The 277,500-nt window shown below is 38.8% G+C and overlaps 3 protein-coding genes across 6 annotated transcripts in view; 1 reads left to right on the top strand and 2 right to left on the bottom strand.

Moving 5' to 3' along the window:
* The window catches only part of VEGFB (vascular endothelial growth factor B), a 208,366-nt gene extending 204,111 nt beyond the window's left edge, over positions 1–4,255 (bottom strand). Inside the window, exon 1 of the mRNA XM_053720059.1 lies at positions 4,213–4,255. The gene's annotated coding sequence lies outside the window, so the exon portion shown is untranslated. The remainder of the gene's footprint in view (positions 1–4,212) is intronic.
* A 91,285-nt stretch (positions 4,256–95,540) lies between these two features.
* DNAJC4 (DnaJ heat shock protein family (Hsp40) member C4) lies at positions 95,541–134,506 on the bottom strand. Of its 3 annotated transcripts, none has more exons than XM_053720056.1 (7): positions 134,451–134,506; positions 127,832–127,930; positions 121,121–121,214; positions 120,832–121,022; positions 119,894–120,046; positions 114,460–114,546; positions 95,541–97,952 (listed from the first exon to the last, which is right to left on the bottom strand). In XM_053720056.1, the coding sequence occupies exons 2-7, from the start codon at positions 127,912–127,914 to the stop codon at positions 97,850–97,852; spliced, it is 711 nt and encodes a 236-aa protein (XP_053576031.1). In that variant the 5' UTR covers positions 127,915–127,930; positions 134,451–134,506; the 3' UTR covers positions 95,541–97,849. The 3 variants fall into 3 exon arrangements, with proteins under 3 accessions (XP_053576031.1, XP_053576030.1, XP_053576032.1); XM_053720055.1 differs by lacking the exon at positions 134,451–134,506 and adding an exon at positions 133,895–134,037; XM_053720057.1 differs by lacking the exons at positions 95,541–97,952; positions 134,451–134,506 and adding exons at positions 113,131–113,748; positions 133,895–134,042.
* NUDT22 (nudix hydrolase 22) lies at positions 134,343–217,370 on the top strand. 2 transcript variants are annotated; one of them, XM_053720054.1, is made up of 6 exons: positions 134,343–134,585; positions 195,493–196,160; positions 196,237–196,344; positions 199,905–200,002; positions 204,486–204,579; positions 217,148–217,370. In XM_053720054.1, the coding sequence occupies exons 2-6, from the start codon at positions 195,498–195,500 to the stop codon at positions 217,247–217,249; spliced, it is 1,065 nt and encodes a 354-aa protein (XP_053576029.1). In that variant the 5' UTR covers positions 134,343–134,585; positions 195,493–195,497; the 3' UTR covers positions 217,250–217,370. The 2 variants fall into 2 exon arrangements, with proteins under 2 accessions (XP_053576029.1, XP_053576028.1); XM_053720053.1 differs by lacking the exon at positions 134,343–134,585 and adding an exon at positions 194,469–194,599.
* The last annotated feature ends 60,130 nt before the right edge of the window (positions 217,371–277,500 follow it).

Here is a 277,500-nt window from a genome sequence, read left to right as displayed (position 1 = left end):
CTATGATAACTTATGTTAAATAGAAATACTATACTCAATGCTCGGATGAATTGAGAAGAAGAAGGATCGGTAACCCTATGATGATGTTGTAATTGATATCTCCCTGTGGTATAATGGTAACCACTAGACCTCTATCTGAATATCCAACGAATCATAATCGTTCACTGGAACTATTCAGGCATTCCTTGATGAAGATACCCATAAGTATGGTTTCTGAAAATAATACTGTTGGATACTAATGAATCAAATGGCTAGGAATAGTGGTAAATCACACTAGGACTGCCAATGATTAATAAGATCTGTTTCAATATTAAGACCTAGGGGTTGTCTGGTTCCCAGTGTGAAAATCCAAAATGCCTCCTTTCTAAGGAGGTCCTTGGATCTATCACCTCCCCGTGGTCTCTTTGGAATATGGTCTATAATCAACCAGGTAAAGTTTCTAACATCTCTGTGATGTACTTCTATGAAGTGCTTGGCTGCACCTGTGGTTAGGATACCCCTCTCAATATCATTGAGATGGGCTCGTATCCTTTCTCTCGCCTCTCGAGAGGTGCAACCTACATACTGCTTATCACATGCCAAGCATGTGATCATATAGATAATAAAGGTCGTTCGACAGTTTGTACAATGGGAATGTATATATACCCTTTGTGTAGCTGAGGATTGGAACGTCTTGTTCACACTTGCGTATCCACAGGCTTTGCAAGTGCTATTGCCACATTTATAGTGCCCTTTTTGGGTTAACCAGCTACTTTTTGGTTTTTGCTTTTTAAGTAGGGAGGGAGAAACTCGGTTCCCAATTGTTATGTTACGCTTGGGGACACAAAAGCAACCCTCCCTGATCTCATCTTTCAAGATGTCATCAGCTAGCAGAATCGGAAGATTCTTCCGCAAGATTTTGCAGACCTGATAATATTGTGAGCTATAGGTGGTTACAAAGGTAGGTTTATTCCTGGGAGGCCTTTGTTTAGACTTCTCTTCAAGTAGGGTGGACCTATCTTGATGTAAAACATCATTGAAGGCTCTGTGTATAGTCTTTTTATTGTAACCTCTCTCAAGAAATTTTTGGGTAAGCGAGTGACTCTCGTGCAGGAAGCCATCCTGCTATGAGCAATTACGCCTTAATCTTAGGAATTGGCCCTTTGCAATCCCATAACTAGTATGTCTAGGGTGACAACTCCTAGCGTGAAGGAAAGTATTGGATGTGATAGGTTTTGTGTATAGTGAGGTGCTTACATTGTTCTCCAAGGGTTTTCCTATCAAAATGACATCCAAGTATGGAACCTGGACTTTATCGAAACTGTGGGTAAAACTTAGACCCACACACAAACATATACATCACACACCACACACATACACACATATTTAAAAATAAATAATATATATATATATATATATATATATACACACAGACACATATACACCACACACACACACACATATATATATATATATATATATATATATATATATATATATACATACACACACACACATATACATATATATATATGTATGCACACACACACAGTATATATATGTGAGAGTGATCTACACATCTGTAAATAACATATTTCTTTTACACGGTTTACAGCTGTGACCGGCCCGATGTTGAAAAATGTCTTTACACCTTCCAGCCTCTTGTAGATGTTGAATCATTTAAATAAAGACAAATATTGTTTAGTTTTGTTTTTCTTCCTTTTTAATGTCACTTAAAAAAATAGTAAAATGTATTAACACTGGGGTGGAAGTAGCCCGCACCTTCCTTATTGTTTGTTTCTAACTTTCCAACACGTGCGTGTTAACGGGTGTGGTATGTCAAGTGCTATAATACATAGTACTTAAGTCCTGTTTATTCAGCACAGGAATGTGTACTCAGGATCACCGTTTTCAATTGAATCACTTCCATTTTTGTACACAAAATCTTAAGTCTAGGATGACTCAGGATTTGTCAGTTGCCTTATGAATGACAGGTGTGTTTACTTGTGTTGGCCAAAATATCATATTAAAGCCCTGATCCTTATTGCAATATATTACATCTGAAAACAATATTCCAGGAACACTTTGCATCAAGGCAATCAAGTAAGAAGGATACGTGAGTATTGGCCTCTTTACATACCCACTCGATGTAAATTACACATAATATGCAGAACATTTTACATATATAATAATAATAATTATTATTATTATTATTATTATTAATATATCTTATTTGTAAATTGCAGGAGATTCACAGATTGGATACCAGGTACCATATTAGATATATTCATTTTATTTTTCAATTCTAATGTACAGGAGACTCAGATACCACAATATACAAATAAACTATACATTTAAAGGGACATAATATTCATATGCTAAATCAACTGAAAGTGATGCAGCATAACTGTAAAAAGCTGACAAGGAAATATCACCTGAACATCACTATGTAAAAAAGGAAGATATTTTACGTCAAATTTCATCAGCTCACCAGAGTAAGTGCTGTTTAAACATGTATACTTCAACTGCTGTCCGGTTTGAAAACAAACAAAAAAACAATAGCCAATCAGCATCAACAGTGCTGAGGTCATGCTTTGCTGTGCTGTGATCTCATGAGATTTCAGTGAAATCTTGTGAGATTTCATAGTAAACTTACTTAAACTAAATAGAGAAATAACATTACTGTGCCTGCACATGACAGATGCACCATCCCTTGCAAGTCCCGGGACAAGTATCCTGATTGGCTGGTTAAAGTCCCTTTACAGTGGGGTGTGAATACTTTTTTGAGGTAAATATCTTCCTTTTTTACATAGAGATGCTCAGGTGATATATTCCAATCAGCTTTTTACAGCTCTGCTGCATCACTTTCAAGTGCTTCAACATTTGGGTTTCATGGCCCTTCAAACCAAGAAATATCTAATGTCTGATTCCCATAGCTATCTATGCCAAGCCCTCACCTCAGAGAAGACTTTTGCAATTTGGGACCGACGGAAATGAAAATTGCCCCGAAAATTGGGACAGTTGTCAAGTAATTTGTTTATGTACATGGTCTTCCGAAATGTGATGCTAACCACTGTGAGTTAGGTAGATGCAATAAAATCCTCATGTATTAGGTTGTTACATAATAAATAGTGTTTATCGATTCCATGGACTCCATTTAACTGCTACCTAAGCTCTCCGCAGCCTTAGATTTGGCTGACTCATTTGTCCTCGATGATTGACAGGCCCTGCTCTTGCAGTTGCCTGTGCAACATCATATTCTTGCCAAGGATGCTGCCTGGCTTCCCTCATATACAGGATGGACAGGTGACCTGCTTGGGGACTTAGTCCACCCACATATTAATAAATGAGTTTCCAATTTACTTCTAGTATAAAATGTGCTTTGTTCCCATGATATTCTGTGTTGAAGAGATACCTAAGTAGGTGTTAGTAGCTCTACATGGCAGGAAATAGCCCTGCCATATAGTGCTCCAGAAATGGGCGGCTCCTAAGCTTATGTCCATGCTTTTCAACAAAAGATACCAAGAGAACAAATAAACAAATTATAATAGAAGTAAACTAGAAAGTGGTTTAAAGTTACATACTATATCTGAATCATGAAAGATTTTTTTTTGTCTTTTATCCCTTAATTCTGAATTTACCGTCCCTTTAAATGCATCCCCATCAAATGCCCATAGCTTTCTGTGTAAAATCCCCATATTATTGAAATGTCTTAGTTCCCTATAGAGAAATCAGAACAAAACTGCACTGTACACTTTTTATTCTAAGAGAAAGCTATTTCTCCCACAAGACCGCGTAATACCTTGTAGCTGATGTCTGTTGCTCTGATTTATTTGCCTTTCCCAAGGAAATCGCTAAGATCTGCAACAATTTTATTTTTTAGCAGCCAAAATTCTGCACAGACAATAACGAGCAGAGAATCTATGGCAAGCGAAGGATAAGCTGTAATGTTTGCATTTGATGCTGGCTTAGCATTTGGAAGCGATCACATACAGTCTGTTGCACAATCTTTTGTTGCTTCATCAAATGTATACAGTGTTATCCTCGTGCGATACAAACTGTTCTTTTTGTTAAAGGGATAGGCTAAAGCCAAACCGACTTGCTGGAACTCGTTACTGACTTCAGATAAATGTTAGATAACAGACAAATGTAAAAACGCACAAATTCCATGCATTTGTTTGAAAACAATAAATGAATAATGCTTTAATTAACACCTTAATGACCACAACATACCCTTTACGTCACTGGTCGTTGAGAATTTTTCAGCATGGGTCTCGTCGCCAGTGGCAAGGTCGCACTATTATGACCTTTCTCCCTCCTGCAAGCCCGCGCTATCAAAAAGAGAAAGCCCCATTGAAAGACCTGCGATGTACCCTGTAAGGGGTTAAACAGAACAAAAAGAGCAAAACAATGGTTAAAATGGTTACTCTGAAGGCAGAGAAATGCTTCAAACTATTTAAATTTACTCTATTCAATAGCAATGCCTGTGTCAGTTAATTGATTCCTGTGTCAGCCAAAGTATGTTTTTTTGTGCTGCTGCAGCCTGTAGCAGTAGCAGTAGCTACTACTTTAACTTTATTTAAATTTAAGTTGCTGACCAGCTGTAACTCTGCTTACCTGGAAGTAATTTCCCATATGAAATAGCGGACAAACGGATTTCATTAACAAATTCCAAACGACTCTCTTAATGAACATCAGAGGAAGTGAAAGGAAAATAAATGATGACAAATGATTTTTTGTCTATGCATTACAGATCCTCAGCAGATGATTGTCACTCCTGATTGGCTGACCAGCTGAGGGCGCTACAAAGTGGGGACTAATATCAGTTAGGGGGTTTTAGTGGCAGAGTATATTAAATTAGTGGGTTGTGGAGGTTTTAGGGTTAATAGCGTTTATTGGGTTTTAGTGGTTGAACTTATTGCATTGGGGTTTGCGATAGTTTATGCGTTAATAACAGGGCATTTTAGTGACGGGGTTGGGGCCATTTAGGAGTTAATAGGGTTTTATTCTACTGGACAGGTTATTCTATTGGGGGTTGTGGTGATTTAGGGATTAATAACGAAAGGGGAAACGGCTATTTTTAAAGGGACACTAAAGACAAAATTAGACTTTAATGACTGGCATGCAGCTTTAAGAGACTTTTCCAATGCACACAATCTGAGGCACCAACTCCTACTGAGCATGTGCACAAGCTCACAGTGTACACGTAGGCCAGCAAATAGAGAAAAAATAATTTGTCAGAAATAAATCTACTGCTTATTTGAAACTCAGAGTAAATGTTATTGCTTTGTCTTTTTATGCTACTGTATTTAAAGGGACAGTCTACACCAGAATTTTTATTGTTTAAAAAGATAGATAATCCCTTTATTACCCATTCCCCAGTGTTGCATAACTAACACATTTATATTAATATACTTTTTACCTCTGTGATTGCCTTGTAATCTAAGCTTCTGCAAACTGCCCCTTTAGTTCAGTTCTTTTGACAGACTTGCAGTTTAGCCAATCAGTGCTGGCTCCCAGGTAACTTCACGTGCATGAGCACAGTGTTATCTATATAAAACACATGAACTAACACCCTCTAGTGGTGAAAAACTGTTAAAATGCATTCTGAAAAGAGGCGGCCTTCAAGGTCTAAGAAATTAGCATATGAACCTCCTAGGTTAAGTTTTCAACTAAGAATACCAAGAGAACAAAGCAAAATTGGTGATAAATTAAATTGGAAAATTGTTTAAAAATCTGAGAGAAAGAAAGAGGCGCCTCATGGGACAGTATCGTAACAACCAGATAAGGCAAACAATGAGACAGCCCGTGATGGGATATGCTCACAAGGATAGCGGCATATGAGGATGCCTAGTAGAGCGGGACGGGACTTTAGGTCGCCCGACAGACAAACACAACAGTGCGTGGAGACTTCAGGTCACGGGGCCCGTTCAGCCAATCAACGGCCACAGAGACTCAGCATCGGACGTCAAAGCTGTTCCAGGAGTAGCCAATGCCAGGCTTCACGTATAGACCGGCAGGTCAGCAGACCAATCAGGATGATGGATCAGGATAATGAAGAGCAAGAAGTGGTATGGATAAAAACTCGTATTTATTGAGTTATTTAAAAACAAATGGCAAACAGCAACGCGTTTCTCGACCTACGGGTCGTTTCATCAGGCTGATAATGCCTATTTCACAACTTTCTCTACTTATAGTATTTGGAAACCTATCAAATGCTGACCTCACTCACACACCCCTATAGGGAGCCAATCAGAGAGCCAAACAAAGATTGGTTCATGGCCATTCACATTCGTCCAATAGGTAAGGTGTGTGTGTGACGTGAGCCACATCGGCATTTAAATATATTTAAAATTTAAAATTGGTAACAATTCATCTTAACATTGTATAATACTAAAACATATACATATGACAACTCAAATAAAAATAATAAAATATATGCACAATTGATCACAATATTAAACAACTTCATTGATCCTGGATGCATCAACTTGGGGTAAAAGTAACACCCTACATGTTTATATAAAAGCGTCAGTGCAACCAGGAACAAAAGAATTGCATGAGTTCATATGAACGGGCATTCCTATGCAATAAATGTCCTTTCTGACCAGACATATGTCATAGTCTCACAGATAAGACAGACCAATACATCCTAACATACAAGCATATATATTATAAAAAGCATACATATTATATAAAAAGAAGTGAAGGATCTCAGACGTGACATAAGTCACCACCATACCAAAACTAATTGAAAAAATATAGTAACAATATAGTACATTATAAAATATATATAGTTAGTAGGGATGTATATCCTGTATAGCGCAATACTATGATCAAGGCTCATATAATAAGGGAGACTTGATATAGCCCTTCTTAACATATATATATCCCAAATGCAGGTGTATAGCCAGAACAGAGGGACTTGTAAGATTAACCCAATATTGATGATAACATAATAATACACACATGACCTGTCAATTACAGTCCCATGGACCAAGGCTCATAAATGGAGAGGGAGACCTAAAAGAGCCAGTCACTGGAAGGCGGCTAAATCGACACATAGATTCAGGCCGTCAGGGTGCATGCTCTTCAGTACATGAATCCAGTAGGTCTCCCTCTGCCTGAGTCTAAAAAAACCATTATATAAATGAGACTTAGGTATATGTTCGATGGGGTTGATAGAAAAGCATTTAAGGTCACCATTATGAGCATTGTTACAGTGTCTGGAGACACTGTGAAGTCTATAGTTATTTTTCATATTTCGTTAGTGCTCAGCCCACCTAGTGCTAAGACGCCTACAGGTGCGCCCCACGTACTGCATACCACAAATGCATGTCAACAAATAAACAACATAATTAGATGCACAGGACACATGCCCGGTTATAGTGTATGATTTTTTGGTGACGCTAGATTTAAAAGTTTTTTGTTTGTTGTCCACAAATGTGCACATCTTGCATCTATTAGACCTACATTTAAAAGAACCTGATGGTAGTTGGCATACTGATAGATGGTTACGTGTAAGTGGTATCTTGTGTTTTACCACTTTACTAGGAGCCAGCAGTGTTTTTAAGGTGGGAGCCCTTCTATAGACTACTCTTGGTTTATTGCCTAACTGTTTTCCTAAAATGGGATCTTTCATCAGAATCTCCCAATGTTTGTAAATAATCTGTTTTATTAGATGATGGTTGGAATTGTACTGAGTTATGAATAGGGGACATTTATTAATACCCTCAACCTTCTCTGCTTGGGTGGTAGAAGTAGAGAAATATTTCTCTCTATCATCAAGTTTGGCCCTACTGTACCCATTATTAATGATATGTGTTGGGTAGTTTTTCTCAATGAAACGTTCTCGTAAAATGAGACTCTGAGACTCATAGTCAGATATAGAGCTGCAATTGCGGCGGACTCTTTTAAATTGCCCATACGGTACATTTTGTTTCCATGGATGGTAGTGGCAACTCTTAAAGTCCAAAAAGCTGTTGCAGTCAACCGTTTTAAAAAAGGTGGTACTAGTTACCCTCCCATCAGTGAAACAAAGATTTAAATCTAGGTACACAATAGATTTATCATTGATGACACTCGTGAAGCTTATGCCTCTATTGTTAGAGTTTAGATGGTCTATAAATAGATTAGCGGAGGACTGATCCCTCTCCAAATGAATATGAGGTCATCTATAAATCTGCCATAGAATACCAGGTTCGCCCCAAAGCCTGATTCATAAATAAAATGTTGTTCGAAGTAACCCATAAATAGGTTAGCGTAGCTCGGGGCGAACCTGGTACCCATGGCAGTACCTCTTGTCTGTAAGAAGAACTCATCCTGGAACACAAAATAGTTGTGCTCCAGGATGAAAGTGATCAAGTCCAATATAAAGACTCTTTGGTTCTCAGGAAGGTACATATCATGTTCTAGGTAATGGGATACTGCTAACAGACCCAATTCATGGGGGATGTTGGAATACAGCGCTTGGACATCGCATGTTATCCATATCATTTCTGGAGAGATCTGTATTGGTTCTAATTTTTTCAGGAGGTCAGTGGAGTCCCGAATATATGACTCGAGACCCAATACATACCTCTGCAGAAAGTAGTCCACGTAAGAAGATACATTGTCCGTGAGACTGCCTATCCCTGCTATTATGGGTCGGCCTGGAGGACATTTGTTGTCCTTATGTATCTTAGGAAGGTGGTAGTAAAAAGCCTGGTTAGGCTCATTAGGGACCAGATAATCCCTTTCCTTTTTATAAAGTATCCCTTCCTTAAAAGCACCTTCTACAATATCTCTAAGAATAGCTCTATATGTCACAGTAGGATCCGAGTTGAGTTTTGTATAATAGGAAGTGTTAAATAAGATTTTTCTTCCTTCCATAATGATGAGGGATTTGTTGTTTCTGAGGGCTAACATAGCTCTTTTTTCGTTGGGAAATAAATTCTCTTGTCTCATATTTATCTTTTCTCCAACATAGGTGTGTCCGGTCCACGGCGTCATCCTTACTTGTGGGATATTCTCTTCCCCAACAGGAAATGGCAAAGAGCCCAGCAAAGATGGTCACATGATCCCTCCTTGGCTCCGCCTTCCCCAGTCATTCTCTTTGCCGTTGTACAGGCAACATCTCCACGGAGATGGCTTAGAGTTTTTTGGTGTTTAACTGTAGTTTTTATTATTCAATCAAGAGTTTGTTATTTTAAAATAGTGCTGGTATGTACTATTTACTCTGAAACAGAAAAGAGATGAAGATTTCTGTTTGTAAGAGGAAAATGATTTTAGCAACCGTTACTAAAATCGATGGCTGTTTCCACACAGGACTGTTGAGAGGAATTAACTTCAGTTGGGGGAAACAGTGTGCAGACTTTTGCTGCTTGAGGTATGACACATTTCTAACAAGACGATGTAATGCTGGAAGCTGTCATTTTCCCTATGGGATCCGGTAAGCCATTTTTATTACATAAGAAAAAAAGGGCTTCACAAGGGCTTTTAAGACTGTAGACATTTTCTGGGCTAAAACGATTGATATATAAGCATATTTTATACTTCATAGCTTTGAGGAATTATTTTATTCTTGGGAATTATGTAAAATAACCGGCAGGCACTGTATTGGACACCTTATTCTCTAGGGGCTTTCCCTAATCATAGGCAGAGCCTCATTTTCGCGCCTCTATTGCGCACTTGTTTTTGGGAAGCATGACATGCAGATGCATGTGTGAGGAGCTCTGATACATAGAAAAGACTTTCTGAAGGCGTCATTTGGTATCGTATTCCCCTTTGGGCTTGGTTGGGTCTCAGCAAAGCAGATACCAGGGACTGTAAAGGGGTTAAATATAAAAACGGCTCCGGTTCCGTTATTTTAAGAGTTAAAGCTTTCAAATTTGGTGTGCAATACTTTTAAGGCTTTAAGACACTGTGGTGAAATTTTGGTGAATTTTAAACAATTCCTTCATACTTTTTCACATTTGCAGTAATAAAGTGTGTTCAGTTTAAAATTTAAAGTGACAGTAACGGTTTTATTTTAAAACGTTTTTTGTACTTTGTTATCAAGTTTATGCCTGTTTAACATGTCTGAACTACCAGATAGACTGTGTTCTGTATGTGGGGAAGCCAAGGTTCCTTCTCATTTAAATAGATGTGATTTATGTGACACAAAATTTAGAGAAAATGATGCCCAAGATGATTCCTCAAGTGAGGGGAGTAAGCATGGTACTGCATCATCCCCTCCTTCGTCTACACCAGTCTTGCCCACTCAGGAGGCCCCTAGTACATCTAGTGCGCCAATACTCCTTACTATGCAACAATTAACGGCTGTAATGGATAATTCTATCAAAAACATTTTAGCCAAAATACCCACTTATCAACGAAAGCGCGACTGCTCTGTTTTAGACAATACTGAAGAGCATGAGGACGCTGATGATATTGGTTCTGAAGTTCCCCTACACCAGTCTGAGGGGGCCAGGGAGGTTTTGTCTGAGGGAGAAATTTCAGATTCAGGGAAAATTTCTCAACAAGCTGAACCTGATGTGATTACATTCAAATTTAAATTGGAACATCTCCGCGCCCTGCTTAAGGAGGTGTTATCTACTCTGGATGATTGTGAGAATTTGGTCATTCCAGAGAAATTATGTAAAATGGACAAGTTCCTAGAGGTCCCGGGGCCCCCCGAAGCTTTTCCTATACCCAAGCGGGTGGCGGACATTGTAAACAAAGAATGGGAAAGGCCCGGCATACCTTTCGTCCCTCCCCCTATATTTAAGAAATTGTTTCCTATGGTCGACCCCAGAAAGGACTTATGGCAGACAGTCCCCAAGGTCGAGGGGGCGGTTTCTACTCTAAACAAACGCACCACTATACCCATAGAAGATAGTTGTGCTTTCAAAGATCCTATGGATAAAAAATTAGAGGGTTTGCTTAAAAAGATGTTTCTTCAGCAAGGTTACCTTCTACAACCAATTTCATGCATTGTTCCTGTCACTACAGCAGCGTGTTTCTGGTTCGATGAACTAGAAAAGGCGCTCAATAAAGATTCTTCTTATGAGGAGATTTTGGACAGAATTCATGCTCTCAAATTGGCTAACTCTTTCACCCTAGACGCCACTTTGCAATTGGCTAGATTAGCGGCGAAAAATTCTGGGTTTGCTATTGTGGCGCGCAGAGCGCTTTGGCTAAAATCTTGGTCAGCGGATGCGTCTTCCAAGAACAAATTGCTTAACATTCCTTTCAAGGGGAAAACGCTGTTTGGCCCTGACTTGAAAGAGATTATTTCTGATATCACTGGGGGCAAGGGCCACGCCCTTCCTCAGGATAGGTCTTTCAAGGCCAAAAATAAACCTAATTTTCGTCCCTTTCGCAGAAACGGACCAGCCCCAAGTACTACGTCCTCTAAGCAAGAGGGTAATACTTCTCAAGCCAAGCCAGCCTGGAGGCCAATGCAAGGCTGGAACAAAGGTAAGCAGGCCAAGAAACCTGCCGCTGCTACCAAGACAGCATGAGATGTTGGCCCCCGATCCGGGACCGGATCTAGGTGGGGGGCAGACTCTCTCTCTTCGCTCAGGCTTGGGCAAGAGATGTTCTGGATCCTTGGGCGCTAGAAATAGTCTCCCAAGGTTATCTTCTGGAATTCAAGGGGCTTCCCCCAAGGGGGAGGTTCCACAGGTCTCAATTGTCTTCAGACCACATAAAAAAACAGGCATTCTTACATTGTGTAGAAGACCTGTTAAAAATGGGAGTGATTCATCCTGTTCCATTAGGAGAACAAGGGATGGGGTTCTACTCCAATCTGTTCGTAGTTCCCAAAAAAGAGGGAACATTCAGACCAATCTTAGATCTCAAGATCCTAAACAAGTTTCTCAAGGTTCCATCGTTCAAAATGGAAACCATTCGAACAATTCTTCCTTCCATCCAGGAAGGTCAATTCATGACCACGGTGGATTTAAAGGATGCGTATCTACATATTCCTATCCACAAGGAACATCATCGGTTCCTAAGGTTCGCATTTCTGGACAAACATTACCAGTTTGTGGCACTTCCGTTCGGATTAGCCACTGCTCCAAGAATTTTCACAAAGGTACTAGGGTCCCTTCTAGCGGTGCTAAGACCAAGGGGCATTGCAGTAGTACCTTACTTGGACGACATACTGATTCAAGCGTCGTCCCTTCCACAAGCAAAGGCTCACACGGACATTGTCCTGGCCTTTCTCAGATCTCACGGGTGGAAAGTGAACGTAGAAAAAAGTTCTCTATCTCCGTCAACAAGGGTTCCCTTCTTGGGAACAATAATAGACTCCTTAGAAATGAGGATTTTTCTGACAGAGGCCAGAAAATCAAAACTTCTAAACTCTTGTCAAATACTTCATTCTGTTCCTCTTCCTTCCATAGCGCAGTGCATGGAAGTAATAGGGTTGATGGTAGCGGCAATGGACATAGTTCCTTTTGCGCGAATTCATCTAAGACCATTACAACTGTGCATGCTCAGTCAGTTGAATGGGGATTATACAGACTTGTCTCCGACGATACAAGTAGATCAGAGGACCAGAGATTCACTCCGTTGGTGGCTGTCCCTGGACAACCTGTCACAGGGGATGAGCTTCCGCAGACCAGAGTGGGTCATTGTCACGACCGACGCCAGTCTGGTGGGCTGGGGCGCGGTCTGGGGACCCCTGAAAGCTCAGGGTCTTTGGTCTCGGGAAGAATCTCTTCTCCCGATAAATATTCTGGAACTGAGAGCGATATTCAATGCTCTCAAGGCTTGGCCTCAGCTAGCAAAGGCCAAATTCATACGGTTTCAGACATTTCATCCGGGGGAGTGGGAACTCCATCCGGAAATCTTTGCCCAAATTACTCAATTGTGGGGCATTCCAGACATGGATCTGATGGCCTCTCGTCAGAACTTCAAGGTTCCTTGCTACGGGTCCAGATCCAGGGATCCCAAGGCGACTCTAGTAGATGCACTAGTAGCACCTTGGACCTTCAAACTAGCTTATGTATTCCCGCCGTTTCCTCTCATCCCCAGGCTGGTAGCCAGGATCAATCAGGAGAGGGCATCGGTGATCTTGATAGCTCCTGCGTGGCCACGCAGGACTTGGTATGCAGACCTGGTGAATATGTCATCGGCTCCACCATGGAAGCTACCTTTGAGACGAGACCTTCTTGTTCAAGGTCCGTTCGAACATCCGAATCTGGTCTCACTCCAACTGACTGCTTGGAGATTGAACGCTTGATCTTATCAAAGCGAGGGTTCTCAGATTCTGTCATTGATACTCTTGTTCAGGCCAGAAAGCCTGTAACTAGAAAAATCTACCACAAAATATGGAAAAAATATATCTGTTGGTGTGAATCTAAAGGATTCCCTTGGGACAAGATAAAAATTCCTAAGATTCTATCCTTTCTTCAAGAAGGTTTGGAGAAAGGATTATCTGCAAGTTCTTTGAAGGGACAGATTTCTGCCTTGTCTGTGTTACTTCACAAAAAGCTGGCAGCTGTGCCAGATGTTCAAGCCTTTGTTCAGGCTCTGGTTAGAATCAAGCCTGTTTACAAACCTTTGACTCCTCCTTGGAGTCTCAATTTAGTTCTTTCAGTTCTTTGGGGGTTCCGTTTGAACCCTTACATTCCGTTGATATTAAGTTATTATCTTGGAAAGTTTTGTTTTTGGTTGCAATTTCTTCTGCTAGAAGAGTTTCAGAATTATCTGCTCTGCAGTGTTCTCCTCCTTATCTGGTGTTCCATGCAGATAAGGTGGTTTTGCGTACTAAACCTGGTTTTCTTCCGAAAGTTGTTTCTAACAAAAACATTAACCAGGAGATAGTCGTGCCTTCTTTGTGTCCGAATCCAGTTTCAAAGAAGGAACGTTTGTTGCACAATTTGGATGTAGTTCGTGCTCTAAAATTCTATTTAGATGCTACAAAGGATCTTAGACAAACATCTTCCTTGTTTGTTGTTTATTCTGGTAAAAGGAGAGGTCAAAAAGCAACTTCTACCTCTCTCTCTTTTTGGCTTAAAGCATCATCAGATTGGCTTATGAGACTGCCGGACGGCAGCCTCCTGAAAGAATCACAGCTCATTCCACTAGGGCTGTGGCTTCCACATGGGCCTTCAAGAACGAGGCTCCATCTGTTGATCAGATATGTAAGGCAGCGACTTGGTCTTCACTGCACACTTTTACTAAATTTTACAAATTTGATACTTTTGCTTCTTCTGAGGCTATTTTTGGGAGAAAGGTTTTGCAAGCCGTGGTGCCTTCCATCTAGGTGACCTGATTTGCTCCCTCCCTTCATCCGTGTCCTAAAGCTTTGGTATTGGTTCCCACAAGTAAGGATGACGCCGTGGACCAGACACACCTATGTTGGAGAAAACAGAATTTATGTTTACCTGATAAATTACTTTCTCCAACGGTGTGTCCGGTCCACGGCCCGCCCTGGTTTTTTTAATCAGGTCTGATAATTTATTTTCTTTAACTACAGTCACCACGGTATCATATGATTTCTCCTATGCAAATATTCCTCCTTTACGTCGGTCGAATGACTGGGGAAGGCGGAGCCTAGGAGGGATCATGTGACCAGCTTTGCTGGGCTCTTTGCCATTTCCTGTTGGGGAAGAGAATATCCCACAAGTAAGGATGACGCCGTGGACCGGACACACCGTTGGAGAAAGTAATTTATCAGGTAAACATAAATTCTGTTTTTTGGAATTTTTTCGAAGTCATCGCTAACCAGTTGTCTAAATATTTCAATATGAGCATTATTATTAAGCTGTGGTACAAAATTAGATTTGTTTCTAAAAGATGTGTGTATGTAACCATCACATAATTGGTCTAATAAGCTATCAGGCTCATAAACAGCAACAGTTTGCTGTCTGAGTCTTGCTCCCATGGAATCGGTTAAAATGGGCCTCTGTGTGTTGTCCTTGAGCAATTTCTCAGCAAAGAACTTTTGCATAGACAATTTCTGTGTAAATTTATTTAGATCTACGAAAAGTGAGAAAATGTTATGTTTGGTAGAGGGACTACAGGGAGTGCAGAATTATTAGGCAAATGAGTATTTTGACCACATCATCCTCTTTATGCATGTTGTCTTACTCCAACCTGTATAGGCTCGAAAGCCTACTACCAATTAAGCATATTAGGTGATGTGCATCTCTGTAATGAGAAGGGGTGTGGTCTAATGACATCAACACCCTATATCAGGTGTGCATAATTACTAGGCAACTTCCTTTCCTTTGGCAAAATGGGTCAAAAGAAGGACTTGACAGGCTCAGAAAAGTCAAAAATAGTGAGATATCTTGCAGAGGGATGCAGCACTCTTAAAATTGCAAAGCTTCTGAAGCGTGATCATCGAACAATCAAGCGTTTCATTCAAAATAGTCAACAGGGTCACAAGAAGCGTGTGGAAAAACCAAGGCACAAAATAACTGCCCATGAACTGAGAAAAGTCAAGCGTGCAGCTGCCAAGATGCCACTTGCCACCAGTTTGGCCATATTTCAGAGCTGCAACATCACTGGAGTGCCCAAAAGCACAAGGTGTGCAATACTCAGAGACATGGCCAAGGTAAGAAAGGCTGAAAGACGACCACCACTGAACAAGACACACAAGCTGAAATGTCAAGACTGGGCCAAGAAATATCTCAAGACTGATTTTTCTAAAGTTTTATGGACTGATGAATTGAGAGTGAGTCTTGATGGGCCCGTGGCTGGATTGGTAAAGGGCAGAGAGCTCCAGTCCGACTCAGACGCCAGCAAGGTGGAGGTGGAGTACTGGTTTGGGCTGGTATCATCAAAGATGAGCTTGTGGGGCCTTTTCGGGTTGAGGATGGAGTCAAGCTCAACTCCCAGTCCTACTGCCAGTTTCTGGAAGACACCTTCTTCAAGCAGTGGTACAGGAAGAAGTCTGCATCTTTCAAGAAAAACATGATTTTCATGCAGGACAATGCTCCATCACACGCGTCCAAGTACTCCACAGCGTGGCTGGCAAGAAAGGGTATAAAAGAAGAAAATCTAATGACATGGCCTCCTTGTTCACCTGATCTGAACCCCATTGAGAACCTGTGGTCCATCATCAAATGTGAGATTTACAAGGAGGGAAAACAGTACACCTCTCTGAACAGTGTCTGAGAGGCTGTGGTTGCTGCTGCACGCAATGTTGATGGTGAACAGATCAAAACACTGACAGAATCCATGGATGGCAGGCTTTTGAGTGTCCTTGCAAAGAAAGGTGGCTATATTGGTCACTGATTTGTTTTTGTTTTGTTTTTGAATGTCAGAAATGTATATTTGTGAATGTTGAGATGTTATATTGGTTTCACTGGTAAAAATAAATAATTGAAATGGGTATATATTTGTTTTTTGTTAAGTTGCCTAATAATTATGCACAGTAATAGTCACCTGCACACACAGATATCCCCCGAAAATAGCTATAACTAAAAACAAACTAAAAACTACTTCCAAAACTATTCAGCTTTGATGTTAATTAGTTTTTGGGTTCATTGAGAACATGGTTGTTGTTCAATAATAAAATTAATCCTCAAAAATACAACTTGCCTAATAATTCTGCACTCCCTGTATAGGATAGGCCTTTACCAAGAACCTGTATCTCATCATTTGTTAATGCATGAGATGAAAGGTTATAAATGCCTTTCCTCAAGGTCTGTAATCGTGTCTCTTTGAGGGCTGTACTTCGTCCTCTGCACCCTCGTTTCCGTGTGGTCTTTTGCCTTTTGGGGGGGCAGTTAGAGAGACCACAGGTTTTAGATAACTGGCAATTGTTTTCTGTTTCCAAGTGGATTGTCTGGGGCCTAACTCTAAAAAATTAGGAGAAGAATTATTCGCAGATGCTCCTGTTTGATTCACACTATCAACATACGGACTTAAGTTGGAATTGCAATTCCGACTAGTGTCATTTACAAAGGAGTGGCCATTATTATTTACCATTGATCTATTAGTGGCCTGTGATCTATTTGAAAAATCACGATGATCAGAAGAGAACGTATCTCTAATTTGTGATGTACCTTGATTTCTAGAGGAGTAACCTCTCCAATCTCCATAATTCTGATTGGATGGGGAATGATTAGAATGTGTCAAGTTAGTCCGTGTAGAATGAGAATGCTTATTAGCATTATATGTGGGTCTTTGTGAATCATAATGTGGTCTATAATGGGGGCGTTCATACCCATATCCATTATCGTTCTTTCGATCAGTGTGATTAAAGTGTTGTTTGTTTGACCACTCACTATAATTATTGGAACCCCCTCTTTCATGTTGTACATAGGACCTATGGGGATCTCTGTTGTAGTCATCATATGAATGACCATATTCTCTATTATGATCATTATGGTGCTGCCTGTTTTCTCTATAGTGTGATTGATTTATATTTTTATTTCCACTCGTATTTTTGTTTTTGTTTTTATTTTTATTTTTAGAGTAGTTTACCACTGTCCAATCATTAGTTTGGTCAGTCAAATACCCTAATCCAGGAGTCTGAGGGTAATTAGAATTTTCCTCAATTTCAATATTACCCACTATAGAGTGTTCTGGTGGGTTTACTTTAGTATTTTTATTTCTATGGCTGTTTTGACCCTTATTATAGGTATGAACTTGGCCCTTTAAATAGTCTTCTTCATCTCTCATGAGTTTTTTATTTTTGATTAGCATAAGTTCTTTTTGAAAATTATCTGTTTTTTGTAAAACCATCGAATTAAGTTCATCGTATAATTGGGAATTTTTGAATTTGTCTAAACTATTCTGGATCGAGTCAATTTCCTTTGAAATCTGCTCAACCAATGTTTTTCTATGGGCAATTAAAATTTTCATAAGTGTAGGGGGGGCGGAGCTAGCTCAGCAACGGCATGGTCGCATATTGTTGGAGCTCTATAATCATCTACACTTCTAAGTCAAGAAATGGACATCCAATGAATTAACTAACACTTCAAAAGAGAGATAGAAGGCTGGCAAGCTAAGCTCTAACCATCGATACGACTTTTATCTAAGTTTAATGAGTCATCAGAGCTGCATGATCTGTAAGTGGAACTCCCGGTGTAGAAGCTATTGAGCAGCGGCCATTTTCTTGCCCGCGTGGCAATTCACACTACAGATAATCTGAGCTCATACCTATATAACCTGCTAAAGATTTGTGCAAACAAAATGGATCGCATGGCTCCTTCATTTATAGACGTGGAGGAGTTATGTGATTCTGTGGACACAATATTTAAAGATGCAAAGAGAGAGCTTCTCCAGATTATAAACAGCTACACTTGTCACCCATGCCCTGCCCATATACAATATGTGAAGCCTGAGACAGAGCTGATGTATAGTCCCGAAATATCTGTGACTCAGAGCCGACAGGAGCCAAAGTCTTATTTAACGCTAATGCTGGAAGACACTCTCACGGCGGAGCATCTGATCAAGTCACAGGGTATCACCACAGCTCCGCAGTCACCCGCTGGAGTCGGGAACTCCGAGAATCGATGTATACCTGTGTCAATTGAGACCCGGTGGCTGAGAGATACTAACCTGACGCTGGATATTAACCTCTTTGGTGTGAAGGGAGGTGAGACCCCAGACTACCATTCCATTACAGAGTCTGCTGTGGGTCAATTTGGAAAGACGCGGCAAAAGATCCCCTCTATAATATTCTACAGTGAACCACTTCAGTTCAGGGGGAACATTGCTACCGCAGCACTCTACAAACTGAAGGTACCGTACCCGTTGACTTATGTCGCTAGCTGGAAGAGGTGTGTGGAGGCTCAGGCATTCCGGAGCCCCTTGGGAAGCTGGAGGATGCTTCTTCCTCATATCGATGTACTCGGATCTTACACCCCTATGAAAGCGGGTGTGGGTTAGTTCGATGGGTTGAGAAGGCCTACTTTGATGAGCTGATATAAGTCTTTTACGGACACCCACAGGACTTTTATTTTTCTTGCAGTTTATTTGGGGACATCTGGTTTATTATTATTTTCTTTCTCTTAGGTTTCATGAACATTTATCAGCTACCTGGTGAGATTAGTGGTTCGGTGAGTCTACAGAACAAAGATTGTTTATTGTTTCGTATTACTCAGAGTCATGCTGGCTGAGACATTCCTTCATTTGGTTTTTCTATGTCACTGTTTTATATGTTGATTTTTATTTTAACGCATCTGGCTTTGTGGGCATGCACTAGAATCTTGCTCCAAGTTAATACTCCTTTTGTCCCTTAAATAGTTAACAAATTGTTTTTTTTTTTTTTTTTTTATATATCGACCAAAATGGATATTAGTATTAGTTCTACTATATTACTAGGTTACTGGTTATGTTTTTTCTCCATTCTAGGATCCCATTACTTGGGCTGACAACTGGTCTGCTCCATTATATTCCTGATTAATATCTTTTCTTGTAATACTCAGTTAGAAATATATTATTGTAGACCTGAAAGTAAAATAAGGTTATATATTGTACTATGTATTGTATGTAGGGTATATGACATTTGCATGAACGATTTCTAGGCTATTAGATAGGAACCTAAGGCTTCACCTACCTATGCAATGATATAATAACAAGGATGATTTTATATTGTTAATCATGGAGCTGCCGGCGGCCGAGGCAGCAGATCCTTTATAACATCCTTGCTGTTAATTTTTATGCGTTAAGTTCAGGGAAAGCTGTATGTGTCTACTTCCATTCCTAGTATTGGTTCATACCCAACCCTAATATTTGTTGTTCCTCGGACATTTCACTATAGATTGATCCCCCACTACATAAGTCTATATTGTAATCAGATGAAACCTATATCCCTAGACCAGTTTTTCTAAATTTCAATTTTAATGTTAAGTCTACTATTCTATGTTAAGCTCCGCCTACCCCCACTATATAGCTTACTGGTTAAGCCTAGGGGCACAGACCCCATACGTAACTCCCTAAACTAAGTTTAAGCGTGATCTTTTTTATTTTTAGAGGCTATTGATATACCCCCTCCCTACTTTAAATTGAGGTGTTATCTTTAGAAGATTTACAGTTAGTTAAATATGGGCAAATGATGTGTTTAATTACCTACATGCAAATTACTGCGTTCATGTTTTGTAACAAATTTTCTATGTATATTTTTCTTTTCAAAATGTCGCAGTTTATCTGTATGCCTTATTTTTAAACCTCAATAAAAACATTTAAAAAAAAAAAAATTTTCATAAGTGTAATGGAGCAGCCATCTAAGGCTTCCTCCCATTTAGCATTAAGATTTAAATCATCTTTAAATAAGCAATTTTTAAAAACTCAACCCACGAGGTATCTGTTTTTTATCCAGATATTTTTGTAACATCTCGGCGTCCAACCAATGTCTGCATTCGACATTGATGGACTCCTCTAATCTAGCAAATAATGCATGGATAGATAAATTCTCTATGTCATTCCCAGTGTTACTGACTGAAAGCATTATTAATAGTAATTACTAATCGATATAGTGAATAATGTGGTGAATATAATAATATGAATTAATATTATAAATATAAAATAAATATAACTCTAAAAATCGACAATTTGACTTATAGATGAACAATTAATACCATAAATATATAAACTACAATAATGTGATAGCCGGGTGAATCTAATAAACTAATAATAATTGAACACACAAATACTTTGAATATGGTGCGGAATAGAAATATCAATATATCTTATAATCACGTGAAGTGATCGTGATGTGTAATAATGTGTGGTTATTTAGCAACCTATACCAATATAAGTTATATAAATTATATCAATAAAATAGTGGCAGTATTGTAATAATACCAATAGATTAGTATAGTGTATAATCTTAGTATAAACAATGCAGCAATCCTCTATTACCAGTAAAAACAGACTTGCAGTTTAGCCAATCAGTGCTGGCTCCCAGGTAACTTCACGTGCATGAGCACAGTGTTATCTATATAAAACACATGAACTAACACCCTCTAGTGGTGAAAAACTGTTAAAATGTTTTCTGAAAAGAGGCGGCCTTCAAGGTCTAAGAAATTAGCATATGAACCTCCTAGGTTAAGTTTTCAACTAAGAATACCAAGAGAACAAAGCAAAATTGGTGATAAAAGTAAATTGGAAAATTGTTTAAAAATCTGAATCATGAAAGTTTATTTTGGCCTAGACTGTCCCTTTAATGGCCATTTAATTACATTCTGTGCTGGTACAAACCCTGCTGTCTGCAGTAGCGCTATGTATAAGGGTCACAAAATGATCATGAGGTACAAACAAATTAAAGGGACACAAAAGTCTAAATTAAACTCTCATGGTTTATGCAGAGCAGCAATATTAAGTGAAAAGAACTGTTAAAAAAATGGATTGCTTTGAAAAGCATACCTAGGTAGGCGCAGGTGCAGCAATAAACTACTGTGAGCTAGCTGCTGATTGGTGGGTACACATATATGCCTCTTGTCATTGTCTCAGCTAGCTCCCAGTAGTGAATTGCTGCTTTAGGGCTATCTTTAACTTTGCATTTAACCCCTGCAAAGCATTTTATTTTTTGCACTTTCATATTTCTTTAACTTGTTATTTGTTATTTCAGAGCAATAGCGGAAGCTGTACGGCTTGTGAGTGAATAGTACGTGTATATTTACACTCCGCTTGTAATCTGCTGCTAGTTATTTCAGATCAGCAGAACAAATCTGATCTAATGAGTTAAAGCTGTTTATTAACATGTCTATACCTTATGGTGCACGTGCAACAGTCTCATGTTGTATATGTACCTTATGGTGCACATGCAGCAGTCTCATGTTGTGTCTATACCTTATGGTGCACATGCAGCAGTCTCATGTTGTGTCTATACCTTATGGTGCACGTGCAGGAGTCTCATTTCATGTTTATACCTTATGGTGCAGGTGCAGCGGTCTTATGTTGTGTCTTTACCTTATGGTGAACGTGCAGCAGTCTCATTTCATGTTTATACCTTATGGTGCACGTGCAGCAGTCTCATGTCATGTTTATACCTTATGGTGCACATGCAGCAGTCTCATGTTGTGTCTTTACCTTATGGTGCACGTGCAGCAGTCTCATGTCATGTTTATACCTTATGGTGCACATGCAGCAGTCTCATGTTGTGTCTATACCTTATGTTGCACGTGCAGCAGTCTCATTTCATGTTTATACCTTATGGTGCAGGTGCAGCAGTCTCATGTTGTGTCTTTACCTTATGGTGCACGTGCAGCAGTCTCATTTCATGTTTATACCTTATGGTGCACGTGCAGCAGTCTCATTTCATGTTTATACCTTATGGTGCAGGTGCAGCGGTCTCATGTTGTGTCTTTACCTTATGGTGCACGTGCAGCAGTCTCATTTCATGTCTATACCTTATGGTGCACGTGCAGCAGTCTCATGTCATGTTTATACCTTATGGTGCAGGTGCAGCGGGTCTCATGTTGTGTCTATAGAGCTGATTTATCATTGCCTGACAGACTTGATCCGCTGTAGCGAATCATGTTCGCCAGACATGGTTGACTGCCGACATGCTGTTCTGGTGAACTGCTTGTGCAATGCCGCCCCCTGCAGATTCGCGGCCAATCAGCCGCTAGCAGGGGGTGTCAATCAACCCGATCTTACACGATTGGGCGGATTGCTGTCCGCTGCCTCAGAGGAGGCGGACGCGTTAAGGAGCAGCGATCTTAAGACCGCTGCTTCTTAACTCCTGTTTCCAGCGAGCCTGTATGGGGCATAATAAATCGTCCCCTATACCATGTGGGGCACGTGCAGCAGTGTCCTGTCATGTTTATACCTTAGGATGCACGCGCAGCAGTCTCATGTTGTGTCAATACCTTATGGTGTACGTGCAGGGATCTCATTTTGTGTCAATACCTTATGGTGTACGTGCAGGGGTCTCATTTTGTGTCAATAACTTATGGTGAACGTGCAGCAGTCTCATGTTGTGTCTATACCTTATGGTGCAGGTGCAGCAGTCTCATGTTGTGTCTATACCTTATGGTGCAGGTGCAGCAGTCTCATGTTGTGTCTATACCTTATGGTGCAGGTGCAGCGGTCTCTATCATGTTGTGTCAATACCTTATGGTGCAGGTGCAGCGGTCTCTATCATGTTGTGTCAATACCTTATGGTGCAGCTGCAGCGGTCTCTATCATGTTGTGTCAATACCTTATGGTGCACGTGCAGCAGTCTCATGTTGTGTCAATACCTTATGGTGCAGGTGCAGCGGTCTCTATCATGTTGTGTCAATACCTTATGGTGCACGTGCAGCAGTCTCATGTTGTGTCAATACCTTATGGTGCACATGCAGCAGTCTCATGTTTTGTCTAGACCTTATGATGCACCTGTAGCAGTCTCATTTTGTGTAAATACCTTATGGTGCACGTGCAGCAGTCTCATGTTGTGTCTATACTTTATGGTGCATGTGCAGCAGTCTCATGTTGTGTCAATACCTTATGGTGCACGTGCAGCAGTCTCATGTTGTGTCTATACCTTATGGTGCACGTGCAGCAGTCTCATGTTTTGTCTATACCTTATGATGCACCTGTAGCAGTCTCATTTTGTGTAAATACCTTATGGTGAACGTGCAGCAGTCTCATTTTGTGTTAATACCTTATGGTGCACATGCAGCGGTCTCTCCCATGGATTCCTATCTGCTCCTTCTCCCCATCTGAAAACTAATTTTCCTCCTCAGCAAAAATGTCTCTTACTTAGATTCCGAACCAGAACCACATACGTTTTGGAATCCGTTCAAACCTTTGTTATACTAGGAAAATATTTCTTGGGAAATCTGAATTCCCTACAACCCAGAGACATCATCATGCAAAAAGAAATTGCTCTGATGTGTTTGAAAGATTTATTACTGGGCTATTGTTTGCATATGACTATAAGTTTAACATTTGAAAAGGGGTTAAATGCATCTCCAGAGTAGCAATGCATTACTGGGAGCTAGCCGTGCACACTGGTGAGCCAATGACAAAAGACATGTGCAGCCACCAATCAGCAGCTAGCTCACAGTTGTACGCCTGAGCCTACCTAGGTATGATTTACAACACAGGAGTGCAAGAGAACAAAGTAAGCTGGAAAGTATCTTAGAATAGCATGTTCTACCTAAACCCATGAAAGTTAAAAAAAAATGTATGTCCTTTTAAGGTCCCTTTAAAGGGATAGGAAACCAAAAAAAATATTCTGTGATTCAGACAGAACATACCGTTTTAAGAATAGTTTCCAATTTATTTCTATTATCAAATTTGTTTCGTTCTCATGCTATTCTGTGTTGATGAGATACCTAGGTAGCATCTGTAGCACTACATGACAGGTAATAGTGCTGTTATCTAGTGCTCTTGCTAATGTATAATATTGTGTTATAGAGATACCTAGGTATTATCTGTAGCACTACATGACAGGTAATAGTGCTGTTATCTAGTGCTCTTACTAATGTATAATATTGTGTTATAGAGATACCTAGGTATTATCTGTAGCACTACATGACAGGTAATAGTGCTGTTATCTAATGCTCTTGCTAATGTATAATATTGTGTGTTATAGAGATACCTAGGTAGTATCTGTAGCACTACATGACAGGTAATAGTGCTGTTATATAGTGCTCTTGCTAATGTATAATATTGTGTGTTATAGAGATACCTAGGTAGCATCTGTAGCACTACATGACAGGTAATAGTGCTGTTATATAGTGCTCTTGCTAATGTATAATATTGTGTGTTATAGAGATACCTAGGTAGTATCTTTAGCACTACATGACAGGTAATAGTGCTGGTATCTAGTGCTCTTGCTAATGTATAATATTGTGTGTTATAGAGATACCTAGGTAGTATCTGCAGCACTACATGACAGGTAATAGTGCTGTTATCTAGTGCTCTTGCTAATGTATAATATTGTGTGTTATAAAGATACCTAGGCAGTATCTGTAGCACTACATGACAGGTAATAGTGCTGTTATCTAGTGCTCTTGCTAATGTATAATATTGTGTGTTATAAAGATACCTAGGCAGTATCTGTAGCACTACATGACAGGTAATAGTGCTGTTATCTAGTGCTCTTGCTAATGTATAATATTGTGTTATAGAGATACCTAGGTAGTATCTGTAGCACTACATGACAGGTAATAGTGCTGTTATCTAGTGCTCTTGCTAATGTATAATATTGTGTTATAGAGATACCTAGGTAGTATCTGTAGCACTACATGACAGGTAATAGTGCTGACTCTAGTGCTCTTGCTAATGTAGAATATTGTATTATAGAGATACCTAGGTAGTATCTGTAGCACTACATGACAGGTAATAGTGCTGTTATCTAGTGATCTTGCTAATGTATAATATTGTGTGTTATAGAGATACCTAGGTAGTATCTGTAGCACTACATGACAGGTAATAGTGCTGTTATCTAGTGCTCTTGCTAATGTATAATATTATGTGTTATAGAGATACCTAGGTAGTATTTGTAGCACTACATGACAGGTAATAGTGCTGTTATCTAGTGCTCTTGCTAATTTATAATATTGTGTGTTATAGAGATACCTAGGTACCATCTGTAGCACTACATGACAGGTAATAGTGCTGTTATCTAGTGCTCTTGCTAATTTATAATATTGTGTGTTATAGAGATACCTAGGTAGTATCTGTAGCACTACATGACAGGTAATAGTGCTGTTATCTAGTGCTCTTGTTAATGTATAATATTGTGTGTTATAGAGATACCTAGGTAGTATCTGTAGCACTACATGATAGGTAATAGTGCTGTTATCTAGTGCTCTTGTTAATGTATAATATTGTGTGTTATAGAGATACCTAGGTAGTATCTGTAGAACTACATGACAGGTAATAGTGCTGTTATCTAGTGTTCTTGCTTATGTATAATATAATGTGTTATAGAGATACCTAGGTAGTATCTGTAGCACTACATGACAGGTAATAGTGCTGTTATATAGTGCTCTTGCTAATGTATAATATTGTGTGTTATAGATATACCTAGGTAGCATCTGTAGCACTACATGACAGGTGATAGTGCTGTTATCTAGTGCTCTTGCTAATGTATAATATTGTGTGTTATAAAGATACCTAGGCAGTATCTGTAGCACTAAATGACAGGTAATAGTGCTGTTATCTAGTGCTCTTGCTAATGTATAATATTGTGTGTTATAGAGATACCTAGGTAGTATCTGTAGAACTACATGACAGGTAATAGTGCTGTTATCTAGTGTTCTTGCTTATGTATAATATTATGTGTTATAGAGATACCTAGGTAGTATCTGTAGCACTACATGACAGGTAATAGTGCTGTTATCTAGTGCTCTTGCTAATGTATAATATTGTGTGTTATAGAGATACCTAGGTAGTATCTGTAGCACTACATGACAGGTAATAGTGCTGTTATCTAGTGCTCTTGCTAATGTATAATATTATGTTATAGAGATACCTAGGTAGTATCTGTAGCACTACATGACAGGTAATAGTGCTGTTATCTAGTGCTCTTGCTAATGTATAATATTGTGTGTTATAGAGATACCTAGGTAGTATCTGTAACACTACATGACAGGTAATAGTACTATTATCTAGTGCTCTTGCTAATGTATAATATTGTGTTATAGAGATACCTAGGTAATATCTGAAGCACTATATGACAGGTAATAGTGCTGTTATCTAGTGCTCTTGCTAATGTATAATATTGTGTTATAGAGATACCTAGGTAATATCTGTAGCACTACATGACAGGTAATAGTGCTGTTATCTAGTGCTCTTGCTAATGTATAATATTGTGTTATAGAGATACCTAGGTAGTATCTGTAGCACTACATGACAGATAATAGGGCTGTTATCTAGTGCTCTTGCGTATGTATAATATTATGTGTTATAGAGATACCTAGGTAGTATCTGTAGCACTACATGACAGGTAATAGTGCTGTTATCTAGTGCTCTTGCTAATGTATAATATTGTATTATAGAGATACCTAGGTAGTATCTGTAGCACTACATGACAGGTAATAGTGCTGTTATCTAGTGCTCTTGCTAATGTATAATATTGTGTTATAGAGATACCTAGGTAGTATCTGTAGCACTACATGACTGGTAATAGTGCTGTTATCTAGTGCTCTTGCTAATGTATAATATTGTGTGTTATAGAGATACCTAGGTAGTATCTGTAGCACTACGTGATAGGTAATAGTGCTGTTATCTAGTGCTCTTGTTAATGTATAATATTGTGTGTTATAGAGATACCTAGGTAGTATCTGTAGAACTACATGACAGGTAATAGTGCTGTTATCTAGTGCTCTTGCTTATGTTTAATATTATGTGTTATAGAGATACCGAGGTAATATCTGTAGCACTACATGACAGGTAATAGTGCTGTTATATAGTGCTCTTGCTAATGTATAATATTGTGTTATAGAGATACCTAATTAGCATCTGTAGCACTACATGACAGGAAAAATTGTGCTGTTATCTAGTGCTCTTGCTAATGTATATTATTGTGTGTTATAGAGATACCTAGGTAGTATCTGTAGCACTACATAACAGGTAATAGTGCTGTTATCTAGTGCTCTTGCTAATGTATAATATTGTGTGTTATAGAGATACCTAGGTAGCATCTGTAGCACTACATGACAGGTGATAGTGCTGTTATCTAGTGCTCTTGCTAATGTATAATATTGTGTGTTATAAAGATACCTAGGCAGTATCTGTAGCACTACATGACAGGTAATAGTGCTGTTATCTAGTGCTCTTGCTAATGTATAATATTGTGTTATAGAGATACCTAGGTAGTATCTGTAGCACTACATGACAGGTAATAGTGCTGTTATCTAGTGCTCTTGCTAATGTATAATATTGTGTTATAGAGATACCTAGGTAGTATCTGTAGCACTACATGACAGGTAATAGTGCTGACTCTAGTGCTCTTGCTAATGTATAATAATGTGTGTTATAGAGATACCTAGGTAGTATCTAAAGCACTATATGACAGGTAATAGTGCTGTTATCTAGTGCTCTTGCTAATGTATAATATTGTGTTATAGAGATACCTAGGTAATATCTGTAGCACTACATGACAGGTAATAGTGCTGTTATCTAGTGCTCTTGCTAATGTATAATATTGTGTGTTATAGAGATACCTAGGTAGTATCTGTAACACTACATGACAGGTAATAGTACTATTATCTAGTGCTCTTGCTAATGTATAATATTGTGTTATAGAGATACCTAGGTAGTATCTAAAGCACTATATGACAGGTAATAGTGCTGTTATCTAGTGCTCTTGCTAATGTATAATATTGTGTTATAGAGATACCTAGGTAATATCTGTAGCACTACATGACAGGTAATAGTGCTGTTATCTTGTGCTCTTGCTAATGTATAATATTGTGTTATAGAGATACCTAGGTAGTATCTGTAGCACTACATGACAGGTAATAGTGCTGTTATCTAGTGCTCTTGAGTATGTATAATATTATGTGTTATAGAGATACCTAGGTAGTATCTGTAGCACTACATGACAGGTAATAGTGCTGTTATCTAGTGCTCTTGCTAATGTATAATATTGTGTTATAGAGATACCTAGGTAGTATCTCTAGCACTACATGACAGGTAATAGTGCTGTTATCTAGTGCTCTTGCTAATGTATAATATTATGTGTTATAGAGATACATAGGTAGTATCTGTAGCACTACATGACAGGTAATAGTGCTGTTATCTAGTGCTCTTGCTAATGTATAATATTGTGTGTTATAAAGATACCTAGGCAGTATCTGTAGCACTACATGACAGGTAATAGTGCTGTTATCTAGTGCTCTTGCTAATGTATAATATTGTGTGTTATAGAGATACCTAGGTAGTATCTGTAGAACTACATGACAGGTAATAGTGCTGTTATCTAGTGTTCTTGCTTATGTATAATATTATGTGTTATAGAGATACCTAGGTAGTATCTGTAGCACTACATGACAGGTAATAGTGCTGTTATCTAGTGCTCTTGCTAATGTATAATATTGTGTGTTATAGAGATACCTAGGTAGTATCTGTAGCACTACATGACAGGTAATAGTGCTGTTATCTAGTGCTCTTGCTAATGTATAATATTATGTTATAGAGATACCTAGGTAGTATCTGTAGCACTACATGACAGGTAATAGTGCTGTTATCTAGTGCTCTTGCTAATGTATAATATTGTGTGTTATAGAGATACCTAGGTAGTATCTGTAACACTACATGACAGGTAATAGTACTATTATCTAGTGCTCTTGCTAATGTATAATATTGTGTTATAGAGATACCTAGGTAGTATCTGAAGCACTATATGACAGGTAATAGTGCTGTTATCTAGTGCTCTTGCTAATGTATAGTATTGTGTTATAGAGATACCTAGGTAATATCTGTAGCACTACATGACAGGTAATAGTGCTGTTATCTAGTGCTCTTGCAAATGTATAATATTGTATTATAGAGATACCTAGGTAGTATCTGTAGCACTACATGACAGGTAATAGTGCTGTTATCTAGTGCTCTTGCGTATGTATAATATTATGTGTTATAGAGATACCTAGGTAGTATCTGTAGCACTACATGACAGGTAATAGTGCTGTTATCTAGTGCTCTTGCTAATGTATAATATTGTATTATAGAGATACCTAGGTAGTATCTGTAGCACTACATGACAGTTAATAGTGCTGTTATCTAGTGCTCTTGCTAATGTATAATATTGTGTGTTATAGAGATACCTAGGTAGTATCTGTAGCACTACGTGATAGGTAATAGTGCTGTTATCTAGTGCTCTTGTTAATGTATAATATTGTGTGTTATAGAGATACCTAGGTAGTATCTGTAGAACTACATGACAGGTAATAGTGCTGTTATCTAGTGCTCTTGCTTATGTTTAATATTATGTGTTATAGAGATACCTAGGTAATATCTGTAGCACTACATGACAGGTAATAGTGCTGTTATATACTGCTCTTGCTAATGTATAATATTGTGTGTTATAGAGATACCTAGGTAGCATCTGTAGCACTACATGACAGGTGATAGTGCTGTTATCTAGTGCTCTTGCTAATGTATAATAGTGTGTGTTATAAAGATACCTAGGCAGTATCTGTAGCACTACATGACAGGTAATAGTGCTGTTATCTAGTGCTCTTGCTAATGTATAATATTGTGTTATAGAGATACCTAGGTAGTATCTGTAGCACTACATGACAGGTAATAGTGCTGTTATCTAGTGCTCTTGCTAATGTATAATATTGTGTGTTATAGAGATACCTAGGTAGTATCTGTAGCACTACATGACAGGTAATAGTGCTGTTATCTAGTGCTCTTGCTAATGTATAATATTGTGTTATAGAGATACCTAGGTAGTATCTGTAGCACTACATGACAGGTAATAGTGCTGTTATCTAGTGCTCTTGCTAATGTATAATATTGTGTTATAGAGATACCTAGGTAGTATCTGTAGCACTACATGACAGGTAATAATGCTGACTCTAGTGCTCTTGCTAATGTATAATAATGTGTGTTATAGAGATACCTAGGTAGTATCTGTAACACTACATGACAGGCAATAGTGCTGTTATCTAGTGCTCTTGCTAATGTATAATATTGTGTGTTATAGAGATACCTAGGTAGTATCTGTAACACTACATGACAGGTAATAGTGCTGTTATCTAGTGCTCTTGCTAATGTATAATATTGTGTTATAGAGATACCTAGGTAGTATCTATAGCACTACATGACAGGTAATAGTGCTGTTATCTAATGCTCTTGCTAATGAATAATATTGTGTTATAGAGATACCTAGGTAGTATCTCTAGCACTACATGACAGGTAATAGTGCTGTTATCTAGTGCTCTTGCTAATGTATAATATTATGTGTTATAGAGATACATAGGTAGTATCTGTAGCACTACATGACAGGTAATAGTGCTGTTATCTAGTGCTCTTGCTAATGTATAATATTGTGTGTTATAGAGATACCTAGGTAGTATCTGTAGCACTACATGACAGGTAATAATGCTGCCATCTAGTGCTCTTGCTAATGTATAATATTGTGTGTTATAGAGATACCTAGGTAGTATCTGTAGCACTACATGACAGGTAATAGTGCTGTTATCTAGTGATCTTGTTAATGTATAATATTGTGTGTTATAGAGATACCTAGGTGGCATCTGTAGCACTGCATGACAGGTAATAGTGCTGTTATCTAGTGATCTTGCTAATGTATAATATTGTGTGTTATAGAGATACCTAGGTAGTATCTGTAGCACTACATGACAGGTAATAGTGCTGTTATCTAGTGATCTTGCTAATGTATAATATTATGTTATAGAGATACCTAGGTAGTATCTTTAGCACTACATGAAAGGTAATAGTGCTGTTATCTAGTGCTCTTGCTAATGTATAATATTGTGTGTTATAGAGATACCTAGGTAGTATCTGTAGCACTACATGACAGGTAATAGTGCTGTTATCTAGTGCTCTTGCTAATGTATAATATTGTGTTATAGAGATACCTAGGTAGCATCTTTAGCACTACATGACTGGTAATAGTGCTGTTATCTAGTGCTCTTGCTAATGTATAAGATTGTGTGTTATAGAGAAACCTAGGTAGTATCTGTAGCACTACATGACAGGTAATAGTGCTGTTATCTAGTGTTCTTGCTAATGTATAATATTGTGTTATAGAGATACCTAGGTAGTATCTGTAGCACTACATGACAGGTAATAGTGCTGTTATCTAGTGCTCTTGCTAATGTATAATATTGTGTGTTATAGAGATACCTAGGTAGTATCTGTAGCACTACATGACAGGTAATAGTGCGGTTATCTAGTGATCTTGCTAATGTATAATATTGTATGTTATAGAGATGCCTAGGTAGTATCTGTAGCACTACATGACAGGTAATAGTGCTGTTATCTAGTGCTCTTGCTAATGTATAATATTGTGTGTTATAGAGATACCTAGGTAGCATCTGTAGCACTACATGACAGGTAGTAGTGCTGTTATCTAAAGCACTTGCTAATGTATAATATTGTGTGTTATAGAGATACCTAGGTAGTATTTGTAGCACTACATGGCAGGTAATAGTGCTGTTATCTAGTGCTCTTGCTAATGTATAATATTGTGTGTTATAGAGATACCTAGGTAGCATCTGTAGCACTACATGACAGGTAATAGTGCTGTTATATAGTGCTCTTGCTAATGTATAATATTGTGTTACAGAGATACCTAGGTAGTATCTGTAGCACTACATGACAGGTAATAGTGCTGTTATATAGTGCTCTTGCTAATGTATAATATTGTGTTATAGAGATACCTGGGTAGTATCTGTAGCACTACATGACAGGTAATAGTGCTGTTATCTAGTGCTCTTGCTAATGTATAATAATGTGTTACAGAGATACCTAGGCAGTATCTGTAGCACTACATGACAGGTAATAGTGCTGTTATCTAGTGCTCTTGCTAATGTATAATATTGTGTTATAGAGATACCTAGGTAGTATCTGTAGCACTACATGACAGGTAATAGTGCTGTTATCTAGTGCTCTTGCTAATGTATAATATTGTGTGTTATAGAGATACCTAGGTAGTATCTGTAGCACTACATGACAGGTAATAGTGCTGTTATCTAGTGCTCTTGCTAATGTATAATATTGTGTTATAGAGATACCTAGGTAGTATCTGTAGCACTACATGACAGGTAATAGTGCTGTTATCTAGTGCTCTTGCTAATGTATAATATTGTGTTATAGAGATACCTAGGTAGTATCTGTAGCACTACATGACAGGTAATAATGCTGACTCTAGTGCTCTTGCTAATGTATAATAATGTGTGTTATAGAGATACCTAGGTAGTATCTGTAACACTACATGACAGGCAATAGTGCTGTTATCTAGTGCTCTTGCTAATGTATAATATTGTGTGTTATAGAGATACCTAGGTAGTATCTGTAACACTACATGACAGGTAATAGTGCTGTTATCTAGTGCTCTTGCTAATGTATAATATTGTGTTATAGAGATACCTAGGTAGTATCTATAGCACTACATGACAGGTAATAGTGCTGTTATCTAATGCTCTTGCTAATGAATAATATTGTGTTATAGAGATACCTAGGTAGTATCTCTAGCACTACATGACAGGTAATAGTGCTGTTATCTAGTGCTCTTGCTAATGTATAATATTATGTGTTATAGAGATACATAGGTAGTATCTGTAGCACTACATGACAGGTAATAGTGCTGTTATCTAGTGCTCTTGCTAATGTATAATATTGTGTGTTATAGAGATACCTAGGTAGTATCTGTAGCACTACATGACAGGTAATAATGCTGCCATCTAGTGCTCTTGCTAATGTATAATATTGTGTGTTATAGAGATACCTAGGTAGTATCTGTAGCACTACATGACAGGTAATAGTGCTGTTATCTAGTGATCTTGTTAATGTATAATATTGTGTGTTATAGAGATACCTAGGTGGCATCTGTAGCACTGCATGACAGGTAATAGTGCTGTTATCTAGTGATCTTGCTAATGTATAATATTGTGTGTTATAGAGATACCTAGGTAGTATCTGTAGCACTACATGACAGGTAATAGTGCTGTTATCTAGTGATCTTGCTAATGTATAATATTATGTTATAGAGATACCTAGGTAGTATCTTTAGCACTACATGAAAGGTAATAGTGCTGTTATCTAGTGCTCTTGCTAATGTATAATATTGTGTGTTATAGAGATACCTAGGTAGTATCTGTAGCACTACATGACAGGTAATAGTGCTGTTATCTAGTGCTCTTGCTAATGTATAATATTGTGTTATAGAGATACCTAGGTAGCATCTTTAGCACTACATGACTGGTAATAGTGCTGTTATCTAGTGCTCTTGCTAATGTATAAGATTGTGTGTTATAGAGAAACCTAGGTAGTATCTGTAGCACTACATGACAGGTAATAGTGCTGTTATCTAGTGTTCTTGCTAATGTATAATATTGTGTTATAGAGATACCTAGGTAGTATCTGTAGCACTACATGACAGGTAATAGTGCTGTTATCTAGTGCTCTTGCTAATGTATAATATTGTGTGTTATAGAGATACCTAGGTAGTATCTGTAGCACTACATGACAGGTAATAGTGCGGTTATCTAGTGATCTTGCTAATGTATAATATTGTATGTTATAGAGATGCCTAGGTAGTATCTGTAGCACTACATGACAGGTAATAGTGCTGTTATCTAGTGCTCTTGCTAATGTATAATATTGTGTGTTATAGAGATACCTAGGTAGCATCTGTAGCACTACATGACAGGTAGTAGTGCTGTTATCTAAAGCACTTGCTAATGTATAATATTGTGTGTTATAGAGATACCTAGGTAGTATTTGTAGCACTACATGGCAGGTAATAGTGCTGTTATCTAGTGCTCTTGCTAATGTATAATATTGTGTGTTATAGAGATACCTAGGTAGCATCTGTAGCACTACATGACAGGTAATAGTGCTGTTATATAGTGCTCTTGCTAATGTATAATATTGTGTTACAGAGATACCTAGGTAGTATCTGTAGCACTACATGACAGGTAATAGTGCTGTTATATAGTGCTCTTGCTAATGTATAATATTGTGTTATAGAGATACCTGGGTAGTATCTGTAGCACTACATGACAGGTAATAGTGCTGTTATCTAGTGCTCTTGCTAATGTATAATAATGTGTTACAGAGATACCTAGGTAGTATCTGTAGCACTACATGACAAGTAATAGTGCTGTTATCTAGTGATCTTGCTAATGTATAATATTGTGTGTTATAGAGATACCTAGGTAGTATCTGTAGCACTACATGACAGGTAATAGTGCTGTTATCTAGTGCTACTGCTAATGTATAATATTGTGTGTTATAGAGATACCTAGGTAGTATCTGTAGCACTACATGAAAGGTAATAGTGCTGTTATCTAGTGCTCTTGCTAATGTATAATATTATGTGTTATAGAGATACCTAGGTAGTATCTGTAGCACTACATGACAGGTAATAGTGCTGTTATCTAGTGCTCTTTGTTATTGTATAACATTGTGTGTTATAGAGATACCTAGGTAGCATCTGTAGCACTACATGACAGGTAATAGTGCTGTTATCTAGTGCTCTTGCTAATGTATAATATTGTGTGTTATAGAGATACCTAGGTAGCATCTTTAGCACTACATGACTGGTAATAGTGCTGTTATCTAGTGCTCTTGCTAATGTATAAGATTGTGTGTTATAGAGATACCTAGGTAGTATCTGTAGCACTACATGACAGGTAATAGTGCTGTTATCTAGTGTTCTTGCTAATGTATAATATTGTGTTATAGAGATACCTAGGTAGTATCTGTAGCACTACATGACAGGTAATAGTGCTGTTATCTAGTGATCTTGCTAATGTATAATATTGTATTATAGAGATACCTAGGTAGTATCTGTAGCACTACATGACAGGTAATAGTGCTGTTATCTAGTGCTCTTGCTAATGTATAATAATGTGTTATAGAGATACCTAGGTAGCATCTGTAGCACTACATGACAGGTAATAGTGCTGTTATCTAGTGCTCTTGCTAATGCATAATATTATGTTATAGAGATACCTAGGTAGCATCTGTAGCACTACATGACAGGTAATAGTGCTGTTATCTAGTGCTCTTGCTAATGTATAATATTGTGTGTTATAGAGATACCTAGGTAGTATCTGTAGCACTACATGACAGGTAATAGTGCTGTTATCAAATGCTCTTGCTAATGTATAATATTGTGTTATATAGATACCTAGGTAGTATCTGTAGCACTACATAACAGGTAATAGTGCTGGTATCTAGTGCTCTTGCTAATGTATAGTATTGTGTTATAGAGATACCTAGGTAGCATCTGTAGCACTACATGACAGGTAATAGTGATGTTATCTAGTGCTCTTGCTAATGTATAATATTGTGTGTTATAGAGATACCTAGGTAGTATCTGTAGCACTACATGACAGGTAATAGTGCTGTTATCTAGTGCTCTTGCTAATGTATAATATTATGTTATAGAGATACCTAGGTAGTATCTGTAGCACTACATGACAGGTAATAGTGCTGTTATCTAGTGCTCTTGCTAATGTATAATATTGTGTTATAGAGATACCTAGGTAGTATCTGTAGCACTACATGACAGGTAATAATGCTGTTATCTAGTGCTCTTGCTAATGTATAATATTGTGTGTTATAGAGATACCTAGGTAGTATCTGTAGCACTACATGACAGGTAATAGTGCTGTTATCTAGTGCTACTGCTAATGTATAATATTGTGTGTTATAGAGATACCTAGGTAGTATCTGTAGCACTACATGAAAGGTAATAGTGCTGTTATCTAGTGCTCTTGCTAATGTATAATATTATGTGTTATAGAGGTACCTAGGTAGTATCTGTAGCACTACATGACAGGTAATAGTGCTGTTATCTAGTGCTCTTTGTTATTGTATAACATTGTGTGTTATAGAGATACCTAGGTAGCATCTGTAGCACTACATGACAGGTAATAGTGCTGTTATCTAGTGCTCTTGCTAATGTATAATATTGTGTGTTATAGAGATACCTAGGTAGCATCTTTAGCACTACATGACTGGTAATAGTGCTGTTATCTAGTGCTCTTGCTAATGTATAAGATTGTGTGTTATAGAGATACCTAGGTAGTATCTGTAGCACTACATGACAGGTAATAGTGCTGTTATCTAGTGTTCTTGCTAATGTATAATATTGTGTTATAGAGATACCTAGGTAGTATCTGTAGCACTACATGACAGGTAATAGTGCTGTTATCTAGTGATCTTGCTAATGTATAATATTGTATTATAGAGATACCTAGGTAGTATCTGTAGCACTACATGACAGGTAATAGTGCTGTTATCTAGTGCTCTTGCTAATGTATAATAATGTGTTATAGAGATACCTAGGTAGCATCTGTAGCACTACATGACAGGTAATAGTGCTGTTATCTAGTGCTCTTGCTAATGCATAATATTATGTTATAGAGATACCTAGGTAGCATCTGTAGCACTACATGACAGGTAATAGTGCTGTTATCTAGTGCTCTTGCTAATGTATAATATTGTGTGTTATAGAGATACCTAGGTAGTATCTGTAGCACTACATGACAGGTAATAGTGCTGTTATCAAATGCTCTTGCTAATGTATAATATTGTGTTATATAGATACCTAGGTAGTATCTGTAGCACTACATAACAGGTAATAGTGCTGGTATCTAGTGCTCTTGCTAATGTATAGTATTGTGTTATAGAGATACCTAGGTAGCATCTGTAGCACTACATGACAGGTAATAGTGATGTTATCTAGTGCTCTTGCTAATGTATAATATTGTGTGTTATAGAGATACCTAGGTAGTATCTGTAGCACTACATGACAGGTAATAGTGCTGTTATCTAGTGCTCTTGCTAATGTATAATATTATGTTATAGAGATACCTAGGTAGTATCTGTAGCACTACATGACAGGTAATAGTGCTGTTATCTAGTGCTCTTGCTAATGTATAATATTGTGTTATAGAGATACCTAGGTAGTATCTGTAGCACTACATGACAGGTAATAATGCTGTTATCTAGTGCTCTTGCTAATGTATAATATTGTGTGTTATAGAGATACCTAGGTAGTATCTGTAGCACTACATGACAGGTAATAGTGCTGTTATCTAGTGCTCTTGCTAATGTATAAAATTATGTTATAGAGATACCTAGGTAGTATCTGTAGCACTACATAACAGGTAATAGTGCTGTTATCTAGTGCTCTTGCTAATGTATAATATTGTGTGTTATAGAGATACCTAGGTAGTATCTGTAGCACTACGTGACAGGTAATAGTGCTGTTATCTAGTGCTCTTGCTAATGTATAATATAGTATGTTATAGAGATACCTAGGTAGTATCTCTAGCACTACATGACAGGTAATAGTGCTGTTATCTAGTGCTATTGCTAATGTATAATATTGTGTGTTATAGAGATACCTAGGTAGTAATTTGTAGCACTACATGACAGGTAATAGTGCTGTTATCTAGAGCTCTTGCTAATGTATAATATTATGTGTTATAGAGATACCTAAGTAGCATCTGTAGCACTACATGACAGGTAATAGTGCTGTTATCTAGTGCTCTTGCTAATGTATAATATTGTGTGTTATAGAGATACCTAGGTAGTATCTGTAGCACTACATGACAGGTAATAGTGCTGTTATCTAGTGCTCTTGCTAATGTATAATATTGTGTTATAGAGATACCTAGGTAGTATCTGTAGCACTACATGACAGGTAATAGTGCTGTTATCTAGTGCTCTTGCTAATGTATAATATTGTGTGTTATAGAGATACCTAGGTAGTATCTGTGGCACTACATGACAGGTAATAGTGCTCTTGCTAATGTATAATATTGTGTGTTATAAAGATATCTAGGTAGTATCTGTAGCACTACATGACAGGTAATAGTGCTCTTGCTAATGTATAATATTGTGTGTTATAGAGATATCTAGGTAGTATCTGTAGCACTACATGACAGGTAATAGTGCTGTTATCTAGTGCTCTTGCTAATGTATAATATTGTGTGTTATAGAGATACCTAGGTAGTATCTGTAGCACTACATGATAGGTAATAGTGCTGTTATCTAGTGCTCTTGCTAATGTATAATATTGTGTGTTATAGAGATACCTAGGTAGCATCTGAAGCACTACATGACAGGTAACACTGCTGCTATCTAGTGCTCTTGCTAATGTATAATATTGTGTGTTATAGAGATACCTACGTAGCATCTGTAGCACTACATGACAGGTAATAGTGCTGTTATCTAGTGCTCTTGCTAATGTATAATATTGTGTGTTATAGAGATACCTAGGAAGTATCTGTAGCACTATATGACAGGTAATAGTGCTGTTATCTAGTGCTCTTGCTAATGTATAATATTGTCTGTTATAGAGATACCTAGGTAGTATCTGTAGCACTACATGACAGGTAATAGTGCTGTTATATAGTTCTCTTGCTAATGTATAATATTGTGTTACAGAGATACCTAGGTAGTATCTGTAGCACTATGTGACAGGTAATAGCGCTGTTATCTAGTGCTCTTGCTAATGTATAATATTGTCTGTTATAGAGATACCTAGGTAGTATCTGTAGCACTACATGACAGGTAATAGTGCTGTTATCTAGTTCTCTTGCTAATGTATAATATTATGTGTTATAGAGATACCTAGGTAGTATCTGTAGCATTACATGACAGGTAATAGTGCTGTTATCTAGTGCTCTTGCTAATCTATAATATTGTGTTATAGAGATACCTAGGTACTATCTGTAGCACTACATGACAGGTAATAGTGCTGTTATCTAGTGCTCTTGCTAATGTATAATATTGTGTGTTATAGAGATACCTAGGTAGTATCTGTAGCACTACATGACAGGTAATAGTGCTGTTATCTAGTGCTCCTGCTAATGTATAATATTGTCTGTTATAGAGATACCTAGGTAGTATCTGTAGCACTACATGACAGGTAATAGTGCTGTTATCTAGTGCTCTTGCTAATGTATAATATTGTGTGTTATAGAGATACCTAGGTAGTATCTGTAGCACTATATGACAGGTGATAGTGCTGTTATCTAGTGCTCTTGCTAATGTATAATATTGTGTGTTATAGAGATACCTAGGTAATATCTGTAGCACTACATGACAGGTAATAGTGCTGTTATCTAGTGCTCTTGCTAATCTATAATATTGTGTTATAGAGATACCTAGGTACTATCTGTAGCACTACATGACAGGTAATAGTGCTGTTATCTAGTGCTCTTGCTAATGTATAATATTGTCTGTTATAGAGATACCTAGGTAGTATCTGTAGCACTACATGACAGGTAATAGTGCTGTTATCTAGTGCTCTTGCTAATGTATAATATTGTGTGTTATAGAGATACCTAGGTAGTATCTGTAGCACTACATAACAGGTAATAGTGCTGTTATCTAGTGCTCTTGCTAATGTATAATATTGTGTGTTATAGAGATACCTAGGTAGTATCTGTAGCACTACGTGACAGGTAATAGTGCTGTTATCTAGTGCTCTTGCTAATGTATAATATAGTATGTTATAGAGATACCTAGGTAGTATCTGTAGCACTACATGACAGGTAATAGTGCTGGTATCTAGTGCTCTTGCTAATGTATAATATTGTGTTATAGAGATACCTAGGTAGTATCTGTAGCACTACGTGACAGGTAATAGTGCTGTTATCTAGTGCTCTTGCTAATGTATAATATAGTATGTTATAGAGATACCTAGGTAGTATCTGTAGCACTACATGACAGGTAATAGTGCTGTTATCTAGTGATCTTGCTAATGTATAATATTATGTGTTATAGAGGTACCTAGGTAGTATCTTTAGCACTAAATGACAGGTAATAGTGCTGTTATCTAGTGCTCTTGCTAATGTATAATATTGTGTTATAGAGATACCTAGGTAGTATCTGTAGCACTACATGACAGGTAATAGTGCTGTTATCTAGTGCTCTTGCTAATGTATAATATTGTGTGTTATAGAGATACCTAGGTAGTATCTGTAGCACTACGTGACAGGTAATAGTGCTGTTATCTAGTGCTCTTGTTAATGTATAATATTGTGTGTTATAGAGATACCTAGGTAGTATCTGTAGCACTACATGACAGGTAATAGTGCTGTTATCTAGTGCTCTTGTTAATGTATAATATTGTGTGTTATAGAGATACCTAGGTAGTATCTGTAGCACTACATGACAGGTAATAGTGCTGTTATCTAGTGCTCTTGCTAATGTATAATATTGTGTGTTATAGAGATACCTAGGTAGTATCTGTAGCACTACATGACAGGTAATAGTGCTGTTATCTAGTGCTCTTGCTTATGTTTAATATTATGTGTTATAGAGATACCTAGGTAATATCTGTAGCCCAAATTTTTTCTTTCGTGATTCAGATAGAGCAGCCATTTTATGCAACTTTCTAATTTATTCCTATTATGAATTTTTCTTCGTTCTCTTGCTATCGTTATTTGAAAAAGAACGCATATAAGTGGGGTTTTTTGGGTTCAGACTCTGGACAGCACTATGTTATTGGTGGATGAATTTATTCACCAATCAGCAAGAACAACCCAGGTGTTTCACCAAAAATGGGCTGGCATCTGAACTTACATTCTTGCATTTCAAATAAAGATACCAAGAGAATGAAGAAAATTTGATAATAGGAGTAAATTAGAAAGTTGCTTAAAATTTCATGCTCTATCTGAATTACAAAAGAAAAAATTTGGTTTCAGTGTCCCTTTAAGCATAGATCCCTGCTTTTCAACAAAAGATACAAAGAGAACGGAGACTGATAATAGAAGTTAATTAGAAAGTTGTTTAAAATTGCTGCTCTATCTGAATCATGATTTTTTTTTAATTTTGGTTTTCGTATCCCTTTAAGGATAAAAAAAAAAAAAAACTTTCAAATGAGTGTTGTTGCCATAATAATCCCTGTATTTTTAGCACAATAAGTGCAGAGATAAAAGTACAGACCGGACAGGAAGATAAGGGATTCGCCTTTGAAGATAAACTCCAGAAGTGGATCAGAAAAGAAAGAAAAAGATGAGAGATCTTTACAGATTATCTGTGCATTTCTTTCATGTTACACTGGCAGTTTGTGTGTTTGTACTGAGATCCGTCAGATGCAGCGGTGTGGGACAATCTCTGCACTGGCCGCTGATATAAACAGCAGACGATACGGGTACGAGGGCCCTTTTTGTGCTGAGAGTTTTAGAACTCAGATTCTTAGCAAAGTCGTTTTAATTCCAAAGAATATGCGAAAACCGTTTTATATTTCTGAGAGGTTTTGTGTTAAAGCAATAAAAAGAAGTGCATTTTATTAACACTCTGTTGCTGGTCTATAACTATATGCTATAGGGTGCTCTGGTGCAGCAATGCACTACTGGGAGCTAGCTGACCACATCTGGTGAGCCATTGACAAGAGGCATATGTGCATATCCTCTATTCAGCAGCTACTTCCCAGAAGTACATTAAAAACGTCTTAAAATGAATGCTCTTTTTGAAAGGGACAGTACACTGTAAAACTGGTTTCCCCTTAAAGGGACAGTACACTGTAAAACTGGTTTCCCCTTAAAGGGACAGTAAAGTCATAATTAGACATTCATGATTTAGACAGAACATACAATTTTAAATAACTTTGCAATTTACTTCTATTACTTAATTTGCTTCTTTCTCTTGTTATCCTTTGCTGAAAGGTTTATCTAGGAAAGCTCAGGAGCAGCAAAGAACCTAGGTTATAGTTGCTGATTGGTGGCTGCATATAAATACACTGATTGTCATTGGCTCACCCATGTGTTCAGTTAGAAATCAGTAGTGCATTGCTGCTCCTTCAACAAATGATATTACGAGAATGAAACACATTTTATAATATAAGTTAACTAGAAAGTTGTTTAAAATTGTATGTTCTACCTAAATCATGAAAGAAAATGTTGGGGTTTCATGTCCCTTCAAATGAGTACCGAGCAGAGTATAACATGTATGTGTAATTGCTCATTTAGGTTTATTTTTGGTATATGAAAAGGAAAGGGTGTTTTTTTTAATTATTATTACTTTCTATACAAGTAAATGTTTCCTTGTTTTGTCTCTGTCTGTACACCAAAGCTCAATACGAAAACGCATTGTATTACTTATCTCTCCTACCCCTCACTGGGAGTGTCATTTTTTTATGCTGCCTACGTATACACAGCTTTTCTATAGCCAGTACTTAAAGGGATACTACCCAGGTGTTAAGCCACAAATGGGCCGGCTGCTCCTAAGCTTACATTCCTGCTTTTTAAAAAAAGGCAAAAGAGCTATTTCAAATGCTGAAATAAAGGTAAATGTATACACTCCAGCAGGTGTAGTCTGTAATTAGGAACAAAGTTAAGGGGATACATCATCCCTTGAATAATTTAAGTTTCATTTTGACTTTTCTTTCCATTTCAGAGGACATAAATCCCACTAAAAGATATTTCTGCAGCAAAGTTTATATGTGGCCTAATATTATTGTAAATACCTTCACTTTCATGTTCTGCCTCTTTTTAATCTAATGTTAAATGTACAGCATTGTCCAAGCCCCCTGTGAGACTCATTATAAGCCCTATCACTGAGTGCTACCTTGGTACGATTCTTGGCTATTTGTGTGGGTCCTGAGGGTAATATACCCTTGAAAATAACTTCAAAGTAGATTTTGATTGGTTGAACGACACATGATAGGTTACTGATTTTTCAGAGGGCTGTATATTCTTGTCAATCACTTATAAACAGATTTTGATTGGTTGAACGACACATGATAGGTTACTGAGGGCTTTATTTTCTTGTCAATCACTTATAAACAGATTTTGATTGGTTGAACGACACATGATAGGTTACTGAGGGCTTTATTTTCTTGTCAATCACTTATAAACAGATTTTGATTGGTTGAACGACACATGATAGGTTACTGAGGGCTTTATTTTCTTGTCAATCACTTATAAACAGATTTTGATTGGTTGAACGACACATGATAGGTTACTGAGGGCTTTATATTCTTGTCAATCACTTATAAACAGATTTTGATTGGTTGAACGACACATGATAGGTTACTGAGGGCTTTATATTCTTGTCAATCACTTATAAACAGATTTTGATTGGTTGAACGACACATGATAGGTTACTGAGGGCTTTATATTCTTGTCAATCACTTATAAACAGATTTTGATTGGTTGAATGAAATGAATGATTTTTAAGAGATCAGTATATTCTTGTCAATATTATGTTATTGCACAAGTTAATTTCTTTTACTGTGCAGTTAAGCCATGCAAAAGGTTTTTACTCATATAATATTCCTGATAAGGAACCAATCAGGAACAGGTATCCACGTGTATTTTCCAATCACTGGCTGCATTGTCATCTGGAGCAACGGGAGAATGGGAGAGCAACATTGGTCCAAATTTAGAAAACAAAAAAAACAAAAAAACTGGTTTGTAAAATTAAAATCTCATAGAAAAAAAAACAACTGGTCTCGACATTGCAACATGAACTTTTTTTGGAATATTGGAAAATGCTATCACAAAAGGGCCCTTGAACCCTAACAGAGCAAAGGAATGAAAAAAAAAAAAAAACAACTTCTCCAGCATTGACATAGACACAACCGCAAGGCGAGGCAGGAGTGATTAGAGTCTTTCTGTACTCTGCATTATGGGCCTAATTATACGTGACAGACCCAGAAGACGCCTCTGGAACCTCCCAGAATGCTCACGGCCATACCCTTGTTCGCATTAGCGAGGTTTCTGAGACAGTTCTCGTTTTATCCAGCGAGAGTACTCTACCCTAATAAAACAGATGTGAATATTTTAAAGTTATGAACATTTACTAACGTATCCGAACTATTGCAGTTGTAATTGTTTTTCTATGTTGCTAGCAGTTCTTGTTTGCTATACAGGATATAATGTACTTGGGAACATAAAAATACATTGGCTAAATTACGAGTGGCGCACTATTGTTTACGCTCAAACGATGGGCCCGTTCCGATATGCAGCGTCACCCGCAAAAGCTGGCGACGCCAAATATTGCGCGGGTTTGGTATCACATATACGGGGTAACCTAGAAGTTACGCTAGTATATTTCACCCTTCGGCTGTAGTTTTTTGGCCCATAGAATGATATACCAAACCCGCGCAGTTTGGTATCCAATATACAGCGTATGGACTTACGTGGCGAAAATGGAGAAATCTTACTCCATTTTCACCTCGGCACAAAATGCAGGCGTAGTAAGCCTTACGCTGAGTATTGGAGCCCCATAACTCCCTAAACTGCCTGCAAAATAAAACCTAACACCTAACGCATGCGCAATGTCTACCTGTCAACCGCAATTCCCCACCGCAATCCCTAATAAAGTGTTTAACCCCTAAACCGCCGCTCCCGGACCCCACCGCCACCTATATTATATGTATTACCCCCTAATCTGACCCCCCTACACCGCCGCCACCTATATTATATGTATTACCCCCTAATCTGACCCCCCTACACCGCCGCCACCTATATTAACTCTATTAACCCCTAATCTGAGCCCCTACACTGCCGCCACCTATATTAACTCTATTAACCCCTAATCTGAGCCCCCTACACCACCGCCACCTATATTAACTCTATTAACCCCTAATCTAATCCCCCTATACCGCTGCCACCTATATTAACTATATTAATCCCTAATCTGAGCCCCCTCCCCCGCCGCCACCTATATTAACTATATTAACCCCTAATCTGAGCCCCCTACCCTGCCGCCACCTATATTAACTATATTAACCCCTAATCTGAGCCCCCTACACTGCCGCCACCTATATTAACTATATTACCCCCTAAACCTAAGTCTAACCCTAACACCCCCTAACTTAATTATTATTTAAATAAATCGAAATAATATTAATATTATTAACTAAATTATTCCTATTTAAAACTAAATACTTGCCTATAAAATAAACCCTAAGATAGCTACAATATAATTAATAATTACATTGTAGCTATTTTAGGGTTTATATTTATTTTACAGGTAACTTTGTATTTATTTTAACTAGGTACAATAGCTATTAAATAGTTAATAACTATTTAATAGCTACCTAGTTAAAATAATTGCAAAATTACCTGTAAAATAAATCCTAATCTAAGTTACCATTACACCTAACACTACCCTATCAATAAATTAATTAAATAAACTACAATTATCTCAACTAAAATATAATTAAATACACTAAACTATATTACAAAAAAACCAAACACTAAATTACAAAAAATAAAAAAGATTACAAGAATTTTAAACTAATTACACCTAATCTAAGCCCCTAATAAAATAAAAAAGCCCCCAAAATAATAAAATTTCCCTACCCTAAACAAAATTACAAAAGTAATCAGCTCTATTACCAGCCCTTAAAAGGGCCTTTTGCGGGGCATTGCCCCAAAGTAATCAGCTCTTTTACCTGTAAAAAAAAGAATAACCCCCCCATTACAACCCACCACCTACACACCCCTACTCTAAAACCCACCCGATCCCCCCTTAAAAAAACCTAAGTCTAACCCCCAAGTGGTCCTTACCTGTCCTGAAGACCGGCGGAGAAGGTCCTGTTCCAGGCAGAGAAATCTTCTTCCAAGCGGTGACCTCTTCTTCTTCCAGGAACCAGCCGGTCCGGAGCGGAGGAGTTGAAGACCGATGACTGCGGAGCTGAAGACCGTCCACTCTGGAACTGAAGACCGGCGATGCTGGAACTGAAGATCGGCGACGCTGGAACTGAAGACCGCGGAGCCATGGCGCATGGAGGATCCTCTTCATACAATCTCCGCCATACAGTGAATAGGAATTCAAGGTACGCGATTAAAAATGGCGTCCCTTGAATTCCTATTGGCTGACTTGAGCCTTCAAATTCAAATCAGCCAATCGGATGAGAGCTACTGTAATTCTTTTGGATGATTTGAATAGCCAATAGAATTACAGTAGCTCTTATTCTATTGGCTATTCAAATCAGCCAATAGAATTACAGTAGCTCTCATCCGATTGGCTGATTTGAATTTGAAGGCTCCAATCAGCCAATAGGAATTCAAGGGACGCTATTTTTAATTGCGTACCTTGAATTCCTATTCAGTGTACGGCGGAGATCGTATGAAGAGGATCCTCCACGCTCCATGGCTCGACGGTCTTCAGTTCCAGCGTCGCTGATCTTCAGTTCCAGCATCGCCGGTCTTCAGTTCCAGAGTGGACGGTCTTCAGCTCCGCGGTCATCGGTCTTCAACTCCTCCGCTCAGCAAAATGCCCCGCAAAAGGCCCTTTTAAGGGCTGGTAATAGAGCTGATTACTTTTGTAATTTAGTGTAGGGTAGGGAAATATTATTATTTTGGGGGGCTTTTTTATTTTATTAGGGGGCTTAGATTAGGTGTAATTAGCTTAAAATTCTTGTAATCTTTTTTATTTTTTGTAATTTAGTGTTTGTTTTTTTTTGTAATATAGTTTAGTGTATTTAATTGTATTTTAGTTGAGATAATTGTAGTTTATTTAATTAATTTATTGATAGGGTAGTGTTAGGTGTAATGGTAACTTAGGTTAGGATTTATTTTACAGGTAATTTTGTAATTATTTTAACTAGGTAGCTATTAAATAGTTATTAACTATTTAATAGCTATTGTACCTAGTTAAAATAAATACAAAGTTACCTGTAAAATAAATATAAACCCTAAAATAGCTACAATGTAATTATTAATTATATTGTAGCTATCTTAGGGTTTATTTTATAGGTAAGTATTTAGTTTTAAATAGGAATAATTTAGTTAATAATATTAATATTATTTAGATTTATTTATAAGTTAGGGGGTGTTAGGGTTAGACTTAGGTTTAGGGGGTAATATAGTTAATATAGGTGGCGGCGGTGTAGGGGGCTCAGATTAGGGGTTAATATAGTTAATATAGGTGGCGGAGGTATAGGGGGATTAGATTAGGGGTTAATATATTTAAAATAGGTGGCGGCGGTGTAGGGGGCTCATATTAGGGGTTAATATAGTTAATATAGGTGGCGGCGGGGTAGGGGGCTCAGATTAGGAGTTAATATAGTTAATATAGGTGGCGGCGGTGTAGGAGGCTCAGATTAGGGGTTAATAGAGTTAATATAGGTGGCGGCGGTGTAGGAGGCTCAGATTAGGGGTTAATATAGTTAATATAGGTGGCGGCGGGGTAGGGGGCTATTTTTGGCAGGCGTGTTAGACAGTAACGGCAGATTTAAGACTTTAGTTAGTTTTTTTAGGCGGCGGCAGTTTCTAAAGTGCCGTAAATCACTGGCGACTCCAGAATTTGTACTTACGCTTATTTCTGGACATCGCTAGTTTGTCCGACTTACGGCACTTTATCAACTGTCAGCGCCGTATATGTGATAGCTCGCTGTGCGAGGTGAAACTACGGGCGGCACAGGTTTCCACGCTTGCGCCGAAACCTGGGCTGTATATCGGATCGCTCCCGATATTGTGTTTTTGCGTTCATTTGAGGGCAAGTTAAATTGCGCTCGTATTACAAGTTGAAAGTAAATGTGAATGCTTGAGTGCGATCACGATTTCCGCTAAAATGATTACCGCAATCTTAGAGCTCTGGTTAACTGTTTTGCAAAACTAAAAAGTGCCACAAAACACATCAAAAATACATTACACAATACAGTTACACTCATAATAACACCAGCTAATAAATTATTACGATTGGCTATTGGCTACACGGTTCCCAACCTTTTTTTCTCTCCCGTACCCCTTGATTAGGCTTTTCATTTATGAGTACCCCCTCTCTTCATTACCCCCACCCATCCCTCAAAAAAGTTGTTGTTTTTTAATTTAAACTATTTATTATCAGGGTATTGTCAGGTATTAATAAACTATTTATTATCAGGGTATTGTCAGGTATTAATAAACTATTTATTATTAGGGTATTGTCAGGTATTAATAAACTATTTATTATTAGGGTATTGTCAGGTATTAATAAACTATTTATTATCAGGGTATTGTCAGGTATTAATAAACTATTTATTATTAGGGTATTGTCAGGTATTAATAAACTATTTATTAGTAGGGTATTGTCAGGTATTAATAAACTATTTATTATCAGGGTATTGTCAGGTATTAATAAACTATTTATTAGTAGGGTATTGTCAGGTATTAATAAACTATTTATTATCAGGGTATTGTCAGGTATTAATAAACTATTTATTAGTAGGGTATTGTCAGGTATTAATAAACTATTTATTAGTAGGGTATTGTCAGGTATTAATAAACTATTTATTTCTGGGTATTGTCAGGTATTAATAAACTATTTATTTCAGGGTATTGTCAGGTATTAATAAACTATTTATTATCAGGGTATTGTCAGGTATTAATAAACTATTTATTATCAGGGTATTGTCAGGTATTAATAAACTATTTATTATCAGGGTATTGTCAGGTATTAATAAACTATTTATTATCAGGGTATTGTCAGGTATTAATAAACTATTTATTATTAGGGTATTGTCAGGTATTAATAAACTATTTATTATTAGGGTATTGTCAGGTATTAATAAACTATTTATTTCAGGGTATTGTCAGGTATTAATAAACTATTTATTATCAGGGTATTGTCAGGTATTAATAAACTATTTATTATTAGGGTATTGTCAGGTATTAATAAACTATTTATTAGTAGGGTATTGTAAGGTATTAATAAACTATTTATTATTAGGGTATTGTCAGGTATTAATAAACTATTTATTATCAGGGTATTGTCAGGTATTAATAAAATATTTATTATCAGGGTATTGTCAGGTATTAATAAACTATTTATTATCAGGGTATTGTCAGGTATTAATAAACTATTTATTATCAGGGTATTGTCAGGTATTAATAAACTATTTATTTCAGGGTATTGTCAGGTATTAATAAACTATTTATTTCAGGGTATTGTCAGGTATTAATAAACTATTTATTTCAGGGTATTGTCAGGTATTAATAAACTATTTATTATCAGGGTATTGTCAGGTATTAATAAACTATTTATTATCAGGGTATTGTCAGGTATTAATAAACTATTTATTTCAGGGTATTGTCAGGTATTAATAAACTATTTATTATTAGGGTATTGTCAGGTATTAATAAACTATTTATTAGTAGGGTATTGTCAGGTATTAATAAACTATTTATTATTAGGGTATTGTCAGGTATTAATCAACTATTTATTATCAGGGTATTGTCAGGTATTAATAAACTATTTATTATTAGGGTATTGTCAGGTATTAATAAACTATTTATTAGTAGGGTATTGTCAGGTATTAATAAACTATTTATTATCAGGGTATTGTCAGGTATTAATAAACTATTTATTAGTAGGGTATTATCAGGTATTAATAAACTATTTATTATCAGGGTATTGTCAGGTATTAATAAACTATTTATTAGTAGGGTATTGTCAGGTATTAATAAACTATTTATTATCAGGGTATTGTCAGGTATTAATAAACTATTTATTATTAGGGTATTGTCAGGTATTAATAAACTATTTATTAGTAGGGTATTGTCAGGTATTAATAAACTATTTATTTCAGGGTATTGTCAGGTATTAATAAACTATTTATTTCAGGGTATTGTCAGGTATTAATAAACTATTTATTATCAGGGTATTTTCAGGTATTAATAAACTATTTATTATCAGGGTATTGTCAGGTATTAATAAACTATTTATTATCAGGGTATTGTCAGGTATTAATAAACTATTTATTATTAGGGTATTGTCAGGTATTAATAAACTATTTATTATTAGGGTATTGTCAGGTATTAATAAACTATTTATTATTAGGGTATTGTCAGGTATTAATAAACTATTTATTTCAGGGTATTGTCAGGTATTAATAAACTATTTATTTCAGGGTATTGTCAGATATTAATAAACTATTTATTATCAGGGTATTGTCAGGTATTAATAAACTATTTATTATTAGGGTATTGTCAGGTATTAATAAACTATTTATTAGTAGGGCATTGTCAGGTATTAATAAACTATTTATTATTAGGGTATTGTCAGGTATTAATAAACTATTTATTATTAGGGTATTGTCAGGTATTAATAAACTATTTATTATCAGGGTATTGTCAGGTATTAATAAACTATTTATTATCAGGGTATTGTCAGGTATTAATAAACTATTTATTATCAGGGTATTGTCAGGTATTAATAAACTATTTATTTCAGGGTATTGTCAGGTATTAATAAACTATTTATTTCAGGGTATTGTCAGGTATTAATAAACTATTTATTTCAGGGTATTGTCAGGTATTAATAAACTATTTATTATCAGGGTATTGTCAGGTATTAATAAACTATTTATTATCAGGGTATTGTCAGGTATTAATAAACTATTTATTTCAGGGTATTATCAGGTATTAATAAACTATTTATTATTAGGGTATTGTCAGGTATTAATAAACTATTTATTTCAGGGTATTGTCAGGTATTAATAAACTATTTATTATTAGGGTATTGTCAGGTATTAATAAACTATTTATTAGTAGGGTATTGTCAGGTATTAATAAACTATTTATTATCAGGGTATTGTCAGGTATTAATAAACTATTTATTAGTAGGGTATTGTCAGGTATTAGTAAACTATTTATTATTAAGGTATTGTCAGGTATTAATAAACTATTTATTATTAGGGTATTGTCAGGTATTAATAAACTATTTATTATTAGGGTATTGCCAGGTATTAATAAACTATTTATTATTAGGGTATTGTCAGGTATTAATAAACTATTTATTAGTATGGTATTGTCAGGTATTAATAAACTATTTATTATCAGGGTATTGTCATGTATTAATAAACTATTTATTAGTAGGGTATTGTCAGGTATTAATAAACTATTTATTATTAGGGTATTGTCAGGTATTAATAAACTATTTATTATTAGGGTATTGTCAGGTATTAATAAACTATTTATTATTAGGGTATTGTCAGGTATTAATAAACTATTTATTATCAGGGTATTGTCAGGTATTAATAAACTATTTATTATTAGGGTATTGTCAGGTATTAATAAACTATTTATTATTAGGGTATTGTCAGGTATTAATAAACTATTTATTATCAGGGTATTGTCAGGTATTAATAAACTATTTATTATCAGGGTATTGTCAGTTATTAATAAACTATTTATTATCAGGGTATTGTCAGGTATTAATAAACTATTTATTATCAACCCAGATAATATATATTTTATTAATACCTGACAATACCCTGATAATAGTTGATTAATAACGGACAATACCCTGATAATAAATAGTTTTAGGTAAGCTATACCTGAATGGCATACGACTGTACGTGTATCAACAGGATTAAAGCTCAGATCTCATTCTCAGGAGGAGCCCTGCTGTGTGGCTGGCGCCCCTGGCAGCTGCCTGGTTGCCCCTAAACACAGCCCTGGGGGGGAGTCAAAGTGTAATGATCATAAAAATAAATATTTACATTTGTGAGATCAGATCGAAATTAACCACCCAGGCAGTATGGACGTTTTTAGTTGGAAGTGAAGCAATCTGAATCAAGCAAGCACAAGCAGCAGTACTTTACTTACCTGCACTGACTATAACTTATTTGGGGATGCAGACTCGCCTCGCCTGTGTGAGTCGCAACCTCCACGGCTCTACCACACGTGTACACATAGCTATGCTGCTGCAGTGCCGCTTCTAACTGCACACTCGCAGTCAACATTTTGTGCACGGCACGGGGGGTGGGTGGAGCAGGAGCCTAAGCTATCTGGTGACACAGGGTGATCATTAATATGTGGACCGGAGTCATCCACACCCGGTCCACATATTTCAGGTGCAGGGGCTTCCATCTGCCTATATGCCAGGCCAGGACTTCACTTGTCACTTTCCGGCTGAGCACTCCTTCCTTCCACAGTTCCACGATGGTTATTAGTTGATGAACCATTGAGAGTCCCCCCCCCCGACCCTTGCTCTGCATCTTCCACCATTACCAACAATATTTTTGAGCACCCCCAACCGGTTCGTCGTATACCCACAGGTTGGGAACCGCTGGGCTACAGAGTACAGGGAGGTGTAGCCTGGGAATCTAAGTTGTCTGGTCCATGCACCTCAAATGCAGTACAAAATACAGCAGTATAATGCAGATTCTATCACTTTAAGAGGCATGACACAACATATGGTGCAAATAGATGTATGGAGTATAGGTGGGATTGATGAAGAAACACAGTTAGTCAGTTGGTATGCGGGCAATAGCTCTGCTGCACAAACATATAGAGCCAAGTTAGAGCTGAAGCAGAGATAAGGAGCAAAATACTCCAAATAACGTGTTATGGTTCTGACATGCCTTATAGACTCATATTACAGAGAGTTTGTCATTGGTGGGCAGCATGATATCCACACAGTACACAGACAGAGTAGATCACAGTAACACTTTGCAAAACATCTCACTTGTAATCTACGGTCATAGTTGATGGATAGCTCAAAATAGCACAATGATCCTCCTCTTATACTCAAAGTAGCTGCCGGGAAATAATCAGCTATAGCCAAGTGAAGCAGTCATATCTTCACCACCATGCAAGCCGTACAAGCCACTGACGTCTTGCTCCACGTGAGCCAGCAAACGTCACTGATCCGGTCAGCCAATGCCGACGTGCGTTTCACCCCCTCGTTATCTGGCTAGACGGGGCTTCCTCAGGGCTGTTCTTACTGCTCATAGCTCACAGGCATAAATGCAGAGACTTGCACAATCGTGTGCTCTAAAAGTGGCCAGAGGAATAGACGTCTTAGAAGAACTACCCCTTTAAGGCATGATTGAATAAACAGATGGACAAAGCAAGTTTTATTGTATAGGAACTGGAGACTCAGATATTGAAAACAGGATTGGATGGCAGTAACCTCCACACAGAAGTACCACCTCTAGGACCAGAAAGAGGAGTGCCCACTTTAGGGCCAGGAACTGGAGTGTCCACTTTAGGGAACTGAGGACTGGCGTGCCCATGTGGGCTGAAGACAGGAGTGCCCACTTGACCTAGATAGAAGTGCCCACTTGAGACAGAGACTGGAGTGCCCACTTGAGTCTGAGACAGGAACTGGATACAAATGCTTGACAGATGCCCCCTCTGCAGGGCTTGGGTACTGAAGAAGAATACCGGTGCTTGGCAGACATCCTCTGCTGGGCTAAGGTATTGGAGCAGGTTACCGTGTGACAGGTTGGTGACACTGGAAAACAGGTAGCTGAGACAGGCAGGTAACGAGGGAGTAGTCAGAAGTCTATCAGGCCCATTTATCAAGCTCTGTACGGAGCTTGAAGGGCCGTGTTTCTGGCGAGTCTTCAGACTCGCCAGAAACACAAGTTATGAAGCAGCGGTCTATAGACCGCTGCTTCATAACCCTGTCCGCCTGCTCTGAGCAGGCGGACAGGAATCACCGGAAATCAACCCGATCGAATACGATCGGGTTGATTGACAGCTCCCTGCTGGCGGCCGATTGGCCGCGAGTCAGCAGGGGGCGGCGTTGCACCAGCAGCTCTTGTGAGCTGCTGGTGCAATGTTAAATGTGGAGAGCGTATTGCTCTCCGCATTTAGCGAGGTCTTGCGGACCTGATCCGCAGTGTCGGATCAGGTCCGCAAGCCCTTTGATAAATGGGCCCCTAGGTCAGTTACCAGAAAGCAGTCCGATCAGTCATCAAACACTGGAGTACCCAGAAGAGTAGTCAGAAATCAAGCCAAGTTCAGAGTACCAAATAAGCGATCCAATCCATCTTTGTACACTGGAGAAATCCAAAACAGAGGTCAGGAAACAAGCTAGATTCAGGAACCAGGAGAAATGCGGAACAACAGGAATATAGGTTCAGGACAGAGGCACAAACAAAGCTGGTAAACCACAATGTCAGGGCAGGGAGTGGTCTGTAAGGCTGCCTTTAAAGGGACAGTCAAGTAAAAAAAAACTTTCATGATTTAAATAGGGAATGTAATTTTATTTATAGATCTTTATTTGATATCCAACAGGTTATACAAATTCATGCAATCAACTGTTAACACAGAGGAACATGCAAAACGACAAAAACAAATACAGCTTAGTTAACTTAATGCAGTACCTCACTTAATGCTTGCAAGGTAACTCAAAATATTGATAATAAACAAAAAAGAGAAAAAAAGAAAAAAAAAAAAAAGAAATATACCTTAAGTTAGGCTAACCTGCCTATTACTGAAATTCAGTGTTTATTCCACTCAATTAAATGATCACCTGTTGGAGAAGGTTTTACTTTTCCCCTATAGCTTAAAATACATCCAATTAAGAACTGTCAGTAACTTATGTCTTGTTATTCTATCGGAAACCCTCATCCTTATTTGGAGTGAACCCAACAACAAACAACCAATCAACAATCAAACAAACAAACAAACAGACACACAAACAGACAAATAAACAAAAAAAAACAAAAAAAAAAGGAAGGGAGGAGGGAAAAATGAACAAGGAGGGAGAGTAAGTGAATTACCAAATGCCCAGCAATACCATTTCTGAGTTTCTAAATGGATGAATTAGGGAATGTAATTTTAAACAACTTTCCAATTTACTTTTATTACAAATTTTGCTTTGTTCTCTTGGTATTCTTAGTTGAAAACTAAACCTAGGAGGTTTATATGCTAATTTCTTAGACCTTGAAGACTGCCTCTAATTTGAATGCATTTTGACCACTAGAGGGCATTAGTTAATGTGTCTCATATAGATAACATTGAGCTCATGCACTTGAAGTTACCCTGGAGATAGCACTGACTGGCTAAAATGCAAGACTGTCAAAAGAACTGAAATAAGGGGGCAGTCTGCAGGAGCTTAGATACAAGGTAATCAGAAGTAAAAAGTGTATTTCTATAACATTGTTAGTTATGCAAAACTGGGGAATGGGTAATAAAGGGATTATCTTTCTTTTTAAACAACAAACATTCTGGTATTGACTGTCCCTTTAAATAGCAGTGCTAATTGAGAAACTATTTGCAACTGGCAATTGGGTAGAGCCAGAGATCTAGGCAGTGCGGATAGCAGCACAAAGAAACTCTCATCCTAAGCCAGAGCCCTCCAGTGGTGCAGAGACAGAGCCACATGCTTAGAGCAAACCAGCAACAGAGGTCCCAGGTTCAATCCTGAGCACAGACATGACATTTATAATATGTTTTGTAAGCAGGGTTCATTTTTAGACTAAATACTGGGTGTGAGCATCTGTGATTATATGTTTGCAGTCCTGGTGATCTTCAGGATGGAAATAGCTTGCTAGAGGTTTTTACTCTATATGGCTTTACAATATATTATAGACTGGAACATTTAAATAACACAAAAAAAATATTATTTGTGCATGAATACCCTCACATTAGAAGATTTTATGTATCACTTGGTCACAAACTTGGTTTCCCCCTAGGACTTCCTTTAGCCCACCTGGATGTTTTAGCTCATCTTCATAATCAGTGTCCAGATCAATGTTTCAGGGAAGAGTAATGTAAAACCTCACCAAAAATAATCCAGATGCTGAAATAGTAATTTATGTACATTCAGTCATGGATCTGGTCCTCCTTACAATGGTACTGGCGACATGCTACCTACTCTGGACCTAGATTATGAGATACTGGTGTAATCAACCAAGCCATTCACCCATATCCTGTTTCAACTGTGGAAAAAAGCCAAGTTGTGCTATGTGAAATGGGTCAAAATGGATTTTCAAGACATCAAGGTTGTTGACATGGAAAAGTAGAAACATATTGTAAAAAAATGCTCAGAAAATATTTCTGAATCATTAGAATATTGCTGTCAATTTGTCTCTAGGCCAAATGTCACCAAAACCTTCAGTAACCATTTCTAATGGAACCGAATTTCCTCAAGTTTCAAAAGCCAACAAAAAGCCATTAGAGACAGTTGAAATGGCACCTCAGTTGGTGACGTAAAGAAACACAGTGACAAACATAAAGAAACTCAATGACATTCAAAAACTCAGACATGACTCACATGCAGAAACAGTGACATATAAAAACACAAGCACAATGACTGATATACAGAAACACAATGGCCGACAAAAGGTGAGAGAGAGCAATAGAGAGGGGGAGAGAGCAATAGAGAGAGGGAGAGAGAGCAAAAGAGAGGGATGGAGAGACAGAGCAAAAGAGAGGGGAGAGAGACAGAGCAAAAGAGAGGTGGGGAGAGAGGGGGAGAGAGAGAGCAAAAGAGAGGGATGGAGAGAGAGTAAAAGAGAAGGATGGAGAGAGAAAGCAAAAAAGAGGAGAGAGAGACAGAGTAAAAGAGAGGGGGGAGAGAGAGCACAAAAGAGAAAGGGGGGGAAAAAGAGAGAGCGCAAAAGAGAGGGGGAGAGAGAGAGAGCACAAAAGAGAGGGGGAGAGAGAGAGAGAATGCAAAAGAGAGGGGGAGAGAGAGCGCACAAAAGAGGGGGGGAGAGAGAGCGCAAAAGAGAGGGGGAGAGAGAGAGCGTAAAAGAGAGGGGGGGAGAGAGAGCGCAAAAGAGAGGAGTAGAGAGAGCAAAAGAGAGGGGGGAGAGAGCGCAAAAGAGAGGAGTAGAGAGAGCAAAAGAGAGGGGGAGAGAAAGCAAAAGAGAGGGGGAGAGAGGGAGCAAAAGAGAGGGGGAGATAGGGAGCAAAAGAGAGGGGGAGAGAGAGAGAGTAAAAGAGAGGTGCAAGAGAGGGCGCAAAAGAGAGGGGGAGAGAGAACAGTTGTTATTAAGCACCAGGGTGCAACAAGTAGTTATAAGTATCCAAGAAAAATAACACAAACCCAGAGAGTGCAGTTTTTCTTGGATACTTATATATACAGTATATATATTACAATATAATAGAAACATTATTTTTTGTATTTTAATAGAATTGTTAACAAAAACTGTCTCACATACAAGCAGAGAAGATGATAATGTGCCCTTTGACGGTTCTTACAGAACTTTTGGGTTTTGCTTCCCTAACTCCAGCCTTACCGCTGAGGTTTGTTTTATATATATACAGTATATACAATGTTGGTATGATCTCTAAAACATTAATAATAATAACCTTGAGTGTGATTTCAAAAATAGCAGTGGAGCATGTGGAGCATTATGTTTCTTGAGATTTGTGAATGTTTAATAGGTCCGTTTTTAGATTCACTTTCATAATAACATCACGGGGTCGATCAGATAAAAATCGTCGCCCGCAAAAGCCGGCGACGCCAATATTTGCGCGGGTTTGGTATCCTATATACGGCGTAACCTAGAAGTTACGCGCGTATATTTCTGCCGTCGCCCGTAGTTTTTTGGGCTATAGGCAGGTATACCAAACCCGCGCAGTTTGGTATCCAATATGCAGCGTAAGGGCTTACGTGGCGAAAATGGAGAAAACGTACTCCATTTTCACCTTGCCACAAAAAGCAGCCGTAAGAAGCCTTACGCTGACTATTGGAGCCCCGTAACTCCCTAAACTGGCTGCTAAAATAAACCTAACACCTAACGCATGGGCAATGTCTATCTCCCTGTCAACCGCGATCTGCTAAAATAAACCTAACACCTAACGCATGCGCAATGTCTATCTACCTGTCAACCGCGATCCCCCCCCCCCCCCCGAAATCCCTAATAAAGTTATTAACCCCTAAACCGCCGCTCACGGACCCCGCCGCCATCTACATAAACTAACCCCCTACTGTGAGCCCCTAAAACCGCCGCCATATACCTTATCTATCCCCTAATCTGACCCCTTACACCGCCGCCACCTATATAAAAATTATTAACCCCTAACCTAATCCCCCTATACCGCCGCCAGCTATATTAATATTATTAACCCCTAATGTAAGCCACTTACACCGCCGCCATCTCTATTAAAATGATTAACCCCTTATTTAATCTACCTACCCCGCCGCCAGCTATATTATCTATATTAACCCTAAGTATATTATAGTTAATATAGGTATTACATTATATATATTAACTATATTAACCCTAATTATATTAGGGTTAATATAGTTAATATAGTTACTATAGTATTTATATTAACTATATTAACTCTATCTAACCCTAACACCCCTAACTAAATTTATATTAAATTAATCTAATTCATTTATAAACTAAAATGTTCCTATTTAAATCTAAATACTTACCTATAACATAAACCCTAAGATAGCTACAATATAATTAATAATTACATTGTAGCTATGTTAGGGTTAATATTTATTTTACAGGTAAATTGTTAATTATTTTAACTAGGTATAATAGCTATTAAATAGTTATTAACTATTTAATATCTACCTAGTTAAAATAATTACCCAATTACCTGTAAAATAAATCCTAACCTAAGTTACAAATACACCTACACTATCAATAAATTAAATAAACTACAAACATCTATCTAAAAATACAATTAAATTAACTAAACTAAATTACAAAAAAAAACAAACACTAAATTACAAAAAATAAAAAAAGATTACAAGATTTTTAAGCTAATTACACCTATTCTAAGCCCCCTAATAAAATAATAAACCCCCAAAATAAAAAAAATTCCCTGCCCTATTCTAAATTAAACAAATTTCAAAGCTCTTTACCTTACCAGCCCTTAAAAGGGCCTTTTGTGGGGCATGCCCCAAAGAATTCAGCTCTTTTGCATACAAATACAATACCCCCCCCATTACAACCCACCACCCACATACCCCTATTCTAAAACCACCCAAACCCCCCTTAAAAAAGCCTAACACTACCCCCCTGAAGATCTCCCTACCTTGTCTTCACCACACCGGGCCGAACTCCTGATCCGATCCGGGCGATGTCTTCCTCCAAGCGGCAAAGAAGAATTCTTCCTCCGGCGACGTCTTCCTCCAAGCGGCAGCAAAGTCTTCATTCTTCCGGTGGCATCTTCAATCTTCTTTCTTCGCTCCGCCGCCGCGGAGCATCCATCCCGGCCGACTACTGAACTTGGAATGAGGTACCTTTAAATGACGTCATCCAAGATGGCGTCCGCCGAATTCCGATTGGCTGATAGGATTCTATCAGCCAATCGGAATTAAGTTAAAAAAATCTGATTGGCTGATTGAATCAGCCAATCAGATTCAAGTTCAATCCGATTGGCTGATCCAATCAGCCAATCAGATTGAGCTTGCATTCTATTGGCTGTTCCGATCAGCCAATAGAATGCGAGCTCAATCTGATTTAGTGTTTTTTTTTTTTTGTAATTTAGTTTAGTTAATTTAATTGTATTTTTAGATAGATGTTTGTAGTTTATTTAATTTATTGATAGTGTAGGTGTATTTGTAACTTAGGTTAGGATTTATTTTACAGGTAATTGGGTAATTATTTTAACTAGGTAGATATTAAATAGTTAATAACTATTTAATAGCTATTATACCTAGTTAAAATAATTAACAATTTACCTGTAAAATAAATATTAACCCTAACATAGCTACAATGTAATTATTAATTATATTGTAGCTATCTTAGGGTTTATTTTATAGGTAAGTATTTAGATTTAAATAGGAATATTTTAGTTTATAAATGAATTAGATTCATTTAATATAAATTTAGTTAGGGGTGTTAGGGTTAGATAGAGTTAATATAGTTAATATAAATACTATAGTAACTATATTAACTATATTAACCCTAATATAATTAGGGTTAATATAGTTAATATATATAATGTAACAACTATATTAACTATAATATACTTAGGGTTAATATAGATAATATAGCTGGCGGCGGGGTAGGTAGATTAAATTAGGGGTTAATAATTTTAATAGAGATGGCGGCGGTGTAAGGGCTTACATTGGGGGTTAATAATTTTAATATAGATGGCGGCGGTGTTAGGGGCTCACTTTAGGGGGTTATAGATATAATATAGCTGGCGGCGGGGTACGGGAGCGGCGGTTTAGGGGTTAATAACTTTATTAGGTTGCGGCGGGGTACGGGAGCGGCGGTTTAGGGGTTAATAGCTTTTTTATTGTTAGGATAGTGAGGGGGGATAGCGGATAGAGGGTTAGACGTGTCGGGCTATGTTAGGGAGGCGTGTTAGACAGTGCGGGTGTTTTAGACTTTAGTCAGGTTTTATAGGCGCCGGCAGTTTCTAACGTGCCGCAAGTCACTGGCAACGCCAGAAATTTGTACTTACGCAGATTTCTGGACATCGCTGGTTTGTCAGACTTACGGCACGTTAGCATCTGACGGCGACTTATATGGGATAGCTCGAGTTGCGAGCTAAAACTGCGGGCGACGCCGGTTCCCTCGCTTGCGCCGCAAACTGCGATCTATATCGGATCGCGCCCCAGGTTCTTTGGGGTTTACAATATTTTCTACAGGTTGTGCCATGTGTTCTTTGGGGTTTACAATATTTTCTACAGATTGTGCCATGTGTTCTTTGGGGTTTACAATATTTTCTACAGGTTGTGCCATGTGTTCTTTGGGGTTTACAATATTTTATACAGGTTGTGCCATGTGTTCTTTGGGGTTTACAAAGGCACATGTTGAGCAAAAAGAGGCTGCTTCTTGGGTGGTAACTAGCCATAGAACAAGCTATTATGCTATTGTTCGTTCTTAGGTTAAGCGCTTCTCTCTTTTTATTTATGCAAATTATGACACTTAGGGAATCCAGACATGGACCCATTGCTCTGTGTGCCTAGAGGGATATGGCTGCACCTCACTGACGAGGCCCACACTAGGCCGAAAAGTACGTCTGGGGTTTTGCTGTTTCTCTCGTTCAGAGAGGGATTGCCTGGTATTTCGGGGCTGGACTGTACTGTGAAGTCAGGATCAGACTGATATGCTTCAGGAAAGTTCTTCTCTGTGAGTGGTAACTAGCCATAGAACAAGCTATTATGCTATGGTTCGTTCCCAGGTTGAGCGCTTTTCTCTTTTTATTTATTTTATACAGGTTGTTTCATTTGTTCGTTGAGATTTTTTAATATTTTCTATGATTTGTGCCATGTGTTCTTTGGGGTTTCCAATATTTTCTATGGGTTGTGCCATTTGTTGTTCTTTGGGGTTTACAATATTTTCTACAGATTGTGCCATGGGTTCTTTGGGTTTACAATATTTTCTACAGGTTGTGCCATGGGTTCTTTGGGGTTTACAATTTTTTCTAAGGATTGTGCCATGTGTTTTTCTTTGGGGTTTACAATATTTTCTATGGGTTGTGCCATGGGTTCTTTGGGGTTTACAATATTTTCTACGGGTTGTGCCATGTGTTGTTCTTTGGGGTTTACAATATTTTCTACGGGTTGTGCCATGTGTTGTTCTTTGGGGTTTACAATATTTTCTATGGGTTGTACCATGGGTTCTTTGGGGTTTACAATATTTTCTACGGGTTGTGCCATGTGTTGTTCTTTGGGTTTAAAATATTTTCTTAGGGTTGTGCCATGGGTTCCTTAGAGTCTACAATATTTAATCTACACTGGTTGCAATCCTTAGGGTTTACAATACATTCTACACATTTTGCCAGAAGTATCTTGGGTTATACCATATATGAAGTATCTTGGGTTATACCATATATGAAGTATCTTGGGTTATACCATATATGAAGTATCTTGGGTTATACCATATATGAAGTATCTTGGGTTATACCATATATGAAGTATCTTGGGTTATACCATATCTGTACTAGATTTAGATGTCTGCTATAGTTTTCGCTATGTTTCTCTCATACTATCTTCTTCAGGTTGCATTTGCTACTTCAGGGAGCAACCATCTTCATTTTGTAGATTTTCTTCTATGGGTTGTAGCACCTCATTATTGAGTTGTACAATCCATTTTCAGGTCTAGGGGGTACATTTACCAAAGGTCGAGCGAACATGATTCGCTGTAGCGGCAATTATCATTGCACAAGCATTTCTGGTGAAATTCTTGTGCAATGCCTCCCCCTACTCACTGGCGGACAATGCTTTGTATATAATTTGGTGGCATCTTCTCTAAAATATGTCATGGTGTGGTCTCTGCATTTCATGTCTTTATGTTATGTATATTATATCTGCTCACAGTGATACTATGGTATATTAAAGGAACATGAAACCCAATTTTTTTTCATTCATGATTCAGATAGAGAATACAATTTTAAACAACTTTCTAATTTACTTCTATTATCTAATTTGTATCATTCTCTTGGAATCATTTGTTGAAGGAGCAGCAATGCACTAATGGTTTCTAACTGAACGCATGGGTGAGCCAATCACAATCGATATATATTTAGCCACCAATCAACAGCAAGAACCTAGGTTCTTTGCTGCCCCTGAGCTTGCCTAGATAAACCTTTCAGCAAAGGATAACAAGAGAAGAAAGCAAATTGAATAACAGAAGTAAATTGGAAAGTTGTTTAAAATAGTTTTTTCTATCTGAATCATGCAACATGGAAGCATAAATTAACTTTCCTGATTGCAATAATGAGTACAATTAATAAAAACTATTATGAAACTTCTTCCTATTGAATCCATTTTCAGAACATAGCTACTTTCCATGAGAACATACCAAGGTATCAGGAGCATGCACGTGTCTTAAAGTGAAAGTAAACTTACCTTTATGTTGATCCAGGATATCATTCGTTTTACAAAATCAATATGACTTTCATTCATGATTTGTTATAAATATAATTAAAACTAAAGTTATCACCATTATTGATCCATTTGGGAATCTATACAAATGCAACCCATAAAATGTTTTTTTTTTTTTGGCTGTTGATCACGTTTCTGGATCAGCCAACTGAAATTCTGGCCGTTAGGCGGCCGTCAGTCCACGCTATCCGCCTACTTTACTCTGTGCGCATGCGTTATTCTGTTCTTCTTAATCTCGCCATCCATGCGCACTCACGATTTGCGCATGCGTATTGGCATTTTCTAGGAATCCCCATAAGACGTCATTGACTTGATAGGAACGGATCCGATACAGACAAGTGCATCACTTGTCTTCTGCAATTGTGAAATTGATGTACGTAACGCTGCCCTCCAAAAAAATAATTTTTTACAAATATCTTTATTTTTAATAGCTTATTCACCTACTTTTTACGAAAAAAAACTAAGTATAATAGTATTTGGATGACTGAATAGTATCAATTCCTGTATTCACTGATGATATTATTTAACATTTTGTTTTTACCTTAAAACTATTATTTTGATACCTTTTTTATGAAACTCCTGTTTATGCTTCCTACATCAATAATGCTTATACTAATACTATATAAATCAACTCAAAGAATCCTAATAGTGAAATCGCCTCATGAACGCGCTTTAGGCTGACATAGAAAGAGGGTGAGACCGCTCTATACGTCAAGGAGAAAGCAGGAAATAGTATGTGGGAGGAGTCAGGAATAGGAACGATAGGAAATTAAAACTATATAAATTATAGAAATAAAAAAAAAAAACAGAAATAAACTTAACGATTAAGTTAGGGTAAGAGTAACAAACGGATTCATGTCTTCTAAATGTTAAAACTTAACCTTCACTTTAAGTACCATACGTATAACATTTCTACAAACATTGTTGTAAACATTGCTACCATATAGTGCTCAAGACACATGCATGCTCCTGAGCATATTTCAGTATGCTCTCATGGAAGGATAGCAAAAGATAGACATCAGTTTGGTAATGAATGTCATTTTTATTGTACTCTTTCTCAACATTTAATGTAGCCTTCCATATCTCTTTACGTTGTATCAGGCTTCGATCTTTCTGTCATCTTTTCCAAAAAGCTTAATAACGTTCTCCAGATTATGATCTCAAAACTAAATCTACATTGTAATGTTTTTCTTCCTCTCCCTTCCTGACTGCTGTTTTCAGATTAAAATCAGCCTCGAAGGGTAAACGATTTAAGGGCATCCCATGACGGGACTGTTTGCGAATGTAATTCACGCTTAATTATTATGAACCGCCATATGGTTGAAGAGACCTAAAAGATTCCGCATGGCCAATAGAGCAAGACTAATGCTTGTTATTCTAATGCCGGCTAATGACTGTACATACAGCACTTAACTAGGTCATTAGTTCCAGAAACAGAGGAACATTAAATAGATAAATATTGTGATTGGCTACAATCTTTACTTGTATCTAAACGATGTGTTTTGTATTTGAGTGAGAAGTTGAGGGAGTTTAGTTCCAAATCAGTTTATTTTACTATTATCTTTAAGATACATTTACAAAACAGCAAAGACTGTGCAGTCTGCTCTTGTACAATAAAAATGATTTAAAGTGAAGGTCAAGTCTGGGATAGTCGCTCACAACGTTATACAGTAAATATAAAATGAGATGTTCATTCATGAATTTTCATACTACTCGTCTAAAATTTTCACCTAATAAATCGCCGCAGTTTTATTTCCATAGTCCGCCCGCCATCTTTCTAATAATGATTGACAGTTTTTAACGCTGTTATAGCCAATCATAGGCCTAGATTTGGAGTTCGGCGGTAGCCGTCAAAACCAGCGTTAGAGGCTCCTAACGCTGGTTTTGGGCGCCCGCTGGTATTTGGAGTCAGTGATTAAAGGGTCTAACGCTCACTTTTCAGCCGCGACTTTTCCATACCGCAGATCCCCCTACGCCATTTGCGTAGCCTATCTTTTCAATGGGATCTTTCTAACGCTGGTATTTAGAGTCGTTTCTGAAGTGAGCGTTAGAGCTCTAACGACAAAATTCCAGCCGCCTGAAAATAGCAGGAGTTAAGAGCTTTCTGGCTAACGCCGGTTCATAAAGCTCTTAACTACTGTACCCTAAAGTACACTAACACCCATAAACTACCTATGTACCCCTAAACCGAGCTCCCCCCACATCGCCGCCACTCGATTAAAATTTTTAACCCCTAATCTGCCGACCGCCACCTACGTTATACTTATGTACCCCTAATCTGCTACCCCTAACACCGCCGACCTCTGTATTATATTTATTAACCCCTAACCTGCTCCCCACAACATCGCCGCCAGCTACTTAAAATAATTAACCCCTAATCTTCCGACCGCAAAGCGCCGCCACCTACGTTATCCCTATGTACCCCTAATCTGCTACCCCTAACACCGCCGACCCCTATATTATATTTATTAACCCCTAATCTGCCCCCCACAACGTCGCCGACACCTGCCTACACTTATTAACTCCTAATCTGCCGAGCGGACCTGAGCGCTACTATAATAAAGTTATTAACCCCTAATACGCCTCACTAACCCTATCATAAATAGTATTAACCCCTAATCTGCCCTCCCTAACATCGCCGACACCTACCTTCAATTATTAACCCCTAATCTTCCGATCGGAGCTCACCGCTATTCTAATAAATGTATTAACCCCTAAAGCTAAGTCTAACCCTAACACTAACACCCCCCTAAGTTAAATATAATTTACATCTAACGAAATTAATTAACTCTTATTAAATAACTTATTCCTATTTAAAGCTAAATACTTACCTGTAAAATAAACCCTAATATAGCTACAATATAAATTATAATTATATTATAGCTATTTTAGGATTAATATTTATTTTACAGGCAACTTTGTAATTATTTTAACCAGGTACAATAGCTATTAAATAGTTAAGAACTATTTAATAGTTACCTAGTTAAAATAATAACAAATTTACCTGTAAAATAAATCCTAACCTAAGATATAATTAAACCTAACACTACCCTATCAATAAAATAATTAAATAAACTACCTACAATTACCTACAATTAACCTAACACTACACTATCAATAAATTAATTAAACACAATTCCTACAAATAAATACAATTAAATAAACTAGCTAAAGTACAAAAAATAAAAAAGAACTAAGTTACAGAAAATAAAAAAATATTTACAAACATAAGAAAAATATTACAACAATTTTAAACTAATTACACCTACTCTAAGCCCCCTAATAAAATAACAAAGCCCCCCAAAATAATAAATTCCCTACCCTATTCTAAATTAAAAAAGTTACAAGCTCTTTTACCTTACCAGCCCTGAACAGGGCCCTTTGCGGGGCATGCCCCAAGAATTTCAGCTCTTTTGCCTGTAAAAAAAAACATACAATACCCCCCCCCCAACATTACAACCCACCACCCACATACCCCTAATCTAACCCAAACCCCCCTTAAATAAACCTAACACTAATCCCCTGAAGATCTTCCTACCTTGTCTTCACCATCCAGGTATCACCGATCCGTCCTGGCTCCAAGATCTTCATCCAACCCAAGCGGGGGTTGGCGATCCATAATCCGTTGCTGAAGAGGTCCAGAAGAGGCTCCAAAGTCTTCCTCCTATCCGGCAAGAAGAGGACATCCGGACCGGAAAACATCTTCTCCAAGCGGCATCTTCGATCTTCTTCCATCCGGAGCGAAGTGGCAGGATCCTGAAGACCTCCAGCGCGGAACATCCATCCGGACCGACGACTGAACGACGAATGACTGTTCCTTTAAGGGACGTCATCCAAGATGGCGTCCCTCGAATTCCGATTGGCTGATAGGATTCTATCAGCCAATCGGAATTAAGGTAGGAATTTTCTGATTGGCTGATGGAATCAGCCAATCAGAATCTAGTTCAATCCGATTGGCCGATCCAATCAGCCAATCAGATTGAGCTCGCATTCTATTGGCTGATCGGAACAGCCAATAGAATGCGAGCTCAATCTGATTGGCTGATTGGATCAGCTAATAGGATTGAACTTGATTCTGATTGGCTGATTCCATCAGCCAATCAGAAAATTCCTACCTTAATTCCGATTGGCTGATAGAATCCTATCAGCCAATCGGAATTCGAGGGACGCCATCTTGGATGACGTCCCTTAAAGGAACAGTCATTCGTCGTTCAGTCGTCGGTCCGGATGGATGTTCCGCGCTGGAGGTCTTCAGGATCCTGCCACTTCGCTCCGGATGGAAGAAGATCGAAGATGCCGCTTGGAGAAGATGTTTGCCGGTCCGGATGTCCTCTTCTTGCCGGATAGGAGGAAGACTTTGGAGCCTCTTCTGGACCTCTTCAGCACCGGATTATGGATCGCCAACCCCCGCTTGGGTTGGATGAAGATCTTGGAGCCAGGACGGATCGGTGATACCTGGATGGTGAAGACAAGGTAGGAAGATCTTCAGGGGATTAGTGTTAGGTTTATTTAAGGGGGGTTTGGGTTAGATTAGGGGTATGTGGGTGGTGGGTTGTAATGTTGGGGGGGGGGTATTGTATGTTTTTTTTTACAGGCAAAAGAGCTGAAATTCTTGGGGCATGCCCCGCAAAGGGCCCTGTTCAGGGCTGGTAAGGTAAAAGAGCTTGTAACTTTTTTAATTTAGAATAGGGTAGGGAATTTTTTATTTTGGGGGGCTTTGTTATTTTATTAGGGGGCTTAGAGTAGGTGTAATTAGTTTAAAATTGTTGTAATATTTTTCTTATGTTTGTAAATATTTTTTTATTTTCTGTAACTTAGTTCTTTTTTATTTTTTGTACTTTAGCTAGTTTATTTAATTGTATTTATTTGTAGGAATTGTGTTTAATTAATTTATTGATAGTGTAGTGTTAGGTTAATTGTAGGTAGTTTATTTAATTATTTTATTGATAGGGTAGTGTTAGGTTTAATTATATCTAAGGTTAGGATTTATTTTACAGGTAAATTTGTTATTATTTTAACTAGGTAACTATTAAATAGTTCTTAACTATTTAATAGCTATTGTACCTGGTTAAAATAATTACAAAGTTGCCTGTAAAATAAATATTAATCCTAAAATAGCTATAATATAATTATAATTTATATTGTAGCTATATTAGGATTTATTTTACAGGTAAGTATTTAGCTTTAAATAGGAATCATTTATTTAATAAGAGTTAATTTATTTCGTTAGATAAAAATTATATTTAACTTAGGGGGGTGTTAGTGTTAGGGTTAGACTTAGCTTTAGGGGTTAATCCATTTATTAGAATAGCGGTGAGCTCCGATCGGAAGATTAGGGGTTAATAATTGAAGGTAGGTGTCGGCGATGTTAGGGAGGGCAGATTAGGGGTTAATACTATTTATGATAGGGTTAGTGAGGCGGATTAGGGGTTAATAACTTTATTATAGTAGCGCTCAGGTCCGCTCGGCAGATTAGGGGTTAATAAGTGTAGGCAGGTGTCGGCGACGTTGAGGGGGGCAGATTAGGGGTTAATAAATATAATATAGGGGTCGGCGGTGTTAGGGGCAGCAGATTAGGGGTACATAGGGATAATGTAGGTAGCGGCGGTTTACGGAGCGGCAGATTAGGGGTTAAAAAAATATGCAGGGGTCAGCGATAGCGGGGGCGGCAGATTAGGGGTTAATAAGTGTAAGGTTAGGGGTGTTTAGACTCGGGGTACATGTTAGAGTGTTAGGTGCAGACGTAGGAAGTGTTTCCCCATAGGAAACAATGGGGCTGCGTTAGGAGCTGAACGCTGCTTTTTTGCAGGTGTTAGGTTTTTTTTCAGCTCAAACAGCCCCATTGTTTCCTATGGGGGAATCGTGCACGAGCACGTTTTTGAGGCCGGCCGCGTCCGTAAGCAACTCTGGTATCGAGAGTTGCATTTGCGGTAAAAATGCTCTACGCTCCTTTTTTGGAGCCTAACGCAGCATTTGTTTGAACTCTCGATACCAGAGTTAAATTTATGGTGCGGCCAGAAAAAAGCCCGCGGAGCGTTAACAGCCCTTTTACCGCCGAACTCCAAATCTAGGCCATAGTTTGCACCCAGGGGCGTTCAGCCCCCTTTTCCTCCCGTCACTCGTCACTACTGCGCATGCGTTCTACAGATGCTTTCGTTAACAACATCATGCTCGTGCACAATACGGCTTCAACATTCAACATTTGGTATGGCCAGTAAAATTGTTACGCATGCGCAATTGCGGCGAACATACGCATGCGCATTTGGCTTCATGTACTGTGCACAAGCTTTTTAGTGACGTAGTGAACTTTTGGAACCGCTCGCTACGTCACTAGTCCAGAATAAGGAAGTGGTGGAGGGGAGGCGTCCCAAGAACAAACGGAGGTATTATATTTTTATTAATTATAAAAAAAAACAATATTTTATTGAAAACTGAGTTAGCGACTTGAATAAATACATGTTACACTTCACATTGATGCATTCCGTTTGCATTAGACTTGGCCTTCACTTTAATATAAAAGAATACAAATTAGGGAGGATATATATATATCTTAAAGGGACACAGACCCAATTTTTTTATTTTGTGATTCAATGCAATTTTTTTTTCGTTCTCTTGCTATCTTTATTTGAAAAAGAAGGCATCTAAGCTAAGGAGCCAGATCATTTTTAGTTCAGACTCTGGACAGCACTTGTTTATTGGTGGGTGAATTTATCCACCAATCAGCAAGAACAACCCAGGTCATTCACCAAAAATGGGCCGACATCTAAACTTACATTCTTGCTTTTCAAATAAAAATACCAAGAGAATGAAGAAAATGTGATAACAGGAGTAAATTAGAAAGTTGCTTAAAACTGCTCTATCTGAATCACGAAAATTGGGTTCAGTGTCCCTTTAATAACAAGAATATTGCGGTATGCAAGGGTACCTTTTTTATTGGACTAACATAACATTTAAAAGAGAGCTTTCCTCCCTTTCTCAAGTCTGAAGCAACACTAATGACTAGAGGGAGGAAATCTCTCTAAAGCTTGTCTTTTACATTTTATGTTAGTCCAATAAAAAGGTATCACTGCATACTGCAATACTCTTGTTATCTTGACATCTTCAAGCAGAGAAATCCTCACCCCCTGTCCACGGATCACATAAAGACAAGTTGTGCATTCACACCAAGCACATTTATTTGAGCATCATAAAAACATGACACAGGCACCTTCTCTTTATGGGTGTGAGGATTTCTCTGCTTGTGGATTGTCTTTTTTTAGGAGATGTGGTGAATCCTTTTTCCTAGGCACCAGTGTTGTGGATGAAAGTTCCTGAGGATTTGTTTGCTGGGAACACACATAGCGTGCAGAACGCTGAACCCCCGCAGCTTACGGTCATATCATACTGAGGCTCTCTATATCTTGACAATACAGCTAAACCAATATATATATATATATATATATATAGAGAGAGAGAGAGAGAGAGAGAGAGAGAGAGACTCTAACGAATTAGAGCATGTCATTATGTCATTTTTGCATGATTGACTTTAGTTTACAAGGGGGGTGGAACAATGTAAGCTTTATTTAGGGTATATTTTGCTCATTCCTTTTCCTTGACAGTGTTCTCTGCAGAAAGATATAAAATGTGTTTAATTCTCTTGGAATCCTTTGTTGAAAAGCATACCTGGGTAGGCTCAGGATCAACAATGCAATACTGAGAGCTAGCTGCTAATTGGTGGCTGCACATAAATGCGTCTTATCATCTGCTCACATGATTTGCTTAGCTAGCTCCCAGTAGTGGATTTCGGCTCTCCCAACAAGAGGTACTAAGATAATCAAGCAAATTAAAGTAAATTGGAAAGTTGTGTAATATTGTACACACTACTGGAATCATGACACAAAAATGTTTCACTACCAGGACTTACGGAGAAAAACTTGCCAAAAATACCAGCTAATATTTTGCATGTTTGCTATCACTCCATTTAAACAGAAATAAAGCCTTGTTTTTTTTAATTACCTGTCAAAACTATATATATATTTTAAGTAGACAACCCAAGGTATTGGTCTAGGCCCACTTTGGTATATTTCATGGCACAGTTTCACCGCCAAATGTGGTTTCTCAATTAAATTATTTACATACCGCTTGTGCAATCATGGCGCAAATGGTTGTAAAAGTTTCTCTGGGATCCCCTTTGTTCAGAAATAGCAGACATATATAGCTTTGCCATTGCTTTTTGGTAATTAGAATGCCACTAATTGCAGCTGCGCAGCACACTTCTATTATTCCCGGCAGTGAAGGGGTTAAATAGGTAGCTTGTAAAGTTCATTTTAGCTTTAGTGTAGAGATTACTTTCCAACCTCTGATCCCTCCCAAACAGCTCTCTTCCCTCCCTCATCCCCCACTGGTCACCCCCATCTTAAAGGGACATAAAACAAGTTGGGATAGAGACAAAATATAATAATATGTACTTGAATTACTTTACCTGCAAATTTATACTGCAGTACCTCGCCATTAACCCTTTCTTTTAAGTTTCTGAATTGTACAGCTCTAACTCCCCCCCACACAATTCCGTTTATGGCTAGGGTTGCAGAACACCTATAAGTTACACATGCTGCAGGGTGTGCATAGTGAATAGTGCTGCCAGATACACAATACAGGTTCCTCCCTGCACACCCTGCAGCATGTGTAACTCATAAGTCTCCAGGAAAACATGGCTGAGGTGGCAACCCTAGCTGCATATATATCCACCATTGATATGGTAGAATGCCAGACTTTAACACTCATTATCTGCTGGAGCTGCCTAGAAGCAAATAAGCTGCTGTGAACTCAGTTAAATTACAATGCCTGTGTTTCTGATGCTAAACACTGATAAGGGGAGGTGGATCGGTCTACCCCAGAAAGCACAGCTATGTAAGTCATTTTGCTTATTTTTACATTTTTTTTTAAATACTTGCCATCAATTTTTATAGTACCTATAAACCCCTTTTATTAAAAAAAATAATTAATTTTTTTATTATTTTATTATTCTGTAGTGTAGTCAGGGCCAACACTATAAATTTTGGGGGCCCTGACTTAACCATTGATCAGGCCCCTCCTTTGACATGTGCAATTTTTGACCAAGTGACTAAAACGTATATGCACTTTATTCTTAAGTGTAGTAAAACTTGGAAATGTTGTAAAGGTAGTGACATACAGGCACACTCATACACTGAAACACACACTCACACATAAGGATTCACATATAGACACTCTAGCAGACATGCAAAGAAACACACAGACACACTCAGACACAGAAACACACACTCACACATAAGGATTCACATATAGACACTCTAGCAGACACACAAAGAAACACACAGACACAGAAACACACACTCACACATAAGGATTCACATATAGACACTCTAGCAGACACACAAAGAAACACACAGACACAGAAACACACACTCACACATAAGGATTCACATATAGACACTCTAGCAGACACACAAAGAAACACACAGACACAGAAACACACACTCACACATAAGGATTCACATATAGACACTCTAGCAGACACGCAAAGAAACACACAGACACACTCAGACACAGAAACACACACTCACACATAAGGATTCACATATAGACACTCTAGCAGACACGCAAAGAAACACACAGACACACTCAGACACAGAAACACACACTCACACATAAGGATTCACATATAGACACTCTAGCAGACACACACAGAAACACACATACACAGAAACACACACTAAACACATAAGGATTCACATATAGACACTCTAGCAGACACGCAAAGAAACACACAGACACACTCAGACACAGAAACACACACTCACACATAAGGATTCACATATAGACACTCTAGCAGACACACAAAGAAACACACAGACACAGAAACACACACTCACACATAAGGATTCACATATAGACACTCTAGCAGACACACAAAGAAACACACAGACACAGAAACACACACTCACACATAAGGATTCACATATAGACACTCTAGCAGACACACAAAGAAACACACAGACACAGAAACACACACTCACACATAAGGATTCACATATAGACACTCTAGTAGACACGCAAAGAAACACACAGACACACTCAGACACAGAAACACACACTCACACATAAGGATTCACATATAGACACTCTAGCAGACACGCAAAGAAACACACAGACACACTCAGACACAGAAACACACACTCACACATAAGGATTCACATATAGACACTCTAGCAGACACACAAAGAAACACACATACACAGAAACACACACTAAACACATAAGGATTCACATATAGACACTCTAGCAGACATGCAAAGAAACACACAGACACAGAAACACACACTCACACATAAGGATTCACATATAGACACTCTAGCAGACACGCAAAGAAACACACATACACACTCAGACACAGAAACACACACTCACACATAAGGATTCACATATAGACACTCTAGCAGACACGCAAAGAAACACACAGACACACTCAGACACAGAAACACACACTCACACATAAGGATTCACATATAGACACTCTAGCAGGCACGCAAAGAAACACACAGACACACTCAGACACAGAAACACACACTCACACATGTTAAACTTCCAGTGACCAGTATGAGAGAGTGTGAGAGCGATAACACCACATTTAACACACCTGTTTCCCATTCATACCTGAGACCTTGTAACACTAATGAGTCACATGACACCGGGAGGGAAAATGACTATTTGGGCCCACTTTGGACATTTCCACTTAGGGGTATACTCACTTTTGTTGCCAACGGTTTAGACATTAATGGCTGTGTGTTGAGTTATTTTGAGGGGACAGCAAATTTACACTGTTATACAGGCTGTACACTCACTACTTTACATTGAAGCAAAGTGTAATTTCTTCAGTGTTGTCACATGAAAAGATATAATAAAATATTTACAAAAAAAGGTGAGGGGTGTACTCACTTTTGTGAGATACTGTACATACACACACACCTTCACTGAGACATCCACAGAAAATGCACAAAGACACCCACAGAAAACACACATAGACATACATACACCCCTCACAGACACCCACAGGAAACACACAAAGAGATAGGATAGAAGGGGTAAACGCAAATTTGTAAAATGGATAATAAAAAATAAAATCTTAAAATAAAAAGTAACAAATAAAAAGATTTGTTACTTTTTATTTTTTACTTTTTATTTTTAGATTTTATTTTTTATTATCCATTTTACAAATTTTCACTTACCCCTTCTATCCTACCTTAAGCTTCTTTAGCTTTTTTAGCGCTCCCCTTAATGCCTATATCCTTGTTCCATTCTAAGATCAGGTTGAGAGATCTTATAAATAGGAGGAGCTTGCTTAGCATATTTAAGCGTTGTGGAGACAACCATTATTTTCAATCACAGGCACACAACACAGAGACATCCACAGAAAAAAATATACACTCATAGAGACACCATCAAAAACACAAAGACATAAACACAGACACCCACAGAAACACTCACAAGAGGTAACATTTCTGCACATTGCCATCCCCTAAATCAACAGTGTGTGACATGCATGATAAAAAATAGCAGAAAAGAAGAGATCACTTTTTAAAGAATCATATTTGTAAATGTGCAAACAAAAATACTTCTGTGAATTCAAAATTGTACATTAGTGATCTGTCAGAATGGGTAGATGAAGAAAATTACTTTTGAAAAGATGACATATGTTTTTTCCCCCCCATTTTCCCCAACCAAGAGAACCACTTCAAATCTGGTGAACAAATGTTCCCATCTGTCAGCTGTATTTATGGATTTTGAAAATGATGTACTCTATATGGTCTTGGTGGAACCATAAGCTGTGATACTCAGTCTCATACCATTAGATCTGGTTAAATGTAGGATTTAGGCTTGTTTGTATGTATTTCAAAATTAACCCACATTTTTTCTTTTATGTATTAAAAAGAACATGCAACTTTCTAATTTACTTCTACTATCTAATTTGCTTTATCTCTTGATATCCTTTGCTGAAAAGTATATCTAATTAGGCTCAGTAGCTGCTGATTGGTGGTTGCACATAGATGCCCTGTGTGATTGGCTGACCTAAGTGCATTACTATTTCTTCATTTAAGGATATCTAAAGAATGAAACAAATTAGATAATATAAGTAAATTTGAATGTTGTTTAAAATTGTAATCTCTACCGGAATCACCAAAAAAAGGCTGGGTTTAGTGTCCCTTTAAGTCAGCTGTAGTGTAAACTGAACAGTGTCAAGTTAACCTGCCTCATTTCAAACACTGAGCAATCTTAGCCTGAGAGTATAACATTTTATGCAGATGTAAAAACCTTAGATGAAATGCCTCCTGGCATCTGGAAAGTCCTTGCATAAAGGGGCAGTAAACTGGAATGTAATTAAAAAATATATATAAATAATAAAAAAATCATATCTGCCAAAAGGGCACCTACCATTTGTATATTGAGGAGGAAACATTTCTGCATGGTTTTAAATATAACATTTCTACAGCATTGTCAAATCATAAATACACTGCTGCATATTGCTAAGTAATGTGTTTTTATGGACCCCTGGCCCCACCATATAACTACCACACTGAAGTTACAATCCAAAATTGCACAAAGAAATAAAAAAACATTTACTAAATAAGTCCTACCTCCTCTGCAAATAAAAATGATCTGCTGTCTGACTCAGGCACACACTGTACAAACTGAAGTGCCAAGTCTGTCTCACACTGTGCATAGTGGCTGTCACGCCGTGCCGCTCTAGCCGTTGCTAAGGGCGTGGTGTCTCCTTCCCTGCTCGTTGTCAGGGGCAGTGTTGGCTCCGGATGCGTTCAGTGCTAACGTCATCGCCGCACGCTCCGGATGCCGGTCGGACCTCAGTGACATGAATCTACGCCTATTTAAATCTTTGTAGAACGATCTGTCACTGCCTAAGTATAGGTGTTACTTTGTGTGCTCCTGGGTGTGACAGATATTTCTTTCTTGTGCCTCATATCACTACTGAACCTGCCTGCCTGACTACTTTACCTGCCTTAACCCATAATTTGCTGGATTGCTGTTGCTGAACCTGCCTGTCTGACTACTCTACCTGCCTTAACCCTTACCTTGCTGGATTGATCACTGTTGCTGAACCTGTCTGTCTGACTACTCTACCTGCCTTAACTCTTAATCTGCTTGACTGCTCTACTGTTGCCAAACCCTGCCTGCCTGATCATTCTAGTGGTGTGCCCTTGGACTGCTTTACTGTTGCCAAACCCTGCCTGCCTGACCATTCTAGTGGTTTATCCTTGGACTGCTTTGCTGTTGCCAGACTCTGCCTGCCTGACCATTTTAGTGGTTCATCCTTGGACTGCTCTGCTGTTGCCGCTGGGGACTGTCCTGCCTGTGGTGAGTGCCGTCTTCCTCATCTCATTAACTTTCTCTGCTCTGGGATTTTCCCTATCATTCCAGCTCGACGCCGGGATAACAAGACTACTGGCCGAGTTTGGTTTGATAGTGGAGTATCCCACGAGCGTTATAGTGGCTTAGTGCACACTCAGAAATCTTCTCAAATGCTAATGCTTTACTCCCTGTAATGACATTTCCCGCGCTACAGCACTCTGCTGTAGCACCCTCTGGTGGCTGCCAAAATTTTAAAATATATTTTTCTCTTGTAAGGTGTATCCAGTCCACGGGTTTATCCATTACTTGTGGAATATTCTCCTTCCCAACAGGAAGTTGCAAGAGGACACCCACAGCAGAGCTGTCTATATAGCTCCTCCCCTAACCCCCACCTCCAGTTATTCTCTTGCAACTCTCGACAAGATAGGAAGTCTCAAGAGATATGTCGTGACTTAGTGTAGTTTTACCTTCAATCAAGAGTTTGTTATTTTTAAACGGTACCGGCGTTGTACTGTTTTACTCTCAGGCAGAAATTAGAAGAAGAATTCTGCCTGGAGGTTGATGATCTTAGCGGTTTGTAACTAAGGTCCATTGCTGTTCTCACACATAACTGAAGAATATGAGAAAACTTCAGTTGGGGGAATGGTCTGCAGATTACCTGCTTTGAGGTATGTTCAGTATTTTTATTTCTAGAGAGATGAATAAGTTCTAGAAAATGCTGACAGAGCCTTGTATATTTGAGGTAAGCTAGATGCAGTGATTTAACAATGACTGGGATCATGCTTACAAAACAGGGTAATAATCATGTTAATACTCATATTACTTAGTGACAAAACGTTGGCATGTTTTCATAAATAGAACGTTTTTCTCTGAGGGAGATAAGTCTTTATTTGGGGCCTAGTTTCCACATGGCTAGTCAGATAATCCTAGGAGTATTTCCTTAAGGCCCCTCTGACATCGAGTACATGGTGGGAGGGGCCTATTTTCACGCTCCAGATGCGCAGTTTCCTGCAGACTGAGACATCCAGCTTCCCTAGAGGAGTCCTCTGGCATCTGAGGACCCTCATAAAGGGTTTATTTCTTCACTAAATCGTATTTGAGGGCAGGTAGGAGCCTCAGCAGAGCTGTGGCAAGGTGCTCAACTGTTTTTTACCGGTGGTTGACGTTTTTTAAATCCGGTTTGGGGGCTAAGGGGTTAATCATCCATTTGCAAGTGGGTGCAATGTTGCTTTAGTCCCTTACACATACTGTAAAAATTTCGAAGACTTTACTGTATTTTTACACTGTTTTGCAGTTTAAGTGCTAGTTTTTTTTCTCTTAAAGGCACAGTAGCGTTTTTGTTTAATTGCTGTTTCACCTTTATTAAAGTGTTTTCCAAGCTTGCTTGTCTCATTACTAGTCTGTTAAACATGTCTGACATAGAGGAAACTCCTTGTTCAATATGTTTGGAAGCCATTGTGGAACCCCCTCTTAGAATGTGTACCAAATGTACTGAAATTTCTATAAACTATAAAGACCATATTATGGCGCTTAAAGATTTATCTCCAGAGGATTCTCTGACTGAAAAAAGGGAGATTATGCAATCTAGCGCTCCCCACGTGTCAGAACCTATAACTCCCGCTCAAGTGACGGCAAGTACATCTAGCGCGTCTAATTCTTTTACCTTACAGGACATGGCGGCAGTTATGAATGCTACCCTCTCAGAGGTATTGTCCAAACTGTCAGGGTTACAAGGAAAGCGAGACAGCTCTGGGGCTAGAACAAATACAGTGCTTTCTGACGCTTTAATACCTGTGTCCGATATACCCTCACAATACTCAGAAGCCGAGGCAGGAGAGCTTCTATCTGTGAGTGACATTTCAGATTCAGGGAAGGCGTTGCTTCAGTCTGATTCTGAAATGACAGCGTTTAAATTTAAGCTTGAACACCTCCGCTTATTGCTTAGGGAGGATGGACTGTGAGCCCATTGCAGTTCCAGAGAAATTGTGTAAGATGGACAGATACTTTGCAGTGCCTGTTTACACTGATGTTTTTCCAGTCCCTAAGAGATTTTCGGAAATTATTACTAAGGAATGGGATAGACCAGGTGTGCCGTTCTCCCCCCCCCCTCCTGCTTTTAAAAAGATGTTTCCCATAGATGCCGCCATACGGGACTCGTGGCAGACGGTCCCTAAGGTGGAGTGAGCAGTCTCTACCCTAGCTAAGCGTACAACTATCCCTGTCGAGGACAGTTGTGCTTTCCTAGATCCTATCGATAAAAAATTGGAGGGTCTCCTTAAGAAAATTTTTATACATCAAGGTTTTATTCTTCAGCCTCTTGCATGCATTGCCCCAGTTACTGCTGCAACGGCTTTCTGGTTCGAGTCTCTTGAGGAAGCTCTACAGGTGGAGACCCCGTTAGATGATATTTTAGACAGGATTAAAGCTCTTGAGTTAGCAAATTCCTTTATCTCTGACGCCGTTTTTCATTTAGCCAAGCTAACGGCTAAGAATTCAGGTTTTGCCATTCTGGCGCGTAGGGCGCTATGGCTTAAGTCCTGGTCAGCAGACGTCTAAGCTTCTTAACATCCCCTTCAAGGGACAGACCCTTTTTGGGCCTGGTCTGAAGGAGATAATTTCTGATATTACCGGAGGAAAAGGTCACGCCCTTCCACAGGATAGGTCCAATAAGTTAAGGACCAAACAGAATAATTTTCGTTCCTTTCGAAACTTCAAGAGTGGCGCAGCTTCAGCTTCCTCTAATGCAAACCAAGAGGGAAATTTCGCCCAGTCCAAACCAGTCTGGAGACCTAACCAGGCTTGGAACAAGGGGAAGCAGGCCAAAAAAAAACTGCTGCTGCCTCTAAGACAGCATGAAGGACCGGATCTAGTAGGGGGCAGACTTTCTCTCTTTGCTCAGGCTTGGGCAAGAGACGTCCAGGATCCCTGGGCACTAGAGATTGTTTCCCAGGGATATCTTCTGGAATTCAAGGGTTCATCTCCAAAGGGGAGATTTCACCTCTCACAACTACCTGCAAACCAGATCAAGAGAGAGGCATTCTTACGTTGTGTTCAAGACCTTCTGGTTATCGGAGTGATCCACCCAGTTCCAAGGGAGGAACAGGGGCAGGGTTTCTATTCAAACCTGTTTATAGTTCCCAAAAAAGAGGGAACATTCAGACTAATCTTGGATCTCAAGATCCTAAACAAATTTCTCAGGGTCCCATCTTTCAAGCTGGAGACAATCCGAACCATCCTCCCTATGATCCAGGAGGGTCAATATATGACTACCGTGGACTTAAAGGATGCTTATCTCCACATTCCAATACACAGAGATCATCATCAGTTCCTCAGGTTCCACTTCCTAGGCAGGCATTACCAGTTTGTGGCTCTTCCCTTCGGGTTAGCCACGGCGCCAAGAATCTTTACGAAAGGATCTAGGGTCTCTACTGGTGGTTCTAAGGCCGCGGGGCATAGCGGTGGTTCCTTACCTAGAAGATATCCTGATCCAGGCGTCGACTTTTCAAATCGCCAAGTCCCATACGGACATTGTTCTGGCCTTTCTGAGGTCTCACGGGTGGAAGGTGAACAGAGAAAAGAGTTCACTCTCCCCTCTCACAAGAGTTTCTTTCCTAGGAACTCTGATAGATTCAGTAGAAATGAAATTTTTTCTGACAGAGGTCAGGATATTAAAGCTTCTAACTTCTTGCCGTGCTCTTCATTCCACTTCTCGGCCGTCAGTGGCTCAGTGTATGGAAATGATCGGCCTGATGGTAGCGGCAATGGACATAGTTCAGTTTGCCCGCCTACATCTCAGACCACTGCAACTTTGCATGCTCAATCAGTGGAATGGGGACTACACAGATTTGTCTCCTCTGTTAAATCTGGATCAAGATACCAGGGATTCTCTTCTCTGGTGGTTATCTCGGGTCCATCTGTCCAGGGGAATGAGTTTCTGCAGGCCAGAGTGGACTATAGTGACGACAGATGCCAGCCTTCTGGAATTCCCTGAAGGCTCAGGGTTCGTGGACTCAGGAGGAGGCCCTCCTTCCGATAAACATTCTGGAGCTAAGAGCGATATTCAATGCTCTTCAGGCTTGGCCTCAATTGGCTGTGGTCAGATTCATCCGATTTCAGTCGGACAATATCACGACTGTAGCCTATATAAACCATCAGGGGGGAACAAGGAGTCCCCTGGCAATGATGGAGGTTTCCAAGATAATTCTTTGGGCAGAAGTTCATTCTTGCCATCTCTCAGCTATCCATATCCCAGGAGTAGAGAACTGGGAGGCGGACTTTCTAAGTTGGCAGACTTTTCATTCAGGGGAGTGGCAGCTCCATCCGGAGGTATTTGCCCAGCTGATTCAACTATGGGGCAAACCAGAACTGGATCTGATGGCATCTCGTTAGAACGCCAAGCTTCCTCGTTACGGGTCCACGTCAAGGGATCCCCAGGCAACGCTGATAGATGCTCTAGCAGTGCCCTGGTCCTTCAGCCTCGCTTATGTGTTTCCACCATTTCCTCTCCTCCCTCGTCTGATTGCCAAGATCAAGCAGGAGAGAGCTTCAGTGATTTTGATAGCACCTGCGTGGCCACGCAGGACTTGGTATGCAGATCTGGTGGACATGTCATCCTTTCCACCATGGACTCTGCCGCTGAGGCAGGAACTTCTACTCCAAGGTCCATTCAAACATCCAAATCTAATTTCTCTGCGTCTGACTGCTTGGAGATTGAACGCTTGATTTTATCAAAACATGGTTTCTCAGAGTCGGTCATTGATACCTTGATTCAGGCTCGAAAGCCTGTCACCAGGAAAATCTATCATAAAATATGGTGTAAATATCGTTATTGGTGAGAATCCAAGGGTTACTCGTGGAGTAAGGTCAGGATTCCTAGGATATTATCCTTTCTCCACGAAGGATTGGAAAAGGGATTATCGGCTAGTTCCTTAAAGGGACAGATTTCTGCTCTGTCTATTCTTTTGCATAAGCGTCTGGCTGATGTTCCAGACGTTCAGGCGTTTTGTCAGGCTTTAGTTAGAATCAAGCCTGTGTTTAAACCTGTTGCTCCGCCATGGAGTTTAAATTTAGTTCTTAAAGTTCTTCAAGGGGTTCCGTTTGAACCTTTGCATTCCATAGATATCAAGCTTTTATCTTGGAAAGTTCTGTTCCTAGTAGCTATCTCTTCGGCTCGAAGAGTTTCAGAGTTATCTGCCTTGCAGTGTGATTTCCCTTATCTGATCTTCCATGCAGATAAGGTAGTTTTGCGTACCAAACCTGGGTTTCTTCCTAAGGTGGTATCTAATAAGAATATCAATCAGGAAATTGTTGTTCCGTCTCTGTGTCCTAAACCTTCTTCAAAGAGGGAACATTGAAAAACAACAGAGGGGCGCCTCATGTGTAGTATTGTCTGGATGAAGGCATATAATATGTAACAGGATAGCCAAATGAGTACGCACATACTCCAGGAGCACACTAATGTGCTGGTAGAGACAGGCTGTAGATTTAGGTAGGTGTAACAGCTCACCCGTTCAGCAATACCTCCAATGCTGTAGTGCTGCAACAAGTGTGATAAAACAAACAGAAAGCACTATATGTGCAGACCATTAAAGATGATACAAAGGTATGTGCTTGATAGTATAAAGTGGGTACTCACATACTCCCAAAGCACACCAATGTGCTGTTAGAAGCAGGCTGCAGATTCAGGCAGGTGTGGCAGCTCACCCAAACAAACGATCTTTCAGGAATCAGTGCAATGAGAACAAAAGCAGACTTAATGCCTCTCAGTCGCTGTGCACAAAAGGTGTGATATCCCTTTGCAGGGATTGCAGGCAGAAGGTAGGAAATGAGATCCACTCCAAAAATAAAAGTTACAAATATTTATTAAAAATGAAAAGTTAAAAAACAACACCAAGGTTGTTATAAAAAGTGGATTGCAGGGTCACCCAATTGGCCCCAATAGTTGCAACGCGTTTCTATTGGGGCCAATTGGGTGACCCTGTAATCCACTTTTTATAACAACTTTGGTGTTGTTTTTTAACTTTTCATTTTAAATAAATATTTGTAACTTTTATTTTTGGAGTGGATCTCATTTCCTACCTTCTGCCTGCAATGGGATATCACACATTTTTTGCACAGCTACTGAGAGGCATTAAGTCTGCTTTTGCTCTCATTGCACTGATTCCTGAAAGATCGTTTGTTTGGGTGAGCTGCCACACCTGCCTGAATCTGCAGCCTGCTTCTAACAGCACATTGGTGTGCTTTGGGAGTATGTGAGTACCCACTTTATACTATCAAGCACACACCTTTGTATCATCTTTAATGGTCTGCACATATAGTGCTTTCTGTTTGTTTTATCACACTTGTTGCAGCACCACAGCATTGGAGGTATTCCTGAACGGGTGAGCTGTTACACCTACCTAAATCTACAGCCTGTCTCTACCAGCACATTAGTGTGCTCCTGGAGTATGTGCGTACTCATTTGGCTATTCTGTTACATATTATATGCCTTCATCCAGACAATACTACACATGAGGCGCCCCTCTGATGTTTTTCATTTTTCCTAGTTTTTACCTGGATCATCCGGTGAAGAGGAGGCAGCCATCACCAGCTATCAGCTTCATTCAAAAAAGACTTTTTCATATCTATTGTTTTTAAAAAAGGAACTTATATCAAGATAACCATATATTAATATATATTTTTTATCTAACAAGATAATATCAGCCTATCTAAATTTCAGATTGTTTTTGTGAGTGCCTAACTATCACCATTTAATTGTATACCTTTTTTGCGCCCCCTCCCCTGTGATTTTTTCACATACCAGATTCAAAGAGGGACGTGGTTCGTGCTTTAAAGTTTTATTTGCAAGCTACTAAGGATTTTCGTCAAACATCTGCATTGTTTGTTGTCTATTCTGGAAAGAGGAGAGGCCAAAAGGCTTCGGCAACTTCTCTTTCTTTTTGGTTAAGAAGTATAATCCGCTTGGCTTATGAGACTGCTGGCCAGCAGCCTCCTGAAAGAATTACAGCTCATTCTACTAGAGCAGTAGCTTCCACATGGGCTTTTAAACATGAGGCCTCTGTTGAACAGATTTGTAAGGCGGCGACTTGGTCTTCACTTCATACTTTTTCTAAATTCTACAAATTTGATACTTTTGCTTCCTCAGAGGCTATTTTTGGGAGAAAGGTCTTACAGGCAGTGGTACCTTCCGTTTAAGTTACTGCCTTGTCCCTCCCTTCATCCGTGTCCTAAAGCTTTGGTATTGGTATCCCACAAGTAATGGATGAACCTGTAGACTGGATACACCTTACAAGAGAAAACAAAATTTATGCTTACCTGATAAATGTATTTCTCTTGTGGTGTATCCAGTCCACGGCCCGCCCTGTCACTTTAAGGCAGGTGTTTTTATTTTTAAAACTACAGTCACCACTGCACCCTATAGTTTCTCCTTTCTCTTGCTTGTCTTCGGTCGAATGAATGGGGGTGGCAGTTAGGGGAGGAGCTATATAGACAGCTCTGCTGTGGGTGTCCTCTTGCAACTTCCTGTTGGGAAGGAGAATATCCCACAAGTAATGGATGAACCCGTGGACTGGATACACCACAAGAGAAAGAAATTTATCAGGTAAGCATAATTTTTTTCTTTTTCTTTGCAACACAATTTTTATTGAGGTTATACAGTACATAAACAGCAATAAGGTTACAAGGTAATCAGTGACATAAGCATATGTCTGAGTAGTAGCATCTGAACGATACGAAATGTCACCAATGCACAAATTGTACAGTAAAAACATAACATCCTAGAATGCAAACATAATCCTTGACTGATAACTAACCTATGTACTCTCAATCAAACCTCTTTTTATGTATATTTGTTTGCCGTGTTTAAGGCACGATAAGCTTATTATTTCCCCCTAATGCAAAGCGAGAAAATAACACCTCATATAGGAGGTGGCGGTCTCTCTTGGACCTCAGATGTTATTATATAGTGGTTTGAGGTTATAATAGGGGGTATGTAGCAAGTAAAAGGCATATAGGGTCTCTCTTGGACCTCAGATGTTATTATATAGTGGTTTGAGGTTATAATAGGGGGTATGTAGCAAGTAAAAAGCATATAGGGTCTCTCTTGGACCTCTGATGTTATTATATAGTGGTTTGAGGTTATAGTAGGGGGTATGTAGCAAGTAAAAGGCATATAGGGTCTCTCTTGGACCTCTGATGTTATTATATAGTGGTTTGAGGCTATAGTAGGGGGTATGTAGCAAGTAAAAGGCATATAGGGTCTCTCTTGGACCTCTGATGTTATTATATAGTGATTTGAGGTTATAGTAGGGGGTATGTAGCAAGTAAAAGGCATATAGGGTCTCTCTTGGACCTCAGATGTTATTATATAGTGGTTTGAGGTTATAATAGGGGGTATGTAGCAAGTAAAACATACAGGGTCTCTCTTGGACCTCAGATGTTATTATATAGTGGTTTGAGGTTATAATAGGGGGCATGTAGCAAGTAAAAGGCATATAGGGTCTCTCTTGGACCTCTGATGTTATTATATAGTGGTTTGAGGTTATAGTAGGGGGTATGTAGCAAATAAAAGGCATATATGGTCTCTCTTGGACCTCTGATGTTATTATATAGTGGTTTGAGGTCATAGTAGGGGGTATGTAGCAAGTAAAAGGCATATAGGGTCTCTCTTGGACCTCTGATGTTATTATATAGTGGTTTGAGGTTATAGTAGGGGGTATGTAGCAAGTAAAAGGCATATAGGTTCTCTCTTGGACCTCAGATGTTATTATATAGTGGTTTGAGGTTATAGTAGGGGTATGAAGCAAGTGAAAGGCATATAGGGTCTCTCTTGGACCTCAGATGTTATTATATAGTGGTTTGAGGTTATAATAGGGGGTATGTAGCAAGTAAAAGGCATATAGGGTCTCTCTTGGACCTCAGATGTTATTATATAGTGGTTTGAGGTTATAATAGGGGGTATGTAGCAAGTAAAAGGCATATAGGGTCTCTCTTGGACCTCAGATGTTATTATATAGTGGTTTGAGGTTATAGTAGGGGTAAGTAGCAAGTGAAAGGCATATAGGGTCTCTCTTGGACCTCAGATGTTATTATATAGTGGTTTGAGGTTATAATAGGGGGTATGTAGCAAGTAAAAGGCATATAGGGTCTCTCTTGGACCTCAGATGTTATTATATAGTGGTTTGAGGTTATAATAGGGGGTATGTAGCAAGTAAAAGGCATATAGTGTCTCTCTTGGACCTCAGATGTTATTATATAGTGGTTTGAGGTTATAGTAGGGGGTATGTAGCAAGTAAAAGGCATATAGGGTCTATCTTGGACCTCAGATGTTATTATATAGTGGTTTGAGGTTATAGTAGGGGGTATGTAGCAAGTAAAAGGAATATAGGGTCTCTCTTGGACCTCTGATGTTATTATATAGTGGTTTGAGGTTATAGTAGGGGGTATGTAGCAAGTAAAAGGTATATCGGGTCTCTCTTGGACCTCAGATGTTATTATATAGTGGTTTGAGGTTATAATAGGGGGTATGTAGCAAGTAAAAGGCATATAGGGTCTCTCTTGGACCTCAGATGGTATTATATAGTGGTTTGAGGTTATAATAGGGGGTATGTAGCAAGTAAAAGGCATATAGGGTCTCTCTTGGACCTCAGATGTTATTATATAGTGGTTTGAGGTTATAATAGGGGGTATGTAGCAAGTAAAAGGCATATAGGGTCTCTCTTGGATCTCAGATGTTATTATATAGTGGTTTGAGGTTATAGTAGGGGGTATGTAGCAAGTAAAAGGCATATAGGGTCTCTCTTGGACCTCAGATGTTATTATATAGTGGTTTGAGGTTATAGTAGGGGGTATGTAGCAAGTAAAAGTCATATAGGGTCTCTCTTGGACCTCTACGGGGACCCCTAAACCTGATCCGGGAGCACTGGGAGGGAGAGATGGAGGCTGACGGTGTCCCCATTGTGCCATACGTGCTGGAACTCAGGGACCGAATGGAGCAATTAGCCAAATCCGTGCGGGCTAATCTCCAGTTGGCCCAGAGAAGACAGAAAGTATGGTACGATCAGGGGGCCTGAAAGAGAATCTTCACCATAGGACAAAAGGTGTTAGTACTTAAGCCGGTGAAGACAGACAAATTGCAGGCGTCCTGACAGGGTCCCTACCAGATCGTAGAGAAAAGTGGAGACACCACTTATGTGATAGCTAGCTGCCATGACAACAATCTTAGAAAGACATTCCATGTAAACATGCTCAAGGAATATTTTGAGCGACCAGAGAACGTGACGGCCGTATGTTGTTCCCCTCAGGAAGACCCCGACAGTTTACCCATTCCAGACCTATTAGAAAAGAGTCTCCCCACAGGTATAGTGGCGCAGGTTCAGATAGGGGACCGACTTAGCCCCACTGAAAGGGAGCAGCTCAACCAACTCCTCCAGTCCAAACACCTCACCTTCTCCCCGAAGCCAGGGTACACTACTTTAACCACCCACCAGGTAGATACTCCGAGACAAGCTCCCTTGCGCCAGGCTCCGTACCGAATCCCCGAAGCAGTTAGGACAGGAATGAAGAAGGAGATCGATGAGATGCTCCAGCTCAGGGTAATTGAGCCCTCCGATAGTCCCTGGGCCTCCCCAGTTGTCTTGGTGCCCAAGAAAGATGGGACCACCCGGTTCTGCGTAGACTATCGGAGACTCAATGAAAATACCGTGACGGATGCTTACCCTATGCCCAGGGTAGACGAGCTACTCGATCGTATAGCCAGGGGAAATTACCTGACCACTATTGACCTCTGCAAAGGTTACTTGCAGATTCCCCTGGCCCCGGAGGCTATCCCCAAGTCGGCATTCGTCACCCCATTCGGCTTATATCAGTTTAGGGTAATGCCGTTTGGGATGAAGAATGCCCCAGCTACATTCCAGCGCTTGGTGGATAGGCTCCTGGATGGCTTCCAGAGTTTTGCTTGCGCCAACCTGGACGACATAGCGATCCACAGTGAGTCCTGGGAGGACCACTTAGCTCATGTGGGAATGGTTCTGGATCAGATCCGGGCTGCTGGCCTGACTCTGAAGCCAGAAAAATGCCACTTTGGGATGGCCGAGGTACAGTACCTGGGTCACCGGGTGGGGTGTGGAAAGCAGCGACCAGAGCCGGCCAAAATAGAAGCTGTCGCCAATTGGCCCACCCCCATCACTAAGACTCAGGTCCTAGCCTTCCTGGGCACGGCAGGGTACTATAGACGGTTCGTACCAGACTACAGCACACTTGCCAAACCCCTGACTGACTTGACCAAGAAGAACTTACCTTGACAGGTCCTGTGGTCTCCCCACTGTGAAACGGCTTTCCAGGCTCTCAAAAATGCTCTAATTAACGCTCCAGTCTTGGCGGCCCCAGCCCTTAACAAACGTTTTATCGTCCATACAGATGCTTCCATGTTCGGGCTGGGAGCCGTCCTCAGCCAAGTAGGCGAAGATGGAGGGGAGCATCCAGTTGCCTACATCAGCCGGAAGCTCCTGCCCCGCGAAGTCAGCTATGCAGCGGTCGAAAAGGAGTGTTTGGCTTTGGTGTGGGCATTAAAGAAATTGACTCCCTATTTATATGGTCAGGAGTTCACTCTGGTCACCGACCATAACCGTTGGTGTGGCTGAACCGGGTCTCTGGAGATAACGGCAGGCTATTACGTTGGAGCTTATCGTTGCAACCCTTCAATTTCACCATTACTTACAGACCTGAGAAACAGAATGGCAACGCCGACGGGTTGTCCAGACAAACCGACCTCAGCCCCGCATAACCAGCGGTCTGGACAGCCTTAGTCTGCCCCGAAAAGGGGTCAGACCGTGTCTGCCAGAGTGTTCCACAGAAAGGGAGCACTGTTACAGAAGCATTAGTTATTTTGTTGTGAAGAGCTTATTTCCCAGCAGCAATGCCTGAACCAGCAAGCCAGCGCCTAAGAAGGGCTCCAAGAAAACCGTAACAAGTATCATTTCATAAAGAGTTAACTTTTTTTTTTTTTTTTCAGCTTTTAGAAACTATTGCCTAAATACACGTTTGCTGGCCTCAGCTCTAAGTTTAGTGATAACCAATCCCATTGTCTAATCACCTCTGGAGCCAGACTGCTAATTGATAAGATGAACTTGTAAACTTGTTATCTTAAGTACTGTAATCCTATTGTGGCCTGTCAAAGGACAGTGCTCTCTATCTAAATGTGTGGATGGGGGATTTTGTGCTTCCCCCCCTCTCCCCCTGGGAGTGCCCTGTGTGCATGTAACCTTAATAAAAAGCAGGCTGGGCATCTCAGTCCTGAGTTCCTGTTTGACCCTCAATTGCAGCGTTGACTCGTTTTTGTGGGCAGAAGGGTATCCTAGCTGTACTGCAGCTAAGGGAGATTATTCTATATTTGCGAGACTCATATAGAATACTATGGAAAGCAGCTTCTCCCCTCTTTAGCAATAGGGATCCAGACTACTAAGCGGTCCATCTCTCAGCGAGACTAAGGGTAACCGTAACAGGTATGTAGCAAGTAAAATGCATATAGGGTCTCTCTTGGACCTCAGATGTTATTATATAGTGGTTTGAGGTTATAGTAGGGGGTATGTAGCAAGTAAAAGGAATATAGGGTCTCTCTTGGACCTCTGATGTTATTATATAGTGGTTTGAGGTTATAGTAGGGGGTATGTAGCAAGCTAAAGGCATATAGGGTCTCTCTTGGACCTCAGAAGTTATTATATAGTGGTTTAGGTTATAATAGGGGGTATGTAGCAAGTAAAAGGCATATAGGGTCTCTCTTGGACCTCAGATGTTATTATATAGTGGTTTGAGGTTATAGTATGGGGTATGTAGCAAGTAAAAGGCATATAGGGTCTCTCTTGGACCTCAGATGTTATTATATAGTGGTTTGAGGTTATAGTAGGGGGTATGTAGCAAGTAAAAGTCATATAGGGTCTCTCTTGGACCTCAGATGTTATTATATAGTGGTTTGAGGTTATAATAGGGGGTATGTAGCAAGTAAAAGGCATATAGGGTCTCTCTTGGACCTCAGATTTTATTATATAGTGGTTTGAGGTTATAATATGGGGTATGTAGCAAGTAAAAGGCATATAGGGTCTCTATTGGACCTCAGATGTTATTATATAGTGGTTTGAGGTTATAATAGGGGGTATGTAGCAAGTAAAAGGCATATAGGTTCTCTCTTGGACCTCAGATGTTATTATATAGTGGTTTGAGGTTATAATAGGGGGTATGTAGCAAGTAAAAGGAATATAGGGTCTCTCTTGGACCTCTGATGTTATTATATAGTGGTTTGAGGTTATAATAGGGGGTATGTAGCAAGTAAAAGGCATATAGGGTCTCTCTTGGACCTCAGATGTTATTATATAGTGGTTTGAGGTTATAGTAGGGGGTATGTAGCAAGTAAAAGGCATATAGGGTCTCTCTTGGACCTCAGATGCTATTATATAGTGGTTTGAGGTTATAGTAGGGGGTATGTAGCAAGTAAAAGGTATATAGGGTCTCTCTTGGACCTCAGATGTTATTATATAGTGGTTTGAGGTTATAATAGGGGGTATGTAGCAAGTAAAAGGCATATAGGGTCTCTCTTGGACCTCTGATGTTATTATATAGTGGTTTGAGGTTATAGTAGGGGGTATGTAGCAAGTTAAAGGCAAATAGGGTCTCTCTTGGACCTCAGATGTTATTATATAGTGGTTTAGGTTATAATAGGGGGTATGTAGCAAGTAAAAGGAATATAGGGTCTCTCTTGGACCTCTGATGTTATTATATAGTGGTTTGAGGTTATAATAGGGGGTATGTAGCAAGTAAAAGGCATATAGGGTCTCTCTTGGACCTCAGATGTTATTATATAGTGGTTTGAGGTTATAATAGGGGGTATGTAGCAAGTAAAAGGCATATAGGACCCTAAGTAATATGATACATCAATGTGACATGACTAAACTGTGAAACTGCAGAGTAGCAAAAAAGCAGCGTCACATGAGATTACGATTATAGATATAAGAATATGTGTATCAATATATTTAGTAATAAAAGGAAGTTTCTATAGGGTGCATTTCCCTTTGCTTACGATGTAAGCCCACTGGAGTGGGGGGGTGTTCGGAGATATTTGAATAAATCAGTTAGACAAGATTAGACGAGTCAAGTAACGGGAGTTTCTGACTATGCCAGAGGGACCGTGCTATATTCATACAGGAAATGAACATAGTTTATCTAATTTAAAATCTTCATATCATGGAGTAATTAAATAATCTAAAATATTAGATTTAGGGTATCTCTCATACTATATCTGTACCTGAGGTGCCAGTGAACTAGCTAAAGGCTGGAATTCAATACACCACCAGTCATTAGGGTCTGGGCACAGTGGAGCAATCCTATGTATAATATTTCTGCCATAAGGGTATGGGCCCTATACCCAACGGCAGGAGACATAAAGTTCTCACTATTTCACTGCCCCTAGTACAGGGTTGCAATATGTATACCTTTCTCCCAATGACTAATAGCAGTGGATCCAGGTTAGGGGATATATCATGACTGTCTGTCATTAGTGTTATATTAGAGTACCTTGGCATTGGATAATACCACAATTTTCCCCATAGGTTGATAACAATTATGAACTACTATACCTGCAGTATCAGGGTCAGATAAAAAAGCATGGTAGTAGATTATAACAAGTGAAGGTACGGTAGAAGATGGAAAATATTGTTATCTTGGTCATACAGCTGTAAAGCTGGTTGCTAATTTAAACTGCACTAGAACACCTCTGTAAAAGGGTCTGACAAGTATCTAAGGCTAATAGTAATAGAGAATCAGCTACTGTAGTATAAAACCAGCCATTGAGAGTGTAACGTCTCTACGTGGCCCATAAGGGAGATGAAAAATTATTAAGGAGCTTATAGCTGATATGTAGCAGAATATTTTAGTGGTAAGTATATTACAAGCAATGCTATGAGAGCAGAGTCTATGCAGCTATGGAAAGAATCTCCAAGTCGGAATATCCCTAGGCAACAAGGAATAAACACACTCGTTGTTATAACTTCCCTATATGTATATATACACTTTCAGTCATTTAAGGTGGTAGGGTATATAAAAATAAATAGCATTACAACGTGTTAGCTTTGAGACGCTATCCTTGCTGTAGGATTTAACAAACTGCTTTATATTAACTGAATGAGGGCACTGCAGCATCATTGGGAGGGTATGTAGTTGCTATTATGATAGTATCACAGTAATTAACTACTAACTTGAGAGTAACACCTCCCTCACCAAAGAAGATAAAAATAAGAGCGGACTAAGCTCTCCCAATGATATAAGTTCAGTTTATACATGTCTAATGAGCCTATAGAGATCAGTGCTCAATCCATCAAATGAGATACTGGCTTAACATTGTTTATGGGGTATCGAGGGTTAAGGGGTCTCCTATGGTTAACATTGTGGGAAATAGATTACATTGGATCAAGTGAAACAGCACGGCCCACAGAATGCTTGCAGGATGTGGGTGGACTATTCTAAGTTAAATAAAGTACAACATTTAAAAAACATGGCTTCTCAGTATAAATAATACAGGAGGTGAAATTGTGCAACATTAACTCAGGCAGTATTAGTTAACATTTCAGAACTATTGATCTTCATTAGTAATAATACTGACACCATCTAATATTATGAAATATAATACAGCTCCTCATACCAGCCACAAAGCCAAATGGTTTAAAGTAAAATGTAAATGTCCACCATCCGAGAACCAAGCTAATGTAGGAGAGAGTCCATTCATCTCACATAAATGATTGTCCCTTACGTGAGGTTCGTGTTATGTGCTTAAATATATAAGGAACATGTAAGGCATAAAGATACACTCTTATACTAAACTAACATATGAAATAAACATTAAATAGTACCATGCTAAATACAAAATATAGGTTAATACTGTTCTGTAGCTTCTCAAACTAGTATTGGTGTTCCCACTTACAGCCATTTAGAACAAAACTCTTTGTGTGTGTATTGAGCTCTTCTGTCTCAAATAGTGTGGATATAGAGATGTCAGATCTGTGAAGTCTCCCTTGTGCACCACTATTGTCTAAGAGCAAAGTAAGCTAGGTATTGCGTAAAATAGCGGTGTCAGCCAACTTCACATAAACATAAACATGTAATCCCCACCTAGGTGCCAACAAAGATTTAGAAGTCAGGTGGAAGAAAAAAAAAAAAAAAAAAAATGGTTTGAAGACCCATCCACACCGCCCCGTACAATTATGAAAAATAAAACTATGCGTGTCATGTAACAAAAAACAGCACTATCAGACAAGGTTATCTCAACAGTCTCTATAATATAGTCCTGTGTCTGTAACAGAATTCAACAAACTGATTCCAGCGTTATAGTCACCTTAAAGTCTGAGTTACTGTGTAATATAGGCCACAGCAAAGATGGTTGGCGTGGGATGCCATTTTTCCTTAACTCTATCCAACACCTGAGCGTCCTCGCTGGGGGCTATTATAAAATGAGCAGGTTAGTGGTTGTGAAATCTCCAATCGTGCAGGGTCGTGTATTATGTTTGAGAACTTCCCTTTGCCGTCCTCTATTTGCTGCCACCCTCTCAAATATATGGGATCCACAGCTTCCGCCAATAATGTGTTAATATGGAGAGTTGAAGGAGGATTCCCAATGCCACTTGAGCTCTGTGAGAACCTGGCTTTGGTAGGTTGAATCAGCAGCTCCCCAAGGCTTATGTAGCTCCCTTCCGGTTCGTTCTCGGACCACCAGAGAGTTGTCATCTCAATCAGGCAGCTCAGTCGTCTCTCTGCATGTCTCCCAGAGACCAAGTATAGTACTCCAAGTTGAATAGCTCTGGCGGTAGTCATCGGCTCCAATGTAGGCATCAGAGTCTACTGCCTGTGAGGTCATTCCCTCAGACCAGGCCAGCTGCGTTGCAAGGGCCGCCTCATCTGTGTGATGTGTCACTGGACGGGTATTGCCGCAAGCAGCCTTTGCAAACATAGAAATTATCTCAGCCGTTAGGTTCTGCTCAATTCTCTGCAAGCAGAGTTCAAGTGTATGTCGCACTTTCGCTCCCCATGTGGTCATCACCGCCATCCTAGGAGTGGTATCCGTGATGCCTGATATCTGTAGAAAGTTTGAAGCAAATCATGGCAGGGTAATGTCAATTTATCAACTCCTTTAGGTTGCAGAATATGTATAGCCCCAAAACGTGGGATCATATCACCGTAGTGTCATATATTTAGGGAAAAATAGTCAAAAGCTGCCCTGTAAAGAGGAGCTTCATGAAGATGCGTCCTGTCGTTTCAAAAGCTAACTCTGCCCCCCCAAAATATAATTTTTTAATAATAGTTTTGCTTGCCTCATGAGTCACCCCTTTCACCCCCTGATGGTGGCCCTGAGTGTAGTCGCCCCCCCTCCTGCGATTGCCAGATAGACACCCCCTTTTTTGTTGTGTAGCTGCCCCATCCCTCCCTCACACTTTATTTATTTTTTTCTGCCGTGTAGGGCCCTCCCACCCCCTTCCCTCTCCAATGCTGAGCCGCCCACCGACCTCTCGGATCCCCTCCCGCCAGCACCAGCAGAAGATCGTTACACACAGTGACACAGACAGTGTCATCATCTGTAACAATCAGGCATCTGCCCTCATATGGAACCGGAGCACCAATCACGCTCCGGTTACATATGCGGCAGATGCCTGGAGCTCAGGAACTCCAGCTGTAACTTAACAGTCCAGACTGCTGGAGCTTTCTGAAGCTCAGATGTATATACACGTCGTGCGGTACAATAGGCAAAGTACCACACAATGTATATATACATCCAAATGGGTGAAGGGGTTAAGCTATCCAAAACATATATTAATTGCATAATTCAACATAAAATGATTTAATTATAATTTGTACAAGCATTGAAAAAAGTTAAAGTTTGCTCATTTTAGCTTTATGTTGGCTTAAATTTCAGCCTTGTGGTCAGTAAAATGAGCCTGGTCCTGGGATTTACAGTGCAATACATATTTGCACAAGCATTACAAGTACTGCAAATGGTTTATATTTCATTGTCAGGAGTGTACATTGCACTGGCACAGTGTCTAGCAGTGGTATATAAAATAATAACATCCCCTAATGCATTGCACTATTAACCCCTACACCACCATAAACCAAACCCCATCACAATAAACCCCCCTAATTGCCAAGGCCCCTACTGCTATTAACCCATAACCACCCAATCCTCAGTTGCAACTAACCCCCTAACCACCATTAACCCCATTATAGTAGAAACCGTACATGCTCCCTTTGAAGGAATTAAACACGTATTATTATTATGTATTTGTATGGGCACTAAAACTTTATATCAAAGGGACATAATACCCAAATGTTAAAGCACATGAAAGTGATGCAGCATAGCTATAAACACTGACCAGAAAATATCACCTGAACATCTCTATGTAAAAAAGGAAGATAGTTTACCTCAAAATGTCCTTAGTAGCCACACCCAACTGTAAAGGGGCATTAAGCCGCCAATCAGGATGCTTGTCCCAGGACTTGCAAGGGAGCTCTCATCTGACATGTGCCGCAGTCATGTTATTTCCCTCCCCAGTTTAAGGAATTGTACTATGTAATCTAACAAGGTTTTAGCGAAATCTCATGAGATCACAGTAAAGCAAAGTGTGACATCAGCACTGATCAAGCTGATTGGCTGTTGTTTTTAACAAGTAGCTGACAGCAGTTGGAAGATAACTACTTACAAAGCACTTACTATTGTGAGCTGTAGAAATTTTGAGGTAAAATATCTTCCTTTAAAGATGCTCAGGTGATAATTTCTTGTCAGCTTTGTACAGTTATTCTGTATCAATTTCAAGTCATTTAGAATATGGGTATTATGTCCCTTTAATTATTTTCAATGTTTAAACAAACAGAATTTTAGAAAATACATCTGCAGAATAGTCTCAGGCTAATCTGTGCTTTCCATACATTGTTTAGACCAGCATTTATTTCATGTTTAATGTCCCTTTAATATATGAGGGAAAATATGCATTATGATGTGCAGTACAATTGCACACCCCTATTAAATGTCTTTGGTGAAGAATATAATTATTTTATTGTTAATAGAACAGAACCTAATTGCATATTTGCATAATAAAACATAAGAAATAGAAAGAAGCCTGTTTTACTGGTAAGATTTTATTGACAGAATAGTATTGGAAATCCAGCAAAAATATAGATACATGCGCTGAGGTAGGTGCAAGTTTTGCTGCCCCCTAGTGGCCATCTCAGTCTTCTACTTATATAAAATGTTCATAAAACCCAGAGACTAAATAAAAGGCACTGCAGTCTTTAAAGGGACATAAAACAGCAAAAAGAAAATGCTGTGTTAGATTATGTACTTGTTGCTTTTATATAACTATGTATTTATCTCTTGCAAATGGAGTTAAACACATAGTTATCACCTACAGAGCAGCACTGCACTACTGGGAGCTAGCTTAATACAATGGGTGAGCCAATGACAAGAGGCATATATGTGCAGCCACCAATCAGCAGATAGCTCACAGTACTGCATTGCTGCTCCTGAGCCTACCTAAGTATGTTTTTAAACTAAAGATACCAAGAGAACAAAGCAAATTAGATCATAATAAAAAAAAGTCTTAAAAATGGCTGCTCTATCTGAATTTTTACTTTAATGCCCCTTTAACAATGGTTTATTTAACATTATTATTTTAAGCAAATCTCTGTATTGCAAAATGAATAAAAAGACATGCGTTCTGATGTCATGATCCGAATGCTGAAGATGGCGGCTGCTCACGGCGTTTGGATCTTTTCCGCGCCGGATTCCTTCTTGTTAAAGTGCAAAAGACTAAGATTTGGATTTGCACAGACCTTAGTGTGTGAAGCAGTAAAGATCAGAAAAGAGCCAAATCCTGCGAACGTCTGACGTCAGATCATCGCGAATGACCCGAATGCACGTGCCTACAAAAACAAATAGTATTGATGTCTGAAACTTACTGTATTTTTCAGCAAATCAGCCTTTCTTAAAGAGACATGATGTATGCGCTTAAAGGGACACTGAACCAAATTTTTTTACTTTCATGATTCAGATAGAGAAGCAAATTTAAACAACTTTCTTATTTACTCCTATTATCAATTTTTCTTCGTTCTCTTGCTATCTTTATTTGAAAAAGAAGGCATCTAAGCTAAGGAGCCAGGCAATTTTTGGTCCAGCACCATGGACAGCACTTGTTTATTGGTGGGTGACTGCATTCACCAATCAGCAAGAACAACCCAGGTTGTTCACCAAAAATGGGCCGGCATCTAAACTTACATTATTGCTTTTCAAATAAAGATACCAAGAGAATGAAGAACATTTCATAATAGGAGTTGCTTAAAATTGCTGCTCTATCTGAATTACGAAAGAAAAAATTTGGGTTCAGTGTCCCTTCAAAGGGACACCAAGCACACAAGAACTGTATCCTGTTTACATATAGGGACAGTATACTGTAAAATAGTTTTTCCCTTAAAGGGACAGTCTAGTCAAAATTAAACTTTCATGAATCAGATAGGGCGTGCAAGTTTAAACGACTTTCCAATTTACTTTTAGCATTAAATTTGCTTTGTTTTCTTGTTATTCTTTGTTGAAAGCTAAACCTAGGTAGGCTCATATGCTAATTTCTAAGCCCTTGAAGGATGCCTCTTATCTCAGTGCATTTTGACATTTTTTCACAGCTAGACAGCGCTAGTTCATGTGTGCCATATAGATAACATTGTGCTCACTCCCGTGGGGTTATTTATGAATCAGCACTGATTGGCTAAAATGTAAGTCTGTAAATAGCACTGAAATAAGGGGGCAGTCTTCAGAAGCTTAGATACAAGGTAATCACAGAGGTAAAAAGTGTATTAATATAAAAGTGTTGGTTGTGCAAAACTGGAGAATGTGTAATAAAGGGATTATCTGTCTTTTTAATAAACAATTCAAGTGGACTGTCCCTTTAACTGCTTGATTTTTTTTTAAAATATTTTTTTCTTTTATCATTACTAGTTTAATTATTTTTTTTACTGATTTCAATAGCTTACGCCCATTATTTTCCATTTAGTAAAAATGTTTTTTAGGCGACCGCGGTGACCCCATTAAAAAGGACAATATACCAGGAAAGCAGCTGATACAAGTTAATTGTATTTAAAGCAGCTGCAGGGACACCCATTCAAATGGGTTGGGCTCTCTCATTCTTGCTTCCCACTGGGAGGTTGATTTCTACTACTGCCTCCCGGTTACATACCTTTTTTTAAAGGAGAATACTGCCGTGTTCATATAGTATAGGTCGCAGTTGCAACAGCCAACAACTATTTCTGATGACAAAAGGAGCGATTTATAAACAATTTAATACATTTCATCAGGTAAAATAAATCATTGGGAAGATATTTTACAGTACAGTGTCCCTTTAAGGGTAGATATTCTTCCGCTTTGGCTGCGTTATAGTGTAACTCATCTCTTAGTCTCGTTTCCCTCGTTCCCCCCGCGATACTTTGCTGTGAATTCTGCGTGTTTCTGACGTAGAATTTCCTGCTGCTTCCTAAATCCATTCTCCCTACAAGAAGAAAATAATCTTGTTACCTGGAGTGTTTAGGAGGAATATCGTGGATGTGAGATGAGGGATGTCACCTTGGGCATCTGGGAGCCATTTTGCTCTTTTTTTTTTAATATATATATTTTTATTAAACAATTTTGATATTATACGTTGACATTTGTGACATTTTAATACACAGTTGCATTAAGATTTAACATTCAATTGTGTCTCAAATATGGCAATCAAAACAAAAAGCAGAAAGAAAAAATAACTGAAAAGTTTACATTCCATAGCTTTCAGGTACACTCCTATTGTAACAAGCTGGTTAAATTATTCCACTAAAAAATCGCGGAGGAAATGGTACATTTAGTTGTGTTTTCTGACTCTTAGAATTTGTCAGATAAGTAGGCTTCCCACATAGGGTAACCTATACATAGACATCTTTACGTGTAGTCTTTATAAAGGGGAATTCTTCTAAATGTATTGTTTTATTGCACTGGTCTATCCACTGTGCTAGGTTAGGAACAGGAGCCGTTTCCAGTTCGATTGGTCAGTATGTGTAGCAGTTTTGTTTGGCTTTTTGGGGTCAGATTGAACAACCATGTGAGCAGACTGTTGGTGACTGATGGGCCTATTATTTTTGTTGTTTCTTCAATAATTTTTAATCCAAAATGGGCTGCTTTCTGGGCATTGCCACCATATATGTGACATAGAACCTGGGTGGCTGTGGCACCTCCATCATTTATCACTCTTATTTTTAAATAGCTTCTGGCATCTCTCGGGGTGAAGTAACCACCTATGCATTATTTTGTAATTAATTTCTAGCAATCTGCTAGAGATTGTGGATTTAGTTATATTTCCCACTCATATCCATGGGAGAGATAATGATGTTGAGTTTATGCTCCCATCTTTCGATATAATAAAAAGTAGGCCCTGGCGTTTGAGTCTGCAGTATAGAATATATTAGTGATAGAGAGTGTTTAATTGGTTGGGGGCTACTGCACGAGGATTCAAATGGTGTCAGGGGGTCTCATAATGTTTCTCCTATCTGGGTGTCGGTGAATGTAAGAGTGGCATTGATGTCGTTTGAACCAGTCTTGTAAAAAGTCAAGTCCCTTCTCTTTCATCTCCTCTCTCGTGTACCATCTTTGCTCATTACCTAAGTGGTGTGCTAATAATGCCCTATGTGATTTCCTGGCTAAATGTCCTATGGTGGATGTTCCTGGAGGGAATTCAGAATTATCTGTGAGCGGGGTTAGTGGTGAGGGTCTGCTTGACAGTAATGAGGAATGTTATATAAGTCGGTCCCAGACAGAATAGGTTTCTTGTGTTATTGAGGTGTACCCTGATTGGTTTAGTTTGTTTGTTTTAGGTCCCCAGCACAAGCCGCCCAAGATGTGATTTGCCTGCTATGTCATGCTGCAAGTGTACCCATGCTTTCTTATTGTAGTTAGTGAACCAATCTAGTATTTGTAAAAAGATGGCCTGCCGGTATTTATTCAAGTCGGGAACACCAAGGCCCCCTTTATTAATTGGGAGGCACATAATGTGCCTGTTAATTCTGGCTGTTTTTTTATTCCATATATGTCTAAAATCCCTCCGTGCAACATTACGCTTATTTGGGTTATTTAAACCTTTTGCATTAATGGTAAAGAGGACCAGTCCTGGCTTTTGGGTGGGATTCATCTGGGTCGAAATGGATTTATGCTACTATGTAGGAGTGTGAAATGTATACCAATGAAGTCAGAAAATATCAAACCATTGTCTCCAACCTGTAGTTTCGTAAAGTATTGACTGTCTAAATGCGATCTTGTGAACGGTGTGAGTGACATATTAAACCATAAAACAAAGTAAACATAAGAAAAATAAAAAAACATGAAAAACATAAAAAATATAACAATCTTTAAGAGAATTCTCTCTTACCAACTGGGGGAACCTTTACAACATATCTAGGGAATAATTATAAAACTTAAACATAACTTAATGCAGTGATTAAACTGGTCACTGTACGGAAGTAGAACCATTACAATATGGACATTGTTAACAAATAACTGTGCACAAGATAAGTATTAATCATCAATAAACTCTCGCTATATGCACTATAAACCTTAATTTTAATTAATTGTAAGATCAATCATCTTGTAACTGTTCATCATTGTGAATACAGATTGTATACTGTACCAGACTTTTTCCTTCTCGTTATAGTCCTGTGCATAATGTTTCAGGTTATCTGCTCGCTATGACTTGCTGGTGATGCGATAGGGATAGGTAGCCTGTTTTTGCGCTTTTTGTGCTGAACCTTTTGCCATTGAAGAAATGGATCTTTACATTTCGATTGTCATATAGATGGGGTGAGTGAGGTTGCTGGGGGAGATTCCGGTTGCATTCCTTCCAGGGCCATGCCTAAGCTTTTAGAGAAGGAGTCCAAGTCGTGCAGTCCCCCTTGTAAAGATGAGTAGAGCCTCCTTGTTGACAATTAAGCTAAAAGGAAAACCCCATCTATACTTGATATTTTTTTCCTGAAGTGCTTTAGTGAGGAACCTAACTTCTCTTCGTTTTTGTATCGTGATGGGGCACAAGTTCATAAAAATCTGTATAGTGTGATCCAAATACTGAATTTGTGACGTTTGACGGGCTTTGAGCCGTATCTCTTCTTTGTTTTTATATTTTAAAAAGCGGATTATGACATCACAGGGTGGTAAATTAGGTAGAGCAGCGCTCAAGGCTCTGTCCGTTTCTATAGGTTCTGCTTTGATGAATGGAAATATACCTTGCTAATATTCTTGTAGTTCTGATATTTGGATGGTCTCTGCCCCTAACTCTGAGGTTGTTTTTGTCGCTCCTGTTTTCAAGGTCATCAAGTTTATCTTGCAGGATATCTATCTTGGAATCTTAAATGGAGGTCTGTGTGCAGATATTACTTATCATTTCGTTCATTGTGTCTTGGGTATCTTCCACCTCTTCTACTCTCTGCCCAATTTCATTTATCTCTTTACGTATAAATGCTAGTTTCAGGCAAAGTCGGCTTTATTGGCCAAGTTTGCAATGTCAGCTTTCAACTGTTCAGCATAGTCTGCCATATTAGCTATGTTGGTTGAGGTGGAGTGTTTAATGCTGTCTTTCTGTCCATGGATGTCTGTAATATCTCCTGCCAGAATCTCCTGTGGTTGAAAAAATGTACTGACAGAGACAGGGGCATTGGCTTCAAGGCTTTATCCAGGATTTTCTTATTGCCATGTTGTAATAGTTATAGTAATTTGTAATGTCTGCTACTTCTTTTCAGTTGGTATATAATTATGTAGGGTTAGTAGATTTGCTCCACTAGCGGCTGTGTGGTTATATGTTGCAATGCTAGATAGTGGAGTGTGATCCCCTCTTTGCTATTCCCACAGATTTGTTAGCAAGATGCATAGCTTCAGCTGCTGCAAACGAAATGAACATTGTGCATTGTGTGCTTAATAGGTGTATTCCCTACAGGGTGTACTTACTCGTATGGTTTATAGGGTAAAATCTTGTCCTGCATCACTTTGTGGTTCCTCATCTCTGAAGAAGAGGACTATATACTTTTTTGCTTCTAGGCAGCGCCACTCGGCTTCTAAGATGGCGGCTGCAAGCGCTGTGGTGGGGTCCGTCTGTTAAAGGGGCAGTAAACTTACAAACTAATGTTATATAACTCTGCACATATTGCAGAATTATATAACATTAGCTTACCAGCAGATTTATACATTAAAGTATTGCAGATAAATTTGATGTAAAAGCTACCTTTTCCAGAACGCCGCTCCTTGCTCTACTGAGCGGGTCTGGTTTTTCCACAGCGCATCACGGCAACACTGTCTAGTCACAGCGTGCCGGTCGCGCCATTAAAATGAATGTAGCTCGCTCCTGCTCTGGTCTAGTAGCAGGATCGAGCTACATTCATTTTAATGGTTTGACTGGGCACACTGTGACTAGACAGTGTTGCCGCGATGTGCAGAATTATATAACATTAGTTTGTAAGTTTACTGCCCCTTTAATTTCCAGCAGACTGGCGGGTTCTGGTTAGATGGGTCCCTTTCAGGTCTTAGGTAAACAGGGTATCATGCCTTACGGTTGATTTGGCAGCTTGTGCGTCGCGGCTTAGTAAATGGCAGTTGCCGGCTTATTCTGTGGGCCTTTCCTTAGGCGCTCTGATGCGTGCGGCTCGGTCACTATTCTGGTACCGGATTGTTCCCTTAGCCGTCAGCGCATTCTGCTCTGAATAGCAGAAGGGTTCCCAGTCTGAAAATGTTTTTTTTTTGTTTGTGAGGTCTGCTCTACCCCAGAGCTCTCTCACTCTGCGGCCATACTCCTTCCCGGCCAAGCTCTGCCCTTCTGCTCTTTATATCCAAGTATAAACACTCAACTGAGTCATTGGTTGTCGCACATGAGCGGCCATTTGTAAAATAATCTGCACCTAATGAGTACAACCAGCAAAGCTCTCCTGGTAAGGAAACCTCTCTGCAAGCACCCATGGGGGACATCTAAATAAATCAGTTTGTCATCTCCTTGCTCCCACAGAGATCCATCTTGGTAGAAGACAGATCATTTCGGTGTAATTTTGCTATACTGGAACTTCCTATAAAGGAGGTAAAATTCTAAACCCAAAAAGTCAACTTCACAAAAAACTATAGTCAGTAGAATATTTAAGTTTTGTGTCTAGGGACAGCAAGACCTGTCACCCTCCCCAAGCACACATGCATTACTTCTTATTGGATATATATATCCTATAATATAAAAGGCCAAGTGTGTTTGTCCGAAGTTGTCATGAGCAGTAGAGACAGCACAAGGACAAACACACCTGGCCTTAGAGTCTACCTGATCTGCTGCGGCACGGTGACCGTGAACGAAAGTGGGCGTGGCTGGGCGCAGTCGCGCGCGAGAGAGAGAGTGGGGAAGGAGATAGAAAGAGAGAGGGAGAGAGCAAAAGAGATGGGAAAGAGCTAAAGAGAGAGTAAGAGATAGCAAAAGAGAGGGGGGAGAGAGCAAAATATCGGGGAAAGAGCAAAATAGAGGGGAGAGGGGGAGAGAAAGAGCAAAAGAGAGGGGGAGAGAGAAAATAAGAGGGGGAAAGAGAGAGAGAGAGAGAGAGAGAGAGAGAGAGAGCAAAAGAGAGAGGGGAAGAAAGAGAGCAAAAGAGAGAGGGGAAGAAAGAGAGCAAAAGAGAGAGGGGAAGAAAGAGAGCAAAAGAGAGAGGGGAAGAAAGAGAGCAAAAGAGAGAGGGGAGAGAGCGCAAAAGAGAGAGGGGAGAGAGCGCAAAAGAGAGGGGGGAGAGAGCAAAAGAGAGGGGAAGAGAGAGCAAAAGTGGGGGGAGAGAGAGAGCGCAAAAGAGAGGGGAGAGAGCGCAAAAGAGAGGGGGAGAGAGAGCGTGCAAAAGAAAGGGGGAGAGAGTGCAAAAGAGAGGGGGAGAGAGTGAGCAAAAAAGAGAGAGGAGAAAGAGAGCGCAAAAGAGAGGGAGAGAGAGCGCAAAAGAGAGGGGGGAGAGAAAGAGCAAAAGAGAGAGGGGTAGAGAAAGAGCAAAAGAGAGAGGGGGGAGAGAGAGAGCAAAAGAGAGAGGGGGGAGAGAGAGAGAGCAAAAGAGAGTGGGGGAGAGAGAGAGAGCAAAAGAGAGGGGGGAGAGAGCAAAAGAGAGGGGGGAGAGAGAGCAAAAGAGAGGGGGGAGAGAGAGCAAAAGAGAGGGGGGAGAGAGAGCCAAAGAGAGGGGGGAGAGAGAGCAAAAGAGAGGGGGGAGAGAGAGCAAAAGAGAGGGGGGAGAGAGAGCAAAAGAAAGGGGGGAGAGAGAGCAAAAGAAAGTTTGGAGAGAGAGCAAAAGAGAGGGGGAGAGAGAGCAAAAGAGAGGGGGAGAGAGAGAGAGCAAAAGAGAGGGGGAAAGAGAGCAAAAGAGAGGGGGAAAGAGAGCAAAAGAGAGGGGAGAGAGAGCAAAAGAGAGGGGAGAGAGAGCAAAAGAGAGGGGAGAGAGAGCAAAAGAGAGGGGAGAGAGAGCAAAAGAGAGGGGGGGAGAGAGAAAGAGAGAGGGGGAGAGAGCAAAAGAGAGGGGGAAAGAGAGCAAAAGAGAGGGGGAGGAAGAGAGAGAGCAAAAGAGAGGGGGAGGGAGAGAGAGAGCAAAAGAGAGGGGGAGGGAGAGAGAGAGCAAAAGAGAGGGGGAGGAAGAGAGAGCAAGGGGTGGGACCAATGTACTGCAAAATATGGCCCATGTGAACGGGCTTTAGGACTTGTATATATATATATATATATATTATAGGTAAAGTCAGATATTGGGTAATCCTAGGATTTCCCGGGTGAAATGGATATGACCCAAGCGGCTGTGGGTAAAGCCCCATGTATGATCATAAATCCCCTCAGAGTGTGGAGTCACCACATCAAACATATATAGCATGCACTGTAATTCCTCCATCTTCACTATATTTTATGCCTCCACCTCTGGAGGTTTCTCTGATGATATCTGGGGTAATAAAATAACATTTATTGTAATAGTTTTTTAATGTGCATGTGCTCTTAAACTTAAAAAACGGTCACCCGAGTACTCCGAACGTTTCACCACCCCACTCCATGCACTCCCTTTTATAGTCACATTCTTTGGGATCTAGAAAGGATGCAACAAAAGGGGCTCTCTATGAGACCATAAACCTCCAATTATCATTTAGATCTTCAATGTCATGGAAGTTATGGAAGAAGATGACATAATTTAGTCACGTACAACCCAGAAACCCAGTAGGCAAACCTAAAGCTAAACAGAGGACAGTAGGTGATTTGAAGACCATGTGCCCTACTAGATCCTAGAGAGGAATTTAATAAAGAAGTTAAATATGATGAAATGCTGCTGAGGTTCTTCTATGTCCAGTTGTTTTCAAGTGTAAGACACCCATTAAATTGCAACAATTATCAAGAAGTCTTAAAGAGAACTAGAACATACATTTTGAAGAAACATTTTAAAACAAGTCAACATTGACAACGGTCTACACAATAACAGTCTATCGTGTTTTTGTCTTCCCTAATTGTAAAACCATTCAACTGTAGCATTTAAAGAGGACATGACCGGACTGTAAGGAGGTGGTCTATAGACTCTTTGCCAATCTATTAGAAGAGCTATAGAAAGTTTTTTGTCAGACTTTTCAAATCGGACACAATTCCAGTTAATTTGAAAACACAGTTATTGTCTTTTTGAGTAGCTCTGAACCAGATAAACTCCAATATTACTCACTGGTATTAATATCACTGGTTTTCAAACCTGTCCTCAGACCTTGCTAACAGGCCACATTTTGTGAATGTCTGAACTGGGGCACAGGTGATCTAATCAGCTGATTAGTAAACATGGTTATTTTACCTGTTCTCATCCAAGGTAATTCTGAAAACCTGGCCTGTTGGGGAGGCCTGAGAACAGGTTTGAAAACCATTAACAGTCATTAAAAACAAATTTCTAGCAGCCTTTCACATGACTTTTGGAGTTTTAAACCACCTATTGGCCTGCTTCATATGGAACATCTTGGTTCTTCACGTCTATTTCACAATATCAAAGGTTTTGAGCATCCTCAGTTTACATATTATAAAAATTCTAATATTCTGGTTTAATGAAAAGTTTAACAAATATAGCTCCAATCATACTTTTAAACTAGGAAAGTTGTAGACAACTAAAATACGACCATCACAATTCCAATTAAGTGTTTGGAAAAGTAATTTGGCTGAAATGCCCTTTAAAACAAATCGGACCCAAGAACTGACCCCTGAGGCACACCACTAAACTTAAATTCCATTAATCCCTTAGGACTAGATTTAGAGTTGGGCGGTAGCCGTGAAAACCAGCGTTAGAGGCTCCTAACGCTGGTTTTTACCGCCCTCTGGTATTTGGAGTCCGTCATTAAAGGGTCTAACGCTCACTTTCCAGCCGCGACTTTTCCATACCGCAGATCCCCTTACGTCAATTGCGTATCCTATCTTTTCAATGGGATCTTTTTAACGCCGGTATTTAGAGTCGTGGCTGGAGTGAGCGTTAGAAATCTAACGACCAAACTCCAGCCGCAGAAAAAAGTCAGTAGTTAAGAGCTTTCTGGGCTAACGCCGGTTTATAAAGCTCTTAACTACTGTGCTCTAAAGTACACTAACACCCATAAACTACCTATGTACCCCTAAACCGAGGTCCCCCCACATCGCCGCCACTCTATTAAAAATTTTTAACCCCTTATCTGCCGTCCGCATGCCGCCGCAAGCTACATAAAACTTATGTACCCCTAATCTGCTGCCCCTAACACCGCCGACACCTACATAATATTTATTAACCCCTAATCTGCCCCCCACAACGTCGCTTCCACTTATTAACCCCTAATCTGCCGACCGGACTGCGCCACTACTATAATAAAGTTATTAACCCCTAATCCGCCTCACTCCCGCCTCAATAACCCTATAATAAATAGTATTAACCCCTAATCTGCCCTCCCTAACATCGCCGACACCTAACTTCAAGTATTAACCCCTAATCTGCCGATCGGAGCTCGCCGCTACTCTAATAAAATTTTTAACCCCTAAAGCTAATTCTAACCCTAACCCCCCCCTAAGTTAAATATAATTTTATTCTAACGAAATAAATTAACTCTTATTAAATAACTTATTCCTATTTAAAGCTAAATACTTACCTGTAAAATAAACCCTAATATAGCTACAATATAAATTATAATTATATTGTAGCTATTTTAGGATTAATATTTATTTTACAGGCAACTTTGTAATTATTTTAACCAGGTACAATAGCTATTAAATAGTTAATAACTATTTAATAGTTACCTACAAAATTACCTGTAAAATAAATCCTAACCTAAGTTACAATTAAACCTAACACTACACTATCAATAAATTAATTAAATAAAATACCTACAATTATACCTAACACTACACTATCAATAAATAAATTAAATACAATTCCTACAAATAAATACAATTAAATAAACTAACTAAAGTACAAAAAATAAAAAAGAACTAAGTTACAAAAAATAAAAAAATATTTACAAACATTAGAAATAAATTACAACAATTTTAAACTAATTACACTTACTCTAAGCCCCCTAATAAAATAACAAAGACCCCCAAAATAAAAAAATGCCCTACCCTATTCTAAATTACAAAAGTTCAAAGCTCTTTTACCTTACCAGCCCTTAAAAGGGCCCTTTGCGGAACAGCCAATAGAATGCGAGCTCAATCTGATTGGCTGATGGAATCAGCCAATCAGAATTTTCCTACCTTAATTCCGATTGGCTGATAGAATCCTATCAGCCAATCGGAATTTGAGGGACGCCATCTTGGATGACGTCCCTTAAAGGAACCGTCATTCGGCTAGTAGGCGTCGCTTGAAGAGGTTGGATCCGCGTCCGCTGGGAAGAAGATGGCTCCGCTCCGCTCCGGAAGAAAGAAGATTGAAGATGCGGCTTGATAGAAGACTTCATCCCGATGATGGACTTCCGACTTCATCCCGATGATGGATTTCTTCAGCCGCCGCTTGGATCCAGACTTCAGCCCGAGGATGGACGTCACTCTTCAGCCCCCCGCTTGGGCTTGGATCAAGACTTCGGACCCTCTTCTGGACCGATCGGTGAACCCGGCGAGGTGAACACAAGGTAGGAAGATCTTCAGGGGCTTAGTGTTAGGTTTATTTAAGGGGGGGTTTGGGTTAGATTAGGGGTTTGTGGGGGGTGGGTTGTAATGTTGGGGGGGGGGTATTGTATGTTTTTTTTTACAGGCAAAAGAGCTGAATTCTTTGGGGCATGCCCCCGCAAAGGGCCCTTTTAAGGGCTGGTAAGGTAAAAGAGCTTTGAACTTTTGTAATTTAGAATAGGGTAGGGCATTTTTTATTTTGGGGGTCTTTGTTATTTTATTAAGGGGCTTAAAGTAGGTGTAATTAGTTTAAAATTGTTGTAATTTATTTCTAATGTTTGTAAATATTTTTCTTATTTTTTGTAACTTAGTTCTTTTTTATTTTTTGTACTTTAGTTAGTTTATTTAATTGTATTTATTTGTAGGAATTGTATTTAATTTATTTATTGATAGTGTAGTGTTAGGTTTAATTGTAGATAATTGTAGGTATTTTATTTAATTTATTTATTGATAGTGTAGTGTTAGGTTTAATTTTAACTTAGGTTAGGATTTATTTTACAGGTAATTTTGTAATTATTTTAACTAGGTAACTATTAAATAGTTATTAACTATTTTTTTTTATTTTTTTTTTTTTTTTATTTTTTTTATTGAGGTTTCAAAAAGCAAATCACAATAAAAGAAGAAAATACAGTATGCACAGGTAGTCATTACAAAGCATGCCAAATACATTACAATGTTGAGTGTATACAGACGATCTAGGAGGGAGAACAAGCATTAGTGACCAACACTAGATTACAGATGTGATTTGCCAATTTAAACGTGAACCTTCTAATGAACTCCAGAGGCCTCTCCAGGACCTCAAGCATAAGCAAAATAAAACAACTACCGAAGGCTAATATAAAATAAGAGAGACCACTTTTGGGCCTCAAACCAACCTCATTTTTCATTTTTTATATTGGTTATAGGTAGAGTTATAAGTATTATAGATAGATGTTATTATATAATATGTGGGTATGTTGCATTTAGGAGAATATAGTGTAGTAAGAAACAATAAGTTTGGGTTCAAAAACTTTAACTCTATTTGTAGGTAGTATTCTTTAACTCTATTTGTGGGTAGTATTAGAATTAATAGAAGTGCGGCATAGGGTAGATAAGCCGCATAGTTAGCACTCCTGAACTAGGAGGTACATTATGGGGTGCGGGGGGAGGAGGTTATGTGTAAACATGACAGGCGGCATGAACAACAAGTGTGCAGGACCAGCCTACACTAGACAAATATCCCAAACTGTAAGGTAAAGCCAACTTTATGTGTCAAAATAAGGCAAAGGAGACCACTTGTAGCAGGGGGATATATCTAAAGCCTGACGGAACAAGTTGGGCTTAACTATGGGAATCAAGGACCTCAGTAGGTGCCAGCCAAGGACCTTCAAGGAAGGGCTAGTTGAGAAATGGACATTTTTGCTTGGCACTGGAGTTCACATAAATCAGTCTCCCAGCAGGGGATTGTTAGCCAGAACGTAATAGAACAGAGCTCAATGTATCAGCAGGATGCGGTAGTATTTAGATTATTAAAGCAAACAGGGTATTAGTGTGTCCATGTCTAGATATGGTGTAACATAGTTAACTCTACTGGCCGGGTATGGGCCCTATACCCAGCACAAGTATGTCTTACCATTAGATAAATACCCAATAACCAAAGGGGAAAACATGCATCACATACTGTGAAGTTTAAATGCAACATGCTACACTAAACATTGTGATACTAGGGGTTACTGCTTGTGAACCACAGGGGTGGGATATTTAGTATAATCCTATTTGCAGCTCAACGGCTGTAGATATGGTTAGGTGACCAATCTGTTCTTGGGTTCTGAGGCATTGTTGTTTTTCTCATATTGTGGAACTTAAAAAACAGGTGTGGGGCAACAACAAGATAATGTATCAGTCATAGAAAATACATGAAGCTAAACCATGCAAGACTCCTGATCCACAGATATCTAAGCATAATTATGTTGAGGCATTGCCCTAAATTGAACACTTTGAGAATAAAATATATTTAAACATTAGCAGTCAAAAGTTAAACAGTGATTTCTCTCCTGTGTATATTAATATAGAATATCTCACTATGTATGAAAACAGACACACAGTATGTTTAAGGTCTAAGCCTCGTGGCCTAATTCACAGGAACATAATATATATGCTAGAATGAACAGCCACTATATGATAGTTACCGTAATATTAGCTCAGTTCAAACGATTAGAAACACATTGTTATTATGGGATATAATATTGTCTGTAAATCTCTATGTTTAAGTAACTAACTATGGAAAGGTGTAGGACAATGCATAGATTAATGTATTTTGTCTAAATAACACAAGATTGGAGGTATCAGTAGTGTGCTAGGGCATCAAGACTAAGATTGGTCTCTACCAAAACTATTAAATCTAGTTAATATAACTATAAGGAGTGTCAGTTGTCTTGTTCAATCTCACTAGTAGGCCTAATAAGCATATACTAAATCCTGCATTAATGTTTAAGATAACTGCCATGGAGCATAAGCATAAACAAACTTGTAATGAACTTTAGAACGTCTGAGTCCAGGTCTTAGTATAGACTTTAAGTTAGCTATAGAACCAGGAATCATCCGGAGTGTTGTCCTTAGCGGTAAAGTTTAGTCCACATAGGCGTCAGATTAAGTGACCAGCGGTTCACTTGCGACCTGTCCACAGCAGCGGGCATGGCAAGAACTTCAGGGTGTTTACCCTATACCTTGTTTTTGGCGGACCAGTGGGATGAGGAGCCTCTCAGCTAAGCATGCCAAGTTATCGCTTCTGCTTTCTAGGTAGCCCGCCTCCGCTATTAAGGCATTTAGAGATGATGCCCCACTAGCCCGGTCCTCACATGGCTGAATACAAGAGCCACTGCAGACCATAGCGCAGAAAGCCTGATTTCTCACCAGGATACTAAGTTCTGCTGCAATGATGTGAGGTATGTTGAGCTTTGAGTGAACCGCTACGCTAGGTTTGTCAGCAGCGCCCGGCTTTTTTCCGCGGGCCATATCCGTGATCTGCTTTGCTTCCGAGGCGCTCCGCAACTGGTGATAAGCTAGTGGTGAGTGCTTGGTCCTCAGGGCGCCCACCTTCCTCGAAGCAGTTGCGGGAGTGAGTAAATGGGCAGCGCATGCTGCAACCTCTGTTGCGGTCTGTTGAGGCGGCATGGATAGGAAGTGTTCAAACATCTCTCTGCACCCATCAATCAGGTTATGCATTTCCTCCAAAATACACTCTGCCGCCTCCATACGTAGACAGGGTGGTAGGCTTCCAGCAAGGGATTAAAATAGTAGCTTCTGGCCCGTCTCACCTCTCTCTATGTGTATTGCCTAGGCCGCAAGATGGCTGCTCAGGAGCCTGTTGTCGATATTACCCGTGTCAGGGTAGTAAGGATCTGTCTGTATGGAGTTTCTCCTTGTAAGGGTAGTTGATCGGGAACAAACGTGCTTTCTGAGCTTCAAAAGTATCTATAAAAATAAGTTTGGACGATCGCTAGAAATATATTTTATATAGAATACAGCCGGAGCTGCTGCTAAATGCGACCGTCCATCTGTAAAGCTGGCTCCGCCCCCCTCATTAACTATTTTATAGCTATTGTACCTGGTTAAAATAATTACAAAGTTGCCTGTAAAATAAATATTAATCCTAAAATAGCTACAATATAATTATAATTTATATTGTAGCTATATTAGGGTTTATTTTACAGGTAAGTATTTAGCTTTAAATAGGAATAAGTTATTTAATAAGAGTTAATTTATTTCGTTAGAATAAAATTATATTTAACTTAGGGGGTGTTAGGGTTAGGGTTAGAATTAGCTTTAGGGGTTAATAAATTTATTAGAGTAGCGGCGAGGTCCGGTCAGCAGTTTAGGGGTTAATACTTGAAGTTAGGTGTCGGTGATGTTAGGGAGGGCAGATTAGGAATTAATACTATTTATTATAGGGTTATTGAGGCGGGAGTGAGGCGGATTAGGGGTTAATAACTTTATTATAATAGCGGCGCGGTCCGGTCGGCAGATTAGGGGTTAATAAGTGTAGTTAGGTGGAGGCGACGTTGGGGGCGGCAGATTAGGGGTACATAGCTATAATGTAGGTGGCGGTGGTGTACAGAGCGGCAGATTAGGGGTTAATAATAATATGCAGGGGTCAGCGATAGCGGGGGTCAGCAGATTAGGGGTTAATAAGTGTAAGGTTAGGGGTGTTTAGACTTGGGGTACATGTTAGAGTGTTAGGTGCAGACGTAGGAAGTGTTTCCCCATAGAAAACAATGGGGCTGCGTTAGGAGCTGAACGCTGCTTTTTTGCAGGTGTTAGGTTTTTTTTTCAGCTCAAACAGCCCCATTGTTTCCTATGGGGGAATCGTGCACGAGCACGTTTTTGAAGCTGGCCGCGTCCGTAAGCACCGTTGGTATCGAGAGTTGCAGTGGCGTTAAATTATGCTCTACGCTCCCTTTTTGGAGCCTAACGCACTGAAAACCCAGCCATTCTGTAAACTCTAAATACCAGCGGTTTTTAAAAGGTGCGGCCAGAAAAAAGCCCGCGTAGCTAACGCACCCCTTTGGCCGCAAAACTCTAAATCTAGGCCTTAGTGACCAGAGCACTTTTCCATTTGTTGACCATTTGGGAAGAGGGCTATGTTTACATTTCTGCAGTGTTTGTGTTTAGCTGTAATTTTCCTCTTACTCATTTACTGTACCCACACATATTATATACCGTTTTTCTCGCCATCAAATTGACTTTCTAAAGATACCATTATTTTCATCATATCTTATAATTTACTATAAAAAAAATTATAAAATATGATGAAAAAAATGGAAAAAAAACACACTTTTTCTAATTTTGACCCCCAAAATCTTTTACAAATCTACAACCACCAAAAAACACCCATGCTAAATAGTTTCTAAATTTTGTCTTGAGTTTAGAAATACCCAATGTTTACATGTTCTTTGCTTTTTTTGTAAGTTATAGGGCAATAAGTACAAGTAGCACTTTGCTATTTCCAAACCATTTTTTTTTTCAAAATTAGCGCTAGTTACATTGGAACACTGATATCTGTCAGGAATCCCTGAATAACGCTTTACATGTTTATATTTTATTTTAGTAGACATCCCAAAGTATTGATCTAGGTCCATTTTGGTATATTTCATGCTACCATTTCACCGCCAAATGCGATCAAATAAAAAAAATCATTCACTTTTTCACAAACTTTAAAGGGCCACTGTAAGTAAATATTTTCTATGCCTGTTACTAACTAACTACCCCAAATACGCTTTTTATCAATAGCATTTCATTAACATATCTCTACCGTATATCAGAAATCTTGTCTGCAAATTTTATTGTTTTCCAAACCCACTCCGTGGGTATCCTTTGCTCTGTACCAATCCGTTTACAATACCTAGGTTTCAAAATGGCGCTTTAAACACAAAGTTATTGGTTTAAGTATTTTGAACACACAGTGCTGAAAATAGTGGGCAGGATAACGTGACATCATCGGCGAATAAAAGATATAACTTTTAGAACGTTATGAAACTTCGTTTTGGAGAAAATATAGGTCAGTAGGTTTTAATTAATGTTTATTAACTTTAATATGTTAGTTGTTTAGCTTAAAAAATATAACAGAAAGTAATCCTTTAAGTTTCTTACTGAAATTATTTACTAACAGCTTATGCAATTATGGCACAAAATGTAAATGCTTCTCTGGGATCCCCTTTGTTCAGAAATAGCAGACATATATGGCTTTGGCATTGCTTTTTGGTAATTAGAAGGCCGCTGCGCACCACACGTGTATTATGCCCAGGAGTGTAGGGGTTAACTAGGTAGCTTGTAGGGTTAATTTTAGCTTTAGTGTAGAGATCAGCCTCAAACCTGACACATCCCACCCCCTGATTCCTCCGTGACCCCCCTCAAACAGCTCCCTTCCCTCCCCCATCCCACAATTGTCACTACCATCTTAAAGGGACATGAAACCCACATTTTTTCTTTCATGATTTAGAAAGAGAATGCAATTTTAAACATCTTTCTAATTTACTTCTATTATCTAATTTGTTTTATTCTCTTGATATTCTTTGCTGAAAATCATATATAGATATGCTCAGTAGCTGCTGATTGGTTGCTGCACATCAAAGCCTCATGTGATTGGCTCACCCATGTGCATTGCTTTTTCTTCAAATAAGGATATCTAAAAAATTAAGCAAAATAAATAATAGGCGTAAATTGTAATGTTGTTTAAATTTGTATGTTTTATCTGAATCATGAAAGAAAGATGTTGGGTTTAGTGGCCCTTTAAGTACTGGCAGAAAGTCCGCCAGTATAAAAATAAAGGTGCTTTGTTTTTGTTTTAAAGATATTATATATATATATATATATATATATATATATATATATTATAAGTGTACGATCCCCCATTACCCCCCAACCTCCCTGATCCCCCCCAAACAGATCTCTCAGCCTCCCCCCTCAACCTATTGGCCGCCATCTTAGGAACTGGCAGCTGTCTGCCAGTACCCAGTTTACTAGCAAATTTGCCCTTTTTTTTGTAAAAAAATATATACCCCCTATTTTCTGTAGTGTAGCTTCCCCCCTCCCCGATCCCTTTCCAAACTATTTTTCCCCCCTCCCTCACCCTTTTCCTTTCCCCTCTCCCTCCTTTGGCTGATCATTGATGGCCGTATGCGCGCACGCACACCCGCATCGGATGCTTTAAAAATGTTATTGCAGGATGCCTCAATATTGAGGCATCACTGCAATAACATGAAAGCGGTACGTCCTTGGTCATTAAGTGACATTTTTTTGTAGGATGTACACTGTACGGCCTTGGTCCTTAAGGGGTTAATCAAATACTCTGCAGTCTAATTTTAACAAATCTTATTTAAGAATGAAGTTCTCTCACCTGGCTCTTTCCTTTGCCTCATTATATATCTTAAGGATTCGTTGATTTTGTTCTTCCATAAAGCCTTGATGAATGTCTCTTAATGTTCTGCAAAAAAAAAAAGTTTTGCTCTATAATGTGCTAAAAGTATAGGCATGTACTTATATAGATATATATATATATACACACACACACACTAGGCGATAAACCTGCCAAGAGGGCAGTCTATTTAAAAAAAAACTACAACACCAAAAATAAAAAATGTAAAATTACAGAAAAAAATAAACAAAGCTATCCAAAATAAAAAAGTTAAACCTAAACTAATACCCCTATAAAAAATAAAAAATCCCCCCCAAAACAAAAACACCCCCTAAGCTAATACTAAACTACCAATAGCCTTAACAGGGCTTTTGTAGGGCATTGCCCTAAGTTAAACAGCTATTTTACCTAAACAAATTACCAATTACACCCTAACAGTAAAAACCCCCACCCACCAAACCCCCCAAAATAAAAAAAAACTAAACTACCCATTGCCCCTAAAGGGGCATTTGTATAGGCAGTGCCCTTAAAAGAGCATTCAGCTTTTACTTCCCTTAAAAGAGCAATCAGCTCTTTTCCAGCCCATTAAATCCCTAATCTTAAAAATCCCCCCCACACCAAATAAAAATAAAATCCTGACACTAAGCCCCAAATAGGTACTCACCATTCCTGAAGCCCGCGGAGTAGGTCTTCTTCCAGGTGGCTCCATCATCTTCTATCTTTATCCGGAGCAAAGTCGGCGCAGAGCGGAGGTGCGGAGCTGTGGATCCTCAGCGGCGGTCCTCACCGGCGCTGCAGAGGTGCGAAGCTGTCTTCCCCAACGCGTGGATCCTCAGCGGCGGTGCAGAGGTGCGAAGCTATCTTCTCCGACGCGTGGATCCTCAGCGGCGGTTCTCGGCGGCATGGAAGCTCCTCTTCATCCGTTGTCCGTCGTACACTAAGGAGTGAATGCAAGGTACCGCAATAAATATCAGGTACCTTGCATTCAATCTTTAGTGTGCAACGGACAATCGCATGAAGAGGAGCCTCCATGCCGCTGAGGATAGCCGCCTCCATTGAGGACCACCACTGTTGAGGACTGCTGCTGAGGATCCACACATCAGGGAAGCCAGCCACCTCCGCATCGCCTTCGCTCCGGATGAAGATAGAAGATGATGGCGCTGTCTGAAAGAAGACCGTCTCCGCCAGACTTCAGAAACGGTTAGTACCTATTTGGGGCTTAGTGTTAGGATTTTATTTTTTATTTTTTTTTGGGAGGGGGCGGTTATTTTTAAGATTAGGGATTTAATGGGCTGGAAAAGAGCCGATTGCCCTTTTATGGGCAATGACCATACAAATGCCCCTTTAGGGGCAATGGGTACTTTAGGTTTTTTAGTGTTAGTTTTTTTTATTTTGGGGGGTTTGGTCGGTGGGGGGTTTAACTGTTAGGGGAGATTTAGTAATTTTTAAATGTAAGAGAGCTGTTTAACTTAGGGCAATGCCCTACAAAATGCCCCTATAAGGGCTATTGGTAGTTTAGTTTAAGGGGTGTTTCTATTTTGGGGGGGCTTTTTAAATTTAAAGGGATTAGGTTTAATTTTTTTTATTTTTGATAATTTTATTTTTTTTCTTTAATTTTAGATTATTTTTTTTTGTAATTTAATGTTAGGTTTTATTTAAGTGTAACTTAGTATTGGGGTTAATTTAGGGGGTGTTAGGTTAGGGGGCTTAGTAATTAAAATGAGATATTTGCGTTGTGGGGGAGTTGGCGATTTAGGAATTAATAGGTTAATTAGGTTTATTGTGATGTGGGGATTTGGCGGTTTAGGGGTTAATAGGTTAATTAGGTTTATTGCAATGTTGGGAGTTGGCGGTTTAGGGGTTAATTAGGTTTTTTGCGATGTGGGGGTTTGCGGTCTAGGTGTTTGTTAATACTTTGTGCGGGAGGTTAGGATTTTTTTTGTTATACTTCGTGCAGGCGGTTACATGTTTTTGTTTATTTCTTGTGGACGGTTACGTGTTTTTTCGATATTTTGTGCTGGTGGTTGCGGGTTTTTTTAAATTTATTTTTTAAGGCTTCGGGTTGCCTACGCTGCATCCAGGTGGATTCCCGAAAATGGCAGGGTGGTAAAAGAATCCAACTTCTTTTGGCTGCCTTGCGCAGCCAACATTCCTTTGAGGATGCGTGTACAACTGGCGACACCGACGGACGCGTTACAAACGCGATTATAGTATAGATAAGTGCATTGGAACCCTTTGCAAGTAGATGAAAACATGTAAAATTATATTTATGAGTAGGGTGTTAGGTTTTTTCCATTTTTCACGCTCCATTGACTTCTATGGGGGAATACATTAACGTGGTCGATATATCAGACTTTTTGTGCGCCTCGGGATAGTGTGCGAGCAAATTCATTTTATTTTCAACTTGTAATACACTCACTGCCTCGCGTGCGCAAAAAAACGTACTTCTAGCAGAGTTAGCGTGTGTAACCTAGTGTCTTCCAACTAATGGCCAGACTACAAGTGGAGCGCTAAATATTGTTTTCATGAAAGCAATATTTGCGCTCCACTGTGTAATACCAGCACACGCTAATGTGCGCTGGTATTACAAGCTGTCAGCAATGTGAACGCGAGCTTGCATTGCTGGGAAGCCTTGCGCTCATGAGAGCGCACTTTCATAAGCTCCAATGGGAGCCTCTTTTTTATGCCGTCATACACAGCACGGAACCTAAGCACAGCGAAGGGGGTAAGTAGTGCAGAAATGGCAGCAAATATAATTATATATGTATAAACATATAAATATCAATTTACAAGGAACACACAGTCCCCAAAGACCACAATGTAAAGGTACTTTTCAGTGCCTTTTTTCTAATACCCCACTCCCACCAACTTTACCCCCAAAATACTACCTATCCCATTTATTTTATTAAAAAATAAAGATGCTGATATCTTTATATTTTAATAAAATACACTTCACTGTATTTTAGGGGCATTTTTGGCACATTTATAAAATTAACCAGAGATCTGAACCCTGGTATGTAAACTTCACCTCTAATCTAGCCTTAAATTTCTATTGCGTTCTGCACTCCAGGTTGTGTATTTTTAAAGTGGATTTAATAAAATGTTGTCCCTACAAACTTAAACTGAGCCGGCCTGGGTTTGCACTTGATGTGGATTCCAGCATCTAAGGATCTGTGACACACAGGGCTCTCTGTAGTTTTGTCAAAAGGTTAACGGTCCTGTCTGGCATTTGTGCTAGCGTCACACTTCATATACCGTGCTTCAAGCGCGTTACTGACATTGTAGCTTTTGTATTTGTTTTATTTGTTTGATCTGCAAGATTCGTGTATTGCTCTCTTAAAGGGACATGATTCCCAAATGTTGAAACACTTGAAAGTGATGCAGCTCCCTTGGGCTCTGTGACACTGCCCTCTCCTGGATTCACTCTTATCTCTCTAACAGATCATTCTATGTCTCTTTTGCTGGTGACTCCTCCTCTCTATTGCCCCTGTCTGTTGAAGTACCTCAAGGCTCTGTCCTGGGTCATCTACTCTTTTCTATTTACACTTCCTCACTTGGTAAACGTATCAGTAGCTATGGCTTCAGCTATCACCTCTATGCTGATGATACCCAGATCTACCTTTCCACCCCTGCACTCTCTCCTTCTGTCCTTTCTCACATCAGCGACTGCTTATCTGGCATTTCCTCCTGGATGGCCTCTCACCACCTAAAACTAAACATGTCAAAGACCGAACTACTTCTAATCCCCCCCCCCCCCTCTAACTCTACTCCAGTTTCTAATTTTTCTATCACTGTTGGCGGCACCACTATCTCCCCATCACCCCAAGTCCGCTGCCTTGGAGTCACACTCAAATCTGTCCTTCATTCCCCACATCCAATTGCTCTCTTCATCCTGCCGCAACCACCTAGGCAATATCTCCAAAATTCGTCCGTTTCTGAGAGCTGAAACTCTCTCCCCCCTTTAATCCACCCTAAATGACTCTGCCAGGCTAATCCACCTCCCTCGACGCTCTGTATCTGCTGCACCTCTCTGTGAGTCCCTTCACTGGCTCCCCATTCACAGCAGAGTTAAATTCAAAATTCTCACCCTGACCTACAAAGCGCTCACCAATGCTGCCCCACCCTACCTGTGCTCACTCATCAACAAATATACTCCAGCCCGCCCCCTAATATCCAACAGGGACCCTCCTCCCATGCTAGACTACAGGACTTATCTTGTGCGGCACCAACCCTCTTGAACGCACTTCCTCGAGCTGTCAGACTTTCCCCTAACCTGTCCTCCTTTAAACGCTCCCTAAATAACCTTTTGTTCAGGGAAGTTTTCCAGCCAACCCAGAAACTAATGAATTTCACTAACCTAACAGCTGCCCTCACCTTTGCAGTCCCCACCTCCTGTTTCCCATCCTCCTACCCATCTAAAATGTCATTTCCCACAGGAATAGGGCCCTCAATCCCCCCTGTATTTGTCTGTAAAATGTTGTCTTTTATCGTATTGTTTCTCTATTACCCATGGGCAGCGCTGCGGAATCTGTTGGCGCTTTATAAATAAAGAATAATAATAATAGCTGTAAAAAGCTGACTAGAAAATATCTCCTGAACATCTCTATGTAAAAAAGGAAGATATTTTACCTCACATTTCCTCAGTAGCCACACCCCATTGTAAAGGGACTTTCAGCAGCCAATCAGGATGCTAGTCTTGGGACTTGCAAGGGAGTGTGCATCTGGCATGTGCAGGTACAGTCATGTTAGTTCCCTACTCAGTATAAGGAAGTTTACTAGGAAATCTCACTAGATTTCTGTAAGATCACAGCAAAGCTAAGTGTTACATCAGTACTGATAATGCTGATTAGCTTTTTTTTCTCTCTCAACTTGCTGCTGGACAATAGTTGAAAAATAACTGTACACAGAGCACTTACTATTAATAGCTGAAGAAATTTTGAGGTAAAATATCATTTTTTTACATAGAGATGTTCAAGTGATATTTTCTTGTAAGCTTTTTACAGTTATGCTGCATCATATTACAGTTAGTATACGGGTATTATGCCCCTTTAAATGTAGGTGATAATGGCAGGATGGTCCACTAACGATGCTTTTAGAAAAGAAGGTAAAACGAGGTTCAGTGAATTTGGAAGTTACAAGGTCCCTGTCGAACCTCACAAGCGTCTACGAATCTAGCCCTGGGTGTATTTTGTAATTACAAGGTGATAGACGTATCTTCTGCCCAAACTAATGAGTAGTCTGCCTTGAATTTTGGTACAGAAATAACCCTGAGAGCCTTTCAGTGCCATCTGAAAGAGTTTGCAAATCCAGTTTTCCATTTGAGAGAAATACCAGTTAAAAGTTGAAATATGAATAGATTTGTGCGCACGTGCGAGATAAAAGGAGAATAATAATACATTTAATGCTGTATATGTACCTAAAGCCCACGTAGTGCATGATCATACTTCCAGTCATTATGAGGACACAATACCAAACTAAACGCTTGTTCCTGCCCTTCCAGTTTCCCGAAGGCGCTTCCTGACGAACAGTGAACTGTGACCAATAACGGGATTTATCCTCGGAAGCAGACCTGAGAAAAGGAAGCAGAGAACGAAAGAGTATAAAAGGAAAGTGGACGATTTTTTTCGGCTAAGTGAAGATACTTGTTGAGAAATAAACATTGAAAATATTGGACTGTACTAGACTATAGCTTTTATTAGAAGCATTTTTTTATAATTCATGTATATTACAAAAATGCTTCTATTCAAAACTGAAATGCGTCCATGTGGATTCCAATTTTGTCTGGAATGTCCTATTAATCTCTCAGGCGATCCTCCTTAAAAAAAAAAGTCTTAACAAAGATGTCTAACCTTACACGCAAGTCCAGTTCTCTCTGCAAGATCTCTCACCATCCTTAAAGGGCTAAAATAGTAGAAAAATGAAATGCTCTAACAAATTAGCGCAAGTCATTTTTTGACTATTAAAGGGTCATAAAAGTCACCTTTATACTGTTATGATTCAGATAGTGCATTTTATTTTAACCCTTTTAACTACTGGGCCATTTCCACCCTTGTGCTGAGCTGTTTTGGAGTATTTAGATGCTTCCCACATTTAAGCGCCACTGTAGCTAAGTTTTCAGTGAGAAAATCACATGTATCATATTGTTTTGTTGGGGTTTTTTTGGCAGACCCAGCAGATTCACACTATACTGTTATTTTATGCAGATATCATGCACAAGTGTCTATGAATCTAGGTCACAGGCAGAGAGATTAATGCAGCTCTGGAGAGGTCAGGAGAAAGTTGGGGACAAGGAAAAAACAATGAGAACTAAGAAACAGAGGATAAATATACAAAAAAACTGTATAGCATGTGCACCTGGAATTTGATTCCCAGTTTCTGTGGTAGGTGCTGTGGCCCCCAGGGACCCAATTATCTCTTTGCAGAGCCCACAAAAGTTGGTCATACTGTCTTCGGGAGTTCTCTTTGCTCAGCACTTTATAGGCCTCATTTAACTGAACAAACTGCGAGTGCAGGAGTGGGTTCGACGGGTCCCTATCTGGATGTAACTGTTTACAAGAAGAGAATAAGAAACAGGATGATGTGTCCAGTGTTGCGACATTGCAAATAAATTGATTGACAGAAGACAGGGGGAGCAGATTGTTACCTTTTTTGACTGTGCAAAAAAAGCATTTTTGATCTCCTCGAGTGACGCGTTTCGCCTGACGCCCAATAGCTGATAATAATCCAAGGACGCTGAACTACAATAGAAAACACATATAAGTGCTGGTTACATTTCTGCAAAGAATGATTAAAATAAAAAAAAATAACCAAACTTGTAAAAAAAACACAATTTATGCTTACCTGATAAATTTATTTCTCTTGTGGTGTATCCAGTCCACGGATCATCCATTACTTGTGGGATATTCTCATTCCCAACAGGAAGTTGCAAGAGGACACCCACAGCAGAGCTGTAATATAGCTCCTCCCCTAACTGTCATAGCCAGTCATTCGACCGAAAAAAAGCCGAGAAAGGAGGAACCATAGGGTGTAGTGGTTACTGTAGTTTAAATTTAAAAATGACCTGCCTTAAAATGACAGGGCGGGCCGTGGACTGGATACACCACAAGAGAAATAAATTTATCAGGTAAGCATAAATTGTGTTTTCTCTTGTAAGGTGTATCCAGTCCACGGATCATCCATTACTTGTGGGATACCAATACCAAAGCTAAAGTACACGGATGAAGGGAGGGACAAGGCAGGAACTTAAATGGAAGGAACCACTGCCTGTAAAACCTTTCTCCCAAATATAGCCTCTGAAGAAGCAAAAGTATCAAATTTGTAAAATTTTGAAAAAGTATGAAGCGAAGACCAAGTCGCCGCCTTGCAAATCTGTTCAACAGAAGCCTCATTTTTAAAGGCCCAAGTGGAAGCCACAGCTCTAGTGGAATGAGCTGTAATCCTTTCAGGAGGCTGCTGTCCAGCAGTCTCATAGGCTAATCGGATTAAGCTTCTTAGCCAAAAAGAAAAAGAGGTTGCCAAAGCCTTTTGACCTCTCCTCTGTCCAGAGTAGACAACAAACAAAGCAGATGTTTGACGAAAATCTTTAGTAGCTTGTAAGTAAAACTTTAAAGCACAGACCACGTCCAGATTGTGTAACACAAGGATGGAACCAAAATCTCTTGATTGATATTCTTGTTAGATACCACCTTAGGTAAGAACCCAGGTTTGGTACGCAGGACTACCTTATCCGTATGAAAAATCAGATAAGGAGAATCACATTGTAAGGCAGATAGCTCAGAGACTCTACGAGCCGAGGAAATAGCTACCAAAAAAAAAAAGAACTTTCCAAGATAAAAGTTTGATATCTATGGAATGAAGAGGTTCAAACGGAACTCCTTGAAGAACCAAGTTTAAGCTCCATGGTGGAGCAACAGGTTTAAACACAGGCTTGATTCAAACTAAAGCCTGACAAAATGCCTGAACGTCTGGAACATCTGCCAGACGCTAGTGCAAAAAAATAGACAGAGCAAAAATCTGTCACTTTAAGAAACTAGCTGACAATCCTTTTTCCAAACCTTCTTGGAGAAAAGATAAAATCCTAGGAATCCTGACCTTACTCCATGAGTAACCCTTGGATTCACACCAATAAAGATATCTACACCATACCTTATGGTAAATTTTCCTGGGGACAGGCTTTCGTGCCTGTATTAAAGGGACAGTATACACTCATTTTCATATAACTGCATGTAATAGACACTACTATAAAGAATAAGATGCACAGATACTGATATAAAAATCCAGTATAAAATTGTTTAAAAACTTACTTAGAAGCTGTCAGTTTGGCTCTGTTGAAAAGCTAGCTGGAAAGCCCACTGCAAGTGGCAAATAAGACACTCCCCCCCCCTCCCCCTTCTTTTGCATATGAAAAGACCCTTTACACAAACAGGAGCAAGCTGGAGTAGGTAGTCGAGCGTATTCACATAAAACTTTGGGGCTTGGTTAGGAGTCTGAAAATCAGAGCAATGTTATTTAAAAATAAGCAAAACTATACATTAATTTAAAAAAAAAAACTTTATGGGCTATATAAATAGATTATCTACAAAACATTTATGCAAAGAAAAAATGAGTGTATAATGTCCCTTTAAGGTATCAATAACTGACTCGGAGAAGCCACGCTTTGATAAAATCAAGCATTCAATCTCCAGGCAGTCAGCCTCAGAGAAATTAGATTTGGATGGTTGAAAGGACCCTGAAGTAGAAGGTCCTGTCTCAGAGGCAGAGACCATGGTGGAAAGGATGACATGTCCACTAGATCTGCATACCAGGTCCTGCGTGGCCACGCAGGTGCTATCAGAATCACCGATGCTCTCTCATGCTTGATCTTGGCAATCAGTCGAGGGAGCAGAGGAAACGGTGGAAACACATAAGCCAGGTTGAAAGACCAGGGCGCTGCTAGAGTATCTATCAGTGTCGCCTTGGGATCCCTGGACCTGGATCCGTAACACGGAAGCTTGGCGTTCTGGCAAGACGCCATGAGATCCAGTTCTGGTTTGCCCCAACGGAGAATCAGTTGTGCAAATACCTCCGGATGGAGTTCCCACTCTCCCGGATGAAAAGTCTGACGACTTAGAAAATCCGCCTCCCAGTGCTCTACACCTGGGATATGGATAGCTGATAGGTGGCAAGAGTGAATCTCTGCCCAGTGAATTATTTTTGAAACTTCTAACATCTCTAGGGAACTTCTTGTTCCCCCTCGATGGTTGATGTAAGCTACAGTCGTGATGTTGACCGACTGAAATCTGAACCTCAGAGTTGCTAACTGAGGCCAAACCTGAAGAGCCTTGAATATCGCTCTTAGTTCCAGAATATTTATTGGAAGGAGAGACTCCTCCTGAGTCCACGATCCCTGAGCCTTCAGGGAGTTCCAGACTGCACCCCAACCTAGAAGGCTGGCATTTGTTGTTACAATAGTCCAATCTGGCCTGCGAAGGTCATACCTTTGGACAGATGGACCCGAGATAGCCACCAGGGAAGAGGATCCCTGGTCTCTTGGTCCAGATTCAGTTGAGGGGCCAAATCTGTGTAATCCCCGCTCCACTGACTGAGCCTGCATAGTTGCAGCGGTCTGAGATGTAAGCGTGCAAACGGCACTATGTCCATTGCCGCTACCATTAAGCCGATTACTTCCATACACTGAGCCACCAAAGGGCGCAGAATGGAATGAAGAACCCAACAGGAATTTAGAAGCTTTGATAACCTGGACTCCGTCAAGGTAAATTTTCATTTCTACAGAATCTATCAGAGTCCCTAGAAAGGAAACTCTTGTGAGTGGGGATAGAGAACACTTTTCCTCGTTCACTTTCCACCCATGCGACCTTAGAAATGCCAGTACTACGTCCGTATGAGACTTGGCAATTTGGAAGTTTGACGCCTGTATCAGGATGTCGTCTAAATAAGGGGCTACTGCTATGCCCCGCGGCCTTAGGACCGCCAAAAGCGACCCTAGAACCTTTGTAAAGATTCTTGGGGCTGTAGCTAATCCAAAGGGAAGAGCTACAACTGTTAATGCCTGTCTTGAAAGGCAAATCTGAGAAACCGATGATGATCTTTGTGTATCGGAATGTGAAGATAAGCATCCTTTAGATCCACTGTAGTCATATATTGACCCTCCTGGATCAGTGGTAGGATGGTACGAATAGTTTTCATCTTGAACGACGGAACTTTGAGGAATTTGTTTAAGATCTTTAGATCCAAAATCGGTCTGAAGGCTCCCTCTTTTTTGGGAACCACAAACAGATTTGAGTAAAAACCCTGTTCCTGTTCCTCCTTTGGAACTGGATGGATCACTCCCATAACTAGGAGGTCTCGTACACAGTGTAAGAATGCCTCACTCTTTATCTGGTTTGCAGATAATTGTGAAAGGTGAAATCTCCCTTTTGGGGGGAAGCTTTGAAGTCCAGAAGATATCCCTGGGATATAATTTCCAACGCCCAGGGATCCTGAACATCTCTTGCCCACGCCTGGGCGAAGAGTGAAAGTCTGCCCCCTACTAGATCCGTTACCGGATAGGGGGTCGTTCCTTCATGCTGTCTTAGAGGCAGCAGCAGGCTTTTTGACCTGCTTACCTTTTTTCCAGGTCTGGTTTGGTCTCCAGACCGTCTTGGATTGAGCAAAAGTTTCCTCTTGTTTATTATTAGAGGAAGTTGATGCCGCACCTGCCTTGAAGTTTCGAAAGGCAGGAAAATTAGACTGTTTGGCCCTAGATTTGGACCTGTCCTGAGGAAGGGCACAACCTTTTCCTCCCGTGATATCAGCAATAATCTCCTTCAAACCAGGCCCGAATAGGGTCTTGAAGGGAATGTTAAGTAGCTTAGATTTTAAAGTCACGTCAGTTGACCATGATTTAAGCCATAGCGCTCTGTGCGCCTGTATAGCAAAACCAGAATTCTTAGCTGTTAGTTTATTCAAATGAACAATGGCATCAGAAATAAAATAATTGGCTAGCTTAAGTGCTCTAAGGAGTTTCTACCTGTAAAGCCTCTTCCAGAGACTCAAACCAGTACGCCGCAGCAGCAGTGACAGGGGCAATGCATGCAATGGGCTGTAGGATAAAACCTTGTTGAATAAATATTTTCTTAAGGTAACCTTTTAATTTTTTATCCATTGGCTCTAAAAAAGCACAACTGTCCTCGACAGGGATAGTAGTACGCTTTGCTAGAGTAGAAACTGCTCCCTCCACCTTAGGGACTGTCTGCCATAAGTCCCGTGTGGTGGCGTCTATTGGAAAACATTTTTCTAAAAATAGGAGGGGAAGAGAACGGCACACCTGGTCTATCCCATTCCTTATTAATAATTTCTGTAAACCTTTTAGGTATTGGAAAAACATCAGTACACACCGGCACTGCAAAGCATTTATCCAGTCTACAAAATTTCTCTGGCACTGCAATGGTTTCACAGTCATTCAGAGCAGCTAAAACCTCCCTAAGTAACACGAGGAGGTGTTCAAGCTTAAATTTAAATGTAGAAATATTAGAATCAGGTATCTTTCCTGAGTCATTAACATCACCCACTGACTGAAGCTCTCCTTCCTCAGCTTCTGCATATTGTGAGGCAGTATCAGACATGGTTCTTAAAGCGTCAGTATGCTCTGCATTTTGTCTCACCCCAGAGCTATCTCGCTAACCTCTAAGTTCAGGTAGTCTGGCTAATACCGCTGACAGTGTATTATCCATGACTGCCGCCATCTCTTGTATAGTAAACGCTATGGGCGCCCTAGATGTACTTGGCGCCATTTGAGCATGAGTCCCTTGGGCGGGAGTCAAAGGGTCTGACACGTGGGGAGAGTTAGTCGGCATAACTTTCCCCTCGTCAGATTCCTCCGGTGATAATTTTTTTAAAAACAGAATATGATCTTTATTGCATAAAATGAAATCAGTACATTTGGTACACATTCTAAGAGGGGGTTCCACCATGGCTTTTAAACATAATAAACAAGGAGTTTCTTCTATGTCAGACATGTTTATACAGACTAGCAATGAGACTAGCAAGCTTGGAAAACACTTTAAATCAAGTTAACAAGCAAATATAAAAAACGGTACTGTGCCTTTAAGAGAAACAAATTTTGTCAGAATTTGAAAAACAGTGAAAAAATGCAGTAAATCAAACGAAATGTTTACAGTGTATGTAATAGGCTAACAGAGCATTGCACCCACTTGCAAATGGATGATTAACCCCTTAGTTCAAAAAACGGATAAAAAAAAAACTAAATAGACTTTTTTTTTTTTTTTTTTAACAGTCACAACTTAACTTACATTAATCCGGTATCAGCAGCATTTTCTAGTGTTTTCCATCTCTAGAAAAAATTATAATTGCACATACCTGATAGCAGAATAAACTGCACGCCATTCTCTCGCTGAAGTTACCTCATCTGTGTAATCCCCTCAGACATATGTGAGAATAGCAATGGATCTTAGTTACAACCTGCTAAGATCATAGAAACCTCAGGCAGATTCTTCTTCTATTTACTGCCTGAGATAAAATAGCACAACTCCGGTACTATTTAAAAATAACAAACTTTTGATTGAAGAAAATAAACTAGCTATATTTAACCACTCTCTCCTACAACGTCCTAGCTTGTTGAGAGTTGCAAGAGAATGACTGGCTATGACAGTTAGGGGAGGAGCTATATTACAGCTCTGCTGTGGGTGTCCTCTTGCAACTTCCTGTTGGGAATGAGAATATCCCACAAGTAATGGATGATCCGTGGACTGGATACACCTTACAAGAGAAATGTCGGCTATATGAGGGTTAAAGGGATAGTAAACACCAAAAATGTTTATGGTTTAAAAAGATAGATTATCCCTTTATTTACCATTCCCCAGTTTTGCATAACCAACACAGTTTTATTAATACACTTTTTACCTCTGTGATTACCTTGTATTTAAAGGGACATAATACTCATATGCTTGAAACTGATGCAGTATAACTGTAAAAAGCTGACAGGAAAATATCACCTGAGCATCTCTATGTAAAAAAGAAGATATTTTACTTCACAATTTCCTCAGCTCAGCAGAGTAAGTTCTGTGTAAAAATAAAATAAAATGAAGAAATAAACAGCAGCCAATCAGCATCAGCAGTGCTGAGGTCATGGACTCTTTTACTGTGATCTCATGAGATTTCATAGTAAACTTCCTTAAACTGAATAGGGAAATAACATGAGAGTTTAATATCCCTTTAAGCTTTCTAATTATCAAAACTTAAAAAACTTGCAAACTTCTCATTCTGTTACTCATGGAAGAAACTGTTGGAAGAAAGTGAAGCTGACACGTTATTGGTGGCACCTCCGTTGGTTACGTGCAAGCAGAAGGTTCCTCACCGTGTGTAGGTCCTTGAACCACATTGACCAATTGCTGAGCAGAGCGGGGCTCCTCTTCTGTAGATGACCCGGCATTGCATCATGGGGGCATGTTCAAGTCTAGAGATAAGGATAACAAGACTAATGAGATCACCATGACCTGTATAGACAAAGGCAGAAAATATAACATCTCGACCATGAGATGGTCACCAGTCAGAGTCATATTCTTCTGAAAATGAACAGCCAATCAGAACATTGAAGAGCCAGACATATCTTTTAGGAACCTGGGAATCGTTTAAAGGGACAGCCAACACCAAAATTGTAATTGTTTAAAAATATAAATAATTACTTTACTACCCATTCCCCAGCTTTGTACAACCAACGTTGTTATATTAATATACTTTATAACCTTTAAACCTCTAAATTTCTGCCTGTTTCTAAGCCACTATAGACAGCCTCTAATCATGTGCTTTTTATTTGCTTTACACAACAGGAGACTGCTAGTTCATGTGGGCCATATAGATAACACTGTGCTCTCTCCCGTGGATTTGTGGATGACACAGCACTAATTGGCTAAAATGCAAGTCAATAGATAATCAATAAAAAGTCATGTGATCAGGGGGCAGTCTGCAGAGGCTTAGATACAAGGTAATCACAGAGGTAAAAAGTGTATTAATATAACAGTGATTGGTTATGCACAACTGGGGAATGGGTAATAAAGGGATTATCTATTTTTTAAACAATAAAAAAGTGTTGTTAACTGTCCCTTTAATACAGTGAGAGATTACTTTTTGGAGTCAAAACTAGAAGTTTAGGAGTCAAAGATCCCTGGCTCCAAGAAAGTTCCGTTTAAAAAAAAAAAAAATCATCAAGTCAGATTTATAAAAAGGTAATAAAATACTATAATATTAATGAAAAGTCTCAAAAGTGAACTCCATACTAATATATAAAATACAACTGGCATAAAAGTCATCGTGATTTAAAGGGACATGAAAAATCTTCTTTCATGAATCAGACAGAGCATACCATTTTAAACTTTCAAATGTACTTATATTATCAAATGTGCTTTATTCTTTTGGTATCTTTTGTTGAATAAGCTGGGAGCTAGCTGAGCACATCAGCTGAGCCAATGACAAGAGGCATATATGTGCAGCCACCAATCAGCAGTTAGCCCCTAGTAGTGCATTGCTGCTCTTGATCCTACCTAGGTATGCGTTTTAACAAAGGATACCAAGAAAACAAAGCAAATGATAGATAATAGAAGTAATTTGTTAACTTAAAGGGACACTGAACCCAAATTTTTTCTTTCATGATTCAGATAGAGCATGCAATTTTAAGCAACTTTCTAATTTACTCCTATTATCAAAGTTTCTTCATTCTCTTGGTATCTTTATTTGAACTGTAAGAAAGTAAGTTTAGATGCCGGCCCATTTTTAGTGAACAACCTGGGTTGCCCTTGCTGATTGGTGGATAAATTCATCCACCAATAAAAAAGTGCTGTCCAGAGTACTGAAACAAAAAAACTTAGATGCCTTCTTTTTCAAATAAAGATAGCTAGAGAACAAAGAAAAATTGATAATAGGAGTAAATTAGAAAGTTGCTTAACATTGCATGCTCTATCTGAATCACAAAAGAAAAAATTTGGGTTCAGTGTCCCTTTAATCTGAATCATGAAAGTTTCATTTTGACGTTACCATTCCTTTAAATGGACACCGTACTTAAAGGGACAGTATACACTCATTTTCATACAACTGCATGTAGTAGACACTACTATTAAAGGGACAGTATACACTCATTTTCATATAACTGCATGTAATAGACACTACTATAAAGAATAATATGCACAGATACTGATATAAAAATCCAGTATAAAACTCTTTAAAAATGTACTTAGAAGCTGTCAGTTTGGCTCTGTTAAAAAGGTTAGCTGGAAAGCCCACTGCAAGTGGCAAATAAGACCCTCCCCCTTCTTTTGCATATGAAAAGACCCTTTACACAAACAGGAGCAAGCTGGAGATGGTAGCTGACGGTATTCACATAAAACTTTGGGGCTTGGTTAGGAGTCTGAAAATCAGAGCAATGTTATTTAAAAATAAGCAAAACTAAACATTTATTTAAAAAACAAACTTTATGGGCTATATAAATAGATCCTCTACAAAACATTTATGCAAAGAAAAAATGAGTGTATAATGTCCCTTTAAATTTGCTATTGTCCAAATGAAAAATCAGCATTTAACTATGATGTGAGGTTTTCTAAAAAATGTACAGTAAAAAGGATTTAAACTGAAACCAACACGACAGTATCACTTGTGTACTTCCTGCTCAAGCTCATTGGCTAATTCTGCTAGTTCCTGGTGGGAAGCAACATAGATAATGCATATTAACGGAATATAAGAAGAGCGTGGGGGAGTCTACAGCACTATATGACAGAGCTTATAAATAGTGCTTTATTAACCACTAAATACAATGTAATAAGCATAGTATTGAGGTTTATCCCCCGTCTCACTCTAGACATGGCAACCGCCATATTGAAATCTAGCTTTTCACTCCAGTGCTGATGCGTTTGCATATGTGCAGTAACTCTCCTTCAGAGACCCGAAGTGTAACCTAGGTTTCAAAATAGCAGCGCCAGCAACCATAATTAGAAGAAGGTGCGTGACTAAACCCATTTTTTTCTTTCATGATTCAAATAGAGCAGCAATTTTAAGCAACTTTCTAATTTACTCCTATTAATTTTTCTTCGGCCGGACCATTTTTGGTTCAGAACCCTGGATAGCGCTTGCTGATTGGTGGCTACATTTAGCCACCAATCAGCAAGCGCAACCCAGGTGCTTAACCAAAAATAGGTCGACTCCCAAGCTTACATTCTTGCTTTCAAATAAAGATAGCAAGAGAAAGGAAAAAATGATAATAGGAGTAAATTAGAAAGTTGCTTAAAATTGCTGTTCTATTTGAATCATGAAAGATTATCCCTTTAATGTCAAAGGGATGGTTTAGTCAAAATTTACCTTTCATGATTCAGATAGAACAGCAATTTTAAGCAACTTTCTAATGTATTTATATTATCTTATTTGCTTTGTTCTCTTGGTATTCTTTGTTGAAAACTAAAGCTAGGTAGGCTGATAGGAGTGTGCACGTCTATAGCAGTCTACAGTAGCAGTGTTTGTAACTATGTATAACTTGCTATAAACAATATTGCAAACACAGCTGCCAGGTGGCTTAAGACACGTGCACGCTCCTGAGCTCACCTTGGGTTACTCTTTAACAAAGGATATCAAGAGAACTATACAAAATTGATGATATAAGAAAATTGGAAAGTTGTTTAAAATTTCATGTTCTATTCATAATTATGACTTACTATCCCATTAATAATGTTAAACCGTGTACATACACTACTGCTAGGTATGGCCTTCAACAAAGGATACCATAAGAAGGAAGTAAATTGGAAAGTTTTTTTTAACCCCTTGGTGATGCACCCTGTACGTTGACAGTCATTTTTCTATGTTGGGGTTTAATAGCACGGCTCTCGCCACTAGCCCAATGCCACCAGGAGGGTTTCATGTTGTAATAGCGTGGTCTAGCCACTTTCGGCAGGACCTGCGCTATTACAGGGCCAAACACCCCTTAAGGACATGTGACGTAAAAGGTACGTCCTGTTCGTTACGGGGTTAAAATAGGTAAACTCTGTGAATCATGAAAGAAAAAAAAAATGGGGTTAGCTGAGTCATTTAATCAGCTGAATTAATTTCTAGTGGTGTCCTTTAAGGGTCAGTTCTTAAATATAGATAAGTGCATTTTTGCTCAAAATGCTGGCATATCTAGATATTATGTGCCCGTGCAGTGTAAAAGCTCTCACTGAAACACTGAAAGTTACAAGTGTATTGCAGTTTTAAAGTGAATGCTAAAGTGCCTGATTTTTAAAAATTCGATTTTAAACAGAGGCACTTTAATTCATTAAAATTTACATTTCACTCCTGTTGTGAAAAAAACTTACCTTTTAAACTTGACAGCTGCTCCAGCTTCCTCCGGTCGTCGCAAGCCATTTCTGATGTCAGAAATGATGGATAGGTCATCCTCCAATCACGGCCCCCCCCCCCCCCCCCCCCGGGTGAATAAGTGTCTAATACAATGCCGTGATTGGAGGAAGCCGGATTCCTAATTTTAGACCCAGGAAGAGGCTTTGCGACGGGTGGAGGAAGCTGGAGCAGCTGTCAAGTTTAAAAGGTAAGTTTTTTTTTCACAACACGAGTGAAATGTAAATTTTAATGAATTAAAGTGCCTCTGTTTAAAATCGAATTTTTAAAAACCGGGCACTTTACAATCAAAATTTACATTCACTTTAACTGAAATGTCTTTATAGGGATAGGGAAATTAAAATTAAACAGGCATGATTCAGACAGAGCATATTTTAAGGCACTTTAAAATGTACTTCTGTTTTCAAATGTACTTTGTTCTCTTGGTATCAGTTGTTAAAAAATAATATGTACATATCCTAAACCAGTGGGAGCTAGCTGGTGATTGGTGCCTGCACACATTTGTTTCTTGTGATTGGCTAACTAGATGTGTTCAGCTGCCAATAGTGCATTGCAACTTCTTCAGCAAAAGATATAAAGAGAATGAAGCACATTTGATAGCAGAGTAAATTGGAATTCTTTTTTTTTTTTTTAAATTGTATGTTCTATCTAAATCCTGAAAATAAATATTTGCGTTTCATGTTCCTTTAAAGGGACAGTATACACCAATTTTCATATAACTGCATGTAATAGACACTACTTTAAGGAAGAATATGCACAGGTACTGATATAAACATCCAGTATAAAACCTTTTAAAAACTTACTTAGAAGCTCCCAGTTTAGCACTGCTGAAAAGGTTAGGCAGGGACACCCACTGAAATGTGCTGGATAGCAAAAAGAGAAAATCCCCCCTCCCCTGCATATGAAAAGACCCTTTGCACAAACAGGAGCAAGCTGGAGTAGGTAGACAACAGTCTACTTCTAACACTTTGTGGCTTGGTTAGGAGTCTGAAAATCAGCACAATGTAATTTAAAAATAAGCAAAACTATTCATTTTTACAACAAAAAAGCTGTATAGGCTGTATGAATGGGTCATCTACAAAACAGTTATGCAAAGAAAAATCTAGTGTGCGATGTCCCTTTAAGTCACTGGTTTTCAAACCTGTCCTCGGGCCTCTCTAACAGGCCAGCTTTTAAGGATATCTGAAATAGAGCACAGGTGATATAATCAGCCGATATGGTTATTTTACTTGCTTTCATTCAAGGTAATCCTGTAAATCTGGCCTTATGGGGAGGGCTGCGGAAAGGTTTGAAAACTAGTGCTTAGAGTTACTGGAAACGTTATCAGTTCACCTATCTAAAACATATACCCATTGCACAATTGCTTTACACAGTAATGATTATATACTGTATATATATATATTCTAGCACTGCGGAATCTGTTGGCGCTCTACAAATAACCGATAATAATAATAAATAATAATATATATATTACTTTACACGATTGTAAAATAAAATTATGCATAGTACAACAAACTTGGCAATTTACTTTGATCTATTTAGTCCCTTTCACTGTAATTGAAATCTGATAATTGGCCTCATCAGCGGAGGTGATAAAATAAAATATGCTGCAAGAATGCAAGTTTTGCTAAGCTGCATGACAGTGGCTAGCTAGTTTCTACTCCAGTAAATAGTCTGAATTGGCTCCTGCAAATAAGGCAAGTGAATGGGAAATTTAAAAAACAATTACAGCAAACAAGGTGTAAATGTATTCCCAGGGTTTTCACATTTGGTCAGTATGTTAATTTATTGAAAGACAATAGCAATTTCTTGTAATTACAAGATGCTGAGTAATAACAATTAATGAGTAATAGATTTAGTGTATTTTATTGAAGAGGGGGAAATAACCTAAATCACCTATTTAACCCTGTGTGCCCTGCTTTCTACACCTATGGAGGAATAAACCCATTATGCAAATGAACTGTCACTTAAACAAAAAAAGTCTTGGGGTGGAGAACACTTACTCCCCATATAACAATATTAGTAGCCAGTTAGTATTTATTTACAGTACCTGACTATACACTGTATGTGCTCCCCAGGAGCTGTCTTCACATTTACTTTATGTGTTTCCTGTTTAGTTCCATAATCACTTTTTGTCTATTATTTGATTGGTGGAGTTGTTCCCTAACTTCATTATCTCTTCAATCCCATTGGTTGTCTGTTGCAAACTAGGACGTCTATTGGTTCAAACACTACCCATATTAACCTTCTCGCTTACTGGTAAGGTGATAGGGAAGGGGTAAAAACCACATTTTGATTGGTCAATAAATAAAATCACACCTACATTCCGGATATGCCGTTCTGTCATTGGCCGACTGCTCTTTCACTCACGGTCTATTCAAACATATCATTGGTTATACTAGAACCAAGGTAGCTCATTGGTCTATGCCTCTGTATGTGCAAAAAAAGTCCCGCCCCATAGACTATTACACAACTGACTTTCAGCTATAACCTTTCACCGGTTTCGGCTCCCGCAGCCGGATGTCACATACTCCGTTACTAACGTTCCCGTTTGACGTTTGCAACAAAACATTATGCAAACAAGGGAAAATGACGTATCAACGTACCATAACTGCAGCTGTCACTTCAAGAGCGTGCGCATGCGCAGCTTCTAGTCACGATGTCATTGGTTGTGATGTTTTAGATACGCCGGTTTTACCAACCAATCATCTAGTAGGGGCGGGATTGAGAATTCCTGTCAGGTAGATACATAGCTCTGATATATTGTTATGTGTAAAAATTTGTATAGTTTGTCTATAGTAATGTGTGTAATATGTATAGTGTGTGTCTATAGTAATGTGTATAATATGTATAGTGTGTGTCTATAGTAATGTGTATAGTGTATCTCTCTATAGTAATGTGTATAATATGTATAGTGTGTGTCTATAGTAATGTGTATAATATGTATAGTTTGTGTGTCTATAGTAATGTGTGTAATATTATCTATAGTGTGTGTGTCTATAGTAATGTGTGTAATATTATCTATAGTGTGTGTGTCTATAGTAATGTGTGTAATATTATCTATAGTGTGTGTGTCTATAGTAATGTGTGTAATAATATGTATAGTGTGTGTGTCTATAGTAATGTGTATAGTGTATCTGTCTATAGTAATGTGTATAATATGTATAGTGTGTGTCTATAGTAATGTGTATAGTGTATCTCTCTATAGTAATGTGTATAATATGTATAGTTTGTGTGTCTATAGTAATGTGTGTAATATTATCTATAGTGTGTGTGTGTCTATAGTAATGTGTGTAATATTATCTATAGTGTGTGTGTGTCTATAGTAATGTGTGTAATATTATCTATAGTGTGTGTGTCTATAGTAATGTGTGTAATATTATCTATAGTGTGTGTGTCTATAGTAATGTGTGTAATAATATGTATAGTGTGTGTGTCTATAGTAATGTGTATAGTGTATCTGTCTATAGTAATGTGTATAATATGTATAGTGTGTGTCTATAGTAATGTGTATAGTGTATCTCTCTATAGTAATGTGTATAATATGTATAGTGTGTGTCTATAGTAATGTGTATAATATGTATAGTTTGTGTGTCTATAGTAATGTGTGTAATAATATGTATAGTGTGTGTGTCTATAGTAATGTGTGTAATAATATGTATAGTGTGTGTGTCTATAGTAATGTGTATAGTGTATCTGTCTATAGTAATGTGTATAATATGTATAGTGTGTGTCTATAGTAATGTGTATAGTGTATCTCTCTATAGTAATGTGTATAATATGTATAGTGTGTGTCTATAGTAATGTGTATAATATGTATAGTTTGTGTGTCTATAGTAATGTGTGTAATATTATCTATAGTGTGTGTGTCTATAGTAATGTGTATAATATGTATAGTGTGTGTGTCTATAGTAATGTGTGTAATAATATGTATAGTGTGTGTGTCTATAGTAATGTGTGTAATAATATGTATAGTGTGTGTGTCTATAGTAATGTGTGTAATAATATGTATAGTGTGTGTGTCTATAGTAATGTGTGTAATAATATGTATAGTGTGTGTGTCTATAGTAATGTGTATAGTGTATCTCTCTATAGTAATGTGTATAATATGTATAGTGTGTGTCTATGGTAATGTGTATAGTGTATCTGTCTATAGTAATGTGTGTAATAATGTATAGTGTGTGTGTGTCTATGGTAATGTGTATAATGTGTGTCTATGGTAATGTGTATGATATGTATAGTGTGTGTCTATGGTAATATGTATAATATGTATAGTGTGTGTCTATAGTAATGTGTGTAATAATATGTATAGTGTGTGTCTATAGTAATGTGTATAATATGTATAGTTTGTGTGTCTATAGTAATGTGTGTAATATGTATAGTGTGTGTGTCTATAGTAATGTGTGTAATAATATGTATAGTGTGTGTGTCTATAGTAATATGTATAGTTTGTGTGTCTATAGTAATGTGTGTAATATTATCTATAGTGTGTGTGTCTATAATAATGTGTGTAATAATATGTATAGTGTGTGTGACTATAGTAATGTGTGTAATAATATGTATAGTGTGTGTGACTATAGTAATGTGTGTAATAATATGTATAGTGTGTGTGTGTCTATAGTAATATGTATAGTTTGTGTGTCTATAGTAATGTGTGTAATATTATCTATAGTGTGTGTGTGTCTATAGTAATGTGTGTAATAATATGTATAATGTGTGTCTATAGTAATGTGTAATAATATGTATAGTGTGTGTTTATAGTAATGTGTGTAATATTATCTATAGTGTGTGTGTCTATAGTAATGTGTATATGTATAGTGTGTGTGTGTGTCTATAGTAATGTGTGTAATATGTATAGTGTGTGTCTATAGTAATGTGTATAATATGTATAGTTTGTGTGTCTATAGTAATGTGTGTAATATTATCTATAGTGTGTGTGTAATATGTATAATGTGTGTCTATAGTAATGTGTGTAATATTATCTATAGTGTGTGTGTCTATAGTAATGTGTATAATATGTATAGTGTGTGTGTCTATAGTAATGTGTGTAATATGTATAATGTGTGCCTATAGTAATGTGTAATATGTATAGTGTGTGTCTATAGTAATGTGTGTAATATTATCTATAGTGTGTGTGTCTATAGTAATGTGTATAATATGTATAGTGTGTGTGTCTATAGTAATGTGTATAATATGTATAGTGTGTGTGTCTATAGTAATGTGTATCATATGTATAGTGTGTGTGTCTATAGTAATGTGTATCATATGTATAGTTTGTGTGTCTATAGTAATGTGTGTAATAATATGTATAGTGTGTGTCTATAGTAATGTGTAATAATATGTATAGTGTGTGTCTATAGTTTGTGTGTCTATAGTAATGTGTGTAATATTATCTATAGTGTGTGTGTCTATATAGTAATGTGTATAATATGTATAGTGTGTGTCTATAGTAATGTGTATAGTGTATCTGTCTATAGTAATGTGTGTAATAATATGTATAATGTGTGTCTATAGTAATGTGTATAATATGTATAGTGTGTGTCTATGGTAATGTGTATAGTGTATCTGTCTATTTTATTGTGTGTAATAATATGTATAGTGTGTGTCTATGGTAATGTGTATAGTGTATCTGTCTATAGTAATGTGTGTAATAATATGTATAATGTGTATAGTGTGTGTCTATGGTAATGTGTATAGTGTATCTGTCTATAGTATTGTGTGTAATAATATGTATAGTGTGTGTCTATGGTAATGTGTATAATGTGTATAGTGTGTGTCTATGGTAATGTGTATAATATGTATAGTGTGTGTCTATGGTAATGTGTATCTGTCTATAGTAATGTGTGTAATAATATATATATATAGTGTGTGTGTCTATAGTAATGTGTAATAATATGTATAGTGTGTGTGTCTATAGTAATGTGTATAATATGTATAGTGTGTGTGTCTATAGTAATGTGTATAATATGTATAGTGTGTGTCTATAGTAATGTGTATAGTGTGTGTGTAATAATATGTATAGTGTGTCTATAGTAATGTGTGTCTATAGTAATGTGTATAGTGTGTCTGTCTATAGTAATGTGTGTGTGTGTCTATAGTAATGTGTGTATGTGTCTATAGTAATGTGTATAGTGTATGCATCTATAGTAATGGGTGTCTAATACTGTGTATAGTGTATGTGTGTCTATAGTAATATGTGTAATAATGTGTGACTTTGTGTCTCATTAGTAATGTGTGTAATAATGTGTATAGTGTGTGTCTATAGTAATGTGTGTAATAATGTAGGTGTATATTGTGTGCCTATATTAATGTGTGTAATAATGTATGTCTATAGTAATGTGTATAGTGTGTGTGTCTATAGTAATGATGTGTATAGTGTGTGTCTATAGTAATGTGTATACTGTGTGTCTATAGTAATGTGTGTAATAATGTGTATAGTGTGTCTATAGTAATGTGTGTGTCTGTCTCATTAGTAATGTGTATAGTGTGTGTCTATAGTAATGTGTGTAATAATGTGTATAGTGTGTGTCTATAGTAATGTGCGTGTCTGTCTCATTAGTAATGTGTGTATAGTGTGTGTGTCTATAGTAATGTGTGTGTATAGTGTGTCTATAGTAATGTGTGTGTCTATAGTAATGTGTGTGTGTCTATAGTAATAATGTGTATAGTGTGTGTCTATAGTCATGTGTGTAATAATGTGTATAGTGTGTGTGACTATAGTAATGTGTATAGTGTACGTGTCTGTCTATAGTGTGTGTAATAATGTGTATAGTGTGTGCCTATAGTAATGTGTATAGTGTGTGTAAGTCTATAGTAATGTGTGTAATAATATGTATAGTGTATCTGTCTATAGTAATGTGTATAATATGTATAGTGTGTGTCTATGGTAATGTGTGTAATAATGTGTATAGTGTATCTGTCTATAGTAATGCGTGTAATAATATGTATAGTGTGTGTGTCTATAGTAATGTGTGTAATAATATGTATAGTGTGTGTGTGTATTATATGTATAGTGTGTGTGTCTATAGTAATGTGTATAATATGTATAGTGTATCTGTCTATAGTAATGTGTATACTATGTATTGTGTGTGTGTGTATATAGTAATGTGTGTAATAATGTATGTCTATAGTAATGTGTATAGTGTGTTTGTCTATAGTAATGTGTGTAATAATGTGTATAGTGTGTGTCTATAGTAATATGTATATTGTGTGTGTGTGTGAGTCTAAAGTCATGTGTGTAATAATGTGTGTGTGTAATAATGTGTATAGTGTGTCTATAGTGTGTGTAATAATGTGTATAGTGTGTGCCTATAGTAATGTGTATAGTGTGTGTAAGTCTATAGTAATGTGTGTAATATGTATAGTGTATCTGTCCATAGTAATGTGTGTAATAATATGTATAGTGTGTGTCTATAGTAATGTGTATAATATCTATAGTGTATCTGTCTATAGTAATGCGTGTAATAATATGTATAGTAATGTGTGTAATAATATGTATAGTGTGTGTGTGTCTATAGTAATGTGTATACTATGTATAGTGTATCTGTCTATAGTAATGTGTGTAATAATATGTATAGTGTGTGTATAATATGTATAGTTTATCTGTCTATAGTAATGTGTGTGTGTGTCTATAGTAATGTGTATAGTGTATGCATCTATAGTAATGGGTGTGTAATACTGTGTATAGTGTATGTGTGTGTCTATAGTAATGTGTGTAATAATGTGTGACTTTGTGTCTCATTAGTAATGTGTGTAATAATGTGTATAGTGTGTGTCTATAGTAATGTGTGTAATAATGTATGTGTATATTGTGTGCCTATAGTAATGTGTGTAATAATGTATGTCTATAGTAATGTGTATAGTGTGTGTGTCTATAGTAATGATGTGTATAGTGTGTGTGTGTGTCTATAGTAATGATGTGTATAGTGTGTGTCTATAGTAATGTGTGTAGTAATGTGTATACTGTGTGTCTATAGTAATGTGTGTAATAATGTGTATAGTGTGTCTATAGTAATGTGTGTGTCTGTCTCATTAGTAATGTGTATAGTGTGTGTCTATAGTAATGTGTGTGTCTATAGTTATGTGTCTATAGTAATGTGTGTGTGTGTCTATAGTAATTGTGTATAGTGTGTGTGTCTATAGTAATGTGTATAGTGTGTGTCTATAGTAATGTGCGTGTCTGTCTCATTAGTAATGTGTGTATAGTGTGTCTATAGTAATGTGTGTAATAATGTGTGTGTCTATAGTAATAATGTGTATAGTGTGTGTGCCTATAGTAATGTGTATAGTGTGTGTAAGTCTATAGTAATGTGTGTAATAATATGTATAGTGTATCTGTCTATAGTAATGTGTGTAATAATGTGTATAGTGTATCTGTCTATAGTAATGCGTGTAATAATATGTATAGTGTGTGTGTGTGTGTATTATATGTATAGTGTATGTGTCTATAGTAATGTGTATAATATGTATAGTGTATCTGTCTATAGTAATGTGTATACTATGTATAGTGTGTGTCTATGTATTGTGTGTGTCTATAGTAATATGTGTATAGTGTGTGTCTATAGTAATGTGTATATTGTGTGTGTGTGAGTCTAAAGTCGTGTGTAATAATGTGTATAGTGTGTGACTATAGTAATGTGTATAGTGTATGTGTATAGTGTGTGCCTATAGTAATGTGTATAGTGTGTGTATGTGTATAATGTGTGTAATAATATGTATAGTGTATCTGTCTATAGTAATGTGTATAGTGTATCTGTCTATAGTAATGCGTGTAATAATATGTATAGTGTGTGTGTATTATATCTATAGTGTGTGTGTGTCTATAGTAATGTGTATAATATGTATAATGTGTGTGTAATAATATGTATAGTGTGTGTGTCTATAGTAATGTGTATAATATGTATAGTGTATCTGTCTATAGTAATGTGTGTAATAATATGTATAGTGTGTGTGTGTGTCTATAGCAATGTGTATACTATGTATAGTGTGTCTGTCTATAGTAATGTGTGTAATAATATGTATAGTGTGTGTGTCTATAGTAATGTGTATCTGTTTATAGTAATGTGTGTATGTGTCTATAGTAATGGGTGTGTAATACTGTGTATAGTGTATGTGTGCCTATAGTAATGGGTGTAATAATGTGTGACTTTGTATCTCATTAGTAATGGGTGTAATAATGTGTATAGTGTGTGCCTATAGTAATGTGTGTAATAATGTATGTGTATAGTGTGTGTGTCTATAGTAATGATGTGTATAGTGTGTGTCTATAGTAATGTGTGTAGTAATGTGTATACTGTGTGTCTATAGTAATGTGTGTAATAATGTGTGTGTCTGTCTCATTAGTAATGTGTATAGTGTGTGTCTATAGTAATGTGTATGTGTCTATAGTTATGTGTGTCTATAGTAATGTGTATTGTGTGTGTTTATATTAATGTGTATAGTGTGTCTATAGTAATGTGTGTAATTATGTGTATAGTGTGTGTCTATAGTAATGTGCGTGTCTGTCTCATTAGTAATGTGTGTATAGTGTGTGTCTATAGTAATGTGTGTAATAATGTGTGTGTGTCTATAGTAATAATGTGTATAGTGTGTGACTATAGTAATGTGTATAGTGTACGTGTCTGTGTATAGTGTATATAGTAATGTGTGTAATAATGTGTATAGTGTGTGCCTATAGTAATGTGTATAGTAATGTGTGTAATAATATGTATAGTGTATCTGTCTATATTAATGTGTGTAATAATGTGTATAGTGTATCTGTCTATAGTAATGCGTGTAATAATATGTATAGTGTGTGTGTCTATAGTAATGTGTGTAATAATATGTATAGTGTGTGTGTGTATTATATGTATAGTGTGTGTGTCTATAGTAATGTGTATAATATGTATAGTGTATCTGTCTATAGTAATGTGTATTGTGTGTGTGTGTATATAGTAATGTGTGTAATAATGTATGTCTATAGTAATGTGTATAGTGTGTTTGTCTATAGTAATGTGTGTAATAATGTGTATAGTGTGTGTCTATAGTAATGTGTATATTGTGTGTGTGAGTCTAAAGTCATGTGTGTAATAATGTGTATAGTGTGTGTGACTATAGTAATGTGTATAGTGTATGTGTCTGTCTATAGTGTGTCTATAGTAATGTGTGTGTGTCTATAGTAATGTGTATCTGTTTATAGTAATGTGTGTATGTGTCTATAGTAATGTGTATAGTGTATGCATCTATAGTAATGGGTGTAATAATGTGTATAGTTTGTGCCTATAGTAATGTGTATAGTGTGTGTGTCTATAGTAATGTGTGTAATAATATGTATAGTGTGTGTGTCTATAGTAATGTGTATCTCTTTATAGTAATGTGTGTATGTGTCTATAGTAATGTGTATAGTGTATGCATCTATAGTAATGGGTGTGTAATACTGTGTATAGTGTATGTGTGTGTCTATAGTAATGTGTGTAATAATGTGTGACTGTGTCTCATTAGTAATGTGTGTAATAATGTGTATAGTGTGTGTAATAATGTATGTGTATATTGTGTGCCTATAGTAATGTGTGTAATAATGTATGTCTATAGTAATGTGTATAGTGTGTGTGTCTATAGTAATGATGTGTATAGTGTGTGTGTCTATAGTAATGATGTGTATAGTGTGTGTGTCTATAGTAATGATGTGTATAGTGTGTCTATAGTAATGTGTATACTGTGTGTCTATAGTAATGTGTATAGTGTGTCTATAGTAATGTGTGTGTCTGTCTCATTAGTAATGTGTATAGTGTGTGTCTATAGTAATGTGTGTAATAATGTGTATAGTGTGTCTATAGTAATGTGTGTGTCTGTCTCATTAGTAATGTGTGTGTGTGTCTATAGTAATGTGTATTGTGTGTGTGTCTATAGTAATGTGTATTGTGTGTGTCTATAGTAATGTGTATAGTGTGTGTGTCTATAGTAATGTGTGTAATAATGTGTATAGTGTGTGTCTATAGTAGTGTGTGTGTGTGTATAGTGTGTCTATAGTAATGTGTGTAATAATGTGTGTGTCTATAGTAATAATGTGTATAGTGTGTGTATATTGTGTGTGTGACTAGTAATGTCTATAGTGTGTGTAATAATTTGTATAGTGTGTGTAAGTCTATAGTAATGTGTGTAATAATATGTATAGTGTATCTGTCTATAGTAATATGTGTAATAATGTGTATAGTGTATCTGTCTATAGTAATGCGTGTAATAATATGTATAGTGTGTGTCTATAGTAATGTGTATACTATGTATAGTGTGTCTATAGTAATGTGTATTGTGTGTGTGTGTGTGTATATAGTAATGTGTGTGTGTGTATAGTGTGTCTATAGTAATGTGTGTAATAATGTGTATAGTGTGTGTCTATAGTAATGTGAATATTGTGTGTGTGTGTGTCTAAAGTCATGTGTGTAATGTGTGACTATAGTAATGTGTATAGTGTGTGTGTAATGTGTATAGTGTGTCTATAGTAATGTGTGTAATAATGTGTATAGTGTGTGCCTATAGTAATGTGTATAGTGTGTGTAAGTCTATAGTAATGTGTGTAATAATATGTATAGTGTGTGTGTATTATATCTATAGTGTGTGTGTGTGTGTCTATAGTAATGTGTATAATATGTATAGTGTGTGTGTCTATAGTAATGTGTGTAATAATATGTATAGTGTATCTGTGTATAGTGTGTGTCTATAGTAATGTGTGTAATAATGTGTATAGTGTGTGTCTATAGTAATGTGTATATTGTGTGTGTGAGTCTATAGTCATGTGTGTAATAATGTGTATAGTGTGTGTGACTATAGTAATGTGTATAGTGTGTGTGTGTGTCTATAGTAATGTGTATACTATTTATAGTGTATCTGTCTATAGTAGTGTGTGTAATAATATGTATAGTATATCTGTCTATAGTAATGTGTGTAATAATATGTATAGTGTGTGTGTCTATAGTAATGTGTATCTGTCTATAGTAGTGTGTGTCTATAGTAATGTGTATCTGTTTATAGTAATGTGTGTATGTGTCTATAGTAATGTGTATAGTGTATGCATCTATAGTAATGGGTGTGTAATACTGTGTATAGTGTATGTGTGTGTCTATAGTAATGTGTGTAATAATGTGTGACTTTGTGTCTCATTAGTAATGTGTGTAATAATGTGTATATCGTGTGCCTATAGTAATGTATGTCTATAGTAATGTGTATAGTGTGTGTGTCTATAGTAAGGATGTGTATACTATGTCTCTATAGTAATGTGTGTAGTAATGTGTATACTGTGTGTCTATAGTAATGTGTGTAATAATGTGTATAGTGTGTCTATAGTAATGTGTGTGTATGTCTCATTAGTAATGTGTATAATGTGTGTCTATAGTAGTGTGTGTGTGTCTATATTAATGTGTATAGTGTGTGTGTGTGTGTGTCTATAGTAATGTGTGTAATAATGTGTATAGTGCGTGTCTGTCTCATTAGTAATGTGTGTATAGTGTGTGTGTGTGTATAGTGTGTCTATAGTAATGTGTGTAATAATGTGTGTGTGTCTATAGTAATGTGTATAGTGTGTGTCTATAGTAATGTGTATATTGTGTGTGTGTGTGTGTGTCTATAGTCATGTGTGTAATAATGTGTATAGTGTGTGTGACTATAGTAATGTGTATAGTGTATGTGTCTGTCTATAGTGTGTCTATAGTAATGTGTGTAATAATGTGTATAGTGTGTGCCTATAGTAATGTGTATAGTGTGTGTAAGTCTATAGTAATGTGTGTAATAATGTGTATAGTGTATCTGTCTATAGTAATGCGTGTAATAATATGTATAGTGTGTGTGTCTATAGTAATGTGTGTAATAATATGTATAGTGTGTGTATCTATAGTAATGTGTATGTGTGCCTATAGAAATGAATGTACCTTTAGTAACACATGGTGTATACTGAGGTGTGTAATGTATAGGTGCTGTATGTGTGCTCAGATCTACTGTATACAGGTAGTGGGTGTTTATAATATATACCTGTGTATCTGTAATACAGATGCAGGGGCTGTGTGTGTATATATCTATATCTATATGTATATCTATATCTCAGAGGTCCGAGTGTCTTTAAGAATTGCTCTTTTCAAAACAATGAGGAGTTATTGGGAAAAAAATGGTATGCTATATTCGATTATTGCTCATTTAATTTGATTGATCTCCTCATTACCCATAGACAGTCCTTGGTTGATGAGGTAGGGAAAGATATTGAAAAGATCCTAAACGTTTTGAGTAATTTTAAAGATCACGAAGATGATCATAGATTAAATAATTTCACCATAAAAGCCTCTGATAGCTATAAGACTGATCTGATTAATATAAAAACACAAAAAATGAAATGGAATGAGGAAGACTATACTAATGGTTTGGTTTATACTTACAACAAAAAAACTAAAGTTGATAAAGAGGGGGAATGGACTGTAGTACAAAATTCCAAGAAATCAAATCATGGAAATAAGAATAAAAATAGAAACAACCATGGGAACCGCAGATTTGATAACAATAATTATAATCATAACACCAGAAATGGTTGGGATAATGGGAAAATCAGCTCACATGGGAAGAATACTCATACTAATGAGGCTAATTATAATAACCAGACTAGATGGGCTAATATAACACCACAAGACAACAAAGGATACTATAATCATCAGCCCCAGTATCCTCCCAGACAACCATCTCGCCAATATACAACACAGACACACAATCGATATCAGGTTTTAGAAAAGAGAAATCAAGCTCCTGAGACTCAATGTTTTACTACGCAAAATCATAGAAATGATGAAAGACCATCAACCTCTAACAATAGTAGTCCTTTTCTCCTGTTAAGTGTAGTCAGTCCACGGGTCATCCATTACTTATGGAATATATCTCTTCCTAACAGGAAACTGCAAGAGAATTACCCAGCAGAGCTGCTATATAGCTCCTCCCCTCACATATCATATTCAGTCATTCTCTTGGAGCCTAACTAAAAAGGAAGATGTGAGAGATCTGTGGTGTTTTTTAACTTAGTTTATTTCTACAATCAAAAGTTTGTTATTTTAAATGGCACCGGAGTGTGCTGTTTATTCTCAGGCAGCATTAGAAGAAGAATCTGCCTGGGTTTTTTTCTATGGTCTTAGCAGACGTAACTAAGATCCACTGGCTGTTCTCATCTGAGGAGTGAGGTAACTTCAGAGAAGGGGAATAGCATGCAGGGCTCCCCTGCAACAAATGAGGTATGTGCAGTAATTTATTTTCTGAGGAATGGAATTGACTGAGAAAATACTGCTGATACCATTGTAAAGTAAGTTCAGCCTTAAATGCAGTGATAGCGACTGGTATCAGGCTGATGTGTGTGTACACTGAATGTATTTTTCTAAGGAATGGAATTGACTCTGAAAATACTGTTAATACTGAAATAATGTATGAGCCTTAACTGCAGTAAAAACGACTGGTAGCAGGCTTATTAATAATAATACATAACTTTCAAATGTATGTTTAAAACGTTTACTGGCTTGTTAATCGTTTTTGTGAGGTACTTGGTGATAAAACTTATTGGGGCATGATTTTTACCACATGGCCATTTTTGTTTTCTGCATAGAAACAGTTTCTGAGCTTCCCCACTGTTGTAATATGAGTGAGAGGGGCCTATTTTAGCACTTTTTTGCACAGTAAAAATTCAGTCACAATCTGTCTACTTCATCCTCCATGATCCAGATCGTCTCTAGAGAGCTCAGGGGTCTTCAAAATCCATTTTGAGGGAGGTAATCAGGCACAGCAGTCCTGTGACAGTGTATTTGACTGTGAGAAAAACGTTAATTATATAATTGTTATCCGTTTTTGGGTACTAAGGGGTTAATCATCCATTTGCTGGTGGGTGCAATCCTTTGCTAACTTAATACATTTACTGTGAAAATTTGGTTGCTATAACTATTTTGGTCATTGTTATTTCAACTGTGTCAGTTTTTCTGTGCTTCTTAAAGGCACAGTAACGTTTTTTTATATTGCTTGTAAATTTATTTAGAAAAGTATTTCCAAGCTTGCTAGTCTCATTGCTAGTTTGTTTAAACATGTCTGACTCAGATGAATCTCTTTGTTCACTATGTTTAAAGGCCAATGTGGAACCCAATAGAAATTTGTGTACTAATTGCATTGATGCTACTTTAAATAAAAGTCAATCTTTACATGTAAAAAAAATTATCACCAGACGACGAGGGGGAAGTTATGCCGACTAACTCTCCTCATGTGTCAGTACCTTCGCCTCCCGCTCAGGAGGTGCGTGATTTTGTGGCGCCAAGTACATCAGGGAGGCCCTTACAAATCACTTTGCAAGACATGGCTACTGTTATGACAGAAGTATTATCTAAGTTGCCAGAATTAAGAGGCAAGCACGATAGCTCTGGGTTAAGGATAGAGCGCGCGGATGAGATGAGAGCCATGTCAGATACTGCGTCACAGTTTGCAGAACGTGAGGACGGAGAGCTTCATTCTGTGGGTGACGGATCTGATCCAGGGAGACTGGATTCAGAGATTTCCAATTTTAAATTTAAGCTAGAGAACCTCCGCACATTGCTAGGGGAGGTATTAGCGGCTCTGAATGATTGTAACACGGTTGCAATTCCAGAGAAATTATGTAGGTTGGATAGATACTATGCGGTACCGGTGTGTACTGACGTATTTCCTATACCAAAAAGGCTTACAGAGATTATTAGCAAGGAGTGGGATAGACCGGGTGTGCCTTTTACCCCTCCTCCCATATTTAGGAAAATGTTTCCTATTGACGCCACCACACGAGACTTATGGCAGACGGTCCCTAAGGTGGAGGGAGCAGTTTCTACTTTAGCTAAGCGTACCACTATCCCGGTGGAGGATAGTTGTGCCTTTTCAGATCCAATGGATAAAAAATTAGAGGGTTACCTTAAGAAAATGTTTGTTCAACAAGGTTTTATTTTACAGCCCCTCGCATGCATTGCGCCTGTCACTGCTGCGGCAGCATTCTGGTTTGAGTCTCTGGAAGAGGCCATTCGCTCAGCTCCATTGGATGAAATAATCAACAAGCTTAAGACACTTAAGCTAGCTAATGCATTTGTTTCTGATGCCGTTGTGCATTTAACCAAACTTACGGCTAAGAACTCCGGATTCGCCATCCAAGCGCGCAGAGCGCTATGGCTTAAATCCTGGTCAGCTGACGTGACTTCTAAATCTAAATTGCTTAATATTCCTTTCAAAGGGCAGACCTTATTCGGGCCCGGCTTGAAAGAAATGATTGCTGACATTACGGGAGGTAAGGGCCATTCTCTACCTCAGGACAGGGCCAAATCGTCTAATTTTCGTGCCTTTCGTAACTTCAAGGCAGGAGCAGCATCAACTTCCTCCGCTCCAAAACAGGAAGGAGCTGTTGCTCGTTACAGACAGGGCTGGAAAGTTAACCAGTCCTGGAACAGGGGCAAGCAGGCCAAGAAACCTGCTGCTGCCCCCAAAACAGCATGAAGAGAGGGCCCCCTATCCGGAAACGGATCTAGTGGGGGGCAGACTTTCTCTCTTCGCCCAGGCTTGGGCAAGAGATGTCCAGGATCCCTGGGCGTTGGGGATCATATCTCAGGGATATCTCCTGGACTTCAAAACTTCTCCTCCACGGGGGAGATTTCATCTTTCAAGGTTATCGGCAAACCAAATAAAGAAAGAGGCGTTTCTACGCTGTGTACAAGACCTCTTACTAATGGGGGTAATCCACCCAGTTCCGCGGACGGAACACGGGCAGGGATTCTATTCAAACCTATTTGTGGTTCCCAAGAAAGAGGGAACCTTCAGGCCAATCTTGGACTTAAAAATCCTAAACAAATTTCTAAGAGTTCCATCATTCAAAATGGAAACTATTCGAACCATCCTTCCCATGATCCAAGAGGGTCAGTACATGACCACAGTGGACCTAAAGGATGCCTACCTTCACATACCGATTCACAAGGACCATTACCGGTATCTGAGATTTGCCTTCCTAGACAGGCATTACCAGTTTGTAGCTCTTCCCTTCGGATTAGCTACGGCTCCAAGAATCTTTACAAAAATTCTAGGATCACTTCTGGCTGTACTAAGACCGCGAGGCATAGCGGTGACTCTGTACCTAGACGACATTCTGATACAAGCGTCAAGTTTTCAAACTGCCAAGTCTCATACAGAAATAGTTCTGGCATTTCTGAGGTCGCATGGGTGGAAGGTGAACGTGGAAAAGAGTTCTCTATTACCACTTACAAGAGTTCCCTTTCTAGGGACTCTTATAGATTCTGTAGAGATAAAAATTTACCTGACAGAGGCCAGGTTATTAAAACTTCTAAATGCTTTCCGTGTCCTTCACTCCATTCCACACCCGTCAGTATCTCAGTGCATGGAAGTAATCGGCTTAATGGTAGCGGCAATGGACATAGTACCATTTGCGCGCCTGCATCTCAGACCGCTGCAATTGTGCATGCTAAGTCAGTGGAACGGGGATTACTCAGATTTGTCCCCCCTACTAAATCTGGATCAAGAGACCAGAGATTCTCTTCTATGGTGGCTTTCTCGGCCACATCTGTCCAAGGGGATGACCTTTCGCAGGCCAGATTGGACGATTGTAACAACAGACGCCAGCCTTCTAGGCTGGGGAGCAGTCTGGAATTCCCTGAAAGCTCAGGGATTATGGACTCAGGAGGAGAAACTCCTCCCAATAAATATTCTGGAGTTAAGAGCAATATTCAATGCTCTCCTAGCTTGGCCTCAGTTAGCAACTCTGAGGTTCATCAGATTTCAGTCGGACAACATCACGACTGTGGCTTACATCAACCATCAAGGGGGAACCAGAAGTTCCCTAGCGATGTTGGAAGTCTCAAGGATAATTCGCTGGGCAGAGTCTCACTCTTGCCACCTGTCAGCGATCTACATCCCAGGCGTGGAGAACTGGGAGGCGGATTTTCTAAGTCGCCAGACTTTTCATCCGGGGGAGTGGGAGCTTCATCCGGAGGTCTTTGCTCAACTGATTCGTCGTTGGGGCAAACCAGATCTGGATCTCATGGCGTCTCGTCAGAACGCCAAGCTTCCTTGTTACGGATCCAGGTCCAGGGACCCGGGAGCGGTGCTGATAGATGCTCTGACAGCCCCTTGGGTCTTCAACATGGCTTATGTGTTTCCACCATTCCCGATGCTTCCTCGTTTGATTGCCAAGATCAAACAGGAGAGAGCTTCGGTGATTCTGATAGCGCCTGCGTGGCCACGCAGGACCTGGTATGCAGACCTAGTGGACATGTCGTCCTGTCCACCGTGGTCTCTGCCTCTGAGACAGGACCTTCTAATTCAGGGTCTTTTCAAACATCCAAATCTAATTTCTCTGAGGCTGACTGCATGGAGATTGAACGCTTGATTCTATCAAAGCGTGGCTTCTCGGAGTCGGTTATTGATACCTTAATACAGGCTAGGAAGCCTGTTACCAGAAAAATTTACCATAAGATATGGCGTAAATATTTACATTGGTGCGAATCCAAGAGTTACTCATGGAGTAAGGTTAGGATTCCTAGGATATTGTCCTTTCTACAAGAGGGTTTAGAAAAGGGCTTATCTACTAGTTCGTTAAAGGGACAGATTTCTGCTCTGTCTATTCTTCTACACAAACGTCTGGCTGAAGTTCCAGACGTTCAGGCTTTCTGTCAGGCTTTAACTAGGATTAAGCCTGTGTTTAAGACTGTTGCTCCGCCGTGGAGCTTAAACTTAGTTCTTAATGTTCTTCAAGGCGTTCCATTTGAACCCCTTCATTCCATTGATATCAAGCTGTTATCTAGGAACGTTCCGTTTTTGATGGCTATTTCCTCGGCTCGAAGAGTCTCTGAGTTATCTGCCTTACATTGTGATTCTCCTTATCTGATTTTTCATTCAGACAAGGTAGTCCTGCGTACTAAACCTGGGTTCTTACCTAAGGTAGTTACTAACAGGAATATCAATCAAGAGATTGTTGTTCCATCTCTGTGTCCTAACCCTTCTTCAAAGAAGGAAAGACTTTTGCATAATCTGGACGTAGTCCGTGCCCTGAAATTCTATTTGCAGGCAACTAAGGATTTTCGTCAAACTTCTTCCCTGTTTGTCGTTTACTCTGGACAGAGGAGAGGTCAAAAGGCTTCGGCTACCTCTCTCTCTCTTTTTGGCTTCGTAGCATAATACGCTTAGCCTATGAGACTGCTGGACAGCAGCCTCCTGAAAGGATTACAGCTCATTCTACTAGAGCTGTGGCTTCCACCTGGGCCTTTAAAAATGAGGCCTCTGTTGAACAGATTTGCAAGGCTGCGACTTGGTCTTCGCTTCACACTTTTTCAAAATTTTACAAATTTGACACTTTTGCTTCGTCTGAGGCTATTTTTGGGAGAAAGGTACTTCAGGCAGTGGTTCCTTCTGTTTAATGTTCCTGCCTTGTCCCTCCCTTCATCCGTGTACTTTAGCTTTGGTATTGGTATTCCATAAGTAATGGATGACCCGTGGACTGACTACACTTAACAGGAGAAAACATAATTTATGCTTACCTGATAAATTCCTTTCTCCTGTAGTGTAGTCAGTCCACGGCCCGCCCTGTTTTTACGGCAGGTCTAAATTTTAATTAAACTCCAGTCACCACTGCACCCTATGGTTCCTCCTTTCTCGTCTGCTTTGGTCGAATGACTGAATATGATATGTGAGGGGAGGAGCTATATAGCAGCTCTGCTGGGTAATTCTCTTGCAGTTTCCTGTTAGGAAGAGATATATTCCATAAGTAATGGATGACCCGTGGACTGACTACACTACAGGAGAAAGGAAGTTATCAGGTAAGCATAAATTATGTTTTTTTAGAGGAGCGACAACTGGGCCCCTTTGTGGAGAAAAAATGCACAACACCAAAACAATCACAAAAAAAAGGGTATATCCAAGCGAGGAAGAAGAGGCAGAGGGCACACCTCAAAAAAGGAGAAACTTCAAAAATTAAAAGAGGGTATCTTTAACTTATCAGACCATGCCCTCAACGATGATTAAATCAGAATATTTGGTCATGGTTTATCATATTGCCCCCCTAATGCTCCCAATATGTTTGATCTGTTTGTAGATCTTAACAAGTTTACGAGAAACTTAAACAAATGAAAATTATGGGAGCACCTATTCTCACAGATGAAATGCCGGCTGACCAATCTTTACAAGTTATACATAGCGACATTTCATCATTTACTGACCATCTATTTAAAGATTTCAAACAAACTCCATTTGCCCCCCCCCTTCCTTGTTTAACCCTCCCAAGGAAGAAGCATCTTGTATTGAACTGTTTCAACAGTTTGTATTAGATAATTTAGAAAAAAACACTTCTAAACTCTCTCCCAAATCAAAGAAAGCTAAGATCTGGCCACAGGGACTTAGCGCAATTAGAAGTCTGACGGGTGACCATAATCTAGTTATCGGCCAAGCAGATAAGGGTGGGGGCATAATATTGCAGAACTATGATGACTACATAAAAGAAGCCATTAATATATTGGGAGAAGAAGTATATTACAAAAAATTAAAAAGTGATCCCACTGAAGCCTTTTGTAAACTACTTAAAAATCTATTGGAACGGGGTCTATCTGGAGGAGTTTTAAATAAAAAAAAAAGTCGCCAGACTTTTCATCCGGGGGAGTGGGAGCTTCATCCGGAGGTCTTTGCTCAACTGATTCGTCGTTGGGGCAAACCAGATCTGGATCTCATGGCGTCTCGTCAGAACGCCAAGCTTCCTTGTTACGGATCCAGGTCCAGGGACCCGGGAGCGGTGCTGATAGATGCTCTGACAGCCCCTTGGGTCTTCAACATGGCTTATGTGTTTCCACCATTCCCGATGCTTCCTCGTTTGATTGCCAAGATCAAACAGGAGAGAGCTTCGGTGATTCTGATAGCGCCTGCGTGGCCACGCAGGACCTGGTATGCAGACCTAGTGGACATGTCGTCCTGTCCACCGTGGTCTCTGCCTCTGAGACAGGACCTTCTAATTCAGGGTCTTTTCAAACATCCAAATCTAATTTCTCTGAAGCTGACTGCATGGAGATTGAACGCTTGATTCTATCAAAGCGTGGCTTCTCGGAGTCGGTTATTGATACCTTAATACAGGCTAGGAAGCCTGTTACCAGAAAAATTTACCATAAGATATGGCGTAAATATTTACATTGGTGCGAATCCAAGAGTTACTCATGGAGTAAGGTTAGGATTCCTAGGATATTGTCCTTTCTACAAGAGGGTTTAGAAAAGGGCTTATCTACTAGTTCGTTAAAGGGACAGATTTCTGCTCTGTCTATTCTTCTGTCTATTCCATAAGTAATGGATGACCCGTGGACTGACTACACTACAGGAGAAAGGCATTTATCAGGTAAGCATAAATTATGTTTTTTTAGAGGAGCGACAACTGGGCCCCTTTGTGGAGAAAAAATGCACAACACCAAAACAATCACAAAAAAAAGGGTATATCCAAGCGAGGAAGAAGAGGCAGAGGGCACACCTCAAAAAAGGAGAAACTTCAAAAATTAAAAGAGGGTATCTTTAACTTATCAGACCATGCCCTCAACGATGATTAAATCAGAATATTTGGTCATGGTTTATCATATTGCCCCCCTAATGCTCCCAATATGTTTGATCTGTTTGTAGATCTTAACAAGTTTACGAGAAACTTAAACAAATGAAAATTATGGGAGCACCTATTCTCACAGATGAAATGCCGGCTGACCAATCTTTACAAGTTATACATAGCGACATTTCATCATTTACTGACCATCTATTTAAAGATTTCAAACAAACTCCATTTGCCCCCCCCTTCCTTGTTTAACCCTCCCAAGGAAGAAGCATCTTGTATTGAACTGTTTCAACAGTTTGTATTAGATAATTTAGAAAAAAACACTTCTAAACTCTCTCCCAAATCAAAGAAAGCTAAGATCTGGCCACAGGGACTTAGCGCAATTAGACGTCTGACGGGTGACCATAATCTAGTTATCGGCCAAGCAGATAAGGGTGGGGGCATAGTATTGCAGAACTATGATGACTACATAAAAGAAGCCATTAATATATTGGGAGAAGAAGTATATTACAAAAAATTAAAAAGTGATCCCACTGAAGCCTTTTGTAAACTACTTAAAAAATCTATTGGAACGGGGTCTATCTGGAGGAGTTTTAAATAAAAAAAAAAGAAAGAAACTATCTGACTCCTGACCCACCCCATCACGCCTTACTATTACCACCTGCCCAAGATCCACAAAAATCAAAAAAATCCCCCTGGCAGGCCCATAATTGCGGGTTTAAAAGCCTCACTGATAAACTATCAGAGTACATAGATTTCTTCTTACAGGGTTATGTAAAGACCTTGCCATCATATTTAAAAGATACTACAGACCTCATTAATAAATTATCAGAGGTTAAGAGAATGGATGACTACTACTGGTTATCCTGTGGTGTAGGAGCACTCTAATCTATTATAGATCATGAACTAGGTCTACAAGCCATTGGGAGATTTTTGGAAGAAGATTTAGATTTACCTACAGCACAACAGGAGTTCATTTTAGCATCCATATCTTTTATATTGTCTCATAACTATTTCCAATTATTGGATAAATTTTATTTACAGGTTAAAGGGACGGCCATGGGTACCAGGTTTGCCCCCAGTTTTGCAAATCTCTTTAAGGGTTTTTTTTTTTAAGAGACTTATATTTACAACTCTAACTGGAGGGGCAACCTGGTATTCTATGGCCGTTATATTGATGACCTTATCTTTATATGGCAGGGTTCTGTGGAAGAAGCCAGTGATTATGGGACTTTCCTTTACTTATAACCTACAACCTAATAAGATTGAATTTCTAGATGTAATTCTCGAATGGGATGGGATGAGAGTGGGAGTGTTGCGTCTTCTACTTTTTTTTTTTTTTTTTTAAATTTTATTTTTCCAGGAAACAAAAAAAGATACAGAACATCAAATAAAGAATATAAAATAAATAAAGAAAAAATTAAATACAGCACATCATAATCAGTGCATAGAGTAACCATACTTGCATATTAATCATAAATCACCTTACTTATCTCTTTCTTTATGGTGGTGGAGAAAAATATAAATACATGCAAATTCTTCTACTCTATTCTCCCTCCCCCTCACCTTCTTCATCTGAGGGAGATGGGGAATCCCCTATTATTTTCCCCCATATAGACTTTGCTTCTGTAGGTATCTCATATTTGTTTATACCAAAATAAAAGAATTCTTCATTTAATAAATTTTCACTAACTTTTCTAACCCATTCTTCTTTTGTGGGGGTTTCTACTGTTTTCCATTTACTTATAATTAAACTCTTTGCGCTATTAAGCATAATTTGATATAAATATCTTCTAGGTGAATTGCTTTTAAAGTCTAAGTTATTCAAAATTGCTGTCAAGAAATTATTTAGTTTTTTCTTATCTTCCTTAATATCTATTAATTGTAGAATTTTAGCCCAGAAAGGTTTAATTTTTGGACAAAACCACATAATATGGGATAATGTGCCTCTGTCTCCACATAATCTCCAACAGCTCTCTTGAGTGTGTGGATAAATTTTCTTAATTCTAGTAGGGGTAAGATACCATCTAGTTAAGATCTTTAAGTTTTGTTCCAGCATTCTAGCTGATATGGAGGACTTAGCAGTACTATGGAAAATCTTTATCCAGGTCTTAGCGTTAATATCCATATTTAATTCCATTTGCCAATTTTTAGTATATGGAGGGGGAAGATCTAAATTGTTTTGTAGGATATTATATGCTTTAGAGAGAGTATGGTTTATATTCGTTTTTGAATTACATAAGTTCTCTAATTTTGTTAAGGGTCTGGTTATCTTATCCTTTTCTTTAAAAGTTAAGAGGTAATGATATGCTTGGAAGTATGTATACCACTCATTAAGTCCCTCCATTCCCTTTGCCTGTAAATTATTCTGAGACATTAATTTCCCTTTTTCTAATATATCTACTATTCGGTATTTATTTTCTTTTTTGTCTCCTTTAAATCGTCCCACCTGGAATGCTTTATTTTCAGTTAAAGATAGTAATGGAGATGGGATAGAGGATATTCCCTCTTTTTTTCCTAATCAATTTGTCCCATATCTTAAAATTTTCTTCTAGAATGCTATATTTCTCTATGTGTATAGATCTCTCTTTTGGATTTATCCAACATTGGTTGCATATTTCTCTACTATTTAAAAGGTCTGTTTCTATTTTCACCCATAGTTTCATATCCTTTTTGGTATGCCACTCTATTACTCTTTGTAAAATAGATGCTTGTCTATACATTCCTAAATTAGGTAATCCCATACCTCCTGCTTGTCTTTTCTTATGCATAGTGGTTATCCCTATTCTCGGATGGGTTTTACCCCAAACGTAGTTATTAATCATTTTTTGGAATTCTTCCATGTAGCTATTTGGGAGATGTATGGGGAGTGCCTGTAATAGGTATAATAATCTTGGTAAGATATTCATCTGGATGATGTTTATCCTTCCTATCCATGAGATCTTTTTGGGATACCATGACAGTAACTCATTTACAATAATTTTTTTAAAATTTCCATAATTAAGGTCATATATTTTACTTATTGATTCAGACAAATATATTCCTAAATATTTGAGTACCTGGTTTTTTTTAAAGGGTATCCCCCTAATTATATTATCTTGTATCTTCTCATTCATTCCCACACTCATTATTTCTGACTTATTCACATTTACTAAAAAATTAGATAATGATCCAAATACCTTCAGTTCTTCCAGGAGAGCTGTCATCGATGTTTCCGGGTCGGTCAGGGACAGGAGGATATCGTCTGCAAATAAAGAAGTTTTATACTCCGTATTTCCTATGGTAATTCCTTTAATATATAAATTTTGTCTGATTCGAGCTGCAAGAATTTCTATAGTCAGTGTAAATAAAGTTGGCGATAGTGGACACCCTTGTCTTGTCCCATTTCGTATTTTGAATCTATCAGAGGATCTCCCATTTATTTTTATCCTTGCTGTAGGGTCAGAATATAGTGCCATTATTCTTTTAATCGTTGTCTGATTAAAATCAAACAGTTTTAATGTATCTTCCAGAAAAGACCATTTAACTCGGTCGAACGCTTTTTCGGCGTCCACCGAGATAAACGCAGATTGGATTTTATTTATTCGGGCATATTCTAATAGGTGTATATTTTTAATGATATTATCTCTTGCTTCCCTATTCTGTACGAATCCTACTTGGTCTAAATGTATTATACGTTCTAGGATATGTTTTAACCAATTGGCCATTACTTTAGCATAAATTTTTAGATCTAGATTTAATAATGAAATTGGTCTAAAGTTTTTCACATCTTCCTTATTCTTGTCTGGCTTGGGAATCATACTAATACTCGCCTCTTGCATTTCTATGGAGAATTTCTTCCCTTTATCTATTGAATTAAATAGATTCCATAGAAATGGGGCTAGAATGTCTTTAAAGTTTTTATAATATAATGCCGAGAACCCATCGGGGCCTGGTGCTTTCCCTTCTGTTAATCCCTCTATAGTTTCCCATATTTCTTGGAGACTTATTGGCTGTTCTAGTTTTTGGTTTTCTTCTTCTGTTACCTTAGTTAAACTAAGATTATTTGTATAAGCTTTCCAATCTATATCCCTACTTCTTTGATTATCTAGATTATATAGGGTTTGGTAGAAGTTTACAAATTGAGCATTAATCTCTTTCTGGTTCCTACATAGTTTGTTGGTCTCATTTTTTATTTTATAAATCCCCCTACTTATTTCTTTTTTCTTTATGGCTCTAGCTAATAATCTACCATTTTTGTCCCCCTCTGTATAATATTTACGTTTTAACCATATTGCTTTTCTTTTGTTGATACTCGACCAATATTCCTGTATGGACCTTCTTTCTTTTCTCAAATCCTCTAAGATATTTTTATTTTCTGGGTCTTGTTTGTGATTTTTCTCCAATGTACCTATTCTAGCCATCATGTCTCGGAACTGTCTTTCTCTTATCCTTCTTTGAGTACTACTAAGTTTAATTAGTTCTCCCCGAATAACACATTTATGTGCATCCCAGAGTATTGATGGTAAGATGTCCTCTATATTATTAATCTCAAAGTATTCTGTCAGTATTCCAGCAATTTTATCCCTATCTTCTTGTTTTTTTAATATAGTATCGTCTAATCTCCAATTATATTGCTTGTCTTCCTTAAATCCCCAGTTTAACTTCAGACTTACCGGAGCGTGGTCTGACCACGTCATCGGAAGGATTTCTATTTTCATTATTTTGATTAGTCCATTAAGGTCCATACAGAAATAATCTAATCTAGAATAAGATGTGTGGGGGTGGGAGTAGAAAGTATAATCTCTTTGTTCCGGATGAAAAAGTCTCCATACATCTTGTAGGGCTAGTTGTTCTAAACTTTTATTAACTTGTCTTATTATATATTTTGGCGTAGAGGTTCTTTGAATTGTCTAAGTTTGGGTCTAATGTTACATTAAAATCTCCCCCCACTATTATAGTCCCTTCTTGGAAATCCAAAATAAGATTAAGGATCCTCTTAAAGAATGTATTCTGTTTCGTGTTTGGGGCATATAAATTAAAGATAGTCACAGGGTCCCCTTGTAGGTTCCCTTTTATTCCTATATATCTTCCCTCTTTATCTTTTAATTGTTCTTTTAATTGGAAGTTCAATCTCTTATGTACTAAAATGCAGACTCCATTCCTCCTGGTCCTGCCCGACGCCGAATAACATATATTATATTTTTCATTACCAAACTTAGGTTCTTTATATCTTCTAAAATGAGTTTCTTGAAATAATAAAATATCCCCTTTCAGCTTCTCCATCTCCCTCAATGCCATGGATCTCTTCTGGGGAGTATTTAGCCCTTTGGCATTTATAGAAATCAATTGTATATCAGTCATTTAAAGACTCCCCGTAAGAGTATCCACGTAACCTTTCCACATCCCCCGCCACCAAGAATATTCTATATTTTAAACCACAGGTGATTCTTTTAAACTCTAGCGAAATCAATCTAAAAAAGAAAAAAAACACAAACAAATAATTAAAAATACACAAAACATAACCACAGAGTTTGGGAATCAGGGCTAGTCATTCCTCCCTGACGGAATTATTACCTTGCCTCTTATAGACAGGGGAAAAAAGAGAGAGAAAAAAAAAAAAAAATTCTTTTTTTTTTTTTTTTTTTTTCCTTTGTGCTCATTTTAGGGGATTCTTTCCTTCCAAAGTGAGGTGTGCCTAAAACCAAATATAGCATGTGCTAAAGACCAACATATAAGTGTCTTTGTGTTCTATAAAATACAGTGAATAAGTAAAAGTGAGTGATGTGTTAAAGGAGAAAAAAAAAAAAAAAAGATGAGAAAAAACATCCTTAAGGAAGGTCTTGCCTTCTGGGTTGGTGTATGTCAAGTGTTTATGATTTGGAAGATTTTGTCATCCAAAGTGATATATCTAAATCTGAGTGTGACATGTGCTAAAGTGCAAGCAAAGAGGGGTGAGTGTGGGGTGTGTGGTGCTAGGGAAGAGGGAAAAAAAAAAAAAATTTGTTCCGGCAAAAACAGGATCGAATGTTTGTACAGGAAAAATGTTTGTACCAAAAAAAAAAAAAAAAAATATTTATACCGGAAAAAACGGAAAAAATATTTGTACAGAAAAATATTTGTACAAAAAAAGAAAAAAAAAGAGAAAAAATATATAACAAGTAAATCCCTATCTATAAACTCATAAGTAGCTTGTCCTCATAAATAAAATGCAAAACAGTGAAACTAGTCAATCTTTCTTCCAGGTTGGTTCTTCTATGCTTATGTTATAAGAACTTGTGTAGGATTTTGTCTTGGATTATCTTTCTTCTAATCTCCTCCCAATGATTCTTATTTTGATCCTTAGTCATAAGCTGCTTTTGTCTTCTCTCCTCATATGTAGACTCTATAAAATCCTCGGGTATCTCCAGTTGTAAATGTAATTTAGCAATAATTTGATGGATATCTTCTTTTCTTTTATAAAATAAATTATTCCCATTATATGTAATGAATAAGCCAAAAGGGTATGTCCACTTGTATCTAATGCCCATTTCTTGTAGAGGCCTAGTAAGAAATCTGAGTTCTCTTCTCTTATTCGTTGTTGACAGGCTCAGGTCTGCAAAAATTTGGAGATCCCATTGTTGAAATTTAAGGACGTGCTCTTTTTTTGCGATTCTTAATATGTGCTCTTTTATTTCAAAATCTTGTAATTTTAATATCACATCTCTTGGTCTCTCTGATGTGCCCTGGTTTGCTAATCTGTGGATTCTGACTATATTTATTTCTTTACTCTGTAATGCCAAGTCTAGGGAACTAAAAAATTTTTGTGTAAAGATCTTAAGCTCATCTGTTTTAATCTCTTCAGGTATGCCTTTAATTCTCAGATTTTCCCTTCTGGACCTGTCTTCTAGGTCTGCGAGTTTATTTTGAATATCATATATTGCATGTGATTGAGCTGTTATTCTTTCATTCGCCTGGGAGAGCTTTTTCTCTATCTCTTCCTGTTGCTCTTCTAGTGAATTAACCCTTTGGCCCACATCTTTCAGGTCTTTTTTTAGATCTGAAATTTCTGCAACTATACATTCTTTTATAGAAACAATATCTTCTTTAGTAGCTAATTTTCTTATTTCTTCAATATTGATTTGGATATCCTTAATTGCTGAGTTGTCCATCTCTTTTGCCCCTATGTTTTTGGGGGTATTCTGGCTCTCCATACTCAAATTTTGGAAAAAAGGGTTGTCTTTCATACTTGGCGATTTATTATTTTTATTTATCTTATCTATCTTAGCCGCTTTTCTTGCTGCTGCCATCCCTCTAAAGCCCTTTTTTCCTCTTCCTTTTTAATAGAAGATTTTTGTTACAGGCCAAACCTTTTAGGGGTAGGTTAAAAGTCCTTTTTAAAGCGCTCTAAGAGGGGTTCATATATTTTCGTTATTCCTTGTCCCACCACACCTGGGCACTATAGTTTTTAAGTGTTATGCTCTGTTTATTTCGCTGCTCACAGTTTATACTTTATATCCCCCTCTAAACGTTATTTTTATTCACTCTCTCCCTTCTCTCCTATTAATGCAAAAGTTTATAATCTTTATTGTTAGTGTTTCCACCAGTATTCTCCTCTGTGCAGCTCCAACAGTCAGATATCCCCCGGAGGATACACCAAAATCTACCTGATCCTTCTATCTTACTTCAAGTAGTACAGGGTCCGGCCTCCCATTCCCGGCTTGTGTATCAGGTACTGTCTATTCGCCCTTGTCCCCCAAGAGGTCTTTAGTCTTATAGGTAAGGTCTTTAATCTTATAGATAAGGTCCAGCTCCTCGCCGCAGATTTACAATCATGGCCCGCGTTCTTGAGGCGCCGCTTATCCGCTCCTCCTCTGGGGATCCCCGGCGTCGCCCACCTCACCGGCTTCCTCCCAGCTCAGGTACCTTGTAAGTCCGGTTAGGTTTTTAACGTAACAGGTCTGCTTGTTTACGCTAATCCACTTTGTCTCCGGGTGGGCGTCTCTCTATTGTTCGCCAAAGTATCGGGTAGGTGCACTCTCCTGAGTGTCTGTGTCCTTTCCTGTTGTCGTCCTGGGGCTTCTCTGCACCTCTATCGTCCTCTTAAGGATCCGATTTCTGTACCGTTGTTTTGTTGCAGCGGTTCCCTGGGTATAATCTCCAATGGCCGCTCAGGTTCTTGCGCTGTAGCTTGCTTTCTCTGTTACCTGAGTCCTCTGACGTCACACGCCAACTCGGCTTTTCCTCAGGTAAAGGTATTTGTTTTCTAGTCCATTTTCTTACTGTTGGAGAGAAGGGTTATTTTGCAGAGAGAAGGGGGGATACAATATTAGCTCCTTATAGCGCATTAAAGCATTTTAACAAATCTTCATTCCGTCAGGGAGAGTGTTCTGCGGAGCTTCAGTTCTCTGCTGCCATCCTCGCGCATGCAGCAGGCTCCTTCCGCGTCTTCTACTTTTTTTAAAGATGTAGACAGTAACAACTTTTTACATTTTTCCAGCAATCATCTAATGGGGTGGAAAACTAACATTCCCTATAGTCAGTTTAGACGAATATACCGCAATTGTAGTACCCTTGATAAATATAGTGAACAAGCTAATATTTTAATAGATCGTTTCAAGGACAAGGGATACCCCATGAGTTTGATTATGGACGGCTATGAGAGAGCCAAAAATTTGAATAGGGTCAGCAAATTACAAGTCAAGGACATTGGGGATGATTCACAGATGAATACCAGTGTTACATCAACCCCATTATTCATTAATCAATTCCTATCATAAGGAAATTAGGCAAGTCATACATAGACATTGGTCAATTCTACTTAAAGATCAGTATTTGAAAAATTAATTGTCTAAAAATCAGAAAATGGTATATAGGAGAGCACCTACACTGAAACAAATGTTGGCACCCATTAAGGTAGTGATTTCTAAAAGACACAAGTGGTGACCTAATAGAATGTCTTCTTCAAAAAGAATTCCTAGTCACCTCACCAATAATCATCAGCCAGGTAAATTTAGTTGCAGAAAGGTGAGATGTCTGATGTGTACACATATTACACATCGGAAGACAGAAATTACTTCAGCTACAACTGGGGAGACGTTCACTATCAAACAAAACATCACTTGTGATGCTACAATTGTGGTTTATGTCTTAACATGTGGATTTTCATAGTAAAATCAGTGGCCCAATGGTTATTAACCCTTTGAAAATATCAGTTACTTATTAAAAAATGGGGATTACAGCACCAATGATGGTGTTGGCATCAATTTATGTACCCAAAACATCATTGGGCCAAGCTAAAAACAATTACATGTCATGGGGAGGGATCTACCCTGTGTATTTTCATAGTGAAATCAGTGGATCGAAGGTTAGTAACCCTTTGAAAATATTAGTTAATTATTCAAAAATGGGAATTGCAGCACCTATGCCATGGTTGGAATACATTTCTGTGCCCACAACACCATTGGACCAGGCTAAAAACAATTGCATGTCATGGAGGGGGATCTTCCCTACATATATTAACAGTAAAATCAGTGGCCCAATGGTCATTAACCCTTTGATCTCAGTTACTTATTCAAAATGGTAATATTTGTATTGGTGCCAATGTATGCCCATTTTTCCAGTTTGTATATCCAATTGTTGTATAAAGGGAATTCACCTCTGTGTAACCACATTATATAAATCATTATTATTTAAATAAAACCTATATTTTTATTTTAAAGTCAATTTAAAGCAGTCTGACGAAAAAATTTGAATAAGAAACCGCTTGAATGAGAAACCAACTTCCTTGTCGTGAATTTGATATAGTTTTAATATTTAATTAAACTGCAAACAGTGTTTACAAGCCCTAATTGCCAGGTGCACATATGTGTTGGACCTACTGTTTGGCTCATTACTGTGTGTTTGAGCTGGACTACCTGCAGCTGTCGGGAGGAGGGGAGCTGACACACCTTTATACTCCCAGCCTGTGTCTACTAGCACATAAGGGTGCTCTATGGAAATGTGAGTACCCTGTGTTTGACATTTTCTATCTGATTTGTCTGTTTGGTGACTGATACATACACGAGGCGCCTCTCTTATATTTGCTAGATGCTGTTGTTCTATAGTAATGTATATGTGTGTGTGTGCTGTAGTATTGAGGCTGTGACAAACTGCAAGCGATGTAGTGCGAGGTGAAGCAGCTGCTTTGCTTCACGTCGCATCGCTTCTGAAGTTCAGATATTTCATCTCTGAGCGCTCCGCAACCTGACGCAGCAGAGTGCTCAGAGATTAAAAGGCAAGACACACTTAGCGCACACAGCCGCATCTACACGCTGCGCTCCGCAACGCTTGCAGTGTGTCACAGCCTTTTGTGACACGAGGCGTATACTGGTGTGTGTAATAATGTACAGGTGCTGTGTGTGTGCGCACAGATGTATACAGGAAGTGAGCATCTATAATGTATACCTGTGTATCTGTAAAACGGGTGCAGGGGCTTTGTGTATGTGTAGTAATGTATGAGTGTGCCTGGAGTAACGTGTATCTATAGTAATGTGTGTGTATGTGTGCTGTTGTGTTAGTGACATGAGGCATATATTAATGTGTGTAATAATGTGCAGGGTGCTGTGTGTGTGTTTTCCCGGATGTATGTCTACAGGAAGTGAGTGTCACTGTCTAAAATGTATACCTGTGTACCTTTTTAATACAGTGTGCAGGGGCTGTGTGTATCTGTAGCAATGTATCTGTGTACCTGGTGTGTGTTAGGGGTGGGCAAATGTTTCTATAAATTCGGAATTTAAAACAAATTTTGATAGATTCCTTCGAATCGAATTTCAAATGTTTATATAACATTCTATTTTCGAATTTTTCAAAAATATTCGTTTGAATAATAGAATGTTTAGCTATGTATTCATTCAATTTCGAAATGTAATATTCGAATGTAAGATTCAAATTCGAAATAGTATTTCTAGTCTACAACTGTGTTTAATACATGTAATATTCGAATGTCACATTCGAATTTGAAGTAGTATTTCTACTCTAATACTGTGTTTTTTAAATGTAATATTCGAATGTCACATTCGAATTTGAAATAGTATTTCTAGTATAATACTGTGTTTAATAAATGTAATATTTGAATGTGACATTCGCACGTGACATTAGAATTCAAAATAGTATTTCTAGTCTAATACTGTGTTTTATAAATGTAACATTCGATAATAGAATTTGTAAGAATATTTGTTCGTACCAACATTCTATTATGTAAATCGAATTTCTACAATAACATTCGAATTTTAATATAAACACATGTGTGCGCCTGTAATTTTGTTGTATCTGTGTACCTGTTAGGTGTCCCACAATACAAATATTTTCCAGCCACCTATGTCTTAAAACAACCTTTATTCTTTTTGCAGGGTCCCAGGGCACAAATACCTGTTGTGTGGGCGCACCTGTAGTAATGTGTGTGTGGGCGCACCTGTAGTAATGTGCGTGGGCACACCTGTAGTAATGTGCGTGGGCGCACCTGTAGTAATGTGTGTGTGTGTGTGGGCGCACCTGTAGTAATGTGTGTGTGTGTGTGTGGGCGCACCTGTAGTAATGTGTGTGTGTGTGTGTGGGCGCACCTGTAGTAATGTGTGTGTGTGTGTGGGCGCACCTGTAGTAATGTGTGTGTGTGTGTGGGCGCACCTGTAGTAATGTGTGTGTGGGCGCACCTGTAGTAATGTGTGTGTGTGTGGGCGCACCTGTAGTAATGTGTGTGTGTGTGGGCGCACCTGTAGTAATGTGTGTGTGTGTGTGGGCGCACCTGTAGTAATGTGTGTGTGTGTGTGGGCGCACCTGTAGTAATGTGTGTGTGTGTGTGGGCGCACCTGTAGTAATGTGTGTGTGTGGGCGCACCTGTAGTAATGTGTGTGTGGGCGCACCTGTAGTAATGTGTGTGTGGGCGCACCTGTAGTAATGTGTGTGTGTGTGGGCGCACCTGTAGTAGTGTGTGTGGGCGCACCTGTAGTAGTGTGTGTGGGCGCACCTGTAGTAATGTGTGTGGGCGCACCTGTAGTAATGTGTGTGGGCGCACCTGTAGTAGTGTGTGTGGGCGCACCTGTAGTAGTGTGTGTGGGCGCACCTGTAGTAGTGTGTGTGGGCGCACCTGTAGTAGTGTGTGTGGGCGCACCTGTAGTAGTGTGTGTGGGCGCACCTGTAGTAGTGTGTGTGGGCGCACCTGTAGTAGTGTGTGTGGGCGCACCTGTAGTAAAGTGTGTGTGGGTGGGCGCACCTGTAGTAATGTGTGTGTGTGTGTGGGCGCACCTGTAGTAATGTGTGTGTGTGTGTGTGTGGGCGCACCTGTAGTAATGTGTGTGTGTGTGTGGGCGCACCTGTAGTAATGTGTGTGTGTGTGTGTGGGCGCACCTGTAGTAATGTGTGTGTGTGTGTGTGTGGGCGCACCTGTAGTAATGTGTGTGTGTGTGGGCGCACCTGTAGTAATGTATATGTGTGTGTGTGGGCGCACCTGTAGTAATGTATATATGTGTGTGTGTGTGTGTGTGGGCGCACCTGTAGTAATGTATATATGTGTGTGTGTGGGCGCACCTGTAGTAATGTATATGTGTGTGTGTGTGGGCGCACCTGTAGTAATGTGTGTGTGGGCGCACCTGTAGTAATGTGTGTGTGGGCGCACCTGTAGTAATGTGTGTGTGTGGGCGCACCTGTAGTAATGTGTGTGTGTGGGCGCACCTGTAGTAATGTGTGTGTGGGCGCACCTGTAGTAATGTGTGTGTGTGTGTGTGTGGACGCACCTGTAGTAATGTATATGTGTGTGTGTGGACGCACCTGTAGTAATGTATATGTGTGTGTGTGTGGGCGCACCTGTAGTAATGTATATGTGTGTGTGTGGGCGCACCTGTAGTAATGTATATGTGTGTGTGTGGGCGCACCTGTAGTAATGTGTGTGTGGGCGCACCTGTAGTAATGTGTGTGTGGGCGCACCTGTAGTAATGTGTGTGTGTGTGGGCGCACCTGTAGTAATGTGTGTGTGTGGGCGCACCTGTAGTAATGTGTGTGTGTGGGCGCACCTGTAGTAATGTGTGTGTGGGCGCACCTGTAGTAGTGTGTGTGGGCGCACCTGTAGTAATGTGTGTGTGGGCGCACCTGTAGTAAAGTGTGTGTGGGTGGGCGCACCTGTAGTAATGTGTGGGCGCACCTGTAGTAATGTATATGTGTGTGTGTGGGCGCACCTGTAGTAATGTATATGTGTGTGTGTGGGCGCACCTGTAGTAATGTATATGTGTGTGTGTGTGTGTGTGTGTGTGGGCGCACCTGTAGTAATGTATATGTGTGTGTGTGTGGGCGCACCTGTAGTAATGTGTGTGTGGGCGCACCTGTAGTAATGTGTGTGTGGGCGCACCTGTAGTAATGTGTGTGTGGGCGCACCTGTAGTAATGTGTGTGTGGGCGCACCTGTAGTAATGTGTGTGTGGGCGCACCTGTAGTAATGTGTGTGTGTGGGCGCACCTGTAGTAATGTGTGTGTGTGTGTGTGGGCGCACCTGTAGTAATGTATATGTGTGTGTGTGTGTGTGCGCACCTGTAGTAATGTGTATGTGTGTGTGGACGCACCTGTAGTAATGTGTGTGTGTGTGTGTGTGTACCTGTAGTAATGTGTGTGTGTGTGTGTGCGCACCTGTACTAATGTGTGTGTGCGCACCTGTACTAATGTGTAGATGAATGTCTACAGGCACTGTTAACAAGGTTTGTGCGTCTGTGTAACTTACCTGCAATCATCTGTGTTTGCCTGTCATAAAGTATGTTTGTCTTTGCTTGTGTGTAAATGCTATAGTGTGCGTGTGTGTGCCTGTAGTGTGTGTGTCTGTATGAGGTAAATGTATACATAATAATGATATTATGAACGCTTTGTGGGCTTATAACTATAAAAATCTATACAGAAGCTGAGTGTATAATGTTAATGCCTATATGTACAATATATAGGATCTGTGTGTTTTTATAATTAAACATAGGTGTATATCATTTGCTATAAAATCTGTGAGGGAAGGGACAAAACTCTATTTCATATTTCAGTGTCTCCTTTTGTTCCGCATACAAACTATAATCAGCCCGTCGGTGAGGGACTCTGGTGCCTTTGTCAGGTGACGAGTATTTCAGTAAATCTATAGGCTACAGCGGGACAACAAAACCATACATTGTATATACATGCTACAAACGCTTATATAGTGAGGTATGTGACAGATATTTTGTTATGCGGTATCTAACGTAACACATAAAGCGTCAGATCTCCTGGAACGTGACCATAAAGCCAGGCGGGATTATCCTTTGTGAGTCTGGGAAATTCCTTGTTTTAGCTGTCTTAAAGGGATGTGAAGCCCAGAAATGTTCTTGTCTGATTCAGACAGAGCATAGAATTAAAACACACAACTTTACAATTTAGTTCTGTTAGCAAATTTTCTTTGTCATGTTATTGTTTGTTGAAGAGATATATAGGTAGGCGTCTGGTGCACTACCTGACAGGAAACAGTGCTGCCCTCTAGTGATCTTGTAAATGGATAATATTCTTGTAAAACTGCTGCCATATAGTGCTCTAGACACGTGCACGCTACTAAGCTTACCGCCCTGCCTTTCAACAAAAGAGTCCAAGGCAATGGAGACAATGTTATAATAGAGGTAAATTAGAATGTTGTTTTTTTTTTTTTTTGAAGTCATAAACAAATACAACCAAAGGGTATGCCCCAAAACATTTACAGAAAAGTGCAAATACAATATTGTTAGATAAGTGTTACAGACAAAACCCTGTAGGAAGGGCATAATGTATCCATATAGCTCAAGCATTATTATAATATTTGGGCATCTACAGTGAGACTTCAGAATTAGAATGTTGTTTGAATTGTGTGTTCTATCCGAATCATGAGAAAAAAATGTGGTTCATGCCCCTTTAAAACACACCTCCACTTTTTTTTTTTTTGACCTCCTGGTGTTAAAGGGACATGAAATTCCAATTTACTTCTGTTATCAAACTTGTTTCATTCTTTGGCATATCCATAGTTGAAAGAGCAGCAATGCATTATAAGGAGTTGGCTGAACTGGTGAGCCAATGACAGTGCCTACCCAGGTATGCTTTTCGACCAAGAGAACAAAGCAAATTAGGAAATATGTCAATTGGAAAGTTGTTTAAAATTGTTGCCCTATTTAAATCATGAAGGTTTGATTTTGCCTTACTGTCCCTTTAAACAACTCTCCAATTTAAATGAATTCTCAAATGTAATTTGTTCAGTGTTATTCCCCTCCTGCCTCATCCCTCTGTCCCTTATTTCTCTCTCTACTTTCTTTAGAATTTTGTTATTCTTCTGCTTGGTCTTTATTCTCGCAGCATTTTTAGGGCGTCGGTTACTTTGGTTCATTTTGCTGCACAATTTTCTTGTCTTGCGGAACAATTCTGCTGGGCGAACCAGCGCAATGTTTAGTTTTTGTCTTTTCTTTGGGGATTATGTTAAGGTTTACAAAAAACTAGAATGGAACCTCATAAAAATATTAATGCTAATTAATTCTCTATAAAATGTACAAATATAACAGGCTGATGTATTTAGTTGCCGTGGCTAGTGACACTCCAGAACTGTTATAGTTTAAAAAGATAGATAATCCCTTTATTACCCATTCCCCAGTTTTGCACAACCAGCACTGTTATATTAATATACTTTTTACCTCTGTGATTACCTTGTATCTAAGCATCTGCATACTGCCCCTTATTTCAGTTCTTATGACAGACTTGCATTTTAGCCAATCAGTACTGACTCCTAGGAAACTCCATGGGTGTGAGCACAATGGGCACTGATGAACAAGCACTGTCCAACTGTGAGAAACTGTCAAAATGCACTGAGATAAGAGGCAGCTTTACATCAGCTTACAAGTCCGTTTATTAGCCTACTTAGGTTTAGCTTTTAACAAATATTACCAAAAGAACAAAGCAAATTTGATGATGCAAGAAAAATGACATGCCCTATTTGAATCAGGAGTTTAATTTTGACTAGACTATCGCTTTAAATATTATTTCAGTCATTATATGTGCCCGTCTCTATTGAGCACTCTTGGTCGTCTGTCAACAGGCCTGGTGCGCTTTTCTTTTATGCTGACTTTTGCTACCTATCTTGACCATGGACTTCATTAAAACATTCTTTAAAGGGACAGTAAAGTCCACATTAAACTTTCACAATCTGGATAGAGCATTCAGTTTTAAACACCTTTCAAATTTACTTCTTTTATCAAATTTGCTTTGTTCTCTTTGTATCTTTTATTGAAGAGTAAAACTAGGTAGGCTCATTAGAGCTCAGGCGTGTGCACGTGTCTTTAGTATTCTATAGCAGCAGTGTTTTGCAACATTATTTGTAGCTTTGTTATACAATGTTGCAAACCACTGCAGCTATAGAATACTAAAGACACGTGCACACTCCTGAGCTCTAATGAGCCTACCTAGTTTTACTCTTCAATAAAAGATACCAAGAGAACAAAGCAAATTTGATAACAGAAGTAATTTAAAATTTAATGCTCTATCCAAATTGTGAAAGTTTAATGTGGACTTTACTGTCCCTTTAACTTGCCAAAGCTGTACCTCAACTCTGAACTTCACTTGTCTGACATTCACCCCTATATTTGCCATTCATTTTACTCTGTCTACCTATTTATTTACCCTCTTCTTTTTTGGGGCTATCGGTGATTTTGCCCTAAAACCACATATTAACCCCTTCACCTAATTCGACGTGTATATATATACGTAATGGGGTACTTTGTCTATTGTACTGCACCACATGTATATATTTACGTAGTGGGGTACTTTGGCTGTTGTGCTGCACCACGTGTATATATTTACGTAGTGGGGTACTTTGGCTATTGTACTGCACCACGTGTATATATTTACGTAGTGGGGTACTTTGGCTATTGTTCTGCACCACGTGTATATATTTACGTAGTGGGGTACTTTGGCTGTTGTACTGCACCACGTGTATATATTTACGTAGTGGGGTACTTTGGCTATTGTTCTGCACCACGTGTATATATTTACGTAGTGGGGTACTTTGGCTATTGCTCTGCACCACGTGTATATATTTACGTAGTGGGGTACTTTGGCTGTTGTACTGCACCACGTGTATATATTTACGTAGTGGGGTACTTTGGCTATTGTTCTGCACCACGTGTATATATTTACGTAGTGGGGTACTTTGGCTGTTGTGCTGCACCACGTGTATATATTTACGTAGTGGGGTACTTTGGCTGTTGTGCCGCACCACGTGTATATGTTTACGTAGTGGGGTACTTTGGCTGTTGTGCTGCACCACGTGTATATATTTACGTAGTGGGGTACTTTGGCTGTTGTGCTGCACCACGTGTATATATTTACGTAGTGGGGTACTTTGGCTGTTTGTACTGCACCACGTGTATATATTTACGTACTGGGGTACTTTGGCTGTTGTGCTGCACCACGTGTATATATTTACGTACTGGGGTACTTTGGCTGTTTGTACTGCACCACGTGTATATATTTACGTACTGGGGTACTTTGGCTGTTGTGCTGCACCACGTGTATATATTTACGTACTGGGGTACTTTGGCTGTTGTGCTGCACCATGTGTATATATTTATGTACTGGGGTACTTTGGCTGTTGTGCTGCACCATGTGTATATATTTATGTACTGGGGTACTTTGGCTGTTGTGCTGCACCACGTGTATATATTTACGTACTGGGGTACTTTGGCTGTTGTGCTGCACCACGTGTATATATTTACGTAGTGGGGTACTTTGGCTGTTGTGCTGCACCACGTGTATATATTTACGTAGCGGGGTACTTTGGCTGTTGTGCTGCACCACGTGTATATATTTACGTAGTGGGGTACTTTGGCTGTTGTGCTGCACCACGTGTATATATTTACGTAGTGGGGTACTTTGGCTGTTGTGCTTCACCACGTGTATATATTTACGTAGTGGGGTACTTTGGCTGTTGTGCTGCACCACGTGTATATATTTACGTAGTGGGGTACTTTGGCTGTTGTGCTGCACCACGTGTATATATTTACGTAGTGGGGTACTTTGGCTGTTGTGCTGCACCACGTGTATATATTTACGTAGTGGGGTACTTTGGCTGTTGTGCTGCACCACGTGTATATATTTACGTAGTGGGGTACTTTGGCTGTTGTGCTGCACCACGTGTATATACGTTATCGCTTCAGGATGCTCCAGCACTCTCGGCTGTTAAGTTACAGCTGAGATCTGAAGCTTCATATGGAGCCAGAGCGAGATTGGTGCTCCGCCTCCATATGAGGGCAGATGCCTGATCGTTACAGAAGGTGACACTGTGTCTGTTGCCGGCTGTAATGCTCTTCTGCTGGAGCCGGTGGGAGGTGTGCACCTGGGTAGCACTTGCTAATTGGTGGCTACCCAGGTGCTGAACCAAAAATAGGCCAGCTCCTAAGCTTACATGCTTGCTTTTTCAAATAAAGATGGCAAGAGAACGAAGAAAAATAGATATGAGTAAATTAGAAAGTTGCTTAAAATTGCTGCTCTATCTGAATCATGAAAGTTACATTTTGACTAGACTGTCCCTTTAAATGGGAATACAGCATGGTACTGCATATCTTCCAACATTTGCCCAATGCCTTCTGGGACGGCGGGGCTTACCCAAGACTTGTGGGCGGTGCTATAACAGACAGCAGCAGAGTTCTGGGCGGTGTTTATGGTTTAGTAGAATATGAGAAGGATCTGAGATGTCCCTAATGTCACTTTGAAGACCGCAACTTTTCTAATAAGAGGGACAGTGCGGAAAAGCTCCCATACTGTGACTGATACTGGTAGCGCTAATCCATTATCTACTACTTCTCCTGGTTTTGTTTTTAAAATTCCTTCCCCCTACCCCACTTGTCCTGATAGAGAAAAGTATCATCAGAATTTGTGTTGTTTACAACAATAGATAATCCCTTTATTACCCAATCACCAGTTTTGCATAACCAACAGTTTTATTAATATCCTTTTTTTTTTTTTTTTTTTTTTTTAAACATTTTTATTGAGGAGTTGTACATTACAGTGTTTTGAAGCGCCACGTTATGAAAAGAATACATATATAAGAAAATAAGTAGATAACAACAAAGATTATACATACAGCAGTATGGAAAACATTTTGGTGGTTCTTGGCTGATTCTCCTCCTTTTAGTCCCATTTAGAAATATTATGGACCACTCTTGGATCCGTACATTCAATATATAGAAAACATGCAGGGAAAATTAAGAACAAACAAAGCATATACTAAACTATATAAAGAATAAAACTGCAATAGAAGGTGATTAGCTTCTAGCTATATTTTAACTTAACCTGGAGATGTGTCTGTCAGGGCCTCATTGGGGAAATTATTATGGGAGACTGTAGGGAGCTTATGGCTTCAATAAGGAGCAATTTTATAATCTGGGGGCCTGGGTGAAAAGAAATATATCCTATGGCTGCACACTTTTGTACTCACGATGGGTATTCACTATAACGGTCGGCACACTGAGATCAAAGCCGTCTAGTGAGAGAGGGAGGTCCAGGCTCTGAATATAGCTAGTGCTTAAATGCTGAGGCATATGGCGCCTTGGGCTCCGTTGACGTGGCCAGACCACTGATCAGTAAATGGTCAGAGTGTGGTGTCGTTGTAATCAAACTGTGATCCCTTATTGAACAATAAAAAACCTCTTCTGGCGTTACCCACATAATACATATGTGCCCAAGCAAAAACAACCCCCAACCCACCCGCCCCTCAATGTGGCAATGCCTAAACAACAAACAAGAGACAGTCAACAGAACTTTTGAACAGGGCTTATGCGCGGTATTACTACGTTATACAGTATAACAGACTAGCACATGTCAAACCGCAAGCCCCTCAACCAGTGTCAAAACATAAGCGTGTCCAGTTCAGCAATGCCTCGTAACAAGAATCGTGACGTGTTTTTTTGTGGCTGGGACTCTGTCTCCCAAGTAAACAAATAGAAAGTCCGGTGGTTATCAGCCTCTTAACAAGTGGTTTTATGCCCCCGTCATTCGGTTGGATTGCAGAGCGTGATAATGTCCGTGCGCTTGTGTCAGCAACAGTCTGCAGTGAGAGGGTGCTTCTGTTTTCCCCCAAAATAGACAGTAAGGCCGCCTAGAGCGGCAGTGGATCCATCCTATGAGACAGGATAGTGAGCAGAGGGACTGAGTCGTCCGGGTGTTGGTTTAGTAGGTCAGGCTGAGGTTTGTGCGTACTGCTCTCATCTTTAAGGAGAGGCTCATAAACTTTAAGCTTGGTTTGGGGGATATGTGTGCAGGGGGCCACCTCGCTTAGGGATGTTTGCAGAAAGCGATGTTCCCCACCAAACAGATCACTGGCTTTTTCTTTATAGTAGACATGTTGTAGGCTTTCATCATTATTTACAACAGCCATTCCCGGGACGTTGTTTTATGTTCAGCTCCTTTGGCGTAGTGTCAGGCACCCCAGTTTGATGTCCTGTGTCCTCCTCTGTCTCTTGCATTCTGCGTACTAGGTAGTCGTAGGGTGCAGACTCCCATGAGACGGCGCATGAGACATGCAAGTTTTACCGGTATGTCCTCCAAGAGCTCTAGATTGCTTTCCCCCAACATGAGTTATTTCTTGACCCTTCTTGAGGTCCCGACTTGATAGTATGTTAACGTTCAGTCCAGTATTATGGGTTGTAGAGATTCAGTAAGTCTGATTGCTCTGACAGCACTGATCACCCGGCTCTACCCGGGGGGGAGGTGTTTGCCTAGAAAAGAAAGGCCGCCGCCATAGGCCCTTAGACTCCAATCTGGACCTCCAGTGTCATGAAAACAGCTGAAAATAGAAAAACTATAATGCCATAATAGCCAGTACTGTGGAATGTTTACATGATTTGTTCCAATCCTGCTGTTTAGGGATAATAATCGGCGGATTATTAATGATTCCTCTGGAGCCCACAGAAAATGTGTCCTATCCAGAACACAGCTCGGACACGCCCCCATATTAATATACTTTTTACTTCTGTGATTACCTTGTATCTAAGCCTCTGCAGACTGCCCCTTTATTTCAGTTCTTTTGACAGATTTGCATTTTAGCCAATCAGTGCTCACTCCTAGGTAATTTCACGTGCGTGAGCTCAATGTTATCTATATGAAACACATGAAGTAACGCCCTCTAGTGGGAAAACTGTCAAAATGCATTCAGATTAGAGGCGGCCTTCAAGGTCTAAGAAATTAGCATATGAACTTCCTAGGTTTAACTTTCAACTAAGAATATCAAGAGAACGAAGCAAAATTGGTGATAAAAGTAAACTGGAAAGTTGTTTAAAATGACATGCCTTTGGGATCCGGTGGAGGAGGAGCTACACAGCTGCAGCTCAGCTCGTCTCTCCAGTCTCTTGGACACTGGCGGTGGACTTTTCGCGCCAGCCCCTAGTTCTGGGGCTATCCTTCCTGATAGTCACAAAGAACTACTCCGGAATCCTAAACAGTGGTGTGTCATCCCACTGTTCCGAGCCTAACCACCAGCTACCTGGCCTACTAGGTAACAACTTTGTATCTCGCTGGATACTAAACAGCTGAAGGTGTCCTCCATTGTACTTCAGCCCTACTCCATTGTTTTGCCCTTCTGTGGAGCTGTGTTAACCCTCCTGGATTATAATTCTCCCCCCTCCTTGCAGTTACCACCCCCGACAGCCTAACGTTAAAGACCGCACTGTAATGTTTTAAATCTACCTGTGTGTTGCTGCTGACTTCCCTGCAGGTCCTGCTGATTGGGGCTCGTCCTTCTCCCTCCCCCACCGGTGCTGCGTGGGAGGGAGCTGGGCTTGGTCTGGGAGCGTAGACCCGGCGTGCAGCTTGCCCCTGTGCTGTTTCGGCCGCCCGGTGCGCCGCCGCCCTCCCCCCCCCCCACCAGTGCTGCGCGGGGGGAGCTGAGTGCGGTCCTTGGTTGGAACTCTGGTTCAGGAGCATTGGCTGCGGCTTCACTGGTTTGAACTGCCCGACAACGATCTGGAGACAAACGTAGGGGGTGGTCGACGGACGGATATCGCAGGAGGGGGTGAGTTCTGTGAGTTTCGCTGGCGATGATTGTATGTCAGCAATAGTTGCAAGTCCTGGAAGCGGGCTGATACTAGCAAGGGGCTAAAGAGTAGCCCAAGGAGGGAACCTAACTTAATTTAACTCACCTACTAGGACTGGTGACGGCTAACTGTGAAGGGCTTCTGAGGGAGTCACTTTAAAGTCAAATGGACACAATTCTTTTGTTTCTTTTCTCTGTTTAACGGGGACATTGAATAAACTAATCATCTATAACCTTGCAGTCAATCCTAACTGAAATTCTTCAGATTGAGTTTTATATCATTGAAGAAGAGCACTAAACAGTTAAAGGATTCCTGGACACTATAAACCATATTAAATAGACTGCCTATTACGTGTAACTAAATCCTTTTTTTTTTTTTTTTCTTTTTTCTTTTTTTTTTTCTTACAGAGTACTAATTCAACTGCTTACATAGTAACCTATTTACCTGTATGCTTGTCAGGCTTATCCTGTTACTATATTTAGTCCGTTGTTGTAAAGGAAATTTCTTATTGTGTTATTAATGCTTACTATAGTAATCAATGCATATTGAGGTTTGGGTGACCTAGCCCTAGCATATTGTATTTCAATTGCTGATTCAAATCATTCTATTCAAAGGGGATAGTACTTAAAGTAATTCTCTGTGTGCTCATTATGCATAATGATCTACAGGTAAATTCCTGGCTTCTCTTGTAAACTTTTAAGAAACCTAAATCCTCAGTCTATTAATTAGTAGATGAGAGCAGTTAAGGTGGAAGTATCTGGTATTTATCTTTTTGATAAAATTGTCAAGGCCCTGAAAGATAACGTGTGAATCCTATAAATGAGTAAAGCCTAATACTGATTTATTCTAGGTTTCTGCCTGACAAATACCAGGCAGAATCCAAACAGTACATACCCCTTGGTATAAGCACTGCTGATGGACCCCATTGGCTTCCTGTTTAACAGGCAGAACTAAGGACATTCTATATAAATCTGAGAACAAAGCCCTTTTCTCTACAAACTTATCCTATAGGTCGTGCTCAATAGCCTAACTTGCACTACAAAGTTCTCTGGGTCCCATCCTAGTCTAGTCTCTCTACACAGGCTAAGCGTCGTCTTGAACTTTTTCCCTTCCCTGCTGCCATCACCGCTGCGGCGGGGTGAGTGAGTCCTATTCACTCTGGCTTAGGCCCTTTTTTTTTTTTTTTTTTTTTTTTTCTTCCCTTCTCACTAAGTTAGTAAATATCGACACTCCCTCCTTGGCACCATTCCCACACCTTCCTCACTCCCCATCCTCACTATTCTTCTCCTACTCCTAATTGGTCAGGCACTGGGAGGATTCTCCCCTTAGTCAAGCAATTCTTTTTTTCTCCTTCCCTTCACTGTTGCACATGGACAAATTTTTTCACACTCACTCTAGGACTCCCTCACCAATGATGGCGGCGAGGCAAAGAGATAGAAGAGCAAAAAATACTACAGACACCCCGTCTGATGCACAAATCCCTGTTATAATACCTTCCTCAACTGACACTGTTAATATGCAAGTTTTGGTCACCAAAATCTCGGAGGCCTTGGCACCCAATTTTGATGCACTTAAGATCGAGATTAAACAAGATCTCACATTATTGTCACAAGAAGTTAGACAATTTGCCAACAGAATCAACGAAGTTGAACAGAGGGTTTCAGACCTGGAAGATCTGACCACACTGCACAGTGCCAATTTAGAAGCAGCTAATCTATCTATCACTACAATGCAGGCCAAATTAGAAGACCTCGAGAACCGTTCTCGTAGGAATAATATACGGATAATTGGAGTTTCAGAGGATGGGGCCTATGAGAACTTAAACATGTTTGTCTCAGAAACATTGCCTCAACTTCTTAAAATGCCACCTAATTATCCTAAAATTATAGTGGAAAGAGCGCACAGGCTAGACAAGCCCTGGACAGACAACAAATGGAATCACAGGCCTAGACCTGTGATCGCAAAGCTCCTAAATTTTCAAGACAAAGTCACATTACTACTATTCTTTCGCAAGAATCAGCCCATACTGCTCGGGGAATTTAATATCCTCCTTTTCTAGGATTTCTCAGTAGAGACAACCTCTAAGAGAAGGTCATTAGCCCCAATTTGTACCAAATTAATCCAGCAAGGTCACCAAGCTACTATCATTTATCCAGAAAAATTGAAAATTATAGATGGTGAAAACACCTGTGTTTTTAATTCTATGTTAGAGGTTGAACAATTCCTAAAAGATTCTAATATGTCAGATAGACAATTGCCAGGCCAAAAATAGGCCATCAGTATTTTCCCACATTTGTTTCTTTTATTTCATTATTTTTTTCTCTTTTCATGTTAGCGGATCACGGAATATGTTGGGCCAGGTACTGTGGTTGGGTGGGGGTTTTTTCCCCCTTTTTTTTTTTTTTTTTTTTTTCCTTCTTTCCTTTCCCTCCCCTCTCCCACTCTGTTGGGCAGCGGATTTTCTCTCCTGTTAGATGGCAAACCTTAAAGTAGTTTCCTGGAATGTGGGCGGGATCTCCACCCCCATTAAAAGAAAATCTATCCTTACACACCTGAGGAAACTCGGCACTAATATAGCATTTATACAAGAGACTCACCTGACTTCAGAAGAGTCCTTGAAACTTAGATCCACATGGGTGAAAGAAATGTTTTTTCCCCGGGTGTGGGAAGGAGAGGGGTGGCCATCCTGATAAGGAAAAAAATTAATCTAGAGGTCATTTACAGTGAAGTAGACACTGAGGGCAGATTTGTGCTGATAAAAATAAAAATTGGTAAAGAGATTTTCACCCTATGTAATGTCTACGCCCCCAATAAGTTGGATCCAGTCTTCTGGTCTAAGATACAGGCCAAGATTCTCTCTGTTCAGGAGGGTCATCTGGTTCTCGGTGGAGATTTCAATATGTCTCCTCATTGCCCACTGGATAGACTTAGACATATGACAAAATCGCTCAAACAAAAAAGGGATAACTTAGAAGCAAAATTAATTAAATCAATTATGCAGAATCTGGCAATTAAGGACGTGTGGAGACGCCAGAATCCGGATGTCAGGGATTTCACCTGCCTATCTAGGGCCCATAAAACACTGTCTAGTATTGATTTACTCCTTATCAATGATAATCTATGTAGGTCAGAAGTAAAGACAGGTATTCTCCCCATTTTTTTGTCAGACCATGGCCCAATTTACGTGGAGCTTCAAATGAATCAGTTTAAAAATAGAGCAACACGTTTCATCTTCCCTTCATTTCTTGCTTCAGACTTGAAATTCAAAAATTGGCTTAAACTTAAGTTTGCTGAATAGGTTCAACACAATCAATATCCTATAGATTCTTCTCTGGTTTTCTGGGAGGCCGCGAAGGCTGTCCTCAGGGGTGAAATAATAGCTTATAGTGCTCTGAGACTGAGGAAAATAAGGTTAAGAGAAAAGGAAATCACCAACTCAGTAATTAACTCCTACAACTCTTTTCTTTTGGAAAACTTGCCTAGAAATTGGGCGAAATATATCAGAGCCAATAATGCCAGAGACACTTTTGCAGTTTTCCAGGAAACACAGAGAGATTTAAAACTTCAAGCCAGATTATACAGATTCGGGAACAAATCCGGTAAACTTCTGGCCAACTTGGTTAAAAAAAGAGAAAAAGTCATCTTTCATTGAGAACGTCCAACAGGACGGTGCTTCTCTAGAGAAATCTGAAGAGATTGCGCAAGCATTTGTCAGATATTATCAGGACCTATATTCTTATTGGAGCTCGAATCTTCTCCAAGCGAGGCAATTCTGGAATGAAATTTCTTTTCTTTCATGTAATTGGCAAGAGTCCATGAGCTAGTGACATATGGGATATACAATCCTACCAGGAGGGGCAAAGTTTCCCAAACCTCAAAATGCCTATAAATACACCCCTCACCACACCCACAATTCAGTTTTTACAAACTTTGCCTCCTATGGAGGTGGTGAAGTAAGTTTGTGCTAAGATTTCTACGTTGATATGTGCTTCTCAGCATTGTTGAAGCCCGATTCCTCTGAGTACAGCGAATGTCAGAGGGACGTGAAGGGAGTATCACCTATTGAATACGATGATTTCTCTAACGGGGGTCTTTTTCATGGGTTCTCTGTTATTGGTCGTAGAGATTCATCTCCTACCTCCCTTTTCAGATCGACGATATACTCTCAAATTTACCATTACCTCTACTAAGAACTGTTTTAGTACTGGTTTGGCTATCTGCTATATGTGGATGGGTGTCTTTTGGTAAGTATGTTTTCATTTACTTAAGACACTCTCAGCTATGGTTTGGCACTTTATGCAAATTATATAAAGTTCTAAATATATGTATTGTACTTATATTTGCCATGAGTCAGGTTCATGTATTTCCTTCTGCAGACTGTCAGTTTCATATTTGGGAATATAAACACTTTAAGAAATTTATTTCTTACCTGGGGTTTAGTCTTTTTCAATTTGACTACTTTTTGCATTTGCGGGTATTAGGCCCGCGGGTGCGTCAAATGTTAGACTTTATTACGTCATTTTTGGCGCAAACTTTTTTGGCGCGGGAAATTACGTTTTTGACGCAACTTCGTCATTTCCGGCGTCATACGTGACGTCGAGACCTTTCACACGGCAGCGTCATTAGTGATGCAAGTGTGTCATTTCCGGTCATTTTTTGGCGGCAAAAAAGTTTACGTTACGTTGTGCGTCATACTTGGCGCCAATTTTTTATTCATTATTTCAATACCCCATTGTTGTTTGCCTCTTGCTTTCCTTTCTATCAAGAGGCCTATGCTTTTGCATTTTTTCCCATTCCTGAAACTATCATTTAAGGAAATAGATAATTTTGCTTTATATGTTGTGTTTTCTCTTACATTGAGCAAGATATCCCAATCTGATCCTGCCTCTGAAGTTTCTGCTGGAACATTGCTGCCTGACATGGGTTCTACAAAAGCTAAGTGCATTTGTTGTAAAATTGTAGAAATTATTCCACCAAATGTCATTTGTAATAGTTGTCATGATAAACTTTTACATGCAGATAGTGTTTCTATCAGTAATAGTACATTGCCAGTTGCAGTTCCTTCAACTTCTAATGTGCATGATATACCTGTAAATTTGAAAGAATTTGTTTCTGAATCTATTATGAAGGCTTTGTCTGCATTTCCACCATCTAATAAACGTAAAAGGTCTTTTAAAACTTCTCATTTAGCTGATGAAATTTCAAATGACCAACAACATAATAATTCATCCTCTTCTGATGAGGATCTATCTGAAACAGAAGATCCTTCCTCAGATATTGACACTGACAAATCTACTTATTTATTTAAAATAGAGTATATGCGTTTATTAAAAGAAGTGTTAATTACTTTGGATATTGAGGTAACCAGTCCTATTGACGTTCAGTCTAATAAACGTTTAAATGCTGTTTTTAAACCTCCTGTGGTTTCCCCAGGTGTTTTTCCCATTCCTGAAGCTATTTCTGATATGATTTCTAGGGAATGGAATAAGCCAGGTACTTCCTTTATTCCTTCTTCAAGGTTTAAGAGATTGTATCCTTTACCAGCAAAATCTATAGAGTTTTGGGAAAAGATCCCCAAAGTTGATGGGGCTATTTCTACTCTTGCTAAACGTACCACTATTCCTATGGAAGATAGCATTTCCTTTAAGGATCCTTTAGATAGGAAGCTTGAATCTTATCTAAGGAAGGCCTATTTATATCCAGGTCATCTTCTCAGACCTGCTATTTCTTTGGGTGATGTTGCGGCTGCATCAACTTTCTGGTTGGAAAATTTAGCGCAACATGAATTGGATTCTGACATATATCTAGCATTGTTCGCTTACTGCAACATGCTAATCATTTTATTTGTGATGCCATTTTTGATATTATCAAAATTGATGTTAGATCCATGTCTTTAGCTGTATTAGCTAGAAGAGCTTTGTGGCTTAAATCTTGGAATGCTGATATGACATCTAAATCTAGATTACTATCTCTTTCTTTCCAAGGTAATAATTTATTTGGTTCTCAGTTGGATTCTATTATTTCAACTATCACTGGAGGAAAAGGAGTTTTTTTGCCTCAGGATAAAAAACCTAAGGGTAAATCTAAGGCTTCTAACAGTTTTCGTTCTTTTCGTCAGAATAAGGAACAAAAACTCAATCCTCCTCCCAAGGAATCTGCTTCCAGTTGGAAGCCTTCCTCAAATTGGAATAAATCCAAGCCATTTAGGAAACCAAAGTCTGCCCCTAAGTCTGCATGAAGGTGCGGCCCTCATTCCAGCTCAGCTGGTAGGGGGCAGATTAAGGTTTTTCAAGGATTTTTTGATAAAATCTGTCCAAAATCATTGGATTCAGAGCATTGTCTCTCAAGGGTATCGAACAGGTTTCAAAGTAAGACCTCCTGTGAGAAGATTTTTTCTCTCACGCATCCCTGTAAATCCAGTAAAAGCTCAGGCTTTTCTGAAGTGTGTTTCAGACCTGGAGTCTTCAGGGGTAATCATGCCAGTTCCTCCTCAGGAACAAGGTTTGGGGTTTTATTCAAACCTATTCATTGTACCAAAGAAAGAAAATTTGTTCAGACCAGTTCTGGATCTGAAAATTTTGAATCGTTATGTAAGAGTACCAACTTTCAAGATGGTGACTATAAGGACTATTCTGCCTTTTGTTCAGCAAGGACATTATATCCACAATAGACTTGCAGGATGCATACCTTCATATTCCGATTCATCCAGAACACTATCAGTTTCTGAGATTCTCTTTTCTAGACAAGCATTACCAATTTGTTGCTCTTCCATTTGGCCTAGCAACAGCTCCAAGAATCTTTTTTTTCTGGGTGCCCTACTATCTGTAATAAGAGAACAGGGTATTGCGGTGTTTCCTTATTTGGACGATATCTTGGTACTAGCTCAGTCTTTACATACTGCAGAATTTCACACGAATTAACTAGTGTTGTTTCTTCGGAAACATGGTTGGAGGATCAATTTACCAAAAAGTTTCTTGATTCCTCAGACAAGGGTCACCTTTTTAGGCTTCCAGATAGATTCAGTGTCCATGACTCTGTCTCTAACAGACAAGAGACGTTTAAAATTGGTTGCAGCATGTCGGCTCCTTCAGTCTCAGTCATTCCCTTCAGTGGCTATGTGCATGGAAGTTTTAGGTCTCATGACTGCAGCATCGGACGCGATCCCCTTTGCTCGTTTTCACATGAGACCTCTACAGCTTTGTATGCTGAATCAATGGTGCAGGGATTATACAAATATATCACAATTAATATCCTTGAATCCCAATGTACGACACTCTCTGACATGGTGGATAGATCACCATCGTTTGGTTCAAGGAGCTTCTTTTGTTCGCCCCAAACTGGACTGTGATCACAACAGATGCGAGTCTTTCAGGTTGGGGAGCTGTTTGGGGGTCTCTGACAGCACAAGGGGTTTGGAAATCTCAAGAGGCGAGATTACCAATAAATATTTTAGAACTCCGTGCAATTCTCAGGGCTCTTCAGTTCTGGCCTCTACTAAAGAGAGAACCATTCATTTGTTTTCAGACAGACAATATCACAACTGTGGCTTATGTCAATCATCAGGTTGGGACTCACAGTCCCCAAGCTATGAAAGAAGTATCTCGGATACTTGCTTGGGCGGAGCTCCTGTCTAATCTCTGCGGTGCATATCCCAGGTGTAGACAATTGGGAGGCGGATTATCTCAGCCGCCAGACTTTACATCCAGGGGAGTGGTCTCTCCATCCAGATGTATTTTCTCAGATTGTTCAGATGTGGGGGCTTCCAGAGATAGATCTCATGGCCTCTCATCTAAACAAGAAACTTCCCAGATACCTGTCCAGGTCCAGGGATGTTCAGGCGGAAGCAGTGGATGCACTGACACTTCCTTGGTGTTATCAACCTGCTTACATCTTCCCGCCTCTAGTTCTCCTTCCAAGAGTGATTTCCAAAATCATCATGGAACAGTCTTTTGTGTTGCTGGTGGCTCCAGCATGGCCACACAGGTTTTGGTATGCGGATCTGGTTTGGATGTCCAGTTGCCCGCCTTGGCTACTTCCGTTACGGCCGGACCTACTATCTCAAGGTCCGTTTTTCCATCAGGATTTCAAATCATTAAATTTGAAGGTATGGAAATTGAACGCTTAGTGCTAAGTCATAGAGGTTTCTCTTATTCAGTGATTAATACTATGTTACAAGCTCGTAAATCTGTCTCTAGAAAGATTTATTATAGAGTTTGGAAGACTTACATTTCATGGTGTTCTTCTCATAAATTCTCCTGGCATTCTTTTAGAATTCCTAGAATTTTGCAGTTTCTTCAGGATGGTTTGGATAAGGGTTTGTCTGCAAGGTCCTTGAAAGGACAAATCTCCGCTCTTTCTGTTTTATTTCACAGAAAGATTGCTATACTTCCTGATATACACTGTTTTGTACAGGCTTTAGTTCGTATTAAGCCTGTCATTAAGTCAATTTCTCCTCCTTGGAGTCTTAATTTGGTTCTGAGGGCTTTACAGGCTCCTCTATTTGAACCTATGCATTCTTTGGACATTAAACTACTTTCTTGGAAAGTGTTGTTCCTTTTGGCTATCTGCTCTTTCTTGTGAGTCTCTGTTTCTGATTTTTCATCAGGATAAGGCAGTTTTGCGAACTTCTTTTCAATTTTTACCTAAGGTTGTGAATTCTAACAACATTAGTAGAGAAATTGTTGTCCCTTCTTTATGTCCTAATCCTAAGAATTCTTTGGAGAGATCCTTACATTCTTTGGATGTGGTAAGAGCTTTGAAATATTATGTGGAAGCTACTAAAAATTTCAGGAAGACTTCTAGTCTATTTGTTTTATTTTCTGGTCCTAGGAAAGGTCAGAAAGCTTCTGCTATTTCCTTGGCTTCTTGGTTGAAACTTTTGATTCATCAAGCTTATTTGGAGTCGGGTCAAACCCCGCCTCAGAGAATTACAGCTCATTCTACTAGATCAGTCTCCACTTCATGGGCTTTTAAGAATGAAGCTTCCGTTGATCAGATTTGCAAAGCAGCCACTTGGTCCTCTTTGCATACATTTACTAAATTCTACCATTTTGATGTATTTGCTTCTTCGGAAGCAGTTTTTGGTAGAAAAGTTCTTCAGGCAGCTGTTTCAGTTTGATTCTTCTGCTTTTTGATTTAAGTTTTTTTCTTTCAAAAGTGAAAATAAACTTATTTTTGGGTTGTGGATTATTTTCTCAGCGGAATATGGCTGTTTTTGTTTTATTCCCTCCCTCTCTAGTGACTCTTGAGTGGAAGACTCCACATCTTGGGTATTGATATCCCATATGTCACTAGCTCATGGACTCTTGCCAATTACATGAAAGAAAACATAATTTATGTAAGAATTTACCTGATAAATTCATTTCTTTCATATTGGCAAGAGTCCATGAGGCCCACCCTTTTTATGGTGGTTATGATTTTTTGTATAAAGCACAATTATTTCCAAATTTCCTTTGTTGATGCTTTCTACTCCTTTCTATATCACCCCACTGCTTGGCTATTCGTTAAACTGAATTGTGGGTGTGGTGAGGGGTGTATTTATAGGCATTTTGAGGTTTGGGAAACTTTGCCCTTCCTGGTAGGATTGTATATCCCATATGTCACTAGCTCATGGACTCTTGCCAATATGAAAGAAATGAATTTATCAGGTAAATTCTTACATAAATTATGTTATCCTAAAATTTCAGCCGATATGGCTGAAACGCTCAATGCCCCAATATTGGAGACTAAAATTGCAAAGATCATTACAGATCTCCCACCGAATAAAACACCAGGTCCAGACTGTTTGCCGAATGAGTTCTATAAAATTATGAACAGTGAGATAGCGCCTTACCTCAACAACTTATACAATAGCATGTATTCTAAGGGAGATCCAGTAGCCACCTCCTTTTCTGCCTCTAACACTATTTTAATTTTGAATGGCGGGAAGGATCCTGGCATAATCAGGGCTTGAATAGGGTGATATATTTGATCGATACAGAGAGAAAATGTGTTAAATCTTTTGAAGAATTAAAAAAAGACTTTAAAATTAATAACAAGGATTTTTAGGCATATTTGCAAAGCAGACACTTCTTTACAGAGCTTATGAAAGAAACAGGTTGGTCCTGGTCCCTGGGCAAACTGGAAAGCTGGTTAACACTCTTCAAAAACGGTCATAGGTCCATTTCCTTATGTTACCAACTGATTAACTCCAGTAAAGGTGAACTGGAGCTAGAGAAAATTACTTCACTATGGAACCAGATGATTCCTCACTCCAATATTGATATTGAATCCGTCCAATCATCAATTCAGAAAGTGGCTCAGGCCACCTTGTCAGCTACCTGGAGGGAGATGCATATTAGATTAATACATAACTCATACTTTACCCCCAAAAAGGGCAGTCTTGGCTTCAATAATTGTCCAAAATGTTTGCTGCCGGCAGCAGATTTAATGCAGATGATCTGGGAATGCCCTAAAATAAGGCATCTTTGGTGGAAGTTAGAGTTTTGGCTTAGCAAAACTCTCAAAATTCCTTTTTCGGGTATAACACAGTTACAAATTATATTTGGACTATTGAACCATAATGCGCATCATACAAATGATAAAATAACTTTTTGGCCATATTGGCAACTAGATACCTTATTTTCAAAAATTGGAAGTTGAGGGCAACACCATCTATCCCAGAGATTAAAAACTGTCTGAAAAAACAATGTTTGTTAGAACAAAGAGACACCAACCTAGACAATGAATTGGATATCAGACAATTTTTTAGCAAATGGTCAGTGTTTATTAGATCTTTGTTACGAGTATAGTCTATATCATAGGAGATAGAGACTGAAAGAATGCACCTTAGTAGCACTTCAGTTCCTTGTGAAAATATTAATAAAGGTATGAAACTTAAACAGCCATTGTGAGCCAAAGGTTTGAAAGAAAATTAAAACATAACTTTTATTAAATCAACATTAAATTAAAACAATTGTGGTAGTGTATGTGTGTGTACTTTAAAAACACTCCCACCTACGCTAACTTATTTTTAGGGTGGTGGGAGCAAACTACGGTATTCTGTGACACAAATGATGAATATTCAGATAAAATCCCGATATGGATTCGATACATAGACGACATCTTGTTCTTATGGGAAGGCAAGGAAGAAGATCTTGATCACTTTCTATCAAAGCTAAATCAGAACAATCTGAACATCAGATTAACCCATCACAAAAGTCGGACAAATATCTCCTTTTTGGACTTATTAATCTGTAAGGAAGAAGATGGCTCCCTGAGCACAGATTTGTATTGAAAAGAAACAGCCACGAACAATGTTTTATTTGCCACTAGTGCCCATGCACCAAATACTACAAAATCTCTACCAGTCGGTGAATTCTTGAGACTAAGGAGAAACTGCTCACAAGATATGACTTTTAAGAAAAGAGCTGCAGAATTGGAAAAACGTTTACTCCTGAGGGGCTACAGCAAGAGATCTATTCACAAGGCTAAGACAAGAGCATTAAAAACTGCTAGATCTGAACTATTAAAAACAAAAAACAAAAAAGGTGATAATAAGACCAGACTAGTATTGACGTACAACCAGCAAACACAGCAAATTGTGAATATTATTAATAACAACTGGCACATACTACAAGCGGACCCCCTTCTAAAGGACCTAATAGGAGAAAGGGTTCAACTCAGCTATCGCAGAAGTAGAAACCTAAAGGAAATGCTGAGCCCCAGTCATTTCGTACAAAAATCCAATTCTACCAGAGCTCCAGAAAAAGGTTCATTTTTATGTGGAAATTGCTCCTCATGCTGCAACATGATTAAAAAGAAATCCATCACTGATAGATTTGGGAAAGATCATCAAATCAAGAGTTATATTAACTGCAACTCCAGCGGAGTAATCTATGTCCTCCAGTGCAAATGTCCTAGAGTGTATATAGGTATGACGACAAGAACCATACACACCCGACTGATGGAACATTTGCGAAACATTCGCAATGCCCCGAAAGATCTATCTAAAGACAAAAAAATTACATCAGTAGCTTCGCATTTCGTTAAACACCATCAATCCAAAACATCTGAATTAAAATGCTTTGGAATCCAGAAGATATCTCTGGGACTAAGAGGAGGCGACCTTGAGACAGCGTTACTCAAGGCTGAAGCAAAGTGGATATACCTAATGGATAGCGTATACCCCAAAGGCATGAATGAACAGAACAATTACTCGATGTTCATATGAAGAACCCGAACACCTGTAATATACTCAATAATAAGAAAATATTGTTGTTAACACTCTCCACAGCCCCAAATTCAATTTAAGGCAAGATTCAAGACTCAACTGTTCAATATAGATCTCTGAACTATAAATAAATATTATGCAAAGCCACACAACCAAACTAAAATAAAAATACAAAAGTAACAAAACTATTAAAATAATGTTCAGGTTAATTTAGCCCCTCCATTCTCACTCAAATTCTTATCCCTTGGATGGAAATTAAAAAGAAAGACACTTTGATCAAATATTTGAGAATGGGGGTCTCTGTCATCACCACTGATATCTCCATGTGTGTGCATTTACCACCATTCACAATTCTTCACTTTACTCTCATCCTCCCCTTTTTGTCATCACCACTTATATCTCCATGTGTGTGCATTTACCACCATTCACAATTCTTCACTTTACTCTCATCCTCCCCTTTTTGTCATCACCACTTATATCTCCATGTGTGTGCATTTACCACCATTCACAATTCTTCACTTCATTCTCATCCTCCCCTTTTTGTCATCACCACTTATATCTCCATGTGTGTGCATTTATCACCATCCGCTATTCTTCACTTCATTCTCATCCTCCCCTTTTTGTCATCACCACTGATATCTCCATGTGTGTGCATTTATCACCATCCGCTATTCTTCACTTCATTCTCATCCTCTCCTTTTTGTCATCACCACTGATATCTCCATGTGTGTGCATTTATCACCATCCGCTATTCTTCACTTCATTCTCATCCTCCCCTTTTTGTCATCACCACTTATATCTCCATGTGTGTGCATTTACCACCATTCACAATTCTTCACTTTACTCTCATCCTCCCCTTTTTGTCATCACCACTGATATCTCCATGTGTGTGCATTTATCACCATCTGCTATTCTTCACTTCATTCTCATCCTCCCCTTTTTGTCATCACCACTGATATCTCCATGTGTGTGCATTTACCACCATCCGCTATTCTTCACTTCATTCTCATCCTCCCCTTTTTGTCATCACCACTGATATCTCCATGTGTGTGCATTTATCACCATCCGCTATTCTTCACTTCATTCTCATCCTCCCCTTTTTGTGCATCTACACATCACCAGCATCACTCTTAGTGTTTAACTAGCTCCCTATACAACATCACTTAGTATAACGTGCACAACATTATCTCACACCCACGTCCTTATATTCCAAAGCACATTAGTGCACTTCACCATCGCATCCTCATTTCCTAACACATTATATATGGGTTATTCTACTCCCCCACGTAATTGCACTAGCACATACCAAACTTTTTTAATTCTGATACACCTTGTGATCAAAAACCAAAACAATATCATTCAATTAATCTTATTCCCCAACACAGTAGATATGGGGTTCTCTACTTCCCTATGTACTCGCACTCTCACATACCTCACTTCTTCAATTTTGATACACTTTGTTATTAAAAATACAAAATCATGTAATTAAATCCTTAAATGTATGTTTGCCAATTCTGACATACCACGTCAGCAAAAATTATGAATAAAAATAAAGTGATTTATACCTTAAATGCAATCCTACCTGTATCCACCTCAACCATTCTACTTTAATACATTTTGCCATTAGTAAATTTAAAATTAAAATAGGTTGAAAAGATACTTTTATCAGCTAATCAGCTCTGTCACTCCATGTCACCTCCAGTAATAACAACACAAACTGGGTCACACCACCCCTGTCGTTATCAACTACCATTACTTTTCCCCTTCTTCAGGTATCACATCACAATATCACATCCCCTCCCCCCTTTTCTTTCTCCACCATGAATATGTCACATTTAGAAAACTGATCAAACAAATATATAAGATACATCTCCCCCCACGAGAGAATCTCAGTCTGAGGGCTTTGTTTTGTCACAGCAGAAATGTAGCAACAATATTCGATTTCCCCCATAAACATAATAAATAGCATTTTTAATGGTATTTGATGCAAACCGCATTACGAGGGAGACTGTAATTGAGTGTAATAGAGGGCAAGATGTGTACGTCCTGAATGGACACAGTACAAAAATGTATTGAATATGACTCAGAGTATAAAGTGCAACAAAGATCGTAAACATCACTACACTTAGGCAACAAACTAATAATAAAGTAATGTGAACAAATATACCCTGCCATAAAGCAGGTGAGAATAAAATACTGATATGACAACCGATGGCCATATATGATCGCACTTTAAATTTCGTCATGTTATATCACGTTAGTATTAAATTCTATTAAAATATACTTTATATAATTTCAATGCTCTCAAATGCTCGTCTCACACTCAAGTGTATTCCAGCTGTCAAGTATGGGATCGAGTTTCCAGCCTCACAAACGTCAATCATGCCGAAACAACGCCTCCTCAAGCATTTCAGAGGATCGCGATTGGTTGAAATGTAGCCAATGGGTTTGCGCATACGCATTTAAATACCCTGAGACGCTGGCCCGCGTCACCTTTGAAAAAGCCGAAACGCTATCGGCGAAACATGTTAGGGATGGGTATCTGACAATACCTTCCTGTTTTTCTTTTTTTAAATGGCATAGTTAACTTTAAAAAGTAACGCTTTATTATAGTGGCATTTGGCTTAAATCAGTACTAACAATTTGGGGGTTATTTGAAAACCGCTAGTGGCAATCGTTAAAAGCTATCTACATGGTAATAGAACAACAGTTATAACGGCCAACTTGCGAAATCAATCGCACGGATATAGATTGTAAAAAACTATATAATAATACCGTATAGCTATAGCGGTTAGCCAGTGACAACTTTAAAAAGCCAATTAAGGATCACTATTATAACTGTTAGCCACATATTTGGGCTGCTCCAACTTACAACGCAGCAATCATTTGTTGATAGTATAAGTGTACAAAAGCCGGGTACTAGCAATTACAGTGCCATAAGATAACTTTAAGCATTCTAGACGGTAAAAAATTGCAATCGCTAACTTTTAAAGAAATCAAAATACAGCCACTTTAGAATAAAGTAAAGATCAATATCGTGTGAACACCTTTAAGCTATAACAGCCAGAACTTATAACTGGTTACTTATATGTATATTGTAACTATCAGCGATAAGCTATCGATACACAAACCAAGTAGGCTGCATAGAACATATCACTCAAAGAAACTTTTGTAAATATTTAGAATACCGTCTCTTATGTATTATATTATAAAAGCAAAATAGGCCAAGGCTGCCAAGTGACTAAAAACAGTTGATAATATACAAAGTGAGATATACTGTTCGTCACTAAGTATATACCACTAAAGTTTGTACACCAAAGCACCAACACATGCCAGACTCTAAACCAAGATATTAAAAATAAAACCCCGTTGCAAAAAAAGATTAATTACACAGTATGTATCAAAGATACTCAAGTCACTTCTGATATCCAAAAAAGTTATATTGTATATCAAAGATATTCAAGTCACTGCTGATATTCAAAAATTATATTGTGTATATATACCCATATTATAATCTACTGCAACACAAGGGATAATATATCAAGGTTGATTTAAAACCGTATTATGAACTTATAACTATCAGAAACTCAGTAATTTACCTGAAGGAGTTAACAATACTTATATAGATATTTATAGATCCATAAAGTGAAAAAAACAAAACTACTCAAGTATACCAGTTACTAAAGTGACCCTTACTGATAGTACTTTGCTATTTACTTTTCAAATACGGTTGATTAACTATATACGGAATGTCTGCATGACAGAATTTTGAAATATACAGCGGTGTAGAATACCCCAGAACACCAGCTAATTATTCATTGGGTAGACTCATATTTACTATTTAGATAATCCAGAATATTTTACAATAGAGGTAATCTATCCACTTGATATTCAGTGCCACTTCTTTATATTTAGTAAAGTTGCTATGTGTTTTTAAAGTACACACACATACACTACCACAATTGTTTTAATTTAATGTTGATTTAATAAAAGTTATGTTTTAATTTTCTTTCAAACCTTTGGCTCACAATGGCTGTTTAAGTTTCATACCTTTATTAATATTTTCACAAGGAACTGAAGTGCTACTAAGGTGCATTCTTTCAGTCTCTATCTCCTATGATATAGACTATACTCGTAACTAGTGTCGTTTCATGCACAAGCACTCAAGCTCACAAGGTATATATACATATACCCTATATTAACAAATACAGAAATTGGATAAATTCTTGCACGGTATCCAGACACAGTCATAGAAAAGGATACGTTGTATGCAAATAACTTAAATATATTCTCTGTATATATTAAAGTAATACATTGAGCGTTCCAATTTTACTAGCGTAGTGCTCTTGCTATTTTTGTTAAATTTATTAGATCTTTGCCTGATATGGAGATAAATGATTTAATTTTTCCGTTTAGAAATTCTGAATTGATACTCCTAGGTGCCTGGTAACAATTAAAGAAGTGAGAACTGACTCAATATGCTGCTCTGGGTGTACTGTCCCTAAGACCTCGTTAATTATAATCCTCTGAATGGGCGAGGGGAGTGAACGGGAGGGGGTTCGCTTTTCCTCTAACTTTCCCTTCTTCTTTTTTTTTTTTTTTTTTTTCTTTTTTCTTTGTTGGGGTTGGGTGGTTCTTATATAGAGATAAAATTCAGCTGAATATAATGTTAAATTGGTGGACCGATTTTTAACTTGCTCTAATTTTTCTTAAAAAAAATTCCTGCGTTTGTTCTACTATTAAATTGGAAAGAACAATTTAGTAGTGTAAAAAAGAAAAGAGGAGAAAAGAAAAAAAAAGAGCATTCAGGTCCATATTTGATAAGCATTGAACTTGGAAGAGCTAGGGCTCAATTTATGTTAATATTATTATTGTATTATTAATTGTTAATTAAGCTATGTCGAATCTAGGTTTTATCATTAAGACAGTCAAGTTCTGACTTCCTTCTTTGTTAATGTTTAAACGGTGCCTTGTATGGCGTAAACAAAATGCTGGAAGTTATTATGCTGAATAATAAAAATTAAAAAAAAAATGACATGCCCTTTTTGAATCATGAAAGTTTATTTTGGACTTGACTGTCCCTTTATGGACACAATGAACACAGAAAAGCTGGTGATAAGATTTCATTGTACGCAAAGCTGCTACAGGAACACCCTTTCAAATTAACTGGGCACAATCTATCTCCAGCCCCACACACTGGGCAGTTTATTTTTGCTGCTGCCTCTTGCTTACATAGGTTTTCTATAGGCAATACTGCAGTACGGACTTATTTCACATAAGAAAATGAGCTATTTGTTAGCAATTTAATACACTTCAGCAGGAAAAGTGGACTATTTTGAACACATTAAATGGGAAATGGTTTTACAGTGCCCTGTCCCTTTAAGAACTTGGTATGTTGCAGAATTGGTTAGGGTGCTATGACAACACAACACTAAATATGTGTGTGACCTGGGTAAGAAGCACAATTACCTCACCTTGCACCTGAGTATCACAACCTATACTGGCTGCATATATGATTATTCATACAGCATTTTACGTCTGACACAACAAGAGGGTAATATCTGTAGAATGAGTAGCTATATCTATGTGATCATAACGTCTCACCTGCCCCAGTGACATCTGTGTGTGACGCACCCATTGCAAAAATGTTCCTAGGGAAGAATAGCAAGTTTGTAATTGTGTATTTGTAAAGTGATGTGTTTTTCTCTCTATTGCTCTCTCTCTCCTCTGTCGCGCTCTCACCCTTCTCTATCGCTCTCTCCTCGCGATCGCTCTCTTACATATGTGTAGAGTCGGCAATCGGCAGCTAGCTCCCAGTGCACTTGCTTTTCAACAAAGTAAATTTGATAATATAAGTGATTTAAAAAAAAAAAAAAAATTTAAATTGTATGATCTGTCTGAATCATAAAAAATAATTGGGTTTAATTTACCTTTTTTTTTAAACTACAAAATTTGAGCTCAAGTCCCTCTAGGGAGCATGAAAATAAATAATGTATATTTTTGTGTTTCATCCTTATTAATTCATTTATGGGGAATTCATATTAAACTGTGTAGGTTGTTTTTTTGTAATAAATACAAACATAGGACCAGATAACAAGTGGAGCGCTAAATATCACTTTCTTGAAAGCGATATTTGCGCTCCACTGAGTAATACCAGCGCACGCTTATGTACTCTTGTTTTACAAGTTGACAGCGAGGCGAACGTGAGCTCACGTTTGCTTTGCGGAGAAGAATTGTGCTCACAAGAGTTAGCTTTCATAGGCTCCAATGGGAGCCTTGTTCTAATACCATCATACACGGCACAGAACCAAAGCACAGCAAAGGGGTTAAGTCGCGCAGCGATGGCAGCAAATTGTGAATATATATGTATATGCTTATATACATATAATTGTGTTAATATGTACAGTATATACGCATAGTAACACATAAATATATATGTATAGATAATGTAAAGGCACTTTTCAGTGCCGTTTTTTTTTTTTCTTTCTATCACCTCACAACCGCCAATTTTAGCCCCCCAAAACTGCCTGGTGCAGTTATTTTTTAATAAACTACACACCACTGTATTTGGGGCACATTTAAACAATTAACCAGTGATCTGATCTCTGGTTAATTTCATAAGCACTAATTTCTGCCGCGAGCTCGCAGTAGCAATAGCCAGTCACTTGCAATGGCTGGTTATTTATTGCACGCCTGCAAATGGGCAATTGGCGCTCCACTTGTAATCTAGCCCATAGTATATATACCCCCCTTATAGTGCTACATACACTGTATCGGGTGGTTACCAAGCCTAGAAGGACTGTGACAACTGCATATTTTACAGTCCCATATCTTTATGCATTTGACGTATGAGAAGGGAGTGTCGAGCAGCCCATACACCTATAATTACTGTGCTGGAGAGTAGATTGAGAGTTAACGCAAGGAGAAATGAGGTCCAGAAGAGGTTTGTTTGTTTTTTCCTTTTAATCTATCTGTTTTCACCAAATTTATCTTTTGATTTTGTCAAACAATATCATTTATTTTTGTGATAACATTTTTACTAGTTATGAGCATTCAGATTTGGCAAAATATTACCAACTAAATTTGTGTTCTTTGTTAAATTTATCTAAAAAAAAAACTGTTGCTTGAACGAAAAATGAATGCATGTGAAAAAAACTGACTCTTTCATATGGTTAAAACTGTTGAAATTGACACTGTTTAAAGGGATATGAGACCTTTAAAATGTTCTTTTGTGATTCAGGCAGAACCTGCAATTTTAGGAATTTCCAATTTACTTTTGTCAAATTTACCATTATCACATTTTGCTTCGTTGCCATGATATTCTGTGTTGAAGAGATACCCAGGTAGGCATCTGGAGCACTAAATGGCATGAAATAGTTGTGTATAGTGCACGCTCCTGAGCTTATGTCCCTGTTTTTCATCAAAAGACACCAAGAGAACAAAGAAAGTGTGATAATAAAAGTATATTAGATAGTTGTTTACCAATTGCTGCTCTATCTTAATCATGAAAGAAAACTTTTGGGTTTCATGTCCCTTTAAGTTGGAAAAGGCTTTGAAAGTTCAAATTTTACACTATTCCGTAACAAATTAGCAATGTACTTGATTCCACTATCTGTAGGTAAGTATCTAATAAGTAGGTAAGTTTCACTTTTGTTCTTGGCCAAACCTGAACCCATTTAAAAAAGAAATAAATACATTTTTTATAGATCTTTTCAGTACTATGCTCAGAGGATTTACAATAGGTATCACAAAGCATACATCATGTGGATAAGTAGTATGTTCTATATCTGCTATGCTATGTTTATTGATGTCTTGCTCCCTCAATTTTCTGTCCAGCTTCCATGGATCCAGAGATTTCCATCCTCTACCGTAGCCCCTCCCCCCAGGGCCTGCCTGAACGGAGAGTGAATGTCCAGTTATCCCCTCTCTATCAGCGGCGCCGGCTGCCCTCACCCCTGGAGGAGCAGATCCTTCTTGACTGGGAAGAGCGTCAACGCAAGCAGCCTTGGGTCTTCAACGGGGCCAAATTTAGACTCCATTCTGTGCATTCAGAGAATTCAGTAGAAGAGAACAACAAGACAGAGACTATAAACACAAAAGAGCCTGGAACGGGGAACAAATATCAAACTGATGATACCGGGAAGGGAGAAAACGTTAAACAAAAAAATGATGTCCAGGAAATAACTATTGATAAGTCAAGAGAACTGGAGGGAGAGTGGATACAAAAGGACGCTGATGTAAGTGAGGGTGGAGGGCTCACACTTCATCTGGCACTTACCTCCTACAGAGACTTCCTTGGTACTAACTGGTCGGGGGAGGCTATAGCCTTACAGGAGAGAGGAGGGAGGGAGTATGGAGACCCTCAGGCTTATCTGGCCCAACCACTTGGTGTTGGAGCTGCTTTGGAATGCAGTGATGGACGCTTTGTGCTACTGAGAAGGAGCCACATAGTCGGTGAAGCTCCAGGACAGTTGGATGTACCGGGAGGACACCCAGAGCCCAAGGTGAGAACTGAAAAAGGAGATTAGGAAAATATTAGAAACCCTGGTTCTCATTATGTGCCCCTTGAATATTTTCCAGGCTGTTGCACCCAATGTTCCAGAGGACGAACTGTCCCTAGAAGTCCTTAAACCAGAATTGGTCATCAGAGAACTGTTCTCATCAATACTGGCAGAGATAAGAGATGAGGTAAGTGCAACCAATAGCTCGCAAATAAACCACATAAGCCTGAAACGCATCTGCAAATAAGATAGGTAGACCTAGAATGAGACTATTACTCTGATAAACATGCTGGTCATACTCTACCTTCCTCTGGGGGTTTTTAAAGATGACTATGAACAAGAAAACGAGTCAGAGGTTATATCCCACAAGCCATTAAACACTATTGCATTTTAACATTTTTATTTCATTAAAGGGACACCCAAAAGCAAAAATTACATGCCCTAGTTTGTTATGGCATCTAAGTTTTGCATTACTGATCCCCACAGGAGTTAAACACATTATTATTATTTTTTTTTTAATGGTTTAAAAACTAAAATACTTCTGTTCTGCTGTTCATAAAACAACTACAAACCCATTACAAGTTTTATGTTCTCCTTCATCTTAAAAGTCTTCCACATTTCCTATATAGTGATAACCAGCTGAAGAAGGTAACACGCACATTTACATTCCAATGGCTGTTTTCTCATTATTATTATTATTGTACACTTTAAACAATAACACCAGCTTACTTGAATGTTTCCGTATTTGAGGAAAATAAGCCACCTATCCCAATGTCCTTGTGCGTAATCTAGTGAGCATGATGAACTACATGAAGGAATATTATGAGCAATAGCAGACATTTAGTTAAAGGGACACTGAACCAAAAAAAATCCTTTCATGATTCAGATAGAGCGGCAACTTTCTAATTTACTCCTATTATCAATTTTTCTTCGGTCTCTTGGTATCTTTATTTGAAAAAGCAGGAATGTAAGCTTCATAAGGGTAACTAGTTCATAACTTGGGTATAAGATTCCCAGAGAAATGGAATTTCAAGAAACTGGTCCAATTTCCTGGAGCTAAACTAATAATATCTTTCTAAAGCTATTGTGGCATTAATTGTTTGGATCCAATCTGACTTAGAGAAAAGATTAGTTGATTTCCAAAAAAAACAGGTATCAACTGTTTAGCACATTTAAAGGGATAGGAACGTCAAAACTAGACGTGCATGATTCAGAGTGAGTCATTTTAAGACAAGTTTAAATTCACTTCTATTTTCAAATGTGCTTTGTTCTCTTGGTATCCCTTGTTGAAAAAGAATATGCACTTATCCTACATTAGTGGGAGCTAACTGCTGATTGGTGCCTGCACACATTTGTCTCTTGTGATTGGCTAACTACATGTGTTCAGCTAGCTGCCAGTAGTGCAATGCTGCTCCTTTTGCAAAGGATAACAAGAGAATGAAGCAAATTTGATAATAAAAGTAAATTGGAAAGTTGTTTAAATTGTATGTTCTATCCACATGATGAAATACAAATTTGAGGTTTTCTGTCCCTTTAACCATAGTATACTTTTGGATGTTACACAAATAAAGGGATGATTTTATATGGCTCAGCGGCTACAGTTTTGCTGTTTTTTCACAACCAATTTAAACAATAATTTACTAATTGATTGCCTTAGTTTACACTTAAGGTTTAGTTATTGATTGGAGAGGAATATTAATGGATCTAAGTAAAAATAAACATTTTTTTAATTCTAGAATATCCCTTAATTTTTTTACTTGTGATAAAAAGTAGCCAGAAACATACTAGCTTGGATATATAAAGATTTGGGTAATACAGCTTTACCATTCTTACACGTTTGTGGTATTTTTTTATACTATTATGCAAAATAAGCATGTTCCCCAAGTCATTTAAGTTTACACATATCAACCTTCCTACCGAATGAAGCATAAGTATTTAATTTATTGTTTAATAAATCAGTATCCAGTTCTGGAGGCCATATCTTCAGAAGGATAAGAATAAACTGGAATCCGTTCAAAGTAAAAAGTCTAAAAAATAAAACTTAAAATGAAAGGCTTGATAGCCTAGCCAAGGCTAGCTCTGACCTTAGACCGGTTTAGACCATGAGACCACCCTCCTCACAAATAGTGCACGTGACTGGGTACAGGTGGAATTTCTTCTTGTGAAAGCAATACACACTAAGATCTGGATTTACACGGATCTTACAGATCTTGTTGCACAATCACAAGATAAATGCGGCTCTGAAAATGAGCCGCAAGTGGCTACCGCCTTCCACATTTGTATCCTAAAGAATGCCAAATACCCATGTCGTTCCTGCCTATCATAGCTAGGGAGAAACATCAGAAATTGTAACTCTGCATAGTTTAAAACTGAATATCAGTACAAGTGTAAAGCTTATAGGGAAACAATATCCAGAATAATTCGCATTTAGGTGGTATCAAGGAAATCTGTAGTAAAACTATATGACTATAAAGTAGATAATCTGAATGTGACCTCGGTGCATGTAGACCACGACATTCAATTCTTAAAGGACCAGTCAACACAGTAGATTTGCATAATTAACAAATGCAAGATAACAAGACAATGCAATAGCACTTAGTACCATGTGACAGCCATCAGCCAATCACAAATGCATACACGCTTATTCTGTGAATTCTTGCACATGCTTAGTATGAGCTGGTGACTCAAAGTTTAAATATAAAAAGACTGTGCACTTTTTTTTTAATGGAAGTAAATTGGAGAGTTGTTTAAAATTGCATGTTCTATCTGAATAATGAAAGTTTAATTTTAACTTGAGTGTCCCTTTAATTATCATTTCAGACATAGGGCTCGATTTGTCAAGTCTTCTCCTCCCCTACCGTTGCTTTCTACCCTCTTTTCCACCTATTAGGTGGAGAATTTCAATCTCCCCGGTCTCATCCGACCGGGGAGATTAACAGCTCCAGCCCGCGCTTGCGTCCAACGGTAAATTCCGGCAGCAGGTTACTGCCCGCCAGAGGCAAGCTGGGGCGAACAGGGGCGCCCCTCTCCACCCTCACTTGATAAATCAAGACCATACTGTAAGTTAATACAAGAATACCTGGGGTATCTATAAGGTTATCCTATAAGGTTATCGATTAATCAATTAAAGGGACAGTCAAGTCCAAAAAAAACTCATGTTTCAAATAGGGCATGTAATTTTAAACAACTTTCCAATTTACTTTTTTTCACCAATTTTGCTTTGTTCTCTTGGTATTCTTAGTAGAAAGCTAAACTTAGGAAGGCTCATATAATTCATATAAGCCCTTGAAGGCCGCCTCTTATCACATGCTTTTTTATTTGCTTTTCACAACTGGGAGAGCTAGTTCATGTAAACCATATAGATACCGTTGTGATTACGCCCGTGCGTTGTGGCAGACACTGCACTAATTGGCTAAAATGAAAGTCAATAGATAATACAATGTCATGTGATCAGGGGGCTGGAAGAAGGTTCCTAGATACAAGGTAATCACAGAGGTAAAAAGTATATTAATATAACTGTGTTGGTTGTGCAAAACTGGGGAATGGGTAATAAAGGGATTATCTATATTTTTAAAACAACATAAATTCTGGTGTTGACTGTCCCTAGTGTATACTTCTATCAAATCTATGTTCTATCTTTCATTGTTTCTATGGGGAATTCTCAGGATAGACTCTTGTAGCAATATAATATAAGCCACCTTGTGACATGAATACTAATTTGATGCATAATATCTAATTACTGAACAGGTTAACCTGCCGCTCTGGACGCTCAGTGACCCTCTGCTTTTGGGTATTGCTCGTAATCATACCAGTGCAGGACGCCCTAGTGCCGAGTTTTATGTCAGGTAAGTAATGTGTCACCATGTTTGCAAGCCATTAAAGGGACAGTAAAGTCCAAATTAATTTTGGCTCACCCGATGTGTTCAACTAGCTCCCAGTAGTGCATTGTTGATCTTTCAACAAAGGATGCCAAGAGAATGGAGCAAATTTGCTTATAGCAATAATAAGTTGATTAACATTGTATTCTCTATTTGAATTATGAAAGTAAAAAAGTTTCTTGAGGGGACGTGTCCGGACCAGCAACTAAGATGGCCACACTTTTTAGAGCTCTCCACTAAAGAGTCTCACTCTATTAAAAAACATGAGCTATCTAAAACCATACAATGCAGATTATGGCATTAACATGAAGAGGAAGTTTATCTGTGCCGAATGATTTCATTATTATATTTGTGAGAGACCTAAACTGAGCTAAAAGTTGATTTCTCCGCTCTCCCACTCGGGCAACTTGGTTTGCACAGGGAATAACATAACAACTTTGGATACCCTAGATTGCCAAATAATGGAGGATTTCTATAAAGAAATACGAGCCCTGTTTGCTGCTTTGGAGAGGAAGATGCTAAGTCAATTTAAAGATCTCTCCCATCTACTTCAGGCTAACGCAGCGCATGGGGGTACAAAGGCAACAACAATGGAGGAGTCAGAGGAGGCGGACGTATGGCGCCCACACATAGAGAATAAGCCGTTCCGCTCAACCTCTCGAAACAGCGCCACAATTTGTACACCTCGGCAGACCTTGAATTCCTCTGGCAACCGCTGGGTAACAAAAGGAGGTCCACAGGTTCTTGGGGAAAATCTCGATGGAGGTAATGGACAATGGCTAATGCCGGATCTCTACCTAGATGACGATCTCCAAGACACCATTGCAACCCATAGCTTACAATCTAGCTTGCGGAATAGTTTCAGCAAGGATCAAGCTGGTGCAACTACATGTGAGTCTGGCCTCCATTAGGCTTCCAATCCACTAACGCTACAGCTTAAGGCAACTTACCGGACAAGGCAACAAGCAAAATCTCAAGAATCAATCCAAGTCTTGAAGCCCAGGATATACATCCTTCTCGACGATACCACCACTATTGCAAGGTTATGGGGCCACTCCGCTACACCTCCAGCTGCTTTCTCAAAAATAGACCCCAGATTGTATCTGCCTACCATATTCTCTAAAAAGGGAGTCGGGTAGCCACCATGGACGTCACCATGGTGGCTGTTGTGAGTAGCTAACAGCAGCATTTTAGATATATGCCGTCAGTGTGCTCTTTACAGCTAGGGGACAAGGCCTCCTTTCATCTAATAATCAGCAAGGGACACTGGTTATAGTGAATCTACACGCAATATGATATTTGTGAACAATGACAGTTTCCCAATAGATTCCCTTGTTGTACTTATTGCTGTCCTGTAATTAGGAAACCGGCTACAACTTCAGTAACTTTCTTTAGCAAATCCTCAATTTATGTTTAACCTCTAGTACTTCTACCAGGTTGTCGTCACTCTTCTTTTTATGTTATTTTGTTGTGCATGTGGTTTTCTGAGACACTAATTTCACTAAATGCTGTTCCCTGATGTTGCATACTTTATATCCTTCTCACAAGTTTATCTAAGATATTAATTTGGAGCAATGGTACGGGCAATATCTTGGTATCTAAGTAAATTGCAAACTAGCTGCGGGTAACAACCAGTGTTTTTATGCTGATATAGTTGAGGTCCCAGTATTTTATATGTATATATAAAAATGCAATATCGGTGATAAACAGCTTGCTTATCCCATAACAATGGTTTATAAAATGACATATAAAGTAGTTAAGTCGAACTTTATCATATGCAAGCTTAGCGAGAAACCCCCAACCCAATCATCATTATTTACAGTCTTATTGAAACTCCAATTAATGCTTATACATTGGTTACATCCTGGTTATGGCTTCTAAGCAGTGAGGATGTTGATCGGTTCCTAAACATAACAAGATGCTGGTTAATGGGTTTTTTTTGAAGGAAGCACAAATTCCTACCTTTGTACTGTTTACATGTGTGTGTATACAAATAGCTCTAATCATAACATATAACTATATGCCATGCGTGAGCTGATGGGCAGTGATGACACTCATCGCTGTGTAGCTTGGTGGCTTCGCCTGCGGCCGGGGTGGCGCACATTACTACTATATACATATTCTTTAGATATTTAGCTCTCCTGACTTCTGTATATCTCACTGTGCTAGTATGTCCGGGTTTCAAACTGTCCCATCTAGATATTTAGCTCTTATGACGCATATATATCTCACTGTGCTAGTATGTCTATGCTTTATATTACCCTATCTAGATGTTTAGCTTTTATTGCACAAGTATATTACGTTATGCCAGAATCGCCGTGTTTCATACTGCCTCCTCTAGATATTTAGCTCTTTATTTTGAGTGCCACCATCACTCTTGAAAAATAGCCCACTGTAGGAAAAACTACATCTCTTATTCACAAATGTTAAAATAAACTCCTTCACAAGACAGCTGCTTTTGAAGCTCACTATATATGTGTGTGTGTGTATGTGTATATATGTATGTATATATATATATATATGTATATATATATATATATATATATATATATATATTCTATTTTGCTGAATAGCAATCCCTTATTGAGCCTTGTTAGCTGGCTCTAAAGATGTTAGATAGAAATTATTTCAGATAGTACCTATTGCTTCATAAAAGTACGCTATCTCCCTTTGGGAGACCATCATAGCAAGGCCATAAAGAACAAATGTCAATATATCCCTATTTATAAGATAAATGGTTTCTATGTTTAACTATAACCAACCATTTTCTCAGTGGTTTATTATGGTCTAGACATGACCTTCTTGTATCTTTGCTCATATGTTAATTTATTGAATGTTCATCATTACATAATTTCCAAGTACAGTATATTACCTAGTATATATTTTAATTAGCCAGTCTAGTAACTAATATCCCACCGCTCTTTCCTTGATTCAAAACCAACCACTTCTTATGCTAATACTCCTCTATTCTGTAACTTAGTTGGGTAAGGTCCTGGAGTGGCCTTAGATGTCTTAGGAGGAGTGAATTACAGGAAAAGTTATAAAATTCAGACTTAAGAAGCCATTTTGCTACTATACATTATATCTTCACTTAAGTTTAGACTATTTATTCTTATCCCGGCACGCCCCCCTTCCCCCCCCCCTCTTTTTATCTTAGAGCGGCTCTTGCCCGCTGACTACCCTATTCCCCCCCCCCCCATATATATTTTGAATTTTCAACTTATCATAAGGCCCAAGAGTGGTCTTCCCTGGGACTACCATATACGCACTAATCCTAAATTTTATGACCCATACGCGGTCAGCTCAGTAGTCACCTTAATAAGCTATGATTATTATAAAATGGAGGATTCAGAAGCTCAGATCACTTACCCAGTTACTAACTTTAATATACCCTGTTAATGCATTTATTGTGTTCTATGTGACCAAAACTGTAACACTTACGATTGTTGTCATTTGTTGTACTGTTGGAAAATCCTCAATAAAAATAAAATTAAAAAAAAAAAGTTTCTTGTCCCTTTTAAAATTGGAAAGTACAATTGTTAAAGGGACAGTAAACACACATATATATATATATATATATATATATATATATATATATATATATATATATATATATATATATATATATATTGTCTTCTATATATATATATTGTCTTCTATATATATATATATATATTGTCTTCTATATATATTTTTATGTGTAGTAAAAAAAACTTTATATATAACTATAAAAACATTTTTAGTCTACAAATTCATCGCAATGCCGAATATTTCATAGCACACAATTATACAAAAAAAGCTTTCCTCTTTTATTTCAGTCTAATAAAGGTCATTGTTTTGCTTTTGTGTCCAACTCTTTCTAGAGAGGCAGATACGCATATTTTGTAACCTAATTATGCTGCAAATTGCCTGAACCAACTACAGACTACAAAGTGATTGTTTATAGCATCATAATTTAATTTGCAGCAAGCCCTGGTTATCAGTGGAGATATACGCAGCATACGTGTGTGTCACAAACTGTTTTACTAATACAAATATATAGCAAAAATGCTTAATTTCAAAATTAAATATCAACCATTTACGAAACCTTTAATAAAGTAACAATTTTATATGCCTTTAAAACCATTAATGTGCCTGTAGGCCTTTTGCAATTCAGAACTCAATTGCTGATATAAACTGTACATGTATACATATAGATACACATAAAAAATTAGATAACAGTAGTTATGAGTGAGTGTAGTGTCTCTTTCGCTTTCTCTCGCTTTCTTTCTCGCTCTCGCTTTCTTTCGTTCCTGTCTCGTTTGCCTATCTCTTCTTGCTTTTCTGTCTCTCGGCCTCGCTCCTTTCTAAACATGTCTAACATGAGAATGAATTTGTAATAAAAATAATTTTTTTAAGATATAAAAAAACTAATTTTAGTTGACATATGGTGTAATATTATGTGTTTCAGGTGCAGTCTGAGCTCCGAAGAGGTACAGCAGAGGTATCTACAGGGGGGTGTGGAGGCGCATGAGTCTACTGAGATTAAATTTATTAGCAGAGAGGTGAGAATCATTTGTTTGCCTGTGCTTGTGTAATATAATGAAATAAATATATTTCTCTCATAAGATGAGACCACATGAAGGGACATAAGTGCTCCGCATTACAGACAGAATGTATGTTTTGTGCATATTTTAATTATATTTACTCTCCAGACGACCTCCCAGATGCACATTTTTTGGATGCAGTTGTTGCAGCCAATCAGAGGCTGTAGTGCACTATCACTGTCAATAGCGGTGTGCCCATGTGCTTTTTCCTTGGGAAGTACTCGTGTAACTGGTGGCAGCCTCAAGGCCACCAGAGCATTATGTAAAAGGGCGTTAAACTGCTGGGCACTACTACAGAAGTAGGGTGAATATTCATCATGTGACTGGTTTTCCTCCTGTCAAAAGCGTCAACCTCACTGATCTGTGAATGCGCTCTGCTTCTGTCACAGAACTCCAAGATGGCGGACGACAGTATGAAGGTGCGAAGCTTGACCAACCAGCAGCTGTAAGGGGTTAAAATAGAAGGGAAGAGAGCTGAAGGCCGCTCCTATAGGGGTGCCCAGCAGCTTAATGTCCCTTTAATGTATAGATGATCAGAGCGGATATATTAATGTGTGTCTCTTGTTTAGTCCTCATAGGGATATTGAAGAAACACATTGTATTAAGTTAATCAGTCCCTTGGATATCTAAAATATATTCTATTTAATTTGCAGTGTTTAAAGGGACGTGATACCATTTTCTTTGTCCCATCTAAAATTATTATATAGTGGGGGGTTTTGGGGGGGGTTATGCATGTTCCTGTGCTATAGAGACCAACTTTTCTCTGTGGGAGTTATTCTCATTAACCAGTGAGCAATAGATAACTAGATATTATTACTTTAAAGGGACATTAAACACAAACTGAAAGCTGCATAATAACGCACCTTCATGTCTGAGAAATATCATTTATTTTGTCAAATGAGCATATTATTTTACGTTTTTTCTTTTCACTAATTTCCCTGTCCCCTGGAACAAAGGAACCATTTCTAACCAATCACAAACTAATATGCAGATATAGCATGAAGCCCTTCTATTTCCTTAAGGTGGTTTAGTGCGTATATATATATATATATATATATATATATATATATATATATATATATATATATATATATATATATATATACACACACACACACTATAATATTAATGCCAAAATGACCTTGTATGCTCACTGCTAATGCAAAGAAAACTTTTCCGATCATGATTGTCGATGCAAAACTGATAATCCACCTTAAAAAAGGAAACAAGTACAGAGAATGTGAGGTAGGAGGGGGGTAAACAAAACCTCACTGATAAATTAGCTGTAATGAGGAGTAGTTAATACGTGGAATAACTACCCAGCAGAGGTGGTATGGTGTCTCAGCATTGCAGGGTTAACCTGAACTGTCATTTTTGTAAGATCTGTTTTTGCTAAGGAATGCAGTGGTCTAAAGACCCCCCCCCCCTTCCTGGTGCCTGCTATCTCTTGTACCATGGTTTGCCTTGCAAGGAATGTTTTGGATAATTGTAAATTAACACAAGGGCGGGGGTCTTGACAAGATAAAGGGAGACACTGATATAATTGAATGTAAAAAAAAAAAATATTCAGAACTTGTCTGGGACAGAATGAGGAAGCATCTTAAAAGGGTTCTCACACAAACCTATTGAAACCTTGGTAATAAGTGTAGGTATTGTGTTTATTTTATGTCCCATTTTATTTTAAAGAACTGTGCTTTTGCATTTTTTTTTTTTTTTTTTTTCTATGTCTTCTGTTTTTGTAATTTGGCACTGTGTAACCTGTATCTGTCTTTTGTTATTAAACATATAATAATCTAATTCTGTCTTTGGGCTCTAATATCTGAATTCAGACTCTGTTGAGACAAGGTTAAAAGGCACGTTACCTAATTGTTAGTCGTTTGAGTTATTTGGGTTTCCAAGACACCCTTATTCAAAACTCTTGGTGGTGGCAGCATTGTTAATCTGGGGTGGTGTTGGCGGGATTTAGGGGTTAATTTGGTGTCCCTTTAGGTCCTTTTGTAGAGGTAATGGTGTAAGGGAACCAGTGGCTGAGTGCTATTAACCCCTTCATGACCACACTCTCCCCATAGTGACGGCAGGGTGGATAGGCTTAGTAACATTTTATACATAGTTGAAATGCTGAGTTTAAATTTAAACAGATTTTACTTTCCATCATACACTTAACATTTCTGAGTGCAATTGGCTCAGTTTGTACAGCTTTGAGCTGCTTGTTCACACAGGCCTTAAATCACCCCCACCTATTCCAACTGGGCTGATTGACATCCTGTGCTCTCACATGATTGGTTGCTCGAAAGCAGGGGGCTGGATAGCACAAGAGATTTCTTGTACAATATAAATTTCCACCAGCAGAAGCTGAATAGTTACCCACAAGCATTGGCAGACAGGTTTCCTCTCTGGGAACTCTTAGTCTGCACCTTCTTAAATAAGGCCCACTGTCTCTTTGAATGAGTGCATAGCTACATATGTAAATGTCATGTTCTGAATATCAGCCTCTACAGATTAAGACAAGAAGGCTTTTGACATAGTTTGACAGTAACTTTTCTCCTGTTAAGTGTAGTCAGTCCACGGGTCATCATTACTTCTGGGATATTAACTCCTCCCCAACAGGAAGTGCAAGAGGATCACCCAAGCAGAGCTGCTATATAGCTCCTCCCCTCTACGTCACACCCAGTCATTCTCTTGCACCCAACTAATAGATAGGATGTGTGAGAGGACTGTGGTGATTATACTTAGTTTTTATATCTTCAATCAAAAGTTTGTTATTTTAAAACAGCACCGGAGTGTGTTGTTCCTTCTCAGGTAGAATTTGAAGAAGAATCTACCTGAGTTTTTGGATGATTTTAGCCGGCGTAGCTAAGATTCATTTTGCTGTTCTCGGCCATTCTGAGGAGTGAGGTAAACTTCAGATCAGGGGACAGCGGGCAGGTTCACCTGCAAAGAGGTATGTTGCAGTATATTATTTTCTGAGGAATGGAATTGACTGAGAAAATACTGCCAATACCGATATAATGTAAGTTCAGCCTTAAATGCAGCAGTAGCAACTGGTATCAGGCTGTTATGTATATATGTTTACACTTCAGTATTCTGGGGAATGGCACTTCACTGGGATAATACTGTATGCATGTAACTTTTAGCCTAACTTGCAGTGGGAACGACTAGCAGCAGGCTTTTTAATGACACTTCATTTTATTTGATTTTAAACGTTTTGCTGGCATGTTAAATCGTTTATTTATCTGAGGTACTGGGTGAAAAATTGTTTTGGGCACTGTTTTTTCCACTTGGCTGTCGTTTATTTTAATTTAAGACAGTTCACTGAACTTCCCTCACTGTTGTGTGTGAGGGGGAGGGGCCTATTTTGGCGCTTTTGCTACGCATCAGAAATTCAGTCACAAGTCTGTTTCTTTCCCTGCATGATCCGGATCGTCTCTACAGAGCTCAAGGGTCTTCAAAAATTATTTTGAGGGAGGTAATCACTCACAGCAGACCTGTGAGATTGTGCTTTGACTGTGATAAAAAACGTTTATATTTTGTACATTTTCTTCCGCTATTTAAGGGTTAGTTATCCATTGCTAATGGGGGCAATCCTTTGCTAATTTGTGCTTTTACCGGGAAAAATTTCATTTTTATAGTTTCTCCGGTTCATTGTTATTCAACTGTCATAGTTTTTTTCTGTGCTTCTTAAAGGCACAGTACGTTTTTCATATTACTTGTAAATTGAGTTGAAAAGTATTTCCAAGCTTGCTAGTTTAATTGCTAGTGTGTTAAACATGTCTGACTCAGAGGAATATCTCTGTGCTATATGTGCAAAAGCCAAGGTGGAGCCCAATAGAAATTTATGTACTAATTGCATTGATGCTACTTTAAATAAAAGTCAATCTGTACAAGTTGAACATAATTCACCAGACAACGAGGGGGAAGTTATGCCGACTAACTTGCCTCACGTGTCAGTACCTGCATCTCCCGCTCGGGAGGTGCGTGATATTGTAACGCCGAGTACTTCAGGGCGGCCATTACAAATCACATTACAGGACATGGCTAATGTCATGACTGAAGTTTTGTCTAAATTACCAGAACTTAGAGGTAAGCGAGATCACTCTGGGGTGAGAACAGAGTGCGCTGATAATAATAGGGCCATGTCAGATACTGCGTCACAATTTGCAGAACATGAGGACGGAGAGCTTCAATCTGCAGGTGACGGATCTGATCCAAATAGAGTGGATTCAGACATTTCAAATTTTAAGTTTAAGCTAGAAAACCTCCGTGTACTGCTAGGGGAGGTATTAGCGGCTCTGAATGATTGTAACACCGTTGCAATTCCAGAGAAATTATGTAGGCTGGATAGATACTATGCGGTACCGGCGAGTACTGACGTATTTCCTATACCTAAGAGGCTTACAGAGATAATTACTAAGGAGTGGGATAGGCCCGGTGTACCCTTTTCCCCACCTCCTGTATTTAGAAAAATGTTTCCAATAGACGCCACCACACGGGACTTATGGCAGATGGTCCCTAAGGTGGAGGGAGCGGTTTCTACTCTGGCTAAGCGTACCACTATCCCGGTGGAGGATAGCTGTGCCTTTTCAGATCCAATGGATAAAAAATTAGAGGGTTACCTTAAGAAAATGTTTGTTCAACAAGGTTTTATATTGCAACCCCTTGCATGTATTGCGTCTGTCACGGCTGCGGCCGCATTTTGGTCTGAGTCTCTGGAAGAGACTCTTGACTCAATAACTATAGACGAGATTTCAAATAAGCTTAAAACCCTTAAGCTAGCTAATTCATTTATTTCAGATGCCGTAGTACATTTAACTAAACTTACGGCTAAGAATTCCGGATTCGCCATTCAGGCATGTAGAGCACTGTGGCTAAAATCCTGGTCAGCTGATGTTACTTCTAAATCTAAATTACTTAACATACCTTTCAAAGGGCAGACCTTATTCGGGCCCGGTTTGAAAGAAATTATCGCTGACATTACAGGAGGTAAAGGCCATGCCCTGCCTCAAGACAGAGCCAAACCTAGGGCTAGACAGTCTAATTTTCGTGCCTTTCGTAACTTCAAGGCAGGAGCAGCATCAACTTCCTCTGCACCAAAACAGGAAGGAGCTGTTGCTCGCTACAGACAAGGCTGGAAACCTAACCAGTCCTGGAACAAGGGCAAGCAGGCCAGGAAACCTGCTGCTGCCCCTAAGACAGCATGAATTGAGGGCCCCCGATCCGGGAACGGATCTAGTGGGGGGCAGACTCTCTCTCTTCGCCCAGGCTTGGGCAAGAGATGTCCAGGATCCCTGGGCTTTAGAGATCATATCTCAGGGATATCTTCTGGACTTCAAATTCTCTCCCCCAAAAGGGAGATTTCATCTTTCAAGGTTGTCAACAAACCAAATAAAGAAAGAGGCGTTTCTACGCTGTGTACAAGATCTCTTACTAATGGGAGTGATCCACCCGGTTCCGCGGTTGGAGCACGGACAGGGGTTTTACTCAAATCTGTTTGGGGTTCCCAAGAAAGAAGGAACCTTCAGACCAATCTTGGATTTAAAGATCCTAAACAAATTCCTAAGAGTTCCATCGTTCAAAATGGAAACTATTCGGACAATCTTACCCATGATCCAAAAGGGTCAGTACATGACCACAGTGGATTTAAAGGACGCTTACCTTCACATACCGATTCACAAAGATCATTACTGGTATCTAAGGTTTGCCTTCCTAGACAGGCATTACCAGTTTGTAGCTCTTCCATTCGGATTGGCTACGGCTCCAAGAATCTTCACAAAGGTTCTGGGCGCTCTTCTGGCGGTACTAAGACCGCAAGGAATTTCGGTGGCTCCGTACCTAGACGACATTCTGATACAAGCGTCAAGCTTTCAAACTGCCAAGTCTCATACAGAGTTAGTACTGGCATTTCTAAGGTCGCATGGGTGGAAGGTGAACGAAAAGAAGAGTTCTCTCTTTCCACTCACAAGAGTTCCCTTCTTGGGGACTCTTATAGATTCGGTAGAAATGAAGATCTACCTGACAGAAGACAGGTTAACAAAGCTTCAAAATGCTTGCCGTGTCCTTCATTCCATTCAACACCTGTCAGTGGCTCAATGCATGGAGGTAATCGGCTTAATGGTAGCGGCAATGGACATAGTACCCTTTGCACGCCTACATCTCAGACCGCTGCAATTGTGCATGCTAAGTCAGTGGAATGGGGATTACTCAGATTTGTCCCCTACTCTGAATCTGGATCAAGAGACCAGAAATTCTCTTCTATGGTGGCTTTCTCGGCCACATCTGTCCAGGGGGATGCCATTCAGCAGGCCAGATTGGACAATTGTAACAACAGACGCCAGCCTACTAGGTTGGGGCGCTGTCTGGAATTCTCTGAAGGCTCAGGGATCATGGACTCAGGAGGAGAGTCTCCTTCCAATAAACATTCTGGAATTGAGAGCAGTTCTCAATGCCCTTCTGGCTTGGCCTCAGTTAACAACTCGGGGGTTCATCAGGTTTCAGTCGGACAACATCACGACTGTAGCTTACATCAACCATCAAGGAGGGACAAGAAGCTCCCTAGCGATGATGGAAGTATCAAAGATAATTCGCTGGGCAGAGTCTCACTCTTGCCACCTGTCAGCGATCCACATTCCAGGAGTGGAGAACTGGGAGGCGGATTTCCTAAGTCGTCAGACTTTTCATCCGGGGGAGTAGGAACTTCATCCGGAGGTCTTTGCCCAAATACTTCAACGTTGGGGCAAACCAGAGATAGATCTCATGGCGTCTCGACAGAACGCCAAGCTTCCTTGTTACGGGTCCAGGTCCAGGGACCCGGGAGCGGTCCTGGTAGATGCTTTGACAGCACCTTGGACCTTCGGGATGGCTTATGTGTTTCCACCCTTCCCGATGCTTCCTCGATTGATTGCCAGGATCAAACAGGAGAGAGCATCAGTGATTCTAATAGCGCCTGCGTGGCCACGCAGGACCTGGTATGCAGATCTAGTGGACATGTCATCCTGTCCACCTTGGTCTCTTCCTCTGAGACAGGACCTTCTAATTCAGGGTCCTTTCAAATATCAAAATCTAATTTCTCTGAAGCTGACTGCTTGGAAATTGAACGCTTGATTTTTTCAAAGCGTGGATTTTCTGATCAGTAATTGATACCTTAATACAGGCTAGGAAACCTGTTACCAGAAAGATTTACCATAAAATATGGCGCAAATACTTACATTGGTGCGAATCCAAGAGTTACTCATGGAGTAAGGTTAGGATTCCTAGGATATTGTCTTTTCTACAAGAAGGTTTAGAAAAGGGTTTATCTGCTAGTTCCTTAAAGGGACAGATCTCAGCTCTGTCCATTCTTTTACACAAACGTCTGTCAGAAGTTCCAGACGTTCAGGCCTTTTGTCAGGCTTTGGCCAGGATTAAGCCTGTGTTTAAAACTGTTGCTCCACCATGGAGTTTAAATTTAGTTCTTAACGTTTTACAGGGTGTTCCGTTTGAACCCCTTCATTCCATTGATATTAAATTGTTATCTTGGAAAGTTCTGTTTTTAATGGCTATTTCCTCGGCTCGAAGAGTCTCTGAGTTATCGGCCTTACATTGTGATTCCCCTTATCTGATTTTTCATTCAGACAAGGTAGTTCTGCGTACTAAACCTGGGTTCTTACCTAAGGTAGTCACTAATAGGAATATCAATCAAGAGATTGTTGTTCCATCATTGTGTCCTAACCCTTCTTCAAAGAAGGAACGACTTCTACACAATCTGGATGTAGTTCGTGCCCTGAAATTTTATTTACAGGCAACTAAAGATTTTCGCCAAACTTCTTCCCTGTTTGTCGTTTATTCTGGACAGAGGAGAGGTCAAAAAGCTTCTGCTACCTCTCTCTCTTTTTGGCTTCGTAGCATAATACGTTTAGCCTATGAGACTGCTGGACAGCAGCCTCCTGAAAGAATTACAGCTCATTCTACTAGAGCTGTGGCTTCCACTTGGGCCTTTAAGAATGAGGCCTCTGTTGAACAGATTTGCAAGGCTGCAACTTGGTCTTCTCTTCATACTTTTTCCAAATTTTACAAATTTGACACTTTTGCTTCTTCGGAGGCTGTTTTTGGGAGAAAGGTTCTTCAGGCAGTGGTTCCTTCCGTATAAAGATCCTGCCTGTCCCTCCCGTCATCCGTGTACTTTAGCTTTGGTATTGGTATCCCAGAAGTAATGATGACCCGTGGACTGACTACACTTAACAGGAGAAAACATAATTTATGCTTACCTGATAAATTCCTTTCTCCTGTAGTGTAGTCAGTCCACGGCCCGCCCTGTTTTTTATGGCAGGTCTAAATTTTTAAATTATACTCCAGTCACCACTGCACCCTATAGTTTCTCCTTTCTCGTTTGGTTCTCGGTCGAATGACTGGGTGTGACGTAGAGGGGAGGAGCTATATAGCAGCTCTGCTTGGGTGATCCTCTTGCACTTCCTGTTGGGGAGGAGTTAATATCCCAGAAGTAATGATGACCCGTGGACTGACTACACTACAGGAGAAAGGAATTTATCAGGTAAGCATAAATTATGTTTTCATATGCAAAGACTATTGTTTCTATTGACCTTTAAATCAGATTGTCTGTCATTATAAAATAACACCCATCAGTTGTCCAGTTTTGACCAGAAACACCAGGGGACAAAACCTCTTTTCTTTCATGTAATTAGCAAGAGTCCATGAGCTAGTGACGTATGGGATATACATTCCTACCAGGAGGGGCAAAGTTTCCCAAACCTCAAAATGCCTACAAATACACCCCTCACCACACCCACAAATCAGTTTTACAAACATTGCCTCCCATGGAGGTGGTGAAGTAAGTTTGTGCTAGATTCTTCGTTGATATGCGCTTCGCAGCAGGCTGGAGCCCGGTTTTCCTCTCAGTGTGCAGTGAATGTCAGAGGGATGTGAAGAGAGTATTGCCTATTTGAATTCAATGATCTCCTTCTACGGGGTCTATTTCATAGGTTCTCTGTTATCGGTCGTAGAGATTCATCTCTTACCTCCCTTTTCAGATCGACGATATACTCTTATATACCATTACCTCTACTGATTCTCGTTTCAGTACTGGTTTGGCTATCTACTATATGTAGATGAGTGTCCTGGGGTTGGAAATTCTAGGTCTTATGACTGCTGCATCGGACGCGATCCCCTTTGCTCGTTTTCACATGCGACCTTTTCAGCTCTGTATGCTGAACCAGTGGTGCAAGGATTATACAAAGATATCACAATTAATATCTTTAAAACCGATTTGTACGACACTCTCTAACGTGGTGGACCGACCATCATCGTTTAGTTCAGGGGGCTTCTTTTGTTCTTCCGACCTGGACTGTGATCTCAACAGATGCAAGTCTGACAGGTTGGGGAGCTGTATGGGGGTCTCTGACAGCACAAGGGGTTTGGGAATCTCAGGAGGCGAGATTACCAATCAACATTTTGGAACTCCGTGCGATTTTCAGAGCTCTTCAGTCGTGGCCTCTTCTAAAGAGAGAGTCGTTCATTTGTTTTCAGACAGACAATGTCACAACCGTGGCATATGTCAATCATCAAGGAGGGACTCACAGTCCTCTGGCTATGAAAGAAGTATCTTGAATACTTGTATGGGCGGAATCCAGCTCCTGTCTAATTTCTGCGGTTCATATCCCAGGTATAGACAATTGGGAAGCGGATTACCTCAGTCGCCAAACATTACATCCGGGCGAATGGTCTCTTCACCCAGAGGTATTTCTTCAGATTGTTCAAATGTGGGGACTTCCAGAAATAGATCTGATGGCTTCTCATCTAAACAAGAAGCTTCCCAGGTATCTGTCCAGATCCAGGGATCCTCAGGCGGAAGCAGTGGATGCATTGTCACTTCCTTGGAAGTATCATCCTGCTTATATCTTTCCGCCTCTAGTTCTTCTTCCAAGAGTGATTTCCAAGATTCTAAAGGAGCGCTCATTTGTTCTGCTGGTGGCTCCAGCATGGCCTCACAGGTTTTGGTATGCGGATCTTGTTCGGATGGCTACTTGCCAACCGTGGACTCTTCCGTTAAGGCCAGACCTTCTATCGCAAGGTCCTTTTTTCCATCAGGATCTCAAATCCTTAAATTTGAAGGTATGGAGATTGAACGCTTGATTCTCAGTCATAGAGGTTTCTCTGACTCCGTCATTAATACTATGTTACAGGCTCGTAAATCTGTGTCTAGGAAGATATATTATCAAGTCTGGAAGACTTACATTTCTTGGTGTTCTTCTCATCATTTTTCTTGGCATTCTTTTAGAATTCCTAGAATTTTACAGTTTCTTCAGGATGGTTTGGATAAAGGTTTGTCTGCAAGTTCCTTGAAAGGACAAATCTCTGCTCTTTCTGTTCTTTTTCACAGAAAGATTGCTAATCTTCCTGATATTCATTGTTTTGTACAGGCTTTGGTTCGTATAAAACCTGTCATTAAGTCAATTTCTCCTCCTTGGAGTTTGAATTTGGTTCTGGGGGCTCTTCAAGCTCCTCCGTTTGAACCTATGCATTCGCTGGATATTAAATTACTTTCTTGGAAAGTTTTTTGTTTCTTTTGGCCATCTCTTCTGCTAGAAGAGTTTCTGAATTATCTGCTCTTTCTTGTGAGTCTCCTTTTCTGATTTTTCATCAGGATAAGGCGGTTTTGCGAACTTCATTTAAATTTTTACCTAAGGTTGTGAATTCTAACAACATTAGTAGAGAAATTGTGGTTCCTTCGTTGTGTCCTAATCCTAAGAACGCTAAGGAAAGATCGTTGCATTCTTTGGATGTAGTTAGAGCTTTGAAATATTATGTTGAAGCTACTAAAGATTTCCGAAAGACTTCTAGTCTATTTGTTATCTTTTCTGGTTCTAGGAAAGGTCAAAAGGCTTCTGCCATTTCTTTGGCATCTTAGTTAAAATCCTTGATTCATCATGCTTATGTCGAGTTGGGTAGATCTCCGCCTCAAAGGATTACAGCTCATTCGACTAGGTCAGTCTCTACTTCCTGGGCATTTAGGAATGAAGCTTCGGTTGATCAGATTTGCAAAGCAGCAACTTGGTCTTCTTTGCATACTTTTACTAAATTCTACCATTTTGATGTGTTTTCTTCTTCTGAAGCAGTTTTTGGTAGAAAAGTACTTCAGGCAGCTGTTTCAGTTTGATTCTTCTGCTTATAATTTCAGTTTTTTTCATTATAAGATTTAAACTTTATTTTGGGGTGTGGATTATTTTTCAGCGGAATTGGCTGTCTTTATTTTATCCCTTCCTCTCTAGTGACTCTTGCGTGGAAGATCCACATCTTGGGTATTCATTATCCCATACGTCACTAGCTCATGGACTCTTGCTAATTACATGAAAGAAAACATAATTTATGTAAGAACTTACCTGATAAATTCAGTTCTTTCATATTAGCAAGAGTCCATGAGGCCCACCCTTTTTTTGAGGTGGTTATGATTTTTTTTGTATAAAGCACAATTATTCCAATTCCTTATTTTATATGCTTTCGCACTTTTTTCTTATCACCCCACTTCTTGGCTATTCGTTAAACTGATTTGTGGGTGTGGTGAGGGGTGTATTTGTAGGCATTTTGAGGTTTGGGAAACTTTGCCCCTCCTGGTAGGAATGTATATCCCATACGTCACTAGCTCATGGACTCTTGCTAATATGAAAGAAATGAATTTATCAGGTAAGTTCTTACATAAATTATGTTTTCTGTTCCCCTTCAGTTTTGTGGCCCCTGAGGGTGTTGACTCGTCTCCATACACTCTGGGTGTCCCTGCTGCAGAACAAACTGCAATGCTGGTATTTGAAATGGTCTAAAATACTCTCCTGCTGTAAGTCTCCTTGTGGGCGGAGTTGTCAGATGTCCAATATTGATCTGGACAGCCCAGTACAAAATATGTATAATACTGGGCACATAGTACCATAAGCCTGATGACGGCAGCTGTAGTCAGTGGGGTAAATACCTTGTAATTACATTTTTTATTTTTATTGTATTGCAATGTTAGCATGCCAACCGCTTGTAAAAACTATCTTACTACATCATCACCTTGTTTGCTGCAATTGTTTTTCATTGGGGGCACCCCATCCTTTGCCTTATTTGACAGAGACAATCTAGACTTGATGCTGGAATAGACATGGCATGCCACGCTCATTTTGTTAACATTATTTTATATAGTATCTGCTGAGGGCGGCCCATTAGGGACAGATGTGTAGCAGGGTTATGCTTGGGAAGTGTCAATATTAGAGAAACCACAATTTTCAGATTTAAATTACAGGAAAATGTGGCAAAATAATAAAGTATACTGCAAAGTTTTTTTTTAAAGTGGTTAAGTGGAAGCTGTTTAAATGTAATGTAAAATTAATATGAAGGGCATGGTTATATGTATCTGGATCCTGGATCTCTGATTCTCATTGGCTGATACTGACAACCCTCAAATAAAAAAAAAAGTTGGTTTATTTATTACAGGAATGTTTTTTTTGTTTTAACTATAAAGGACGTAGAGCACTTTTCTAATACTCTCACATTATCGTTTCTCTAGGAGATGCTGAATCTGGAGAAATCTGAGTTATGGAAGGAGCTGTGTCCTTCAGCGAAGGGCTGTGTGAAACTTTACTTGTTAGTGCGAGAGCAGCAGTCCTAACGCAGACAATTTATACAGTGTCTCCCAAAACTCTTTACTCCGCAGTACACACTTTAACTTTCTTAATCATTATGTACATTATTATAATTATTATTTTTGTAATAAAGCAGTTTTTCCTTTACATGTGTACCGTGCTTTGTTATTCTGTTCTTGAAAACTATCCTGCCTTTCCTGGGACAGTCAGTTTTTAGTCACCTGCCCTGTGGTATAATTTTTCAGTATTCTATTCATCATATGAATTTCTGTGACTGTAGGTATCAGACATAAGTCCTTTTTTTTTACCTTTTTTATATATTTAGCATCTGAGTCTCTTGTACTTTATATTGGAACAACAGAATAATAAAATCATATATCTCAATTGGTGACCTGGCATCTGCGAACCTCCTGCAATTTACAGATTAGACTGACTAATATAATACTTCATATTTTGTGTGCAGTTTACATTTTCTCAGGCAAACCGTTATCTTACCCTTTGGAAGCGTTACTTTCCCTTTAATAGGTTTTTTCTCTCTTATGATTAAAAGAACAGTTCATTCCAAAATGTTCTACCATTTAAATTGTTCCCAATGATCCATTTTACCTGCTGGAGTGTATTAAATTGTTTACAAGTAGCTCCTTTACCCCTATTTTGGCCTTTGAAATAGCTGATTTAGCTTGTGGTTTCCCAACCTATACTGAAAGTTTTGATACTGAAGTCTCAGCTATTGAATAGCCTGAAAAAAACACAGCTAGCAGAATAAATGACACTCCCAGTGGGGTGCAGGATAGTTAAGTAATACAATAATTGTCCATTGTTCTCTATGTATTGAGCTTTATTTTTCCAGACAAATATAAGATAAGGAAGCAATTGTGTGTACACTAAGTGATAACATAATGAGATATATATATATATATATATATATACTGAAGGTCAACCCATTGTAATAGGCTGTAGCTTAAAAGCACAAAACCAGCTACTTTATAAACACAAACCTGAAAATGCAATTTCTCATACGTTTTATGCTCTGCTGGTGGTATAACAAGTCATTGAAAATACATTCATGTAAAAACAATTTTACAGCGTACTGTCCCTTTAAAGACTGTTAGCCTTTGGCCGTAGTGCGTGGTAAAGTCCTCCGTGTGTAATGTCTTCCTTTCAACCATCCAGAAGTGCGCGCCAGCGATAGTCATTCTACGCAAGAAGCCATTGCTGTTTAACAAGCAGACATGCACTAGTCACTTCAGGTTCTGTATGATAATATTCCTCATTCGTTCGGCAATCCTGAGTAGGAAGACATTTTGCAAACCTAGTGAGGCTCAAGTTTATTTGACACAGTGGATTTATTGCACACAGTTGTGATACACAACAAACGGATACAGCCCAAAGCAGTTGCAACTTTCTCTTTACGAATTTCAGACCCACTATAGGGCACTGCCTCAAAGATCAGTGTGTATATCTATTATACTCTTACTGGGTTTTCAATAGTCATCCTACAGTTTAAATGAGGTGTCTTGGGGTGACTATGAGTTGCAAGGAGATATGGAAACAATCATTGGGAGTGGTCAAAATGCCTTTACACTGCACCTTGTGTCCCTGCAACATTTTTAAAATGTTGGAGAAAATAAAAATTATATATTATTATATTAGTTTCATAGGGTGCTTTAACTTGCTTATATTGTGATATCACAGAAATCTAACCCTAATCCTCAAGATTTAAATATAAAATTAGAAAAATTGATTTAATAAATACTGAACCTGGCCACCAGGAGGTGGCAAAGACACCCCAGCCAAAGGCTTAAATACCTCTCCCACTTCCCCCAGTCATTCTTTGCCTCTCGTCACAGGAGGATGGCAGAGAAGTGTCAGAAGATTTGGAGTAGTTCCTTAGGAAGGGTATCTGCCCTTCGATATGGGACTGGAGTTTTAAGTAGTTTTGTCAGCCTTTCAGTGAGAGCATTGACGAAAGTGAGTCTGGAGATGCAGGGAGAGTCTTTCTGTGAACCCATCCAGACTGCCTGCTAACAGCTCCTTAAGCAATCAGTGTTAAGGAGTTTCACTGCCTGCTTGTTTTCTTCACTCAAGTCCATGTCAGGAGCGATGCTACAAGACTGTCACACTTGAGAGGCTGTGTTTCTATTCCACAGCATGGATTCTGGTAAGATCATTTACATTTTTTACATACTGTATGTTGAAAACGCTAGAAGACAGGGTCACAGTGTGGCTCCTTTTATCTTAATAGAATCATGAGTTAATATTTTCTGAGGGGGATAATTGAACAGTGGGGATTAATCAAATGTGTTGCTTTGATTTTATGCTGCTTTATGTGTGAGATTTTATTAGGCTCATAACATACACAAGCGAAAGTTTAAACATAGCTCTCCTGCCCAGGGGTCATCAAGTAATTTATAGGATTTATCTGTTTTTCAAGTATCCGAGGATGAGTCACACTCTGAGGCTTCAGAGGGTGAACTTTCTGGGTCGGAGTCTGCTACCTCTAAGCCTCCTGCTGCGGAGGAACCAGCCTTTAGATTTAAGATTGAGCACTTACATTTTCTTCTAAAAGAGGTCCTGTCTACATTAGAGGTTCCAGAGGCCAAGCTGCCGAAGGAACCTTTGATTCCTAAATTAGACAGTTTACGAGGACAGGGTAGTGCTGTTAACTTTCCTGTTCCTGTAAAAATGGCCAACATTATTAAAAACGAGTGGAATAGAATTGGATCTTCCTTTTCCCCTTCGTCTTCCTTTAAGAAATTATTCCCGGTCCCGGACTCTCAATTGGAGTTGTTGGGTTCTGTCCCTAAGGTGGATGGTGCTATCTCCACCCTGGCAAAACGTACTACTATCCCACTTGAGGATAGCTCGTCGTTCAGAGAGCTGATGGAGAAGAAGATGGAAACTTTTCTAAGAAAAATGTTTCAACATATGAGATATTTGTTTCAACTGACAGCGGCTGTTGCCTCGGTTGCTGGAGCTGCGGCCTACTGGTACGACTCCTTATCGAAATTGTTCAAGGTGGAGGGTCCCCTCGACTTTATCCAGGAAAGACTTAAAACCTTGAGAATTGCTCACTCTTCTATCTGCGACGCAAACATGCAGATTATTCACCTAAATGCTAAGATTTCTGGTTTTTCAGCTCAGATCCATCGGGCGCTCTGGCTGAAGTCCTGGTCTGCGGATATGACTCCTAAGTCCAGACTTCTTTCCCTTCCTTTTAAGAGAAATATTTTATTTGGTCCAGGCCTGGATTCCATTATCTCCACGGTTACAGGGGGGTAAGGGTACCTTCCTACCGCAGGATAAAAAGAACAAGTCTATTGGACAGAGTTCTAATTTTTCGTTCTTTTTGTTCTGAGAAATCCCAACGACAACAGTCCTCCTCTAAGTCTGAGCAAGCCAAAAGTATTTGGAAGCTGGCTCAATTCTGGAATAAATCCAAGCAGAGCAAGAATCCCGCTGAGACCAAATCGGCATGAAGAGGTGGCCCCCGATCTGGCGCTGGATCGTGTAGGGGGCAGACTGTCGCTGTTTTCAGATGCCTGGTTCAGGGACGTGCAAGATCCATGGGTCCTGGAGGTCATAGCTCAGGGATACAAAATAGGTTTCAAATCTCATCCATAAGACAAATTGACAGCGGACAAGTCTGTAATATTAATTTTCAAGAAGATTTCCAGCCTCCAAATGGTAAGTAAAAAACCTTTATTTATACAGGGTCCATAATACAGCAACAACGTTTCAACAAACCAGCAACTGGTTCTTAGTCCTGTCCTAAGAACCAATTGCTGGTTTGAAACGTTGTTGCTGTATTATGGACCCTGTATAAATAAAGGCTTTTTACTTACCATTTGGAGGCTGGATATCTTCTTGGAAATTGATTATGATGCTGGGGTCTGGCTAACCCTTTTTTTCGTGCTCCATAATTTTGAATCAGGTGCTGTCTTCCTATTTGAATTGAGTCTGTAATATTTGCAGTGTGGCTCTCAGACCGGTTAGTAGGTAAGAAGTTGCTATATTCTTAATTTGGGGAAGGACTACTCCCACAGGAAGTTCGAGCCGGACACCATTATCCCATATGCGAGTATGGATATACTCTATTTTGCTCTGCTGTGATAATACACTAAGGAGGTCTTCTTTCCCATTAACAGAACCGGGTCATGGTCTGAGGGAATTCAGTCCACTAAAGAGCCTTCTGAATTGGGATATATAATCTGGCAGAACAGCCAGTTTTTTGCCTATGAACTATTTCTCAGGATCAAGTTATATTGTTTGTTTTTTGTTTTTCATTAATAAGTGTTGTAAGAATTGTATCAATTGATATTTTATTGTTGTTGAATGTTTTAATATTGCTAAATGTTTTAGCCAGTTATATATGTGATTAAATTGTAACCTTTTTAACCTATATAGGAAGATATATTAATTTACCTGACCCTAATATTTTAAAGGTTTACTAGTAAACTACCCTGCCCTATAAGAGTTTTTAAATTTTACACTTTCCACCTTAACCGTTTATTTGCGCAATCAATTTCACTTTCTTCTTAAACTGTTTCAAATCTTATCCACCCAAGGGCAGATTTCTCCTCTCAAGCCTGTCTTCCAAGCCAGAAAAGAGGGAAGCCTTTCTGGTGTGTGTGTGTGGGATCTGTCCTCCTTAGGGGTCATTGTCCCGGTTCCAATCGCAGAAAGAGGTTTGGTATACTAACACACCTGTTCTTGATTCCAAAGAAAGAGGGAACTTTCTGCCTGATTCTGGACCTAAAGTGCTTAAACAAATTTCTAAATGTCCCCTCGTTCAAGATGGAGACAACAAGGTCCATCCTTCCCCTAGTTCAGGAAGGACAGTTCATGACCACTATAGATCTGAAGGATGCTTACCTTCACGTTCCAATCCACAAGGATCACTTCCAGTTCCTAAGGTTTGCGTTCCTGGAGCAGCACTTCCAGTTCATTGCACTTCTGTTTGGTCTAGCTACTGCTCCGAGGCTTTTTACAAAGGTCCTAGGGGCTCTTCTAGCCATTGCCAGAACCCGGGGTATAGCAGTAGCGCCCTACTTGGACGATATTCTGGTACAAGCTCTATCTTTTCGTCTGGCGGAGGACCATTCGGTATCTCTTCTCTCTCTTCTTCGATCTCATGGATGGAAGATAAACTTAGAAAAGAGTTCTCTTATTCCAAGCACCAGGGTAGAATTCCTGGGTACTGTAATAGACTCCATATCAATGAGGATATTCCTTACAGACCAGAGACATTGCAAGCTAGCTAGCTTTGGCATGTCTTGCCCTCTGGACCTCCTTAAAGGGACAATAAACTAAAAATGTTCTTTCATGATTCAGATAGAGAATACCATTTTAAACAACTTTCTAATTTTACTTCTTTTGTCTAATTTGCTTCATTCTCTTGATATTCTTTCCTGAAAAGCATATCTAGATAGGCTTAGTAGCTTCTGAAAGGTGGCTGCACATAGATGCCTCATGTGATTGGCTCACCAATGTGCATTGATATTTCTTTAACAAACAACATCTAAAGAATGCAGCAAATTAGGTAATATAAGTAAATGGGAATGTTGTTTAAAATTGTATTCTCTATCTGAATCATGAAAGAAAATTTTGGGGTTTAATGGCCTTTTAAGGCTCAGTGTATGGAGGTAATAAGTCTCATGGTGTCCAGCATGGACATCATTCCCTTTTCCAGGTACCGTCTCAGACCGTTACAACTGTTCATGCTGGGGCAGTGGAACGGTGATCATTCGGATCTGTCTCAACAGATTTCTCTGGACAACCGGTCGAGAGAGTCACTCTCTTGGTGGCTCTATCCAGATCATCTGTCCCAAGGGACATCCTTTCTAAGACCATCCTGGGACATTGTAACTACGGACGCGAGTCTATCAGGATGGGGAACGGTTTAGGGTCAAAAAATCCAAAAAGTGGCAGCAGAATGTGAAATAGAATTTATTAGCACATAAACATAGCAGCTATGTTTGTGTGCTAATAAATTCTATTTTCCACATTGTGCTGCCACTTTTTGGATTTTTGACACTTTTTTTTTAAAGGTATTTGAGGTGACCTTTGTGTGGCGTGCAGTGGCCTCAGGTGCTGGACTGGGCTCTTTGTCATTCTGAGCTGTTTGGGGTGCCAAGACGGCACAGGGCCTGTGGTTCCAGGAGGTATGCTCCCTCCCGATCGACATTCTGGAACTTTGGCAATCTTCTATGCTCTGAAGGCTTGGCCTCTTCTGGGTTCGTCCCGGTTTATCAGATTCCAATCAGACAATATAACCTTGGTGGCTTACATCAACCATCAGGGGGGGGGGGGAGAAGCTCCCTAGCAATGAGGGAAATATCTCGGATCCTGGAGGGGGTGGAGGCCCACAGCTGTTCGCTGTCAGTGATCCACATTCCGGGTGTGGACAACTGGGAAGTGGATTTTCTCAGCAGACAATCCTTTCATCTGGGGGAATGGTCTCTCCATCCCGAAGTGTTTGTGGAGATATGCGTTAGCAGTGCCTTGGAGGTTCAATCTAACCTCTTTACCTTTTCCCGCCGTTACCACTCCTTCCTCGTGTAGTGGCCCACATCAAGCAGGAGCAGGCATCAGTGATACTGATTGCTCCATTGTGGCCGCGAAGGATGTGGTTCGCAGATCTGGTGGGGATGTCATCTTCTCCTCCATGGAAGTTACCTTGTTCCAGGGATCTGCTGGAACAAGGTCCCTTTGTTCATCTAGATTCTCTGAGGCTGACTGCGTGGAGATTGAAGGCTTAGTCTTAGCCAAAAGAGTTTTTTCTGAGAGAGTTATTGATACTCTCATTCAAGCTCATAAGCCGGTTACTTATCGCATCTATCATAAGGTGTGGAGAACCTATTTATTCTGGTTTGAAGAGGGTGGGTTCCCCTGACATAAAGGTAAGGTTGCCAGGATCCTATCTTTCTCCAGGATGGACTGGAGAAGGGTCTTTCTGTCAGTTTCCTGAGGGGACAGACTTTGGCTCTGTCTGTGTTTTACTGCAAAAGAGGTTCTCGGAACTTCCAGATATACAGTCCTTTGTTAAGGCTCTGATTAAAATCAGACCTGTGTTCTGATCTAAGGCTCCTCCTTGGAGTCTGAATCTGGTTCATAAGGTTTTGCAACGGACTCAGTTTGAGCCTATGCATGAAATTGAGATTAAGTTGTTGTCCTGGAAGGTTCTTTTTCTTCTGGTTATTGTTTCTGAGATTGCTGCATTACAATGTGATCCTCCTTATCTGGTGTTCCATTCTGATAAGGCTGTCCTACGTACTAAGTTAAGGTTTCTTCCTAACATCGAGTCAGACTGCAACATCAATCAAGAGATTGTGGTTCCTTTCTTGTGTCCCGATCCTTTTTCTTTGAAGGAACGTTTGCTTCATAATTTGGATGTGGTTCATGCCTTGAAGTTCTATCTCCAGGCTACTAAGGATTTTAGACAAAATTCTTCCTTGTTTGTTGCCTATTCTGGGAAGCGTAAGGGTCAGAAGGTCTCTTCATCTTCATTATTCTTTTGGTTGAGGAGTGTTATCCACTTAGCTTATGAGACAGCAGTACAGAAACCTTCTCAGAGAATTACGGCTCATTCTACTAGAGCAGTGGCTTCCTCTTGGGCCTTTAAGAACGAGGCCTCTATGGATCAGATTTGTAAGGCGGCTACCTGGTCCCATACTTTTTTTTAAATTTAACAAGTTTGATGTTTTTGCTTCAGCTTAAGCAGCCTTCGGGAGAAAAGTTTTGCAGGCTGTGGTGCCCTCAGATTAAGGTCCGCCTCTCTTTTTGTCCCTCCCGTTTTCATTCAGTGTCCACTAGAGCTTGGGTATAAGTTTCCCAACAGTAAGGAATGAAGCCATGAACTCTCCTTATATTAAGAAGGAAAACATAAATTATGCTTACTAGATAATTTAATTTCCTTCTGTATAAGGAGAGTCCACAGCCCCCGCCCGTGTTATACCCTGATATTTCTCCTACTGTTCCTTGTTCCCTCGGCAGAATGACTGGGGGATGGGGGAAGTGGGAGAGGTATTTAAGCCTTTGGCTAAGGTGTCTTTGCCTCCTCCTGGTGGCCAGGTTCAGTTTTTCCCAACAGTAAGGAATGAAGCTGTGGACTCAACTTATACAGAAGGAAATTAAATTATATGATAAGCATAATTTATGTTTTCTAAAGTGTTTTACTACCATTCTACATTTTTAATATGTGTGATTATTTTAGGGTTTTTGGACACAGTTATTTGGGGTTTAATACTATTTTAGTTATTCCTCTGACATGCTCATCTGTGCAATTAGCAATCTACAACAGTTTTCTCCAGCCTCGTACTACCTCTTGTTCCAGCTACCCTGTTTGCTGTTGATTGGAATGTATGATATGCCTTCCATAGCTTGCTGCATCTACTGTTGTTTCATTTATATTTGGGTCTAGCCTCTTTCACATTTTGATCAGTGGGTCAAATACCAAGATTATACAAATACAATGTTGAAACTTTACAACAACCGTATTAGCCATCCCATACTGGGGTAAAATAATAACATATCAAAAAGAGAAGATCATTTTTACTTAAAGAAACGCTAAAGTAAAGATTAAACTTTCATGATTCAGATAGAGCGCATCATTGTAAACAACTTTACAAATTATTTTCTAAATATGCACAATCTTTTTTTTTTATATGCACACTTTCTGAAGCACCAACTCCTACTGAGCATGTGCAAGATTCAGAGAATATACGAATATGCATTTTGTGATTGGCTGATGGCTGTCACATGGTGCAGGGGGGGAAGGAAAATGGAACTAACTTTGAAATTTGCAAGTAAAAAAAAAATCTACTCCTCATTTGATATTCAGACTAAGTGCTTTTGTGTAGTCTTAGTATTATGCATTTGGTGATTATGCAATTATACTTTGTTTAATGGTCATTTAACCCATCCAGCCTGTAGCTCAGCATTTTTAATGATCCAAGAGCAAATAACATCTTAATATTTTTTATTAGTAAATCTCCCTTTAAAATATTTTTATAGGATGATCTACTAAGTCTCATATAGGAAAATGTATTAATATGTTTACTAAAAAGAGGCAACTAATTCATCACACCGCCAGTAAATGAAAGTGGGCTAATGCACAAATATTTATAACAAAGAAAGAAGAAAAAAAAAGTTAAATCTGTCGTGCCAAAAAACCTGCGATAAAAGCTAAACTGAATAATAAATGTGGCTGTGGGACGTTATATTAATTTATTAATATTGCCCTAAAATGTTGCATATTTCTGTAAGCATATAGTTTGTTCTCATTAGTCACCATTTCTTCTATAAGGTACGACGAGTCCATGGATTCATCCTTTACTTGTGGGATATTATCCTCCTGCTAACAGGAAGTGGCAAAGAGCACCACAGCAGAGCTGTCTATATAGCTCCTCCCTTAGCTCCACCCCCCAGTCATTCTCTTTGCCTACTCTTAGTACTAGGAAGGGTAAAGTGAAAGAGGTGATAAAATATTAGTTTTTACTTTCTTCAAGCAAGAGTTTTTTGTTTTAAATGGTACCGGTGTGTACTCTTTACTCTCAGGCAGCAGATGGATGAAGACTTCTGCCTTGAGGATTATGATCTTAGCATTTGTAACTAAGATCCAGTGCTTTTCCCACAGAGGCTGAGGAGTACAGGAAACTTCAGTGTGAGGAACGTTTTCATGCTATATAGCAGTGAGGTATGTTTAGTCATTTTTTCTGGAGAGACTGTGTATTTCAGAAAGGCTGACAGTATCCCCATGAGGGTAAGGGTAAGCAGTAAGCCTAAGAGCTATATAAAGGCATTACTAAGCTTGCATAAGGGGCTAATTAAAAAATGGTTGACACTGGTTTTTGAATGTTTGTGGGCAAAAATTTTATGAACTGGGAGTGCTATTAACGTTTTGTGGGCCATAACGTTTTTGTTGGCAAATTTATTGAGGGTACACTTGGCTTATTTTTTGGGTCTCAGAACCCACATGGCTAGTTTAAAACATCTCTGGTGCGGTTCTTTGAGGCTGTAGAGACATCAAGTAAGATGGTCGGAGCCTATTTTCGCGCCTCAGATGCGCAGTTGTTTTCACGCAGCAAGCTCCAACTCCTGAGGGCCCTTGTGGATGTTTTGGGCCAAATTGAAGCTATAACCCCATATTTACTATCCCTGAGGGCAGGTAGGCGCCACAGCAGGGCTGTGGCAAGGTGCTGGGGTTTTTTCTTCCGGATTTAGGCCTTACTTCAATCCGGTTTGCACAATAAAGGGTTAAATGTTAAATTTTCTTGTGGAACATATTTTAGCTACTAAAAGTATGTCGCAGGATGATTCTCAGTCAGAAGGGAATCAGGTTATGCCATCTAATTCTCCCCAAGTGTCACAACCATTAACGCCCGCACAAGCGACGCCAAGTACTTCTAGTGCGTCTAATTCTTTCACCCTGCAAGATATGGCCGCAGTTATGAATACTACCCTCACAGAGGTTTTATCTAAGCTGCCTGGGTTGCAGGGGAAGCGCAGTAGGTCTGGTGTGAGAACAAATGATGAGCCCTCTTACGCTTTATTAGCCATATCCGATGTACCCTCACAATGTTCTGAGTTGGGGGTGAGGGATTTGCTGTCTGAGGGAGAGATTTCTTATTCAGGAAAGATGTTCCCTCAGACAGACTCAGATATGACGGCTTTTAAATTTAAACTAGAATACCTCCACTTATTGCTCAGGGAGGTTTTAGCGACTCGGGATGATTGTGACCCTATGGTAGTTCCAGAGAAATTGTGTAAAATGGACAGATTTCTAGAAGTTCCTGCTTACACTGATGTTTTTCCGGTCCCTAAGAGGATTTCAGACATTGTTACAAAGGAGTGGGATAGACCAGGTATTCCGTTCTCTCCCCCTCCTACTTTTAAGAAAATGTTTCCCATATCAGACACCATGCGGGACTTGTGGCAGACGGTCTCTAAGGTGGAGGGAGCTATTTCTACCCTGGCTAAGTGTACAACTATACCTATTGAGGACAGTTGTGCTTTCAAAGATCCTATGGATAAAAAATTAGAGGGTCTCCTAAAGAAAATTTTTGTTCATCAGGATTTTCTTCTCCAACCTATAGCGTGCATTGTTCCCGTAACTACTGCAGCTGCTTTTTGGTTCGAGGCTCTTCAGGTTGAAACCCCATTAGATGATATTCTGGATAGAATTAGGGCTCTCAAGCTAGCTAATTCTTTCATTACAGATGCCGCTTTTCAACTGGCTAAATTAGCTGCAAAGAATTCAGGTTTTGCCATTTTAGCGCGTAGAGCGTTATGGCTTAAGTCCTGGTCTGCTGATGTGTCATCAAAATCTAAGCTTTTAGCCATCCCTTTCAAGGGTAAGACCCTATTCGGGGCTGAACTGAAAGAGATAATTTCAGACATCACTGGAGGGGAAAGGCCATGCCCTTCCTCAGGATAAGACAAATAAGATGAGAACCAAACAAAATTTTCGTTCCTTTCGAAACTTCAAAGGTGGTCCCTCTACCTCTTCCCCTGCTGCAAAGCAAGAGGGGAATTTTGCTCAATCCAAGTCAGTCTGGAGACCTAACCAGACTTGGAACAAAGGTAAACAGGCCAAGAAAGCCCGCTGCTGCCACCAAGACAGCATGAAGGGGTAGCCCCCGATCCGGGACCGGATCTAGTAGGGGGCAGACTTTCTCTCTTTGCTCAGGCTTGGGCAAGAGACGTTCAGGACTCCTGGGCTTTAGAAATCATAACCCAGGGGTATCTTCTAGATTTCAAAGATTCTCCTCCAAGGGGGAGATTCCATCTTTCTCAATTGTCTGTAAACTAGACAAAAAGAGAGGCGTTCTTAAGCTGTGTAGTAGACCTATATACCATGGGAGTTATCTGCCCAGTTCCGAAAACAGAACAGGGGCAGGGGTTCTACTCCAATCTGTTTGTGGTTCCCAAAAAAGAGGGAACCTTCAGACCAATTTTAGATCTCAAAATCCTAAACAAATTTCTCAGAGTCCCATCCTTCAAGATGGAGACCATTCTGACTATTTTACCAATGATCCAGGAGGGTCAATATATGACCACTGTGGACTTAAAGGATGCATATCTACACATCCCTATCCACAAAGATCATCACCAGTTCCTCAGGTTTGCCTTTCTGGACAAGCGTTACCAGTTTTTGGCTCTTCCCTTTGGGTTGGCCACAGCTCCCAGAATTTTCACAAAGGTGCTAGGGTCCCTTCTGGCAGTTCTAAGGCCGCGGGGCATAGCAGTGGCGCCTTATCTGGACGATATCTTAATTCAGGCGTCGACTTACCAATTAGCCAAATCTCACACGGACATTGTGTTGGCTTTTCTAAGATCTCACGGGTGGAAGGTGAACGTAAAAAAAGAGTTCACTTATCCCTCTCACAAGAGTTCCATTCCTGGGAACTCATAATCGGTGGACATGAAAAATTTTCTGACGGAGGTGAGGAAATCAAAGATTTTAACCACCTGCCGAGTTCTTCATTCCATTCCTCGGCCGTCAGTGGCTCAGTGTATGGAGGTAATCGGACTAATGGTAGCGGCAATGGAAATAGTTCCGTTTATTTGCTTGCATCTCAGACCACTGCAACTATGCATGCTCAAACAGTGGAATGGGGATTATGCAGATTTATCTCCTCAGATAAATCTGGATCAAGAGACCAGAGATTCTCTTCTTTGGTGGTTGTCACAGGATCATCTGTCCCAGGGAATGTGTTTCCGCAGGCCAGCTTGGGTCATAGTGACGACGGACGCCAGCATTTTGGGCTGGGGTGCAGTCTGGAATTCCCTGAAAGCTCAGGGTTTGTGAACTCAGGAGGAGGCGCTCCTCCCGATAAATATTCTAGAACTGAGAGCGATATTCAACGCGCTTCAGGCGTGGCCTCAGCTGGCTTCGGCCAGATTCATAATTCAGACAATATCAAGACTGTAGCATATATCAATCATCAGGGGGGAACAAAGAGTTCTCTAGTGATGATAGAGGTTACCAAAATAATTAGATGGGCAGAGACTCACTCTTGCCATCTATCAGCAATCTATATCCCAGGAGTGGAGAACTGGGAAGCGGATTTTCTAAGTCGTCAGACTTTTCATCCGGGGGAGTGGGAACTCCATCCGGAGGTGTTTGCACAATTGATTCAGCAATGGGGCACACCAGAATTGGATCTGATGGCATCTCGTCAGAACGCAAAACTTCCTTGTTACGGGTCCAGGTCAAGGGATCCTCAGGCAGTACTGATATATGCTCTAGCAGTACCCTGGTCGTTCAACCTGGCTTATGTGTTTCCACCATTTTCTCTCCTTCCTCGTTTGATTGCCAGAATCAAACAGGAGAGACCTTCTGTGATTTTGATAGCACCTGCGTGGCCACGCAGGACTTGGTATGCAGACCTGGTGGACATGTCATCTCTTCCACCATGGACTCTGCCACTGAGACAGGACCTTCTGATTCAAGGTCCGTTCCAGCATCCAAATCTAGTTTCTCTGCGGCTGACTGCTTGGAGATTGAACGCTTGATTTTATCCAAGCGGGGTTTCTCTGCATCAGTCATAGATACCTTGATTCCGGCTAGAAAGCCTGTAACTAGGAAAATTTATCATAAGATATGGCGTAAATATCTTTTATTGGTGCGAATCCAAAGGCTTCTCATGGAGTAAGATCAGGATTCCTAGGATTTTGTCCTTTCTTCAAGAAGGATTGGAGAAGGGGCTATCAGCTAGTTCCTTAAAGGGACAGATATCTGCTTTATCAATTCTACTGCACAAGTGTCTGGCAGATGTTCCAGACGTTCAGTCGTTCTGTCAGGCTTTAGTTAGAATCAAGCCTGTGTTTAAACCTGTTGCTCCGCCATGGAGTCTGAATTTAGTTCTTAAAGTTCTTCAATGGGTTCCGTTTGAACCTATGCATTCCATAGATATTAAGCTTCTATCTTGGAAAGTTCTGTTTTTAGTTGCTATCTCTTCAGCTCGAAGAGTTTCTGAACTATCTGCGTTGCAATTCGACTCGCCTTATCTTGTTTTCCATGCTGATAAGGTGGTTTTGCGTACCAAACCTGGATTCCTTCCTAAGGTTGTTACTAATAGGAATATCAATCAGGAAATTGTTGTTCCTTCTCTGTGTCCTAATCCTTCCTCTAAGAAGGACCGTCTGTTGCACAACTTGGACGTGGTTCGTGCTTTGAAGATTTACTTGCAAGCAACCAACATCTTCTTTGTTTGTTTTCTATTCTGGAAAACGTAGAGGTCAAAAAGCTATGGCTATCTCTCTTTCTTTTTGGCTGAAAAGCATCATCCGTTTGGCATACAAGACTGCTGGACAGCAGCCTCCTGAAAGGATTACAGCTCACTGTACTAGAGCGGTGGCTTCCACATGGGCTTTTAAAAATGATGCTTCTGTTGAACAGATTTGTAAGGCTGCTACTTGGTCTTTGCTTCATACCTTTTCAAAATTTTACAAATTTGATACTTTTGCTTCTTCGGAGGCTATTTTTGGGAGAAAAGTTCTTCAAGCAGTGGTGCCTTCTGTTTAACCATCTGTCTTGTCCCTCCCGTTCATCCATGTCCTGTAGCTTTGGTATTGTATCCCACAAGTAAAGGATGAATCCGTGGACTCGTCGTACCTTAAAGAAGAAAAGTAAATTTATGCTTACCTGATAAATTAATTTCTTCTATGGTACGACGAGTCCACGGCCCGCCCTGTCATTTTAAGACAGATTATATTTTTTTATTTTAAACTTCAGTCACCTCTGCACCTTTTAGTTTCTCCTTTTTCTTCCTGTACCTTCGGTCGAATGACTGGGGGGTGGAGCTAAGGGAGGAGCTATATAGACAGCTCTGCTGTGGTGCTCTTTGCCACTTCCTGTTAGCAGGAGGATAATATCCCACAAGTAAAGGATGAATCCGTGGACTTGTCGTACCATAGAAGAAATTAATTTAACAGGTAAGCATAAATTTACTTTTTGTTAAAGTGATGATAAACTTTCCCCTTTGTATAAACCAGTGGCTTTCAAAGTCTTAGGCAGTGGGCCTTCCCTCTAACAACATTTACAAGACAGAGCCTCCTTATAATAGATGTCACTTAATTTTTTTCTCTTTAAAGGGACATGATACCCAATTGTTAAAGCACTTGAAAGTGATGCAGCATAGCTGTAAAAAGCTGACTGGAAAATATCACCTGAACATCTCTATGTAAAAAAGGAAGATATTTACCTTAGAATTTTCTAAGTAACACCCCATTGTAAAGAGATGCTAGTCCCAGGACTTGCAAGGGAGTGTGCATCTGGTATGTGCAGGCACAGTCATATTATTTTTCTATTCAGTTTAAGGAAGTTTACTGTGCAATTTCATGAGATTAAAGAGACAAACAAGTCAAAAAAAACTTTCATGTTTCAAATAGGGCATGTAATTTTAAACAACTTTCCAATTTACTTTTATCACCAATTTTGCTTTGTTCTCTTGGTGTTCTTAGTTGAAAGCTAAACCTAGGAGGTTCATATGCTAATTTCTTAGACCTTGAAGGCTGCCTTTAATTTAAATGCATTTTGATAGTTTTTCACCACTAGAGGGCATTAGTTCACGTGTTTCATATAGATAACATTGAGCTCATGCACGTGAATTTACCATGGAGACAGCTCTGATTGTCTAAAATGAAAGTCTGTCAAAAGAACTGAAATAAGGGGGCAGTCTGCTGAGGCTTAGATACAAGGTAATTACAGAGGTAAAACGTGTATAATTATAGCTGTGTTGGTTATGCAAAACTAGGGAATTGGTAATTAAGGGATTATCTATCTTTTAAAACAACAACAATTCTGGTGTTGTCTGTCCCTTTAAAGCAAAGCATGACGCCCTTTAAAACACTGTTAGCCGGAGCTGGAAGGAGATGGCTGCTTAGTTTGGGAGCTCCGTGCAGCACTATACTGTAAACAGATATGTGGGTAAAGTGAAAAGTCAAGGAATAGCCTGATTGCTGTGGACAAGGGGCTACACACACCCGGAATCGATAGAGACTGCAGCTGGCCACTAACAGTTTGCTATAACGGCTGGAAATAGCTGGAGAAGGCAGATGCCGATCGCCATCTTGCTTTTGTGGCGCACTTACAAATGAGCGATATCACACGGCACTCAGCAACCACGCAAGGGGCCTGAAGCAGCCAATGCCTCCTGCTGCCGCAACCTAAGTGAAGCAGACAAACCGGGTAATTATTAGACCGGACAACCGGTCTTACAACAGCAACTGGATGAGGCCCCGGAATGATCAGAGAACAGCTCCTACGCTAGATGCGGTAAGAGGGGTAATGGAGTTCTAACTTTCACAGGAGTGAGGAGGTGGGGAACGAAACTGAGAATGGAGATATAGAAAGTGAGTCATATTCAATAAGACTTAAAGTACAGGGTGGACTAGAAAGAAGAGGTTTGCAGCACTAAGCAGTATTGACAGACAAGCCACAGGACATTGAGAAACTTAACATGTTTTGGTCACAAGGCAGTAATCAACTTGCTACATACAGCTCTAAATAGCTGTTTAAAGAGACAGTAATTGCAGAAGCTGATATTTATAAGCCAACTACGTGGCAATCCACAATGTGGCAAGGAAAAAATAAGGGCCTTTAAAAGGATGGACTATATGCCACCTCTTATCCCAAGGGGTTAATATTAGCGACTAATAAGGAGTAAGGATTTTCATAAGTCTATCAATGAATGCTGGCTGTTACAATACGGATGTAATAGCTTACTGTTGAAGAGAATTTAAAATACTACCAACACTGGGTTGCTGTTTAGATTTTGGTCTGGCTACTCAATAAGCTGTATAAAATTGCTCTAAAGTATACACCTAACCTCAGTTCTGGGTCTTAAGATTCACTTCCCACCACGATGTCAGTCAGGAAACAGAATAAGCCGGCCCAAGGGCCTAAACCACCAGCAGCTAGTCTGTTTTTTAAACCGGCTAAGGGGGAGAAAACTTTAGATTCAAACATTGCAACGCTTGACGAAGAAAATGATTCTGATGCAGGTTCACAGTGCATGGAAGATGATACAATTCCGGCTACAAGAGCTGATTTGAAGACATTGGTATCTAAGCAGGACATAACTGCAAACTTCGATAAACTTTGGGAGAAATTTGATGCTTTCCAAAATACTGTCACCAATAGCCTGGCGGACATAAAACAAGATATCTCAGATTTGGGTAATAGGGTAGCTACCCTAGAGGAAAATGAGACCACCACTACAGAAGACCTCTCTAACCTCACACAAAAGCTCTCCACACAACAGCAGGAAATGAATGAGATGCATGACAAAGTGGAAGATCTTGAAAACAGGAGCCGCAGATGTAATCTGCGGCTGAAGGGGATACCTGAGGCAGTCTCGGCAGAAGAGCTTCCCGTCTATCTACACCAATTATTTCAAGCCATCACGGGAGAAGTAGGTGAGGAAAAATTTCAAATGGAGAGAGCACACCGTGCACTAAGAGCCAGACCAAAAGAGGATGCACCGCCTAGAGATGTTATTGTTAAGTTCCTCAGATTCCCAGAAAAGGAAGGTATTCTATCAGCAGCTAGAAAGCACCCTACTTTTAAATTCCAAGGTGTGGTAATCCAGTTTTTCCAAGATCTTTGTATCAGGACACTCCAGAGGAGAAGCTATTTGAGGCCTCTTACCACTCTCTTGAGAAAGCATCAGATTGGGTACCGATGGGGATTCCCCTTTTGCCTATTTATTCAGCACAATGGTAGATCACTAAACCTGAAAGAAGTATCGGAAATACCAGATATATGTCGCAGACTGCAGTTGGAAACGCCTGAGATACCCCAACTAAATCAAACAGAAGACTCCTCTCCAGCATCATCAAGCCAGATTCATCAACAGAGACAGAAATGGACTAGAGTCTCAAAAAGAAAAGCTAAGTCTTGACATTCTCTTCTTCACTGATTTATTTAGGTTAAGTCCTATCCAATCTCTCTGAGACAAGAGGGAGATGGGGAGTACACCATCTCCACATCCAATCCTAATTCTGGAGGGAGAACCGATATGCAAGGAATTTTGATAATCACTGGTCTCCTACTAGAGAGAGCTGGAATGAGACGGTCTCCTTTGAGTAAAAGGTTTTGAAAATATTGGGTATGTTTTCAGGGTGGCACAATTGACAGGGTTAAGAAAATGTCAAACCTAGCTATAACCCCCTTTTGTGTCTGTGGGGTTTTTTTTTTTTTTTTTTTTTTTTTCTTTTTTGGCCTTTATAATACCACTTTTTCTTATACTCTTACCCGACAAGTCTCTTGCCCCCTCTTCAAGGGGGAAGGAGAAAATATCTAATGTTCTAATCTTTACAGTTATAGTACGGAAGGTTAGTAGAATACGATCAACCTGTGTAAGGAGGAGGTCAGGGTTGAGACTATTCTTGTTTTTTACATTTTATTGTTTTTCTTATATAGGAAGAAAATAATTTTAGTTCTTAATTATCCTGTTTTAATTTGGTTTTTGAACAGATTGTTATTGAATGTAAACTTATTTGTTCTTGTTTTTGTTTATGTTCTGTCGACTCATCTTGCCTATTTCCATGAATCACCCAACAAGAGAAAGTTATGTCTACAATGCCTTCGGGCAACAAGAGTGATAGCAGAGACAGCGGATCCGGGGTGGGCCCCCCACCTCCAAAACAGTGAGTAATGGCTTGTAATCTCAGACTGATATCACACAATGTTAGGGGCCTTAACACAGACCTTAAGAGACGGACGGCGCTAGGCCAATACAATAGATTAAAAGCGAACATCATTTTCCTTCAGGAGACACATTTTACTAGAGAAGTCATTCCTAAATACTGGGCCAAGGGGTACACGCAACATTTCCACTCTATAACAGATCAAAAGAAAAGAGGTGTGTCAATATTAATTCACCAGTCGGTGGGGTTTGTGGTGGAAGAGACAATAAGGGACCCGGAGGGCAGGTTCTTGATACTTCAAGGGGGAATACATGAAAAGCAAATAATCTTTTGTAATGTATATGCACCTAATGAAACCCAAGCAGCCTTTTTTTCTCAAGTCTCACATTTATTGACTAGATGGTCACATTCCAGGATAATATTGGGGGGGGATTTTAATGTGCCGATGTATGCTTATCAAAATAAGGACAAAAATCCACTATCCCAAAAACAACTGAGACACAATTCTACAATTAAGAAAATAAAAGAGATTTTCTTATCTCACAATATTCTAGACACATGGGACACGCTATATGGTAAGACCAATGACTACACATTCTACTCATTTGCACATAAATCCTATACAAAACTAGATTACATATATGTCAGCCAAACATTGATTCCAGACTTGGCCTTTTCCAAGATTCATGCCTGTGCCTGGTCGGACCATTCCATAGTCCAAATAGATATTAAGCAATCATTTCATACTAGTGCGACATGGTCTTGGAACTTTGATCCATTTGTACTCCAAAACCCCAAGACATGCAAATCTATATCAAAAGCCTTATCAGAATATTGGGGCATTAATGCAGGAACTACTTCCAACCCCATCACCATCTGGGCGGCACACAAACCTTATATCAGAGGGCTACTGATTAAAGAAAAAGCCGCTCTAACCAAAAAGTCTAGGCTCCAAACAGATACATTACAAAAACAAATAGACACTCTAACTAGAGTACACCAACAGAATTTATCACCTAAAGTATTTACACAATTACAGGCCAAAAGAGCTGAACTGGCAGCAATTATGAATAAGACTTCAGTGAGGGCAGCACACAGATTAAGAGCACAATACTTTTTGTACTCTAATAAACCGGATAGGTATTTGGCCCATAAACTTAAGGAGCGGACAAAATCTTTCGCTATACCTTACTTACAGAAACCTGACGGCTCGTGCACCTCTAATCCACAAGAGATAGCGGACAGTTTTGCTCAATACTACGGTTGTCTCTATGATGGGAAAAAAGTAGTATATAACGACCAGATAACGCAGCGTAGGTCTAGGTTCCTAGATGACATTACACTTACACCGTTAGATAAAGAAGCTAGTGATGAATTAAATGCAGAAATAACGACTAGAGAAGTCCTTAACGCCATAAAAGAGCTTAAACCGGGAAAAGCAGCAGGCCCTGATGGGTTCCCAGGCGAATATTACCAACTTTATAAATCGGTTTTAACCCCACACGTGGTCTCTTTTTGTAATGATATTTTACAAGGTAATGAGATCCCCCATGAAATCATACAGGCCAAAATAGTAGTTATTCCTAAACCTGGCAGAAACCCAAAGTTATGTCAAAGCTACCAACCCATTTCCCTTATTAACCAGGACATCAAGATTTTCACCAAAATTCTAGCGAATAGGCTGAAATTGCATTTACCCACACTGATCCACCCAGACCAGGTGGGCTTTATTCAAGATAGAGAGGCCCCGGACAACACTAGGCGCGCGATCTCCTTGATAGAATACCTTAGCAAAACGAGAACGCCTTCTCTGGTCCTGTCACTGGACGCGGAGAAGGCGTTCGATAGAATAGACTGGGTCTTTATGCTGGAGGTTCTTACTAGGTTAGGTATCAATGGCCCATTTGTTCAAGCTATTAAAAGCATATACTCTCATCCCACAGCTAGTGTTAGGGCGGCAGGTTATCAATCAAAATTAATAGATATCTTGAATGGCACACGCCAGGGTTGCCCGCTTTCGCCACTTTTATTTGCGATCTGCATAGAGCCACTAGCAGCGATGATTCGCCAGTCATCAGACATACATGGAGTTTTACTCAAAGGGCAGGAGTTTAAGATATCTTTGTTTGCTGATGATGTCCTTCTTACATTGACTAAACCACTCATCTCCCTCCCAAATTTATACAGAGTATTGAAAGATTACTCAGATATATCAGGATACAAGGTCAACCTTGAAAAGTGTGAAGCCCTCCCCATAGCCCTTCCCAATCATACTAAAAAACTCATCGAAACTAACTGAATTTCTATGGACCACAGAATCGATCAAATACTTAGGGATTAAAATCTCGAATAATATGGCTGACTTATATAGATTAAATTATGTTCCTCTATATAGAATGATTAGAAAAGATATAAATATATGGAAAAAAGGCAGTTTCTCTTGGTACGGCCGATTAACGGCGATCAAAATGAATATTCTCCCGAGACTTTTATACCTCTTCCGAGCCCTCCCAATTAAAATTCCACTCATTGACCTGGGTAAATTGCAATCAGACTTGGTGGGTTTTCTTAGAGGAAATAAAAAAGCTAGAATTCCATCCCATATTCTCCAACAGCATAGACAATTGGGAGGGGTGGGAGTACCAAATCTAATACATTATTATCAAGCGGCACGGTTGGCGCAGACCACCCTCTTTAGCAAGAAATCAGGGGACCAGGTGTGGGTGCGGGTAGAGACACTCATGACAGACTATAAAAATTCAGATGATATCTTATGGGACCACTCGAAACAACCCTTTAAGGGAATGTCAGCTTCTAAACTTACGATCGAGATGATGCAGCTCTGGACTTCGCTGTCCAGATCTTTAAATCTCATACCAACAGATTCAGTCATGAGACCGATAAAGACTCTTCTAAACCCAGACTTTCACACGCACATAGGGAAGTGGGAAAACAAAGGGCTGTACAGGGTAGCGGATTTCTTACATAAAAATAGAATAGCGACATATCAACAAATTCAGGAAAAAGTGAATCCCGAGAAAATTCAATGGTTTCTATATTTGCAGGTATCCTCGGCTATTGCTAAATTTAGGACACACAGCTCAGTGAAGCAGTTAACAACACTAGAGCGTTTCTGCAATTCTACTAAAAGACACAAACAACTGATTTCAGCCATATATTTAGAGATTCAAAAAGCCAAAAACACCTCTAAAACTTCACTGATGGAGAAATGGGAAAAAGAATTAAACATAATATACTCAAGGGAGGAATGGGAATCAATACTATATACGTCTAGTAAGGGATTAATCAGCGCCGACTTCAGGGAAAACTGTATTAAAACATCTTTTAGATGGTACTTGACTCCCACAATCACCTCACACTACACTCAGAGGGGTAGTAAACTTTGCTATAGGGGATGTGCTGAAACAGGGACATATATTCATATGTGGTGGGATTGCCCACAGATTAAACAAATATGGTCCAGACTATCTGACCTACTTAGTGAAGTACTGTCTGAAACCATTTCCCTAACAGCACCACAAGCACTACTGAACGAACGCATTGAACCCTTTGGTGCTCCCATTAACACGTTTATACGTACACTTTGTACAGCCACCAGAATCTGCGTGGCGAGATATTGGAAGTCAGGAGCTCCTTCTTGGATGGAAGTGACAGATAAGATCCAAGCTACATATAAAATGTCTGAAACAGCAGCTCATATTAAAAATAACTTCAATCAATTCTCTAAAATTTGGTACTATTGGCTTCTGGCAGGATACTAGGGAGACTTGTGAAAGGAGGATGCTCATTCTGGCTAAAGGAGAGGAGGACTGTTATCAGGGGGTAGTGGGAGACTCAACTTAGAAATCAGACGGTAAGGCCAGGTACACTACTAAGACTGAATTCAAAGATTGGTGGGGGCCCCTTCCCAGGATCCGCTGCAAAAGAAATGAAGCGACAGGCAAGTTGAATGTAGTTTAATTTTATGTTGGTTTATTTTTTGTTATTGAGTTGATTGGGGGGAGGGGTGGAAGAATGGGAGGGGAAAATTTGTACTGAGTAAACATGACAGATAGGGAGAAAGAAACAACGATGAATAGTTTGATATGTTACCATTTGCCAATCCTTTTCCCACTCTTCCATGATTTTGAAATTCTAATTTACTATGCTACAATGCAGGTCGGATGGACAATACCATAGATGATCTTTAAGTTCATTTTTTCTATGCAAGGTAAAGATCTCTCAAGGTACCAAACAATTAAAGTAAGGTTACATACTGGACATTAGCTTTGGTCAAGAGGTCAATGGATCTGTTATAGAATGTATTGGATGAACATTATGTTTTGTACCTGTTGTTTATGATGTAATAATAACAATAAAAAGTATTTCAACTAAAGCAAAGCATGACCTTGGCACTGCTGATGCTGATTGGCTATTGTTCTTTGGGGTTTTTTCAACTATTTTGAGGTAAAATATCTTCTTTTTTTGCATAAAGATACTCAGGTGATATTTTGAAGTCGGCTTTTTACAGTTATTCTGCATCACTTTAATGTGATTTAGCATATGAGTATTATGTCCCTTTAAAGAAAATTATAATAATTATTTTAATTCCGGGAATTAACATTGGATCACAGCTTCACAATTAGCTTTTAAGAGTCAATTCTTCTCAAGCAGAAGTCCACTTCATTCAATTTGCACTTTGTTTTAAATGCAAGTTACTGATCAAGACAACAAACACAGCCTCTGAGCAATTTCAACTCAGTGCTTTTATTCCACCCACATTCTGCACTTTGCTTTATTCCACCACAAAATGGCAAGTGTCATTATTGTCTATTAAAAACCGTTCACACTTTAAAAAGCACTAGTATAAACCAATCGGAATGTTAGCGATATTCTAGATTTAGTTTAATTCATCATTTGTAATGCGCTGAAATTCAAATACCCCACGTTCCGGCCTCCTCCTCTAGCCATACAGCACTCACACAATTTATTTTTTTTATTTGTAGCTAGAGCGCTGATGGGAGAACAGTTCAAACCGTTAGCTCACCAAAAAAAGCTACTTTTGAAGTGGGCGGCAGAGCGCAGGGAATTTGAATTTCATATCTACATTACAAAGTAAGTTATTGCGCATCTTCATTACAACTGATGAATTAAACTATCTAAAATATCACTAACATTACGGATCTGTTTATAGGAAGGGGAGCGTTTACCATCACCTTAATTTCATGGTGTGTGTATATGTGCGCCATAAAAAGAGGCAATAAAAAAAAACTCTGTACTACTTATTCTTTCTTGCTGTTTTCTTTCATGTAATTGGCAAGAGTCCATGAGCTAGTGACGTATGGGATATACAATCCTACCAGGAGGGGCCAAGTTTCCCAAACCTCAAAATGCCTATAAATACACCCCTCACCACACCCACAATTCAGTTTTACAAAATTTGCCTCCTATGTGGTGAAGTAAGTTTGTGCTTGATTTTTATGATTTCTTCTATGATAAGCGCTTCTAAGCATTCTGAAGCCCAATTCCTCTCAGAGTATACTTTTTGTTAGAGGGATGTAAAGATAGTATCGCCTATTGATTTTATGGTTTCCCTCACGGGAAATCTTTTCAAGGGTTTTCTGTTATCGGTCGTAGGGATTCATCTTCTACCTCCCTTCTCAGATTGACGATAAACTCTTTTATACCATTACCTCTGCTGATGGTTTTAAGTACTGGTTTGGCTATCTGCTATATGTGGATGGGTGTCTTTCGGTAAGTATGTATCATTATTTAAGACACTCTCTCAGCTATGGTTTGGTGCTTTATGTATTAATATAAAGTTTTAAATATATGTATTTACTTATATTTGCCATGAGTCAGGTCTATGTGTATTTCCCTTTGCAGTCTGGCAGTTTCGTTATGGGAATTATGTTTTAGGAAGTTTTTCTTACCTTGGGTATAGTCTTTTTTTCAATTTGACTTGTTTTTTTCTTTGAAAACTTATGGTCAAATAGGCTCGCAAGGGCGCAAAATACTGTTATTTATTGCATCCTTCTTGGCGCGAGAATTTTTTTGGCACGAATGTGCGTCTATAATGACGCAAGTTCGTCATTTCCTGCGTCTTAGTTGAAGCCAGGATGTTTGGCGCAAAATTGTGTTTGTTATGACACAAGTTGCGTCATTTCCGGATGTTTGTTGGCGCCAAAACATTTTTCAACTTCCTTTTGCGTCGTGCGTCATACTTGGCGCCAATTTTTTTTTTGTTTTATATTTCCCCACCTCCTATATGCTCCTTGCCTTCTTTATGCTCAGAGGGCTATGTTAATTGTTTTTTTGTCAATTTTAGCATTTGCATTCTTTCCCATTCATGAAACTGCTGTATGTGGAAATAAGATATTTCTGTTTAAATGTTATTTTTTCTTTTACATTTTATAAGATGTCTCAATCTGATCCTGTCTCAGAAGCTGCTGTAGGAACCATGCTGCCTGAACACAGTTCTACCAAAGCTAAGTGTATCTGTTGTAAGCTAGTGGAGATTATATCTCCTTCTGTAGTATGTAACAGTTGTCATGATAAGCTTTTGCATGCAGTAAAGGTTTCTATTAGTGCTAGTACAGTATCTGTTGTTCCTTCAACATCTAAAGTACATGATATCCCTGTTGATATGAAAAATGATATTGCTGATGTGATTCAGAAGGCTATGGCTGCTATAACGGCTTCAAATAAACGTAAAAGATCTTTTTAAAACTTCTCATAATACTAATGAAATGTGTATTGACCGACAACATACTGATATATCCACCTCTGATGAGGATCTCTCTGATTCGGAAGATCCTACTTCAGACATTGACACTGATAAATCATCTTTTTAAGATTGAGTATATTCGTTCTTTGTTAAAAGAAGTGTTGATAACTTTGGATATTGAGGAGTCTGGGCCTCTTGATAATAAATCCAGTAAACGTTTAAATTCTGTCTATAAACCTCCTGTGATTACTCCTGAGGTTTTTCCTGTTCCTGATGCGATTTCTGATGTTATTGCTAAGGAATTGTCTAAGCTTGGTACTCCTTTTTTTCCTTCTTCAAGGTTTAAAAAGTTGTATCCTTTGCAAGTAGCTAAGTTAGAGTTTTGGGGAAAAGTCCCTAAGGTTGATGGGGCTATTTCTACTCTTGCTAAGCATACTACTATTCCTATGGAAGATAGTACCTCTTTTAAGGATCCTTTATAAATCTTATCTAAGGAAAGCTTATTTACATTCTGGCTATATTCTCAGACCTGCCATTTCTATGGCTGATGTTGCGGCTGCATCAACTTTTTGGTTGGATAGCTTAGCACATGGGGAAAAAGATTCTGATTTGCATAGCATTGTTCTGTGATGCTATTTTTGATATCATCAAGATCAATGTTAAATCTATGTTTTTGGCTATTTTAGCTAGAAGAGCTTTATGGCTCAAATCATGGAATGCTGACATGGTATCTAAATCTAGGTTACTATCTATTTAATTCCAGGGTAATAATTTGTTTGGTTCCCAGTTAGATTCTATCATTTGCACTATTACTGGGGGGAAGGGAGTTTTTTGGCCCCAGGAAAAAAAGTCTAAGGGTAAATCTAAAGCTTCTAATCGGTTTCGTTCCTTTTGTCAGAATAGAGAACAGAAAACCACTCTTTCCCCTAAAGACTCTGGCTCCAATTGGAAGCCATCTTCAAGTTGGAATAAATCCAAGCCTTATAAGAAACCAAAGCCAGCCCCCAAGACTGCATGAAGGTGCGGCCCCTCAATCCAGTTCTGCTGGTGGGGGGCAGATTGAAATTATTTCAAGACGTTTGGGCAGGTTCCGTTCAGAATCATTGGATTCAGAACATTGTCTCTCAGGGGTATCGAATAGGTTTTAGAATAAGACCTCCTGTGAGAAGATTTTTTCTCTCTCATAATCCAACAAATCCTGTGAAAGCTCAGGCCTTTCTGAAGTGTGTTTGAGATCTAGAGTTTTCAGGGGTAATTGTACCAGTTCCACTTCTGGAACAGGGTCTGGGTTTTTATTCAAATCTATTCATTTTCCCGAAGAAGGACAATTCTTTCAGACCAGTTCTGGATCTGAAGTGTTTGAATCAATTTGTAAGAGTCCCAACTTTCAAGATGGTGACGACTAAGGACTATTCTGCCTTTTGTTCAGCAAGGTCATTACATGTCCTCAATAGACTTACAGGATGCGTATCTTCCCATTCAGATTCATCCAGACCATTATCGGTTTCTGAGATTCTCTTTTCTAGACAAGCATTACCAATTTGTTGCTCTTCCATTTGGCCTAGCAACAGCTCCAAGAATATTTTCGAAGGTTCTCTGTGTTTCCTTATTTGGACGATATCTTGGTACTGGCTCAATCTTTTCATTTAGCAGAATCTCACACAAATCAACTTGTGTTGTTTCTTCAAAAACATGGTTGGAGGATCAATTTACCAAAGAGTTTCTTGATTCCTCAGACAAGGGTCACCTTTTTAGGTTTCCAGATAGATTCAGTGTCCATGACTCTGTCTTTAACAGACAAGAGACGAATGAAATTGGTTTCTGCCTGTGGAAACCTTCAGTCTCGATCATTCCCTTCAGTGGCTATGTGCATGGAAGTTTTAGGTCTCATGACTGCAGCATCGGACACAATCACCTTTGCTCGTTTTCATATGGGACCTCTGCAGGTTTGCATGCTGAATCAATGGTGCAGGGATTATACTCGGATGTCACAACTGATATACTTAAATCCTAACATTCAACTCTCTCTGTCCTGGTGGTTGAACCAGCATCAGATTATTCAAGGGGCCTCTTTTGTTCATCCTTCCTGGACTGTGATTTCAACAGAAGCAAGTCTCACTGGTTGGGGAGCTGTCTGGAGGTCTCTGACAGCACAAGGAGTTTGGAATCCTCAAGAGGCGAGATTACCAATCAATATTTTAGAACTCCATGCTTTTTTCAGGGCTCTTCAGGCTTGGCCTCTATTAAAGAGAGAATCATTCATTATTTTTCAGACAGACAATATCACAACTGTGGCATATGTCAATCATCAGGGTGGGGCTCGCAGTCCTTTAGCGATGAAAGAAGTATCTTGGATACTTTCCTTGGCGGAATCCAACTCCTGTCTAATTTCTGCGATACATATCCTAGGTGTAGACAATTGGGAAACGCATTACCTCAGTCGTCAGTCTTTACATCCAGGGGAGTGGTCTCTTCATCCAGATGTATATATCTGATGGCTTCCCATCTAAACAAGAAGCTTCCCAGGTACCTTTCCATGTCCAGGGATCCTCAGGCGGGGGATGATGTATGCATTAGCAGTTCCTTGGTTTTACCAACCTGCTTACATTTTTCCGTCTCTAGTTCTTCTTCCAAGGGTGATCTCCAAGATCATAATGGAACAATCGCTTGTGTTTCTGATAGCACTAGCATGGCCTCACAGGTTTTGGTATGCAGAACTTGTCCGGATGTCCAGTTGCCAACCTTGGCCACTTCCTTTATGGCCAGACCTTCTGTCTCAAGGGCCATTTTTCCATCAGGATCTCAAATCGCTAAATTTGAAGATATGGAAATTGAACGCTTAGTGCGGTTATCTATTAATTTAAAATATCTTTACTTTCTACTAAATATAATATACTAAATCTCTATGGTGAAACCACTAAAACCAACACAGATAAATTGTGAAATAAACTCTATGAGTGGGCCTCCATTATTTGCCAAACAGTTTATTTAGGAATCAATATATGTTAATAATAAGAGAAATATTTACAGGTATATACACATCTATTTTTACAGATAAACAGTCCAAAATTTAATTAATACAGGGCAACTCTACTACACTAACCCCAATTTGTTCAACACTGCTAAAATAATCATAGGAATGTACTTAGCAATATTTCTTCAGAGTGTCAGCCATCTTTACAGCATGCCCAAGATAAGAAGAGAGAGAGAGGTTCTGGTGTTACAGTAGCAGAAAGGAAAGAGAAAGCGCACATCCGATTCAAGGTAGGAGTACTTTATTCAGGAGCAACACACGCTAGTAATGTACTTACTAGAGATAAGTTAAAAAACAGCAGTATAAAATATAAAATACAGCTTCACCAGAACCGAAGGCAGCGGGAGATCCAGGGCGTCCAATTGAAAATCTTCAAACGATACCCGGCAAAGAGAGTGATCTTTACACCAATCAGATACGTCCTTGGGCCACCTAACGTCTGTGTCTACGGATCCTCTGAACAGCCACAATACCTCTACACGTTTCGCCGGCGACACAGTTTCGGTGTGTTCGTCCAGGGAGGAGAGACCTTTGGACTTTGATACAGCAGCACTCCCCTAAGATTCAAGTCTGTTCCTGCATTGTCTTTTTGGGATATTATTGTGGAAGTTTCTACTATCACCATTGACGTTTTTGCCATATTCCGTGAGTCACGTAGTGTGGTTTATCATTCTAGTTATTGTTTTTTATTGTAGCGCAGCCTTATATTTTTGTTTTCTGGTGTTACAGTATTTTATACCCCAATTCAAAAGGGAGTGGCCTTTCAACTGCCACTCAAGAGGCCATTGGGAGTGTCTATAGTTCAGAGAGAAAGGTGTACCTGGGGGAAGGGATTTTAATAACAGCTAAGTGAATATTCCAGTGATAAAATGTCACCACATTCCCTCACTTTTTCTTCTCCTATGTTGCCCCGTTTTCTAATTATACCCACTAGTACAGAAGAACACAGTGGGAGCGAAAACCTTACAGGAAAAATTCTCCCACCATCCCTTCGGAATCATTCCCTCTGCGATATGAGCTCTTCTGTACTTTCCTAGGACTGTCAATTCCTAATCTAACTTTATACAATTCATTAGAAAAATTAATTTAAAATTATACATAGAAACACAAAATCCTATGCTAAACCCCATTAGCAACATTTATCCAATGGTCTTTAACATTGGGAAAAGTTCATGTATGAGTGTGTGAGTGTGGGTACACTAGATGGGTATGCGTGTAGTAAAATCTTTATTAATAAAGTGTGAATTGTGCCTGTAAAACAAAAGTTATAATGGTTCACTGAAGTTCTTTGTTGTCATCTTTTGGCATCTGGTCCTTGCTTTTACTTTAACAAATCTCTCTCTTTGAACCACTTTGTTTTTTCCAAGACCCTCAAAGGAATGAAAAAAGATTAAAACCAGGCATATATTTACTTCACACTACAACACTCCATCTGCAGTAGAAACCACATTCACAGTTATTAACTTTAAGTTGGAAAGTGCCTCTGTTATTGCATCATCCCACTCGCACCCTTACTTAACTTATGTTGCTTGATTTATATGATTATTTACCCCTTTATGCTATGTATGTGTATATATATATATATATATATATATATATATATATATGTATATGTATATATATATATATATATATATTTATTTTGGCCTAATGCACCATTTTACATCACCATTGTGATACATTATACTTATTTAATTTGTCCAACGCCACCATCATTGCTTCATGGTAAGATCAGTCCTGAAGACACCTAAAAAACAACAATCTATAATATGTGTTATTGGGGAAAAACTGGAAGGAACGGTGAGAAGCCTTCTATCTTCATTGGTTTTAATATGTGTTATTGGGGAAAACTGGAAGGAAAGGTGAGAAGCCTTCTATCTTCATTGGTTTTCTTCCTGCAAGATAAGACTTCAGACAGTTTACATAGAAATGGTATTGAATGTGGCCTCCCAAAACTAATCACAATGGAGGTATCTGTTATTGGTTTTTTAGAAGGAGAATGCATCAATTAACTATACATTCTTAATATTGGCATTTAAAACTTAATAATGAAAAACACTTAAAATTATTAATTGAACTTAAAACTAAAGTACACATTACACGATACAAATGTACTGCAAACAAATATGCTTATAAACAAAAATGAATTATTTAATTTGAGCCCTCCAGCTCTGTCAGTTGCTTCTTTAGAAACCCAATTTGATCTCTCATTCTCCTGTTTTTTTGTTTGAGTTCCCAATAACTAAAGTTGGCCTTATTGTTTATCTCATTTGATCTCAGCCTCCAATTTTCTCCTCTGTTAATATCGCCATTTAAATTCCTGTCTCTCCAGTTTCCTGTATTTGATGCTCTACTATTCTGATATCCACAAACATTCCTTCTATTACCCCTCTCTGATTCCTGCCTGTGAATAGTCAGATTATTCTCCATTGACTGCTTCACTGCAGAATTTGCCTTAATGGTGTATGGGTGATAATTCCACCAGTTCTCAGCTCTAGTGAGCACCATATGTAGGTTTGTGGAGTTTGGATCATACAGCTTTACAAACTCCTGACATTTTCTGGGGAGAGCTTCAAGTACCCTCTGTATGTGAGCTGGTGACCCCCAGACCATTTGGGTCTGTGGCTGGCGCAGCACACACCAAAATAAAACTCTTTTTGCTACTTCAAATGGCCCATCTAGTGGTCTCATGGTAATTTCACTAATCTCTTTTTCTAGACTAGTAAAATTGAAAAAGGTTTTAGCTATCCTGCCAGCCTGATCACATATGCTTGAATTGAATCCTAATAACCTGTTGGCATAGGGGCCCATGGCATCTTTAAGTAATTCTGTCCATTCCGGCATGCTCATACCTAATTTTATGGCTTTTTCAGTTCCCTTGTGAAACCAATGTGAAAAGTTATTAAAGCTGTTTGTGGGGATTGTGCCCCACCATTTCTTAAAAATGTCTTTTCTGCTACAGTCATTGGCCTAGTCTGATTTGAAAAACCTGTAGGAACTTTCAGGTTGTTAAAATTCTCAGAAATTATGACAGGGGCAATTGGAACAGAACTTGGGTTTTTAGTGGGGCCCATTTGCATTTTATCTTGTTTTACTACTTGTTTTGGCTCTTTCCTTTGTGGCAGTAAGTTATCACTATCTGCATTGTTCCCAGAAATATCACTAATTATTTTTTCTTTTTGTTCAATTTTCATCTGTAACTCAGTAATTTTGTTTGAGTATTCGTTACTGCTGTGTTCTGTTAATTTTAATTGACGTTACTGATCTGTATGGTGTTAGTTAAAGCAGAAAGCTTAATACAATCTCTGTCAGTCTGTGTGTTATCTAACTTTAATTTAAGGTCTTTATTTTGCTCTGTCAGGTCTCCAATAATGTCTGTTAATCCCTTTATTGTTGAAATCACTGCCTGCGCTATCATACATTTTCTTTTATTATTATTATTAATCTTTTTAAGAGTTAATACCTGTGTTAGTATATCTAAAACACTTTCACACTTGTTGTTTTTAGCTTCTGGGATGAGGAATGGACCATTATATTTATGAATGTAATTGTTAAAGTAATCACAGATTTCCTGTGAAATATAGTTTTCTCCAGACATTTTTAACAGATAGCCGTTAGAACTAAAATAAAAATAATAAAAATAATATATATATATATATATATATATATATATATATATATATATATATATATATACTAGAATAGTGTGTCTCTCACAGCATAGTAGTTTTTTTTTTCTTTCTTTTCTCTTTTTTTAAAATGTTAACACAGGATGTACAAGATAGAAACATAGATATTGACGGCAGATAAGAGCCATAGGCCCAGCAAGTCTGCCCGACCTTACCTAACAGTATAAACTTATCTAGTTCGTAGGATAGCCCTATGCTTGTCCCATGCATTTTTAAAGTCCCCCACAGTGTTTGTTGCTACTACCTCTTGAGGAAGTTTATTCCATAAATCAATCACTCTTTCTGTAAAGAAGTGCTTCCTCAAATTACTCCTGAATCTACTACCCTTTAGCTTGAGCTCATGACCCCTTGTTCTTGAATTTTCCATTTTATGTAAAATACCCACAGCCTCAGTTTTACTAAACCCTTTAATGTACTTGAAAGTTGCTATCATATCACCTCTTTCCCTTCTCTCCTCTAAGCTATACATATTTAGGTCATTGAGCCTATCCTGGTAAGTTTTATTTTTTAGACCATGTACCATTTTGGTAGCCCTCCTTTGCACAGATTCAAGTTTGTTAATATCCTTCTGAAGATATGGCCTCCAGAACTGCACACAATACTCAAGATAAGGCCTAACTAATGATCTATAAAGTGGCATAAGAACCTTACTATTTCTGCTGCAAATACCTCTACCAATACATCCAAGCATTCTGCTAGCCTTACTCGCTGCATTAATACATTGTTTACTAAGTTTTAAATCATCTGAAATAATAAATCCCAAGTCCTGTTCCTCGTCTGTAACAGTCAGTAAAGTGTCATTGAGTCTGTAATTAACATTTGGATTTTTCTTCCCTAAATGCATTATTTTACACTTTGCTGTGTTAAACTTTAGATCCCAGTCGTTTGTCCAATCCTCCAATTGTTGTATATCACTTCTCATTTTGTCTACCCCCCCTGGAACATCCACTCTGTTGCAAATTTTTGTATCATCTGCAAAGAGACATACTTTCCCCTGTAGCCCTTTGCTGATATCGCAGATAAATATGTTAAACAAAACAGGCCCCAGAACTGACCCCTGAGGAACACCACTAGTAACAGCCCCCTCTGCTGAATGAACTCCATTTACTAAGACACTTTGTTTTCTGTCCTTAAGCCAGCATTCCACCCAGTTCACAATTTTTGAATCTAGACCAAGGAGATATAGTTTGTGAATAAGTTTATTGTGTGGGACGGTGTCAAATGCTTTGCTGAAATCTAGATATGCTACATCAACTGCTCCTCCCTTGTCTAATACTTTTGTTACATAATCAAAGAAGTCAATTAGATTAGTCTGACATGATCTCCCTGAAGTAAAACCATGCTGATTTTGGTCCTCTAAATTGTTTGTCTTTATGTAAGTCATAATTCTTTCCTTTAAGAGGCTTTCCATTAATTTCCCTACTACTGAAGTTAAACTAACTGGCCTGTAGTTGCCAGATTCTTCTCTACTGCCCTTTTTATGAAGAGGTATTACATTTGCTATTCTCCAATCATATGGGACAGCTCCTGTTAATAGTGACTGATTAAACAGATCAGTTAATGGGACAGTTAGCACTGATCGAAGTTCTTTTAAAACCCTTGGATGAATATTATCAGGACCCACTGCCTTTGTAACATTTATTTTTGATAATGCTAACAAAACCTCATCCTCTGTAAAAAGATTACTGTTAAGCTTTGAGATGCTAATTTTACACAACAAAGGACATAACAGTTAAGCCATCTAGAAGGGGTAGTATTTAGATCTGTTTATAAGCAGGTCAGCATTCCAGCAGAGGTGGTAATATAGTTAAGTTTTTCTAACCACTGCTCATTTTTCTGTATTTTAAATCTGGGGAACAGACTTAGAATAGTGTGTCTCTCACAGCATAGTTTGCCAGACTATTTTACCTGCCCCAAATGCAAGGAATTATCATATCTATAGGGCAATGAAACACCAGACTAAACAGAAATTAAGCAGAACAAAATTAAAAAATTAAATATTGTTCTCTTTTAAAAGGTGTAAACCATCAATAATACTAACCTAAATAAAATAAATGAACAAAGCAAAGCAAGGAATCCTTTTTACTGATATTTTCCCAAATTGAGGAAAAATTATAAAAATATTTTAAATAGTGTGTAGTAGTTTTTTTTTTTTTTTTTTCAAAGGACATAGCAGTTAAGCCATCTAGAAGGGGTAGTAATTAGATCTGTTTATAAGCAGGTCAGCATTCCAGCAGAGGTGGTAATATAGTTAAATTTAGTTTTTCTAACCACTGCTCATTATTCTTTATTTTAAATCTGGGGAACAGACTTAGAATAGTGTGTCTCTCACAGCATAGTTTGCCAGACTATTTTACCTGCCCCAAATGCAAGGAATTATCATATCTATAGGGCAATGAAACACCAGACTAAACAGAAATTAAGCAGAACAAAATTTAAAAAATTAATATTGTTCTCTTTTAAAAGGTGTAAACCATCAATAATACTAACCTAAATAAAATAAATGAACAAAGCAAAGCAAGGAATCCTTTTTAATGATTTTTTCCCAAATTGAGGAAAAATTATAAAACTATTTTAAGTACAGGAAGATTCTATAGAACTTCTGAAATGCTAATTTCAACTGTAGTTTTGGTTCCAGGATCTGCTCCAAACACAGGAAATGCAAATTTTTAACTTTGTTACCAAAACAAAGGTTACACCTTTTTGTATTCCATACAAACGTAATTAAAAATCTGAACAAAGAAATGGAAGAAGGAGGAGGGGAAAACAAAATATGCTTTAAACTGCTTATGGCTTAGCATATTCCCAAAATTAAACTGTAATTTCTTAACTTTAAATTCTACACAATTTCCCATACAATTTAGAATGAAATTTATGTATAGGGCAAGCTACAGCTCTGGGTGTAACACATTCACAGAAATGAATCCTTTGTAAAAAGGAAAGAAAAAAAAATCCTTTGTAAAAAAGAAACAAGAAAATTACAATCTTTATAAAATGGACATTATATTCGATTTATAAGGGAGCAGAAGTCAATCACTTTAACCTTACTATGGCAGCTATTAAATAGTACTGTAAAGCTTTTGTTTGTAAAAACATTTAGATGGGACCAACACAACACATGTCTCTAAAATTCATTAGATTTTTACAGAAAGCAAAAATTCTAAACTATTTTACTCTCAAATTAATTGTTTAAAATCCATGTGGTGACCAATAAAAAAAACAAGACACACACATGTCTAGCAGGGAAAACTGATAGAAAACTGGCTCAACAATAAAAGTATCCAGTTTCCAAAAACAAGAAAAATACAAGAGTTAAAGGGACAGTCTAGTATAAATTTTTATTATTCAGACAGGACTTTTAATTTTAATCAACTTCCCAATTTACTTCCATCATCAAACTTGCTTTTTTTTCTCTTGGTATTCTAAGTTTAAGCCAAACATAGGTAGGCTCATATGATAATTTTTAAGCCTTTTAGGTTTGCCTCTTATCACATTCTTTTTTAAAATCTCTTTTCAACACAAAGAGACAGAAAGTACACATGGGCCATATAGATAACACTGTGGGGGTTATTTAAGATTTAGCAGGCTACAAACAATCTATAAACAACAGGCCTGCTGAAACCAACCATTATGTGCTTCCCCCATGTAACTATACAAATGCAAATTTATACAGACCAGAAATACAGGTTTTTAAAACCATGCTTTTCTTGAGAAACATTTAAAATTATATATATATATATATATATATATATATACTGCAATAATATTCTAAAATTAAATCAACATTTATTTAGGTCCACTCAGCAACCAACCATCTTCTTTGTAAGAAAACAAGGTACTGTATGGGAACAAGACAACAAGTAAATATGTCTCTAAAATTCATTAGATTTTTACAGAAAACAAAATTCAAAAATATTTACTCTCAAATAAAATGCAGGTCAAATGTAAACTCTAATTCCAAGCTTCATACAATTTATTAACCATAAAAACTAATATCTTATACAACAGGCCTGCTGAAACCAACCATTATGTGCTTCCCCCATGTAACTCTATGCAAATGCAAATTTATACAGACCAGAAATACAGGTTTTTTTAAAGCCATGCTTTTCTTGAGAAACATACAACAGGCCTTCTGAAACCAACCATTATGTGCGCTTTTTAAATAAAGTACTACATACAAAAACTTTGCTATAAAACACCAAATCTACATTTACTGCAGTTAAATTTAAAATAAATCAACATTCATTTGATTCCTGCAAAACTAAATAGCATATGGATTTGTCTACAACTTCATGGCCGCCAAAATGTGGTTATCTATTAATTTAAAATATCTTTACTTTCTACTAAATATAATATACTAAATCTCTATGGTGAAACCACTAAAACCAACACAGATAAATTGTGAAATAAACTCTATGAGAGGGCCTCCATTATTTGCCAAACAGTTTATTTAGGAATCAATATATGTTAATAATAAGAGAAATATTTACAGGTATATACAAATCTATTTTTACAGATAAACAGTCCAAAATTTAATTAATACAGGGCAACTCTACTACACTAACCCCAATTTGTTCAACACTGCTAAAATAATCATAGGAATGTACTTAGCCATATTTCTTCAGAGTGTCAGCCATCATTACAGCATGCCCAAGATAAGAAGAGAGAGAGGTTCTGGTGTTACAGTATTTTATACCCCAATTCAAAAGGGAGTGGCCTTTCAACTGCCACTCAAGAGGCCATTGGGAGTGTCTATAGTTCAGAGAGAAAGGTGTACCTGGGGGAAGGGATTTTAATAACAGCTAAGTGAATATTCCAGTGATAAAATGTCACCACACTTAGTCATAGAGGTTTCTGATTAATACTATGCTACAGACTCGTAAGTCTGTTTCAAGGAAGATTTATTATCGGGTTTGGAAAACCTTTATTTCATGGTGTTTTTCTCATAAATTCGCTTGGCATTCTTTTAGAATTCCTAGAATTTTACAGTTTCTTCAGGATGGTTTGGATAAAGGTTTGTCTGCAAGTACTTTGAAGGGACAAATCTCTGCTCTTTCTGTTTTATTTCATAGAAAGATTGCTAAACTTCCTGATATTCACTGTTTTGTTCAGGCTATGGTTCGTATCAAGCCTGTTATTAAATCAATCTCTCCTCCTTGGAGTCTCAATTTGGTTTTGAAGGCTTTGCAGGCTCCTACTTTTGAGCCTATGCATTCTTTGGATATTAAACTACTTTCTTGGAAAGTGTTGTTTCTTTTGGCTATCTCTTCAGCTAGAAGAGTTTCTGAGTTGTCTGCTCTCTCTTGTGAGTCTCCCTTTCTGATTTTCCATCAGGATAAGGCTGTATTGCGGACTTTGTTTAAATTTCTTCCTAAGGTTGTGAAATCTAACAACATTAGTAGGGAAATTGTTGTTCCTTCCTTGTGTCCTAATCCTAAGAATACTCTTGAAAGATCTTTACATTCTTTGGATGTTGTAGGAGCTTTGAAATATTATGTCGAAGCAACTAAAGATTTCAAGAAGACTTCTAGTCTATTTGTTGTTTTTTCTGGTCCTAGGAAAGGTAAGAAAGCCTCTGCCATTTCTTTGGCATCTTGGTTAAAGCTTTTGATTCAAGGCTTATTTGGAGGCAGGACAGTCTCCGCCTCAGAGAATTACAGCTCATTCTACTAGATCAGTCGCCACTTCTTGAGCTTTTAAGAATGAAGCTTCAGTTGATCAGATTTGCAAAGCAGCAACTTGGTCTTCTTTGCATACATTTACTAAATTTTACCATTTTGATGTTTTCTCTTCTTCAGAAGCAGTTTTTGGTAGAAAAGTTCTTCAGGAAGCTGTCTCAGTTTGATTCTTCTGCTTATGATTTAAGTTTTTCTCTTGAAATTTATGTGAAATTTATAAGAAAGACTTATTTTTTTGTGGATTTAATTTTTTTAAGCGGAAATAGCTGTTTTTATTTTATCCCTCCCTCTCTAGTGACTCTTCTGTGGACTTCCACATCTTGGGTATTTCTTTTATATTTATTAATGTTTTTATTGAGATTTTCATATTACAAGAATGTAATCCAATAAGACAATTCCATTGTTAAGGTTTCGTACATTCTTCAGCGAAAAAGATTAACAAATATATCAATAGTATTAGTGACAATTCAAAAGTCAATTAAAACTAAACATTATGCTACACAAACAAGATAGCATTTAACAATAAACTTTTCGGTCAGTGCTTACAAAGTCTACTAATAATGATACAAACTCTGGCTCAGTCCACCTATATCAGGAATATCTGTGTTCTTATAATCGGCTATATAAAGATGTGGGGGGGACGGAGGGCTCCCATATTCGGTTATCACCTACGTGGAGAGTGTGACGTGGGCCTTAAACTGATCCCAGTAAAATTGCATATTGTGGAAAACTTAAAGTTTTTGTTTTCTATAGAAACCGTACTTTTCTAGAAAAAAATAACTCATCTGTTCTGCTTATCCACATTTGTTTTGTGAATTGCGTGTTTAGTTTCCACTGTCTGGCTATAATAGATTTAGCACTGTTTAGTGCTATTTGGAAAACCGCTTGTCTGATCTTACAGAACTTACCCGGTTTCTGGTTAAATAAGACATGGGTTGCCTGTAATATATAGTCCGTGTTAAATAAGTATTTCCCCAATTTTTCTACTTCTTTCCACAGATTATGGAGATTCCCACATTCCCACCATAAATGCATCATATTCCCCACCTTTCCACATCCACGCCAACACTCTCCTGGAGAGTTTGGATAAATATATTTCAATCTTTGTGGCGACAGATACCATCTTGTTATAATTTTATAATTTAGTTCCAAAATGCTAGCCGACCCAGAGACTTTGTGTGTGCGGTAAAACATTTGTTTCCACTGTCTATCGTCAAATTGTTCCCTCAATTCCTGTTGCCATCTATTTACATATGTGGGCAGAGATATATTCTTTAATTTACTTAGTAATTTCCTAGTCATTGATAGTGTACCCTTAAATGGTCTTGCATTAAAACAAATTTTCTCAAAGTCAGTTAGCTGACGGAGGAAGTCGCTTTTAAATGGGGAGGTTTGTATTAGATGTGTTAATTGAGAGTATTTTAACCAATTTGTGAATATTCCCCCTGCTATGTCCCCCAAGTCCTCCTGTGGCTTCAATTTGTTGTTATGGACCAACGTACAAAATGGTATGGAGTAACCAATTTCACCACTATCGCAGTCTCCCATTTCTAATCCTTTCTTGAACTCAGCGTTTACAAATACCGGGGACAGAGGGGATTTTATGGATGATAATCCTACGTAACTCCCCAATATTTTATCCCAGTTCTGGAACACCTGCCTCAACAGAGAGATACTCTGTATTATCCGTGGTCTATGTCTTTTATCAATCCAGCACAATGCCCCCACCTGAGGCGCCCTTAATATTTGTGAGTCCAAAGAGACCCAAGCTTTAGAGTCGGCCCCCGTGTGCCATTCTATTACTCTTTGCAGTGTGACTGCTTGGTAGTATGATGTTACATTAGGGACCCCCAGACCCCCTCGTCCAGGGAACGGTAGATAGTGGATTTTGCTATTCTGGGTTTATGTGTTCCCCATATAAAGGAGTTTATACTATTTTGTACTTTTTTAAGGAACATTGGTGACAGATATATTGGGGCCGCTTGGAACATATAAAGTAATCTAGGGAGTATGTTCATTTTGATGGTTTGTATTCTGCCCCACCAAGATGTTTTGTTTTTTGCCCATTTGAGTAAGTCTAAGTCAATGTTTTCCAACAATTTTATGTAATTTAGGATGAAAATTTTTGCATTATCAACTGAGATCTTGATTCCCAGATATCTAATCGCATCCGTTTTTCTTTTATATGTACACAACTGGCCTAGGCCTTTAAGCTCTTGTGGAGATAAGTTTATGTTAAGGATCTCTGATTTTTGGTTATTTATTAAGAAGTTTGAGTGAGTACCAAATCTTTCAAATTCACTTAATAGATGAGGTAAAGACATAGCGGGAGATGCCAATGATATCAGCACATCATCAGCATACATATTTAGTTTATATTCATTCTGCTCTATTTTTATACCTTTAATATGGTTATTTTTTCTTATGTGTGCAGCCAAAACTTCCATTGTGATAATAAATAAGGTGGGGGACAAGGGGCAACCCTGACGTGTTCTGTTCCTAATGGGGAATGAGGAGGGCAGGACCCCATTTACTTTAACTATGGCTGAAGGGTCTGCATATAAACTAATAATCCTGTTAATCATTTTATCTCCGAAACCTATATTTGACATTACTTTAACTAAAAACTTCCAATTTAGTCTATCGAAAGCTTTTTTCGGCATCCATAAAAATTAATATAGACGGTATATTTTTAAATTTCGCATAATCTATTAATTGGAGGACCCTAACCGTATTGTCCCGTGCTTCTCTATTGGTGACAAAACCCGCTTGGTCTACATGTATTATCTCAGGGAGGACTTTATTTATTCTAGATGACAATATTTTGGAATATTTTTTTAGATCTGAATTTAATAGGGATATGGGCCTGTAGTTACTATGTTGTGGTTTTATTTGGCTTGGGGATAACCGTGATATGAGAAAGTAAGAATTCTCTAGAAAAAGCCCCCTCGTCATCAATTTAGTTAAATAGGGAGGTAAGGTGTGGGGTCAGGATTGCTTTAAACATTTTATAATATTTATTGCTAAACCCATCTGGGCCAGGGTTTTTACCTATAGGTAGGGAGTCTATTGCTGCCATTACTTCCAAATTAGTGATAGGAGCTTCCATGTCTGTTTTCTTGTCTGGATCAAGTGTTGGTAGGTCAGCCTGGGCAATATACTGTTCCATAAGTACCTCTCCGTCTGACTGCTTATCAGTTGGAATGTTATACAACCCCTCATAATATTTTCTAAAGGCTCCTGCTATTTGATCGCTATCGGATGAATGTTGAGTTTCAGAAATTTCTATTTCTCTTATGTGATAATTAAGCGACCTTTGTTTTAGGGTTCTAGCTAAGCATGCACCCGCTTTATTACTTTCTGTGAAGTAAACCCTGTTGAGATATAGAGCTCTTTTATGTGCCTCCTCTTGCAAGTGGTTTCGCAAGGCTAATCTTATTTTATGTCTTTTATTTAAGATAGTAGTATCAGCAGGGTTCATTTGATGTGCCCTATCAATGTCTTTTAAGTCTTTTAGGAGAGTTTTATATTTCTGTTGATACGATCTTTTAAGGGATGCCTGTATTTTAATAAATTCCCCTCTTATTACTGCCTTATGGGCGTCCCATAAAATTGTGGGGTTGTGTTGTTCACTTGTGTTATGCGTAAAATACTCTTCTATAACTGTTGTGATTTTTTTAGCTACTTCAGGTTTGTGAAGTAATGATTCGTCAAGGCGCCACAGGTAGGGAGCCGCGGGTATAGACGACCAGTCCAGCTCCATGGTGACCATGGAGTGATCTGACCATACGTTCGGGATAATCTCCATACTTGAGACCATCGGTAGGCTGTTTTGATCTATTAATAAGTAATCTATTCTAGAATAAACTTGTCTTGGGTGAGAAAAGAAGGTGTATTGGCGTCTTCCAGGGTTTAATGTACGCCATACATCTAAAAGGGTTAAATCCCAAAGGCATTTATCTAATTTGATAGAGTCTTTTTTTGACTGTGCCCCCCTAAGATGTGAGCTATCTAGCTGCGGATCCAGTAACATATTAAAATCACCACCCAACAGGATTGTGCCTTTTTTTATGTCAGTTATTCTATTTATGACTTTTCTTAGGAAGGGATCTGGTTCTTATTTGGGCAGTAAACATTTACTGGCGTCACAGGTCTGTTATAGAGAATCCCCACCAATATGATGTATCTACCCTCCAAGTCCGTTTCTTTCTGAAGAAGCTGGAATGGAACCTTTCTATGTAATAGGATTCCCACCCCCCTATGTTTTGAATTAGCTGAGCTAAAATACCCTGTAGGATATATACTTGAGCTACATCTCGGTTGTTTATTTGTGTCGAAATGGGTTTCTTGCATATAGATTATATCTCCTTTGTCTTTTGAACCAGTTAAGTACTACTGATCTTTTATTTGGGGAGTTTAAACCCTTGACATTCTGAGATAAGATCCTAATTCTATTGGCTGCCATTAGAGCTTTGTGAGTGGTGACAGGTGCATTTAATTTTCAAATGATTTTGGCTGATGTGTATGGGTACATCATATAACAATGTGGCTGTACAACTTACCCGATGGGAACCCTCCGTCCCGTGGAAAAGACCGAGCACTGTTTTACATGAAAGATATGTAGAATAATAGACAACAATTCTGATATAGAGAATCCGCACTGACCTAGATACAAAAAACAAGTAAATAAAAACATATGAATAACAACAAACTGTGTGATCCTGTCTAGTGACTCTCCTCTCGAGAAAAATACAGGAGCAAAGAGCCACTAGTTGCACGCTAAAAATAGCAGCTTGGGATCTATGGTTAACCAATTGTGGTAGAGGGTTCATGTACAAAACATGACTAACAACTGTCATAAAATTAAACTAACATGTAATACGAAGGTGGCAGCATAAGTGTGAAGACCTTCAACCTGAGTAGTAAACCTTCATGACCTATATATAAATGATAGTCCGACCTTTCAACTGAACTTCAGAAATCCGTAAATGTCACTGTTCAATTACAGGTCGTGGTCCCTTATTCAAATAACATTGTTCTAATTTAGCTGCAAACGAAAGCTTCAGGTAACAGATCTGCTGGAAGCGGGGAAGGGGTCCTTGACCCCAGATCCTCTTTGTCGTTTTCTATTCACCTTGACCCATGGTTGTCTTTGTTCTCTGGGACCTATGGGGTTATATGGGCTATCTTTTTCCTCTCTGGACAGTGAGGGGAGGGATGGTTGTGCTATGCCCAGTTTGGTGCAGAAATCTTCGATATCGTCAGGGCTCCGATAAATAAAGACTTGATTATCCTTCTCTACTCGGAGGCAAAATGGGAACCCCATCTATATTTAATACCCAGATCTTGCAGGTGCAGGGTAAGATATCTAGTTTCTCTTCTTTTTATTAATGTCTGTGGGCAAATATCTGGGTATACTTGCAGATTGCTGTTTTCAAATTGTGGTTCTTTCATTTTTTGGCTGCAGAGAACACTTTTTCTTTATCCTCAAATTGGTGGAATCTAAGTATCACGTCCCGTAGGGGGGCACCGTCCTTTGGTAATTGATGAAGGGCCCTATGAGCTCTGTCCAATTGAATTTCTTGATCTGCAGGGGCATTTAAAAGATGTTGAAAAAATCTTTGCAGGAATGACACCAGGTGCGTCTGAAGAACAGTCTCCGGAATGCCCCTAATTCTCAAATTTTGCCGGCGTCCTCGGTTATCGAGGTCCTCAATGTGGTCTTGTAGATAATTAATGGTAGCTCCCTGGGCTTTTAACTGTTCAATCAAATTTTCTGAGTCTGTGGTTAGTGTTTCAGTGGTTTCCTCTAGGTGTTCCACTCTGTGACCCAATTGTGCAATATCAGATTTTACCTCTGCAAGGCCCTCTTTAATGAGCTGGCTTACTTGTTGTATTAACTGTGAAAAGTCCTCTTTAGAAGGCAGTAGTTTGAGATCAGCTCTAGTTATAGAAACTGTGTCATCTTCTGTTTGGTCTCTGTTTTTAGAGCTTGCAGCTTGTGAGGTTAACAGGGAGTCAGAACTGTCTGTATCAAGGGTTTTAAAGTAAGTGTTCAATTTACTTGACTTGTCCAACTTCCCAGCTTTTTTTGCAGCCATTATGGAGCTTTCCCTCTGATGTATGCTGAATGTGTAGTACAAAATTAAGTTAGGCTGTCACAACTGTGCGTTATATCTAATTTTTCAGAGCACCTTTCTAATCATATGAGTATGCCTGATCTCAGTTAAACAATATTAATCACACCAACAGGATGCTATTTCCAGTCATCTGCAGTCCAGAGTATTTAAAAATAAATGCAGCCCGTATTAAAGAAATTATCAGCTTCCCCCAACACACTTCCAGCTTTTATGCCTGCATTGTTTATAGGTTTTCAGCGATATGGTAAATCATTCTTTTCTTTATCACCATCATAAAAAATTGCAAATTTCCGTGCAGACCACTCTGTGCACAAGTTATTTATATATCTTAATAATTCTAAAAATTTCTTGTGGCCTGGTTATGTTATTGTGTGGCCATAGTGGCCATTGCATCAGCGTTGTGTGTCTGTAGGCCCAGGACAAAGGCTGTGACGCACTTGGGATTAGGGCTGTCTACCGATCATCAGCCGTTATTATATGAGTAACCGGGTGTCCCAAATACTCTCTATGCTCAGGCTGTGTTGTTATTCAGTGTCTGCAGCTATTGCCCCTATGTGTTGTTTCTTTAGGCCCAAGTTAAAAGTTAATGGCGCACTTACAGACAGAACAGCTTTCCGGTCACCTCCCAACATCAGTGAGAGCGCCGCTATTTCAGATGGCCTCCACACTGACCCTGGTCACTCAGGATTGATTCCTGTCCACATCCGGTGGCTTATTGCTTACTCAGCTGACTCTCCGCATTGTTTTCTGGCCAGTTGTTTGCGGAGCTCCGGTCTTATGCGGCCATTCTCTCGGCTCGCTAGCTCTGCCCCCCCCCCATCTTGGGTATTTCTATCCCATGTCACTAGCTCATGGACTCTTGCCAATTACATGAAAGAAAACATAATTTATGTAAGAATTTACCTAATAAATTAATTTCTTTCATATTAGCAAGAGTCCATGAGGCCCACCCTTTTTTTGGTGGTTATGTTTTTTTGTATAAAAGCACAATTCTATTTCCAGTTCCTCTTTCTGTATGCTTTCTACTCCTTTCTTTTCACCCCACTTCTTGGCTATACGTTAAACTGAATTGTGGGTGTGGTGAGGGGTGTATTTATAGGCATTTTGAGGTTTGAGAAACTTTGCCCCTCCTGGTAGGATTGTATATCCCATACGTCACTAGCTCATGGACTCTTGCCAATATGAAAGAAATGAATTTATCAGGTAAGTTCTTACATAAATTATGTTTTTCTACAACAAGTAGCAGGTGCCGCTTTGCCCTCTTCTTTGGGCCACATAAATCACAGACAGTGCTTAAAAAGGAACATGATTCACACAGAGTTACAATTAACTTCTCTTATCTAATTTGTTTCATTGTCTTGGTATCCATTTTGTTGAAGATGCAGCAATCCACTACTGGTAGCTAACTGAATGTATTGGAAAGAGCCAATGAGAACAGGGATATATGTGCAGCCACCAATCGGCAGCTAGCTCCCAGTAGTGCATTGTACCTCCTAAGCCTATCTAGGTATGATTTTCAACAAAGGTTACCAAGAGAACAAAGCAATTTAGATAATAGAAATAAATTAGAAAGTTGTTGAAAAGTGCATGTTCTATCTGAATCATGAAAGAGAACAATTTTGGGACTTTATGTCCCTTTAAATTTCGACATCCAACCAGGGGCAAGAAACATTACTATTGTTGAGGCACTTCCATACAATATTTACTCTAGCTTTGAGGTTGTACAATTGATCTTAAAGGGACACTAAACCCAATTTTTTTCTTTCATGATACAGCACCAATTTAAACAACTTCATAATTTACTCCTATTATCAATTTTTCTTTGCTCTCTTGCTATCTTTGTTTGAAAAAGCAGGAATCTAAGCTAAGGAGCTGCTAGTTCATGCACTTTTTTGGTGCAATTTTAAAGGGCAGAAAAATTACAATTTGCGTAGACTTTATTTTGATAAATTTTGGGCATAGTGACAATTAGAGATCTGCAAATATTCAACATTCGTTTTTGAAACCAATGCCGATAATGGCCGCGGTTTGCAGCATTCCGCTCATTTCTGATCCAGATTTATTAGAGTAAAACACAAATGTGCAACACACAAATATCTGGATTTGCACATTTCTGTATTGGACTTTTACTTTAATAAATCTAACACCAAAATGAAGCAAATTTAGCAGACTGCGGCCATTTTGGGCATTCATCTCACTAACTGACCATCTGCACGTCCCAGGTAACTGTACTGATTGATATCTTTATCTTATTGGGGAGAGATTTGACTGCACAATAGTTTTGAAATGTTTAGTCTTCATGTCAAACAATCTCAGCGTATTATGTTACAGAAGCCAGGGCTCTGTACTGATAAGAATTTACAATAATGTGTAAGTATTTTAAATATGCAGAATATGTATGTAGAGCTAAGATTAAATTTCATGCAAAGTAAAGACATTAACCTGCTAATGTCTAAACATCAGAGATCTTTTACCCTTTTAAAGCCAGAATGGGCTGTGACCTGTGTATTGCTATGTCTTGCAGCTATGGGGTTAACCTAAGGATTGTGTGTCACACACTGACCAAAAATGTTCCAAAATAAAGGATTTCTTATGTTAAAACTGTTTTCAAATTACTTCTATTATCGAATTTGCTTTGTTCCTATGAAGACCTTTTGAAGATCTACCTAGGTAGCATCTGGAGCCCTACATGACAGGAAATAGTGCTGCCCTCTAATGCTCTTGCATATAGATAACATTATTGCAAAACTACTCCCATATAGTGCTCCAGACACGTGCACGCTCCTAAGCTTATGTCCCTGCTTTTAATTTAACCAAAAATACAGAGCAAACAAAGAAAAATGAATAATCAATGTAAATTAGAAAGTTGTTTAAAATTGCATGCTCTTTCTGAATCATGAAAGGAAATTTATGGTTTCATATCCCTTTAAAGGGACATTGAATGGGAAAGCCCATGTCACACAACTGTTACATTCATTTGGTCACAATATCACTGCAACGACTTAACCTCCCCGAAGTTATCCAGAGAAGAGGGAAGGAGTATTAAGGTGAGGAGCAATATATTTTCTTGTATAACACGTCTGCATTTAGATAGATTTTACTATTACAATGTCCTCTCTTCCACCTGTTTGTTATTCAAAGAGAACTTTAGACACATTAGCACATACCCAGACACTGAGATAGATGGAATCTTGGACTATTAACTTACTCTCACATAATGTTAGAGGTCTGAACTCAGACATTAAGCGAAGGATGGCAATTACACAATATAGATCCCTGAAGGCAAATGTAATCTTTCTCCAGGAAACACATTTTTTAAAATCTCAAATACCTAGATACTGGACCAAAGATTTCCGACACCATTATCACTCTACATCTGACTCTAAAAAACGGGGGGTGTCTATACTAATACATTCTTCCCTACCCTTTATACATCAGGAAACAATTGAAGACAAGGAGGGCAGATTCCTCATTGTGAAAGGCCAAATTCAAGAGACTGACATTTTATTCTGTAATATTTACGCACCTAATGACAAACAAGACACTTTCTTCAGACATATCACACATCTTATGACAGGGTGGTCCCAAACTAGGACAATTTTTGCGGGAGACTTCAATGTGGATCTTACATTACAATCCAAACAATGCAACACCCCACTTACCAATAAACAACACAAACAACGCAAGATGATCAAGACAATACAAGATTATCTAACTACAGGCCTGTTGATAGACTCTTGGAAAACACTATATGGATACACAAATGACTCTACCTTTTTTTCCGCGGCACACAAAACATACAGTAAGCTGGACTACATATTTGTCAGCCAGTTTTTACAATCCATCCTCATAAAATCAAACATTCATCCATGTGTGTGGTCAGACCACTCTATAGTGCAGCTCACACTAGGTAGTATCCGAGTTCCGAATAGAACCAGATCGTGGATATACGACCCCATCTGTTTAAAAGACCCCATGGTCCACGCGGCAGTGGAACGTAGTATGTTAGAGTATTGGGACATTAACACGGGGACGACGACCAACCCTATCATGACATGGGCGGCACACAAGACTTATCTGAGGGGACTACTTATAAAAGAAAAATCCAGTTTTCTCAAGAAACGACATACACGGAGAGTAGACTTACATAAAGAGATAGACACTTTAGAGAGACAACATAAACTCACACTATCTAAGACCACACTGAAACTGCTCCAAGGTAAACGAACAGAATTGGCATCTATCCTAAATGATCAAGCAGTCAAAGCAACCTTTCGGCTTAAGACCAATTACTATATATATGCAAACAAGCCAGATAGATACCTAGCAAATAGGATTCGTGAGCGGGCGAGAATTGCCTCTATAGCACAGATCCAAACACAAGAAGGCAATATATCCACCCACCCACAAGAAATTGTAGACTGCTTCGCCCAATACTACGGCACATTGTACGAGGGGACTCATGTCACCCAGTCCCCTGCCACAGAATCCATATTAACAAAATTTCTAGATAGTGCTCACTTGCCCTCTATACAGGAAACAGATAGAGAGAGTTTAAACCAAGCGATAACCGCAAATGAAGTGCTCAGGGCCATTAAGGATCTAAAGCCAGGGAAAGCTCCGGGTCCTGACGGGCTACCTGGAGAATATTACAAATTATTTAAATCCTCCCTAACACCACATTTAGTCAAATTCTCGAATTATATCATGCAAGGGCATGAGATCCCATGTGACCTACTAGGAGCCAAGATAGTTGTTATACCCAAGCCAGGTAAAGACCCACAGAAGTGCGCTAGCTACAGACCCATCTCCCTTATAAACCAGGATATAAAGATCTTTACTAAAATCTTAGCGAACAGATTAAAGAGTATCCTACCGAGTATAATACACCCGGATCAGGTTGGGTTTGTGGCAGGTAGGGAAGCCCCTGATAACGTTAGACGAATTATAGCAACCATAGCCCAGCTTGACAGGATGAAAACGCCTTCTCTGATCCTATCATTGGATGCGGAGAAGGCGTTTGACAGAGTAGATTGGACATATATGTTCACAGTCCTGGACAAAATGGGATTCAAAGGTCCCTTTGTAGAAGCCCTACGCTGTATATACTCCAAACCTACTGCCACAGTAAGGGCCATGGGTCACCACTCCAAACTAATACACATAAAAAATGGTACGAGACAAGGCTGCCCGCTCTCTCCCTTATTGTTTGCTTTATGCATGGAGCCGCTGGCAGCCAATATCAGACATTCACCCGAAATAACTGGACTTCAGGTTAAAAATACAGACTACAAGATTTCTCTATTCGCGGACGATGTCTTGCTAACACTGACCAGACCCCTGACATCTCTTACAGGCCTATATGATATTCTACAACGGTTCTCTCTAGTGTCAGGCTATAAAATAAACATGGACAAAAGTGAGGCAATGGCCATAGCTTTACCAGCCCACACAAAAAAACTAATTGAACTAAATTTCTCATTCTCTTGGGTTAGATCACATATTAAATATCTGGGAATTAAACTAACGACACAATACACAGACTTGTATAAGGTTAATTACCTTCCCCTGTTCAAAGAACTGCGTTCTGACATCGCAAAATGGAGACTATTAAACTTTTCCTGGTATGGCAGAATATCCGCCATAAAGATGAATTGCTTACCAAGGATTCTATATCTGTTTAGGACTTTGCCCATCCCAATCCAAAAACCTGATCTAAAAATTTTACTATCAGAATTTAACCTTTTTATCAATGGCAAGAAGCAGGCAAGAATTCCCCATACAATTTTAACCAAACATAGGCAGCTGGGGGGTGTAGGGGCCCCAAATCTTCTAAATTACTATGAGGCAGCTAGACTGGCCCAAAATGCTCTGTTGGGCTCTCCAGTAAGAGATTTAGTGTGGAAGGAGATAGAGGCAGAGATAGGAAATCTTGACTCCCCAGGCGATCTGATCTGGGATAGATTGCTGCCTCAGCACCAGATCAAAAAATGCTCCCCTATTACTACACTTTCACTGGATCACTGGAAGGCGATGGCACATAGAAAGGGAGGGTTACCGGAATTTTCCTCCAAGATGCCAATCAAATATCTTATCCCAAACGAATACCGAAAACAGCTAGACAAATGGGAGAACAAGGGACTTTACAGAGTGGGAGACCTACTGATAAATAAGAAACCACTGACTTTTACTCAGATACAAGATAGACTAGCACCTTTTCCCCTCAAATGGTATCTATACTTACAAATAATGTCAGCCCTGAACAAATTCATACCAAACATTGCCACACAACCCAGTACCACACTGGAGAGACTGTGAACCACAAGGGAAAGACCTAAGCAAGCCATCTCACAATTATATTTGGCAATACAAAACTCAGAGGACAGCACTAAATCACCTATAATGCTTAAATGGGAAACAGACACAAACATAACATTGGAAAGGCCAGAATGGCAAGACATATTCCACTCCTCGTGCAGGGGGCTAATTAGTGCTGACCTGCGAGAAAATAGCCTCAAGACCATCTTTCGATGGTATTTGACGTCAATTAAAACTTCACATTACACAGAAAGCAGAAGTAGAAATTGCTATAGGGGATGCAACTCAATTGGAACCTACATGCACATGTGGTGGGAGTGCCCCAGAGTAGCTAACATTTGGGCTAAGCTCTCAACTCATCTTAGCTTTCTTCTAGAGGAGCGAATCTCGTTAACTGTTTCTCAGGGATTGTTAAATGCCCCTTTGCCAAACTTCAACAAACATATCAATACCTTCATTAGAATACTTTGCACAGTCACGAGGGTGAGCATTGCCAGGTACTGGAAGGAGGGAGTACCAACATGGAATGAGATACTAGAAAGATTTAAAATGACATACTCCTTACATGAAATGGCAGCAATGCTATTAGGAACGGTTGATGTGTTTCATAAAATCTGGTTTTATTGGATAACACATCCAATCTAGCCAATTCAACTCCACACCATGAACACAGAAAGAAATAGCATCTCAAAAAGAAACAAGCACAGAGGTGAGAAAAGTGTTAACTAATACAGGAAATACAATAGGTAGGGAAACTAAACAGGTTAACGTAGGCCCCCCTCCACTACTGAAAGAGGAAAAAAACACTAGAGGATTACTTTGCAGAAAGTTGCAGTGATATACAATTGATTGATTTTAAATGACCAATTGCTTGATTTGTTTGTTCAATTACAGTTTGTTAAATGGGTTTTTTTTGTATTTCTTTTGGTAACAAAAAATGAGACATGTGTTAACAGTCTTTCACGAGAAAAACATCAGGTGTGATGTATTGGTTTTGAGAATGTATTGCTTAGGATAGATAACGCAGATAAAATTATAATCTGAACACGGTATGTACTAACTAGTGCATACCAACACTTGATGTACCGAATATGTAATCATCTGTATAAGACACTTGTTATGTATGTTGATGTTATCTCAATAAAAACAATTTTAACATAAAGGGACATTGAAGTCAAAATTAAATTTCATGATTTATTTAAAAAAAAAAATAATTTACTTACTTATATGCTTACTTTCTGAGACACCAGCTCGTACTGAGCATGTGCAAGAGTTCCTAGTTATATATGCAGATAGCTTTGTTCCGCTGTCCCTTTAAGACAGTCATATGCCCCTATTTGCAGAATTTCCTTTAGATTTTGGGAGGCATGTATACATATATGAGTTTGTGATCTATAGACCGCTGCTTCTTAAGTCCTATATCCGGCGAGCCGAAACAGGGTGAATTGGCCCAATTTGGCCAATAATAAATTGCCCCCCATGAGAACAAAGGAAATTTGACAATAGACGTAAATTGGAAACTTTTTGTTACAAATTGTCGGAATAAAAAATATAATTTTGTGTTTCATATCCCTTTCAGGTACTCAGTAATTTACAAAAACAAAGTTCAAATAATAAGCAAGACTTCAAAAGTTGAAAGGTTCCTTATATTTATATTGTAAAATGTTTCAGAGCACTGACAGGTGGGCTGAAAGGGGCGTTCCTTGGGAGTATATCAAGTCTCCTCACAATTGGTATCCGAATAATCTAGGCATATTACACCTGTAGGTCTCTCAGTGTCATCTAGCCAAATGTATGCAAGTGAGTTTGTTTCAGAATTCATATTGAGCTTATTAAAGTTTAAGAAAAAAAAGATGTGTGCGAAACTAGAAACAAATACAAGGCATAATACACTGAATGTTGTCATTTAATTTGTATGTGCTTCAGAAAAAAAAGTCTATCAGTGCAGGTTGCTCCCTGCCACCTTCACTTTCCCATGTAGGAATCTGCATTCTAGTGAGCTTCATTACCTTCTATAGGGTAAACTCGTAATTTGACGGGAATTCCTGGTTCAGACCCTCTTCTTAGATCTTTCTGTGATGTCTTTCAATGCGAGGGTCTGGGTGATTTTTTTTTGCTATGGTTATGAATTTTAGATCAGCTTTATTAATAGGTGTATCCATAGGCAGAGTGTTGAAGGGTCTTTTACACCCCCATTTATTACTGTAGCATGTTGTATATGCCCAGTGCTATAAGCACAGGAAGGAGAGAAAACCACATTTGCCATTAATTTATTTTTCTTTCATACAGGTGGTGAGAGTTCGCAAACCATTACTCCTTAGAATTACCCTTCCTTACCACTAGAAGGAGGCAAAGATTCCCAAACCCCAAGAGCTCTATAAAACCCCTCCCACCTCACACATACGTCAGTCTTTATTTTGCGTTGAAGAATAAAGATGTGCATTTGATTCTTCAGAGAGAGGGGTTCTCAGTTTATGTTTAGGATGTATATGGGGTATGGTTTGTGGCTCCCTTTTCACCTCATGGGTCTGTAACAGACCCTCCAAAATTGGCCACATGGACTTGTCTTTTTCCTCCTTCTATAGATCTACAACTCCTATTCCATAACTTCTGCTGATTTGTTTCAGTACTGGTTTGGCTGTCTATCTATTGGTAAGTATACTTTTTTAATATTTAGACACACTATAGCATTATTATAGGCACTTATAGAGGGATATTTATCAAGCCGTCAAACGCAAATACGGCGGAATTCCGCGGCAGAATTGTGGGTAGCCTGATTTGCCCTATTTATCAAAGCCTACAGACCGGCAAAAGTTAAATTTTGTGACGTAACATACAATCCACCGGTTTCAATCCGACACAGATTGATGCTTACATCATTACAGATGTTCCGAATACAAACTCGGCACTATCTGACAACTTTTGCTAGTTAACAAATATCTAACAGGTACGCTCGCCACTATTCCGGCCCAGCGTATCTGGTTTCCAATCCGCCACCCTGGAGGCCACTGATGCCATAGGAATCAATGGGAGTCTGAAAGCAGTGAAAGCTTATGTTCGATGCTGCCAGATATCTCATTGATTTATATGGGAGAAAACAAATTACATTTACACCTAACACCCTAACATATACCCCGAGTCTAAACACCCCTAATCTGCTGGCCCGACATTGCCGCAACCTAAATAATGTTGTTAACCCCTATCCTGCCGATCTCCGACACCGCCACAACTAAATAAATGTATTAACCCCTATCCCTCCGCTCCCGGAGCCCACCGCAACTAAATAAATGTATTAACCCCTATACCCCTGGCCTTCCACATCACTACCACTTACTAAACCTATTAACCACTAAACCTGCCGGCCCCCCACATCGCCATAAACTAAATTAAGCTATTAACCCCTAAACCTAACAACCCTCTAACTTTACATTAAATATTAACTCATCCCCATCTTATAATAAATTTAGAATTAAAATAAACTATATTACTATTAATTAACCTACCCTAACAAACTAAAATTACATTAAACTAACAATTAAATTAACTATGTTACATATTTAAAAACCTAACCCTACTCAAGTTATTTAAATCTACTATTAAAAATTACTAAGTTACCAAAAAATAACAACTAAGTTACACAAAATAAAAAACACTAAGTTACACAAAATAAAAAAACACTAAATTACACAAAATTAAAAAATTAATTATCAAATATTTAAACTAATTACACCAAATCTAATAGCCCTATCAAAATAAAATAAAAAAACCAAAATAAAAAAAAAAACCCTAGTCTACAATAAACTACCAATGGCCCTTAAAAGGGCCTTTTGCAGGACATTGCCCCAAATAAATCAGCTCTTTTACCTGTAAAAATTTTTACAAACAACCCCCCAACAGTAAAACCCACCACCCACACAACCAACCCCCATAAATAAAACCCTATCTAAAAAACCTAAGCTCCCCATTGCCCTGAAAAGGGCATTTGGATGGGCATTGCCCTTAAAAGGGCATTTAGCTCTTTTACTGCCCAAAGTCCCTAACCTAAAAATAAAACCCACCCAATAAACCCTTAAAAAAAACCTAACACTAACCCCCGAAGATCCACTTACAGTTTTCTAAGACCGGACATCCATCCTCATCCAAGCAGCAGAAGTCCTCAACGAAGCCGGCAGAAGTCTTCATCCAAGCGGGCTGAAGTCTTCATCCAAGCGGGACGAAGTCTTCATCCAGATGGCATCTTCTATCTTCATCTATCCAGCGCGGAGCGTTCCATCTTCAAGACATCCGGCGCGGAGCATCCTCTTCTTCCGACGTCTGTTGCAGAATGAAGTTTCCCTTTAAATGACGTCATCCAATATGGCGTCTCTTACATTCCGATTGGCTGATAGAATTCTATCAGCCAATCGGAATTAAGGGGGAAAAAATCCTATTGGCTGTTGGAATCAGCCTATAGGATTGAGCTTGTATTCTATTGGCTATTCCAATTAGCCAATAGAATGCAAGCTCAATCCTATTGGCTGATTTGGGGGGGGGGCTTTTTTATTTTGATAGGGCTTTTAGATTAGGTGTACAGTAATTAGTTTAAATATTTGATCATTTATTTTTTATTTTGTGTAACTTAGTGTTTTTTATTTTGTGTAACTTAGTTATTTTTTGGTAACTTAGTAATTTTTAATAGTAGATTTAAACAGCTTGAGTAGGGTTAGGTTTTTAAATTTGTAACATAGTTAATTTAATTGTTAGTTTAATGTAATTTTAGTATAATAGTTAGGGTAGGTTAATTAGTAGTTTAATATAGTTTATTTTAATTCTAAAGGTTAGTTTAAATGTATTATAAGATAGGGATGAGTTAATATTTAATGTAAAGTTAGCGGGTTATTAGGTTTAGAGGTTAATAGGTTAATTTAGTTTATGGCAATGTGGGGGGCTGGCGGTTTAGGGGTTAATAAGTTTAGTTAGTGGTAGTGATGTGGGAGGCCAGGGGTTTAGGGGTTAATACATTTATTTAGTTGTGGTGGGCTCCGGGAGCAGCGGGATAGGGGTTAATAACTTTATTTAGCTGCACAGTGCACATATCAGATTTAGATACTCGTCATTATGTAGATGAATGTGTTAATGATCAGTTTCCGTTATATAATATTTTAAAATGGTGCAGTCATTTATAGCAATTGTCTCCTTTACATATGTCAGTGTACTTTATCTATTTACCAATTTAGTATCATTACATAGTCTAACCTACTAATTATCAGTGCTAAGATTTAGTTACAGTGGGCTCTGGGAGCAGCTGGATAGGGGTTAAACATTTTAGTATAGTGGCAGTGTTTAGTGACAGGATATAAATAAAGTTTGGAAAAAGCCGAATAGCAGCGAGATCGATGACCGTTAGTTAACAACAGTCCGCTGCTCATCGCCCCGTACTTGGCGCGCGGCTTTTTTACAGCTTTTTTTATAAATATGGAGAGCGTATTGAGATACGCGGCCGCGATGTTAGGCGAGCGTATTGGTGCGGGCGAATGCAGCATAGTTGACGGCTTGATAATTCGGCCTCAATGTGTGTGTGTGTATATATATATTCTAATATTTAGCCATCTACAATCTAAAATGGACTCACACCTAAGCTTTCATTCCTGCTTTTTCAAATAAAGATACCAAGAGAATGAAAACAACTTGATAATAGGAGTAAATTAGAACATTGCTTACAATTGCTGCTCTATCTGAGTCATGAAAGAAAAAATGTGTGTTTATTATCCCTTTAAGTTCTAAAGCAGTATCTTAACCTGCCTTTCTTAAGAAGGTTTTATTCCTTTTGGCTTTTCCTGAGCCTGACTAGGTATACAGTTTTCAACCAAGGATTGCAAGAGAATAAAGCAAATTAGATAACAGTTACAGGGTATTTTTATATTTACACTAATATGTTTCTTTAAATTCATAATTCAAGTACTCCACTAATTCTTTGAAAGATAGCCCCTCCACTGATCTAATAGGTGTGTATGGATTATTAACAGAATACATTTTACATAGAAAGAGTTTATCAAATTGTGTACAGATCTTTTAAAATGTAGTTAAACATTATGCTAAACATAAAATAACTTGTCATTATAAGATTGTTCTGTAGACTTACAATAAAGGGACAGTCTAGTCAAAATTAAATTTTCATGATTCAGATGGAGCATGCAATTTTAAACAACTTTCCAATTTACTTTTATCATCAAAATTGCCTTGTTCTCTTGGTATTCTTTGTTGAAGGCTACACCTAGGTAGGCTCATATGCTAATTTTTAAGCCCTTGAAGGCCGCCTCTTATCTCAGTGCATTTTGACAGTTTTTTGCAGCTAGATAGCGCTAATTCATGTGTGCCATATAGGTGACATTGTGCTCACTCCCGCAGAGTTATTTATGAGTCAGCACTGATTGGCTAAAATGAAAGTTTGCCAAAAGAACTGAGTTAAGGGGCAGTCGGCAGAGGCTTAGATACAAGATAATCACAGAGGTAAAAAGTGTATTAATATAACAGTGTTGGTTATGCAAAACTGGGGAGATGGTAATAAAGGGATTATTTTTCTAAACAATTCTGCAGTAGGCTGTCCCTTTAAAGGGAAAGTATAGTCAAAATTAAACTTTCATGAGTCAGATAGAGCATGCAATTTTAAGCAATTTTCTAATTTAATCCTATTATAATTTTTTCTTTGTTCTCTTGGTATCTTTCTTTAAAAAAAAGCAAGAATGTAAGCTTAGGAGCAGGCCTATGTTTAGTTTAGCACCTTGGATAGCGTTTAGCCACCAATCGGCAAGCGCTACCGAGGTGCAGAACCAAAAAGTTTCATTTTTACTAGGCTATCACTTTAATGTGTAAAAATAAAAAGTTTATATGGTGCGCAAATCTCTCCCCTGCACATACACTAATCTGCTCCCATAAGGCAGAAAATAAGGGAAATGGACTGTAAATAGAATGATGTGTATGTGCGCTTACAGCTAAGGGGTTAATAATATAAAAATGCCTAATATATATATATTGGTATGTGTACGAATATATACAAAGCCTCTAAATAGTATACGATAAATGTAGTATCACAAATATGATACAAATATTGTAGAAAAACAGGGGTATAGTACAAGTTAATTTTATCATCATATTTTAAGAATTGGTGTTATTTATGACCGGTCATATATATGTTTATGCTGTTTTTATTAACATTGTTATTAAATATTGATTAACTTGCACTTTACCCCTGTTTTTCTTCAATATTTGTATCATATTTGTGATACTACATTTATCGTATACTATTTAGAGGCTTTGTATATATTCATACACATACCAATATATCTATCACTTTAATGTGCCTTTTGAGTTCTCAGAACTAAAATTACAGGAAAAGAAAGTATAATGAAAATTATAAAAAAAAAATTAATTATTTTTTTTTTTTATTATTTTTACTCAAAATTAAATATACTATGCATGATTGTGACCATTTAGCTCCTACTTACACAAGTGAGGCTCATTTATATGTAAACAATTTGTTAATATACCTTTTCTTAGTCTGCCTGGATAACAACACAGTACACAATACTCTTTTAAAGTAACCATGCTGCACTTATTAAATATATACAGTAGATGTTGTTGTAATTATAGAATAGATTATGTATTATTAGATATAACAAGTATGTCATCAACGTATCGATGCCCAGTATAGCTAGATGCATCAATATCAAGAAACATATCATGTGCACAGTGCATATATCAGATTTAGATACTCATCATTATGTAGATGAATGTGTTAATGATCAGTTCCCGTTATGTAATATTTTAAAATGGTGCAGTTATTTTTGTTTTACATTTATAGCAATTGTCTCCTTTACATATGTCAGTGTACTTTATCTATTTACCAATTTAGTATCATTACATAGTCTAACCTACTAATTATCAGTGCTAAGATTCTGTGTCATTATGCAGTGCCCCGTCCCACCCTTCTGAGTGTGCAAAATATGACCTTCATCCTGGTTAATGATTTGCAGAACACTCATAATATTCATTACCACATTATGCACTGAAATATAAATGCTGTATATGGAATACTATTTATATACCTCTATGTGAATACTGCCTATATACGGTTCCTCTATAAACTGTATTATAGCCTATATACAAACCTTTTGTTACTGGGATTGTCACCCACATACATGTTTTTTTAATTACTGCCTATTCATGTTCTGTTAAAGGGACAGTCTAGGCCAAAATAAACTTTCATGAGTCAGATAGAGCATGTAATTTTAAACAATTTTCCAATTTACTTTTATCACCAATTTTGCTTTGTTCTCTTGGTATTCTTAGTTGAAAGCTTAACCTAGGAGGTTCATATGCTAATTTCTTAGACCTTGAAGCCCACCTCTTTCAGATTGCATTTTAACAGTTTTTCACCACTAGAGGGTGTTAGTTCACATATTTCATATAGATAACACTGTCACAATCAAGATGGGGTATTCAAGCTGTTATAAAGAAATTTGAAGAATCAGGAGAGGTCAAGTTCATAAAAAGGACTGGAAGGCCAAGAAAACTTTTAAAATCTGATGAGAAGTTTCTCAGTTTCTTCTTTAAGAGACCGGAAGAAGTCCGGCAAGGACCTGGCTCAGCATCTGGCAGCTTCATCGGGATGCCAAGTTGACCCTTCTACAGTCCAAAGAAGCTTGATCAGGAATGGTCTTTTTCGGAAGTGGAACAGGGTGAAAAGGCAAAGATATGGAATGAAGATCAGTGGAAAACAGTATTATGGAGTGACGAAAACCAAGTTTGAAATTGTTGGGTCCAATTGCCGACAATATGTGAGAAGAAGAGTTGGAGAGAGATGGAAGAATGAGTCTTCTGTTAAACATGGTGGGGGGGTCTGTCCTGGTTTGGGGCTGAATTTCTGTCAGTGGTGTTGGCGATATTGTCCGGATTGATGGGATCATGAATGCTGAAAAGTACAGACAGGTTTTAATTCATCATGCCATTCCTTATGGAAAGCGCCTGATTGGGAATGGTTTTATTTTTCAGCATGATAATGATGCCAAGCACACTGCTAATGAAGTGAAATCATATTTGGAGAGAAAAACAGCTGATAAAACATTACCTCCACAAAGTCCAGACCTGAATATTATAGGGGTAGTATGGGGTCACCTGGACAGAGAAAGAAATAAGACAACCTAAATCTAAAGAATAACTCTGGGAAGTGCTGAAAGAAGCCTGGTATAATATACCAGAAGATTACTTCAGAAACATTCTGGACAGTCTCCCCAAAAGAGTTCAAGATTTGCTTAGTGCCATGGAAGGCCACACTAAATACTGACTGACTGACTGAAGAAGCCATTTTGTTCTAAAAAATTGTGTTTTTGTTATATTTTGTGTACATATTTCCTGTTTGTATCTTAATAAAGATACCAAAAAATCAATATGGATGGTCATTAAAACCTTGCTAAAACAATATATCTATCTATATATCTATATAGGGAGTTGTATATAGAGCCAGGGAATCTCATTCTATTATGAAGAGAAAAAGCCGGAGTGATTCAGCCCATAAAGGCTGTAGAGTTAGGACCAGTCAACTTTGGTATACATTGTAAGTTGGTGACTGGCTAAGAAGAATATTGTGTGACTAAAATTTATTTAAACTGTTTTTGTAAGGTGTGCTCAACCAAACCACAGATGTCTGCTTATATATAAATATTAAGCCCGTGGGATATCCTAAACCAGAGCTACGCCGCAGAGGAAATAGGCCTCTGCCTTCTACAAATTTCATCACCCGCCCCCCATGAGCATTGTGGTTAACAGGCTCCCTATGACCACTCTCAAGGGGGAGACGTTTCAACAGGAGCTACGTACCTTACTCGCTAGATTCAAGCAACAAATACATCGTAGCTCTGGGGAACTGATCTCACTTGTACAGCATGGAGCTTCAGAGGAACTGAGCTGACCTCATCAATCTGTGTTAAATTAAGCGAGACTAGAGCGATGCATTTCACCCAGCCTGCAGAATGTCAACATTTGGGCGATTTGAGGGG

Source organism: Bombina bombina, chromosome 7 (assembly GCF_027579735.1).
Source record: "Bombina bombina isolate aBomBom1 chromosome 7, aBomBom1.pri, whole genome shotgun sequence".
Classification (NCBI taxonomy): domain Eukaryota; kingdom Metazoa; phylum Chordata; class Amphibia; order Anura; family Bombinatoridae; genus Bombina; species Bombina bombina.
This window is presented reverse-complemented; position numbering and strand designations above follow the sequence as displayed.

Excerpts from the sequence above, each read along its gene's own strand:
- DNAJC4 (XM_053720056.1), bottom strand. The coding sequence starts at position 127,914 with ATGATGCAATGCCGGGTCATCTACAGAAGAGGAGCCCCGCTCTGCTCA. Across the intron at positions 121,215-127,831 it reads GGTTCAAGGACCTACACACG|TTCAGCGTCCTTGGATTATT; the intron begins GTGAGGAACCTT and ends TTTCTATTGTAG. Across the intron at positions 97,953-114,459 it reads GAGGCAAAGGAAAGAGCCAG|GGAGAATGGATTTAGGAAGC; the intron begins GTGAGAGAACTT and ends TTCTTCTTGTAG.
- NUDT22 (XM_053720053.1), top strand. Across the intron at positions 200,003-204,485 it reads AGTGCCGAGTTTTATGTCAG|GTGCAGTCTGAGCTCCGAAG; the intron begins GTAAGTAATGTG and ends TATGTGTTTCAG. Across the intron at positions 204,580-217,147 it reads TTAAATTTATTAGCAGAGAG|GAGATGCTGAATCTGGAGAA; the intron begins GTGAGAATCATT and ends TCGTTTCTCTAG.